Genomic DNA, 288,358 nt, shown 5'->3' with positions numbered 1-288,358 from the left:
GGCTAAGGGCTGGCTTTAGCACATGTTAAGACCCCATGGTGCCCTAGCCTTGGACTTGGGAGATGTGGGTCCCAGTCAATGCTCTGATGTACTAGCTGTGTGAAGCTGCTGAGAGTCAGTTTTCTCTTCAGTAAAATCAGGACAATATAATCTTTTTTTCCAGGGATTTTTGAGGAGTAGAAATAATGCCAGAGAAGCAACTGCCTCTGTATCTCACTCAAGAAAGCTGTTGGTTCTATTCTAACATACCAGTCAGTTACTGAAGAGACATATACTTCATTAAGATAATACCATCTTCATTAGACTGTAAAGATCCAAAGTTAAAACACAATTGAGGGGCTGGGGTTGTGGCCCAGTGGTAGAGCGCTTGCCTAGTATGTGTGAGGCACTGGGTTTGATTCTCAGCACCACATATAAATAAATAACAGTCCATCAACAACTAATAGAATATTTTTAAGAAAAGCATAGTTGATATTGTAAGCTGACAGATCCTCTCAGGGTACCTGGAGATGATTCATGGTAAGAACACTGCAAGAATAGCAAGGGCCATCTGCTTCCTCAGTTGCCAAGGTGGCACACAGAATCTTCTTTCTGCTGAAAAGTAGGAGTGAATCTGGTGTCTGAATCAAAGGTCTGATGCAAGGCCAGAAGGACCCAGGGCCTATGGAAGCCTTGACTAATTAGAATCAGGTTGGAAAACCAAACCCTGAGCTAGAATAGCTGAACTAAGCATCAGGAGGGATGAGGAGTAGGAAGCCACAAGTAGGCCACAAGCCAGGAGAGTCCTGAACAAGTGGAACATGTAGATATGACTGTTGCAGGGTATCTGGAGCTAGGGTGTGGCAGGGGTTCCACTGCAGAACTAGTTGACAGTGCAAGACTAGTGTCCCTTATCACTCATCCACCACCCACCCACTCCCGCTCACACCTCCCTATATGGATCCTTGCCCGGCCTATGCACATTCCAGTGACATCCACAGCGTTGCTCTTTTCTTCATCTGCAAAGTACAAGAGAAAAAAAAGGACACAGTAGAGGTTAATCCATGTGGGAGGCTACTTACCCTGGCCAGCAGTTCTCCGTAAGCCAGGAAAACCCAGACCCATAGCCACCTAGAAGTTCCCCCTGGAACAGATGGAAGGGGCAAGTCCATCTGACAAGAGCCCACCCTCTTATCCACTCACCTATTAAGTTCTCTCAGTAACTCCTGAGCCTCTTCAGTTTGAGGCTTGGAGATGATGGGACCAACCTGAGTTCCAGTTCATCCTCTTCAGGGTCCAATTTGTACTTGATCTCCCCTGCTTCCCCAATCTTCCCTTCCTGACTGCCAATAATAGCCACAGAACGCATTACCACTCAATAGATCAATGTGGTTAAAAATGTATAAAACAACATAGTTGAATATTAATAAATAATATATGAAATAGCAAGGGGTGTGAAAGATAGTGAATGTTTTTCAGGCCTTTGTGCAATCTTTCAATGCAGATGTACTTTGTGGATTTCTAAGAAGAAAATATCAAAAAATCTCAAACTTCCTTGTCCTGTAGAAAATGTTAGGGGATGAGTTGTGTCTTTCTCCAATCCCCTACAAATTCATGTTGAATCTCCAATCCCAGTACCTCAGAATGTGACTGGATTTGGAGATAAGGCCTTTAAAAGGTTATTAAGGTCAGATGGGGTCATTAGGGTGGACCCTAATCCAATAAGGCTGATGTCCTTTTATATATGTAATTATATATCTATAAAATTTTATATATCTATAAAAATTTATATATATATATATAGTTGTTTATGGACATAATACCTTTATTATTGGAGATAATAAAGGTATTATGTGCTGGAGATCAAACCTAGTGTCTCATGCATGCTAGGCAATCGCTCCACCACTGAGCCAGAACCCCAGCCCTGGCTGATGTCCCTTTTAGAACACAGAGACGGACACCAGACATATGCACACACAGATAAATGACAATGTGAATACAAAGTGAGAGGGTAGCCATTTGCATTCCTGGAGAGAAGACTGAGAAGAAACCAAACCTGCCAACCCCTTGATTCCAAACTCCTAGCTTCCAGAACTATCAGATGACCCATCTCTGTTCCTTAAGCCACCAGCCTGGGGTATTGTGTTATAGTAGCCCTAGCAAACTAACACAGGAAACCTATTAATATTTTAATGATCAGTTTTGGATAGATTGGAATAGTATCAAAAATCATTTCTATACTACTTTATTAAAAAGTATTCTGGACATGTACTTATTTTTATTTACTTGCTATCTAGTAGCACTGATCTATGAACACTAAATTTCTTCATCTTTATGTGAGTTCTTCACATTTTGCTATGGTTTAGATATGGCTATGTTTCTGAAGCTTGGAGAACAAGTCTGTGTTAGAAGCTTGGTTCTCAGTGTTGTGATGTTAAGAAGTGGTAGCACCTTTAAGAGGTGGGCCCTGGATGGGGTGATCAGATAATTGGGAATGCTGCCCTTGGCAAGGATTAATGCTCGTCTCTGGAAGCGAGTGAGTTCCTGTGAGGTGGGTTGTTATAAAAAAAAGTAAGACTGGATCCTCCACGGTCTTTGGCTTCCCATCTCACCATATCATTGCTCTTGCAAACATCCCCACCATGGTGATGCCATCCACCATGAGACCTTCACCAAAGGCCAAACTGATGGAGCTGCCTGATCTTGGACTTTCAGCCTTCAAAACCATGAGCTAAATAAACCTCTTTTCTTTATACATTACCCAACTTCAGGTGTTTTGTTATAATAATGGGAAATGGACTAATATACATGATTCATATAAATTCTCAAATAGCAAGTCTCTATCATTACAGATGGACAAATACTGTGCATTTGTCTGCACTTCTAATTTCTAGACAGGAGTTTTGAGACTATGGTGGCTTTGTATTGTGTTAATATAGCTAGGGTAGAATTGTGTCTCCCAAAAACTCTGAGCAAAATTTTAGAGGCAGAAGTGAAATAGCGACAATGTTTGCTGTTAAAAAAAAAAAAAAAAGACAGTGTAGCTGGGCTCAGTGGCATACTCCTGTAATCCCAGTGGCTTGGAAGGCTAAGGCAGGAGGATCACAAGTTCAAAGCCAGCCTCAGCAAAAGCTAGGTGCTAAGCAAGTCAGTGAGACCCTGTGTCTAAATGAAATACAAAACAGGGCTGAAGATGTGGTTCAGGGGTCAAGTGCCCCTGCGTTTAATTCCCCAGTATCCTACCTCCCTGCCACCCCCAGTGTAGGGCCAGGTGCTGTTACAGTCACATACAATACTGTGCATCTACTAGCTCATGTTATTGGCACAGGACAGTGGCTAGGCTTATATTTCCTCCAGCTCCCACTAGAACTGCCTCTTCAGTTTTCCTGAATCCTGGGCAAGGTTAGTGAGCAGTTCCAAGTTGAAATGCACCAGCTCCTCCAAAGGTGGAGGGTTGGAGGCATGAGAAACCAATATTGGCAGGCCTTGGCTCCAGGTTACCCACATGGGTCTCATCTCATTTGTGCAGATGCCAGTGTGTGCTTATTATCTCCTACTTCACATCCATCTTTCCCTCTTTTCCCATAGATCTAGCCCTGCTGACCCCAGGCACAAGTCTGGACAGTAACGACAGGTTCCACAGATTGCTTTACCAGATTCTCTAACCACATAAATTATAATCCCTACAATAAATTCCTTGTTTTGTTGAAGGCGGCTTTGCCTCTCTGATCAAATTTTAACTGATACAGGAGTTGCTATAATAAAAACCTAAAGTGTGTGAAGTTTAACTGAAACCTGGGATAACTGGGAAAAATAGAAAATATAATGATGGACTGCATGGTTTAATTAAGGAGATCTCCAGGCACAGTGTTGAAAGTCCCACTTGACTTCTAGCTCTCTGCAATAAAATAAGGGAAAACAGAGATGAGCTAAAGAGCAAACCGTTAAATATAAAGGTGACAAAACTCGCTGGGTTAGAAAATATATGGTTTGTCATTTCTAGCCTCTCCAGATGGCAAACAAATCTAAAATTAAGAAATGGCTTCTAGATCTGGTTCCAGTTAAGATGAAGTGAGCAGATGCCATGGTATCTCTCTCTCTCTGATTACATCTAAGAACTCCAGGAAGGATACATAAAGCAACTAAATAAGGACTCTGAAAGGAAATAATAGCAGGTGGGTTGGGGAGGGAAATCAAAACTCCAAGAAAGACCAATGAGGTTGCAAATGTCCTGAGCTATTCCCCTTTCATATCATTTGGTATAGGCTCAGGATGGCTGGAGATCCAGAGCTGTTTAAGTGGCATGGATAGAAAAGGGTCCAAGAGAAATGCTCCTTTTCTAATCAAAAGAAGGGGACAGGAATTCCTGCATGACAGAAAGAGTGGGGGAAATCCCCACTCTTTACCTGAGTCGATGCCATAAAGCAAAGAGACTTGGGGGTCTTCCGGAGGAGATGGATTCATTTTGCACAAAGTCATTGAAACCAGAGGACAGACTGTGGCAGATTACATCACCCAGTGATGCCATAACAGTATCTGTCATCCCACATGATCTTTTGACAATGTGATCTTGTGATCTCCCATGAACCAGTGAAGTGTCTTTCCCTTGCCCTTGAACCTGAATGGACCTTTGTGACTGCTTCAACCAATGGAGTATCGGAATGAGACCATGTAACTCCAAAACTTGTTCATAAAAGGCAATACAGTTTACTCCTGGCTTTTTCTTAGAATGCTTGTTCTTGGAACCCAGCTGTTATGCTATAAGGAAGCCCAGACCACATGGAGAAGTCCCATGTAGGTGTTCCAACCGACTGTCCCCACTGAAGGCCTAGCCAACACATCCCATTAACCCTAGATTTCAGCCCATCCACCACCTCAGTGCAGCCCTATGGGAGACGTTCTATCTAAGCCAAATCAGGCCCCATGCTACAATACTTTTGTTGTTTTATGCCACTAACGTTTGTTATATAGCAATAAGTAACTAGAACAGAAACCATAAAAATAGCTGTTCTGGTTCCTTTTTCATCAATTCTCAGATTTTCTTCAAATCTATTATCCTACTTCCCACCTGGAAACATCAGCCCTATCTGTTGATTGGTTAAATTTCTTTACCATGTTGTTCTCACTCTGTGGCTTTTCACTTCCCATCCTGGTCTTGGTGAATCGAACCTTATTCATTGACTAGTAAACCCAATACAATAGATACTGACACTAGGAATGGCCTTCGATTCCAGTGTAAATAACACTCTACAACTAAAACATATATACATATTAAAAAATAATAATAGAAAGATCAGAAGCTTAGCAGTTTCTCATGAAAGTAGGAAAGAACAATGGATATAGTTATAATTGAAACACACAGTATGGAACTTAAAGAAATGGAGTGAAGGGCTGAGGTTGTGGCTCAGTGGTAGAGTGCTCGCCTAGCAAGTGTAAGGCCCTGGGTTCAATCCTCAGTACCACATATAAATAAATAAAATAAAGGTATTGTGTCCAACTACAACTAAAAATTAAATATTTTTTTAAAAAAGAAATGGAGTGAGGAAAGAAAAACAATAAATGGGAGAGACAAATAAAGAGAGAAGAGAAGAAAGTAAAGGGAAATGGGTAAGAATATGAAAAAATAGACATAGGAAGAAAGAAAGGAAAATCATGAAGTAAGAACCAGGAAATAAGGAAAAAGAAGAGCGAACATAGTGGCTTATATTGAAGCCATGCTAAAAATACCCTCAGAAGGCATGCACACAGGACTTGCCAGGACTGCCAAGAGTTGTGCAAAAGATGTACTCACACTTCACTGAATATTATCTACACTTCAGGGCTCTTATTGGCTGATCCAGAAACCCCAGAATTGGTTACCCCATGGAGACAGACTCACTCAACTATACCCAAAGTCCTGCACTACAAACCAGAAAGCCAGTTAATTGCTCTACAAGGGAAAGGAAGTCTTTCCAAATACCACTTACCCATCCTCAGTCGTATTTCCCAGTCCTCCACTTCTCCTAGTGGCTGCTGAATGAGCATGAAGTCAGAGTACAGGGATCTCCAGGCCCCAAGACATCTGAGGAGGCATGTTGCCCCACAACTGAGGACTTTAGTGACTCTCCATGCTGAATTCCTGCCCACTCCTTGCTTGAGAAGGTTGGTGTTTTCCCATCTCCCACCTATGAACAGTTTTTCTTTGCAAGATTAAGCAAACACAATGCATTCATAGTCCTCCAGATCAATATATTTAATTATGTTTAGGCTTAGATAAGTTAATATAGATGTCCTGGTGCAACATATTGATTAGTTTGCGTCACAGCTACCTCCCTAGTCAACAGTTTACTCAATATTCTCTAGTCTGACTTCACCCATTACCTTGTTATTTGTTGGGTTTTTTTGGCACAAGGGAATGAACCCAGGGGCACTCGACCACTGAGGCTATTTTTGTATTTTATTTAGAGATAGGATCTCACTGAGTTGCTTAGCGCCTCGCCATTTCTGAGGCTGCTTTGAACTTGCAATCCTCCTGCCTCAGCCACTGGGATAACAGGCATCTATCACTGTGCCAGGCCTCCACCCATTACCTTTTGATATATCTTCACTTTGGTCTGAGAGGTTCACTCTAATTTAGAAACGCGTCTTCGGTCATCCCAGATACTGATGGACATGATTAGTCCCAAGTATCTGATAAAAGCAATGGCTAGTGACTTGTTTGGGTACCAACTGAAAAATTCTCATGAACCATATTTTGAGAAATCAGTGTTTAGTATATAGTTGTTCACCTAAAATTTTCATCCTGAGGCACATAGAGCACACGGCCTCTCTAGTGATTCTTACTCCCTTTCAATCCTTTTTCATTGATTTTTCTTCTTTATAAATCTTTCTGTTACCTTTTCCTGCCATGCTCAAGAATTAGCTGCACTGACCAACTACCAATTCTATTTGGAAAGCAGCAAAAGTTAAAGCCTTTTTGGTGCAGACATCTGCTGCCAGTTCTCAGTCATGAGACCTCTTGGAGCCTCAGTTTCCTCATCTGAAAAATAACAGCAGTCACTTTTATCACCTATATTCTTAGGGTAAGAACAAGCCTATAAAAGGCTTGTCTAGCTATACCAGTGTATGGGAAACATGCAGATAATTTGCAACAAAAATGATTAGGCATTCACTTTCATTCATTTAAATGTGGCTTTTGTTCCTTTCTTGCATCTAATTAAGTCAAGAGAAATGTCAGCTATAGCATTCTTAGGGATCAGAGTGTTGTTTTTTGCTGGGTAAGAGAAATGTACCTTCTTGTGCCTTGGGGATATAATTAATTTGGTTGTTCTATGCTCTAGGACTAATGCTCTATATAGAATTATGCCTTTTATCCTTTCAGCCATTTCTATGCTAATGTACAAAAGTTCAGCAGGGATGAATATTCTAAATATATATTACTTTATTTAATAAGCATCTTCATTCATAGTTGCAGTTCATCAGGTGACGGGCATTTTCAAAAGCGAGAGCAGGCAGAGAGAGAACAAACCCCGTTGTGCTTGCTTGAAGAAGAAAATCTGGAAACCCAAATAAATAAATTTAATTAGAGATTTTACATGGAGTGATTGTGGAATGCAGGCAAATTTCACCCTTCCTTCCAGCAGGAGGCCTTGTCCTGGTGTGTGACATTTCAGAGGCCCTCTTCCTGAGAGCCATTTCCCCTCACTTAGTGGATGCTTTTGCAGCTGTTGTAAGGTGTAAGGATTTCATTTTAAATATAACATGTTCTGCAGCTTCTGTAATAACCTGCAGCTGTTTGACCACTTTGTTCAAAAAGTTGAATGTTGTGCATTGTCCCTGGAGCTGCTTCAGACCAAAAGGAAAATATTTTCCACTTCCAAGAATCAGTGAAGGGCCACCTATCAATGGAATTTAAAATATTTCTCCAATTAAGCTTCAGACCCACAGAGTCAGGTTTAAATGTGAGAAGAAAGGGACAGAAAGTTAGCCGAGTTGCTCTTTAAAAAGCTGTTCTTGAGGGCTAGGGTTATGGCTCAGCGCTAGAGCGCTCGCCTGCTACATTCAAGGCCCTGGGTTCGATCCTCAGCACCACATATAAATAAATAAAAAATAAAGTTATTGTGTCCAACTACAAAAAATAAATATTAAAAAAAAAACTGTTCTTGAGTTGACAGAGCAGCTCTCTGCTCAAGCAGCCTTCAGCCCTCCTTCTGAATAAGGAAACACCTGCATTCCAGAGGAGTGCAAAGTTCTCCTTCCTCCGGGCAAAAGGACAGGAGAGACTGTGGCTTTTTCAGTGTTGTTATCTAACACTCCACGTCTAGAAGTGAATGCCTAACTCATAAGTAGTATCCATACTTGTTGGCAGCAAATATCCATTGAGATAATAGACTCATGAATCTCATAATATTCATAAAATTGTAGCATTAAAGAGGATTTTCTTTACAAAACCCCATCAGTCTGAGTTTAGCTGTCCCTTCTAATTCTAAAAACATTTGGCTGTGAGGTTGTAGCACGACTCATACCCAGAGACAGTAGGAGAAGAAAGTGTATATTCCCCTGAGAGCCAGATGGTCCACTTCATGAGATGAGAAAGGTCCCAGAGGGCTTCTGTTGGATTCTGTGTCCTTTTTCTTTTACCCAGGCTTCTAGAACTGCCTTTAGTTAGACCTGGTATACTGCTAGGTCATCAGTTTTTCTTCTTTTCAATTTATTTGGAATTGACCACAGCAGAGTTAGCCACATTCCAGATACTTGCACCAAATACCTTATAACACTAACTGACAAAGAATAGTTATTTAGTTGTTTTAGGGGTACATGTGGGTAAAGATTCTACAGAAGTAGGAAAAGAAATATTGCACGTGGCTGTCATTGTCTTCCACTCTGTACTCGAGTCCTCCTATTTTGCAGTTGTTTCTGTCACAGATAGGACAGAAACAACATGGCAAGGTCTCGTGCATGCTGTTTGGTGGTCACATACATCCATTTAATTTTTCTCCCCTCATATGGGACTCAAATGGCAACTTTCAGAAAAATATTTATTTTTCACAGAACCAAGATGTCCTTGACTGAGGTCACCTTTGAGATAAATGATATAAGTTTACACAAAAGGATCTGGTGCACAGAGATGCTGCAGCTGACACCCCCCACCCCCCACACCATCCCCTCACCACACAGCACCACTACCCTCTTCCCAAACCTGAGACCCTTGCTCAGAGAACCTGGGACTGGTTTTACTGTAATTTCCACAGGTAACAAGTTGTGTCTGTAATAAGCCAACTTTGCTAGGGTTTCCTATTAAGTGGTAGATGGTAGCCATCTATCTTTCTTTTGTCTGAGCAACTTAACAGACACCATGTTGCTGAAGCCAGCAGTTTCTCAGAGCTGAACACCAGAACCACAAGAGCAACTGTCTTCACTCATGTAACTCTAAGTCATCTGAAGAGAATTCTCATCTTACCATGCTTGTCCAAATGCTAAGAGCATTTTACAATCAAATCTTTCGACCACAAGGAGAGTGACAATCTGAGATCTTTGTGAAGTACACTGAGAGCATAAAGGAAAGGGGCGGGGGGGATAGAAAGGAGAAAGGCAGCATTTTTTTTCAACTACTCCTAACCTGATAGCCTCACCAAGACTATAGGTCACAGAGTCCTTCAGGGGGCTCTGAGATCCAGGAGACCCTCTGGACAACTCTTGCCTAAAGGTGTCCCTGACATACTGAATGGTTGATCCAGCCTGCAACTACTCACCTGTAACTACTCACCTCTTCTTCTCCTACATTTCCAGTGAGTTCATGAACCTAACCCATTATATATGCCGCTTTTCTTTTTTAGCTTTTTTTTTTTAACATAAACTCTTCCCTCTTAACACATTTAAGGGTGTGGTGAATAAGTTTATTACATGTGAACTTTTGTCTGAATTGAGAAAAATGAAAAAGCATTAAGAATATCCTAATTTTGAAAATGCAACATTATCAGATCCTTCCAGATCCTCTCCAAAGATGGTGAGATTTGGTATATTTCAGCCTCTGTCGTGTTGGCAGTCCCTTCTTTGGGTCACTTCCATGGGTTCATCCTGATGATCAGTCCAAAACAAACTGTCCATGGGCAAAAACAAGATACTAAGGTGCAGCTTATAAATGTGGAATCTCCTATTGAGGGCCTCCCGACTCATTCCTGCCCCAGCTCTTTGAGAAGAATACGGATAGATTCACTTGTTAAAAAGGCAAAGCCAGGCCCCACAGCCGGCCAGGCTGAGCTGTTTCTGAAGCTCAAAGCAACTATGACTCATCCCTCCTACAGTCCGTTAACTTCCCACTCCTCTCACTACACAAGCTACTCCTCTCACTCTGACTCCTACAAACCCACTTATTTTCAAATTTGCTCAATAATCATGACATGCAAGCCCAACCTGCATCGTGCACAGGATGCTGAGGACACACACGGTGAGAATCAGGGGTCCTCCGAAGAAATAATGACCACAGAGGGAGGATTGTTTTCTTGGACTTTGGGTGGTGAGAAATAACTGCTAATAAGAGACAACAGCAAGTTTTAGGACATGTGCCATCCTGCCCAATTGAGTTAAGGGAATGTAATCATCCTAACTGGTGGTTTTCAGGAAGTCACACCACATTTTAATTGAATGCACAGGTTCCTGCATGATTAGGAGCATAATACTTCAGTGCCCAGGCTGAATTCAGCTGGGAACAGTGAGCTAAAATGGCTACCTGCCATAAAAGCAAGGACGTTCAAGCTTATTCTCCCTGTGACACTGCCAGGCCCTGTTGCCAGAATCACAACAGGAAACTCAAAAATTCAATTTTCAGAAAAGTCGCAGGTCTTTCCTAGATGGTTCCAATTGCCAGTGCAATAAAAATTTGCAATGTCTGCATCAGAGAGGATTGTAGCTAGGTTTAAGAGAACTTTTTTGGAAGAGAAGAGGCCAGCAGTTTGATGCAAAGTCACTGAACAAAGTAACAAGTAACATCAGTTCTTCCCATCCTTCCACCAAACACTGTGAGTTCCAAGGGATCTCCAGTCATGTAGCCATTTCTCAGAGTTTGCATCCTAAACCTGTCCATATCCTGCTGAGTTCAGGGACTCCAGAAGTCTCCAATACCTTGGTAAGAAGAAGTATTCAACATATTTGTTCAGCAACTATTTGTTGAGTGCCTACCATGTTGTAGGCATTAAGACATAGTTGTTCCTAGACATCCTCAGGGGATTGTTTCCAGGACCCTTCTCCCCAGACGCCAAAATCCCAGAATGCTCAAGTTCCTTATATAAAATAACATAGTGCTTCATGTTATTTTATATAACCTATGTAATCTTCCCCTGTACTTTAAATCATCTCTAGATTACTTAAAATATATAATGCAACACAAGTGCTAGGAAATCATTGTTACACAGTATTATTCAGGGAATATGACAAGGAAAAAAAAAAGTCTACACCGTTCAGTACAGACACCACCATCACAGGCCTAATAACTACATCAACAACAAGTGTAACATATTTTCCTACAGAATATTTTTCCATCCACAGTTGGTAAAATTTGCAGATGTGGAATCTGTGGATACAGAGGGCTGACTAGAGTTGACTTGGATATGAACCCAATAAAATTAACCCAGAGATATATATTCAACATGATGCTGAATTGAAAATACAAATTATGTTCTATGTTTTGAATATTTTTAGAAAGTTTCTTTGTTTTAAAAGTTAGATCAGTATAGGTGATAGCCTTTCACTTTGAGCTCTAGATTTCTATCTGCCACTCTCAGTAGAAAGTTCTATATTCTACATACCAGTCCTTTTATCAGATGTGCTTTGCAAATATTTTCTCCAAATCTACTGTTTGGCTTTCCATTTTATTAGCAGTATCTCTTAAAGAGCAAAAGTTATAACTTATGATTAGTGTAATTAATTGATTTTTTTTACTTTTCTGTTTCCTGCTTTTTCTTTGCCTAAGCCATGGTCTTAAAATTTTCCTGCTGCATTTTTTTTTCTGGGTCTTTTGTGGACCTCCCTCTTATATTAAATTTTATGATATTTCAAAATAACTTGCATATGGGGCAAAGTAAAGGCCAAGGCTCTTTCCTTTACCTAGAGATGTTCAGTTTCTTGAACACCACTAAGACTATTTTTAGTAGGGCACAGTGGTGCCTGCCTATAATCCCAGCAACTCAGGAGTCTGAGGCAGGAGGATCACAGGTTCAAACCCAGTCTAAGCAACTTAGCAAGGCCCTAAGCAATTCAGAGAGACCCTGTCTCTAATAAAACAGGGCTCGGATGTGGCTAAGTGGTTAAGCACCCTGTGGTTCAATCCCTGTACCAAAAAATTAAAAATTAAAGAAAAGACAAGAGTATTCTTTACCAAAATCAAATGACCATATACTTGGGTGGATTTCAGGTTTCTTTATTCTGTTCCATGGCTATATCTATTTTGTTTTTATGCCAATTTAAAATGTCTTGAACCAAGTATCATAAATTCTCTAATTTTATTCTTCATATTCAAAAACATTTTTGGCTATATTACATTCTTTGTTTTTGATATTAATGATAAAGTCAACTTGCTACTTTTAACAGAAAACTTGCTGGAATTTTAAGTGAAATTGTATTGAATATAGTGATCATTTTGGAGAGATGGCATCTCAACAATAATGTTGAGGTTTCCAATCTATGAACATGATTTAAGTTTTCTATAATTTCAGCTGTTAAATAGTTTTATATATATAGATCTTGGGGTTGTTATTGTTGTTGTTCTTAAATTTATTCCTAGCCAGGCACAGTGACACACACCTGTAATCCCAACGGCTTGGAGGCTAAGAAAGGAGAATCACAAGTTCAAAGCCAGCCTCAGCAAAAGTAAGGCACTAAGCAACTCAGACCCTGTCTCTAAATAAAAATAGGACTGGGGATGTGGGCTCAGTGGTTGAGTACCCCTGAGTTCAATCCCTAGCACCAATTTATTTATTTATTTATCCCTAAGTATTTCATTTTTGATGACATCGCAAATGATTTTTAATTTCAACATCCAATTGTTTATATTGATCTTGAAACCTATAATCTTGATAAACTCACTGACTAGTTATAGTAGCTTTAGTTGTAGATTATTTGGAATTTTTTTAGATGTATGGACCTTTATTTTATTCAGTTATTTATATGTGGTGCTGAGAATTGAACCCAGTGCCTCACACATGCTAGGCAAGCGCTCTACCACTGAATCACAACCTCAGCCCCGATTATTTGGAATTTTCTATGCAAAAGGCCATGTAATCTATGAGTAGAGACAGTACTACTTCTTTTCAAATCTATATGCATTTGTATAATTGTCTGTCCTTTCTGTACTGGGTAGAACCTTGAATGCAATCTGGAATAGAAGTGGTAATGATATATATACATTTCTCCTCCTCGGTCATAATGGTAAACTTTGAGTCTTTTCATATTATGTGTGTGGTTATCTCTAGGTTGCTCATTGACAGCTTTTATCATATCATATTCCTCATCTCCTTAGAACTTTTTGGTTTTATCAAGAATTGATGTTAAGAGTCAAGTGCAGTGGCACAAGCCTGTAATCCCAGTGATGGGGGAAGCTGAGGCAGGAGAATCACAAGTTCAAAGCCAGCCTCAGCAACTGCAAGGCACTAAGCAACTCAGTGAGATCCTGTCTCTAAATAAAATACAAAATAGGGCTGGGGATGTGGCTTACTAAGGTCAAGTACCCTTGAATTCAATCCCCAATACCAAAAAAAAAGAATTGATGTTAAATTTTATAAGATGCTTTTTCTGCATCTATTGAGATAATCATATAATTTATCTTTTATCATCTGTTAGGAGGATGAAGTACACTAATTGATTTTCAAACATCTAGAGAGTTTTACCCTTTCTCAGATAAACTTCATTTAGTCGTGATATATGAATCCTTTTAAGTACTGCTGAATTAAATTTCCTAATACTTTGTTAACATCTTTGCATCTGTACTAGTGACAATATTAATCTGTAGGGTTGTTTCTTTTTTATAATGTTTTTGTTTTGTTTCATATCAGGGTAATGCTGACCCATTTGAGGGGAGAGTTTTTGAATAATTAATATTATTTTTCCTTTATGTTTGGTAAAATTCACCATTGAATTCATCTGGGTCAGCTTCTTTGTAGAAAGGTTTTTATTTTGTTTTTTACTACAAATTCAATCCATTAACCCAATCTCCTTAATAGAAAGTTGTTTAAGCTAGCTGTTTCTTTTTCCATAAGCCTTAGTAGTTCATGTCTTTCAAGAAATGTGTTTCTTTTATCTTAATTATCAAACTTATCGGTATAAAACTGGCCATAATAATCCTATACCTGTAGGATCTTTAATGGTATCTCCCTTTTATTCCTAATATTGGTCATTTGTGTCTTTGTTGTTGTTTTTCTTCAAAACTGTGGATAGAGGTTTATCAATTTTATTAATCTTTTTAAAGACCCAGTCTTCTGTCTTATTCATTTTCCCTCTTTTCCCCTGTTTTCTAGTTCTTTTATTATCTCCTACCTTCTGCTAACTTTAGTTTTAATTTGTTCATGTTTTTTTTTCAGGTATCTTAATGTGAAATTTAGGTTAATAATTTGAGAACTTTCTGTTCTTCCAGAAAGTGTTTAGTGTTTAATGTGTTCAGTGTTTCACATTATAAATGTTCCTGAAAACTCTACTTTAGCTGTGTCTCACAGATTTGATATATTGTGTGGTCAATTTCATTCAAATCACATTTTCTAATTTTCTTTGTGATTTCGTCTTATCCATGGATTATTTAGATGTGTGTTGATTAATATTCAAAATTTTGAAGTTCTTTCTAGATACAAGTTCTCTTATTGAATTCTAATTTAATTCCATGTAGTCAAAAAAAAGACATTACAACAATTTCTGCATTCCATCTCTTTCTCCTCAGAACCATTCTCTTGATGATAAATATTTCCATACATTGTAATGGAGCAATCGATCTCCAGAAAATAGTGTGCTTTTTTTTTTTTTTTTTTTTTTTTTTTTTTGGTGTGGTGTTGGGGATTGAACCCAGGGCCTTGAGGCAAGCACTGTACCAACTGAGCTGTATTCCCAGCCCAATAATGTGCATTAAGTAAGAAATACAACTCATGTATGTTTTTAAATAGAAGGAAAAACTACAAAATAAGTAAACAAAATAATCACCTAAGGGAAGGACTAAAGAACCAGGTAGGAGTGAGTGGTAGAAACTAGACTTCTCTGTAATATGAGCCCTAAATCATCAAGAGGACATTTTATAATGAGAAACGTATATTTATATATTTAAATTTAAAAATTTAAGAGATACTTCAAAATGTCTATTTTTTGTAAAGAAAATAAAATGTCAGAATAATTCTGTGCATTGTAAAATACAGAAGACAACATGAACTCCTTGTTTCCATGTGTTACAACTGTATTGCAAAATGAAGTAGGTAGAAACACAAAGTCAGGAGTAGGGCCACCTGGGTTAGAAGCCTGGCTCCCCCCCCACCCCACACACATACACACTATCCATATGACCTTAGGCAGGTTACTCAGCCTATGATCACTCTTTTGTTTTCTGCCTGGTTTTCATTTCACCTGCCAAACCTGCTATTTTCTTTTTTCAAGTAACTTTCTGTCCTTTCATTGTAAATCACAATAGTCTAGACCCCTGCTTAACTTGCCTTTGATCTGTTGAGGAAGGCCTGGTTGTCAAGATGACAGAGACAGACTTATCCTCAGTGGGCAGGGGAAGAGACCCTATGAGTGTGTTACCTTTTCTTCCCACATGCATTAAGTTAATCTCCCCAAATCACACACATAGCAGTGGAGGAGGAAGCGTTTCCTTCCAACTCCAAAGCCCATAATCTTTACAAATTCTGTGAAGATAAAACAGAAGACTATTAAAAGCAGAGCTGTCTCAAACTGTGATAATGGAATATAGAGCAGTGGTTGTGAGAGGTGTTTTTTTGTGGTGGTAGAATTGTTCTGTATTCTGGTTTTGAACACACGTGTAAGAGAGGGAACTTACACATGTGTTAAAAATGCATATTGTTTATCCTCTCCCAAAAGTCCATTTCAGTGTATGATAATTTTTATGAAAAATAAAACTGTTTCAAAACTTAGAAATTTTCTCCCATAGAATTTTGATAAAAACTGAAATTGAACCAAAAATTTAAAAGTAAAATATCTAGGCTGGCTTCCCTTCTGGAGAACCATACTTAGAGTCATCCCTAGGCAAAGCTATGACTAAGCAAAGGCTGCTTGTTATCTTTCACCCTCCCTTTTGGAGCATTTGCCTCCTTCTCTTGATCCTCCCACACAGCTCTGAAGCAAGGCATCCACGAGCTCAGGCTGCCTTCCCCACAAGTGTGCAGGCTCTGCTGTTGACAGCATGCAGGCCCACTGCCCCCAAATTCCTGCCCTGGGGAGCTCCCACCCACCATTCTAAAACTATAACCCAAATCTATTTATCAAAACTAACTTCCTCAACATGAGATTCTGTTCTCAGTTAATTGTCATAGCAGGAAGGATCCAATAAACCCATGTTCACTGTGTGGAGGTGTTAATAACCACAAATGATTGAATGAGATAGAAATATCAGTCATAAATAGACAGATAATGGGGAAACTGGGGGCAGGGAAGATTTCACATTATTCAAATGATTCCTTTTAGGTTCTGCCTATTCTGGCCTCAAAGTATACATAAGCCACCTCCAATAGATGCCATTCCTCCTTGTCTTAAATGTACCCAGATTAGAAGGGGAAGATGTGCATGTCCATGGGGAGGAAGAATAAGGTAATCCTCTGTATTTTTGGCTTTCTGGGGGTTTTGTTTGTTTGTTTGTTTGTTTTTGTACCAGGGATTGAACCCAGGGGCACTTAACCACTGAGCCACATCCTCAGCCATTTTTATATTTTTATTTTCAGACAGGATCTCACTAAATTGCTTAGGGCCTTGCTAAATTGCTGAGGCTGGCTTTGAACTTGCAATCCTCCTGCCTCAGCTGCTGGGATTATAGGTGTGTGCAACTATGCCAGGCATTTTGGCTCATTTTTGCTGTGAACCTAAAACTGCTCTAAAAACTGAAGCCTAAGTTGTTGTTTTTTTGTTTTTGTTGTTGTTACCAGGATTGAACTCAGGGGTATTCAACCACTGAGCACATCCTCAGCCCTATTTTGTATTTTATTTAGAGACAGGGTCTCACTAAGTAGTTTAGCGCCCCACCATTGCTGAGGCTGGCTTTGAATTTGAGATCCTCCTATCTCAGCCTTCTTAGTCACTGGAATTACTTCTTAGTCACCATTGTACATAACTTGAAGTCTCTTTTTAAAAAAGTTTTCAAATCTTTCTCAGTATACATGTTGCATTGTAATTCTTTAGCACAGTCTGGGAAAAGCTGACTATATTATTTAGTAGAGTAATAAGAAAATAATAATAACATCTCTTAAACATTTATAAACATTTATCATATGACAAGCAACGTTCTAAATATTTTACATGTATAATCATAATCACATTTAATTTCTGCAATAATCCAAAGAAGTACAACTATTATCTTAGTTTCACAGGTGAGAGAATTAAGGAAAAATAGGTCAAAGCAACTTGCTATGATAGACACAGATATGCCACCCAAACCATTGGCCAAGGCAGGCCTTGGTGCCCAGCTTGGGGAATGGACCAGTGCAGTCAGCCCCAGCAGCAGAGAGCCCCTCACTTAAAGTAATGCCATCCCTTCCCAAGCCAGCACACAGCAGTTTTTTATACAGCACTAAGTTGGGCCCATGTAAAAGCCTGACCATTTCAGTTCAATGTAGGAGATTTGACAGTCCAGAGCTCCAGGTTGGTCTACAGCCATACCAACCTGAACACACCCAATCTCATCAGAGCTCTGGGTTGGTCCAGGGTTTGTCAGGCTCACACCTCACTTCTATCCCTTCCTCTGCCCTGTCCTGCTTTTGCCCACTGGTCCTCAACAAGCATTCTGCACCTCAAACTCTGTCTCAGTGTCAGCTTCTAGAGAATGCAACCTTTAGCACTTGCAAAGGGCCCCACAGCAGATAAACAGCAACACTGCGGCTCAAACCCTAGCAATCTAATGTAATTAGTCACTAGGATACACTGAATCCAAATATAAAAACGAATCTAGAACTCCCCTACAGCAATTGTTAATAGGAATATTAGAAATTTTGTCTAATTTTTTATAATGGCTTTACTGAGATATAATCCACATCCCCCAAAATCCATCTTCCAATATATACATATAATTGTTTTTAGTACATTCATTAAGTTGTACAGCCAATCACTATATAATTCCAGAATATTTCAACACCCTAAAAATCAGCCTTGTAGCCATTAGCAGTCATACCCAATTTTTCTTCAATTGTGGTCTTCCTAAACAATAATTCATATAGTTAATCTGTTCTTGGTAGTTATAAAATTTATCTACCTTGATCTAAGATACAAGCTATTGGGATGGGGCTGTGGCCCAGTGATAGAGCGCTTGCCTAGCATGCGTGAGGCACTGGGTTCAACCCCCTGCACCACATAAAAATAAACAAGTAAAATAAAGGTATTGTGTCTATCTACAACTAAATATATATATATATATATATATATATATATATGAATGATATAAACTCTCCTAATTTTATCCTTTTTAAAGTATTAAATCTATAAATATGTTCAAATTATTATTTGGTCTACTCCTGGGAATATATTCTAAGAAAAAACTGACAAAAGATAGGGGAAAATCAAACATGAAACTAAGACTGGAAACAAATTTTGTCCATTGTAGGTTATTGATTAACTAATCATCACACATTAACAAAATGCAATATTTTAATCTTTTAATATTCCATTTAATATTTTAACATTCCATTCTATATGGAATAATACATCCATTAAAGATGAAATAGCAACAAGGAAAATGGTATAACATTAAGCATAAAAACAGAATATAAAATCGCATCTACAGCTATGCAAAATATGTACATATGGATAAGGATCAAAAGGAAATGGAGAAAAATGAAAACAGTTGTTGCAACAGGATGTCAGAACTATGAATTATTTTCATTCTTCTGAGTTCTTTTATCATTGTCAAAATGTGATCTTTACAATAAATTAGAATTGGAGAGAAATATGAATATATCTACTCTTGCCAGTAAAACTTCTCATTTATAAGGGGCAATGGTAGAGCCCAATAATTCTTCAGAGCAAGAACTTTAGAGTCACGCAGACTTGGATTTTTATTCTAGCTCTCATACTTCTGAGGTGTGACATTGGCATAATAGCCTAACTCTGATGCCTAATTTTCCACAACTGTCAACAGGGGCTAATCTTACCATCTACCTTACAGGTCTGTTATGAAGATGGAGATAGTGACGCCTAGCAACACTTAAAGAATGGTAACTGTTGTTACCTTTGTTGTGTAGATAGTGGTGGTGAAAGTGATGATGGTGGTATTAACAAGGTGTCAGGAAACAGGAAACAAAAGTAGTTACTTGTGAAATATCACAACACTGAAAAAACATTGAATAGCAATTTAATTTTTACACTGAATATATAGACAGGAATTTCCAATATCTAGCATAATTGATTACTCCAATTCAGACTAAATGAGAGTTGGGATTAGGGCCATTGTCTTTTCTTAGCTGAAAATACAGAGAAATCTGTACCTATACATACTTATTGATGACTTTGTTGAAAACTTCATCCAAGAAACTCAAGCACTGCTAAATTTGTGTGACTCATCTTATTAATGAATACAAAGGCCTATTAACTATTCTCATTTCAATTACTGATATTATCATCATCAGTAACAAAGAGTCAGTGTGACCTATTAAATGAACCTATTCATGTCTTTGTCTTCCCTTCTGTTATAAATGAGCTATTCTCTTCTCCTCCGTACATCCCTCCCTTGCACACATAACACCAGCCAAGCTCTCCTGCCACTCAAGGACTCTTAGTCATTTCCTCTTACTCTTGTGTCAGTTTGTCCTCTCCCCTCATCTACATATAAGCACACTGTAGCAGGTCCCACCTTAGTAAAAATTTAAAATTCTTGTGTGATGTCAGATTTTTCTAAGCACAGCCCATTTCCCTGCTCCCCTTGATAGCAAAATCCATGAAAGAGAAGAGCAGAATGCTGAAAATAATTGAAGCTGGGTGATGGGACTATTACATATTTATCTTGCTACATTTTAAATTTTAAAAAGATTATTGAACTATAATTGACATATAATAAGCTGTATATATTTGATACGTGGAATTTAATAAGTATGAACACAACATACCAGTGAAACCATCACATATTCAAGATAATGAATATATCTATGACTCTCAAAAGATGCCTAGTACCCCATTGAAACTCTTCCCTCCTGTTCTCCGGCCCCTGTCAACCTCTAATTTGATGTGTCACCATCTATGCATTTACATTTTCTTTTCTTTTCTTTCTTTTTTTTTTTTTTTTTTTTGGTATGTGGGGATTGAACTCAGGGACACTTGACCACTGAGTCACATCCCCTTCCTTTTTTTGTATTTTATTTAGAGACAGGATCTCACCGAGTTGCTTAGCACCTTGCTGTTGCAGAAGCTGGCTTTGAGTTCGCAATCCTCCTGCCTCAACCTCCCAATCACTGGGATTATAAACTTGTGCCACCATGCCCAGCTTGTGCATTTACATTTCTTTTTTTTATTAAATTATTTATTTATTCTAATTTGTTATACCTGATGGCAGAATGCAGTTCATTTCATATTACACATATAGAGCACAATTTTTCAAGTCACTGATTGTACACAAAGTATTTTCACACCATTCATATCTTCATACATGTGCTTAGGGTAATGATGTCCAACTCATTCCACCATTATTCCTACCACCTCACCTCCTCCTTCCCCCTCCCTCCCCTTTGCATTTCCATTTTCTAATATTTGTTGAGATGGGGTTTTACTATGGTGCCCAAGATGGCCTCAAACTCCTGGGTTCAAGTGATCCTCCTGCCTCAGCCTCCCAAGTAGCTGAAACTATAGATGCAAGTAATGGTGCCTGGCTCAGTTTATAGAAATCTTATGAATGAAATAATTCAATATGTACTCTCTCTTTTGTTTCTTTCACATAGAATAAAAATTGTGAGAGTCATCTATGTTGCCGCAGCATGCAGAAATGGTTCATTTTTCTTTATTGCTGAGTATTACTTATACAACAGTTTGTTTATCCATTCCTCTATTGATGGGCATGTGGGTTATTTCCAGTTTAGGACTCTTAAAAATAAAGCTTTTGTAGGTCTTTAAGTAGACATATGCTTTCATTTATTGTGGATAAATACCTGGAATGATATGACTAATGATATGGCAAGTATTCATTTAAATTTTTAAAAAACTAAAAACAGTGTATTTCAGGGTATTTTTATAATTTTATAGTGCTGTTCTTGTGTATAAGTTCCAGATCCTCCACATCCTAATCAACACTTGATATACAGTTAGATTTTTTTATTTTTACCATTCCAATAGGTATGTTTCTCATTATGGTTTTAATTTACATTTAATTACTAATGAACTTGAGCATCTTTTCATGTGCTTACTTTTCTTTTGCAAACTTTCTTTAATAAAGCTTCTGTTTAAATCTTTTACTGAACTATTTTCTTTTTTTAATTTATATATGACAGCAGAATGCATTACAATTCTTATTACACATATAGAGCACAATTTTTCATATATCTGCTTGTATACATAGAATATTCACACCAATTTGTGTCTTCATACCTGTATTTTGATAATAGTGATCATCACATTCCACCATCATTAATAACCCCCTGCTCCCTCCCTTCCCCTCCAACCCCTCTGCCCTATCTAGAATTCGTCTATTCCTCCCATGCTCCCACGACCTATCCCACTATGAATCAGCCTCCTTATATCAAAGAAACCATTCGGAATTTGATTTTTGGGGATTGGCTAACTTCATTTAGCATTATCTTCTCTAATTTCATCCATTTACCTGAAAATGCCATCCATGATTGTTGAGTTTTAAGAGGTTTTTAAAAATATTCTGGATGTAAATCTTTTATCAGAAATGATTTTCAAATATTTTCTTCTAGTCTTTTTATTCTCTTAACAGTGTCTTTAAGGAGAAGAAACAGTTCCTTTCTTAAAAAGCAAAGGTTTTTTATTTTTATTTATTTTATTTATTTTTTTTTAGTTTTTGGTGGACACAACATCTTTGTTTGTATGTGGTGCTGAGGATTAAATCTGGGCCACACGCATGCCAGGCGAGCACGCTACCGCTTGAGCCACATCCCCAGCCCAAAGCTTTTAATTTTGGTAAGTCCAATTTATCAAATGTTTTAATGCATACTACTTTTGATGTTGTATGTAAGAAATTTTCACAGACCCCATGTTGTATTTTCTCTTGTGTTGTATACTAGAAATTTTTGGTTTTATATTTAAGCCTGCGATCCATTTGAATTAATTTTTACATATTGTCCATAGGTTGAAGCTCTTTTTTATTGCATATCAATATCTAATTATTCCAGTATCACTGGTTGAAAACACTATCCTTTTACAAAATTTTCTGCATCTATATCAAAAATCAGTTGTCGGAGCTGGGTTTGTAGCCCAATGGTAGAAAACTTTCTTAGAATGTGTGAAGCACTAGGTTCAATCCTCAGCACCACATACAAATAAATGAATAAAATAAAGATTTTGTGTCTATTTACAACTAAAAAAATTAAATAAATCTAAAGTTAAAAAAATCAATTGTCAATATGTGTGGACATACTTCTGGTCTCTCTATTGCATTCCATTGATTTATTTGTCTATCTCTAGGACAGTTTCACTCTGTTCTGATAACTTTACTTTTCTAATAAACCTTGAAAGTGGGCAGTGTTAACTATCTAATTTTGTTCTTTATTTAAAAAATTGTTTGGGCTATTCTAGGTACTTTTGTTTCCATCTGAATTTTAGATTTGGCTTTTCAACTTTTTTAACGTATTTATTTTGAGATGGGTCTCACTATGTTGCCAGTCTGGTCTCAAATTCTGTGCTCAAGCAACCATCCTTCCTCAGCCTCCCCAACTAGGGACTGTAGGAGAGCCACCATCCCCAGCAATAATATTAGTTTATTTAGTCAGTTATCTAGGTGTGGTAGGGATCAAATTCGAGGTCTATGCATGCTAAGCAAGCACTCTACCACTGAGCTCAGCCCTTGGTTTATATATTTTTTTTAAACCTGCTGAGATTGTAATTGGGGTTACATTAAATCTGTGAATCAATAGTTAACTGATATCTTAACAATACTGATTCATGAATATGCATGGTCATGAATTTTAAATTCACTAGTTCTACATAGAATAGTAGTTAGCAACTACTTAACCTGCTTTTAATATTTTATCTTTATCACTTTATCATTGGCTTTGAACTATTTGACCATATTGTGCTTTGTGTGGTTTTCACATTCCTTGTGCTTGAAACTGTTGAACTTTTTGAATCTATGAGTTTATAATTTTTAGTAAGCTTGGAAAACATTTTGGTTATTATTGTTTCTTTAAATGTTTTTTCCTGCCCAAACCCTTCTTTCAGTTTCACCTGTATTTGGCCACTGGAAGTTGTTTCACAGTTCACTGGTGCTGTGTTCATTTTTCAATTGTTATTCTCTTTTCTTTATATGTCTTCTTTTAGTTTCTGTTATATCTTCAAGTTCACTAGTCTTTTCTTGGACTGTGATCTGTGATGTTTGATCTGCTATTAATCCCACTCATTACATTTTAATCTTTGATATTATAGTTTTCATCTCTATGATTTGTTTTTATATCTTCTGTATCTCCATTTATCTTTTTGAAGATAGCTAATACTGTTATAATAATTTTTTTTCTAGTCTTTATCTTCTAATTCTAATGTATGTGTTAATTATAGGCTAGTTTTGATTGATGGATTGATCTCTTATAGTTGTATTTTCTTGTTTCTTTTCCTGCTTGGTAAGTTTGTTACATGCCAGACATTACTAATTTTACCTTGAAGGGTACTGGGTATGTTTGTATTCCTATAGTCTTGAACTTTATCCTGGGATGTTTTTAAGTTGCTATTTTGGTTTGGATGAGATGTCCTCCGCAAAGCTCCTTGTGTTAATGCTGGAATATTCAGAGGTGAAATAATAGAACTTAATCAGTCCATCCTACTCTGATGGACTTACTGGTTAGTAATTATAGGCCGGTGGGGCACGGCCAGAGGAGGGGTCACTGGTGGCATGCCTTAGAAGGGTTGCTCTTCCCTGCAGCCCCTTCTACTCTCCCCTTCTGCTTCCAGGTCACCATGTGGTAAGCTGTATTTCTCCACCCTGCTCTTCAGCCATGATGTGTCACCTAGCTTCAGGCCCTGAGGAATGGAATTGGCAGTCTATGGATGAGACTTCTCAAACTGTGAGTCCCAAATAAATTCTCCCTCCTCCAAGTTTTTGCCAAGTATTTTGGTCAGTGACACAAAGCTGACTAAAGTAAGTTACTTAGCAATGATCTTTCAAATCTTGTGTTTAAAATAGGCAGGCATGGCTGTGTTCTGTCTATGCCCATTTAGTCTCATTATTGACAGAAAACCCTGTGAATTTTATACTAAATGCCGTTGAATTTATCTGGAAGGAAAAGGTGCCATTCCCAGTGCTGTGTGATCACCCCAGGCATAATTCCTTCTAATCCTTTTAGTGGGGTTTATAGTAATAGGTACTCAGCTAAATAATCAAGGGAAGGGCTGAGGCTATGGCTCATGGCAGGGCACTTACCTAGCGTGCGTGAGGCACTGGGTTCGATCCTCAGCACCACATAAAAATAAACAAATAAAATTAAGTAATTCTGTCCATCTATAACTACAAAAAAATTTAAAAGTATAATAAGGGAAAATTTGTGCAAAAATTCTCCGTTTAGCTCTCTCCCCTCCAGTAACCTGTCCCATGACCTCTAGCTACCTTGGTCTCCCTAGATGCTCAGTGTCTGTTCCATACCCTTAACTCAAGAGTCCACCAAGCTCTATCCCTGTCTTTTTGCTGAGGCCTAAAAATTGTCTCAAATCAATAAGCTGCCAGCAGTCACATGGCTCACAGCTCACTCATTTATTTCTTGCCTCTCAGAGATCACTTTTTTTGCCTGTTTCTGGTATTTCAAATCACTCTTCCATATATTTTGTCTTTTTCCAGTTATTTCATGTAGGAAAGTAAATATGGCCCCTGTTACTTCATTTTAGTTGGAAATAGAAGTCTCTATCTTGCTATTTTTGTGCATGAAATTTTCCATTAATAAAACATACTCAGATAGCCAGGTGGGGCGGTACATGCCTGTAATCCCAGTGGCTCAGGTGGCTGAGGCAGAAGGATCACAAGACAAAGCCAGTCTCAGCAACAGCAAAGTGCTAAGCAACTCAGTGAGACCCCATCTCAAAATAAAATACAAAATAGGGGGGATATAGCTCAGTTGGTAGAGTGCTTGCCTGGCATGCACAAGGCCCTGGGTTCAATCAGCACCACACACACAAAAAAAGAACAAATTAGGGGTGGGGGTATAGCTCAGTGGTCAAGTACCCCTGAGTTCAATCCCCAATATCCCCCCAAAAAAATACTAAGATAAAAAGAAGATAAAGAAAAAACTCCTTGAAAGAGTCTTTGTTTCTACTTCCTCCTTTCCTACTCTTTCTCAAATCTACTCTACCCTCTTGTCCTCAACACTGCTGAAACTGTTCTTCAGTGACCTCCAACGCAGTTCTTAGTCCTCATTTTACTCACTCTCTCAGTTTGTGACACAATCACTCTTTCGTGAAACCTTGTCTTCCTTTCTCATCCAAGGTGCTGCACAAAGTCTCCTGGCTTTCTGCTGTCTGTACCTCTTTTGTTCTATCCTCATCTGCTTTCCAACCTCTAAAAGGTATAATATCCCATGATCAATCTTTGGATCTTTCCTCTAATCACACTCCCTCTTTTATTCATTTCATCTAATCTCAGGATACTGCATGTCATCTATTCATTCACTTAGATCTTCATCTATGATTGTTTCCATATATGTGGAGGTATGCATATGTGTGGGTGTAGAGTAGAAAACTATATATCCTTATTTCCATATGGATTTTTCATAGGCATCTCAAATGTAGCATGCCCCTGCCCCCCATTTTTTGACTTTTCCTTCTAACTTGGTTTCTTCGCTCAGGGTTCACTATCTTTTTTTTTTTTTTTTTTTTTGGTACTGGGGATTGAACTCAGGGGCACTCAACCACTGAGCCACATCCCCAGCCCTATTTTGTATTTTATTTAGAGACAGGGTCTCACTGAGTTGCTTAGCACCCTGCTGTTGCTGAGGCTGGCTTTGAACTCGCAGTCCTCCTAACTCTGCCTCTCAAGATTGTGGGAGTACAGGCATGCATCACTGCGCACAGCTGGGGTTTTCCATCTTAGTAAGTGATAATAACATTTACTCAGTTGCTTGGGTCAACCTTATAATCAACCTTAGTTTTTCCCTTTTGTTCACAGCCCATATACAGGCTATCTGCAAACTTAGGGAGCTGAAGCTTTAAAAGGCAAACACTTCTTGACAACCTTAAGGTGGATATGCCATTCGAAGCCATCTTCATCTTTCTCCTGGACAGTAAAGTAGCCTCTTACCTGGTTTCTCTGTAACATATTCTCCACACAATAGCCACTGTTACTTCTAGATGTGTCATACCAGTTGGTTGTTTTGCAGAAATTCATGATGTGACTCTAAAATTCATATGGAATTTCAAGGGTCTCTGAGTAGCCAAAACAACCTTGAAAAAGAAGAGAAAAGTTGGAGGACTCATACTTCTCCGTTTCTCACACATTCTACAAAACCAAATCATCAGGACTGTGTGGTCCTAGCATAAGGATAAAACTTTGTGCAGTATCTTACATGAGAAAGGAAGAGAAGGTTTCAAGAAGGAGCGACTGTGTCACAAAATGAGAGAGTGAGTAAAATGAGGACTAAGAACTGCATTGGAGGTCACTGAAGAACAGTTTCAGCAGTGTTGACAGGAGGGTAGAGTAGATTTAAGAAAGAGTAGGAAAGGAGGAAGTAGAAACAAAGACTCTTTCAAGGAGTAGTTTCTTTATCTTCTTTTTATCTTAGTATTTTTTGGGGGTGATACTGGGGATTGAACTCAGGGGTACTCAACCACTGAGCCACATCCCCAGTTCTATTTTTTTAAAAAATCTATACATCAAATAAATAGAATAAGGAGTCCAGGGGCTGTGGTTGCGGCTCAGAGATGGAGTGCTCGTCTAGCATGTGCGAGGCCCTGGGTTCGATCCTTAGCACCACATATAAATAAAAGTATTATATGCAACTACAACTAAAAAGTAAATAAATATTTTTAAAAAAGAATAAGGAGGGCTGGGGATGTGGCTCAAGCGGCAGCGCGCTCGCCTGGCATGCGTGCGGCCCGGGTTCGATCCTCAGCACCACATACAAACAAAGATGCTGTGTCCGCCGAGAACTAAAAAATAAATATTAAAAATTCTCTCTGTCTGTCTCTCTCTCCTCTCTCACTCTCTCTTTAAAAAAAAAAAAAAAGAAGAAGAAGGAGTCCAGAAGTAAACGTACACATTAATAGTCAATTGATTTTTTTCCTATATTTTTATTGGCATATTATAGTTGTACATAAGGGTAGGATTTATTGTTACATATTAGTATGTGTACACAGCCATCCTGAACTGGATGATACTCAAAAAGAATGTTATCCAGGCTGAGGATATAGCTCAGTTGATACAGTGTGTGCCTCATATGCACAAGGACCAGGGTCTAATCCCCAGCACTACAGAAAAAAAAATAATAACAGAATATTACTCCAAATTCCATAATCCTTTATATGTACAGAAATAGCCCAGAGTCAAGAAAGAACAGTTGAAAGAATTTATCATTCTTAGACTATGACTCTCCTTTCCATTTATTTCTCAAAACAACAGAGCAAAGCAGAAATCAAGAAGCAAAAACATAACTCAGATGCTGCAGCCAACTGTCTATTATTTCACAATCTGCCCACACCTTAAATAAACAGGAAAGGTTATAACTAGCTACAGGCAGACACTACAGAAAACAGATCATAAGAAACCCTCAAACATCCAGCCTCCATCTTTCTTCTACAGGATATTACTTCTTTTCACGACCACAAATGCCTCTCACAATAAGTTAAAGTCAGGCATGATGTCATGGGATGACCAAATACCTTTTTCAGGATTAGTACTTTTCTGATGAACATGTGGGAAAAATATCTGTTATTAGGGGGAACAAATATTAAAATTTCCATTTGAATATTAGAAATTATATTGACATTTAAGCAACAAGACATATTTGGAGTTGAATGAGAGTATATATTTCTTTGGATCTTTTAAAAAAATCTGTATGTGATAATAATTATGGTAAAGTTGGATCACAGTAACATCTCTCTCATCCAAAGCAACAACATCAGAATAACAAGAGAATCCTGATAAGCAGAACATCAGCAGCACAGATTATACTTTTTCTCTTGTGTATTCATAAGCAAATAAATGGAGGCTTTGACTTAGCATCAACTAACCCAGTGCTTAAAATGGGAGCTTGGGCAAACTCAAGAATTTGATGTCAATTAATCTGTTTTGGGGGGGGGAGCTATAAATGTTAAAAAGATTTTCATTCTGTTTTGAAACAAAATAAAAAGACCTTGAACTACAGAGAGTATGCCCTGACACTGTACAGGGCAAACCTGTGAATTACGATGGGAGAGGATAGGGAATGTACGGGTATACGTGTAGGATTGCAGTTTTAAATGTTATAACGACAACACTGGAACAAAGTTTTTGTAGGAATGTGATAGTTTTATGTGTCAACTTGACTAGACTATATTTCCGGATTATTGAATCAAATACCAATCTAGGTATTACTGTGAGGTGTTTTGGAGATGTGGTTAACATGTGACTATAGGAGCCATGTCCACATACCTTGACTCTAAGTAAAAGACTACCCTCAATAATGTGGACAGGCCTACTACTCAGTTAAAAGGATTAAAAACAAAATTAGGGCTTCTTAAAAAAACATCAACTTCTACCTTAAAGTTTCCAGTCTATCTGCCTAACCTAGAGATTTTGGATTTGCCAGTCCCCACAACTGTATGTCAAATTCTTCAAATAAACTCCTAATCTCTCATCTGTGTGTGTGTGTGTGTGTGTGTGTGTGTGTCTTTTATGTGTATATACAGGTATACTAATATATGCATGTACGTGCAAGCCTAGACTCTACACATAACCAGCTAGTATATGCATATACTTATACATATATGGTGTATATATATGCATATCCACGCATACACACATGTATATACATTAATGTATGCACATATGTACTTGAAAACACACACACACACACACACACACCCCTCCTGGTTTTATTTCTCTGGGGAACCCTGACATAGAGTAAGAGTGTTCTGGGCAGAAAATATAAAAGCAAAAGCACCATGTGCAAAATGCTGTTCTAGACACTGCCTAACAACTGTGCCCAAGACAGATGTGGTTCCTACCATCCTAAAGTTTGGAAACCCATGAGAGGTACTGCTGCCAAACCCATCTGTCTGCTCCCAGACCCTCTGGCCCTTCCCAGATTCACTTACTTTACTCACAATTCTTACCCCCCAGTTACCATTTCAACTCTTCTTCTTCTTCTTTTTTTTTTTTTTTTTTTGGTGGTGGAGGTGGGGGTGGTGTATCAGGGATTGAACTCATGGACACTCAGCCACTAAGCCACATCCCCAGCCCTATTTTGTATTTTATTTAGAGACAGGGTCTCTCTGAGTTGCTTAGCACCTCCCTTTTGCTGAGTCAACTTTTCTTTTTACTGGCATTTCTAATAACATTGGCCTTCATTACACTTGCCTCATTATTATTACTACCAACTCACTTTTGGTGATTGTGGAGTTGAGGAACTATGCCCACATATCTTTGAATTACCTTCACAAAAACTGTCAAGTGGAAAAGACAGGTAATATTTTTATTTCACAGATGAGGTAAATTAAAGTGGATGAGATCACAAAGTTAAAGGTCACAATGGCTGAATGGGGTCTCAAGCCCACATCCCACCTTTTCATTCAACAATAATACATTCTTTAGTAATTTGTGGTCTCCTCTAACTGCTCACCTCCCAGCCACCATTCACTCTGTGGCTCATTTCAATCTGATAACCCCCTCATTCCTGAATGCAAACGTTTTGTTTTTGGGGAAGCTAGGTGGGGATTGTGAATTACATGTGGAATTACATGTGGTTAGTCAAGCAGTATTAAGGAGACTCTTTATTTCTCCTTAAGTATCTCCCCACGGCTCTGTTTTCAGAACACATTAACAATAATCTTTTTAAAATGTCAGAAAAATGAGGGTACTGGCCCAATTGTAACAAAATACAAAACTACCTGGGAACAATTTGTTAGGAAGTGTGCATGACCCAGCAGGGTGGCGCATGCCTATAATCCCAAAGACTAGGGAGGCTGAAACAAGAGGCTCACAAATTTCAGGACAGCCTCAGTAACTTACAGAGACCCTGTTAAAAAAAAAAAAAAAAGAAAAAGAAAAAGAAAAGAATAGAAAAGAAAAAGAAAAAAAGGAAAGAGAGAAAAAGAAAAACCACACATTAAAAGAACATTAAAAGGGATGTAGCTCAGTGTTACAGTGTCCCTACTTTCAATCCCCAGTACAAACACACACACACACACACAATGCATGGGTTTCCAAGGTAAAAAATTTTGGCAGCCTACTCATGTTGTCTTCTAACTTCCCATTAAAATCTTTGTGAGGCTATAATAATAAAGTGACAACATAAAAAAAAAAAAAAAAAAAACCAGGATTGTCAGCCTGTCCCACTCTGGGGGAGATCTGACAAACCCAAGGACGACATTTCCTGATAACAAGTGCAAGCAGCGACCCGGGCTTGCCGGAAAGTGCAATGCAAGGACCTTCCTCCCAGTTCAGAAGAGCAAGGTCTGTGCACACGAGACAACCAGACAGATGTCTCCCTGCTGTGGCATGATGCTTTTTTCCTTTAGAACAATAAAAATTATTCCCAATACCTTCCCAAGCTGCCCTCAAACTCTTCCCTCCTTAAAGTTTTCCGACTCCCCCAGCCACTAACACTAAGGAAACACCCCGGCAGGAAGCAGGGCAGCGCGGGCCGCTGCACGATGCTTCCTGGGAATTGTAGTCCACGCGCAGATCGCGCAGGCGCAGGGACGAGGAGGGCAGGTTGGGACCGGAGCAGAGCCCGACGGGATTGTAGTTTTTTATTAGGGGTGTCAGAAAGCCGGAAGGTACGGTTGGAGACCTCATTTCACACCGCAGGAAAATGATCTGGGTGAATAACAGATTACAGGGAGACTTGGTTTGGGAATGCAGTGCAACGGCCTCCATTTAGTTGTAGATGTGAGATGGATTGAGGTAGCCATTGAGGATTGAGGTGGACAGAACAAGGCGAAGGACAGTCCATGCAATCTGCTGACAAATAGACTGTGGAGCAGCGACAAAATACTGGAAGTGACAAAATACAAGGAAGACAAGCCGTCCCAAAAAGAGAAAATGCAGATCTGAATATGATCCCCCTCATGAATGTAAGCACAGTTTTGAAAATTGCTGGCCTCTAAAAAAAAAAAAGAAAGAAAGAAAGAAAAGAAACAAAAAAAAAAAAAAAAAAAAAAAAAACCACCTACACCTACATATATTATATGTATGATACACAGTCATTGAAAGTATGGCACAGCCTGGGAGCATATACAGCTAAATGTTAAGACTAATTTTTTTACACTTTAATGCATTTTCTTGTTCACAAGAACAAAGTACCATTTTGAGGTATAAAACACTTCAAGTATAAAGAAAAGCACATGGAGCAAATTTTAAACACTCTGGTATCAACCACAGCGATTAGCCACATTTCCTTTAGATCCTTCCTGCCTCCCTCCCTTCCTACCTTCTCCCTCCCCATTTCTTTCCAGAAAGAGGAGGAGAAACAAGAAGATAATTTAAAACTTCAATTGTTTGTTCTTAGTATATACAAATACTACTGGTTTTAAAAATATTAACCTAACCTTGTATCCTTTGACTTTGCTTAATTTATTTATTATTTCTAGTAGAATTTTCACAGATTCTTCAGGATATTTTTGTATAGATAACCATATCATTAGCAAATAGACAGCTTTATTTCTTCTTTTCCAGTATGTATTTTAATTACCTTGCTGTATTAGCTAGAACTATGAGTATATTGTTGAATAGAAATGATGGGAGTGGACTTCCTTGGATTCTTCCTGTAACATTAGGAGAAAGTCGTCCAGTCTTTGACCATTAATTATGACATTAGCGCCATGCATTGTGGGGCAAGCATATAATCCCAGCGGCTCAGGAGGCTAAGTCAGGAGGATTGAGAGTTCAAAGCCAGCCTCTGCAAAAACAGGGTACTAAACAACTCAGTAAGACCTTGTTCCTAAATTAAAAATACAAAATAGGGCTGGGGATGTGACTCAGTGGTCGAGTGCCCCTGGGTTCAATCCCCTGTTACACCACCCCTGCCCCCCCAAAATGATATTAGCTATAGGTTATTTTTAATAAGTGTCTTTCTCAGGTTTAGGATTGTCTCTCCTATTTTTAGGTATTTGGAAGTTTTCATGATGTTTGAGTGTTGAATTTTATCAATTTCTTCTCTGGCATCTGTTGAAATGACTGAGTTTTTTCTTCTTAATTTATTAATAAAGTGAATTATATTGCCTTATTTTTCAGATGTCAGGCTGGCCTTGCATTCCTAGAATAAACACCATTTGGTCATCATGTATAATTCTTTACATTCATTGCAAATTTTCTTTACTAGTACTCTATAGCAAATTATCATGTTTGAGTGCATGAAGAAAATTGGAAAATAGTTTTCTTTTTTGTAAGGATTTGTTCAAGTTTTGGTACCATTGTAATATTATTCCCATAAAATTAATTAAAATATATTTCCTCCTTTTCTATTTTCTTGAATAGTTGTATAGAAATGGAATTATTTTCTACCAGTGATACCATTTGTGATGGTTGATTGGCTAGGCCACAATACCTAGATATTTGGTCAAATATTATTATAAACATTTCTGTGAAGGTAGTTCTTAGAGAAGATTAACATTTAAATCAGTAGAATTTGAGTGAAGCAGATTATACTCCATAATGTGGGTAGGCTTCATCAGATAAATTGAAGGCATTAATAAAAAACAGGAAAGGAAAAAAAGACTGATCTTCCCAGAGAGAGAGATAAGAGAATTCTGCTAGCCGGTCAGCCAAGGACTTGAACTGGAACCCTTTCCTGAGTCTCTATCCTGCAGGACTACCCTATAGATTTTGAACTTGCCATTTTCTAAAATCATATGAGCCAAGTCTCTTAAGAATAAAACTCCCCCTGCACACACATACACACCCCATTGGTTATTTTTCTCTGGAGAACCCTAAGAGACTATCTGAGCTTGCTAACTATTTTTTTAATATATTTTGTAGTTGTAGGTGAACACAATACCTTTATTTTAGTTTTATGTGGTGCTGAGGATTGAACCCAGTGCCTCATGCATGCTAGGCAAGTGCTCTATCACTGAGCCACAACCCCAACCCTGCTTGTTAACTATTAAGATGAAAGATTATCAGCTACAAATCAGTTTCTTTACTATTTATAGGACCTATTAGAAGATCCATTTCTTTTTAAGGTAGTTTTAATAGTTTCGGTCCTTTAAGAAACGTGTCCATTCATTTATGTTATCAAAGTTACAGATATAAAGGTGTTTGAGGGGCTGGGGTTATGGCTCAGTCGTAGCACACTTGCCTGGCATGTGTAAGGCACTGGGTTCCATTCTCAGCACTACATGTAAATAAATAAAATAAAGATCTATCAACAACTAAAAAATATTTTTTTTAAAAAAAAAGGTGTTTGAAATGATCACTATTATCCTGTTAATGTATGTAAGTTCTGTAGTAATGTACCATCTTGCATTTCTGATATTAGTCATTTGTCTTCTTCAAATACACATACCTGTCAGGAGAGAAGTTTATCAGATTTATTTCTTCGAAAAAGCATGTTTCATTGAATTATTTTCGTATTTTACCAACTTCTCTATTTTTCCCACTTCTGTTTGCTTTGGCTTAATTTAATCTACTTTTTTAGTTGTTTTTTTAAAGTGAAAACTGATAGACCCAACCTGATCTTTTCTTAAAATTGGGCATCTCGCCACAAAGCCATGAAAAGATAATTTAGGCTTTACTATAAATTACTGCAAATTCTGAACCTGCTTGGGATGCCTGCCCATGCCTTGAACTCACCCAAGCCTGGCTCTCTGACCAGATAGCAGCCCTCTCTGAAACTTTAGTGAAGCCTCACAAATCTTGGCCTTCCCTGGCCAGACAACGACCCTCTCTGAGGCTCTAATGGTACTCATAAATTCTGATGTTGGGGCCAGCAAAAAAATGTAAACTGCCATTAATGTGATGCTTGTCAGAGTTCTGTTATCTGTAACCCTCCTTTGTGTAACTTTCTGGGCTATAAAGCTGGGCTGCAGGAAAGCTGGGGTGCTGTCTTGTTCCCGCAGTTTTGGGAGGGAGAGGCAGCCCGGCCGGTTGAAATAATAAGCTTGCTTTAATTTGATTTTAATTGGAGTCAGTGGTCTTTTCTTGCGTCCTGGTCTAACAAAACCTGAATCACTGGTTAAAGACATTTCTTCCTTTCTAATATAAACATTTTTAAAAAAATTTTTTATAAGTTGTAGATGGACACAATACCTTTATTTATTTTTATGTGGTGCTGAGGATTGAACCCAGTGCCTCATGTATAGCTAGTGAAGCCAGATTAAAAGATAGGCAGTCAGTGTATATAGGTAAATCAAGTCAGGTCGGATCTAGGAGGCCAATTTTGAGTGAGTCTGGGAAGTTGGAGACTGTCCCCTGAGGGACCTTATCAAGAACCTGCCCCTGCTCCAACCTGTTGCCAAGGTAACCTGTCCCAGGACAGGTTATTTCTCCTCCCTACAGGGAGCTATAAGGTTGTTAATGTGTCCTTGGCTACTCCATCCTGCCCTTCCCCCTCCAGCCCACCTGTTTTCCACCTTTTGGCCATAGTCAAATCCACAGGAAGAAGAAAGATAAGGGGGGAAAGGCAGGAGAACAAAGGAATCCTAGGACATATAAAAAGGACAGAACACCTGGCATCCTGGGATACCATGTTACCAGCCCTGGCCCCCTTCTCCCTCGCGGGAGAAGTCTATGTTACCCCTTTTTAAATAAACCCTGCTTCATATGCTTGCCTTGGCATGCTTCTCTAATATCCAAACTTCAACATGTGGGGAAGCAGGACTCGTCACCAATAACAGTATCACTAGGCAAGCGCTCTACCGCTGAGCCACAACCCTAGCTCCTAATATAAACATTTAATAGCATAAATTTCCCTTTAATCATTGCTATGGAGCACTCTGTTATCTTAATATATAGTATTGTAAGGGTCCGGCGGAGCGTCGGAGAAAGAGACCACAAGAGACCAGCCTCATGCAATAAGCAGGGGGAAATTTTATTGAACCAGCATGCTGGGCCTCTGTGCCCACTCAAGAAAGGAGAGCAGCCCAGAGCCCAGAGCAGAGGTCAAGCAGAGCTTAAGTACACTTTTTGGAGAGGGTGGGGGGCTTTGCATACATCAGAACAAATCATCTTGAGGCGCGGGAAAATTGAACAACAACTCTGAGACATGATTAGTTCATTCATTGGCGGGAACAGTCTGGGCAGGGGTGATTGGTCACTCCTAAGCGGGGTACACATTTAAACTGATTGGTTTTGTGGCCTGGATGCTTACATGCCAAGCTACTTGGAGCCCTTAGCTAATAAACAACCAGGGAATCAATGGAAATATTTACTGGGCAGTTCAGGTATTGTCCTAACAGCTACAGAGATTAACAATACCTGGTCTATTATTTTTTAGCCCAAGACTTTCAATTTAGAAACTTTACAATGCCCAGTCTTTTACACTTTAACTCAGGCTTTTGCAGCTTAGAATCAGCTTAGAAATTTTACCTTTACATTATCTTCATGTTCCTTCACTTAAAATTATTTTGCAATATTCATTATAACTTCTTCTTTGACTAATTGCTTACTTAACATATTTTACTGAATTTATAAACACCTTTCTTTAAGAAATTATACATTTTTATGTTTATTTGCTATAGAAGTTGAGCTTCCTCTAACTAATAAACTCACTGTCTCTTTTCATCAAGTTATCACCTAGGCTATTAGGTTAAATCCTCAAGCACTTAAAAAGATTATGTATGATATGATCTGAGATTATAAATTTGAGAAAACATAACTTACTCTTCACATACAATATCTGAATACAAAATTTTGAGTTTTGCTTCATTATTTTAGAGCTGTCTCATTTTTATTATTTTGTTGGTAAACCATTCCTCCCTCCTTCTAAGTCAGTGCTATCAGGACATTTTTCTTTATCCTTAAAATTCAGACATTTTACAAGCATATGGAAAGATAGAGTTTGTCATTTTTTATGCAAAACTGGCCTTTTGATCAGCAGGAATATGTCTTTTTTTCAGTCTGAGTTCAAAATTTAGTAATGCAGAGAACACTGAGCTTTAAAGGAAAAATATCCCTGTTAAACTATAGAACAGACAACTTGTAAACAATTCATGATCCAGATAAAGGAACATAAGGGACAGAAAAGGATTAAAATGTAAGGATGCACTAAACAGGCCATAAATTACTTTCTAATGTTCCAGTTCCCTATAAGTTTTCTGGAATGCAGCAAACCAGGAACATGACTTCAATAGAAAGAGACCATTAACTTCAGAAGCTAACATTTGATAGGACAGTATCCTCTGGGCCAGTCACCTGATTGACCCCCAGCTGCCAGAGATGTTTATGTAAGCTGAAACCTATCAGATCAGACCCCCTAATGGGAAAATACAATCTTGCTCAGAATTTCCCAGTCCCAAGGGAAGTCCATCCCTTTGGATCGCATATATACCGCCATTTTTGTACCCAAATAAAAAGCCTGTCTTGACAGCATGTTGAGTTTGCCTATGTTCTGCTCAGAGAGTGCATACCTTTGCCTTAGACTTCCCAGTAAAGATTGTCCTGTCTTTGCTAAGACCTAACTTATCTTTTTCAATGAAGTCAAAAACTTGGAAGGCTTGAGTTGAAATGTCTTCTGACTTTAGAGAGACCTTCTTGGAACCTCCATATGGTGACAAAGTCATCTATCAGATCCTTAATTTTTCCTATTTTTTCCCACTAATTTGAGAATCTTTTTTTTTAACTTTATTTTGTGTATTTACTGAGGATTGAACCCAGTGCCTCACACGTACTAGGCAAGCACTTTACCACTGAGCCAAAACCCCAATCCTAATTGGGGAATCTTTAGGACTGAGTTTTCTCTGTTGTCATAATTTAATCTCTGACAGATTCTCCCTCAATATTCTTGGAGAACTTCTCAAGCTCATACTCTACACAACTGAACAATTTCTTCAGTGTGGAGTCTATGCTTAACATAATTTAATTCCTACTCCTTGATTAAATTTTTAATTGAGATTAAAACTTATGCACAGTAAAAAAAATGCATACAGATAACTGATGCACATACCAAGATATGAACATTTCTAAAGCACAAAAACTGCCCTCAAACTTTCCCAATCAGTATCCCAAAAGGTGACATTCTTTTGACCTCTATCACCTTAGTGTTGCCTGTCCTTCAACTTCATGGAATCAAATAACACATGCTATTTATTTATTTATATATTTTTGCATTACAATTCTTACTACACCATTATACCATAATTTATATCTCTGATTATATATAAGGTATGTTGACACTAAATTCACATCTTCATACATAACACATACTTTTTATGTGTTACTTCTGCACATGATATATGAAATTTTTTTTTCAAGTAGTTATTCGTGGCTGTAATACATTGCTATGTAACATTCTGTGTTCAATAAACATATCACAATACATTTATCCATTTTGCTCTCAGTGGACGTTTGGGCACTATATGGTTTTTGTTTACTTTGTGTAAAGCCACCATTCTTCTATTCCTGATAAATATAAGTAGCCATCCAATAATGAAATTGCTGGATTATGGTGTATAACAAATCCAACTTTCAATTCAATTGCTGCTGGGCTGGGGATGTGGCTCAAGCGGTAGCACACTCGCCTGGCAGCATGCGGCGCTGGGTTCGATCCTCAGCACCACAGACAAACAAAGATGTTGTGTCCGCCGAAAACTAAAAAAATATTAAAAAATTCTCTCTCTTTCTCTTAAAAAAAGAATTCAATTGCTGCTGCTGTTGTTGTTCTCTGCTTTACTTACATTCTTGTTGAATTTAAACCAGTTCTAATCTAGTCCTACAGTTTTGTTTTGGAGATTAATACATATGTAAATGACTGAATTTCATGCAAATTATTTCCAACTGCTCTGTATTCAGTGGAAAATTCCTCACAGATTCAAACATTGGTGTTTTTTTTTTTTTATGTATTGTCTCTAAAGTTACAGTGAGGGGCTGGGGTTGTAGCATGTATGAGGCACTGAGTTCAGATCCTTAGCACCACATAAAAATAATCAACAAAATAAAGGTATTGAGCCCATGGGCAACTAAAAATATTTTAAAAAAATAAAGTTACAGTGAGGTCTCATCTTGTGAATTTTCATTAATATTTTAATAGAACCGTGGGATTTGGCTAACTGAACTGTCTTCAGTCAGGACCCAATATTTGTCTTCCTTTGTGTGTCCTATAAATGCTGATGCTTTCTAGTATTTCTTCTGTGGCTTTCTTCTCTGGCTACTCTTAATTCTTCAGACACTCTCAACCACTCCCTTGGATTTTGCTAGATGCTCACAAACATTTACTCAAAAGCACCAACACTGATTTTCTTGCATGCATATCTTCCTGCCTTCAGAAGGGAACACCTGTCTTCATATTTCTGCAGATATGCCAACTTTCTGACTTACCAGACTAATGCTACTATCTTGTCTGTTACTGACCTTGTCTTTAAAAACCAGTTATCCAGCCCAGCACAGTGGTTCACACCTGTAATCCCAGCAGTTTGTGAGGCTGAGGCAGGAGAATCGCAAGTTCAAAGCCAGCTTCAGCAATTTAGTGAGACCCTAAGCAACTCAGTGAGATCCTGTCTTTAAATAAGATACAATAAGGGTCTGGGTGATATGCTAGAGTTCGGGACCCCCAAAAGACCACCAGAGACCAAGATCAATTTAAGCAGCAAAGAGGTGTTTATTGCGAGCTAGTTCAGTCCTCCACGCACACACAGCAACTGGTAATGCTGAGAGGCTCCGAGCCCAGGGTTTGCAGCAGTTTTATACACTCTTTGGGGAAGGCAGGGACTTCACATACATCATAGCATCTCTTAGCAATCATCAGACAACGCTGGAAAATCATAAAACAACTCTAAAACGTGATTAGCACATTCACTGGAGGGAACAAGTTGGGTAAGAATGATTGGTTAGTACAAGAGGGGGATTCCTTTGAACTGATTGGTTTAGGCACGAGGGGTGTACGTACTAAACTACCTGGTTTCCCAACATGTTAACAACCACCATAAACTACAGGGGTGGGGGTGGTCATCTGGCATCCCAAGATTTTCCCTGTCTCATGCTGATTGGAGGTTGCTAGGGGGTTGCTATGGGTCCTCACCTAGCCTAACTGAGTCAGGGACACCTGGCGCCACAGGTGTTATTTACAGACAAACCACTCAGCAGGGTGGGTATGTGCCTAGGAGTGCTCTGTGGGTTTTTCCAAGGACAAGGGCCATGCCCCCTTCCTTGGACAGGCTTTGCTCTGAGGTAGAGGCTGGTTTCTCAAAAATGGAGTCACATCAGTTTCTCATGGGGATGTGGTTCAGTGGATAAGTGCCCTTGGGTTCAATTCCTGGCACACAAACAAAAAACAAACAAACAAAAAATAGTTCTCCAAGCCATCATTCCCAGAAATGTTCTAAGTTTCTCTCTTTCACAATTCTCATGCACTATGTTTGTTGGGAAAAAGTATAACGCAGCTGCACCCCAGAAAAAACCCCAACATGGTGCCTAAGGAGCTTCCCTTCCTACTTTCCCCTTTTTTTACTAGCGCAAAAAGTTCCCACGGGTGCGAACTCTCTCCTGCCTGCGCCAATATTTCAAATCTCGCTGGCAGGGAACCTTAACCCCAATAAGAACTAATTCCGTGGGCTCCGGAACTGATATCTGGAAGAACTTGCCAATAAATGGGTGGCCCGCCATTTATCTAAGCCCTGCCATCTCTCCTTAGATCTATATAAGCACACCACCTTTTGCAATAAAGTGGAACTCTCCCCAGGGAATTGTCTTGCGTGGAGGCTTCTTTCAATGTTTGATAAATCCCAATGCTTAAATGGCTCTGGATACTTTCCTTCCCTTTCCATTTTTCTAGGATCGTCAGTTTAGCTCAGAACCTTACCTATTCTACTGTACTATCTCATTTACTGACCTCTCTGTTTCACACTACTTCAAATTTTCAACCACAGCTCTGCCCAGGTGTGTCTTTAACCTGGCTACCTCTCGAGCAACCTCTTCTATTTTTCCCTACCTCATTTCCTAGGCTGCAGATTCACTAGACTGCTAGCAGTTCTCTGGACTAATTATGTTGCTCAATAATTTCATGACATTCTATTCTGCACATTGCTTACCCTGCCCTGAATATCCTGCTCCTACTCCTTTCCCCAGATAACTTTATATTACTCATGGCTTCCCAGGGACTTGAATTACCTTACTCTATACTCACACCAAATTAAATTTGAATTCAATGTTTTTGTGTGTTTTATCTTTGATAGTCTGCAGGAACCTATTGTTTCAATCAGTTCCTGAATTTAACACCTAGAATTTTAGTTATAAACAATGCTTCACATTAGGTGTAGGTTCATAAAACTACTAAATATACATTTATTACTGTATAAATTGCTTCATTAATTCATTAATATGATAACAGAGTATCCACCTCAAAAAACAAAAGCTATTCTTAGCTTTATCACTTTTTAGAAAACAAAAAGAGGAGAAAAAAGAAAATATATTTGGCATCATCATTTATACCTCAATATAACAATTTTAGTTTTATATTTTATAACCTTATACAATTCTGTATAAAAAAAAACATGTATCTTGATTCCAAATATTTCTTAAATGGAGGAAATTCAAACAGAGTCTACTCTGTTATAAATAAAATAAAGCTCTTAGTTTGAAAGTTGATGATTAAATTCCATATATAAAGTTAGGAGGTTGAAGGTTATATCCTTAAATTTAGAAGCTGGAGTTTAGAAGTTGCAGGTTATATTGCATACATAAATGTCTTAATAATTTTTGACAAGAGAAACTTTATTTTACATTGAAATAGAAAGATTCACGAGAGAGAAAACCTTCTACTTAAATAGAACATGGTTATATTGGTTTTGTTGGAACTGTGCTTTAACCTAATTAATGAGTCCCTGCCAGGGAGGAAGAACAGATTCCGGTGGAGCAACCACTTGGGAATTTGAATCTACAATCAAGGGTTATATAGTTGGAGTTAAGGATAAGGCTAGAACTCAGATTTATATAAAAACCTAGAAAATTCAGAGAAGAAAAAAACAGAAATTTTCTAAAACTTAGATACAAACAAGGAAATATGCTCTTCAGGATAGAGCATCTGGCTTGTGATTTTTATTTCTTCATTTATTTGAAATTTCACTATTTGGGGATGAGGATGTAGTTTAGTCGTAGAGCACTTGCCTAGTATTTGTAAAGCTCTGGGTTCAATCCCCAATATAGAATAAAAAAAAAAATCCATATGCTTAAAATTTGACTGTTAGCAGTATTTATATCATTGATATTATCTTTTTAGTATTGGTTTATTTGAATTTATTAAGTTATTACATTGATTAAGAAAAATACTGTATAGTAAATAACTAATAAGTATATAAAATAGTAATGGTCAACTCTCAACTATTCATACCAAAGGAAGGATAGGCTGGGTTCAAGTCATTGAGAACTATTAATCCCTCTGGCTAGGCAGAAACTTGGTTATGCTTCTAGTGGCAATAGCATTGTGGTCCTGATTCAGGTGTCAACAGGCTTTTTTGGAGTCAGACACGCTACCTTGCACCATGAGGTCCTTCAACAGGCTTTTTTGAATGGCAGAGAATAGTTGCTGCCACATTCAACTTATCTAGTGAAAAAGAAATTTTGCATAAAATAATCACACTTTGACTAAACAATAGCAAAATTTTGGTTTATAAATACTATTTATAAGGTGACTTTTGCTTTTGAAAGTTCAACGAACACAGAGCACAAACCATGGGCTGGAGTTATATGGTGAACGCTGTGGAAATGTGACTCCCAACCCCGTGCATGTCAGACTCACTGGGTGAAGTAGTAAGGCAAGAGACCCAAGAACTCTTCTTGTACATGCATTGATTTTCTCAGCCAGTGCATACTCAGAAGATAAGTGTTATCCTGTTCACATGACTTTGGTTTTGTTTTGTTTTGGTACTAGAGATTGAAGCCAGGGGCACTTTACCACTGAGCTCCCTTCTTATGTTTTATTTCGAGACAGAGTCTGGCTGAGTTGCTTAGGGCCTCACTAAATTGCTGAAGCTGACTTTGAATTTCTGATCTTCCTGCCTCAGACTTGCAAACTACTGGGATTACAGGCATGCACCACTGCACCTGGCTTTTTTTCTGTTTTTTAAAGGGACTAAAGGGCCATTTCCTCAAAAATGCTATAGCTCACAACAATGGATAGGGTATGCTCTCTGCTCTTGGGAACACATCTATTGACATGTATATTCTGAATATCATTATGATGCTATTTAGTAAATAAATCAGGAATGACTGTTCCAGTTTGACAGAAGAAGAAATCAAGTAGCAGGGGAATTAAATAACTTTATTATTGCCTCTGTACCATAACAAATTATCTTTGAATAAAAGGTTAAGACTCATCTCTTTTAACTTGAAGTCTGATTTTTCCTTTTCTTCTCCTAAGCTATTCAGTGTCTTAAGTTCATAGCATTTTTTTCCCCTAAGATACCAAAGCACTTTGACTATAACTACTGAAGTCTTTTAATCTGTGGCTAGATGTATTTTAGTTTTTTTCTTGTTTACTTGTTACAAAACTAATCTTGCACTGTTTTTATTTTCATATATTTCATAACTTGAGTAGACTCCAAGTAACTAACTCTCCAAGTAGACCTACATCACCTGTGACCTCAACAAGTACCTGACCAGTGTCGTTGGCATTTGCAAGAAAGTAACATGGCTACAACATGGTTTTGAACTAGACTGTGCTGAGAATACTTTTTAAAAATATTAGGGGGCTGGAGATATAGCTCAGTTGGTAGAGTGCTTACCTCACATGCATAAGGCCCTGAGTTCAATCCCCAACATCACAAAAATAAATAAATAAAGTTTTCAACAAAATTTTAAAGAAACAGATGATGAAATTGAAAACTATATATATGGTGGTGATTTATGCATGAAAGGGTTCATGGAAATTCAACTAGCAGATCCAAACAGAGAGAAAAGACCAAGACTGTGGCCTTACTTTTAAAAGATTGGTAAATGAATATTCATTTAAATGTTTCCAGTTAAGATGTTGAATATATGTTTTAATTTTTTCAACTCTCAATCTTAGTAACTTTTATGATTAGACAACTAACTACCAATGTTGATCTTACTGGCTCAGTGAGTTTTTACTATATCCTTGGGCATACTTGAAAACAATCTTTAGGAATTCAGAAATTAGGACTGAAAATTTCCCTGGATTAATGAAGTTGATCACTACATGGATGGTTCGTCCGATTTTTGTTTCCATGCTTGACTTTGCTTTTCTTTCTATGTAAATTCTAAAACAAAATTTTTAAAAATTAATCTTACTTTTTCAAAACTTGAGATACTCTCAGGCATCCCTGGAAGATCATCAGGGATAGAAAGGCTACATTTATAAACTGAGAGTCAATCTGAATTCAAATGAAGCAATAGCTTCATTTCCATAAGGCACCAGTTATTGAATCTACAGACTCTTATGTCAATAGCATGAAGACCAGATGAAATTTCCAAATAGAGGCAAAAGTATCCAGTGTGCTCAACTTCACTAGCAATCTTAAAAATACAAACCAAACAATGAAGTGCCAATGATGTGCAATGAAGTTACATCTATTAGATGATAAACTCCCTCCACCCAGCCAGTTCTGGGGAAGAATTTTTATCCCAAGTTGCTGCAGTCTGGCTGGGCACAAATAAACAGGAGGTCAAGCCACTTGTAGGTTCAAGCAGGAATGAACTTTATTTCCGAAAATACGCGAACGCCACCCACGGGAACTCTCCAGGAACTCCCCCAGAGATCAACCGAAACTCAACGGGAACTCCTTGAGAACTCAACCATCACCATCCTAATGGCTCGCTGGCGCCACCTCTCAACCACTCCCCCTGGCAAAAACGCCAGGCACCATCCCCACTCGGCTGCGGCTCTCAACATCTCCCCCCTTCTGTTTAATTAAACAACAAGTATGTGGCTTAGGGACAGTGCCTGTCTTAGGTTGTCCAAAACTACATATGGTCCTTACCTGTCATCAGATGAACTGACCTCAAGGCATCAGCCTCCTGTCTTAGGTTGGTACCATTGCAATTGGATCTTACCTGTCATTGACTACCAGCCCCGCATTTAGCCATACTTGTGGATAATGGTTTTTACACAAACACCATAAACAACCTGCTACAAGCAGAAAGGGGAGGATACAAAATGCCACGATATCAAGCCACTGACGGCTCCTTTTGGAAAAATTGTACCATCAATGACCCCATCAGCAAAGATACCCCGGCACTACCACAATTCACTGCACCAACAGATAATTCACAATGCATACAAGTGATACATAGTCCAGGCAAGTTCTGCAAGCAGTTCAAAGAAGAGAAATCCATTAATATATCCATTTCCTCCCAAAGTAAATCGACTCCTTGATTGAGTATCACTTGTTGAGTTACAGTATTCATTGATGCATCAGTTTATATAGTTTGTTGTGATAGGTATCGCAAAAGCTGTAGTTTGGTTTTATCTTTGTCTTCACTGGCACTGGGATGAAGATAGGAATTCTGGCAATGATGGCTAAGAAAAAATTATGTAACATTCCAGCAGGCACTAAAAAAAAGCAATTTTCTAAACAATTTAGTATCCTGAATAGAATTAGATATAATGAAAAGGAAAGGTGAAAGTAAACAAACAGATCTGTTAACCTCCTTTTTTGTTCACATTTTTAAAAAATCGTCAACAGTTGTTTACCCAATTTAAATTAAATCATTTAAATCACGTGAATTAAAAAAATATTTGGATCCATTTTTTCATGAGCGCTCCTCATATATGATATATGGATATATGCACATACAGACATACAACACAAAACACAAGTGTGCACACATAACACAATACATATAACACATAACATAATAGTAAAGGCCTTGTAGCTTTTCACAGGTGAAATCCCTATTGCAATGGTCAAAAACACCACAGACAAAAAATAGAACTGATCAGAAAAACATTAACCTAGGTCTATATGACCTCAAAAAATAAAATAGAACTTCATGGTGTGGGAGAGGGCAATAATAAAATAGATATTGAAAAAAGCATCCTAGTTACCACCTGGGTTTGACTCTTCTTTTGATATCCCATCCTTCTTCCTGTAACTTGCATATGGGTCTGAAGGTATTCCCACAAGCAAGCCCCAAGGTTTCTTACATTTGAAATAGGCCTTAATGGTGTTCATTATTCATTAGCCTCCAGGTGTGGGAGAACCACTGTCGCAGATGTAAGGATAGCCAAACTGGAGTTTTGGATATCAGCTGTTATGGATTTGAGCCAAATCATCTTCTTTTTGGTCTGTAGAAATCGCTTTTGTTAGTCTCTCTGGAATCCAAATCGGCTGTTGTTTTCCCTGTGGAAACACACAAACACAACCCCGACTCCAGACAATCACTAGGTCAGGACCTTTCCATTGTCCTGTTAGAATATCCTTCCAAAGTACCTTGGGCTTATGTACATTTTTTGGACACATGTGCCTTTCTGCAACACTAAGCCCTGATGAATCCAAATTTTAAAAGTTTAGAGTAAAAAGGGTTATTTTAAGTTTATCTTTGGGGGATATATACCCCTCCCCTTCCCAATTCCCTCTTTTTGCTTTAATAAGTACATTTTAATAGTTTGATGAGCTCTTTTAACTATGCCTTGTCCCTGTGGATTGTATGGTTTTCCTGTTATATGAGTAATGCCAAATGATGAGCAAAATTGTTTAAAAGAGGTAGAAGTATAGACAGGGCCATTATCTGTTTTTAACTGTTTTGGAACGCCCACAGTGGCAAAATTTTGTAAGCAATGAGCTATAATATCTTTAGTTTTTTCTCTGGCATGAAGGGAGCCCATCAAAAATCCGGAAGAAGTATCAACTGTAACATGCAAATATTTTAATTTTCCAAATTCTGGCAAGTGTGTGACGTCCATCTGTCAAATATGGTTAGGTATCAGTCCTCTAGGATTGACTCCAAGAATAACCTGTGGTAAAAAGGTCACACAATTTTGACATTGTTTTATTATTTGTCTAGCTTGTTCCTTAGTTATTTTAAAATGCTTTTTTAAAGTATTTGCATCGACATGGAAGGATTTAATGAAAATTTGTAGCTTCTTCTAGCATAGAAAAAATATGTATGTCATGTGTAGTTTTATCTGCTAAATCATTGCCCAAACTAAGGGCTCCAGGCAATCCTGTATGTGCCCTGATATGTCCTATAAAGAATAATAAAGGCACAATAACACAATAGTAAAGGCATTGTAGCTTTTTCAGGTGAAATCTCATTGCAATGTTTAAGAACTCCACAGTTGACCAAAAATAGAACTGATCAGAAAACATTAACTTGTCTGTAGGATCAAAATCATGAGCTAAAAAAAAGGAATACAGAATCTAAGAAAAAGTGAGAGTCCTAAAAAAGATGACTGGCCAGTAGTTAGTAAATATCATACTATTTACTTCTTGGTTTGGTCTAGTTTGAGCTCAGGTAAAAAGACACTTTTACTCTTTTTTTTCCCTCGGGCCTGAGCTCCAAGCTTCTTCTGTTTGTATATCAGCTTAGGCCCTGGCTGAGGTTTGGAAGGAACTGGGAAAACCGGAATTCTGAGCAGAAACCTCATGTCTGAGGCATTTTAACCATAAGTCATAATTTTTTTCCAGGTTCGGATGTTGAGAATTATGATACAAGTTTAAGATGTAATTCCCAAAATTGTATATATATATTTTTTACACTAGAAAAACTTGCTCACATAAAACTGGAAATAGGATCTCTACCATCAGGAGAAATTTCTTTAGGATCAATAAGCTACTTTCTTTGTTCTGAAGTTCCTAAAGTAGTATTAAGTTATATTAAATCACCTGAAAAATTTTAAAAAGAACCATACACTACCATGTGTATCCAAAATTAAGCTTTGAAAACTTCCAAGACTGTTGCTATTTAAGGTCATTTTAATAAACCAGGCCTACGTCCCAATTTAACATTTTTTTTTTCTGAATTTTACACGCGGAGGGGAACAGATACCATATCATAATTTACTATCCTTGCCCAAATTAATGCGCTGGTACACCTAGTGAAATCTTCTCAGGCTACCCAGTTCAAAATTGAAACTCTTTAATTTTTTTTTTTTTTTTTGTAAACAGAGGTGGAGTAATCCTTAAAGTGCACATAAGGAATGAGGGAGCTCCCCAGAGCAAAATGGCTCTGGCAGCTGCTGGGAGTCCCTTAGTTCTATCCTCCACTTATAAGATTAGTCCTTCTGAAAGCAGAGTGGGGATTCCTTAAAAGTCCCTTCGGGAGTGTCAAAATTTGTGACTGGAAATTTGGTTCCCATCCCCCAAAGTCAATTAACACCAATTTAATAATGAGGACAGGGTTTCGAGCAGGCATTTTTATTGGCGCTCAAGCCGACTACAGGAAGAAAAGAAGACACTGCTTCCCTAGTCTCAGTATTTAGTCTTAGATGGAATTTACCACCCACTTTGGGCTGCATTCCCAAGCAACCCGACCCTGGGAAGACCCGTTCGCTTCTTCGGCCCGGGATTTGGTGATCGCTGCAGCCGGGGAGGGCTATAACACTTGGGGGATTTGGGACCCGGTCCCTTCTACCCCCATGAGGGAGGGAGAGGGCCGGGTGCCCCTGAGCCGCCTTCCCCGCTCACTGGGCGGAGGGGGGAGGCAGTCCCCTGCCGACTCCACCTCCAACCCCACCCGCCCCACTGTGGTGGAAATGCGCCCGGTGGCAGCTGGTTGCCGGCAGAGGAGGGGGAGGGACGGTCCCCCGCAGACTTTACCCCCTGACCCCGCCTGCCCGTCCCCCGTGCCAGCCGGAGCATCCCCCCCCTCCCGGGAGGGGAGACGGTAAGGGGGCAGAGAGGACAGGTGGGTGGAAGGGCCGGGAGGAACAAGGACAGGACAGATCCTCCATACAGCCGGGTGGAATCCTCCAGGCGGACTACGCGGACCCCACCCATGCAGGAGGGGATTCGCAGAGGTCCTACCAGGTCCAACGTTTTACTGAAAAAGAAAGTTTCTGGGCCCTTGAGTGGGATCAAGGGTCAGGGACAGAGGCATGGAATGGCTTTGTCCCATACTGGGAGTTACTCAAAGACAGTACAAACGTGATACAACATGGACACACAGTAAACGTTTAGCACAAGTCCAGAAGCAAAGATTAAAGACAGGCAGTAAACTCAACCTGAAGAAAAAAAAGAATTGCCGGCAAAGCCAGACGGGTTGGCAGCAGAATACACCCGACGAGGGCTCTTTTGTCCCTCTACCTGATGGGGGGCACTTCCCCCCAAGTCCCCTAAGGCATCCCTTAGGGGGTGGCCTGTGGCTTCAGGGCATGTCTGTCCACCACCGCCAGGGGGAGCTTATGCTCTCTGCTGGCAGCCACACGCTGCCAACCCAAACCAAAGCTCTGAGAGCTCACGCTCTCTGGGAGCTCACGCTCTCCACTGAGCCAGAAACCGAACCCGAGCGATCACAAAGGAAGAACAAGAAGGAGAAGGAGGAGGAGAGAGGTGCCTTACTTACCCCCTAAATCAGTCCATTGGGGTCTCCCTGTCCGGCGATGCGCAGTTCCAACGCACCAAATGTAAGGGTCCGGCGAAGCGTCGGAGGAAGAGATCACAAGAGACTGGCTTCATGCAATAAGCAGGAGGGAGTTTATTGATTCAGCATGCTGAGGCTCCAGGCTCACTCAGGAAGATAGAGAAGCCCAGAGCCCCGAGCAGAGGTCAAGCAGTGCTTAAGTACACTTTTTGGGGAGGGCGGGGGCTTTGCATACATCAAAACAAATCATCATGAGGCCCGGGAAAATTGAACAACAACTCTTAGACCTGATTAGTACATTCATTGGCGGGAACAGTCTGGGCTGGGCCACTGAGAGCCCCTAGCTATTAAACAGCCAGAGGATCAGGAGGAATATTTACTGGGCAGTTTGGGTATTGTCCTAACAGAGGAATTTAACAATACCTGGTCCTTCACTTTTTAACTCAGGCCCTGCAGCTTGGAAACTTTACAATGCCCGGTCTTTTACACTTTAACTCAGGCTTTGCGGCTTAGAATCAGCTTAGAAATTTTACAGTTACTCTGTTGAGATGAATTCCTAGGTATATTTGAACTGTTTCAGTTAGGAATTTTAAGACCACTCTGCATTTATATATCTAGGATCAAGAAAAAAAACAGATAATGACATAAGACACAAATAGTGTCAGGACACTGGGATCTTTCTACGGATCCTCTCTATTGTCTCCAAGAGACCAGTAAGGAATTGGGCTTTACAGTCAGTCAGACCTGGCTTCAAATTTCAGCTCTGTTACTGTCTGTGTGATTTGAACAAACTATTTAACGTTTCTAAGCCTCAGTTTCCTCATCTGTATAAAGGTTGATCAAAACTAATAAAAATTAACTCAGAGGGTAATAATGAGGAATATGGTTTTTAACACAATCCCTGGCATGTGATAAGTTTCAATAAATAGTAATTAAGTTATGGTGGCAGTTCCCCAGGGAAGGAGTTTGGAATCCAGGAGGCAGAGCAGCCCAACACAGAATCCTGTTCTTCAGGTCTGACTGCAGACAAGAAATAAGTGAGGTGTGCCATAAGGAACAAGTGAGGTGCCATGTACCCAGGGCAAGTACTGCAGGGAGACTTGAACTGGGAAAACTCCTGCTAGCGCTCTGGTTTGAACTCATAAAAATAAATTAACTAATTAAAGATATTGTATCTAACTACAATTAATATATATGAGAGAGAGAGAGCATCAATCCCTAGAAAAGTCAATGGAGCCCTGTGTTCAACAGGCTTTGCAAGCCAAATTTTGCCTAGCTTGGGGCAAGTATGGTAGGACAGGAAGAAGTCCCTGGGCGTGAGTGGTTGGCAGCAGGTAATGGTCATCTGACTACCTGGGAAATACAGAGTTTATTTTATCTGATTACCTGGGAATTGCCTAAGAGACTTTTTCTTTCCTGATTCCAGAGAATTGCTGAGACGATGTTTCCATTACAGATCAAATGAAAAGATGAGATGATGCTGGTCCCCGGGAATAGGCAAGGGAGCAAAAGTGTACATTACTTTTTTTTTTTTTTAGTTTTTGGCAGACACAACATCTTTGTGCTGAGGATCGAACCCAGGCCGCATGCATACCAAGCGAGCACACTACCGCTTGAGCCACATCCCCAGCCCCAAGTGTACATTACTTGATTTTGTCTTTTATGTACCTTTGAAATTCTTCATAATAAGAACCCCAAACTAGAATGTTACAGAGGAAAGAGAGAGAGAGAGAGACAGAGACAGACAGACAGACAGACAGAAGGCTGCGTCTGGCTTCTGATCTCACAGCCATTGCAGTATACTGAGCTCCATAGAGACAGTGCTGGGGCATTGGCCAACCCTGTGCCTCACTGAGGACAAACAACTAAACATGGGCAAAGGACATCCTAAAAAGCCCAGAAGCAAAATGTCATCCTATGCATTCTTTGTGCAAACTTGCCAGGAGGAGCACAAGAAAAATTGTCAAGGCTGAAAGAAGCAAGAAAAGGAAGGAAGAGGAGGAAGATGTGGAAGACGAAGAGGATGAAGAGAAAGGGAAGATGAAGAAGATGATGAATAAGTTGGTTCTAGTGCAGTTTTTTTTTAACTCTCCTGTACACAGCTGTGTAAGATTTGTTTTTAAACTGTACAGTATCTTTTTTTGTATAGCTAACACACTACCGAATGTGTCTTTAGATAACCCTGTCCTGATGGTATTTTTTTTCTTTTTTTTAATGTTTATTTTTGGACACAATCCCTTTATTTTATTTATTTTTATGTGGTGCTGAGGATGGAACCCAGGGCCTGCCAAGTGCTAGGTTAGTGCTCTACCGCTGAGCCACAACTCCAGCCCCCTGATGGTATTTTTCAATAGCCACTGATCTTGCCTGGTACAGCTGTAAATTGGCATGGAAATTTAAGAAGGTTCTTGTTGGTGCACAGCACAAATTAGTTATATATGGGGATGGTAGTTGTTCATCTTCAGTTGTCTCCAATGTTGTTCTGTTAACTGAATACCACTCTGTAATTGCAAAAAAAGAAAAAAAAGTTGCAGCTGTTTTGTTGACATTCTGAATGCTTCTAAGTAAAAACAGGGTTTTTTTTTTAATTAAAAATAAAGAACCAAAAACTGAGATAAGAAAAATGAACAAAAATTTTAAAACAATGAATGATCAGGACTATTTCCCCCCTCCATCTCTTTTATGAACCCCACCACACCTTGAACCATACACATGATTATTAAAATCTGTACTAAGGACTGTGTTTCTCATTGCAATCCCTTGCCATGCAAGAGAAATGATACAGATTTAGTTCCATGATACTTGAAACTCCAAAGTTTCTTTATCATTCAAGGAGAAGGAATGCTCCTCAAATTAACACAACAGGTTGCTTCCCTTCTCTGCTTGAAATCCTTCGCTAGTTTTCCATTACTGTCCATTTGAAAGGAACGCTGGTTTCTTTAGGACCAGGATCCAGGATGCATTCATTCTCCTGTTTCATCTCCTATTTCCTGTTGTTCTCCCTCCAACAATACAGTACCCACTTTCCTGGAGGTACTTTGCCCTTCACCTTTCTTGGTCAGGCTCTTTCTACTTCCTGGAATGTTCTCCTTACACACACACACACACACACACACACACACACACACACACACACCTGTCCATCCTTTCCTCTCCGTCTACATTAGACCAGAGCTTTGCAAGGCCTTCTCAAACCCCTCCTCAAACCTTTTATGTGCACATTATAATGGTCATGACCTCTATTATGTTTACAAATTTTTATTATAATTGTCATATTTCTCCCCTGCAGGAAAGGTAAGTCTTTTAAGTACAGGAGTGATTTTTTTTTTTAGGAATACTTAATAAATCCAATGAATTCTAAAGCAATTGGCAGTTTTGGAGGCATTTTCAAGTATATTGTTTTCACAGATTCTTAAAACAACTCAGTTTTGAGGGGTGTGGTAGCATACACTTGTCATCCCAGCAAAATAATTGATGTTCTGTTAACCAAATACCACTCTGTAATGTTTTCCTTCTCCTTTCCCCAAACACACACACACACACACACACACACACACACACACACACACACCTCTGTCCATCATTTCTTCTTCCTCTATATCAGACCAGAGCCTTGCCTTTTCTACAAGAACTTCCGAACCCTCTCCACAAATTATAATTATAATGGGAGGCTAGAATAGGAGGATCACAAGTTGGAGGCCAAACTGGGTAACTCAGTGAGACCCTGTCTCAAAATAAAAAGGGCTCAGTATGCACTTCGGTGGTAGAGAGCTCCTGGGTTCCATCTCCAGGACTAAAAACAGAAAGAAAACACAACTCAGCTTTTAACCTATCAATCGTGTGCTTTTATTGTCCTCCTGACGATTTTGCAAATAAGGAAGTCCAGGTTCCTGTAGGTGGGTACCTGGGCTTCAGCTATTCTGCTGGCTCCTGTTCCATGGGGGTCTTCAATGTTCTCTTGACTACAAAACCCAGGGAATTTGGAAATTTCTCACACTGTTAAGTACATCCCGTCTTTTTACTTACAGTCTGGACAAGGGAGTCAGGGGGCCTGGGTATTGAGGCCTCACTAGTTTTAAGATTTTTAACTTTGCTGGACCTCAGCTGTCTCATCTATAAAATGTCAGGGTGACACCAAATAAGGAATTCTCAAATAGTTTACATTTCACACCCATTAATCTTTCTAATCCAGAGAGTCCCAACTTTCATGCTTCCTACTGTCCAATAGATACCTGTCTCCCTCAAAAGTTTATCCTACTGTAGGTTTGCTGTGCCACCTTGGGTGCTTTGGTGCATGATTTTCTACGTCCACTGCGAAGGTGGCTTTCTTCTGATGTCTTATGAGTACATGCCTTTGCTTTACAACCAAGGACACTCTGCTTTGTTTCACCACCTGACCACCAGAGACAAACCAAGGGCCCCTTTCCTTCTCCTTACCTTCCTTATCACATTCTTTGAAGTCCTTCTTTTCCAACCAGCAGGAGCAATAAGCTTTCCTAGACAGAGTGGTGTTTACCCTAATAAGTGCTCATAAAAGGAACTGGGTTCTGCTCTGATAGAAATAAAGAGAGAGAAAGGGAAAGAGAAAGAGAAAGAAAGATGTTTCTATCCAACTTATTTACGTAAGCTTTCAAGACATGAAAGGGTTCTGATGTGTGTTAATGCTATGGTTTTAAAACACGTAATTCTGTTAATAGTCTGAAACCTTGCTGAGAATATTGTTTAATCATTGTGGAGAACACAAAATAAATTCTGATGGTATGATTAAAAAAATCATCATAGCTCTAACATATACATATAAAACTCATTCTATTAGGAATTAAGTTATAGCTCAGTATCTGCAGGAGATTGATTGGCTCAGATACCAAAATATTTGAATTCCCCAACTCCCTTAATATAGCATTTGCACATAAAGTGTACCTGTCCTCCTGTATATACTTTAAATCTTCTCTGGATTACTTACAATACATAATCCAAATGCCATTTAAATAGTTACTAGTGTAACGGTGGTCCACGTCACCTTTTGAATATAGCTCTGAGACTTATTTTTAAAAGGGACCTGTTTTTCTTTCCTCTTCTCCCTCTCCTCCTCCCTAACCTGGGGATGGGGAACAAGATTACCTTCAGTTTTCTCTGTGCTCCACAGGAAGGGGATGTCTGCCAGGGAATCTAGGAAGTTACTACCTCCCAAATTCACAAGTGAATCCTAACATACCATCAGGGTGCCCAGGGGCCCCTCGTCGGGGCACACCTGGAATGTAGACTTTGAATAGCCCCTTGGAAAGCCCCTTGTTCCTTCTGATGGGCAGAATCACAGTTTTGGGGACTGAAGTCCCCTGAGTTTCTTCTTTGCTAGCAAAGCTATAAAACTTCTTTTTTTTTCTTTTTCTCAAAACCATGTCCTCATTATTGAATTAGCATCGGGGACAAGGACGAAACTTTTGGTTACACTAGATTGTATTATTTAGGGGATAATAACAAGCAAAAAGTCTGTACATGTTCAGCACAGATGTAATTTTTTTTCCCCAAATATTTCCCATTCAAGTTTGGTAGAATCTGTGGATGTGAAACCAAAAGACAGAGAGGATCAACTGTGTAATGATACCACTGTCTATCATTTTTACAGCTATCATAAATTCAATGATAAAAAGTAAATCCATCACCAGGAAACATGTAATTATATAACCTTATGGTAAGAAGCCTGTTGTTGGGTTTTACTGAATAGCCTTGCAGTTCTTAGAATGAAATTTGACATAGCAACTGGAAAAACAACAGCTTTAACTTAAAAAGAGTTTTATTTTTAGAGCTGTCATGGTATAAATGTTATTCTAAGATGGCTAAGCTGTTGGAAATTGTCCAAGTTTTGTGAAAGTTTTTCATTAAGTGTTTCATGTTATTACCACTATAAACCCAAACATTGCAAACTCTCCATAAGCTGTTATAAAGCTGGTTCAGTTGATAAATTACTAAAATCCCCCTCCTTTAAAGTTCCAAGCCACGAAACATTTGTTACATTGCTAAGAGGAATAAATGCACATGGATTGACCACCCAAAGATTCTGTTAGTCATCTACAGAGAGAATTCCACCACTTGCACCATTTCTTGCTTATCTCCGTTGTTAAAAATACCAAGATGTCAAACTGCATAGAGATTGGGTCTCTAGCAGCAGAGGGTGGTATAAGCACACAGCTACTGTAGAAATTTGGGAGAGGGAACCAAAAATATCTGTCAGGTGTATGGGAAGTAACTGGTGGGTAGAAGAAGAGAATTAGAAGAAACGATAATCAAGTCAAGTTTCTTTTCATGAACTAGCCCAATTTAGCTTTCATTTAAAAATACATTCCATTTAGGCTGGGATTGTGGCTCAGTGGTAGAGCGTTTGCCTAGCATGTGTGAAGCACTGGGTTTGATTCTCAGCACCACATGTAAAAATAAATAAATAAAGGTGCATCAATAACTAATAAAATATTTTTTTTAAATAATAGTTGTTTAGCACCTCACTGTTGCTGAGATTGGCCTTAAACTGGAGGTCCTCTTGCCTTAGCCTCCTGAGCTGCTGGAATTTCAGGCAGGCACCACCGCACCTGGATCATTATATCCAGTTTTAAGCATGCTTTTCCCAGGAATTAAATGCAATCATGTTGTTGCATAACCATTACCACCATCCAGCTCTGGAATCTTTCAACCTCCCAAACTGATACTCTGTACCTTTGAAACTCTAATCCTTCATTGCCCTTACCCTCAATCCCCTGGCAAACACCTTCTGTCACTATGTTATTCAACTATTCCCAATACCTCATGTAAGTGGAATTGTACAGTATTTCTCCCTGTGGCTGACTTCTTTCACTCAGCATGATGTCGGGGTTCATTCATGTTGTGGCCTTCGTCAGAATTCCCTTCCTTCTTAAAAAAATTATTTTATTTTATTTTTAACTAATATATAAAAATTACACAGACTGGGGCTGGGGTTGTGGCTCAGAGGAAAAGCACTCGCCTAGCATGCCTGAAGCACTGGGTTTGATCCTCAGCACCACATAAAAATTAAATAAAAGTATTGTGTCTGCCTACAACTAAAGAATAAATATTGAAAAAAAAATTACACATACCTATAGAATACTCTGTGCTGTTTCCATACATGTATACATTGTGTGATGGTTTAATCTGGGTAAACATATTGACTTCTTGATACATTTATCCTTTCTTTATGGTAAAAAACATTCAAAATCCTATCTTCTTGCATATATGTATGCAATATATATAACATTATCCCTATTCATACTCACCCTGCTGTGCAATAGCACACAGAGCTTCTTTTTCCTGTTTAACTATAACCTATTACCCACTGATCAACCTTTCCCTCTCCTTCCCTCCCTCCTAGTCTCCTCAGCTTCTGGAAACCATCATTCTAATTCTACTCTCAACTTCTATGAGATCAAGTTTTTTTTTGTTTTGTTTTAATGGAGAACAAATCATTCTAAAAATAGATCTCAGTAATAATGAAAAACCAAAAGCTGGTCATTATAAAAGAAAAAAAAAGATAATAGGAGTCTTACATTTTTTTCTGAGCATACAGATTTTATCACTGTAATATACTGCCAATTTTCTATTTGAATTATTCCTTTTATGGATTATCCGAGGAAGTTTTAAAATCAAAGCATGGCTTCTAACTGATATTTAAACATTTAAGTAAGTACCTTTTAAAGGAATGCAAAGAAAATCAAGCATTTGTGTAAGCAAACAGAAGATAAATTTATGCTCATTGAAATGTGTTCCAAAGTATTATATTGTTTCATATTACTGATTTCTTCAATTTTTGTGGATAAAAAAAGCTTTACTGAAAGTACTGGTATAATAAAAATTATCTGAAATATGATATCATGACACATGGATATCATGAAATATGGATCTATATGACACATGCAATATGGAGGAAATTTTATGAAACCTGTATGGTTAGATTAGTTCGAAATGTGAGCTGATGTGTAAGTTGTATATTACTTCTAGGTCTCAATTGGTTGTGCAAATACTGCATTTGTTTCTTTGCAACATATAGTTAAGACACACTTGATAGTGGTGAGGGCCTTCTCAGTTGAACTTGTTTTATCTCCTGCATTCTTGATATTTCAGTACCAGCCTGGAGTTTTTCTTGAATACTTACTTCTTAGCACTTTGAAAACAGAAAACCACTTTTAAAGTACTAAGTGTTTAAACTTTGCCTTGAAAGTTTACTCTGCTTTTTAGGGGTTGGAAATATGGTAGTTATGTCCTTTCTCTGACTGTAAGCAGTATACAATTTGTTACTTTCAAATAGCAGTACTTTGCGTAGAAAGATCAAGTTTTTTATATTCCACAAATGAGTGAGATCATGTGATACTTGTCTTTCTGTGACTGACTTATTTCACTTAACATCATAATTTTCGGTTCTTTCCATGTTGTCACAGGTGACAAGATTTCATCCTTTTGTGAGGCTGAATAATACTCCATAGTGTACTGGTACCCTATTTTCTTTATCCATTCATCAGCTGATGGACACTTAGGTTGCTTTCATTTCTTGCGTAACATGAATGGGACTGCAATAAACATGCATGTGCAGATATTTCTTTGACATACTGATTTTAATCCTTTGGGTATATATATTCAGTATTGGGATTGCTGCATTATATGATTGTTCTATTTTAAATTTTGGGGGAAATCTACAAACTGTTTCTCCACAATGTCTGTACTATTTTACATTGCCACCAACAGTGAGTGAGTGAGATGGTATCTCATTGTAGTTTTGATTTGCATTTCCCTGATGATTAGTGATACTGAGCACTTTTTTCAGATACTTATTGGAGATATGTGTGTGTGTGTGTGTGTGTGTGTGTGTATTTCTTTAAGAAACATTTGCTTAGATCTATTGCTCATTTCTGTGTTTTTTTTTGTGGGGGGGGCGGGGGGGGGAGAGGGTACCGGAGATTGAACTCAGGAGCTCTCAACCACTGGGCCACATCCCCAGCCCTTTTTGTATTTTATTTAGAGACAGGGTCTCACTGAGTTGCTTAGCATCTTGCTTTTGCTGAGGCTGGCTTTGAACTAGCCATCCTCCTGCCTCACCTCCTGAGCCACTGGGATTACAGGCATGCACCACTGTTTCTTTTTTATTATTTCTTTCCATTTCTTTTTTATTATTTTTTTATCTTTTAATATTTATTTTTTAGTCATAGTTTGACATAATACCTTTGTTTTATTTATTTTTTATGTGGTACTGAGGATCGAACCCAGGGCCTTGCACATGCTAGGCAAGCACTCTACCAATGAGCCATCATCTCAGCCCTTGCCCATTTCTTCATTAGATTATTTGGAAGTTTTTGTTTTGTTTTGTTGTATTGCTACTGAGTTGTTTGAGCTCCTATGTATTCTGGACATTAAGTCCTTGTCAGATGTTGAGATTGAAAATATTTTCTTCCATTCTGTAGTTTGTCTCTTCACTCTCTTAATTTTCTTTGTTCTACAGAAGATTTTCAGCTTGATGTTATATCATTTATCTATTTTTTGCTTCTGTTTATTGTGCTTTTGGGGTCTCATCCAAAAAACCTTCCTCATTCCAATGTCCTAAAGCACTTCCCCTATGTTTTCTTCTAGTAGTTTCATAATTTCAGGTCATATATTTAGGTCCTTAAGCCACATTGAGTAGATTCGGTATCTGTAAGAGATAGGGATCTAGTTTCATTTTTCTCAATGTGGCTATCCAGTTTTCCCAGCACCATTTATTGAAGAAACCATTCATTCTCCAATGCATGGTCTTAACACCTTTTTTCAAAAGTTAGTTGGTTGTAGATTCATGTTTCATTAGCCTCTGTGTCTGTTTTTTGATGTGGATACCATGATGTTTTAATCACTATAGCTTTGTAGTATGTTGTGAAGTCAGGTAGTGTAGTGTCTACTGCTTTGCTGTTTTTTGCTCAAGTTTGCTTTAGTAAACAGTGTATTTCTGTGGTTTCATACAGATTTTAGAATACTTTCTACTTCTGTGAAAAATGTTACTATTATTTTGATAGGGATTGCATTGAATCTGTAGATTGGTTTGGTTACTATAGATATTTTAACGATATTATTTCTTCTAACCTATAAACATGGGATACCCTTCCATTTCTCTGTGATCTCTTCAATTTATTTTATCAGTGTTTTATAGCTTTCATTGTAGAGATTTTTACATTCTTTGGATAAATTTATTTCTACATATTTTTCTTGTAGCTATTGTAAATGGGATTGCCTTCTTGATTTATTTTCATTTGTTATTGATAAAGAGCAACAATACCAATTTTTGTATGTTGATTTTTTTATCCTATAACCTTCTTGAATTCATTTATTAGTTCTAATAGGTTTCTTGTTTTGGGGGAGCTTTTTTTGGTGGAATATTCAGGGTTTCTATATATAAGATCATTTCATCTATAAACAATGACAATATGATTTCCTCTTATACAACATGGTTGCCCTTTATTTATTTGTTTTGCTTAATTGCTCTGGCTGGGACTTTAAATACTATAATGAATAAAGGTGGTGTTAGTAGGCATCCTTGTCTTATTATAGGTTTGAGAAAGAGAGTCACTAGGCATGGTGGTGCATGCCTATGATCCTAGCTGTGTGGGAGGCTGAGGCACAAGTTTGAGGACAGCTAGGCAAGTTAGTGAGAATCTGCCTCAAAAAATAAAAAGGCAGAGTATGTAGCTCAGATGTAGAGTATCCCTGGGTTCAATTCTCAGTACTAGACACACACACACACACACACACACACACATACACACACAAACAAAAGGAAAAATTGAGAGGGGGTTGTTGTAAGGGGCCTCTTCCGTCCTATTTAATTTTTTGGAATAATTTAAGAAAGATTAGCATCTGTTCTTAATGTTTAGAAGAATTCAACATTGAAATAATCTGGTGCTGGGCTTTTCTTTGATGGGACACTTTCTATTATTGTCTCGATCTCATTACTAACTAACTGTATGTTCTGGTTTTCTTCTTGGTAAGTTATATGTGTCCAGGAATTCTTTCATTTTTTCCAGGTTATCACATTTGTGTGGATAGTTGTTCATAATTATATCTAATGATCCTTTACACTTCTGTAGTGTCTGTTGTAATGTTTCCATTTTCATCTCTGATTTTTTTATTGGAGTCTTCTTTCCTTTCTTCTTGATTTAGCTAAGGGTTTAACCACTTTATATTTTTGAAGAACCAGGTCTTCTTTTCACTGATCTTTCACATTTTTTGTTAGCTTCTGTTTCATTTATTTTTTTTTCATCCTTATTATTTCTTCCCTTCTACTAATTTTGCATTTGATTTGTTCTAGTTTCCATTCCTTGAGATGCAACAGTCTTTCTACTTTTTTGATATACCTGTCAGTTGCTATGAATTTCCCTTTCATACTGCTTTTACAGTATGTTTCCATAGGTTTGGGTATATTGTGTTTCATTTTTATTCGTTTCAAGAAATTCTCAAATTTTCATCTTAATTTCTTCCTTGATCTTTGGGTTGTTTGAGAATATATTTAGCCGGGCACAGTGGTACACGTCTGCAATCGCAGCAGCTCAGGAGGCTGAGGCAGGAGGATCTTGAGTTCAAAGCCAGCCTCAGCAATAGCAAGGCACTAAGCAACTCAGTGAGACCCTGTCTCTAAGTAAAATACAAAAGAGGGCTGGGGATGTAGTTCAGTGGCTGAGTGCCCCCAGTATATCCCCAAAAAAGAATAAAATATTTAATTTCCATGTATTTGTAGTTTCCAAGGTTTTTCTTATTATTAATTTCTAGTTTCTTTTCATTGTGGTCAGATAAAATAACTTGACATGATTTCAGTTTTTAAAATATTGTTGAGATTTTTTTTGTGGCCTCTGTCATATGATCTATCAAGAGAATGTTCATGTACTATTGAGAAGAATGTATATTCTTCAACTTTTAGATGGAACATTCTATAGATGTCCATTTAGTCTAGGGTGCAATTTAACTTTTTCTCCTTTTTGATTTTTTTGGGGGAGTCTGAATGACCTGTCCCTTGCTGAAAATGAGATGTTAAAGTCCCCTACTATTATTCATCTCTTTCTACTATTAGGTATATTAATATTTGGTTTATTTATTTAGATGCTTCATTGTTGGATATATATATATATATATATATATATATATATATATATATATATATATGTAATCAGAGCTGGGAGTAGCGGTGGATATCTATAAATCTCTAATTGTAGTGGCTTGGGAGGCTGAGGCAGGAAGATTGCAAGTTTTATGTCAGCCTCAGCAACTTAGTGAGGCCCTAAACAACTTAGTGAGACCCTGTATCAAAATAAAAAAATAAAAAGGGCTGGGGATGTGGCTCAGTGGTTAAGTGCCTCTGGGTTCAATCTCTAGTACAAAAATAAATGAACAAAACCTGCAAATATTTATGATTGTTATTTCCTCTACTGAATTGACCACTTTATCACTGAAAAATTAACTTCCTTGTCTCCTTTTATGGCATTTGACTTAAAGTTTATTTTTATGCAAGGGTTCCAATTTGCTCACATTCTCGCCCATCCTTATTATTTTCTGGTTTCTTGATAACAGCCCCACAATGGGGTGAAGTGGTACATCACTGGGATTTTTGTTTCCATTCTCTAGTGATTGGTGCTGCTGTAAATCTTTCCCTGTATTGGCTGGCCATGTGTGTATCTTCTCTGGAAAAATGTCTATCAACTCCATTTCCCACTGTTAATCAGGTTGTTTCTTGTTGTTAAGTTGTAGGCTCTATTCTGAGTAGTAATCCTTTACTAGATATATCTTTAAAAATATTTTCTCCCATTCTACAGGTTGCCTTTTCACTCTGTTGGTTGGGTCATTTGATGCACACAAGTTTTTAATTTTGATGAAGTCCAATTTACTTATTTTTTCTTTGTCGTGCTTTTGGTGTTAGAAAGCTTTTAATTGTTTATTTGAAATATACCCTGCCTCTGGGCTGGGGTTGTGGCTCAGCAGTTGAGCGCTTGCCTAGCACATGTGAGGTCCTGGGTTCGATCCTCAGCACCACATAAATATAAATAAATTTTAAAAAGGTACTGTTAACTCAAAATGGGTCAAGGATCTAGGAATCAAACCAGAGACTCTGCATCTAACAGAAGAAAAAGTAGGCCCTAATCTCCATCATGTGGGGTTAGGCCCCATGTTCCTTAATAAGACACCTATAGCACAAGAATTAAAGCCAAGAATCAACAAATGGGATGAATTCAAACTAAAAAGTTTTTTCTCAGCAAGAGAAATAATATGTGAAGTGAATAGGGAGCCTACATCCTGGGAACAAATTTTTACCCCTCACACATCAGATAGAGTTCTAATCTCTAGGATATACCAAGAACTCAAAAAGTTAAACAACAAAAAAATAAATAACCCAATCAATAGATGGGCCAAGGACCTGAACAGACACTTCTCAGAAGAGGATATACAATCAATCAACAAGTACATGAAAAAATGCTCACCATCGCTAGCAGTCAGAGAAATGCAAATTAAAACTACTCTAAGATACCATCTCACTCCAGTAAGAATGGCAGCCATTATGAAGTCAAACAACAAGTGCTGGCGAGGATGTGGGGAAAAGGGTACACTCATACATTGCTGGTGGGACTGCAAATTGGTGCAGCCAATTTGGAAAGCAGTGTGGAGATTCCTTGGAAAACTGGGAATAGAACCACCATTTGACCCAGCTATTCCTCTTCTTAGACTATACTCAAAAGACCTAAAAACGGCATACTACAGGGACACAGCCACATCAATGTTTATAGCAGCACAATTCACAATAGCTAGACTGTGGAGCCAACCTAGATACCCTTCAATGGATGAATGGATAAAAAAAAAAAAGTGGCATTTATACACAATGGAATATTACTCAGCACTGAAAAATAACAAGATTGTGGCATTTGGAAGGAAATGGATGGCATTAGAGCAGATTATGCTCAGTGAAGTTAGCCGATCCCTAAAAAACAAATGCCAAATGTCTTCTCTGATATAAGGGAGGTGACTCAAAATGGGGTAGGGAGGAAGAGCATGAGAAGAAAATTACCTTTAGGTAGGGAAGAGAGGTGGGAGGGAAAGGGAGGGAGAATAGGAATTGCATGGAAGAGGGAAGGAGACCCCCCTTTGTTATACAGAATTCAGGTATGAAGATGTGAGGGGAAAAAAAAGAAGAAGAACTGGGTCACATTAGATTGGGTAGAGAGAAGGGAGGGGAGGGGAGGGGAAGGGGGGAATGGAAGGACAGCAGAATAAAATAGACATTATTATTGCTGTGGGTATATATGTGACTGCATGACCAATGTAATTTGCAAACTGTACACTCAGAAAAATGAGAAATTATATCCCATCTGATTCAAATGTTTGATATGTCAAGATCATTTTACTGTCATGTGTAACTAATTAAAATAAAAAATTAAAAAAGGTACTGTGGTCAACTACAACTAAAAAAATAAATATTTAAAAATAAAATAGAATATACCCTGCCTCCTGTGGCGATTCCTCAAAAAACTAAGAATGGAACCATCATATGACCAATCAATCCCACTTCTCAGTCTACATCCAAAAGATCTAAAAACCAGCGTACGATAGTGATGCAGGCACATCAATGTTTACAACAGCATAATTTCATAATAGCCAAGCTGGGTGCCCTTCAACAAAAGAACGAATAAAGAAAATGTGGCATATATACACCACGGAGTACTACTCAGCTGTAAGGAAGAATGAAATTTGCTGATAAATGGATGAAAGTGGAGAATATCATGCAAGATGCAATAAGTCAGATCCACAAAGTCAAAGGTTGAATGTTCTCTCTGACATGCAGAAGGTAATGCAAAATAAGGGCGGCAAAAGGAAGAAAAGAAAAGGGGGATTTCATCAAAATAGAAAGAAGTTCAGAGGGAAGAGGAAGAAGATTGAGGGGGAGGGAGAGAATCGACAGGTTAAGGGAATGACAGTGGGGGAGTGTGTCCTAACTTTCCTGTGTACAGGTATGAAAGCTCCAGAGTGAACCGCACCATTATGTATGTCCTCAAGGCACTAATCAAAAACAAAAGCAAACAATAACAACAACAACAAAAAAAAAAAAAAAAACAAGGAAGTAAATTAGAGGGAAGGGAACAGGAGAGGCAAGAGGCAGGGAAAGGGAATATACTCAGGGCCACATGAAAGCAAATTATATTCCATGCTTTTATAATTATTCAAAATGAAACCTCATGCTATGTATTAAGTAAAAAGAACCAATACAAAAAAAAATGCCCTGACTCATAGGTATCACTGAACCAGGTCCCTCTATGTGCTAAGCTTCTGTCAGAGATAAATGTCTTTTGAAATAGAGAACAGGGATAATTACAAAATTGAAATGGAAAACTCACGTAATTAGGAAAGTTCCAAATACAGAGGAAGTTCCATATGCTAATAGTCTTACTAATATGTCCCGGGAGATTTCTTTAAGACTTTCCTTAAGAATGCAGGGGCTGGCCAGGCCTGGTGTGCACATCTGTCATCCCAGCGGCTCAGGTGGCTGCGGTAAAAGGATTGCAAGTTCAAAGCCATCCTCAGCAATTTATTGAGGCCCTAAGCAACTCATTGAGACCCTCCCTGTCTCTAAAAAAAAAAATATATGTAAAAGGGGTTGGGGATGTGGCTCAGTGGTTAAGCACCCTGGGTTCAATCCCTGGTATCAAAAAAAAAATTAAAAAATAAATAAATAATGCAGGAGTGGGTACAAGACACAAAGGGAGACAAGGTGTTGGGGATAAGAATGAGATCGGGATATTTGGAAGGCCCTTCCTTAGAAAATTACCTACAGAGGCAAAGGGGCAGCCTCATTTTTTAAAAAATTTTTATTTTTTTTAGTTGAACATGGACACAATACCTTTGTTTTACTAATTTATTTAATTTATGTGGTGCTGAGGATAGAACCCATTGCCTCACATGTGTGGGGCAAGCGCTCTGCCACAGAGCCCCAGCCCCAGATCCATGGGGGCAGCCTCATTTTGCTGAGGGAAACAAGGTAGTAAAAACACTTTGGGTGAAAGACCCCTCCTAATCTCGACACGTGGAGAAAGTATTAAACTAACTCTACAGGAGGGCATTAGGCTGAAATGGCTCCTATCCCTGGGTTCCCACTTAAACAAAACAAAATGTACCCTCAGCCAATCACCAGTGACCAGCTGGGCTGGTCAGAGACTTTTCCACCGAATAGTCCAAATAAGGCAACTGCTCAAAACTTTAACCAAGTAAACTTCTTTGCTTCTTTATTTACCCTATAAAAACCTTCCCTTCAAATTCCTCTGGTGGATTCCCAAACTACTTTTGGTTTGAAGCAATTCATGAATCGCTGTTTGCTCAAGCAAGTTCTTTAAAATTTCAATGTGTCTTGGTTTATCTTTTTGCAAAGGGTTTTTGATCCCTTCCTGAAATTTACTTGTATTAAGAAGTGAGGCCCCGCCCCCCACCCCTGTGATATTGCAGGCTTATTTTAGACTGTTGAGCACTTGGGCCTCTAACCAATATTTGCCTTTTGCAGTTTGCTCTCCTGAAGTTCAGGTTTAAAATCTCAATGTAGAAAGCTCAAGACCGAAGGCATGTCTTCCTACCAACTCCTCAGGAAACCCAATAGGAGAAGTCTTGCCCTTTAATGGTCCCAGGCCATAGCAAAGTCTCCTCATTGGGCCAAATCAGCTGGATTTCCCCAGGCCTATTTTCTCTGTATCAAGGTAGTCACACTGTCTTAGAAGTGACAGCTACTCTAAAGGTACCTGGACTTTTTTTTTTTTTGCTGCTTCATAAATAGTTTCACCTGGAATAAGAACTGGCAGGAAAGTCAACAGAGATGATTGTTTGCATCAGAGGGTGTCTGGATGATTGATCATGCTTCTCAAGGCTTGATTAACTCTATACCCTTGCCTGTCTCCTGGAAGATGAGAAATATTTCTGCTGAGGACAGAAGGCCCAGCTGAAGTGAATACATTGCTAGTTAAATCATCAACCTGATCAAGAAAAGCTGTCTGCCTTTGGCTCAGACTCCTGTGCATTGGTCGAAGGCTCACAACACATGCAACAAGTCGTCCTGTTTTTTTTTTTTTTCTGGAGAAAACCTGGAATCAGGAGAGAGACAACATTACCACAGAAGGCCACAAGACGGTGTGATCAGCGGGGAGCTGTGATACTGACCCCTGAGCAGAAGAGGTGGCCATGGGGAAATGCTGTATGGGGGGAGGTGGGACCCTTGGTATGAAAAGTATTCATCATGGTATTTAAGTGATGATACTTTGAACCCACAGGAATTCACTAAAGTCTCCCTGTTGTAGAACACCTGTGATTTGTAAGGGTTTTTGTTGTTGTTGTTGTTTTCCCTCTTTGCCAAACTTCCTCGTAACCAGCAAGATTGCAATTAGGGAGGTCAGTACCAGCCTTGGGACCTATTCAGGTTTTTTGTTTCAAAGCATCATCCAAATTTCCACAGGTTGACCATGTGGTCTTTTATAAAGTGTTAAAGATGATAAATTCAGAGGCCTGGGGATATAGCTCAATTCGTAGAGTGCTTGTGTCACATGCAAAGGCCCTGGGTTCAATCCCTAGCACTCCGCACCCCCCCCCAAAAAAAAAAAAAAAAACGTGACAACTCTAGTCTCCTGTCTTTTCCTAACCTCTCTCTTTTTTTTCTTTGTTCTTTTTTCTCACATGACAGTACAATCATACATATACATATAGATATACACATAAATACTGATTGATCTAAAAGTATTTGTATCATCCAAGTGAAGATCTTGGAGATTTTTCTGAACATCTACTTTGTCCCAACTAGATTAGGTTCAGAAGTAGCAACTCCATAGTAATTCAACTTATTTCTGCGATATTATATGATACTAGGTTTACCTTAAAGTGTTTTAGCATTCAATCTCAGAATTACCAGTCAGTCTCTAGGCCGTGTAGTATAAGACTCACTATTTAAACAATAGCAAGTTATTGTCATTTTATGACATCTCCAGATGTTAAAATCAAACCTATAGGATATTAAGTTGAAGTTTAAATATCAATATCTCTACTGGGCAGACATAGTCCAGTCAAGTTGATTGAAGACAAACAAAAACAAAAACAAAGAATCACAGTGGATTTTAATTCCAACTGTTACACATAGAAGCTGCATGACTTTGGAAGTTTGCTCTTTCGATTTCATCATCTGTTAGTAACATGTTATGGCTGATGATAAAAGAGAATCAACACAAAATGTCATGGCAGGACCTGGTCCTTAGAGCAGGCGATATCAACACATGTCAGGCCCTTTTCCACCATGTTCTTTGCTTGCACTACAAAACTGGAAATTAATGGGTGCAAAAAGTGGTCTTGGAAGAGACTGAATTGGAAACTTTGGTCATGCAAAAAGGGGGTTGGAAAGTCATCAAATTTTGTGGCATGAGGAACTGTTGGCATGTACTTGGAGCTTTTTTGCCTCCAAGATATTTGTGGAACTTCAATAATGTTGAGAGCACAGTTTAGATGCTATCTGATTCCTCTACCATAGAACTTCCTCCCCTTTTCTGAGATTTCTAGATAGTGCCTGTTATGTCTCTACTAATGCAGTTCTCGCTATTGTCTGGACTATTCTGGCAGTTCCCAAACAGACCCTTCTGCAATTTATATGAAGACTATAAACTGAACATTCCTTTAAGATTATGTAATGGGTTTTTTTTTGGTTTTGTTTTGTTTTTTGGGGTGCTGGGGATTGAACTCAGGGGCACTCAACCACTGAGTCCCATCTCTAGCCCTATTTTGTATTTTATTTAGAGACAGGGTCTCACTGAGTTGCTTAGCACCTCACTGTTGCTGAGGCTGGTTTTGAACTCGTGATCCTCCTGCCTCAGCCTCCTGAGCCACTAGGATTACAAGCATGTACACCATGTCTGGCTGTAATAGGTTTTTTGGGAAGGGGGGGAGAAAAATAAAAAAATAAATCATAAAATAGGTTTTCAGAAAATGAGAATTATTTGTTGCATATGTCTATCACACTATATCATATTCATATATAAACAGTTGAGCCTCCATATCCATGAGTACTGAATCCAGGGGTTCAACCAACTGTGGATCAGATATATTTGGGAAAAAATATTATGTCTGTACTGTGATCTTTCTTTTCTTGTCATTATTTCCCCAAACTATCAATATAAAAACTGTTTTCATTGTATTTGACATTATAAGCAATGCAGAGGTGATTTAAAGTATATGGAAAAGGTGCATAGGTTATGCATAAGTACTGTGCCATTTTGCATAAGGAATCTGAGCATCCTTGGACTTTGTTGTCTGTGGGGAAGAGGGGGTGTTGGAGCCAATCTGAAGGATGACTGTTTGTTTCCTGTATTAGAGTGCAAGTTACTTGAGAGCAGAGACTGTCATACCTCGCCTGCACCTGTGGTGCCTAGCTCAGTACTTAGGACACAGTAGATGTTCAATAAATAATAAAAAAATTACTAAGAATACCTTGGGAGACATAAAAAAAAATAAAGTACAATCTATGAACAGGGTCTGAACTGCAAAAGTCAATCTCTACGTGTCAAATCCTGTTGCATTTTTTAGGACCCAGCCTGAGAGCAATACAACTTCTTCTGAGACTCCCCTGATCCTTTCAGAACCCCCAAATGCAATCTTCCCCTTTGTTGAAGGCGCTTCCCATAGCACCTTTTGCCTCCTCTTTTGAAACACTTGTCCCTTTCTATTTATGTCACTTTGGGATAAGCACCTGCCTGTTCATTGTCATGCTGTCCTCAATTATTCTAAAGGGCCAACTGACTGTGGACCCTCACCAAATGTTCTTGAAATTCTCTGATCCCTTATTCAACAGCTAAACTATTAATTTTTTTTAAATTTAAAAAAAAAAGTTTATAGTAGCTTCAAACCCCTTTTGGAAATAGGTCTATTCATAATAAGATGAAACTAGGAAAATATTGGACTTCATGTAATAGAAGGAGTCTTCCAGAATTTGCTTCAGGGACCCATAGTTTATTTGTTATTGATGAAATTAACCCACCTCTCCATACCCCAGATCCTTCATCTACAGAATGGAGATAATAAGAACATCTAAAAGTTAAAGTTGGAGACAGTATATAAAAGGTGTTTAGGAGAGCTCTTCATAAGGGTCAGTAGCCAGTTGTCAGCTATTATTTAATACTTAAAATAACAAATGACTCCGATAAAGATTCCTAGGTCATATTCATCTTTTCACGAGAATATCAGACACTGGAGATATGAAAGGAAATGACATTGACATGTATTTTCATGTTGCTAAAATGGTTCTCTCTCTCAGTCATCCAACTTCTGTCGTCTCCATTTTAACTCCATGTCCCACCTTCCCCCGCACCCGCCCCTGAAATTTCTTCTCTTCTGGTAAGATCCATCTTTGGCTTAAGAAGGTCCTGCTTTCTCCATTCCCCTGAGGGTCCAGGTGTGCATTGCTTCTGATGCTCTCCTCCTCCACCTGCTGGCCACGCCCAAGGAAGCAGCTCACGTGCAATCTTCTGAGTTTCAACCCCCGGGTAATCAATTCTCCTGCTTTTAGTTATTCACATCCTTTGTTCACAGAAACTTTGAGTCTAGTGCCTTCTCATTACGGACCTAAATAATATCTCTTGATTTCAAACTGAAGTTCATTTTAGTAACAATCACGAGTCATCACAGAAGATAAGGAACTTGGGAATTCTACGAAATCATTTAAGTTTCCAAGGTCCCTTTTTATTAGTTCAAGGCCACAAAAATCAGGATATCATGGAACTGGACTTCTAGCTCACATTGGCGTTATCCAAAGAATTATGAGTCAGATCAAATTAACAAATAGTTACAAAAATATGTTCTCCTATTTTTACAAACATCTCTCTAACCAACCCACAAGTTCAACATTAAATTTAGAATTCTGTCTCCTGGGCATGCAGTGACGGAAGAGGAGCCTCGAGCCCCAGGTCAATTACCTTTGCTTCTCTCCCAGCCTTGTCCCTCACTTGAGGAGCCTTGCAAACCCCATGTGGGCTCTCTTCATCCCATTCAAGCCATATCCACGTGGGCTTACCCCGTCAGACAGCAAGCAGCACCTCAGATACCCCTCGAGCAAGTGCAGACTGCCCTTTGAAGAGAGTCCCAGAGAAGAGACCATGCAGCAAGGCCACTTGGTTAGAGTACATGAGCACCTAGACCATGAATTAGAAGACAGGGTGCAAGCTCCAGGTGGGAAGGGGTACAGTCACTGGAGGGTGAGAGGGGGGCTTTCTAAATGACAAGATCCAGGACAATGTCTCTCATGCCTGGGTGCAATTGCTCAACTCAATGGCTTATGGTGTCTCTCCAGCCCACCTTTCATTTCCCTCTCAGCCACACTGGACAGCTCCACAGAAGCTCAGACTTTCCCTGTGCTACCAGCAGCCCATCTCAAACTCAAGCATAACTCTGCCCCAGGGCCTCCTCCAACACTGGAGGGCTTTGCCTGCACACAAATACAGCCCAGAAATATTGGGGAGCTAACAGCCTCAGAGGAAACCCCTCAATCCCTGTGGGGCAGTAGTTAGTGGGCAAATGTGCAGGTCTCCCATTGTTTGGGTGGAAAATTCTGGATGCCTTTCTGAGGTTCTGGCTGAAAGAAGCCCATGGCAGCAGCCTGGATAGCGTCCAGCATGGTGGCCTTTCCCTCTCTCCTGTTCCACTCTTCCTGCCTTCTCTCTTGCGTCCTGGGATCACTTCCCAGAAAAACCACCCACACTCAAGTCCTTAGCCTGAAGCTCTGCTTTTTAGGGGTGATCAAAAGAATAAAGAGACAAACCCAGGGAGTGGAAGGAGCAGTCCGTTCCAAGTACAACAGTATCTCAGCACCATCTCACTTCTGCCAACAGGCTTTTAAGAAATGTGTCTAATAAGTGTTCCCCACACGTTTATATTATAACCTGACCTTCCATTAAAGAGGTTTTGGGGATTTTAAAAAGGGGGTAGTTCCTTTGTTCTTTTCTCTACATTAATGTGTAATTCCTTTTATAGAGCCCTGCTTTCATGGTTAAAATTTCCTGAGGTGACAATGGCCTGTTGGGAGGCAAGATGGAGGAGGCTGCTTATGGGGAGTGCACAAGGAAGAGAAGCAGAAGTGAGAAGCTATTGGTAATTTTGATATCAAAGATTCCAATGAAGATGGGAAAGGGCAAGAGGGCCCTTTTTCTAGCTGACCACGGAACTAAGGATCACTTATACCAGATTCTCCCGGAGAATTTCAATTTCAAATCTTTGGCCTGACATTATTGGATACTTTCCTACTGGTCAGACCTTTGTCCAGATTGAAGCTTCGTAAAATTAGGTTTCCTTGCAACGGGAGGCCTGGATACGATGCTGGGGGCCCTTCTTCCTCAGGATTCTGCTTTGGGGCATCTGTTACTCCTGATCTGGGGGTAAAGTTGAGCATTTACTATTTACCTCCACATCTTAAAAAAATCCTGGATCAACCTGGAAAAACAGTCTTAGAGCTGGCAGGAAACTTAGAGTTATCAACAGATGAGACTCTGCCATAGGATTATAGCATAATGTCATCTGTGATAATCAATCCTAAAACTTTCAAGTACACTGCAACCATTTGGCATTTAATAATATTTTCTACAAGCAAGGAGGTACTTTGTACCAACTTCCAAGTCTTCTGCTGGGAACCTATAATCTTATTATCTGTGCTGCCCCCCAGTGGTGAAAAGAAGCTAGGGCACCCAGACAAGGACATTGGTGCCAGTGTCAGGAGAGACGTTTGCAGATGTGAGTACAGACGATTACCATCCATTATCATCAATTCTACAATAATTTTATAGGTTGGTCTCCCTATTCAGAAATTACAATATCTTACCTACAGTTATGAGTGAACATCTTTATGCACAAATACTGAGAATTCTTAGTCTCCAGATATAAGCCATGGAAACATGTTTTAAATATGCCAAGTATTTTTTAACAAACACTTATTGAAACTAACCATGGGACAACCACAGTTCTAGTCCCTTGGAACAGAGAAACCAATAATACAGAGTGTTTGGTTGTAAGAACTCACAGTTCTTGCCTGGGAATAAACAACCAAAGAATCATTACAATTCAGTGTAATTACACCAGTGCTATAATGTTTTCTCTCTCTCTCTCTCTCTCTCTCTCTCTCTCTCTCTCTCTCTATATATATATATATATATATATATATATATATATATATATATATATTTCCTTCCAGATGACAGTAATCTAATAAAATGTAAATGGCAGTTATGAGGGATACTCTGTTCTTTCCTGCAACCTTACTGTAAGCATCTCTCCACCCATCTCTTTTAAGTTGCAAATGTAGTCCTCCTTTGGTATCTGAGGGACAGTGGTTCTAGGCCTCCATCTTGCAATGCTCAAAATCCTTTATATAAAATGAGCTAGCATTTGTACAGAACCTAATAGCAACACAGCCCCCGCCAGATATCTTAAATAATCTCCAGACAATTTATACTACCTAATACCATGCAGTATGTGAAGAGTTGTTATATTGTAGCGTTTGGGAACGATGACAAGAAAAAAAAAAGTCTGTGAGCACAGTTGGTACATGAGGTAATCTCAGTTATGTTAACTCTACATTTGCCTGTGGTTTAATTTAAGTAATTTGCCTTTTGAAGGGAACACAAATCCAACCAGAACTTAAGTATATATAAATGCTTATTTATTGATTTGATTAAGATGAGATGCCATTGACTCATCATTTGAGTAAAGTAGAACATCTGGTCTGTGTTCTAGGGCTCTATGTGTAACAGGTGTGTGGAAATACTGCTGCCCTCAGCCATTGGAGAGGCTCAGAGGGTCCTGGGGCACTGGAGCCCTTAGGGAATTCATCTCGACTGACAAACATCTTTGTTTATTTTCACCTGATATATAAATATTATCTTCTGAGCCAGGAACAGTGGTATATGCTTGTATTCTGAGGCAAGAGGATTGTGAGTTCAAAACCAGCCTCAGCAATTTGGCGAGGCCCTAAGCAACTTAGTGAGACCCTGTCTTGAAATAAAAAAAAATTTAAAAAGGACTGGGGATGTGGCTTAGTGGTTATGTGCCCCTGGGTTCAATCCCTGGTATCATTTAAAAAAAAATTTTGGACATACTAAGATGCAAATGAAAAAGAACAAAGTGTTCCAAGGAACTATACCACACCTTTATGACCAAGTCATATTAGTAAGTGAAAGTGAAGCTTCTCTAGCTTAAGTAGGAAACCTAACTAATATTTATATGTTTGTAAGATACCTCTTTAAGTGTTATTAAATAGGCAACTGATACAAATAATACAATCAATTAAAATTGCAGAATTGTAAGGGTTGTATGTTACATTTCATAGAATGATATTTCATAGCAATAATCTTAAGTCTACGTTAAGAGATTTAATCAGAATTGAGTAATCCGAAATGAGAACAAAATTAATACAAAATTAATGCAATTATAACTGTCATTTAGAAACAAAGTGGCATTACATTATACAAGTGTTTGGGTTGATTTCTAATGCAGCCTGGGTTGTGGTTAAATGCTGGTTCCTCACCACACCGATTCATCCATATCTTGGCACTAAGAAGATATCAGTTGTTAGTTATCTCTGCATTTTGCCACTGAGAAAGTACAAACTGTGAAGTTAGACCAGTTATCATACCCATCACATTTGGGGAGCTTTAAAAAAAAAAACAAAAACTTTAGCTGTTTAACTGTCACATGTAGCATCTCAAGTGAAAGGCATTTGTCTTGTGGGGATTTCATTTTGTGCTTTGTGGCACATGAGAGGGGACCTTCCTATTTAGAAGCATTTAAGTATTTTGTATATCAACATGACAGTGAAAGGAACCTGTTATTATATTTTTAGAAGACAAGATCACAGTAACTAGTTCAAGGCTTCTTACTCAGGAAAAGTCAGTTTTGCTCCTTGAGAGTGAATTCCCTTTAGCCCACTGCCATGACTTGCTGACCAGATCAGACCAAATTTTAGGTGGAACCATGCAGCAAAATGTGATGGTTGGTGCTCACTGTCCTGCACTGTCAGCATCTGTGATGGTCAGTGTATCTGTCCTCTTGTTGACAAATGCTGCTTTGGAGTTTTGACTCTTTCCAGTTACAACAGGATAAACTTACTTCAGGGAGATGAGGAAGACATTGGTTAGAGAGCAGGTCTATCGTTTGACCTTGTAGTCATTGGTGGGACCCATCGGGATGCCACTACTGACATGGAATTTGGTAGACTGGTGTTAAATCCTATGTCTAGGGACAAGAAACATTAATGGCTGTAAAATGAGTGGGATGAGCATTTGTTTATCCTGGGAGATAAAGAGTTGAGATCTGATGACTTGGTACTTTAACAGATTTCTTAGTAATTGATAGGATTTGATAAAAATCCTTTTTAGGGAGGGTTAAGCAATGTTTTCCATGGACAGATTCCAATGTTTGACCATGTTATTTCATAATTACACAGATCAACTGGTGGAACATCTCTTGTGATTGAAAAGTCACATCCATTCTATATTTTTTATAATCCAACACAATAGCATTTAGTGCATGCATATTTTGTCCAAAGTGCCCAGAAAACTACAAATTAGTATTCCATATGCAGAGACTATCAGTCATTTATAGCCTGAAGAGTTCATAGTCATAAGAGCTATGTGCAGGGTTGGGTTGAGTGTCATGACAAGTTCATTTTCCAAAATGCCATTTTGATACTTTGCCATTCTTGCTGGGTCTGGATGATGCAAGTAGCAGTAGCATTGTTGAGGCTCTAGATATTTGCAAACTCTGTTTACACCATCCTATGAAGAGTCCACTTACTTTGTGTGTGTGGGGGGGAGGGGGATTGAGCCCAGGGCCTTGTGCATGTAAAGCAAGCACTCTACTAACTGAGCTATATCCTCAGCCCCCCACTTACTCTTAATGAACAAAGCATTTCAAACATGGAGTAAATCTTTTACATTCTCTGTGTATAAGTTGCTTTTATCAATCCTGAAAAGATACAATTACTAAAGCAGATATTAATAAGGATAACATTTCTATTACTAAATCAAGTCTGAATAATAATATTTATTATTATTTATTATTCCTTCAAGGAGAAGAATGAGATTTTCCTTTGTCTTTAAATTTTTTCTTACTCTATGGACTTGAAAAATGGGGGCAATTCTTAAGTCCGGTTGAGATACCATGAAAAGATTGCAGAGCATATTAATCACATCTTATTATTATTAGAATCCCAACTAAAAATTGCTGTCAGCTAGTCCGTGAATTTAATTAGTGGATAATCAAAGTAAATCCTTTGGCAGCAGCCAGAGGCCACCTAAGTAGTGCCAAAAATCATTTGGATACTCAGTCACCCTTGTAGTCTGCCGCAGTCTGGCTGGGCACAATTCAGGGGCCACTTGTCAAAAGAAATGAGCTTTATTTTTAGAACACACACACCAAACAACACAGCTCCTCAGGAAAAACCTTCAGAGCCCACCTGCCACCACCGGCTTCCCAAAAGCCTCTCCACCTCCCCCGACTCCTCCTGCTCTTGAGGCTGATTGGCTGGGTCAAGTGGGCAGAGCCAAAAAAAGTCCCCCAATGAGCAGCTCTGTGGTCTGAAAGGGCGGGGAAACAGCCCAATGAGCATCACCGCAGAGGAGCCAATCAGTTGGCAGCTAGAAGTTTGCTGGGGCCTCTGTGAGCCAATCATCAGCTGGCAGCTGGAAGTTTGCTGGCAGCTGGAAGTTTGCTGGGGCCCCTTCGGCTGTGGCTCTTAACAGTAGTCTGCTAAGTATTTCTCCTCCCAAATATGGGGTTATGATAGAAGACTTGATGTATTTTAAAATCAAGGGTCCAATATGAGAATAAGAAAAAGAGGACCATTTGAATACATCAAATATCAACTCTTTAGAAGGGACACCCTATTGTCTTGTAGTTGTCACTAGTCACATATTATCCCAAAGCAGAACCAGTGAAGTTCTTCTTGGAGGAAACAGCACCTACTTGAGGAACAAAGTCCAGCTGCTTAGGACTCCTTTTTCCTCCAGGGTTGGGGTCGGGCTAAGGTCTGGTGGTATTTGGTTGGAGCAGGGTGCTTAATATTAAAAAAAGTTTGGTTTGCTTGGCTGCCCTTTTATGGGCCATTGATAGAGGTAGCAGGCTTTCCTTGGAGGATTGTTTTTTTGTGTGTGTGGCAGACAAGGGGGTGGATGGAGAGAAGGGGTATCTATGCCCACTAATGTTGTGGGGTGTGGTTTCTCTAGCATCCAGTCCAGGGTATATAAGACAAAAAAAAGAAAAAGAAAACCCAAGGGACCTACTGCCGTGCATCCCTGAGTTCCTAGTTCCTTACCCACTTTCTCTTCTATCCACTTTCAGAGTTTTCTTATGTTTATTTTGTATAAGATGTTCAAACTTTTTAGCTATACTTAGCAGGAAGAAGGAGAAGCACATTTACTTCATTTTGTTTTCTAGTATTATATATCAAGTAGGAATCCCATTGGAATTCAGAAACATACCATCAACTTCAGATGTCTCGGAAGAAACAGAGTGATCTAGGTCAGAGTTTTCTCCATGGTAAACCTTGCACCTGGGTCGTTTTTTAAAACCAACTTTATTGGGGTCTGATATCCATATAATGACAATTTAAATATAATAAAATGCACTCATTTTAAAATTGCGATTTTTGGGTTGGGTAGGTACCAGGGATTGAACTCAGGGGCAGTTGAGCACTGAGACACATCCCCAGCTCTATTTTGTATTTATTTAGAGACAGGGTCTCACGAGTTGCTTAGCGCCTCACTGTTTCTGAGGTTGTCTTTGAACATCAATCCTTCTGCCTCAGCCTCCTAAACTGCTGGAATTGCAGACATGTGTCACCTGGCTAAAATTGTGTTTTGATGATTTTAAACAGATGAACATATCTATATAATTTTTCCCACCATCCTATCCAGATCCCTAATGTCTCCCTAATCCCCCCCATCCCCAAATCTTCCTTGAGCCCCTTTCCAGTTGATATGCCCCAATCCCTGCCCTGGGCAAGTACCAATCTGATTTCTTTCACTGCAGTTAGTTTTTTTTTTTTTTTGCTTGTTCTAAATCTTTGTTTAATGAAATCAGATAGTGTATACTTGTGTATCTGACTTCTTCCACTTAGTAAGATGCTTCTGAGATCCATCCATATTGTGTGAATTAGTAGTTGCTCTTTTTTTTTTTTTAGTGAATAAATTTCACTGTAAGACTATACCTCAGTTTGTTTGTCCATTCACCCCAGAAAGACATTTGTATTGTGTTATGAATAAAGGTGCTATGAATGCTTACGTACAAGTTTTTTTTTTTTCCCCAGATGTGTTTTTTCATTTCTCTAACATCTAGGAGTAGAATAGCTGGTTCATACAGTGAATATATCCTTAACTTTTTAAAAAAAATTTTATTAGGTGTAAATGGACACGACACAATGCCTTTGTTTTTATGTGGTGCTGAGGATCGAACCCGGGTCCCGCCCGTGCTAGGTGAGTGCTCTACCACTGAGCCACAATCCCAGCCCCATATCCTTAACTTTATAAAAAACAACTAAACTGACTTAGCTGTCTGATTTTGCATTCCTAATGAAAGCCAATGAGAATCCTGGGATGGGCTCTGGTTAGAGCACTGGTGAGAATCCCTCTAAAGCCAGGATGATTTGAGTGCTGGCCTTCACCAAAGGCACTTCTTTCTCCATGCTCATATACACTGGAGGTCTTTAATTCCCCTTTAAAAGAGTTGAAAGGCCAGTCTGGACAGGCTCTGGGGTCTACTTTGCAACACCCAGAAATACTCTGGACATTTGACTTTGAAATTCTAGATTTTGAATCCCACACATTTTTCTCAAGCCTAATCCCACTTTTGGTCACCCATTGGGGATCCTTCCTTAAAGGAAAACTAACACTGTTGGGTCTCCTTCAGAAGCTCAGCCTAAAAGAGATGTGAAGGTCATGTGGAGGGACGAAGGTAGCAGAGAACTATAGGCCAGCCAGATGTCAGTAGCCTGGGAAGGGGAAAATGACCAAGATAATTGTGTGGCTGTTTTACTCCTATAAACTTTGAGGAACTTTGTAAGTCACCCCCTTTCTTATGCTCATGGAGTCTATTAATATGAATACAACTTTTTCCTACTGTAAATGAGAAAAATGTTTTAATTCTTTTATATGAAAGAATGAATCCTCAATTCAATCAAGTCAACATCAAAGAATTTGAAGACAATTTTTTTTTTTTTTTTACCAAAGCTGGGTTATAGTGGTCATTTCAGAAATTTAAAATTTTAAATGAAAAATGTCCTGACCCATTCACTTTGGTTAGTGTGTTTTCCATTTCCTAGCTGTTGCCCATTCATCAGACCACTTGTTAGAAATCCAAATCCATTAATATATCTCTCCTTTGATAACCAGGCCCAATCAACCCTTGGAAATCTCAGGCAAGACAGCACTACAGGAAGCCCAGAGGAGGGGGCTGGATGAGTTTGGTCCTGTTTGGGCTTTAATTTTCTCCTATTTAGAAATACACCCTATGCCACCTGACATGTTCTTCTGGCTGCACAACAACATATTTACCATGTTCCCTGGGACACACAGACAAAGGACTTTGGAATGACAAAACATACTTCCTCCCGGGTGTGACATTTCCAGGAAGGATAACATTTTTTCCAGGATGTCGCATCTACAAAATTTTCCAAGATTGTGTAAAATATGTAAATGTGACACAAAGAAAATTCTGGTGAATTTTCTTAGCAAATCAACAGCTGAATCACAAGGCATCTATTAAGTGTTACTCACCACTTATTAAGGACCAGCCCTCCCTTAGAGCTGTGACTAAGGGAGGGACACATGTGACTGATGGGATTCCACTCTGGTGAGTAGCCAGGTCTTATGCCAAGGGCAAAGGAATTTTGCTGATGTAACTAAAGGATCTAATCAGTTAACTTGAATTAATCAAGAAGGAAGTTATTTCAAATGAACACCACCTGATCAAATGAGGGCTTTAGAAAAGCCCAGGCAGTCACAGACAGGAGGAGATAATTTTAAGTGAGAGCGCTCCTCCTGCTGACTTTGAGTAATGTTCTATGGAGGGGGCCATATGGCAAGGGTGAAGGTGGCCTGCAGATGCTGAGAATGGTCCTTGTCTGACAGCTAGAAAACAGGAACTTCAGTCCTACACCCACAAGGAACTGAAAACTACCAACAAATTCTTGAGCTTGCAAACAAATTTTTTCCTAGTGAGATAAGAATATACCCATCTGGTACCTTGATATCAGCTTGGTGAGACTATGAATCTTAACACCCCCACCACCACCCTCAATACACACACACATGAAGAAGGCACACCACCTCTTTTCTGAAGCATTAGATCTAGGCTTTTTGGTATTAACAATGGGTATAGGTATGTAACGGAGAGAATCTGAGGAGTCTCAGAAGAGAGGGGAACTCAGGACCAGTGGAGTTCTTGGCATATGTTGTAAGAGGGGTCCGGCGGAGCGTCGGAGGGAGAGACCATACACAAGAGACTTACTCCATGCAATTGGCAAAAGGGGATTTATTGGGGATCCATTCCAGCGCGCTGGGACTCTGTGCCCACTCAAGAAGGGAGCGCAGCTCAGAGCCCGGAGCAGAGGTTCAAACAGAGCTTAAGTACACTTTTTGGGGAGGGCGGGAGTCTTTGCATACATCAGAACAAATCATCATGAGGCACGGGGAAATTGAACAACAACTCTGAGACGTGATTGGCACATTCATTGGCGGGCGAGGGTGATTGGTCATTCGTAAGCGGGTTACACATTCAAACTGATTGGTTCGGGCCCTGTGAGGAACTGCACAGGGCCCTAGGCTAAATGGCCAGTAGGGCGTTGTTTTAACTATCTCAGGAATCTGGGTGTAACAGAGGAACTTAATAATACCTAATCTTTTACATTCAAGCTTTCCAGCTTAGAAACTTTACCCTTTCAATGTGATGGAAGAGAATTTCAGCATGAGCCAGACAAAGGCATAGACAGAGGTTTCTTTAGGAAGCTAGATGATTACACATTCAAGGGAAAATGTAGCAATCTACATTCTTGAGAGTGAGAAGCAGCCCTGAGTTCGGCTGGGCGTCCAATATTTATAGAAGGACTGTACTTTCACACCAGTTTTCCTGGGCTTGTGTATTTCCCTCATTTTACAAGGGCTCCGGGCCAAGTTTGCAACATTGTTTTCTGTATCTCAATGGCTTGATTCTGCATTTCAAAGGCTTGAGGGTGTTTCCTATAGATTCCTGTATTTCTCTCTCCTTATCCTGAATCCAAATCTCAGGTAGAACAAAAGGGAAAGATGAAGCCAAGGGATACATCCCAAGCAGGTTCCTTTCCCTCAGATCTTATTTCTTTCCTTTACTTATTCCAACACCCACTCACTTTGTACCACTGTATTAATAATCCTTTAAATTTTGTTATAATGAAATATCTGAGGCTCGGCACTTTATAAAGAAAAGAGGTTTATTTAACTCACTATTCTGAAAGTTGAAGGGCATGGTGCTGGTATCAGCTTGGCTCTGATGAGGACCTCATGGCATATAATATCACTATGGTTGGAGCACACTAGAGAAAGGGGGAGAGAGGGAGAGAAAGAGGGAGAGAGAGAGGAGAGATCACAGCCAGACTGGAAACCAAAGAGCTGGGGATATGGCCAGGTTTATTGTTTTTTTAATTCTGCTCTCAGGATGCAGGAGAACTACCTTAATCCTTCCCAAGGTCATGCTCTCAATGAACAAACAACTTCCCACCAGGCCCCAGGTTACCACCACCTCCCACACTGCCACACCGGGGGCCAAGCCTCCAACAGGTGAACCCTTGGGGACAAACTACATACAAACACTTAATGAGGAATGTAACATTCCCTCACAGGGCAAGGTTTCTAATCTAGGGCCCCACGTGGGTGCTAAGAGAAATCCCTAAAAAGCTAAAATATTCTGGCTTAACGTGGCCTACTACCTGTGTAGTCTGGGGGAAAGTAGGATGTGCCATCTCCTTAAAGACCTAAATCTCCTCCCCACCCACCTCAGTGTGATTCCAGTTTGATTGAGTTGATTATAGTCCATCTGTTGTCCTGTAGTGGCACCCCCTTCTCCACAGAAAATCTGAACTAAGCTTCTCCAGAATTCTTCACCATAATTGATTTTAGGACAATCAGCAAAAGAATCTCTACAAAAGAGTTCAATGTAGGTAGAATTCCTGTTTTCCTGTTGCTCTATTTTACTTGGCCAGTGGCCTAGAAGAAATCAGGACTCCAGGTGCGGAGCGCCCCTTTATTAGTTTTTCACAAACCTTTATCCAGTATAGTAGTTTGTAGAAGTTTGTTTGCAAATGCAAAATGTGATTAAAAAAGATAAATCCTTTAACAAGGCCTCTGGTCTTGAGCTGGAGCTTCACAGAGATGTCTACATTTCTAAGCTAAGAGAAGTTACCAATTGGGCTCCATGGTAATAGCTGGCAGCGGGAGGAAAAAAAAGAGGAGAAGAAGCTCTCCCCTTCTCAGGGGTTGTCCTTGAAGTGTTAACATGTCCAGAACACTGAAAGAAAAAGCTGCTTTTGTGTGAACTTCTGCAGACTGTGAACTTCTGAGCCCCTCCCCTTACATGCTGGGTATAAAGTTCTGAAATTACCTGAACTCGGGGTTCAGGGGATTAATTAATTACAGTGAAAGCTGTACCCTCTGAGCCTGGCTGCAGCCAAATAAAACTGTTTCCTGCTATATTTGGTGCCCTGCCTAGTCTGTCCCCTACAACAGTCTGGTTTTAGGATTGACTAGAATCTCTCACTGTCAGCTGGGAATTGGTGCTAGGTTTCTCTGTGGATTTAAAAAAGAAAAACAAAAACATAAACCAATATCCTTAGATTCTCAAGTCCAGTACATCAAGTGGTATAATATTTGCATAAAACCTATGCACATCCTCCTATATTTTAAATCATCTCTAAATTATTTATAATACCTAATACTATGTATGCAAATAGTTGTTATACTCTATTAATCAGGAAATTATGACCAAAAACATCTGAACATGTTCTGTACAGACACAATCTTTATTCTAATTACTTTCTATCTGTGGTTGGTTGAATCTGCAGATGCAAAATCTGAGGATATAGGTGTAAGCGCAAAATAATGGGTGCAGACCTCAACAGATTTAGGGAAGCCATTTGTTGTTCTTTGCAGAATCAGGCAGAATGGGGACTCATTTTCTGGATGCGAAAATAACCACCAGTTACAGAGGGGATTTTGGTTTTATAGGGTACCAGTAGGGTGGTTTCGTCACTGGAACTTGTGGGTGCGCTGTTTGGATAGTTAGGGGCTAGTCATGTAGGTTCAAACTTTAAACTCAGGAGGGCAGCAGTAAAAGGTTGAGACTCATTTTTACTTGAAGAGATAGGAGTCCAGTTTGCCAAGGATGGGTATTTCTTTTTCTGGAATTTATTGTCTCCTAGAGTTTCTGTATTCGCCTCCTTCCTTCAGGGCCCACTGTTCAGTATTCACTGTGTGTCCTTTTAGGATTAATTTGCAATGGGGGAAGGTCAAATTCCAGAGCCTGATATTCAGTATTCACTTCCTTCCTTCAGGGCCCTCTGTTATCAGGAAAGGATCTACCAGAAGGTTAATGCTGGGCTAGTTTCCCCATCCTCCTCCTGAGCTGCTTAGTCTCTCCGCTGTTCTTTGGGGGTTGTTTTGTAGGATTATTATTTTCCATAACTGTTCATTTTAGACTCTGAAAAGATAACGGAATAGGGGCACTGGATTTGGATCTGGCTACTTTGAGCTGAGAAGGGGAGATGTGTGGGGACCCCACCTTTCAGAGTTCTGGAATAGAGCATGGAGACCCTGGTGGGGAGAGGTAAGGTGGGAGGGGATCTTGAGGTCTTCAAGCAGAGTTCCCCTTTGTGTTCTTGGGGAGTCAGAGGTGAGCAGGAGAATGGCATCCATCCATGTGTTGTAGAAGGCATCTGGATCCTGGCAGGTAAACTTATTAAGAAACCATTCCCATATAAAATTGTTATGCTCGAATTCGGGACCCCCCAAAGACCATCAGAGACCAAGATTGATGTAAGCAGCAAAGAGGTGTTTATTGTGAGCTAGCTCAGTCCTCCACACGCACACAGTAACTTGTGACACTGAGAGGCCCCGAGCCCAGGGTTTGCAGCAGTTTTATACATTCTCTGGGGAAGGCAGGGACTTCACATACATCATAGCATCTCTTAGCAAATCATCACACACCGAGGGAAAATCAAATAACAACTCTAAAACATGATTAGCACATTCACTGGCGGGAACTAGTTGGGTAAGAGTGACTGGTTAGTACAAGAGGGGGATTCATTTGAACTAATTGGTTTAGGCCATGAGGGGAGTATGTGCTGAACTAACTACATGGTTTCCCAACATGCTATCAACCACCATAACTACTACGGGTCATCTGGCATCCCGGGTATTTTCCCTGTCTCATGCTGATTGGTGGTTGCTAGGGGGTTGCTATGGGTCCTCGCCTAGCCTGAGTCAGGGACACCTGGGGCCGCAGATCTCTCCTGTTATTTGTAGATAAACAACTCAGCAGAGTGGGTATGTGCCTAGGAGTGCTCTGTGGGTTTTTCCAAGGACAAGGGTCATGCCCCCTTCCTTGGACAGACTTTGCTCTGAGGTAGAGGCTGGTTTCTCAAAAATGGAGTCACATCAGTTTTTCCTAATAATAGGCAGAGGAAAGGTTATTGAAAGAATAGTGAAATTAGGTGATAAGAAAGGTGAAAATTGGGGCTGGGGTTGTGGCCTAACATGTGCGAGGCCCAGGGTTCCATCCTCAGCACCACAAAAAAATAAATAAATAAAATAAAGGTATTGTGTCCACCTAAAACTAAAAAAATAAATATTAAAAAAAAAGAGAATGATTTCAGCAGGCAATACAGTTCGGACCCTCTTGTCCTTAGTCAGGGCCATGTGTTCTATTCAGATATAGGCCATACTCTCCATGATTCCAGGAGTGCAGGGTCTTCAGAGCATAGCAAGCATGATTAACCATGGAATCATCATTTCCTGGTGTGTTTTTTTTTTTTTTTAAGAGAGAGAGAGAATTTTTTTTTTTTTTTTAGTTTTTCGGTGGATACAACATCTTTATTTTATTTTTATGTGGTGCTGAGGATCGAACCCAGCGCCCGCAAATGCTAGGCGAGCACACTACCGCTTGAGCCTCATCCCCAGCCCAAGTTTCCTGGTGTTTTAATCTTCTTCTTGCTCAACAAATTTTGCAAAATAAGAACAGAAATAAAATTAACGGTATAGTTATAGCTAGTAATCCAGTCACATGTGTGGAAAAGCATTTAAAAGGGTTCATGGGAGAAAGTCCTTCAGCTAAACTGGCCCAAACTTCTTCACTATTAAAAGTAGGTGTTTTTGCATTGGCCATGGTCAGAACCTGAGATGGTAAGTTTCAAACCATGTTACTACGTGAGCAACGGCAGGCTGTGGGATGTGGGACCAATAAATTTCTGTGCCATGGGTCATGCTCACAGTTGTGCATATTATTAAGATTACTATGAGGAATCTATTAGTATGAATAATGAATTGACTAATTTTTCTCAAAATTTTTCTGGTTATTTCTGTTGCTTCTTCAACCTGTCCCCATGGCATGGGGTATGTCTTCCAGGTTTGAGGCATTAACATTTTCATCAGCAGGGGCAGGATTCTCCTTGAACTCATCAGCCATTTTTGTCTTTGCTGTTTGTGAAGTTAAAGATGATATGCAGAAAACACAGAGAGAAGAAAGAGATTTGAGTGGGGGTTAAGTCAATGAATGTCCCTTGAAGCCAAAGATCCCAAATGAGGTCTAATGCTGGAAAAAGAGAGATAGGAAGGGGAGTGAATACCTCTGAGGGCTGTTATGAAAAGTTGAGAGAAGGCCTGAGAAAGGGACGTTAGGAATTTCATGTGTGAGGCTCACCAACTTCCTCAGGAATGGCAGGAAGGTGGGTCATGGGAAGTCCTTTGGAGCAAGAGGCATTAGTAGAAATGAGTTTTGAATTGCTTAGATGGGCCCAGGGGGAGTGGCTTTCTAATTTGGCTGCAGTAGGAGTGATTAAAATGACCTTGAAGGGGCTGGTCCACTTGAAGGGTTTGGGAAGAGTAGAAGTAAACTAAATCTCCTACAGTAATGAAGTTTGGGCCTGGCGAACATGGGTGTGGGCATATTTCCAGAGGGTAGCCCTGAGGTGAGCCAGGAGGGGTTTCATGAAGTCAGGAGGAATGCTAGGTTATTGAGGTTAAATGAGAAGTTCAAAGGAGCTTCTCATAAAGGACTTTTTGGGCAATGCTAGGATCCAGAGTAGAGCTAAAGGGAGTGTTTATAGTTTGGTTAGGGTTGCCTTCAGGGTCGTATTTGTCCTTTCAACTTTTCCTGAGGACTGTGGATGATAAGGGAATGTGGAAGTTCCATTTCACATTTAAATTTTAGCCAGTTCTTGGGTAATAGAGGAAGTACACTTGGGACCCTTATCTGACTGGAGGGAGGCAGGTAAACCAACTGTGGAAGCTGTTGCTAGTTGGAAAGGTTTCAACCCATCCAGTAGAGGTGTCTTGCTAAGGGTGGCATTGTTGTGGGGGACAGACTAGGCAGGGCACCCAAGATAGCAGGAAACAGTTTTATTTGGCTGCAGCCAGGCTCAGAGGGTACAGCTTTCACTGTAATTAATTAATCCCCTGAACCCCGAGTTCAGGTTGTTTCAGAGTTTTATACCCAGCATGTAAGGGGAGGGGCTCAGAAGTTCACAGTCTGCAGAAGCTCACATAAAAGCAACTTTTTCTTTCACTGTTCTGGGCAAGTGAACCCTTCAAGGACAACACCTGAGAAGGGGAGAGCTTCTTCTCCCCTTTCTTTTCTCCCCCTGCCAGCTATACCATGGAGCCCAATTGGTAACTTCTCTTAGAAATGTAGACAGCTCTGTGAAGCCCAGCTCAAGGCCAGAGGCCTTGTTAAAGGATTTGTCTTTTTTTTTTTTTTCAAAATCACATTTTGCATTTGCAAACACACTTCTATAAACTACTATACTGGATAAATGCTTGTGAAAAACTAATAAAGGGGCATTCAGCACCTGGAGCACTGATTTCTTCCACGCCAGTGGCCAAGTAAAGTACAGCAACAGGAAAATAGGAATTTTACCTACATTGAACTCTTTTGTAGAGATTCTTTTTCTGATTGTCCTAAAATCAATTATGGTGAAGATTTCTGGAGAAACTTAGTTAAGATTTTCTGTGGAGAAGAGTGTGTCACTATCGCATGTGTGTAAAGTCAAGCTGCCTGTCTGTGGCTGGAAGGACTCCTCTAGCTTGGTGTGTGGGAAATGGAGGTGGTCTCACATTAGAGTTAGGGTTAGCCTTGAGACAGGTTGTACATGATTGGAAAATTCACTGGAGACATTGTAAGTCTGAAGGGGACAGGTTTAGTGAATTCTTTAGGAATATCTGGAGAGAATGAGTGTTCAGATGGAATAAATTGTGAAGACAGAAGGACCTTGGTTTCATCAGAAGGAAGCTGAAGTTTTGTAGGCATGGAATATAAAACTGTTTGGGGGTGGTGACTAGACTGAGCAGTTTTCTTAGCAAGCCTGTCTGTGTCCTGGATAATTTTTCTTTAATATATTTTGTTTGTTTGTTTGTTTTAGGTGGACACAGTATCTTTATTTTTATGTGGTGCTGAGGATCGAACCCAGTGCCTTATGCATGCTAGGCGAGCACTCTACCACTGATGCACAACCCCAGCCCCCTAGTTAATTTTTATTAGTGTAATTTTTATTAGTCTGATGCCCTTTACAGTGTAAGATTGCTACTTTACCGGGTGAAAGTTCAGCTTCAAGCAAACCCTTTATGTAGCTAGCATTAAGAATCAGCATTCCTGTCTTGAATTAGGAAGCCCCTTTCCCTCCAGATTAAGATGTTAGAATGAATATTTTTGTATGTGTATTTGGAATCAGTAAAAATATTGGCTGGTTATCCCTGGCTAATGATAAAGCTCAGGGGAAGGCCACTAACTCAGCTTGCTGGGATGTGGTGCCTAGAGGTAAGGGAGATAATCTAATATCTAGGTGAAAATGAAAGGAGAATCTGCTGTAGCTTTTCCTTGAATTATAGCATAACCTGCAAGGTAAGGGGACTGTTTCTGGAAGCTTCCATCTATGAACCAGTCTGGGAGTCAGGTAAATGCTGATCCATTATGTGAGAAAATGAACTCATCTAGAAGTCCAGAATGTCAGGACAAGAGTGAATAATTACATGGCCAGAGGGTCTTTTGTTGGAAGAAGAGTGGCCAGATTTAGTGAGGAGTCTTGCTGGAAGGTGGTTAGGGGATCCAGGAATTGTGATGCAGTCATTGGACTCTGGTTGGGGGAAGGGATAAAAATGAATGATGACTAAGAAGACCTGGGAGAGAGTGTGTAGTAAGAACAGTAAGAGTTGATAAAATGCAAATTTTCTTGCTTCAGGGATTTGGAGAGCTGCTGTTGCTAAAACTTTGAGGCATTGGGACCAGCCTTGATAAACTAATTGTTTCCATAGGAATGCAATGGGATGGGCGGGGGTTTCCCCAGCCTTTTGGTAAAGAACTCCCAAGGCTTGTCTATGTTCTCAATGGAGTGACAGGAAAAAAGGCTTGTTGGGGTTTGGTGAAAATAGAGTTGAGGATTTGAGAAGAGAATTCTGTAGATATGGTGGAGGAAAAAGAACAGGGACATGGAAGAGGATCCAACAGGTTCCCTTTGGAAGCTTCATAGAGGGATTTGGCTATGAGGGAGAATTTTGGTATCTATATGCAGAAATAGTTAAAAAGGCCTAAAGAGGGACAGCATGTTTCTTTTGGTGGTTGGAAGAGGAATGTTTTTTAAAGCCTGGAGTCAATATTTAGGCTTCCTAAATATTGTACCTAAGGGAAGCAGAGCTGGGCCTTAGATTGAGAAACCTGGTCCCCCCAGGAGGTCAGAGAGTTAAGCAGGATGCTAGTGTGACCTGTGGGAATATTCTAGTGAAGGACTACAGGGCAGGAGGTCATCTACATACTAGGGGACAAACTCTCTTGTTGGAGAGCCAGGCCATCTATGAACCAGTAGTGGGGGCTCCCTGAGAATCCCTGGGGGAGAACTGTCCAGGTGAGTTGCTGCGTAGTTAGTGTCTGGGTCTGTCCAGGTAAAAGTGAAAAGTGGGTGTGAGGCAGGATGGAGGGGAATGATAAAGAAGGCATATTTCAAGGCTAAGTTTATACTGAGAAATGTGTGATGGAGGCTGGGATATGAGATAAAAAGGATTAGGGGTTCAGCACTACTGGGTATGTGGGAACAATGGCCTCATTGATTTTTCTGACATCCTGTACTAGCCAGAATTGACCATTGGATTTTTTTTTAGTCCAAGAATGGGCGAGTTATAAGGTGAGTGGATTGGTATGAGGCCTAACAGACCAGATTAAACCAGAATGCACGCACTCATGCTAGGTGCCAAGTAAAAACTAAATTTTGAAAAGAGCTATTTTTCAAAAAAGCAAGAGAGTCACAGTAGCCATCAGAAGGGGCCCAGTTTACCTGATCCAGAATGACAAGGAAGTCCCCTCTGTTTTAATCCCCTAAGAAAAGTAACTTTGAAATAGCGAATTTCCTTTTTGTTCCCTGTTTGGCCCTTTTCTGCTTGTAAAGCCAACTTCCTCTGCTCAGCTTAATGGAGCACCTGTCTATTTTTATAGACAAAAAGCAGCATGATTCATGAATTGCTAATAAAGTCAGATCTTTTAAATTAAAATTGTCTTTTGACAATATTATTGTTCCCATTTTAGAGATGAGGAAATGAGTTCAGACTGGGAAGTGGCAACCAACTATGGATTCCAGAGCTATGTGCAACCCAAGAGAGAAAGGGTAGATGTGGGAGGTGGAGCAGAGAGAGGAACTGAAGTTGTTTCATTTGAGTTGAAAGGAACTGCATGTGATTGTTTTGTGAAAATATTTCTTAGTTGTATTTTATCTATGTTTCACATGCAGAAAAACTCTTAATCTGGTGGGTTTACTTTTCCCTTCCCAAGGACACTCCATAGTTGATATTGATCCAATGATTTGAAGGGACATTTAGATCAGGGCTTGAACACAAAACAGAGAGAGGGATTGATGGTTCATGGATAAATGTTTACAATAAGCCTCCATCAATGACTTTGTGAGATGAAAGAAGAGAACCTATAGTAAATCACCTTAAATTTTAGTAGGTAACTGTAAGAATATGAGTGTATTAGAGTGGCTCTGAGTTTGTAACAGTGGCTGGTGCTTTGTGAATTGTCCTTTGCAAGGTTACACCGAATCCCTTTGCCCAACATTCTAAAGAAAAGCAGTCACTCTTTTTATTCCCTAAAATTATATACCCCTGTAGTTTCATTTCCATCTATTTAGCTTAGATGCCATGGTTCATCAATTCAGAAAAGCATTTCCTAGAATCCTGAAATCTGTTGATTCCTGTTTTAAATAAATGCAGGCAAAAGCCCAATGTTGGAAAAAACCAACACAGGCAACACTCGTGCCAAGCCCTAAACGTTTCGAGATAAAACCACAGTGAAGGTTGCTGCCACTGTACACTCACAATGTAGGTTTCAACTGCCCCGCCCCCACCATTTTACTGATCTTTTCTGGTCAACTTCTCCCACCCTTAACTTTGAACTCAATTCCACTCTCATTTCTTACTTTCGGTGAGTCCTTGACTTGTTTCAGATGATATAGAAGCTACCATTACAGACTTCCTGCCACAAAAAGTACACATCTAGCTTAATTCACACCTAGTTTCTCATACTTTTACTGTTTTTTTTAAAAGAAAATATTCTCTTCTCCCTGCTGCACTCGAATTATGCTGGTTTATCCTTCTTGGGGTTCTCAGGGATCCTATACTGCCAGTTACTTTTCCCTCTAACATTTTCAATTTTTTTCTTAATTGGATCCCTGCCACCAGCATTTATACTTGCTCAAATCTCTTCCACTTAATAAAGCAAAAATCAAAACTTTCAACTCACTTTTCCCTCTAGGCACTTCCTTCTCTCCTGTGTGAATGCACCAATGTATTTGACCTATTTTCTTTGCAGTTAGGTTCCTGCCATTTTTAAAAATCATTAAAACAATGTTGCAATGAAAATATTGCCTGTAATTTTGTATATTGGCAGGTGGAGAGATAGGCCAGTCTTAAGATAACATAATTCCTTAATTTTTTTCTCATTATGATAGAGAACAAGCTCTTTATTCAAGTTTAAAGGAATCTGGTCTTTCTTTTTCTGTGGTCTTTTTTAATGCCACTGGCCCATTTTTCTAATGAGCTGTTGGTCTTCTTTTTAATATCTGAGACCTCTTTATATAGCAGGGAGATTAGAATAGGCTAGATTTTTCTCAACACAGTACAAAGCCACAGTTTAAAAAAAAAGAGGTTTAATAAAATCATCCAAGCCACTTTCTTCCTTGGAAATAAGAGCTCCTGTTCCAATTTTATTGTTTCTGACTGAACCCCAGCCTCTGTGGTTCAGATTGTCCTTTGCCCTGCTAAAAATTTATGTGGTAGAAAAATTTAAAATTCAGAAATATGATCCTATTTATTGACTGAGATCTATGCAAACCTGGCATCCTGGTCATTTTAGAAACAGGACAGGACCTTCTCATAGGACCCATGACCTGAGTGAGGTCTGGTCATTTGCTAGCACCTTAAAATATCACATTATAGCCTTGTTGCATCCTCTTTGATTCTTCTGGATTAAGCTCTTGGTTAAAAATATTTTAACTTCCATTTAGCAGCACAACATCAAATACATCATCATCAATAAAGAACTCAAACACATTGGTGATTTTAAGCTTGAATTTATGTTTTGAAATAAAAATGCAATAACAAATTTTTACAAAATTGTCACACAGGAACACATCATACGATACCATTACATACTACATTGTCTTAGAAAAAGTCAATAGATCGAATCAATTAGCTGTAAATTAAAACATGAGTTCCTTTCTTTGGGCAAAAAGAAAGCTCATGTGAAATGCTGGACAAAAGCCAGTGAGACCTGCCAGTATAGTCAGTAATGGCTCAATGTTTCCAGGTGTGAGGAAGCCAAGATTCTGGCCTCGTTGCTGGGGCTAAGCTCTGGCCTCCAGGTTCCCTCTGTGCACAGGACAGGCTTCCACCTGATGCTTCTGAAGTCCTGTGTGCATGGTCCTTTTATTTCAGATAACTACATACAATTCTGCCACTATTTTACTTTGTAAACTTCAGAAAATAACATTTACAAGTTTTACCACAAGGAATACCATGATTTTTATTATGACTCTCACCACCTTGGAAAAATATCCATTTTGTAAGTTTCTGGTTTGGTCCATCTTCTTATGACATGCCTAAGAAGCATCTGCCACACGCACACCTGTACATGTAATAAACCAGCGGGTGGTGCTTTTCTGAAGCCCAGTCTATGGCTCTGCCTACACTGAATAGGCTGTCCCACATCTTAGGCTCAAACTATTTTCTCTCAAATTACAGAGTGCCCAGCTGATCATTTATTGTTCTTTCCTTATTTTTCACTATTTATTGTACACATCATATTTCAGTATGTTCCTGTAGCAGTTCTTTGTTTAGCCTAACAATCAAAAATTGAATTTTTTTATATTAGTTCTTTACACATTTTGTTGGTCTGTAAAGTTGATTTGCATAAAAACAAATGAGAAGAAACATATGCTGGTAGATTTTAGCACCTTAGAGTTATGATTCTGTCTGTCCATTAATATTGCAAGTTAGCCTTAAAAGAATCAACTCAGCTTGCTCATACTTTCTCTAAAATATTTAGTTCTCTTCAAGTAAACATAATTTTTTTATAATAGACATGCTCAGAACAAATAGCACAAAACCATAAGCTATGACAACTGATGTAAAAATGCAGTTGGCTGACTTCCATTTATCAATTCTAAAATAAAGGCTTAAGCCTTTGAACACGCCAATGTCCCCCAAGTTCTAAGGTCCATAATTCCACATCATCATTTATATAGTTTGACAAAAACTAGAATGCACAGTCTTAAGTGTGTGGAGGAAAATATTAAAATTCATCATTACTGAAACATTTAATCTTCATAAATTATTGAAAATTCATAGCATGGCATCACTAAATCTTGTGAATTATGAAAGATGTAAGTTTACAATAATTTCCTCTCATAATCATTGCACCATTATTCATATTTATTTATTCCTAATTAAATTCAAGTCCAACTACCTAATTTTGAGGTAGCTTCATTGTGGTTCTACTGCAGAAGTGGTATGTTTCAAAGTACCATCTTTAGATAAAATTTAAGTGGCAGAGGAAACAAAGTATTATTTATATTGTTGTCTCACTTGGCATACAAACTAACAAAATCAACTATTTCTTTAGGGATAAAAATACAGTTCTTTTGTGAGCATGGACACAATACATGGAATCTGTTTCTTTGCATGAAAAGTGGAGTCAAGAGAAAAGGACTCAAATTCTGTTGCTACCTTCCGGTTTACCCGAGTGAGAATATGCATAAACTCAAGCTTATGAGCGTATTGTTTCAGCAGAGCACACAGTGACTGGATGAACCAGGATCCATCCTTGGAATTTCGCCAGGAATAGTAACCTACAAGACAACATATAACCAAAATATCATGAATACCTGACTTTAATTGACTCTATACATTATTACATAACCTCAATGATAAAAATAAGCATGAACTTCCATAGGTCTTTTTAGACTTAAAAAGGAAAAATGGCTTCTTTGGTTTTAGGAGAAATGATGCTGGGCTGGGGGGTGGGGGATGTGCATTGTGTATTCACCTCTGCTTTCAGCAGGGAAAGAGAATTGTGGATTAACTTTACCACTGAGTTACCGTGAGTTTTACTTTCTGGGCTCCCTTCCCATAGATAAGAACAAACAAACATGCAGAAGATAAGATGATGCAAAAGCAAAGACATATAAAAAGGACCCTTATAAATTATGTGGTCTTTCAATCATATTTCATTTTTTAGTTATAGGTAGACACAATATCTTTTGATTTTATTTTTATGTGGTGTTGAGGATCAAATCCAGTGCCTTGCGCATGCAAGGCAAGTGCTCTACCTCTGAGCCCCAGCCCCTCACCTTATTTTAATATTGGCTTAGTCAAGAAATAAATTGCTTATGTATGAACACACTTTTTAAAAAAAAATATTTTTGTAGTTGTAGATGGACAGCATACCTTTATTTTATTTGGTTATTTTTATGTGGTGCTGAGGCTCGAACCCAGGGCCTCACAGGTGCTAGGCAAGCGTTCTACGACATAGCCCCAGCCCCTGCACACATATTTGAGATGTCATTAGCTATAGGCATCTAAATAAAGTACAATAAACACAGAGTATTCAAAAAGTCTGAAAAGGGAAAATAGTGTTTTCCTTGTACTTTTTCAGATCAACCATTGGACTCACTGCATTTAACTTAGAAGTACTGCTCCTGGAGAAATAACTAGAAGATAAAGGAAACCATATTGAACATATTTAAAAATGTAACACTGTTTAAAAAACTCAAAGTGTCAAAGAGCTTGGAAACATATGATAAAACATAGATTTATGTTTCCAAAGTCTTTGACACCTTGAGTTAGCTGTATAATAGTTGTAGAATCAATAAAATATTTATTGATTTTGAAACACAACCATAAAAATGTGGTTAATAGCATATTTATAAATTATTTTTACCTTCTTTATTTTTTCCCATTCATTTCTACCCTCTTCTATGCTAGTCATGTTTATCTTATTACCTGTCTTCCAAAGAATTCCTAGAAAACAGTCATCCCTTATTCACAGGGGATGTGCTCCAACATCCCCAATGGATGTCTGAACCCTATATATGCTGTTTTTGTTTTTTTTTTATGTGTGGATTAACTAAGGGATTTATGTATTTTTCTAAGACTACAGAACTATTGTTACATTTTTATTCATTTCAATCAATCATCACTTAGAAAATATGGATGTAAAAGAGTTCTGTAGTCTTAGGGGAAAAAAAATCCTTTGTATAATACACACAAACACATTCATGTCTTCTACCCACAATTTAATGCCTTTTCCATCTTAACTAAGAATTCATCATGTACTGCGGCCACAATTTCTGTAGTTTATTGTGTAACAGCAAAATTAACATGAATTTCTTTTTCTTCTTCACAACTTCATGAGAGATTCATTCTTACTGTATATCTTAGAAACCTCAGTACAAAGTTTTTTTTTTTTTTTTTCCTATAGGAAGTCAAAAACTTTCACCTAAATTTTTTTTCCCCCCCACATAAAGGAACCACTTTATGGCTTCTCTTTGGCATATCTGAATTTCCAACATCACTACTTTTAAACTTTGGGGCTTTCTTTTTTTTTTTTTTTTTTTTAAGAGAGAGAGAGAGAGAGAGAATTTTTTTTTTCTTTTGAGAGAGAGAATTTTTAATATTTATTTTTTAGTTCTCAGAGGACACAACATCTTTGTTGGTATGTGGTGCTGAGGATCGAACCCGGGCCGCACGCATGCCAGGCGAGCGCACTACCGCTTGAGCCACATCCCCAGCCCTGGGGCTTTCTTAAGTAAAATAAGGGTAACTTGATTATAAGAACTGATAACTAGATGTGACACTGCAATGGCTACTGTGTGACTAATGAGTGGATAGCAGATACAGCCTGGGTAAGGTAGACAAAAGGATGGTTCATTTCTCAGGAGAAATGAAAAGAGATTTCATCATGCTACTTTGGGTATATTGTGATTTATTTATTTATTTATTTTATTTTATTTATTTATTTTTTTTAAAGAGAGAGTGAGAGAGGAGAGAGAGAGAGAGAATTTTTAATATTTATTTTTTAGTTCTCGGCAGACACAACATCTTTGTTTGTATGTGGTGCTGAGGATTGAACCCGGGCCGCACGCATGCTAGACGAGAGTGCTACCGCTTAAGCCACATCCCCAGCCCCTATATTGTGATTTAAAACTTAATGAATTATTTATTTCTGGAACTTTTCATTTAATTTATTTTCTGGCTACAGTTGACCATAGTTAACTAAAAATACAAAAACTGAAACTATGGACAGGGGGGATAAACTGTACCTCTCTTCTATTTTAGTAAGTGGGTGAAGTTCTTACTTAGCCTCTTTTGCCATATAGTATACTCTTTTTGATATTTTAAGTTTGTGAATGGCACTGTGTAAGTCTACAAATTTTTTAAAAAATATTTTTTAGCTGTAGATGGACACAATATCTTTATTTTTTAATGTGGGGCCAGGTATCGAACCCAGTGCCTCACACATGCTAGGCAAGTCCTCTACCACTGAGCCACAACCCGGCCCCCATGTCTACATTTTTTTGAGATTTCTCTGTGGTATCCTAAAAATATAGACAAGATGGTTATTTTTTAAGGATATTGAGATCTTAACAAGTTTCTAGAACATACTCTTCATTGCTTAAGTCTCCAAATGGCCAAAGTGAAATTCATTTAAAATCTACACATAACATTCACTATATGTAACTTTCTTACCTGGTGCTGTAGAATATGCATATAAGAAGTCGGCCTCTACTGGTATTTTGTGGCATGCCATGTCATCATCAATGCCACTGTCTGTCTCAATGCCACAGTCTAGTTCTGTACCCCGGCAGGCCTACATGTTAGAAAATAAACATGTATTTAAAAAATATGTGTGTATGTACATAACTCATATCTAAGGTAAAGGCTATGTAAAATCCAATGCTATTTACTGAGTCTGTCTGATATAAGTCTACAATTGAAATGTACTCCATTTTCCTAAGTGTTGGTTTAAATGAATAAAAATGTAACAATTGTTCTGTAGTCTTAAGGAAAAAAAAAATCCTTTGGATAATCCACAGTGGAGTAAATTTTTTTTTTTTTTTTTAAGAAACACATTTCTTTCTTTTTTTAAAAATTGTAGTTGAACACAATATCTTTATTTTATGTATTTTTTTTTATGTGTTGCTGAGGATAGAACCCAGGGCCTCACACATGTGAGGGGCCTCACTCAGCACTCTACCACTGAGCCACAACCCCAGCCCCCTCACAGTGGAGTAAATTTAATCTCTGATTAATTCTCCACAACCAAGGTGTTCAATTTCATACTACCTGAATAATGAAAAGTTTGGGTTTTCCAGTTAGACTTCTACAATAATCTCCTCTGAAGAAACTTGTTAATTTTTTCAGGTCAACAGGTCCATTTGTTCCAAATATTATTCCTTCATCACCATGGCTTAGAATTACACAAACAAAGCTGCTCCTTTTGCTATGATCTTCTTTAGAAACTAGAAAGACATTTATGAGGAAAAAAAAAAAAGAACAACTCTTGCAACTTTATATTCAGTAATCTCAGACATACTATAGGTGAATCAGATGAAAAAACTGAGAACAGAGATATTCAACTACAAGAATGGAATTCTAGTAACTTATACTCCATGTATGTGTAATATGTTAAAATACACTCTACTGTCATATATATATGTAAATATATATAATTATATGTAAATATATATAATTTATATATAAATATAAAAGAAAACTGAGAATAGAACTATGAGATCATCTAAATCTAACTGAGAATAGAACTATGAAATCATCTAAATCTAACTTGGGGCACAGCCACAAACTGGAAACCACTGCAGGGGGCTAGCATGAATAAAATTTATACTACTTATTAAAATATATAAGATCAGAATTATGTGCATGCAGTATAATTCCACAGTTGAAGGTCATTCTTTCTAGTTATTTCTTACCATTGTGCATTAACTCCACAATTTCTTCACGTGTAAGGTCATTTTTATTCCTGACTTCATATTTCAAGTTTATGAATATTTCTCTGAGGTTTGCTGCATCTACATCTGTACCAGACCGAGAGGCCATTCCTTGCAACAGAAAGAATTACTTTTAATTGCATTTTAAAAGAAGAATATCTGCTTTGAAATAATGAACTGTGTAGCAATTCATGAAATCAGTGAATTCTTCCTTTTAAATGGTTAAGAAAATTTGAATTATTTTAAACATGTAACACAAAACCTATTCAATTTTTTGCATATAAGACACTTTATAATATAAGCTGTCTCAGTGTTACAGATACAAAGATACCTTTCACAGATGTTTAGACAGTGAAAAACAGAAATGACTTCAAAAGCCTAACAATAAGGGCTTGGTCAAATAAATTAGGATTCATTTGTATAATGGAGTATGTTGCTTTTTTTAATATAAAATTTTGGCATGGAAAAATGGTCATTTTATTTTTTTAAAGACTAAAAACCACTATGATCCTGCTTTTGTTTAAGAAAAAATATATATACTCACAGGGACTGAATTTCTTTAATTCTAAGTTTACAATAATTTTAAGATACATTACTGCTCTCATATTTCATTAATACTATTCATCAGGTATTCTGCTATGAGTAATCTCTTTTAATCCTTCCAACTACCATGAGTTGTTACTATTAGCTTCATCTGTAATGGATGTGGGATATGGCACAGATGAGTTAAAAAACTTGTCCAGGGGCTGGAGTTGTGGCTCAGTGTTAAAGCACTTGCCTAGCATGTGTGAGGCACTGGGTTTGATCCTAGGCACTGGGTTTGATCCTTGGCACTGTATAAAAATAAACAAATAAAATAAAAGTATGCTATCCATCTACAACTACAAAAATAAAATAAAATAATAATAATAATAAAAAAGAGGTAAAAGAAAAGAAACTTGTCCAGGGCTGGAGGTATAGCTCAGTGGTAGAATATGTGCTTAGCCTGGGGGAGCCCATGGGTTTAATACCCAGCACAACAAAACAGAACAAAACAAACAAAAAAGATAGGAAAGAAAAGAAACATGTGCAAAGTTTACGGGCCACTTTACAGAATGGAAAACACTGCTAGTCATTCAAATTTCAAACCAGAAAAAGCCAGACTACTGTTATAAAATTTTTTTTTTGGGGGGGCAATGGAATGAAATGCTTTTTAAAAGAGAAAAGGAAGGAAAGAAACAAAAAAGAAAGAATAAGTTCAATAGCATAAAACTCTATAGGCCAATACAAATGGATATTTGTAGAAAATGAGGCAGAATACTATTATGGTTTAGATATGTGGCGCCCCCCAAAAGTTCATGTATGAGCAGTGCAAGAAGGTTTAGAGGTGAAATGATTGGGTTGTGAAAGCCTTAACCTAATCAGTGAATTAATCCCCTGATAGGGATTAACTGAGTGGTAACTAAAGGCAGGACAGGTGTGGGTGGAGGAGGTGAGTTATTGGAGGAATGCTTTGGGGGCATAAAATTTGTCCTAGAGCTCCCTTTTCTTCCTGGATGTCTTGAGCCGGCTCCCTCAACCACACATTTCTGCCACGATGTTCTGTCTTGTCTCTGCTCTGAGGAACGGAGTTGGCCATCTATGGACTGAGACCTTGGAAACTGCAAGCCTCAAAGTAAACTTTTCCTTCTTAAAATTATTCTTGTCAGGGCTGGGGTTGTGGCTCAGTGGTAGAGCACTCGCCTAGCATGTGCAAGCCTGGGCTCGATCCTCAGCACCATATAAAAATAAATAAATAAGGGTATTGTGTCCAATTACAACTAAAAAAAATTAGTATTAAAAAATTATTCTTGTCAGGTCTTTTGGTCAAAGCAACAAAAAAGCTGGCTAAAATATCTACAAGTAAAATTTTAATATGTAAAGCAAATGACAAAGTGCTTTGTCATTTATTTAACAGCTAAGTTGGTCTCTCAATTTGTAGCCAAAAGTAATAAAAACAGTACCATTCAGATTAAGAGACCAATTTCTCAACTCTATTCTCCTCAGTCCTTTTAACTAACCTAACACCAACTCCTGCTTATCTTTCCAGTATAATCTGACTTCCTTCCATTCTCACTACCATTCTGGTTGGGAGTCTCCTAAATTAGATCTGTGCACCTAGTTTCTCTAATTAAAAAATAATTCCAATATGATTAACATGCTGATTTAAATAATTATTATAGCATTATATTAAAGATGAAAAAATAGGAAAGAGACAAAATACTAATTTATATGGTAAAATATGCAAGTTAAATATTGGCATATTTAGGTGATGCAGTAATATATAATCATTGAAATAACAGGGAAATTATGCAGGCCATGAAAAAAATGCTTATAGAATATTGAGTAGGACAAGGAGGATACAATATTTGCTTGCATAAGTTTTCAAAAACACTGTCATAAAAAAAAAAAAGATCAAGGAATGTACCAAAATGTTAATTAAGTTTTGGGGATTGTGAAGTATCTCGTTTTCTATGTTGTCTAAAAAGATATTCTAAAATGTGTTATTAGATTCAAATCATACATGATGCACTGAAAATGGGACTTGGTGCTCAGTCCTTGGTGAATTTAAACACAGCAGTTTCAGTGGTGAAGGTAGAAAATGGAAAGGAAAAATAGGTTTAAGAGAAAGTGGCACGAAGGGAAGATGTCAAGCTTAAACTACATGTTTTCAAAGTTTAGGGAAGAAGGGAAGAAGGTGAGCATCAGATCAAACCTTAAGAGGAAGCACACTAAAACAAAGGTGTCTTTAATATTCGATCTCTGTCATCTTTGTAGGGTAAAGAGGAAAAAGGCAAGAGTCAATGAAGACACAAGAAGTAAAGCAGGACCAACCAAGTGGGGGAATAAGAGCTGGGACTCTGGAGTCAGACACACCAGGGTCCAGACTCTAGCTCTGCTACTGTATACCTACGTGACTGTGCAAGGTTTTTAACCTTCTGTAATCTAACAGTAGTTAGTTACTTTTCAGGATTGTTGTAAAAATAAAAGAGACAATATCTGTCATATGCTTTGCAGGTTTTAGAAAGAAAAAAAATACTACTACTTACTTAGGAATTATTGAGAACCTTTTATTGTCATAAAAGAGAGAGCAGAAGAATAAAGAAGCAAGGGTTACAGGTTAGTAGGGGTAGAAGCCAAGCACATAAATAGGAGGCCGGCTGTGGGAAGAGGAAGAGCTTCTGAACATGGTAGAAAAGTCCACATTGTCTTAAAGGACCTGCAAGGTTCTGCCTTTTCTCTACTTTCTGGCTATTCTGTATCACAGTTTACCAATCATTTACACATGGATTCTTTTTTTTTTTTTAATATCAAATACAAATGGCACAAATGCTTGAAAAGTTTAAAATATCAGATAAGATACATACCAGTGCTTTTATGAAAGTTCTTATTATTAATGATTAAACATAAACCCATTTCAGGATAATCCATTTTGTAACGATTGTCCAAGGATATTCCAGAGTCCATTGATTTGCTTCCATGTATGGTCTTTCTATTTGGAAATCAACAACAGTTCATCAAGGTAGAAATGACTGGACTGATCCATTAATATAACTTTTATGACTCATAAGAACAGTTTACATTTATTTAATGCTAGACACAAATTTTTGTGCTAAAGGTTTTTCCTCATATAAATTTTACAACCCATTTTACAGATGAGGAAATGATTGGCCTGAGGCTAAGCAATGTACTGAAGGTTATGCAGATATTGTGTCAGAGCCAAGGCTGGAGGAAAACTTTGCTGGACTTGGGGTTTAGGCTTTTAACTTCTGTTTCATGTTTTCCTCTAAATTTTAATAAAATTTCATCAAATGCATTTTATAATTTAAAACATTTTTTTGCAATTCTGAAATAGTTTATCCTTTAAGGAAAGAATGACATCTTTTTTTTTTGTAGTTGTAGATGGACAGAATACATTTATTTTATTTGTTTATTTTTATGTGGTGCTGATGATCGAACCCAGTGCCTCATGTATGCAAGCCAAACACTCTAACACTGAGCCATAGCCCCAGCCCCAAGAATGACATCTTAGAGATCACCCTGAAATGATAGGAAATCACTAAACTTCCTCAAACTCTATGACCTCAACAAATGAATAATTTATTAATACACAGAAGCACTGTTATAAATAATTGAAAATACTTGTCTGGAAGTCACTTATTTAAAAACCTTGGCTATGGAAGCCGGGCATGGTGGCACACACCTGTAATCCCATGATTCAAGTCTAAGGCAGGAGGATCCCAAGCCTCAGCAACTTAGCAATACCCCAACTAAAAATAAAATAAAAAGGACTGGGGGCTGGGGTTGTGGCTTAGCAGCAGAGTGCTTAGCACATGCAAGCCCTGGGTTCAATCCTCAGCACTATATACAAATAAATAAACAAAATAAAGGTATTGTGTACGACTAAAAATAAATAAATAAATATTAAAAAATAAATAAAAAAGGACTGGGGAAGTGGTTCAGTGTTAATCCCTAGTATCAAACAAACAAACAAACAAACAAATAAATAAATAAATAAATAAATTCAAACCTTGGCTATCCAGATCAGGGGTCAGTAAACTGATTTTTTTTTTTTTTTAAGGTACTGGGGATTTAACTCAAAGGCACTCAATTACGGAGTCACATCCTCAGCCCTGTTTTACATTTTACTTAGAGACAGGGTCTCACTGAGTTGCTTAGCTCCTTGCTTTTGCTGAAGCTGGCTTTGAACTCAGGATCCTCCTGTCTCAGGCTCCTGAGCTGCTGGGATTACAGGTGTGCGCCACTGTACCCAGCTTAGTAAACTGGTTTTTAAGAGACAAATAGTAAGTATTTTGGGCTCTTAGATCATCTAGTTTCTGTTGTAGCTATTCAATTTTGCTAGTGAAATTAGCCCAGAACTTTATATGAATGAATGGGTATGGATATGTTCCAAAAACCGACCATGATTCTGATCGTGATCTACTAAGAATCTGGAAATAACAAGTCCAGGAACAACCAAACACCAAAACCTTAAGTCCATATACTCAAGTACTTTATAGTATTTCAGATTTTTAACAGTTTATTTTGTTGGAACAAAAATTACAAGTAGTAAATTAAAGGAGTCAAGGTAAGAAAACAATTTTAACATTTAGCTAGAGGTTAAGAGCCCATATTTTACAGCGAAAATGAAAACCCTAAAAGCTTCAGGTTATATAGTATGGGTAAGCCTCACTAATCCAAAAATTCAAAATCAGAAATGGTCAAAAATATGAAACTTTTTGAACAGCAACGTGATGTCATAACTGGAAAATTCCACACCTGGCCTCATATGACAGGTTGTGGTCAAAATGCAGGTGTACTGAAGGTGTCATATAAAATTACCTCAGGTTTTCTGTGTAAGGTTTTTATAAAACATAATTTTGTGTCTAGACTTGGGTCCTATCCTCAGGACATCTCATTATATACATGAAAATACAGCCAAATTTGAAAGAATATGAAATTCAAAACACTTTGGTTCTCACCATTTCAGATAAGGGATACCAACCTATAATAGACCACAGAACTTTTAACTCCTCTCTCCTGATGCCCATTCCCCAATGCCTCCTGCTGCCTCCTTAGGAGGTAGATCCTCTACCAGCAATATGATCACTAGACCAAGAGGAGCCACGTCTTAACAAAGACCAGAGACTCAAAATATGGGAATATGAGGGTGCCTTATATCTGTGAGACTATATGCAGTTTCCTGTTTATATGATATTCTGTATGACAAGAATATAGGGAAATGTATAAATCACTTTAGAAGTATTTAAACACAACAAACTACAACAACAAACTCTGGAAAATGGGATTGCATTTCAAAAGTTTGATTTTTAGGAAAATTACTTTGTTCAACAAACATGCTAAATCTTTACTACTACTAACTTGTCAATAGCATTGCTACAATAAGTTGTTTCACAGTAAGTGGTCTACAACAATACTGGGCCTCAGAAATAAACTTAATAGAATCAAAAATTTCCTTTCATTGATAGATAACAATTATACATCTTTATGGGGTGTACTGTGATGTTTTGGTACATTTAGACATTGGGTTGATCAACTCAGAATACTTAAAAGTATCACAAAAGATTTCACATGGAAAATAAGAGACATCAATTAAATGAAGAGTTTTATATTTTTCATTTCTCTAGCTACTAGTTATTGGAAGTATTAATAAGCAAACCGAAAGGAAGGTCAAAACAAAACAAAGTTACAGTAAAAGATAATCTAGAAATAGGCAATTCTTTCCCAGACTGAATATTGACATTGCAATTTAAAATCTAGAAACCAGAGGTCAAAAACACCCTAAACACAAAACCTCTAATCCTTACAGTGATTTAGGAAGAGCCAGCACACTCTGAGGAGTGAGTTCTGCCTCTGCTGTCTGGTACTTCTAGTCATGGGTCAGAAGCTGTACAGGCCTTTCCCTTTATCCTCCCTATGTTTTTTTTTTTTTTTTTTTTTTTTTTTTTTAGTTTTATCCTCCATTTAGCCCATATTCTGCTTCCCCATTTCTCAAAATCTGCTGTATTCCACATACCCATTTTTCTCTGATTGTGTAAGATTCCACTTAAATACTCACTGTTCAAAATTTTTAATGGATTTTGAATCCACTGAGTTTTCACTGTTCTCCATGGTTACTTTTCTTAACTAGAATATAAGCAAAATAGAATAAAGTCACTATAAAGTGAGTCACTATAAAACCAATGTACTATATTAGTCTTCCCAGTGATTATTTCTCCAGATACCCTTGTTTTTCCTCTGTTATTAAAAGTCTCTGTGAGTCAGACCTGGGGAGAATGAGCCTTTGTAAAGTATGCACAATATAAGCTCTCTCTCTTTTTTGTTCTTAACTGAGCTATGAATTACATATAATAAATCATATCAGTACACAGAGAACTGTGCAGCTGGATAAATTTTTCCATTTGTGTATCTCTGCCAGATCAAGATAGGGAACACAACTTGTTTCCTTTGTCACACAACAAAGCAGGTCATCTGTAGGAATTTGGCTTCCAACTAAACACAGTTAAAATAAAAACCAAAAATTTACCATAATGGTATACCTCAGATAATACTATTCTACAATGCTTAGATTCCCAACAGACACAGCACCAAGAAGTTCTAAACCTCCATATGATCTTTATTCTGAAACTGAGTTTTAAGATCCCAATTTCTCATTTAGGATGTCGAAGGGTCTAGGAAACCTAGAAGTAAAGACCATAGAGTTTCTGCTTTCATTCTTCCATCAATTGCATCTCACACAGTGAACAAGTCCTTACAATCGAAGCCACCACCACTTACTACTATGTGAAACATCTCGTCTTTACTCTTCATGGAAATTCTACAAAGTCAAGAAACCAAACTTTTAGTGATGAAGTGAGTTTGACAACAGATGCCCACTGAGTGACAGATGCCCTTCTATTCCCACTCTGCTGTGCTGCCTGAGGAAGCCATCTCCTTATTACTTGTCTCTTGAAGTTCTATTAGTAGTCTCTAGCTTTCCAGGAACAAAGGGACTTGCCCTGGTAGTGTACTTCCCCAAATAAAAAGAAAACAGGACAGAAATAAAACAAGAAACAAGAACAAAGAGGCTCAAAAGAATTTCTCAACTCTAGAAGCCCTGGAATGTCAAAAATTTTAAGCAAAATACAACTGTAACCTCTGTACTATGCTAAAATAAAAAATACTGGAGAAATACACAATCCTACCATCAGGACTCGTCACCCATAAAAGGCTTTCTAGAAAGTCCCCTGCTTTTTAAGTTTTAAAAATCTTAGTGCCACATACATAAAACTTACCATTTTAACCATTTTAACCATTTTAAAGTATACGGTTGAGTGGCATTAAGTACAGTCACACCATTGCACAGCCATCACCGACATCCTCTCTGGAACTTTATGTTCCCAAACTGATACTGCATGAAGGCCCCCAATCATGATCTCCTGGAAATAATTCCTTCCCTTTACAAAGCTAGATTCCTCCCTCCCCTCTCTCCAGTTTTGTGTGCATTTCTAGTGGGAAAGATGGACAAAGAACACAGAGAAAAGGAAGTCCATTTCAATGTAATCACAGAAGAGGGGAGTGTTTCACCTTCTCCCAAAGCCAGTCTATGGTTTGCATTTTTATGAAAGCTCTTTGCTTTTCTACCCTTTTACTTCCTGTAGGATTTTTAGAAAAATCAGTGGAGGATGCAAGCACAACTGGGATGAACCATCTTTTAGTTAGCTAGCAAGTATTTAGTGAGCACATACTTTGTGCCAGGAATTAGCCTAGACCCTTCAACAGAGTGGAAGATGAAACAAGTTCCTTCCTTTAAGAAGCTTTCATTCTAGACAGAAATAATTATAAACTAATAATAATAAGATTTCAGACACTGGAAGGAGCTCTGAAGAAAATAAAATAAGGTTAGCTAATAAACGGGGAGTATGAGCTACTTTAGCTAAGGTGGGGGGAAGTCACCGTTGAGGTGATATTTACAGAAATCTAAATGATATAGGTGTTGCCACTAGAGGATGTCACTGCTGGAGGATGGATCAGTAAGTACAAAGGATTTGGAAAAGTTGTGGCACGCATGGTACAGAAAGACGAATTTGACTAGTGCATGGTAAAGGAAGCGAAGGAGTAAAGAAGGATGACAAGGGAAAGGTAAATTACATAAGGTCATAGGAGACAGAAGGAACTTTGATTCTGTCCTAATTATAAGGAGAAATCATTGGAACATTTTAGGTGGAAGAGGAACAGCATTCTGAATAAAGGGAGAATCAGCTGCAGATGGTCAGAATGGTAGCATATGGTCCAGTGAGAAGACTTTCTGAATAGTCCCAGCAGAAGATGATAGTAGCCTGAACTAGAGTTGAACAGTAGATATAGATAAGAGTCTAGAAGTTGGGGGAAAGATCAGGGCAAGAGATATACTGGGGCACCCTGCTATTTAGAGATTTAGTAGAGAAACTGTTTGCATGTGGTATACAAAGCATGCAAAAATCTTTCAAAGAGAGCTTATTCATCCATTCCAAGTCTTGATAAGAGGTCAATTTAGATGAGAGCACTGGTTTTGTTGAATGTTATGCATATAGTAAGAAAATACTATCCGAGACCTGAAAGTGGGCAAAAGAAATTTTTAGGTCTAATTTCAATGGGGTGCGGGCATTGTCTAGAACTCTCCGGGATTATGGATTCTATAGGATACACTCTTTTAACTAGACTCTTGACAGTATCTTTACAACTCTCTAGGAAGTTAAGCCATAGAAAATAGCTAAGCTAATGATTCTTGTCTATAGCAGTCAAATTGAATTTTTCTTGTAATGATGTAATTGATATCCACCTGACCAAAAAAAAAAAAAAAAAAAAAAACTGCTCCTTTCAATTTACATTTATTACCCTACAGGAAAGTAAGGGGTGGGGAGTGTATTCTAAGGAAATAATACCAGTGGGTGGTAGGAGTAAGGAAAGGGAAAACCATGCATTAGTCATTTCAAAAATTGGAGACTAAGAAAGAGACATGTTTCAGTTACAGCATATCCAAATAATGGTTTATAAAGCTAATCATTTTAAATTTTCCCCCCACTTTCTTTTATTTTGTACTAGGTACTGAATCCAGGGGCACTTAATCACTGAGCCACATCCCAGTCCTTTTTATTTCTTGAGACAAGGTCTAGCTAAGTTGCTGAGTCCGGCTTTGAACTTGCAATCTTCCTCTGCCTTGAGTCATTGGGATTATAGGAGTGTGCCACCATGTCCGGCTCCCACTTTTTCTTAAAGAACTTATCAGTGACATAGGGAATGCTCACAATTTAAGGTTAAGTGAATTTAGGTTATAAAAATCACTGTGAGGGCTGGCGTTGTAGCTCATGTGGTAGAATGCTTGCCCAACACATGTGAAACACTGGGTTTGAGCTTCAGCACCACATAAAAATAAATAAATAAAATGAAGGTATTGTGTCCATCTACAACTAAAATTTTTTTTAAAAAAAAATTCACTGTGATCTCAAAACACACACAAGCACAAGAATAAAAGTATGCAAACCTTCATGTAGTAATATATTTATTAATAGTGGCTATATCTGGATAATGGGAATACTGACAACTTATTTACTCCTTAATATTTTCTAAATTTTTCTATAGCATTTGGATTGTTTTTAAGGTTAGAAAATACTAACAATTACTTTATGAAATAGTATCCACAGTGGCTAGAAAATTTTAACCCTTGACACTGATTCAAGCATGATAAAAATAAGGTTACTGAGGTGCCACCCTTTCTTGCCTGTGTCATTCTCAGTACTGTGTCCAGTCTATCTACCTTTCTCTTTTTCTTTTAATATGGACAATAAAAATGTATTAGGTACAAGGGGCTGGGATTGTGGCTCAGCAGTAGAGCGCCTGCCTAGCACATGTGAGGCCCTGGGTTCGATCCGCAGCACCATATAAAAATAAATAAATAAAATAAAGATATTGTGTCCAACTACAACTAAAAAAAAAAAGTATTAAGTACAAGAAAAATCTCAAACTTCCATGCCAAGTAGGCATCATAGAGACCTACTTGTCTCCATGCTTGTCAATTCAAAGTGGGCAGACCATAGCCAAAGTAATTATCCACCTGTGGTTGAGAAATGAGATGTGGTTAATTTGTTTAATGGAGGTACAGGGGGGATAACAAGTCCAGAAACTGGTGAATTCATTATAAATGGTTTATTAATATATTACAATGCATGAGAAAATATTATTATCTTTGTTTCAAGACTTTATTATGAGTAATCAGTAGAAAATCTGGAGAGATGTCAAGAAAGTGTATTAAAAGATGTTTTACATCACATGTCATCAGATAAAAGCAAATTTAAGACCAGAAACCACAATACACCTATTTAAAAGGCCAGAATCCAAAATACTGTCAATGACAACTGCTGGTGAAGATATGGAGCAAGCAAAATGATACAGGCACTTTGGAAAACCATTTGGCAGATTCTTGCAAAATTAAGCATACTCTTACCATTTGATTCTTAGTATTTACCCAAAGGAGCTGAAAACTTAGGTCGACACAAAAACCTAGACAGGTGCTTACAGCAGTTTTATAAATAATGATTCTTTAAGACAGTGGCGTATTATTCAGTGTTAAAAAGAAGCTAGCTGTCAAGCTATGAAATGACAGGGAGGGAACTTTAAATACATTACTCCTACATGACAGAAGTTAATCTAAATTATTCCCATTATATGACATTCTGGGAAAGGCAAAACTATGGTTGCCAGGGATTAGGAGAGAAGGAAAAGCACAGAGGGCCTTCTTAAGGCAGTAAAACCATTGGTTGGTACATAATTGCAAATTTGCCCAAACTCAAAATATACTCCTCCAACAATGATAGCTAGTGTGAACTCTGGACTTTGGGTGATAATGATGTGTCAATGTAGGTCCATCAACTGTAACAAATGTACTGCCCTGATGGGGGATGTCAATAATGGAGGAGGCTAATCAAGTGTGGGGTTGGGAGGATATGGGATAGCTCTGTACATTCTTTTTAATTTTGCATTAAATCTACAAATGTTCTGAAAAATAAAGTCCAATTAAAAAACAAAACAAAACTGGGGCTGAGGAGGTGGCTCAAGCGGTAGCGTGCTCGCCTGGCATGCGTGCTGCCCGGGTTGGATCCTCAGCACCACATACCAACAAAGATGTTGTGTCCCCCGAGAACTAAAAAATAAGATATTAAAAAATTCTCTCTCTCTAAAACAAAACAAAACAAAACACCAAAAAAAAAAAACTATTCTATCTTTATGACTGATAATAGAATATTTAAATAGGGATCAGCTTTCTAGAATTTTATAATATTTGTTTCTTGGCTCAGACCAATGTAAGATTTTATCTAAATAGTAAGTCACTTTAAGTAGTTGTTTCCTTAAGCCAAACTCACAAAAGTCAAGGGTCATACCTTGACTTTCAATTTTGCTTTAAATACCGTTTTTCTCATATATGGAACCTTGAGAGAAAAAAGGGGAAAAAAAAGTATGTGTGTGCAAATCTTATGAAAATTGAGGGGAGACTAGTAGAGGAAAGGACCTAGCAGGAAGAGGGAAATACTGGGGAATGATATTGGCCAAATTATATTGTATGTAAGTACAAATATGTAACAATGAATCCCAATATTACATAAAATCAGTAAAAAATATGAGAAATCATTTTCTTTTCCTACATCAAACCAACTTTCTTCAACCAATTATTGAAAGTTTAAAAAAAGTTCAGACAGATCAGTCTTATTGCCAATAAACTCATTTCTGATATTAGAAATGAGACAGATGAATTTGAAAAAAAAAAACATTAATTCTTCCAGGACTGGAGTTAAAATATTAACTTATATTTGATAAGGATTTCTTAGGAACAGATACTACAATGAATTTATTTTTTTCCTCATTATTATTATGTATCATCTCAGTTATCAGTTGATCTTCACAGACAACTAATTTTTATGTGATGGTGAATAAAATCCTTCTAGCACCAGACATGTGCACATTTGCTATTTGTCATCATCTGCTTTTTCCACGTGAAGTACTAAATCCAATCTCTTGGGAGTGGAGCTGTGCCTTCTGCAGAATTGCTAATGTTATACTCAACATTACCTCACCTCCATTAGCTAGTGACTGGCTGAATACAAATTATTCTGGGGATGGTGATCTCATCTTAGAAGGATAAAAAATCATCTCCTAAGGGAAACCTTTATTGCCCTAAATGATAATAGGAGTTAGGTTCTTACATTTTTCTATTGACAAAAATACACATAAGTGAAGATAAATAATGGGGTTTAAAATACATACCCTGGCACAACAAGAGACTTAACTCTAACGGTTCCTTACTGTGATGATGTGTTATTCTTTGCATCAGTTTAGGATTCTGATAAGAAATCAAATTTTCAACATATATTGGGGTCATGGAGAAGTTGTAAGTAGAGCAGCTGACATTAGATACCAATGTGGAACTTAGGTCTTAAAATTACTCATTCCTGAATTCCTTTAACACTTGCCACAGAAGTTACAGCAGTCAGATGTTCAAAAGTTAAAAAATGTTGCCAGTATAAATTTACTGTCACTCTAAATAGACATTTAAACATTTCAAGCTGTGTTTTTCTAAGGAAGTGAAAAGTTGGAATGCTTTCCCTATTTACATGCTGGTTAGCCAGTTATTTGTTTCAATACTGGCATAAAACAGAATAAATTTTCTATAGAACTAAAGTAGAGGAATAGAAATTAATTTCTAAAATTGAAATTTCTATATTAAGTTGCAACAGATTAACTATTTGAAATTAAAAAAAAAAGCACCCTGTTACTGAAGAATAAACAGTGTGAAAGTTTGCATAGGGTAGGGCTTTCAAAATAAGATGTTAAGTTAGTATAAGCAGTTTTAGAGATTCTTTTTTTTTTAAATTTTTATTTTGGTTATAGATGGACACATACCTTTATTTTATTTATTTATTTTTATATGGTGCTGAGGATCGAACCCAGTGCCTCACACATGCAGGGCAAGCACTCTACCACTATGCCACAACCCCAGCCCCTAGAGATTCTTAATTAGGAAATCTGCCCCCCATTATTAGGCTGTTTTTGGTGCCTGTCCTATAGGGACACTCTAAAACCTGGTCTCTGCCCTAAGAGTTTTCTAAATCTTATGAGACCTAAGAATCAACACTGATCATTTTTGAATCATTTCCATGAATATGAATACTTTGAAAAAAACATTTCTAATTAAAAAATTCACCTAAGCAAAAATTAAAATGCCTTTTATTTCTGGTTAATATAGACTACTCTGGGATGAAAGGCCCATATGTATTTTTAGTCAGTCCTCTCAAAAAGATCCTGAGACAAAATGGTCCCATTTTATGCTTCTGTTAACTGAGACTTAGAGAAGTTTAAAAAGTGTCAGAGCCAGAATTCATACAAGGATATGACCCAAGAGAGCCAACTCCCACTCCATATTCTATAGGTGGCTAAAATCATATGGGAGTAGGGCTGAAGTTGTGGCTCAGCGGTAGAGCACTTGCCTAGCATATATGAGGCACTGGGTTCTATCCTCAGCAACACAAATAAATAAATAAATAAATAAATAAATACAATTAAAGATTCATCCACGACTTAAAAAAAAATCATGGGAGTGATAATACCAGTTAATTAAAAAAAAGGCAATAAAAATCCATAATCTGAAAGCTATAATTAAGTTGAGACAAAGAACATTAGTAACAAGTTAGAAATCAACTACTGAGAACTGAAATAGGATATACAGTTGTCCCTCGGTATCTGTGGGTGATCTGTTCTAGGACCTCTCTTGGATACTAAAATGCAAGGATGCTCAAGTCCCTCATATAAAATGGAATACTACTTGCATATAACCTATCATACCTTCTATATATTTTAGCTCATCTCCAGATTATTTATAATAGTTAATACAATGTAAATGCTATGATGTTCAGAGAATAATGACAAGAAAAAAAGTCTGTACATGTTCAGTACAGAAGCAATTGTGTGTGTGTGTGTGTGTTGCTGGGGATTGAACCTAGGACCTTGTGCATACAAGGCAAACACTATACCAACTGAGCTTTGTCCTCAACCTATCTCCTAATATTTCTGATTCGTGGTTGGTTGAATCCACAGATATTAAGTGGCAACTGTAGAGTACTTATTCTAAGTAATGAAGAAAATAGGAATGAAGATTATGTTTCTGATGCCATGAGGTCATTTACTTCTAAAATAAAATAACTGGCTTCATGTTAGGCATTCATTAAATCTTTGAGAGATTTCCTACATTTCCACCTGCCTCCAAAGGAAGGGTGAATCCATTCCAATGTGACTTCTGGGAAGACTGTATTTCTATCAAACAATTTGAAAAATATCAGGGTTACATTTATTACCTATCAGTGATAACAAAGTCTCAAAAGCAGTTACATTTCCAGATTAAGTAAGTGAAACAGAAACAACATCTGTGTCACAATAGGTTGGATAAGAAAAGATTTCAGTTGTAATAATGTACCAGAGGTTTTAAATCTGGTCTCTTTCCTATCTCTATTTGGTCTCTAAAGTTCTTCAGGGACATATAAGAATTACTTATATGGAATTATAAGAATTACTAAACTGGCTACTATCACTGGGCCTGATAAATTCCTCTCTCTCTTTTTTTAAATATTTATTTTTTAGTTTTAGGTGGACACAATATCTTTACTTTTTTTTTTATTTTTATGTGGTGCTGAGGATTGAACCCAGTGCCTCATGCATGCCAGGCTAGTACCCTATCACTTGAGCCACATCCCCAGCCCTAAATTCAATCTCTTAATAGTTAAAAGGTAATTAAATTAAAAAAACACACACACACACAAATGGAAAGTAAGATTAAAATACAGAATAAACTAAATTAAGTTGTAGCACATGCACATATGTACCATACTTTCCTTTTCTTTGGTGTGGGCCACACAATAAGAAAGACTAGTATGTTACCACTATTCAGAGCCTCCAATTTTGTGCCACAAGTCAGAAAGGACATGGTACAACATGTGCAAGGGGATCTGTTTTTCCTTCTCTCCCAAGTTTAGTCCTGAGATAATATTTTTTGGAGACACAAAAGGAGAAAATAGAAAATCCCCTGTAGACCTAAATATTTTGTATGAAATAAATGTAGAATGAAGGATCGTAAGTACCATTTATAAAAATTATATAGATAACCATAATAATTTACTGAACATCAACTGTGGGCAGATATGTAGAAACTCCTACTTAGGTTTCTATTTTCATTTAACAGATTGAAGATCAAGTCTTCCTAATACATGATCCTTTTGCAACAGGCATTGCCTAAGAAGCATCTGTCATATCCTTTACAGTTGTTTGTATTCTTTCCTACTAGATTATAGAGAAGAATCCATGAGGGATTGACTATACTTATCATGGTGTTCTACATTTTATTTTCCCCAAACCAGTACCTAACACAAGTGAATGCCTGTACGTGTGTGTGTATGTGTGTGTGTGGTGTGTGTGTTTTATTACAGTATTTTGCTTTTTAATGATTATGCCTGATCTAGAAAAAAAATAAACTCTTTTTAGGATTATTTAGCAAATTATAACTAAAACACGTGGATTAGAAAAGAATGGTAGAGGTGAAACATGAACTCATTGTACCAATAGAATATGAAAGATAACATAAGTGCTAAGTAAAGTGGTGAAAGACTTTATCAAGATGTGCTCAGCCACTTGAATGTGCTATGGTCACATGATCTCTAAAAATGAAATGTAAAGCTTAAATCAACCCTGTTGTAATCTGAATGTTTGAGCTTTCTGAGAAAAGGGCTTGCCCTCTGCCATTTTAAGAAACTGGCATCTTATCTGATATTTGAAATTATCTGAAATTATCTGCTGTTTATTATTTTCAAACATAATTTAAGAGAATCTCCTACTGCTTCATTGCTCTTCTAATGTTACAAAGCTATATTTTTATTTTCATGAATGGCATTGTATTCATTCTGGTCTTAGTATTAGGTAATTCTTTAAATTCTTCCCCAAAGATAGGGAGTATTGGACTTTAAAGAAAAAAATGTGGGGGGATGGGAATAGGAAAGATGGTAGAATGAATGAGACATAACTTTCCTATGTTCATATATGAATACATAAACAGTGTAAATCCACATCATGTAGAAAAACAAAAATGGATCCTAATTAGAATAAGCTGTACACCATGTATGTATAATGTTAAAATACACACTGATGTCATGTGTACCTAAAAATAATTAAAAAATCAAAAAGAAAAGAAAAAAAGTGGGAATTTTTAGATTCTTAAGTATTGTTTTGTACCTATTTAATGAATGCAAATGTATTGGAGGGTAAAGGTATTCTAATGTCAGATGACCTAAGCCTAAGTCCCCAAGTTGAGACTTGCTAGCTCATCCTATAAATTAGTTATAACATATGCACCTCACAGGGTTGTTGTGAGGATGAGTTGAACAAATGTCTTTGACAATACATTCTGTATTATGGTAGGGTATGATAAAGTTATCTGCTAGGGAATGAACATAGCCCTGCATTTGCCTTGTTGAGCCATTTTACCTGTGAATATCTGTATAAGATCTGCATAAGGGTAGGATCTTTGTCCTTTCTACTACTTCAGTTTAGTCTAAATCAAGTCAATCCCTCATGGAATTTGCTTATAATCCAGTAGAGAAGAATACAAACTGTAAAGGATATGACAGAGGCTTCTTAGGAAATGCCTGGTGCAAAAGAAACACATAATAGGAAGATCTGATCTTCAACTGTTAAAACAGAAACCTAAGTAGGAGTTTCCACTTGCAAGCAAATGTGATGGGAGGAGAAAGGGAACGTAAATGTGTTCCAGGAAGAGAACAGGTATGAAGGTGAACACAGGACCATATAGAAAGTGAAAGGATACATGGTAAAAGACAACGCAGAGGAGGGTACTCAGGACCTCAATATTTGGCTTTCTGTTAACCACATTAGGGTATTAGATTTACTCTGAGGATAAAGAAACAGTTTTCTATATTTTCACGTTGTAACGAATGGACTGGAATGAAGCCGGAGACAGTGGGGAGACCAGAGAGGAGGTTGGCAAAGTCAGAGTGGTTGAAATTAGAGATGGAGGGGCATGCAAGGATCTTTAGGAGGCAGACGTTTAGGAGGTTGACAAGTCTTGGTGACTAACTGCGGAAGGAGTGGGTGGGGTAGGTGAGATGTATGCTTTCTGGGTCCCCAGGCAGCTGCTCAAGTCAGGCTTAAGATCAGACACACTTGAGAAAAAGAGTGTCAAGTGTGACACTATTTCAGCACGAATTGAAGGGATTAAGCTGTTGATACAGTAACTTTGACTATGGATCTAGAAACACAGAAAGGAACTGGGGGATTGACGAAAGCCACCAGGTCTGAAAAGGAATTGGGGTTAATGCTTAAAAATTAGCTCTCCGGAAAAACTAAAACCACACAGTCAACCTGAGAAAAATCTAGGATCGGGTCCTAGACAACAGCAAACTCCAAACACTCGTGCAATAATGGCAGGATCAGCTCCCAGAACCAGCGCCTCAGTCAGCATCTGGCAGGCTTTCAGCCCCCAGGGCAGAGTTTCCCGGGGACGCTCCTCCCTTCTTGATCCCGGCCAGGGCCGGCGAGTCCAGCCGCCGCCACTTCTCCAGCATCCCACCTCCTCCCGTCTCGGTCCTGCCTCCACCTGCAGGGCCTCAGCGCCCACGGCCTACCCACCCGGCCGCAGCCCCCTCCCCGCCCGGCCTCCGCAGACAAAGCTCGTGTTTAGGACCCAGCCTCCGCTCTCCGGCCTCTCATCTCCTGGGTCTCCACACCCAGCCCAGACTCCAGCTCCGCGGCAGGGTCTCTCCCTCCGCCGCCTCACTGCTCGCCCCCGCAGTCCTAGTCGTCACAAAACAAAGGATCCGCTGCCCAGACCGCCCATTTCCTCGGTCCCCTCGCAGCAGCTGCAGACACCAGCAGGTCCTGGCGGTGGGCGCCGGGCTTGGGGGGATGAAGCCAGCGAGCCGAGGGCAAATGGCGCAGGGCAGACAAGGGGCGAGCGCGCCACTTACCGCGTAGCTCTAGCGAGCGCCACACGGCACACACCGCTCCCCTCCGCGACTGCCAGGCTTCCGCCACCCGCCGCCAGGAGAGGTGAGTGGAGAGCTAGGCCCGCGCCGCCGGAGGCCCCGCCCCCACAGGCCCCGCCCCGGCCCCAAGGCTCCGCCCCGGCCTCGGCCCCGCCCCCGGCCCGACTCGGCCCCGCGGAGCTCGCACTTAGGTTGGCGACAAAGCTTACTTCAGCTCCGGCCCGCCTGGCCCCAGCCCGCCGCAGGACCATGTCCCCGCTGGGCCCGGAGCGGAGCCCGCCTTTCTCCGGCGGCAGCCCCGCCCCGCGCGCTGGGCCCGCCCCCGCGCGCAGATTGAAGTCTGCATCCCGCCCTCCGCTGAGGACCCGCGGGCTTCCGCCCCCGACCCCCTGGTTTCCGGAGGTAAGTTGAGGTACAACCCCGGCCACGCCTGGTCCAAGGTCACTCACAGCGGAGGTAAAGTGTCGCCTGCTGCCCAGTTTGAGCTCCGGGAGGGAGGGAGCAAGCCCAGACTCGCACTGGTAAACTCTCCTTCCCCTCAAAAGACATCAGGCCTTTCCTCGGTTTCCCCCAGCTCCCTGCCCCTAAATCAAAAATCTTAACTATCCTCCGGGTTTCCGGCCTGTTTTGGGTTCTGCGCTCGTTCCAGACCCTCATGCAAACTGTGAAGTGTTTTCATAGAAGAATATACCAATGCACATGAGCACGAACTGCTGCTCAGATTTTGTGTTTAGTTATAATTTTGAAGTTCTGTCAAGAAATCGGGGACACCCCCCCCCCCCCATGATAGAACCTACTTTCCCCCAACAATTTTGTCCAGTTGGATGTAAATCGGGCTATATTGCTATATTCTGATATAAATATACACAGTTAAACACATGGCACCCATTTGTTGAGAGCTTACCCTAGGCTCTTAAATTTCTTAACACATTTAGTTTTTCTTTTTTTTTTATACCAGGGATTTAACCTAGTGGCGCTTAACCACTGAGCCACTTTTTGAGACTGGGTCTCGCAAAGTTGCTGAGACTAGCTTTGAACTTGCAATCCTCCTGCCTTAGCCTCTGGAGTTGCTGGGTTTACAGGCGTGTGTCACAATACCCTTTAGACAACTGCTGGATGTAGGAATTCCAGTCTCCATCTGAACTTAAAGAGGTTAAGTGGTTTGGTCTTTGCAGAGAACCACAGTAGTTGAATTCAGATCCCAGAAATAAAAAGTAGGCCTTTTTTGAAACACCTCCCAAATGGAGTGAGGACCAGTGGCAGTCCTTTTTCTGCTGTGATAAAACTGAGGACTAGGACCCACTCAGCCCTAATAGTGGTTCAGCAGGGCAGTAATTAGCAAAGAGAGAACTAATATGATTTAACAAGTCCTCCTTACCGCATTGTGATGCCCCCCCCCCATTTTTTGGGGTGCATTGTAGTTGTACATATTAATGTTACATATTCATTCATTAGTTGTTACATATTCACACAATATAATTAATAACTCCCCTTATGCTAAATTTTCTTGCAAAAATCATGCTTTCAATAAAGCATTAGCAGCAGTTTCTTCTTTTCACCTAAATTATACTAATTTACTTAATCTAGAGAAGTATTAATTATAGCAAACAGCTAGAGGCAATGTTTCCTGACTTAGCCCTATCATTTCTCTTTACAGAGGTGTCCTGGAGGTAGCAGAATTTGATCTGGACCTTGAAGGAGAAGAATTCAGGAAAAGCAACTGTGAGAGAAACAAGAGCAAGAGAATTTCTGGAGTGATCCAGGAGCAGAAAGTGATCATTATCATTCATTTGGTGAGAAAGCTGAACGAGAATAATAATAGGTAAGTGATTTAAGGCCAGATTCTGGAGGGGAGTTTAGACTTCATGAAGTAAGCTATAATGTGAATTGAGTGATGCTGTGAAATAGTTAATTAGTATTCCTATGGAGAGTTTTGAACGTAGTTTAAGGATGTGTCTGGCAGAGTTATGTTGTTTGGATGGGAGGTGGAGCATGCCTATAATCCCAGCAGCTCTGGAGGCTGAGGCATGAGGCAGGGGAATTGCTAGTTCAAAGCCAGCCTCAGGAAAATTGAGGAGGTAAGCAACTCACTGACACCCTGTCTCTAAATAAAATACAAAATAGTGCTGGGGATGTGGCTCAGTGATCGAGTGCACCTGAGTTTAATCTCTGGTTACCCCGCCCCCCAAAAAGAAAATACTAGAAAAGAACAATGTATCACTATAAGATTTTTTTTTTTTTTTTTTTTTGGTACGGAGGATTGAATCCAGGGGTGTGCTTTACCACTAAGCTACATCCCCAGTTCTTTGTATGTTTTTTTAAATTTTGAGACAGTGTCTTGCTAAGTTGGTTAGGGCCTTGCTAAGTTACTGAGGTTTGCCTTGAACTTGTGATCCTCCTGCTTCAGTCTTGAAGTCGTATGTATTACAGGCACGCACCGCTGCACCCCATTGCTATAAGCTTTCTTTGCCCATATGATAGGTTTTTGGGAATTTAAATATGAGTTACTTTTGTTTAAGCATACACAGGCAAAGTACTGAACTGGGGGGAAAGGAGGAAGTTCAGTTAATTATGTTTAATTTCTTAAGGTGTTATTCATCCAGGAAGTAAACATATAATACTTCTTTTTTTTTTGGTACTAGGGATTGAACTCAGGGGCAGTTGACACTGAGCCACATCCCCTGCCTTATTTTGTATTTTATTCAGAGATAGCGTGTCATTGGGTTGCTTAGCACCTTAGTTTTACTGAGGCTGACTTTGAACTCGTGATCCTCCTGCTTCAGCCTCTGAGCTGCTGGGATTACAGGCATGCACCACCATGCCTGGCCCATAATAATATTTCTACAAGTGAATTTTGACCACATACTCTAGAATGAATATTTAAGCACTGAGAAAAATAGTATATAAATGTATTACAAGCAACTGGAAAAGGATAATATTAAGAAAACCTTGTCATATACCAGAATATTACTAAATATTAGAACTAGAATATTACTAGAAAACACAAAATCCTGATGAATCTAATCTCAGTATAGAGGGAGAAGTTGGAGTTAGGGGATTGGGGTTGATCTATGATTACACAAAAGGAGAACCTAGGAGAGCTGGGCTAGAAAGAAGCATGGCAAGATTGGCTTCAGGTCTCCCTAAAAGCTAGTGAATATGAATCATGTATTCCCCTAGTCCAGCTGCTGGGGGGAAGCCACAAAGAGTCATAGCTGAGCAAGTCTGAACATAAACCCAGGGAAGCCAAGGCTGCTTAGATATGATTGACTTTCCATTTATATCCTCATTGCCCCTTCTCCCATAGTTACCCTGAAAAGACTAACCCAACCTTTTTTTCTAGCTCAGCCACCTGATAAGGATATCAAACATGGTTAAATAGACATTCTGGTGCAGTGTTGAGAAATAAATTATAAAGCTCTTTAAACCTACTCTCTTAAAATACATCAAGTATTTTCCTTTGGAACCTGGAAACTATTGCCAAAAATAGTTTTGGTCTCTGGGTAAAAAGAATCTTTATGTATAATTATATAAAAGAGTACTGTATTCATTCTCCACCAGGAATTAAAAGCATTTCTAATATGATGACATATTCTCCCATAAGGTAGGGATGAGGAATATGATAGTCCCAAACCAGAATGCCAGATGCCTTCCAATTCTCCATTTCCTTTGCTTTTGTCATTCAACCCTCCAGTTGTCTTCTGATCTCATACCAGCTGTTAAAATGTTCGTGCTGTGCAAAGAATTTGGGACATGATATATACTGATCCCACCCACTCCCCGGTGCCCCCTGTTGATGCTCCTGGTTTCCCAAAGGCAGCAAATCTTCAACTGGTTTTCCATTGAAGACTCCGTGACTTTAATGTTTGACATACTCCCATGTTCATACCAGGATTTTTATAAAAACAAGCAAACTTTTTCTTCTGTCTTTTTTTTTTTTTTTTTTTTTGTGGTGCTGGGGATTGAACCTCAGGGCCTTGTGCATGTGAGGAAAGCATTCTACCAACTGAGCTATATCCCCAGCCCCAAGAAAACTTTTTCTGAGAAGATTTCAGACTAGCTGTTATGGTGTATGTCTCTGATCCCAACTACTCTGGAAGCTGAGGCAGGAGAAGCATAAATTTCAGACTTGGCTGGCAACTTAGTGAGACCCTGTCTCAAAAGAAAAAATAGAAAGGGCTTGGAATGTAGCTTAGTAATAAGGTGCTTGCCTAGCATGCATGAGGCCCTGGGCTCAATCCCCAGTACTGCAAAAAAGAAAAATTAAGATTTCAATGTCACTAAGTGTGAATGTTTATATGGTTATTCCTAGTCAGTTGTTGGTTAGATACTATGATTCAGATATGACTGTGTTCTGTGTTTGTTTTCTTCATTAAGCAAACAGTGGACTTTGTTGAAAGTTAATACATTTCATATAATAGACAGTTTCTCAATTAGGTTTATCTAAATATAGTGGATTTTTATGTAGTTATGAAGCAGATTAAAGTAAAATGAATATCCAGAATCTATCTAGCAATAAAGAACCATAGCACTATGTATATACACACACAAACACACACACAAGCTGGGGATTAAACCCAGAGCCTTGCACATAGTAGGCAGGCTCACCACTGAGCTACACCCTCAGTCCATTCTCCCACCCCTTTAAAATTTTTTTTGTCTCCCAAGTTCTCCAGGCTCTCCCATACTTGCAATCCTCCTACCTCAGCTTCCCAAATAACTGGGTATAAGGGGCTGGGTTTGTAGCTCAGTAGTAAAACACATGACTTGCATGCATGAGGCACTGGATTCAATCCTCAGTATCACATAAAAATAAATAAATAAAATAGAGATATTATGTCCAAATAATTGGGTAGCTAGGATTACAGACGTTGCATCACCACATCTGGCTAAGAACCATAGCACTTTGTATTGACAAGTTAAAGTAGCTTTTAAAAATACTTGTAATGCAAAAATAAATAAATAAATGAATTTTAAAAAATACTGTCCCATTTCCTCAATCCACCAAATTTATGTTTCTTTCCGAGGAGTATCTGTTGTGAAATTTATATTGATATCTCTAGAACTATGTTTGTTTCTTGGTTTACAGTTTTCTTGTGGATTAGATGTTACTCTGGATTCACATATCTAACTGCTGGTGCTGGCTGTTAGCTGGGATGTTTTGTTTCTTCTCCATATGACCTTTCATTCTTTATGAGGCCACAGTTATAACATGACAGTCTCAGGAGAGAACTGCAGGATAGCCAAATCCAATGCAAAATCACCTCTTTTATTTTAAATTTGTCAGTGTGACATTAGCCCCAGCAAGTCACAGGGCTAAACCCAGAGTTCATATGGAACTGAGCTTAAATGGCATCTCTTGCTGGAAAAAAAAAAATTGTAATGACATTTAAGTGATGTTATGCTTAGATACTAAAACTTGTGTTGGGAGACAACAAATAGACATCAGAAACAGAATAAAAGAGAACTAAGAGGTACACACTGGTGTCTAGACGTGAACTCTATACTAAGAAATAGTAGCAGAAGAATGGTGACCAAGTTAGTAGTACCAGCTGGGCATGTAGGTAGCAGATGGTGCAATAAAATGGTTAAAAGAAAAGCTATAATGATTGGAAAAAAAAAGCACTTACATTTATGTGAAACTTTGTACAGTATAAAATATTTTTATATTCTTATCACATCTGTACTCAGGATACAAAAGGTTATTAATCCCATTTTTAAAAAAAAGCAAGATTCTGGGAGCTTTATTAACCTTTCTGAAGTCATAACACTACTAGGTGAAAGAGCCGTTAGATGGAAGAGAATCTAAGATTTCTGATAACCAGTCCTGTTCTTGTTCAATGGTAAAACTTCATGTAAAGAATAAAATATACGGGCTGGGGATGTGGCTCAAGCGGTAGCGTGCTCGCCTGGCACGCGTGCGGCCCGGGTTCGATCCTCAGCACCACATACAAACAAAGATGTTGTGTCCACGGAGAACTAAAAAATAAATATTAAAAATTCTCTCTCTCTCTCTCTCCTCTCTCACTCTCTCTCTCTAAAAAAAATGAAAGGTATAAACTCTTCAATTTAAAAAGAGAATATAAAGCAAATAAAGACATAAATGTTAGGAAATGAGTTTGAAATTTTATCCACCAAAACATGTTCTAAACAAAGAAATTGATGGCCTTTTTGTTTGTTTGTTTTAATACTAATTGATAGAAAACGTAAGTGGAACAGGATTTATTCTCCCCACACTTATAAACCAATGAAGAGAAAATGGGAAGAAAAACTGAAGCGAATTGAAGAACTAGCATCTCAGTATGAGAGGAAACCATTGTCCTCTGTTTATAGACCAAGATTGTCCAAGTCAGAAGAACCACCCTCCATTTGGAAACTGTTTTATCGACAAAATCAAGCTTTTAATTTTGTTAAAAGCTGTAAAGAGGTAATTGCTTCATCTTCTTTTTGTTTTTTTAGAACAACTATGACTCAAGATTTCTAAAAATATCTATTTGACTCCATTTCAGATTATGTTCTATATCAAGAGAATTTAATGGCAATCTTAAAATCACATGTTGTAGGATATTATTCCTTCAAATCATTAACCATTTAATTTGTATTAGTAATAAAAAATGATATAGATAGTCCAATTAGTTTAAAAAAATGTGTAATCACATTTAAATGAAGCTGTGCTTAGAGAAAGGGCAGCCATACATATTGTCAACACATTAAGCAAGTGGGAGGAAGAAGTACTTGAAACATTCAAAAAAATTAATACATGAAGCAATAGAGTACATTGCACATTCTTTGTTTGTTGGATACCATCAGAAATAAAGAAGTATAAAGGAAAAGATAAGGTGCATATTTTAATCCAAATTAAATGTATTGTAACTCTTGGCCATTGATGTTGTGTAGAAACCTAATACACTTAAGTTTTGGGAGTGAGACCCTTCTTTACCTAGCAAGAAGAGGCTCACTTATATCTTATCAAAATAGTTTAGGAAATATAAGAAAAACTTTTCTTAATTATTTTGTACAAACCTAACTCAGGTATCAGAAATTAAAACATAGATTCATGTCAATTTGGATTTTTAAAAAAGATACAGGTGTCTGCCTGCTGGTTTTGTTAATTACCGACTTATAAAATTTATTTCAAAAAGATTTTTAATAGGATCGAGCAGCTGAGTCCTATGATTTCTTCATTCATGAAAATGAAAGTAGGCTGAACAGCTTCCTTAGCTTAAATGGAAACAAAAGAACATGTGTATATATGCCTTTATTAGAAGCAGCTCTATAGCCCAGCCATGAAGGTCTATTTAATTCAGTATTCTAGTAGTCTTTAAAAAATTCCTTCCCACACATTTTTATAAATATTAGAGAATTGATTAATTGATTTTTAGCTCAAATTATTTGTAGTAATATTTAGGTAGTTTTGAAATAAATATAGCTTTAATTTCATATACTAAGAAATACAACTGTCCTAGGAGGTTTTAACTTAATGTAATGGAATCAAGAATTTTTTCCCCTTTAATCCATTCTGTTTGTTTCCATTTTGTACATGATGTGAATGATTAGAAATGAATATAAATAAATTTTGAATTGCATGGATATAGTGACTTTTTTTTAATAATATGATTGTCCATATTCCAGTTTCTGAAAACTTGAAGCATGAAAATGTTTATGAATATTTAATAGCATGCAGTTGAATTTAGATTTTCGTTTTTTGAATTTTGTTGAATATTATTTTTGATTTTTTAAGGATGTTCATGTATTTGCTTTGGAATGTAAAGTGGGAGATGGTCAACGCATTTACCTTGTAACAACCTATGCTCAACTTTGGTTTTACTATAAATCTCGGTAAGTAGTTTCTAACAGATTAGTCACTCCTTTACTATTAGAATTGGGTTTGGAGTTCCTTTGTCATTGGAAAGAAAAATCAATCTCTCTCTCTCACTCCCTCTCTCTCTCTCTCTCTCTCTCTCTCTCTCTCTCTCTCTCTCTCTCACACACACACACACACACACACACACACACACACACACGTTTGTGTATCCAAAGGGAATTCTGTGAAGTTTTTCTTTTGCAAACAAGTATTATGTTGTACCATTATTACAAATGAGTATTTACCTGATTAATTATCTAATAAAGAAATATCTGCTTTCTGAGCGATGAATTCATGGATTTTCCAGACCTGAATAATGTATGGAATTAATGTAAATTAATATGGGATGCTTGTTTCAATTTAAAATACTTTCATTATAATGTTACTTAAGTAGTTGCAAATATAAAACTAGACATAGTTATGTTTATTTACATGGAATTCTAATTAGAGGTGAATTAAAATTCTTAAGGTAATGTGACAGATGATGTTTTGCTGAAACTAAACCTTGCAACATAAATATGATACTGATTATTATAAAACGTATACCTGCATGCATGTGCCTGATGTGTGTGTTGAATTCCTGTACTACCTATTACATGTTAGTACTATACCCCCATCACTTTTCCTTCTTCAAGTTACTTACTACAAACCCTTTATTTGTATAGTATGTCATCTGGACTTCACTTAATCTGAATTATCATTTACATTTGAGTCATCATCCATTCTTTAAAAATTTTTTTTAATTAAAAAAAATTGGGCTGGGGATGTGGCTCAAGTGGTAGCGCGTAGGCCTGGCATTCGTGAGGCACTGGGTTCGATCCTCAGCATCACATAAAAGTGAAATAAAGATATTGTGTCCACCTAAAAATAAAAAATAAATATTTAAAAAATTTCTTTGTGATTGTAAATGTATAGAATGCCTTTATTTGTTTATTTTATGTAGTGCTGAGGATTGAACCCAGTGCCTCACACATACTAGGCAAGCACTCTGCCACTGAACTATAGCCCCAATCCTCATCATCCATTCTTATTACCTGTATCAAAGTCTTTCCTCCCTTTTTAGCAAGACTGTAACTGTAAATGTGTCCATTAGAAACATTAGTAAAGTCAAGTCATTCAGAATATTTCTTTACCAATTTCTAAAATATCTTACTACTAAAAATACAAAATTGAAAAATTCTCATGAAAAATTTATAGAACCTCAAGAATATGTGATTCCGGGATCGCAGTTTGAGGGAAAAAACTATTTTCTCAAATTTGTTTTATGATGATACCAAAAACCAAATTCAGAGATATTATATAATATCAAACATTTGTGAATAAATAACACTGTAAGACTGACCTTATTTTCCAGTTAAATAATGTTTTAGAATATAATTGTTATCTTTTGATGGAAACTCTTGGTACTGTGAGCAATAAACCTATTGTGAGCACATTTTCTTTATTACGTTATTTCATAGGCATATGTAGTTAAAGCACAGTTTACACTGTCCTTGAGGTATAAGATCAGCTTCCATGATTTAACAGGTAAAAGCCAGATGCAGGGGCACACACCTGTGTCCCAGCAAATTGGGAGGATGAGGCAGGAGAATCATGAATTACAGAGGCCAGTCTCAGCACCTGTCTCAAAATAAAAAAATAATGGACTGGAGATGTAGCTCAGTGGTAGAGTGCCCTGGGTTCAATCTAACTAACTGACTAAATGGTATAAGATATAAATCTAACAATCTTGAATTATTCAATTTAGAAAAAATCTCATGCACTGCTATGAAGTTATTCCTGAAAATGCTGTATGCAAACTTTATTTTGATTTGGAATTTAACAAACCTGCCAATCCTGAAGCCGATGGGAAAAAGATGGTTGCATTACTCATAGAGGTAAAGGATAGATTATAGTTTTTCTTCCACTTTCTATTCATCTCTTCATTCATGTATTCATTCATTCAGCAAATCCAGTCTGTGTCACTTTAGATTTTGTATTTCTCCTTATTTCTTGCTACTCTTTCTTTGACTTTTATTTTTTTGACTTTCATTTTCTGTGAGTAGTATTAAAAAAAAAATTGAACCATGAAAAGTTCAATTTTTGTCCAGATATTTTAATAATATCACTTTTTTTTAAGAAAGCTTTGAGAAAGATGGCAGTTTGGGAGTTTTCTGTGTTTTTAAATTATGCATTAATTCTCTGACTTCATTACTAATAGCTGATTTTGGTAAAGGCCAGATAAAATATTTTTTACTGTAAAATTTGAGTACTGAGATGAACCTCAAGGAAACTTCAAAAGGTAGTATCAGAATATTTGAACTGGCAGGAGTTTGGGAAATCATTGTATCTTGTTCCTTCATGAATAAGAAAATCAAGACCTAGAAGAGACCATTACCTGCTCAGGCCTTACAGCTAGTTATTGGCAAAACATAGTCTAAAACTATAGTTGTCCCAGTTTTCATAGAAGAGAAAGGTATAGTTCACACTCCTTTTCCCCCAAACCAAAACAAGTTTTATTTTTCTTAACATAGCCATTGAACAATTAGAAATAAATCTTATTTCATTAGAGTTGGTAAATTATGCTTAATTTTCAACTTAATTATTTAAAAAAAATTTTTTTAGTTGCAGTTAGACACAACACCTTTATTTTATTTATATATGTTTATGTGGTGCTGAGGATCAAACCTAGCGCTTCGTATGTGCTAGGCAAGCACTCTACTGCTGAGCCACAACCACAGCCCCTTAATTCGATTTTAATAATTCATAAATATTGATTTTTTTCTGATGTGTGATACATTTCTGTTGTCTAAAGTAGAATTTCCTATGTAGCTTCTCTGAGGCTTTACAATTAATTAAGATTCAAAGATTGGGCTGGGGTTGTGGCTTAGCGGAGGAGTGCTTGCCTAGCACATGTGAGACACTGGGTTTGATCCTCAGCATCACATAAAAAACTAAGTAAAATAAAGGCATTGTGTCTATCTACTACTAAAAATTTACTTAAAAAAAAGATTCAAAGATTTTCATCAGCATGAAATGTGGTGATTCCCTTAATAAAGATGTACAATATTATATTAGAAACTAGAAATATCCCTAATGAAATCAACATTAGTATAAATCCTGTTTGCAATGTAGATTAATGAATATGGATGAAAAAGAGCATTTACATGTTCAAAATAATTCTTTTCCTCCTAATTCATTACATCATTTTATCTAAATAAGCCTTGAACAACTAATCTACATCAACAAAACTTGGAATAATTATAGAGCTCTAGGTTTAAAATTATATATTTTCATTTAACATATTTACCATGTTGATAGAATAGTTCATATTAGGATTGTTTTACTTAGTGAAATGCTTTTATAAATAACTATTGAAGTTATTTTCATTTGTCATTTGTTGGTTACTTTGTATGCAATAAGTCTATAGTCCAATGAATAATTTTTTATTTTGAATCTTTGAAGAAATACAGATTAGACTAGGTCTCTTCTTTTGTTATGGTTTTATTAGTGCAATTATAGTTTTTACATAATATTAGGTTTTATTTTGATATAATCATACAAGCATGGAATATAATTTGCTCCCCTTCAGTCCCCATTTCTTTCCCTTTCCCTTACTTCCTTCTCCACCTTCTCCTTCCTCTACACTACTGGTCTTCCTTCAATTTATTTATTTTTTATACTAGTTTTTAAAATATTTTATAGATATACATAAAGGTGAAATTCACTGTGGTATATTCCTGTGTGCATAGCATAATTTTATCAATTTTTAATGTGTCAGTTAATAAGTAACTGATTAATAATAACTACTTATGATATTAGTGCCCTTTGCTTCATTGACTTATATGACAAATTTGATAAGCCTCTTCTGCCAATTAGGATGAATTCTAGTGCTAGTGGATTTTATCAGGTAGTGTTGTTCAAACAATCATTATTCTTAACCTCTAGATTTTACAACTTAACTAGTTAAATAACTATAATTTTTATTTGAAGTTTAACTTAAGTTGCAATAACTACATTTATTCTCTGTAGCTCTAAAGTACAGAACTCTGTTTCATTCATCTACCAAAAATAATTTTGGCTTCTACCAAGTCGAAAGCACTGTGCCTGGCCTCTAGGAATACAATGGTGCACCCAAAGGACAAGAGTTTCTGACTTCACAGAATTTTTAATCCTATGGAGAACAGATTTAGCTGCCATTTAAAAAAAAATCCATAATGAAGCAACTTAAACAGGATAGAAATTTATTTCTCTCTTATATAATATCCCGTGTAGCTCCATTGAATTAGGTTTCAGGCTGTTGCTTTACCAATCCTGAGATGTTGCCTAATTCACATTATGAGTGTAACCTAGAAATGGCATACATTGCTTCTTTTCACATCCCACTGGCCAGACTTAGTCACATGTTCGTGCTTTTCTGTAAAGGAGTCTAGGGAAAATGGTCTTTACTCTTTGTGACCTCTTACCTAGCTAAAAAATGGGGATTCTGTTTCTGCAAAACAAGAAAACAAATGTTAGGAGATGCCTTCTGTAATAGAGAAGAAACAAATGTCAAAATAACCACATAAATTAGCATAAAATTAGATCATATATTATTAAGAGATAAAGGCAGTCTTTATAGTGATCAGTGATTGTGACCAGAATCTAAGAAGAGGCAGGAAGAGTCCTTCCCTAGAGCCTTTGGGGAAATCTGGCCCTCCCAACACAGATGGATGGACTTCTAGCCTCCAGGACCCTCAGAAAATAAATTTCTGTTATCTAAATCCACCCAGTCTGTGCCACTTTGTTAAGACAGGCCCAGCACACTAATGTTTGCAGGTCTTAAAGGGGCCCTTTCCCTCTTGTTGGGCAAAGAGGGACTTCGGTTGAGTTTCATCTTCATTGGGATGAAACTAATCATGCTAATTTTCTCTGAAAACTTGGACTGCAGTTATGCCTTTTTTCTTGAACCAATTTAAAGTGTTCAAGTAGTATTTGCCTAAGTCCTCCCACTTATAATTAAATTGACTTTCCTCAAGATGCGCATCAGAGTTTCTTATCCCAAACTTATTTGCCTTTTATTACGGTCTATTACTTGTGTTCCCTAAATATAACATGGTTACTTCCTTATGCTTGTTCCTCATTATTCAAATCTGTACCTTAAACCTTCTCAAACTCTTCTTGGCAGGCTGTAAAATCCCCAGGCATTAGGAAAACCTCAACTAATCATACAATAATTAAATATTTTGATAAATGGTGGGAGAAAAGGTTGGGGAAGTGTTCTTGTTTTGGCAGCAGTAAAATAATTTTCTCTCCATATAGCAGTCCTGCAGACTTCTTTCCTGGTTTCTAATAAAAATGGGCCACATCTTCTCCCTGAAAAAAAATTAGCATAAAATTATAGTTGTGTCAGTACTGTAAAGAGATAGAATACGTAAGGAGAATTTGGTGTCAAAATGGAGATTGATGTACCTTCTCTGAGAAAGTGGTAATTTACTGATGAGTAAACTAAGATAATGAAGGGGAATATGGTACTCTAATAATACCAAAATAATGTTAATGAATACAATTTGTTGCATAACTATTAGGTGTTAAAGTAATTGGCAAGAACATTTTTACTATTTTCAGGATAACTTCACATGGTGGTGCTTAGTAGCTTCATTTTGCAAAGGAGAGAAGGAAGGCTTATAGACATGTGATTTGTCTTCAGGTTGCATAGCCAGTACTTTCAAGCAGTTACATGTGCCAGACACTGTGCTGACTCCTAGATCTCATTTTTTTCACTATTTTTAACAACTCCCAACATTAGGTGCTATTATCATTCCCATTTAGCAGTTGAGGAACATAAGGTTTAGATTTGTCCAGAGTCAGAGCTGATAAATGACAGAGCTACAACTCAGACTTACCTTACCTCATCTTGAGCCTTTACCCAGGTTGCTGCCTCTGTAACTCATGGCGGTCAATGCCAGTGTCATCTAACCCCAGAGGCTACATTCCTGGAGGTGAATTGGGGTGCTATACAAATGAGAAATTTTTTAATAGCTCAAATTTTAAAAATGGAATTAATGACTTTTTAACTCATGTTTAAAGAGATGTTTAAATTTGTAATTTTAAAGGAGGTTAATGTACACATTGTTTGACTTCTAAGAGGCCTCTTTAATCTTTAGAGCCAATGAATTCTTGAACATAAATATAATTTTTAAATGATATATTCAGTTTATAAATTGATAAGATTGTTATATTGTAAATGTTCTAAAAGTAAGTAAAAAATTTATTTTTAACATTAGACTTATTTGTGCCAAGATATTTGCATTTGCTCATAGAAAAAAATTTAAACATACAAATTATTTACATTTTACTTGTGTTTTTAGTATGTTTGTAAAGCACTTCAAGAATTATACAATGTTAGTTGTTCATCTGAAGATGTTTTCAACTTGGATTCTAGCACTGATGAAAAATTTAGCCGTCATTTAATATTTCAACTCCATGATGTGGCATTTAAAGATAATGTTCACGTTGGTAAGTACACTACCTTTTAACATACTGTGAGTTCTATTAACAGCTCATATTTTCTTATTCTGCTTAAAATTTTATAAGTTTTTATGGTTGCCAATCTGTCCTAAAATATTGAAATGTGATTTTTTTGCTTTTCCAGAATTTGTCCTGATCTCTAAACTATCTGTTCCATGAAGGTTAACCTACTCAGGTTATCTTTGGCATTAGTGCTTTTCTCTCATCACACATGTTGGGGTTGGCCATACATGTCCTGGTACTGGTTTCTGTTTAACAGGATTCATTTCTGTTTTCTGGATAACTCGTAAGCAGTCTTTAATTTCAAGCCTTATCTGTAATGCCTCATATCTGCATTTCTGACCTTTGCTTCAGAATTGTGGTAACCTTCACTTTGAGCTTTGGGTCCCACATCAAGAAAGATTCATAATATTGTTCCACATGTAATTTCAGGGTTGGAATCTAGATGTATAAACCCAAAATTGTAACCAGAGTATTTGTTCCAGGATTGGGCATTTAGAGATACATATGGCCTCAGTCTAAAATGAATAGAGTCTACTGGAGAGACAAATAGGCAAAAGGGGAATACCAACTAATAAGGTCTAAATAGGAGCAAAAATTCAGAGTGTTTTTGAAAGCAAGGATAGGACAAGCATTCCTAGATCTAATCAGCAGATTGTTGACTGAAGTTCAGGAAATGGGCAAGCCATTTCAGCACTGCAGGTGCCTTAAAATTTCATCAGTAGCCAGGATGAAAGTCATGAACATAGTCACTAAAGGACGGCCTTGAAAATTGGGAACTTAATTGCTGGATCAGGGCAGTGGTAGGTCACAGTGGCCTCGTGTGCTATGTGCACAGGGCTCCTTATTATCTCCCCATTTTCTGTTAACTTACTGCATATTCTTTCTGTCTCTGTCTCTCATCCCTTAGATATTACAGTCCATCCTTGATCCTCTTCTCACTGTACTTGCACCCTTGATGAATCCACTGTCATAACTTCCATTATCATCTGTGTTGATGACTCTCAAATCTTTATCCTTAGCCCAGATTATTCTCCTAGATACCACACTCATACTGCCAGCTGCCTTGCAAACATCCCCATAGAGACACTTCAAACTTAACATGTCCTATGCCAAGCTCCTCAGCTTCTCAATCTTCTCTCACAACATATAATCAGTGAGTGGCGTCACTCTCCACCCAGTTACCTCAGGAAAAATTTTGTTGTCAGAGTATCTCTCTCCACCTGCTCATTCAGTCCGAGTGAACTGTGCCACTCGGGTTCCTCAAACCCTTCTGTGATTATTCCTTGCCTTTAGGGAAGTATATAGACATCCTTGCTTGCAAAACGGGACCCACTGTGCTCCAGCCTCATCTCTTAACTCTGTCCTCACTTAGCTCCTCCTGTGGGCACATTTTCTCTAGTCCTTGAGACTTTGCATTTTTATTGCTTCTGTTTGAACCGATATACCTCCAATTCACCTGGTCTATTAAGACTCAGTGTAAATCTCAAATCATTTGAGCTGTTTCTGTCACATCCCAAACCCTAATGTTTATTTTAGTGTTCTGGGCTACAGAAAGTGTCCCATACTTATTGTATCAAAGCATTTACCACTTCCTGAGATAGTTTCCTGTTTTCCTTGTCTTCTTCTCTATTCCACTTAATGTTTCTGTACAGCAAGGGGCTATTTCTTATTCACTATTGTTTTTTCAGAGCTTAGCTTACATATATTAATAGTATTTTTTATCAATAAAAAATTTACTAATATAACAAAGTAGCAGCAATAATAAATACAAATGGAAATTTAATAGATATTTGCTGAGTGAATGTATAGAGATTGAGTGTGAAAGCAGAATCTGAGCATGATTATTTCTTTGTTTCCTGTTTACTCCTCATAGTCTTCTCTGTGACTACTGGCCACAGACTAGAAATGGAAAATCCATTGCTAGGAAAGAAAGGGAGAATAGAACTACATATTTCTTCTGAAAGCAGACAACATTTATTATATAGACAAAGGTAAAAAAGCATTTATGTCAGGAAAGCATTAAAAACAAATGTATAGAATGCAAGTTTGGCTATTTGGGGAGCAATGAAAATCTAGTGTGGTTAAGGCAAGAGACATAATCAGACCTGATATATGAGATGTTATCTAAGGCTCTTGGCTCTAAAATTATGAAGTGCCAGAATGAGATGCAGAGAATATAAAGTAGTTCAAACTTTCCCTTCAGTTCCCCTCTCTCAGTGGATCTCTTGATGAAATTTCAAGTTCCTTTTAGAAAGGGGAATTAGAGTTTAATCTATACAAATACGCTTCTGCGCTAGTATCTGAAGTGTCTGTGATTGATTAGTTCTTTTCAATTATTGCCACCCAATATGAGTTGCTGTCTATGAGGAGTGTGGGTAACATGATTCAAGAAGGGAAATAGAAAGCAGAATAGTTTGCTGGGAGTCAGAGTGTGGCACTTAGCTGCTGTCATCATATCCTGGCTAGGTTATCCAAGGTCAAGGGCCTACCTGGCCTCCTCAGCACTACTGTCACAACTTTTATTGTTTTATTGCCTAGTTTAGCCCTCCACCGTGCTAGCTTCATGAAAGAAGGTTCGAATAGTGAGAAACCGCTAGGGAGTTTTAAATTAAAGAGACAAGACTCTAATTACCTTTAAACCAGCTCCAGGACAGCTCCTCCTAGCTCCAGCCTCAAGCCACCTATTGTGGTAGAGGAGAGAGAGAGAGAGAGAGAAACAAAAAATTCTGGGGAAAATCCCATCCAATGAAGATTAAGGGGGGGGGGCAGTGTCCCAAGGTCAGGGGCGATGATTGGGTCTTTGGGGTAGTGGCCAGACACGCCTCTCTATGGACAAGCCCTCGAACCTGGAGAAGGGTGGGGAAACCTCTGACACAGCTATGCCTAAGCGCCTCTCACCCAGCCAGGGAGGTAACTCAAATCAGGTGTGAGGATGGCCTCCCATCGCCTAGGGTGGAGGAGATATAATTTTAAGTTTCTAGGAAAATTAACTGATTCAGTTTATGCTTATTTTACTTGTTGTACTTTTGAGTCATGATTTCTTATCACTCAGTGTTTACCTTCTCTCCCTCATGTCTGTGTATCACTGTAAGGATCAATGCTTTTGCTTTCATTTTGATGATTAGTGTTTTGTAAGAAATTGGATTTATTTCTTTGAATAGGATGTAATTAGAATGTGTATGTTATAATTTAAGGATTCAAGCCTTTTTGGTAAATAAAGTAATAAAAACCCCAGAGTATTACAGTTTTAAAATTAAAACTAAATTTTACTTACATTATTACATTTCTTCAGTATTGTTACACTTAATAGCCAAATTACTACTTGAAGTTGTGCTATAAATAGTAAATGTGAGTTTAAACAAATGTTAGTTTGTCTAAACAACTTTATGTACAGATAAGATGACTCTACTATGAAGAGCTCTTAGGGTAAATGTCAGAGACGAAACCTTTCTAATTGCTTTCATCTAATTGCTTTCACTCTATGAGGCCATAGATCATCCTGGGACTGGTTGGAGGGAGAGGTGGGATCAGCAATCACCTTGGAACTGACAAGTCAGGGTTCTTAGGGCATGTAATGGCAGGTAAAGGGAAAGAATGAGCTTGTGAGAAATTTATTGACTCCAGGGAGGGGAAGAGAGGGGACATGGAATTAGGAATGACGATGGAATGTGATGGACATTATTATCCAAAGTATATGTATGAAGACATGAATTTGTAATAATATACTTTGTATACAACCAGAGATATGAAAAATTGTGCTTTATTTGTGTAATAAGAATTGTAATGCATTCCGCTATCTTACATAAATAAAAAAAATTATTAAAAAAATTTGTTAACTCCATGAGGGTATGGTAGAGATTCTCTCAGTGTTTCTGTCCATTATCTTAGCAGCACAGTTTCCTGATATAAACCCTTCATTCTTTAATCATTGATTGTAAAGATAAGTCTTTTTGATTTGTATTAATAAAATGGTGCTTTTTTGGTGACAGCATGTTAGATTCAGCACCATACTAGCAACATGTAAATGATTTGTTTACAACTGACACCAAGCTCCTATGCTAGGGGAAATTGAAAAAGTAAGAGTACACAGAAAGAAGGAAGTAGCAGGAGACACATGTTACAGCAACAACTCAGTTTCAAAACCGGAAATTAAAAAAACAATAATAAAAAACCCTTACTGTGTAAAATTTTCAGACGTAGATTTATGTTTGGATCTTAAATTGTAGGTTGCATAAAATTAATCACAGTACCTTTTTTCCTTAGGTAATTTTGTCAGAAAGATTCTGCAGCCTGCTTTTCACTTTATTGCCAGTGAAGATGATGATAGAATTCTAGAGATAACAGACCATGAATCTTCCCATTTTTCTGAAGCACCATTAAAACAAGGGAGTTCCTTGAACAAAATGTTGACAGTTAAGGATATGGGACAGAGCTGGGCGTTAAATTTGGAGGAACTGGAGAGACTGGGGTCAGCTGACAAAAGTGGTCCTGATCTTTCATTTTTAATTGTAAAGAACAACATGGGAAAAAAGCATCTTTTTGTGGATCTAGGTAAGTAGATTGACAGCTGTTTATTAGACTGTCCTGGGTACTTTGTAAAAGACAAGTCAGTGCCTGTGCATAGGTATGGTTAGGTTCTTGCTATCACCATTGTTCCACAATGATATTGCGAGTCACCCGCAAAATGTGATCAGTGAGTTCGGGTGCTAGGAATCTACTAGGTTTCTGTTTAGAGATCTTGGGTCCCTGTGGAGTTGAAGCACTAGGTTGGCTTGAGCTCCAAAAGAGAATGCTGTGGCTGGCTGTGCTCTAGTTCTGACATTTGGACCAGCACACCCTAACACTGCTAGAGATTAAATCACTTTCCAAAACAGACACAATGTGAACACGCTGCTCATGTGGTAAAGTACAGGTAGGCATTTTCTAGACTGGGAGATTTGTGGTAGTGGCAGGAGCCATTACATCAGCTTTCTTGCCATGGTCAAATGATGACTTCTTCAACCTGGCCAACCTCCACTGGGTTCTGATCTTTGAACTGAGGATGTAGGAAGCCTTGGGATGAGCAGACTGCAGCCTGATTCAACACATAGGCCAATCAAGAGCCCTAATACAACAGCTCCAATTTTATGTACTAAACCTGATTTTTTTTTTTTTTTTTTTAGTTCTGGGGATTGAACCCAGGGCCTTGTGCATGCAAAGCAAGCACTCTACCAACTGAGCTATATCCCCAGCCCCTAAACCTGATTTTTATGCTGAGTTCATAGCATGAGATGTGATAAATTGTAAGAGCAACATTTTTGTCATGGACTGTTTGAGCACTGCAGAGAACTTTCAGAGTCTAAACAAGATTCTAGGCAAGATTCTGAGGCCAACAGAGATACCAGAAATAGGGAAGTGTTCCTGCTGAATCATATATCTTTCAGATATCCCCAATAAGTACCAGAATTTGGAGAGAGATAAATGCAGTGTACTGGTTTGGAGGTGAACAAGCAAGTAAGTTATGAGTAGAGGAGCCTGCTTCCAAATGACAAGTTTGTTTTATTAGCAGAACATCAATTTTAGTTGAATAAGCCTGCAGTAAACTAGGAAAAATGCATAAGAAGAAGTTGATGGAGAGATAACAGCATTAGCCAGTAAATATACTTTACCCCAGAATTGAAATGTCCATATGAATACCCTAGTTCATGTCAGTTCTGTCTTTGAAAGTTAGGTCACTGGACAGTGGTGAAACTTTCATGATAGTCTTAAAATTTCAACAGAATACCCAGATTTATTTGAATACCAAATGAGTGGAAAATCAAGTCCTAAACTGTCCTTTGAAAAGTTTGGAGATTTAATAGTACATGTCAAAAAGTTTCTTCAAAACTTTTTAATGGGAGCATAACAATAATATATAAAACTACATAATTCATGAGTGCTTAGGCCAATGAATTACTACAAAGTGAACACACTTTGCCAAAACCATTCCACCCCAGGCAAAGAGATGGTCGGGAACCCATGACCTGCTCCATACCCCTCCCCAGGCAGTGTGCCTCTCCTCTCCAGAGGTAACTACAACTCTTCTGTCCTCTAACATGGGTTAGTTTTGTCTATTTTTGAACTTTTTATAATTGGAATCATGTGTATTTAGCTTTCCTTTTCACTCTCTTAATGATGTCTTTGATGAATAAAGTAACCTTTAAATAGTAGTAATACTCTGATTTATCAGTGTTTTCCTCTGTGATTAGAGTTTCTTCTATGTTGTTAGATCTTTCTCTATCCCAGAGTCATGAAGATATTCTCCAGCTTATTTTCTAGAAGTCTTTTGTGTTGCCTTTTTTTTTTATATTTAGATCTGCAGCCTACTTGGAATGCAGTTTTGCTTACTGGGGGATGAGGAGCCAAGATTCATTTTTTCTAATGTGGATTTGCAGTTGTCTCAGCACCATTTGTTGGAGTGACTGCTTTTCCTGCTGCTCACTTTTCCTGCTGCTCAGCAGTACCACCTCTGCCATAAATCAAGTGTTCATATATGTTCTGGCCCATTTCTAGATTTTATTCTGTTTCATTGTTCTATTGATCTGTCCTTGTGCTAGTACCTCACTGTCTTAATTAATGTAGTTTTTTAGTAAGTCTTCATATCTAGCAAAATAATTCCTCTGACTTTGTTCCTTGAAATTTCTTGGCTATACATGACCTTTTGTACATCAATTTAAAATTGAAAATCAACTTTCAATTTAAATTTAACTTTCAATTTTCCATATAAAATAGAAAATAAACACATAAGCCCTATCACAATTTTGATGTGGATTATATTGAACTGGGAGATCAACTTGAGGAGAATTAACATTTTCTTTTTTTTTTAAAGAAAGAGTGAGAGAGAGGGAGAGAGAGAGAGAGAGAATTTTAATATTTATTTTTTAGTATTTGGCGGACACAACATCTTAGTTTGTATGTGGTGCTGAGGATCGAACCCGGGCCGCACGCATGCTAGACGAGAGTGCTACCGCTTGAGCCACATCCCCAGCCCCGAGAATTAACATTTTCATAATATTGTGTCTTCTGATCTATGCATATGATATGTCTTTGCATTTACTTGTATGTTCTTTCATTTCTCTCAGTAATGTTTTATAATTTTCTGAATAGAAGTCTTGTATGTCTTTTCTTAGATTAATTCTAAGTATCTGATATTTTTTGATGCTTTCCTTTTCTCTGGGATTTTACACCATAGATCCTTGCTGTTTTTGTAGCTTCCCAATAGTCTTAATTTTTTTCTGTTATCTTTGTCTAGCTTTTCTATTTGTTTTCAACTGGACAGTTGCTCCTTACTATTTCTGAACATGGCATTCTTCCATGTCAGCTCAAATTTATCTTATATATTGCTTTAATTTTGTTTGTGGCTGTTTGTAGAAAATAATTGTTTCTTCTGGTATTTATATACTAAAATAATATTTGCTGACTGAAAAATAATCACAGAAAACATGCATTAATTTTTTAAATTAATTTTTGATGTAGGAGTTTATACAAGAAACAGAAACTTCCGACTGTATAAATCATCAAAAATAGGAAAGCGTGTCGCTTTGGAGGTTGCTGAAGATAACAAATTTTTTCCTAAACAGTCAAAAAATATTTCTGAAGAAAATCAATATTTCCTTTCTTCCTTGGTCAGCAATGTCAGGTACGCAGTATCAGAACTAAACCACTGTATATTCATGAATAATTATTAATCAGTGGCACTGTATGTTACTAAGATGTGACTTGTATAAGTTCATTCTACTTTAGGACCAAGAAGGTTCCTAACATTCTCTTTCCTCCATTAACTGAAAAATACTAGTAAAAGTTACCTTTTAACCACTTAGTTTTCTCCTTATATCTTTTTTTTTTTGGTTACCAGAGATTGAACCCAGAGGCATTCAACCACTGAGCCACATCCCCAGCCCTTTTTTATATTTTATTTAGAGACAAGGTCTCTCCTAAGTTGCTTAGGGCCTTGCTATGTTGCTGAGGCTGACTTTGAACTCTGGATCCTACTGCCTTAGTGTCCCAAACCACTGGGATTACAGGCATGCACCACTGCATGCAGCTCTTTGTATCTTTTTATGATTATATTTAATTTATTTTCTAGAATTTCTGAAATGATTATCACATCTGTGAAGAAAACACTACTCCTTGTATTGAATTTGAAAATAGTTACAGTTATTTTCTCATTTTCCCACGTACAGACACACATAATCTACATAGCTCTTTTATTCATAAAGTATTTGTTGGGCTAGGAGGGTAGGTAGCTCAGTTAGAATCCTTTGCCCAACATGCTCAAAGCCTTGGGTTTGAGCTCCAGCACTGTCCCTCACCAAAATTTTTCTTGAAATAATTACTTATATGGTTATATCACCTATTTTTTTTCCAACATTATATCATGAATATTTGCCAAGTCAATAATTGGCCAACAGTTAGTTATAAATAAAACTTATTGCCTATATAAATTTTCTATTATGGTAACGTACTTTAACGTACTTTGTTGTCAGATATATTGTTGAACATTTAGGTTCTTAGATTTTGGTCATTTTTTAAAAGTGTGAAAGTCAACCTCATTCATTCTCCTCTTTTCTGAATTGGCAGTTTTGTTAGCCCAAAACATTAGGCTGTGATAGACCAAATCATAATTGACTTCCTATAATTCTTTTCCCTTTGCCTTCCCTAAATAGTTTTTAAAATTTAAATTTTTTTTTTTTTTTAGTTTTTTAGGTGGACACAATGTCTTTATTTTATTTTTATGTGGTGCTGAGAATCGAACCCAGTGCCTCACACATGCTAGGCGAGCACACTACCACTTGAGCCACATCCCCAGCCCCCTAAATAGTTTTTTAAGGAAAAAATTCCATAGAAATTAATTTTAAGAATAAACATTTAAAGTACATTGCTGTAGGGAAAGTTGTGTCAAGATATACAGTTAACAGCTATTATATAGTAGGGTGAAAAGATGGATTTTTAAAAAATTTTTTATTGTATCTTTGTATGTTTGTGTTCCTTTAATAACATCATAGACGTAAGGTCAAAATCTCAGTTTCTTTTCTTTACAGTGAAAACAATAACAACATTTATCTTATAGAATTGTTGGGAGAGTTAAGTTTAATTTGTACACATAAAATATTTACAACAGTTCCCAGCACATGATGTCTGCTCAGAAATGTTCGTTGGTGGTAGTGGCAGTGGCAGCAGCTGCAGTTCTGGAAGTGGTATTAGTGGTATGAAAATTCTTGGACTCTTGCTGCAGTGTCAGTACTAATCTTATATGGAAGTGAAGGATTCTTCTACTGAATAAGACTACCTTAATTGTGTTTTATGAGCCCAAGTAAATACCAAGTATTACATTTCTAGAACTAAAGGCTAACTACTACTACTACTACTATTACTACTACCACTACTACTACTACTACTACTACTTCTTTTTTTTTTTAGTTGTAGATGGATACAATACCTTTATTTTATTTTATTTTTATGTGGTGCTGGGGATCAAACCCAGTGCCTCATGCATGCTAGGCAAGCGCTCTACCACTGAGCCACAACCCCGGCCCCTAAAGATTTTATGATTATCGCCCTTTTTAAATATTACAATAATTTCAAAAAATATCATACTTTAGATTATTGCTTTAGCTGTTATAGAATCCTCAGATTTAAAATCTCTGTATTTGGGGCTGGAGTTGTGGCTCAGTGGTAGATCACTCATCTAGTATGTGTGAGGCCCTGGGTTCGATCCGAAGCACCACTTAAAGATAAATAAATAAAGGTATTGTGTCCATCTACAACTAAAAAATATTAAAAAATAATCTCTAATTGAGGGATTTTAAACTTTAAACAAAAATTTTTAATTGGCAAATCATAGTCTTATAAGGTAGGATTAGTGTCTTTCTGTGCAAATGTGAAATAAAAATAGAATTATTTGGAATTCAGTTTTCTCTGTGAAGTCATGCCACTTTAATTCTAATATAATATTACTTTATTTCTTTTACCTATATTCTTCAGATTTTCAGATACTTTACGAATTCTTACGTGTGATGCACCTCAGATTAAACGAAAGCAAGCTGAGTATTTGAATAGTACCATCACTTCAGGTAACTTTAAGAAAATAATTTCCTATCAGAATTTAAGGATATAAAGTCTTTTTTGCCTTTAAAATTTTAAGTTTAAAGTTCATATCCACTGATCATTTAAAACTACTAATTTCTATGCCAAATAAAAAAAAAAGTTTATGAAAATACTAATCACTAATTTGCATTTTATCATATTTAAAAAAATACAAAAGAATTATACATTGTGTATATAAAATAAACACATTTAAAAATAAAAGCTATAGTTTCTTCCACTCTCCTTTCTACAAAGACAGTAGTCTTCTATTTACCCTCCCAACCTTTTCCTGAATTTCCAATATAGAGAACACTCACTTTTTTAATGGTTACAGAGTGTTTCATGATCTGTTATCATAATTTACCCCTTCCTGTACTAAAGAACATACCGGTTTTTTTCTAAGACTTCTTACATGAACTCTTCAGTAAAATTTTTTCAAAAAATATTTATTTTTTAGTTGTAGTTGCACACAATACCTTTATTTTTATGTGGTGCTGAGGATCGAACCCAGGGCCTTGCACGTGCTGGGTGAGCGCTCTACTGCTGAGCCGTACCCCCAGCCCTCCAGTAAACTTTTTTATTCACTATTTTGGTTTATCATAATTTAAGATAATGAAAACTGAAAACAATGTAAATAATACAATGAAATTGGATTAATTATATACTGTGAAATACTATAAAACCATTAAATTTAGGTTTTTATGATGTGGAAAACAACCATTTGTGATAGAGAAAAAGTAGGCTCTAATATCTGTATATTATGCTCACAAGCTTGTTAAAATATGGATAACTTTTTATATATTTATTTTCTTCTGATTGTTTAACATGTAATATAGACATTGACTTGGAGTCTGTTTCCCTCATTTCTGTACTATTGTTTCCCCAAATTTCTCTAATTACTTATCTGAGAAGTGAAAGATAGATCTTTCTGACTTTGCAAATTAAATGAAATTATAAATAATACATTAAAATGATCACATTAGATTTTTAGGTAGATTTGAGTCATCAGTTCCTTCCAGTTAGACACACAGAGAACACACCTGTACTGAGCAAGTTGAGTTTATTTTTCCTTGAAGCAATGGAGAACTACAGGTATCTTAATAAGAGGGTATAAGAAAAGACTTAAGAGAATCTGAGCATGGATTAGGTGTTTTTAGAGACTATATAAGGAAACATGGATTTATTCTGAATTGGAAAATCAGTAATTGGTTATCTTTTTGTTTTTAGTACTGGGGATTAAACTCAGGAGCACTAACCACTGAGCAACACCCCCAGCCCTATTTTGTATTTTATTTAGAGACAGGGTCTCACTGAGTTGCTTAGTGCCTTGCTTCTGCTGAGGCTGGCTTTGAACTCATGATCCTCCTGTCTCAGCCTCCCGTGCTGCTGGGATTACAGGTGTGCACCACTACAGTACCCAGCTTGGTTCTTTTAAATTTTTTTTTTTTTTTTTTTTAGTTGTAGATGGGTACAATGCCTTTATTTATCTATTTATTTTTATGTGGTACTTAGGATTGAACCCAGTGCTACACATGTGCTAGGCAAGTGTTCTACCACTGAGTTACAACTCCAGCCCAGCAACTGGTACCTTAATAGGTCTTATTTAGACAGAAGACAAATAGATGAGAGGAAGACTGAAGTATTTGTTAGCCAGGATGTGGTGGTGTTTGGCTATTTTTGTGGTTTGGAAAAATGTTCACACTTTGTCTGTTCACAAGTGATTACAGAGAGGGCTTAATTTTGTCTTGAGTCCTCATGACCACAGAGTGACCTTATCTGATGAAATTCTGTGAAGCCATTTATTTTCAAAAGAACCCCAAGGCAAAGAAAGGTACAAGAGCCAGGCCGGCTCATGGCAGCTTGGCCAGTAGAACTAGGAAGTGCCTGGAAGCAAAGGGCTGCTTTTCTCTTTTTCAGACTGAAGAAACCCTTTGACATTAGTAGTTTGAAAATTAGTTAACATTGGGCCTAAGTGAGTTGAATTTTACCTGCTTTCTTGTAAGAAGCAAGAACCTAGTAACTGACTGGAGGGCAAATTGCAAAAAACAAAAACAAAAAACAAAAACTGATGGGTTGCAAAACTCATAATTGTACTAAATAACAATTTAATCAAAGTTTAACATCTAAACTTTTACCTATTTCCATTTATAAATAATAATTCTCTTTGTTGCAGTAGAAACCATTGAAGGTTTTCAGTGTTCACCCTATCCTGAAGTTGATCGTTTTGTTCTTTCTTTGGTGAATAAAAATGACATTAAAGGAGGTAAAGCTTATCTTACTCTTTGTTAATTGTTATATGATAGAGTAACAGTACCTTTAGAAACATTCTCTGCATTTTAGGAATTCGGCGCTGGAGTTACTTTTTCCCAGAAGAATTATTGGTTTATGATATTTCCAAATTCCGGTGGTGTGAAAACATTGGAAGAGCCCACAAAAGTAATAATATCATGTGAGTAATATTGTTTATTAATGAGTTGTATATATTTAATTTATGGTATATTTTAAATGTTTATAAATTTTAAATAAAGTTGAGAATACAAAATTTATGTTGATTTTCTGATAAAATAAGTTGTAATTAAAATAAGTTGTATTTGTTGTAATTAAAAATAAGTTGTATTTGTTGTATTTAGTTAATGTTTTATCATATTTAATTTGAATTTCTTAGTTATTACATTGCTTTTAGTATATACCAGCTTTATTCATACTCTACTTGATAAAATAACCCTTTAGTAAAATCTTGACAAGACTAAAATAGAATTGAGCAGGGAAAGCAAGAAGGCAATGAACAGGTGGACAGATAGTGATGGAAAGATATGCCACTGCTTTTCACTTGCCATTATTTTTTGACACCTTATGGATCTAGATTGAAATTGGGCAGATTTGAGCAAGAGAGAAGCTCCTCAGTTGCTGTTAAGTTGGTGGTAAAAGGGGTGTTCATTTGTTCAAGACAAAGCATGGTATTTATTGAATGCTTTCTTTGTATGCCAGGCTCTGTTTTAGGAATTTTCTTTAAAATGCCCCCAACAAAAGGAAAAAAAAAAAACATAAAAGTAGAAATAGAATTTTAAATAATATGGGATATGGTTAGATAGAGATAAACTAGAAACCCAATAATGAGTTAAGCTATGAGAAATTTTGCTGTTTTATGTCTAATGTCAAAGCTGAGATTCCTGGGTAGTCAAGCTGCAGTACAGCACATGCACTAGACAGGAGGAAATGATCATGAAGATTTCCTGGAGAGCTGGAAAACGTGCTGGTAGCATGATTCAGTGCTGCCCTTGACATACTCGCTTTAATTCAGTTTAAAAAGCCATCATAAACTGTATGTACAATACTAACACAAACTGTGAAGGTGTAGATCACTCATAGTCCCACAACCTAGGGAGAATTTTAGATATAATTTTCATGTATCTTTCTAGTCTTTTTTTAATGTATATAAACTTACCCAAAAAAGTCATTGTCATATACTGATCATACCGATTTGTATTATGTATCCATGTCTATTTTGCTCTTTAATTGTGAAATATATAAATTTTATTTATTTTTGGTTTTTAATTTATTCCATATTTTTAATTTCTACATTATAGTTGTACATAATGGTAGGATTGTTACATATTCATATATGGACACAATATAACAATATAATTTGTCCAGTATTATTCCCCAGTAATTCCCTTTCCCTCTTCTCCCTTGATCCGTTTCTTCTCCTCTTCTGATCTCCCTTCAAGTTTTATGAGGTTCCCCACCACCACCTGTTTTTCTCTCTAGCTTCTGCATATGAGAGAAAATTTGACTCTTAACTTTCTAAGTTTGACTTATTTTGTTTAACATATGTTCTCAAGTTTATTCATTTTCCTGCAAATGACATAATTTTATTCTTTATGGCTGAATAAAGCTCCATTGTGTATATATCCACATTTTCTTTGTCTTCATCTGTTTGACTCCAAGACTAATTCCATAACTTGGCTATTGTGAATTGTACTGCTATAAACATGGGTATGTATATATCATTGTAATATGATGACTTTAATTCCTTAGGATAAATACTGAGGAGTGGTATAGCTGAATCATATGGTGGTTCCATTTGTAGCCTTTTGTCCTAAGTCTCCACACTGATCCTTATAGTGGTACTAATTTAAAATCCCACTAACTGGAAAAATGTTCCTTTTTCTCCACATCCTCTCCAGCATTTATTATTGTTTGTATTCTTTGGGGGGATGGTGGGGGGGAGTGGGTGGGCGGGTACTGGGGATTAAACTCAGGGGCACTCAACCACTGAGCCACATCCCCAGCCCTATTTTGTATTAATTGAGATATAGAGTCTCACTGAGTTGCTTAGTGCCTTGCTTTTTGCTGAGGCTGGCTTAGAGTTTGCGATTCTCCTGCCTCAGCCTCCCAAGTGCTGGGATTACAGGTATGTGCCACTGTGCCTGACTACTGTTTGTATTCTTGATGATGACTGCCATTCTGACTAGTGTGAGATGAAATCTTAGTGTAGTTTTGATTTACATTTACCTAAGTACTAAGGATATTGAACCTTTTTTCCTATGTTGTCCATTTGTATTCTTTTGAGAAGAGTTTATTTATTTTCTCATTTATTAATTGGGTTATTCTCTTGGTATTAATATCCTTTATATATTCTGGATATTAAGTCTCTGTCAGAAGACTAGTTAACTCATTTTCTGATATTCTATAGGTTCTTTCTTCACATTCTTAATTTTTCCTTTGCCAGACAAAATTTTTATAATTTGGACCCATCCCATTTATTAACTCTTGGCATTACTTCCTAAATTTATGGGTTCTCTTGAGAAAGTAGGAATTGCATAATTTCTAGGTCTTGATCTGTTCTGAGTTGACTTTTGTACAAGGTGAGAGAGAAGGATCTGGTCTCCTTCTTCTACATATGGATAACCAGTTTCCCCAGTAGCATTTATTAAAAATACTGTTTTTCCCCCCAAAGTATGGTTTTGGCACCTTTGTCAAGGATCAGATGACTGTAGCTGTGTGGGCTTGTCTCTGGGTCTTCTATTCTGTATCATTGGTCTGTGTGCCTGTTTTTAGGCCAATACCATGCAGATTTTGTTACTGTAGTATAATTTAAAGTCAGGTATTGTGATGCTTTCAGCGAGGCTTTTATGCCTTAGAATTGCTTTGACTATTCTGGGTCTTTTATTCTTGCAAATGAAGTTTAGGACTGTTTTTTCTAGATCTGTAAAGAATGTCATTGATATTTTGATGGGAATTGCACTGAATTTATATAGTGCTTTTGGTCGAATGATCATTTTAAGAATATTAATTCTGTCTCTCCATGAATATGAAAGATCTTTTCAACTTCTTGTGTCGTCTTCAGTTTCTTTTTCAATATCCTATAGTTTTCATTGTAGAAGTCTTTCACCTCCTTGATTATTCTTAGGCTTTTTTTTAGAGGCTATTATGAATGCCTTTTTTTTTTCTGATTTTTTTAATGACCACCTGTTATATCTGTCACCCACTTATGAAACAGAACTATATTAAAATAATACCTGGTGGGCCCAACTCCCATTTCTTGTTTTCTTAGGCTTTCAGAGATAATAGTATTTTCCTGGATTTTATGTTAATTTTTCATTTGCATGGCTATTTGTGGACATTGTTATGCAAATTCCCTAATACACAGTTGCAACAGTTTCTTAAAGCATATATTTAAAAGTGGAATTGCTGTCATAGAGTATGGATGTTTAATTTTACTAGATAATAAATTGTTTTCTATTTTTTTAAAGAGAGAGAGAGAATTTTAATATTTATATTTTAGTTTTCGGTGGACACAACATCTTTGTTTGTATGTGGTGCTGAGGAGTGAACCTGGGCCGAACACATGCCAGGCAAGCACGCTACCACTTGAGCCACATCCCCAGCCCATAAATTGTTTTCTAAAATGGTTATCCTAATTTATACTATTTTCAACAGTGTTTTTTTTTTTTTTAAAGAGAGAGTGAGAGAGGAGAGAGAGAGAGAGAATTTTTAATATTTATTTTTTAGTTCTCGGCGGACACAACATCTTTGTTGGTATGTGGTGCTGAGGATCGAACCCGGGCGGCACGCATGCCAGGTGAGCGCGCTACCGCTTGAGCCACATCCCCAGCCCCTCCAACAGTGTTTTACGACTTTATATTGCTCCATATTCTCACCAACACTTCAGAAAAGTGAGATTTTAAAAATTTGTTTTGCTAATCTGGTAGTTATAATCTTGTTTTCTGTGGTAACTAATGAAGTTGAGGATTATATTATTAAAACATCTCACATAAATTAGAGATCTTATTTAATACCAAGATTTACTAACTTTTGGGATACCAGGGATTACAAGGCATAGGCCAGGCAGAGGAAGGCCTGGGACAGCTGGCACTTGCACTGCTGCTTGAGGTTGAAACCCAAGGCAGAAGTGAGCAGTCACCACACACAGCAGGGAGCACTGAGGTTATGAAACATCTGTATTTTATACTCATATAGTTACATAGCATGGGTGATGTTTCCGGGGGAACAAACCCTTATTAATCCCTAGATTCTAGATTTATTACCATATGTAATCCTAAAGCCAGAAAGATACTGCAAAGAACATGTATAAATGAGAACTGTCCTAGCATTTGGCCCAGAGGTGCCCAGATTTTCTTGTTTTATGGTGCCCTAGTGTTTTAGTAATTCTTTTAATATTTGCTCCAGGGTCAAAAGGAATACCTAAGAGTTTTGTTAATTAGCTACTTTGAAACAATTTGATTAGTAATTATGTCCTAACAGTTTTGTTGCTGTTATATAATATTTATAAATTGGAAGAAGATATTTTATTTCATTCTTAAATATTATTACTTGTTAATGGATAATATGTCCTTTGGGGCATTGCATAGCCTCTTAAACCTTGGAGTGTAGATACCATCACTTCCTCCTCATATCATTCCACATTGATGTTGATACCTTTTTTTATCACAACCACCACCCAAAATCCCAACTCCACAAAGGATATCATTGAAAGGAATGAAGTGCAATGTAATATTGAAGATGGAAACACAAGTGGTTTTGGGATGCTTGACAAATGTCAGGTGTAACTGATTCTTAGAAGGATTTAAATATCCTACAGTGCCCCAGGGTACTTGAATGTATAGTTTGAAAACTACAGCATTAGCCTGTGTCAATTTGTTACTGGAAGGTAAACAACTAGATTAGACCAAGTCATTTCTTTTTTTCTCCTGGTACAAGTCCCTTACCACTTGCCTGCCCGCCCTCTACCCCACCAACCACCATGTGGAATGTTAGCCATTCTATTTCCTTCTCTGTAAAACGGGATGTTTTAAACTACTTAATTAAATTTTTGAGAATTTTAAGATTTAAGATTTCTGTTATATTTATTTTGCTTAATTTATTTTTATTTAGTACTTTTACAAAAATTTTCAAAGTTACTGGTAAACATTCATAGTACTCTTTAATAAGCTTTAGTATATGCTGCATTTGATTTCTATTTGTCTGCCTTATTTTTTGACTCACCTTGCAGTAATTTCATTAGTCTTCCAATTTTGACCTTCATTCCTTTTACTTAACATTTTATTATTTCCTACATTTTATTTTATTAGGGGTGATTCTGATGTCTTTTCCCAAATATTTTGAGTCCTTATTAAACTTTTTTCCTTGGTTATTTGTCTTTGAGCTATAAATTACCAGAATGCTTTTTAAAATATTGATTTATTTGGTAGAAGATTGTTTATGGATAGATTTGCTCATCCTCAGTTTTGTCAATTTTTTTCTTTGCTTACATATTTTGAAGCTGTATTACATGGCTAATTCAGGGTTAAGAATTCTGTCGTGTGGGGGAGCTTTTGCAGATTTCTACATTCTTGCCTGAAGTCCATTTTGTGTGAATTTTAACTACCAGTTTTCTTTTGATTAGTGTGTATTTTCTATTTTACTTTAAAAATTTCTCCATATTTGTTTCATGCATATCTCTTATAAGTAGCATATAGCTGAATTTGTCTTCTATATAATATGGTTATTAATACTTTTTTGTTTTAAACATAAAGGATTCTGGTTGATCTGAAAAATGAAGTTTGGTATCAAAAATGTCATGACCCTGTATGCAAAGCAGAAAACTTCAAATCTGACTGTGAGTAGTTCATTTTTTCATTAACAACAAAGTAAAAACTAGATATCTGTCTATAATAGTTTTTCTATATCTGTATAATAGTTTGACTGTCTTTCTGATTCAGATTTTCCATTACCTGCTGAAGTCAGTCTTCTGTTTCTTCTCAAACAGGTAGGTGCAGTTTTTCATCTTTCTCATTACTAATTGGTTTTTGGCATAGTAGAATAAGTGAGCAGTCTCCAGATATCTTTTAAACAGAATGGTACCTGTTTTCACTTAGGAATATAGTGTAGTGATTTTCCCATCTTAGCACACATCTGATAATTTTTATGTCATTGCTGCATAAGAAATTATATAATCAATTATTTAACTAGTCCCAGATGCTTCGAAAGTTTCTCATTTTCACTTTACAAAAAGTAAGCCAAAGTAGCCATCTTTTTGTTTCTTTGAACAACCACGGCTGTAGGATGAATTTCTAGAAATAGAATTGCACCAAAGAATATATACAGTTTTAGTTTCAATAGCTATTATCAGACTGCCAAAGCAGCATTTTTCTTTGGTCTTTTATTTACTCAAGTGATTCATTTTCAGTGTAGAAGAAAAATAGAAAATACATACAAAGGGGAGAAAAATCTTTCCCACTCATAATTTGACTTGATGTGAAATTTTAGCATACATCTTCCAGAATTTGTATCTATACCTGTTCTTGTATATTTTTATAAGTCATAATACACAAACTATCTGGTAGGGGTTTTTCCCCCCTAAAATGTCACAAATGTATTCAACAAAACCTGTTATCAAATTGCTGTCCATAAATCAGAGTTCTATAAAAAATTGGACACCTAATAACACTACTTTCCTTTCCCAACACTGGATGTTCACCTTCTATTCTTTATTAATGAAGTCAAACTCTTCTCATATTTACTATTTGTATTTCTATTATGAATTGCATGTATCTCTCCTTTGTCCATTTTTCTATGACATTAATGTTTTATAAGAAATTTTATTAGAAGTTGAACCTAGAGTGCTTTACCACTGAGCCACATCTTGAGCCCTTTTTATTTTTTATTTTGAGACAGGGTCTCGTTGAATTTCTCAGGGCCTTGCTAATAAGTTGCTGAGGCTGGCTTTGAACTTGTGATCCTTCTGTTTTAGCCTCCTGAGTTGCTAGGATTACAGGCATGAACCACCATACCCAGTTGTGGTGTTGTACTTTTAAATCTTACCTTTGTCTTCTGGGTCATATCTATGAGCACTTTTATACCATTATGGCTAGAATAAATTACTTGCTATAAGCTGAACAAGTGCTTGAGTTTATAGTCTAGAAAACCCACATTATCTATTCAATTAAAAATTATCTTAAAAAATTATCTACTGAAATAACTCATGTCTCCAAGTTTAGAATAGTGGAAATCCCAAGAGCTGGATATAAAAGAACCAACACCTCCAAATACTCTGCCAAACTGCCTGGTTTGAAAGTGTTTATAAATAACTAAGAACTAATTTTAAAAAATGAAATTGTCTCTCTTAGGAGGAGGAGGGATGTGTCATCCTTGATGGGAGTGTTATTTTGATGACTGGTTTCAGCTGATTTTTTTTTTCTTTTATTGTTGGTCGTTCAAAACATTACATAGTTCCTAATACATCATATTTCACAGTTTGATTCAAATGAGTTATGAACTCCCAATTTTATCCCGTATACAGATTGCTGTATCACATCAGTTACCCTTCCATTGATTGACATATTGCCTTTCTAGTGTCTGATGTATTCTGCTGTCTGTATTATTCTCTACTATCCCCCCTCCCCTCCCCTCCCCTTTTCTCTCTCTACCCCTTCTACTGTAAATCACTTCTTCCATTTGAATTATCTTGTCTTACCCCTCCTTTCCTCTTATATGTCATTTTGTATAACCCTGAGGATCGCCTTCCATTTCCATGCGATTCCCCTTCTCGTTTCCTTTCCCTCCCACCTCTCAACCCTGTTAATGAAAATCTTCGTCTCAAGCTCTTCGTCCCTACCCTGTCCTTGTTTCCTCCCCTTATATCAGAGGAGTCATTTGGTATTTGTTTTTTAAAGATTGACTAGCTTCACTTAGCATAATCTGCTCTAATGCCATCCATTTCCCTCCAAATTCTATGATTTTGTCATTTTTAAATGCAGAGTAATACTCCATTGTGTATAAATGCCACATTTTTTTAATCCATTCATCTATTGAAGGGCATCTAGGCTGATTCCACAATCTTGCTATCGTGAATTGTGCTGCTATGAACATCGATGTAGCAGTGTCCCTGTAGCATGCTCTTTCAGCTGATTTTTAAATTTATTTTTCTGCTTATTTGAAAATACCACAAATATGACAAGTTGAAAGTACTTTTGGCATATATAAATTGTTACCATTACTTGGACACAACTTATTTTGGCTATTGTTTAAGATAATAAAGGAACAATGATGAATACCCATATACGTATCACTTAAGCATTTTATCATTTCCGCTTAAAATCTTTTAAAAATATTCTAAATTATTATATTATTGGTGTTATTTATCACTTTTCTATAACATTATCTTATAGATTTTAAAAAGTAAAGAAAATTTCTAACCTGCAAATACCGCATGAAAATAAGTGATTCTCCTGGCCCAACCTTCACCTGGATTTGCCATTTGTTGACATTTGGCTGCCTTCCTCCCTCTAATGTACACATGTATTACTATTTTTGATGAATCTCAAGAGTAAGTTGTAGATATTAAAACCCTTCATTTCTTAATTAAGCATGTTCATGAAGAATAAGGACATTCTTACATAGCTATGGAAAAAATTTTAAATTCAGGAAATTTAATATTGATGCAATATGCTGTCTAATATACAATCCAGACATATTTTGACAATTTTCCCAAAACTGTTCTTTGCAACAATTTTCTTCCAAACCATGTTTACAATTTTTAATATACTTTGTAAATTGGAGAAATAATTCTGTTGTGAAGATAGCAAAATATATTTTCTAATCTGTCTTTAGCTGGATTAGCCACTTGTTGTAAAATCAAATTGACCTTTGTTGTAGCCCAGTCTGGGAATATTGAAAAATGTCAAGGAACTGCAGGCAACTTAAAATTTGAAATTTCAAGAGTGTCTGAGCTACAAAGGCAACACCTTTGAGTTAATACACTCATCCCATGACTATACTAGAGACAGTTCATTGAGCATATTCACTGTACTAACTGTTGAAGAACTGGTCCTTACTTCATCCCTTAATTTAACATAGATTCAGAGTATGGTGAAATTGTCACACATTGCAACTAAATAACTTTTATCTTCCCATCTTCTTCCCCATTGAAATAAAGGAAGAAGAGTTTACAGAAGATGAAACTGGGCACAATGAAACCAAGAATCCTCATGAGCTCCCGTCAACAGCAGGTGCATCTGCTGATGCTGACTGGGATAATGGCACTGATGATGCTTGCTTTTTAGAAGCTACCGAAGATGCTGAATTAGCTGAAGCTGTAGAGAATAGTCTTCTTACTTCTCACAGTAGTATAGAGGATGAAATTCCTGATGAACTAATTATTGAGGTATTTCAAGAGTAGCTCTCTGTGGATAGTGCTTATTATCCAGGCAAAAATTTGCCCAAAGTCTGAGATTTGATAACAGATTTATTAAATTAGGCCTGGGAGTGCAGCTCAGTGGTAGAGTGCCTGCTTGTCTAGTATGCAAAGGCCCCAAGTTCAATCTCCAGCTGCACAAAAATAATTATATTAACTTATTAAGTCTGTTTATATTAATTGTGTTTTTATCACTTTATCTTCCAATTTGTTATTTACTAAAGTAAACCAGTTTTATTGAAAATTGGCTTTGGTGTTTTTAAACTCATTCAGTAGACATCTCATTAACCAAAATTGGTCTGTGTTCACAATGACATAATTTTAAAAGTTTATTTGTAGATTAATACTCATGTCTGGGTTTTAATATCTGGGGCTGATTAAAATAAGGTATCAGCATTTTATTATCAGGAAAGATGACTATAGCTTCTAAGAAACTTTTCATTTATTTTAGTGATTAAGTCATACTTTTAAAAAAGTTTGAGATGTGTTATGTAGGTAATTTTTCATAGACTGGTCTTTTCATTCCTGGCCAAGGAGCTTTTCTAATTGATGATTGATATTTTGCAGATGGTTTTCAGCTCCCAGAAGTGTTCTTGCTTTAAATAACAGAGCTGGAAGGCTGGATGAATCATACTGTTGAAGACAGAAAATTATATAAGTTCACAAATATTAAATAGTTGACCAATGTCAATAGAACAATTTTTGATAGAACTTTTGATAGCTACTTCTTTCGTTTTTTAACCAAGATCTTTAAGAAAGTTGGCTTTAATTTACTCTGTAATATAAAGTTACAAGGGAACCACTCTACAAAGCTCAAACTGATCTATTTATCCAATATGAATAGTTGGTTCAAGGAGAACTGCAGCATTGGATTAAAACAAAATCATGCCTGTGACAGGTAAAACAACTGCTCTGGGCAAGTGTGCTAATCTGAGGTGGGGTTTGCTTGATCTCATATGTATTTTAAAACACACAAAAAAGTAAGGTAGGTATACTTTTACTGCAAGAACTGATGGAATGAGAACACCAAGCTTATTATAAAAGTTTATAATAAAAATCCAAAATATCTAGAAAAATTGGGAGCATCAGTTAAATGTCTTAATGGGTTAAGAACATTTGAATTGCAACCTTTAAGTTACAGGTTTTCAATTATGTAAATATTTCAGTGAAACTGACATAGGTGCATTAAGATGGGTTGGAAATCGAATCTGTAGAGTTTATATATTGTATATTATAACTACATTACATTGTATAATTATATGTTACTTAATTGATCATATTTAAATTTTTATACATGTTCTACTGCTTTGGGATTTTTCTACTCCTCTAGCTTTCATTGTTTTATATTATGCTGTTTATTTGTCTTAAAGCTTCTAGTACTTCATAGCATGGAAATACCCTTCATTATCTAAAGCACAATAAAAAGTAAAAATCCAACTTACCATTTCTTTTATGTTTGGTTCTTTCTCTTGAACAACTGAATAATCGTGATAAAGCTGTTTTAAATTAGATAAGAAATACACTGCATTCCTAAGGGATGACTTTCTCTCCTCAAGTTCATCATATTTTGTTTGTAGTTGTTTTAGTTGTGGTTCTAACCTAGAACAAAAATTTTTCCACAAAATAAACATATAGTGAAGTGTAACAGGCTACAAAGTATGAGACTGTGTATTTAGGTATACTGTATTAAGTATGAAAAACTAGGGGAGGTATCTTTGGATCTGACAAAGATAATTGAAAAAATGAAAGGAGTACTAGGTTTAAATTTTCTTTGTAGGAAAAACCCTCTGACCTGTGATATACAATGAATAATGAACAATGACATCCAGAAGAATATGCCTTACATATGCTAAAATTCATCAATTCAGACCAGTCTTGGGAGCTATGAATTAACCTTTAAACTTGGTTGGCATTTTATAGTCTCAGGCAGGATGTAGTTTTAACTATGGACAAAAACTTTCCCCTTCTTATCAAAATCCTGTCCACTTTCCAAGGTCTAGTAAAACTAGTGGGAAAACTATCATAGTACTTGGATGAAAAATGTGGACCTTGGACCACTGCTTCACTTCTTAGTGGTTTAGTTTGTTTACCTATAAAATAAGGGATAATTTAGATTTTTTGGGCCAAAATGAGGAGGAAAGGCTGCCAATTTTTATTTTTCCCAAATATAGAGAAAACAACTGTCCTCTACTATGATTTTATAAAAGTCAAGTCCTCTGCTTCCAGCTACCACACTCTTCCACCACAATGTTCTGTCTCCCCTGGGGCCCAGAGCAATGGAGTTGGCCAACCATGGGCTGAACCAAAATAATCTTTTCCTCCTCTTAAAAATAATAGAGAAAAACCCTTTTTAACAGTCCTTCACATTGAACAAATGCAGCACCCATCAGCAAACTGACTTCTGAACTGGCAGGATTATGATCAGGAGTCAGAATTACAATCAGCTAACAGCAGAGTCTTGCTCCCCCAGTTCCTAGGGATTTGACTGTATTATTATTCCCCTGTGCTTTGGGGTTTTCACATGCAAAGTTAAAAACATGATATACTACACTTATTCTTACTATATATTTTCGAAATATACTTCTCCAACTTCTAAAATTATACCTAGAAAAGGTATAAAAACTCTTTAAACCTGTCTGAGTGGTCTCACATGACAACAAAGCAGAGCCTCATTACAGAGCTCTCATCACCTACTTCATAGGATGATAACTAATAGATTTGTAGAAAGTGCCCTGCCTCCAAGGAAGCTATTAAGTGTTACTATGTTACCTTAAGTTTCTAATTTGGGGCTGTGCCAATGGAAAATTTATTATGCGACAGCCCCTATCCCTAGACAAAATTTGGAAATCAATGGACTAGTTAATAAATTTCTTCCCTTATTAAATCCTTAGGGCAATCTCTTCTTTAAAACTCAGTACTTTACTGGGGACTGAAATTGGGCCAGTTATGTTATATGCATTTATTAATATGTCAAAGTGAACTTACAATTATGTAAGGCAATAATGCACTAATAAAATAAAAAACCAACTTAATACTTAATCTTTCCCGATTATCACATTCTTTCTCAGGGTGTGTGTGTGTGTGTGTGTGTGTGTGTGTGTGTGTGTGTGTGTGTTTTGCAGCACTGAGGATCAAACCCAGGGCCTTGCTTCTACTAGGCAAGCAGTGTACTTGAGAGAACTGGGCTACATCCCCAGCCCTCTCTAGTTTTAAAATAAACTCCTTAAAAGCAGAGAGCATAGCTGATTCTGCTTTACTCAAGCCTCCAGCTCAGTCCTGGCCTCAGAAGAGCAGCAGAAAATGTGTGATCCTATATTCTGAACCAGTCTGGGGGACTGCCTTGGCCTGCAAAGCCTGTGAGGTTCTTCTGGCCCAACAGTATGGATTTACACAAGTGCCGCTCCAGGGTATACACTTCTGTGGTAACAAAGAACACTTAATGTGTGTTAGCCATTATGAAGCACTTTTCTAGAGATTCACTCAATTCCTACAACACGCTAAGGTACAGGTGGTATTATTATGCCCACACAAAAAAGATGAAACTAAGACACTGGGAAGGTAAGTAACTTGTCCAGCACTACACAGCCAGTAAATGGCACAAACTGGATTCAAACCCAGAAGTCTAATTCTAAAGACTATGCATTAAACCTCTTAAGCAGGCTGTCTTGGGCCAGAGCTGAGAGAGATTGGGATACAGAGAAGTGCTGAATTCTCTTGTGCTAATGGGTTCTGCAACTAGGCAACATAACCTGCCTTTTTTGACCATCTGAGCTCAAAGATAACCTGGTGCTTTTAATATGACACTCTACCCAATGACACACTGTACTACTGTCCTTTAAAGTTCTCAACCAGGATTTTGGTATTATCTTACCGAAGAAGTTCATCTTGGACTTCAATGAGACGCTGCCTTTTCCTTTCAATATCAGAAGTCATCTAAGTAATACAATAATTTGTTAAATTAATGTAAACATTTAAACACTGCCACATACATCATGCCAGGTACTGGAAGAGCAGCAGGAAACAGAGAGACTAGGTGTGGCTTAGTGGGCAGTTTTTAGGTTACTGGAATGTGCCCTTAGGAAGCTGTAGGAACCCAGTCCCCTGCTTGCTCTCTTGTGTTCGCTGGCATGATGTTATGTGGTTTTGCTTTGTCACACACTCTTACCATCATGTGCTGCCTCGCCACAGGCCCCAAACCAACAGGTCAACTAGTTATGGATTGGAACCTCCAAAACTACGAGCCCAAATTAATCTGTTCTAAGTTGATTATCTTAGGTATTTCACTATAGTGATAGAAGGATGACTAACATAGATCCCCATTCTTTACCTTGCATAACATTTCTCTAACTTAACCACAAGATCAACCAAATAAAAGACTAAAAAAGATAAAAAATAGTATACGAACTCCAAAATTTGTACAAATTTAAAAAAAAGTCTTATCTTTACTTAACTCTATATTTGTCAGTATTATTTGACTATATATTTTTTTTTTTTGGATACCGGGGATTGAACCGAGGGACACTTGGCCACTGAGCCACATCCCCAACCCTACTTTGTATTTCATTTAGAGACAGGGTCTCATTGAGTTGCTTAGGGCCACACTTGCTGAGGCTGGCTTTGGACTCGCAATCTTCCTGCCTCAGTGTCCTGAGCTGCTGGGATTACAGGTGTGTGCCACTGTACCCGGCTTGTTTGTATAATTCTAATCACATAGTGATTTACCTTAGCATTCTTCCTTTTCAGATTTTTCAACATCTGGGCTTCTTTAAGCTATACAAAACAAAAAATAAGCAGATGAATTTTTCCAAAGTTAAATGTTACAGAGTGTTATGGTTTCGATATGAGGTGTCCCTCTAAACCTCTGGTTAATACAGAATAGTCAGAGGTTAGATTGAAATGATTGGATTTTGAGAATGGTCCATCCTGGTTTGAATGACTAGGTGGCACCTCTAGACAGATGGGGCATAGCTGGAAGGGTTCATCTTCCCTGCAGCCCCCTACTCTCCCCACTTCCTCTGCTACCCTGCGGCCATGAAGGGAGCAGGCCCTGCACTTCCCTCATGCTGTTCTGCCTCACCTGGGCTCAGAGCAGGAGTCAGCCATGGATGATGAACTAAGACCTCTGAGACCATAAGCCCCAAATAAACTTTCCCTCCTCTCAGTTGTTCTTGTCAGGTATTTTGGTTACAGCAAAACAAAGCTGAATGAAACACTTAGTTTCTTATGTCGTTTATAATAGTTTTTAGTTTAAAAACAGCATGTAAAATGTGGGTAGCTCTAATGCACTGTTATCCTATTGACAATAAGTGCAAGCTTTTCTAAGACAACAATGTGCTGCCCCAGCATTAAAAAAAAATTTAGAGCAACAAATTCATGTCAGTAAGCTTACCATTCTGATGAGTTCTTCTTTAATATTAAAAGAAAATTTGTTGATGGCTTCCTTACAAATTTTAGATTCTACTCTTTGTCTGTAAAGGAGTCAAAAGGGAAAAAAATCAAACTAGGTATTAAAGATTTTGAAAGGTGTGCTTCATTTGCTTATTGCATAAACACACAATGTGACACATACTACTGTACATATCTAAGATAACAATATTCAACCTGTAGCCCTTTCTCAGACTCAAAAAACAAAACTGGAAACGTTTCAGCGGGAAATTTTTTTTCCCCCTAAACCTTCTGGTGCAGGTCATTTAATTCCCTGGAATAAGCCAAGTCCACAGTGATACCAAGTAATGTAGAAATCCTTAAAGCAAATCCTGGCTTTTTCCTACTACCTGATCTATTGACTAGCAGACTTTATTCTGGGCAGCCACAAGTTATCTGCCAGTGCCTCAGAAACTAGAGAGCTGACCCAAAGAAAGTGGTTCGGGCCCCTGCCACCAGGGAGAAGAGAGGTGGTGGCCATGCTCTTGTTCCCCAGGTGGGAACACTCTTGGCTGGAAAGGAGACACATGTAACTGTGTTCCAGCAGCAGTAGACACTCTGCTAGGTCTCTGGCCCATTAATTTGTTGTCATCTTACTGTTGGGTCCTAAGAGTTCTTAGTATACTTTGAATAACAGTCCTTATCAGACATCTTTTGGAAATATCTTCACCTATTCTGTGGCTTATCTTTTCATTCTTGAAAGTGTCTTACATGGAGGAAAAAAAGTTTGGCTTATCAATTCTTTCTTTCGTGGATAGTGCTTTTGGTATTATTAATTTATTTTCAAATCCAAGGTCATCATTTTTTTCTTCTCCTGTTCTAAGAGTTTTATAGTTTTGCATTTTATATTTGGGTTTATAATTTATTTTGAGTTAATATTGTTAAGCATATAAGGTCTTTGTCTAGATTCTTTTTTTTCTTCTTTTTTTATATGTGGTTTCAGCACAATTTGTTGAAAAGACTTTTGTATCCTTTTTATTGTCTTTCCTCCTTTTTCAAAGTCAGTTGACTACATTTCCGTGGGTGTGTTTCTGGGCTCTGTATTCAGTTCCACTGATTTATCCATTATTTTACCAATGCCACATTGTCTTGTCTATAGATTTATGGTAAATTTGTTGTCAGGTAGTATTAGTCCTCCAACTTTTGTTTTCCATCTTGATTTGGCTGTTCTGTTTTTTGCCTCTCTATTATAAACTTCAGAATCAGATTATTGAAAACTTTCTGGGTTTTTTAATGAACTTGACATCTTAACAATATCAAACTTCTCTATCCATAAACATGAAATCTCTCTCCATTTATGCAGTTCTTCCTTAATTTCTTTAATCAGAGTTTTGTAGTTTTCTTCCTACATATTTCTACATAGTTTGTGAGATTTATGCCTAAGTATTTTGGGGGGCGGGGATTGCTAATGTAAATGGTCTTGTGTTTTTAATTTAAAATTCCATTTGCTTTGGATAGTACATAGAAAAATAGCCAAATGTTGAATACTAACCATGTATCCTGCAACCCTGCAGTAATCAATTTCTAGTCCCAAAAGGGTTTTTTGGTCTGTTCTCTCACATTTTCTACATAGATGATCGTATGATCGTGTCATCTGAGAACAAAGACAGTTTCACTTCTTTCCCAATCTGTATACTTTTTCTTATTATCTAGGACTTCCAGTGTGATGCTGAAAAAGAATGGTGAGACGGGCTAGCCTTTCCTAGTTCCTGGTCTTGGTGGGAAAATTTCTAGTTCCTTATCGTTCAGTACGATGTTAGCCAAGGGTTGGTTTTTTTTTTGTTTTGTAGATATTCTTTATCTAAAGTTAAAGAGTAGAGTGATCTTTATCTAAAGTTAAAGAATAGAGTGATGTATTCCTAATTTTACCAATAGTTTTTATCATGACATGGTTACTGGATTTTTATCAAATGCTTTTCCTGAATCTATTAATATGATCACGTTAATTTTTCTAAACATGATTTTCTACAGTTGAATTAAGTTTGCATACCTACTTGGTGATGGTGTTTAATTCTTTTTCATACATTGTTGAATTCAATTTACTAACATTTTGTTAGTGAATATTTCCATCTATTTTCATGAGAGATAATGGTCTACTTTTTTTTTTTTTTTTTTTTTTAATAATGTCTTTGATTTGGGTAGTAGGTGATGCTGGCCATACAGAATGAGTTAGGAAGTATTCCTTTTACTTTTATCTTCTGAAATATTGAAGAGAAATATCTAATTTCTTCCTTAAAAATGTGGTGAAATTCACCAGTGAGTCCATTTGGGTTTAGTGATATCTGTTTGGGGGAGTTGCTACTGATTCAGTTTTTTAAAATACTGACCTAGTCACATCACCTATTTTTTCTTTTGTGTGTACTGTCAGATTGTGTCTTTCAAAGAATTTGAGGACTTCATCTAGGTTATCAAATTTGTAGCCATACAGTTGTTCATAGTTTTCCTTTATTATCCATCTACTATTCATGCAGTTTACTATAGTGATGACCCCTCTTTCATTTCTGACAATAGTAATTTGTGTTCTCTTTTTTCTATTAGCCTGGTTAGAGGCTTATTGATCTATTCTGATTTTCTCAAAGAATGGGTTTTTGATGTTGATTTTCTCTATTCTCTATTTTAAACTTCATCGCTTTCTACTCTGATTTTTATTCTTTTCTTCTAAAGATTAACTTTGGCTTTAATTTGCTTCTTTTTACTAATTTCCTAAGGTGAAATGTTAGATGATTGAGGCACTGATTTGTTGCATCCCTCAAACTTTGATTAGTTGTAATTTCATTTTCACTTAGTTCATAATATTTTAAAATTTCTCTTATGATTTCTTCTTTGACCAGTATGTCTGTTCTTTAGAAGTGTGTTGTATAGGGGCTGGGGATGTGGCTCAAGCGGTAGCACGCTCATCTGGCATGCGTGCGGCCCGGGTTCTATCCTCAGCACCACATACAAAGATGTTATGTCTGCCGAAAACTAAAAAGTAAATATTTAAAAAAATTCTTTCTCTCCTCTCTCTTAAAAAAAAAAGAAGTGTGTTGTATAATCTCCCAACATCTTGAGATTTTCCAGCCATCTTTCTGGTATTGATTTCTAATTTGTGGTCTGTAAGCAAAATATGATTTCTATTTAACTCTGGTAAAGTGTGTTTTATAGAATGTGGTCTATCTTGGTGAATGTTTCATGTGTGCTTAATAAATATATGAATTCTTCTGTTGTTGGATGAAGTAGTTTACAGATTCCCATTGCAGGTTAAGCATCCTTATCCAAAATCTGAAATGCTCTAGTAACTGACATTGAGTAGACATGACACTAGATGTAAGTTATAGATTTCAGATGTCCAATTTTCAGGTTAGGGATGTTCAACCATAAAGCATATGCAAATATTCCAAATTTAAAAATGCTGAAATATGAAACACTTAATGTTCCAAGCATTTCAGATAAGGGATATCCAACCTGTACATTGTTTTTAATCTAACATTTCTTTTTTATTCTTCCTTAGAATTTACGTCTCTGCTTATGTTGCCTATCTTCTCCAACAAAGATGTACAAATGGTCATCAAGTATATGAAAAGAAGTTACACACTACTAACCACAAAGGAAATACAAATCAATGCCACTTACATCCATTGGGTTAACTATTATAAAAACACATCAATAAAAACCTAAAAAACAGATGTTGGTGAGAATGTGGAGAATCTACGGAAGACATAAATTAATGGACTGACATCCCATGCTTATAGATTGGAAGATAAAATATTGCTAATATGTCCATACTACCTAAAACAATCCATAGATTCAACATAATCCTTAGCATAATACCAACAACATTTTTTTGCATAAATAGAATATCCTAAAATTAAAAGGATCCCCAAAGTAGTCAAAACAATCTTAAGAAAAACAGCTGGGACCTCATACCTTCTGATTTCAAAACATACTACAAATTTACAGTAATCAAAACAGGATGGTAGTGGCAGAATGACAGACACAGACCAACAGAACAGGACATAGAACCCAGAAATAAACCCTCATGTATCTTGAGGGTTTATGATCTTTGACAGGGTGCCAAGGTTACAAAATGGGCAATAATAATTTCTTCCAACGATGGTGCTGGAAAAAGTGGATCCACATGCAAAAGAATGAAGATGGACCCTTATATTATACCATATACAAAAATCAACTCTTAAGTATATTTTAAGTACTAAATGGAAGAACCTGAAATTTATAATACTCCTAGGAGAAAAGCTTCATGACACTCAATTTAGCAATAATTTCTAGCATATGACATCAAAAAACATGGGAAAGAATAGACAAATGAGTCTACAAACTTAATAACTTCTGCACATCAAAGGAAACAATCAAGGCAATGAAAAAAGGCAACCCACAGAATGAAAGGAAATAATGGACAAAGTACTTGAATAGACATTTCTCTAAAGAAGGTCTGTGAATGGCCACCTTACAGAAGGGAAAATGTTCACCTACACCAACCATGAGGGAAATGCAAATAGAAACCACAATTTTACACCCACTAGGATGGCAATTATATGTGTATGAAACAGGTAAGTGTTAGCAAGAATGTGGAGAATTGGAATTCTCATGCATTGATGATGGAAATGTAAAATGGTGTAGTTCTGTGGAAAACAGTTTGGTAGTTCCTCAAAACACAGAATTACCATACAGTCTTCTGGATATAGACACAACAGAACTGAAAGAAGGGACACAGATATTTGTACATCAAAGTTCATGGCATTATTCACAATAGTCAAAAGGTGAGAATGCATGTGTACTGGTGAATTAATGGATAAAGAAAATGTGAAATATATATGCTGAAATATTATTCAGTCTTAAAAAGGAAGTATATCCTGACACATGCTACATCATGGAAGAACCTCAAAAACATTAAAATAAGCCAACTGCAACAAAACAAACAAAAACACTATATGACTCCACTTACATGAGTAGTCACATTTATAAAGAAAGTAGAATGTCATTGCTGAGGACGAGAGAGAAATGATGAGTTGTTTAAAGGGTGCAGAATTTCAGTTTTGCAAACTAAGTTCTAGAGATGTGTTATAACAAGGTGCATCTGGTTAACACTACTGTATACTTAAAAATGGTTGATACATTGTTATGTGTTTTTACCTCAATATGAAAATACTTCTATAATCCACAGCTATCAGAATAGTTATAATACAAAACAGTATTCCAAATATGATTTTACTGGTGAATTGTTAATAAGCTCTGCTAAATCTAAGATTATGACATTGGCATTGGGGTCCCACGCTATGGCTCATGGGGAAGTCCCTCTTTGGGTAGAAGTCTAGCTTTCCTAGATATTTTCATGACATCTCTTGGGCTGAATGGCAACCTTCTTTCTGAAGGTACATGTTAGGCGTCATGGTTTAGATATCACAAAAGCTGATGTGTGAGATAGTGCAAGAAAGCTTAGAGATGAAATGATTGGGCTACGAGATCCTTAACTGTGGGAGGCCATCCTCGCACGTGATTTGAGTTACCTCCCTGGCTGGGTGAGAGGAGCTTAAACACAGCTGTGTCTGAGCCATTCCCTACCCTTTCCCAGGTCCAAGGGCTTATCCCTGCAGAGGCGTGTCTGGCCACTGACCAGAAGACCCAATCACCGCCCCTGACCTTGGGATGCTGCCCCCTTAACCTTTATTGGATGGGATTTTCCCTTGAATTTTTTGTTCCCCAATAAAAGCTCACTCCCTGGCGTGAGCTCCCTCTCTCTCCAGTCTCTTCTGTAAACCTCGCCACTGCATTAGGTGGCTGGAGGCAGGAGCTAGGAGAAGCCGTCTGGGAGCTGGGGTTAAAGGTAATGAGAGTCTGTCTCTTTAATTTAAAACTCACCAACAATTTCTTATGAAAGGAACCTTCTTTCATGAAGTTCCTGCTGGTCCAGTGGCATACTTAACCTAATCAGCATGTTACTTCACTTGAATGAATTAACTGGGTGGTAATGGATTAAGGTGTGGGTGGAGGTAGGTCTCTGGAGGAATGCCTTTGGGGCATATATTTTGTCCTCGGTGAGCAGAGTCCTCCCTCTGCTTCCTTGTGGTCCTGTCCTGTGCTGCTTTCCTCCACCACACTCTTGCGCCCCGATTTTCTTTCTGCCTTACCTCAGGCCCACAGCAGTAGAAGCAGCCATCTATGGATTGAGACCTCTTAAACTGTAAGCCCCTCTATGTTGTTCTGGTTGGGTCTTTTGGTCACAGTGATGAAAAAGCTGACTAAGACAGTGGCCAAAAATCCCCCAGGGCAGTGTGGGACTAAGTAAGTCCTGGGGCAGAACTGAGGGATATCCCTGGTTTAAACACAGAGGGGCTCAGAGAAGTTCCTCTGTTCTTGTTATTTCTTCTTTCCTTCCATGCCTGTGTCCTCCCCAGCACTCTGTGTTGTAGTCTGTGCCTTCTGCTTCAAGCCTCCTTGTCTCCTGAGCTGCCAGTTCTCTATTCTTCCTCTGAATCCACACCCCATCCCCTGACCTCACTGCTGCCTCCCAGACACTACTCTCAGAGAGGCCAGTGATGTTTTCAGGGGCAGCTGGCTGAACCACATCTCGGGCTCACTCTGCCAGTTTGCATTTTTTTGGTGGTGCTGGGGATTGAACCCAGGGCCTTGTGGAGTCAGACACTCTACCAACTAAGCTATATCCCCAGCTCCTGAAGTTTTGATAATACCTTTTTTTTTTTTAACCTCAAGGACTTCAGGAAAGAAAAGGAAGAAAACAACAACTACAACAACGAAAAACAAGAATAAAACTGGGGCCTGTGCTTGTAAAGTCCGGAGAAAACACAGGTGGAGAATGACTTTGTGTAGCTGTGTCTTCACTGTCTCCCACCAGCCCCCCAGGCTGGAGATGGACAAAGGGCTGTTGACTCTTGAGGACACAGGGTGAAGTCCTGACCTGATGGGCTATTCTGCACGATGACTGAGGGCTCAAGCCCAGGGGCTCATGTACCTCCAAACCTTTCAATCATGGGAGCTGACAGGCCTTTTACAGTCTGACCAGAAGCCAACAGCCACAGACGGCAACAAACTCAAAGGCTAAAATAACAACATAGGGGGAATGCACTATTTCAAAATGGAACACATGTTAGATAAGAGAGTCCATAGGAAATATATTTTAGACAAGATGCTTCAATAGTTTGAAATTAGCCTAATAAATATATGTGTAATAGATATAAAAATATCTATAGTGCAATGATAGCGAAAACACTACATATCAAAAAATGGTTCGATGAGCAGAAGAATGCTTCAGGGGAAATTCATCAGGCAAACATCAGAACATCAGAAGACTTACTTATATTCTACAATGGTTTTCTCAAATGCAGACAAAACAATATCCAATTCCATGATGTCTCTGGTCTTCCTCCCTTCTAGACACCAAATATGCACACTTTCGGAAGTTTCTAGAATATTAAGATAAGTCAATTTAATACACTGATTTTTCATAATTTGGCTTTAGGTCAAAGGTTCTGAAAATAAAAATAGCGCCTAGCAAATTGCTAGAGACCTATCACCAAAGAATCTGGGAGAAGCCATACTTCTTCCCATCCAGGCATAGTCCCACAAACCCATCTAAGCTCTCACTCTTACTACTGTCCACCTGGTTCTCCCATTTTGGGGGGTAGGGGAGTAGGGGGATTGAACTCAGGGGCACTTGACCACTGAGCCACATCCCCAGCCCTATTTTGTATTTTATTTGGAGTCAGGGTCTCACTGAGTTGCTTAGGGCCTCCCCATTGCTTAGGCTGGCTTTGAACTCACGATCCTCCTGCCTTAGCCTCCCGAGCTGCTGGGATTATAGGCATGTGCCACCACACCTAGTTCAGTTCTTCTATTTTTGCACAAGTAATCAAAAGCATCCCTGCCTTTAATTACCTTGCTGGGCCTTTATTGAATAGTCTGCTATTATTTAACAACACAACTGGTGATAAACATCTCTCAGTTGTATTTTCTAAATTTTAATTATCTGATAAGCCATGTAGAATACATCAAGACTACTGAACACATTAATTTAAAAATTTGTAACATAATAATATGCTGGACTAGCAATCTGAAAACCTAGGTTCTCATTTGAGCTTCTTTCTTACTAGTCTTGACACCTTAGCAAATATTTAACCACCCAGGGCCCAGTTTCCTCAATAGTGAAACTGAAGAAATGAAATATGTTCTACCAACCAGGTGTGGTGGCACATGCCTATAATCCCAGTAACTCCAGAGGTTGAGGCAAAAGGGTATCAAGTTCAAGGATATCCTTGACAATTTAGTGAGAATCTCTTAAAAGGAAACCTATAAAAGGGGTGAGGATGGAGTTGAGTGGTGGAGTTCAACTTCAATTCCACAAAAATAAGTTCTGGCTTTTGTTGTAATATTGACTCAAGTAAGAAAATACCTATGAGTACATTTACAAAAGCTATAAATTACTATGCATTTGTAAGGTATTATTATCAGTTAATTTTGAATGAATATCCAAATTTTTTGTATACTGTTAACAAACCAATGGAAACCAGTGACAGGATCATCCTTTTTCCATAATTACTTCCTTATTTAATACTGCAAAGCTGATGGCATATGGATTCACACTGACCTGAGTCCAATGCTTGACTGACATGAATTAATAACAGCCACAAATTCTTTGCCACTTTTTCCCATTTCCCTTCCTTGATGACTGGCTTGATCAATAGGACATGATGGAGTGATACGGTACCACTTCCAAGGCCAGGTCTTAAAAAGATCTGCAGCTTCTACTTTTTCCCTCCTTATATGCTCCCTTTTGGAAGTCAACCATCATGTGAAATTCTGACTGCCAAACAACAGGAAAGCCCAAGCTAGCCACACGGAGGAAAAAAAAAAAAAAAATCACATGCGGTAACTAACTCCATGCACCAGACACATGAATGGAGCCTACTCAGACTTCTACGCAGCCCAGTCACCAAATGAAGGTAGCAAATTAGAACTGCCCCAAGTAAAACTGTGAGGTGATCAAATGGTGGTGGTTATGAGTCTATTGGCAACTTTCTGTAAAGTGCCAAATAGTAACTACTATTGGCTTTATGAGCCAACTACTCAGCCCTACCATTGTAGCACGAATGTGTTCAAATGAATGAATCTGGCTATGTCCCGATAAAAGTTTATTTTCTACAAAAGGCAAGGGTCATATTTGGACTGTAGACTGTAGTTTTTTGACTGTTATTTTAAATAACAAAGTGTGGGGTACTTTGTTATGCATTAATAGATGCCTGAAACACTGGCTGATCCCAGTTAAGGTATGCAAGCTCAGACAAGTATTTTGACCTACGTCTCAATTTGTTTATCTGTAAAAATGGGGAAAACAATAGCATCTATCCCCCATAGGTTTATTATGAGGACTGGAGTAAGGATGATATTAAACACTCAGTGTAATGACTAGCACACAGTAAATATTTTGTTGTTTCATTGCTATTAATTTACAAACTAGAAACAGGAATTAGTAAAAGGTACTCTGTTAAGGCTTCTAGACTAGAGCCACAATGCAACTCAGCCCAATTCAGCCACTATCCCAATTCCCAAATCCTCGCTCAATTAAGCTCAACTTACTAGGATCTTTGGATAAACCAATAATCTATCAAAAGTAGTCTGGCTAGGTGTGGTGACACACATGCCTGTAATCCCAGCAGTTTGGGAGGCTGAGACAGGAGGATCATGAGGTCAAAGCCAGCTTCAGCAAAAGGTGAGGTGCTAAGGAACTCAGTGAGACCCTGTCTTTAAATAAAATACAAAATAGGGCTGAGGGTGTTGCTCAGTGGCCAAGTGCCCAAGTTCAATCTCTTGTACCAAAAAACAAAAACAAAAACAAACAAAAACAAAAACAAAAGAAGTCTGGTTTTTCTAAATTAAGTAATACTAAATATTTTATTAATAGTCCAAATAAAAATCTTCCTTAAGCTCTTAATAGCTTAATAGATTTTTAAAGTTTAATTAAGAACCATTATATGCAGCCTGTCCACCTTATTTTTTTGGGGGGAGGGGTATCAGGGATTGAACCCAGGGGTGTTTAACCACTGAACCATATCCCCAGCGTCCCACCCCCCTTTTTTTTATGTTTGAGACCGGGTCCCCCTAAGTTGCTTAGGGCTTTGCTAAGTTGCTGAGGCTGGCTTTGAACTTGTAATCCTCCTGCCTCAGCCTTCTGAGCTGCTGGGATTATAGGCATGCGCCACTATGCCCATTCTTTTTTGATTCAACATTTCTTATTTTGTTATTAGAATTTATTTTTTATTATGAGATATTTTATATACACAAAAACATTTATGTATGTGTGATGTAAAGATGAATAATAAAAGGAATACCCATAGGCCCACAGTACAACTTAATAAAGAGAACATTAATAAGATATTAGGCATCCTATGTACCCTCAACTTGTATCCCCTGCCACATACTATTCTGCATTTTGCATTTATCTTATTAGTTGATTCTATAGCAAATGAATATAATCCTAAACAATATAGTTCAGTTTTGCATGTTTTTGATGTTTTCATATTTATGTTGATGGACCAAAAAATATTTTACTTTGTATTTCATTCTGGTAGAAAATATACCATTATCCATAATTTCTACTATGATAGGTTTTGCTAGCATAAAAAATCATGTCAGAACACTAAAATACACGTTTCTTGGACAGGTGTAAGGACTGCTAATAAATGTAGCCACAAGCAACTATAGGTTTTGTTTGGTCTCATTTTCAACATTACCAGAGTTGTCCAGGTGATTGTCAAAAAATTCTATCTTTTTATACCTGCAATTAAGGATTTCCACTGATGGTAATCTCCATTATATATGAAATTGAGACTAAAATATTTGCCAGTCTAGTAGGTGTGACAAGGTGGCTCACTGTAGTAGTAACTTAGATTTCTATGATTAGTGATCGCTGTAGTTTGGATGTGAGTGTCCCCAAAGGCCCATGTGTTAAGGACACTATTGGGAGGTGGTGGGACCTTTGAGAGGTGGGCTCTAATGGGGGGGCATTAGGTCACTGGGGTGTGCCCTAGAAGGAGGTTATGGGACCCGGCCTTTTCCTCCTACTCTCTTGCTTCCCCATCACAGGGTGGGAAGTTTTGCAGTGCCACATGCTCCTGCTGTGATGGAGGGTCTCACCACAGGCCCACAGCAAGGGGGCCAACTAATCACAACGGACCTCCAAAACTGAGAGCCAAAACAAATCTTTTCTCTTTGAGGCAGTATTGTAGGAGCAGAAAGGTGACTAATAGAGATGGATTCTTCAAGTTTATTCTACTCTGTTCTCTATTCAGTTAAAATTTATTGATGTCATCTGCCCAATTTTCTAATTGTCTTTTTATTCATTTTTTAGGAGTTTGCTAATCACATATAGTATCTTTTTTCAGATTTTTTTTTAAAAAATTTTGTGCCTTTCTTTATGGTTTCTTATCATCAGCTACTTTTGCCAGCTGCAGCAACTTAGCAAGACCCTATCTCAAAATAAAAAAAAAATAAAAAGGAATGGAGATGTACCTCAGTGATAGAGCATCCCTAGGACGAAATAAATAAATAAATAAATAAAAATAAAAGTGTTCATAGTGGCTTTACTTATAATAGCCAAAACCTGGAAATGAGTCAGTTGTCCATCATAGAGACTGGATAAGTTGTGGTATAGTCATGCAGGGAAATACTACACAGTAATAAGAAAGACTCGAAACAGTGTGAATGAATCTCAAGAGTACATACTATGTGATTTCATGTATATGAAATTCTCGAGCATGCACAACTAATCTATGGTAGAAAAAACAATCCCAAGAAATTGCCTCTGAGGCTGTGGAGGAGTGGACTGACAGATACATAGAAAAACTTTCTAGAACAATGACATTTATATTTTGATAGTGGTTTGAGTTATATGTTTGCATTTCCCCAAACTCAGCAACGACACACCTCAGCGTTTTGTATGTGCACTTTGCATTGCAAGAAAAAATGGTTGACAAATACTGAACTCTTAATTATTGACATGGAAGCTAAAGTATTTCAGAAGAACTGATGTCTATAATTTATTTTAAAATACACTAAAAGTCAAAATGAATTAATAGGTGATAAAGCAACTATAATAAAATGTCAACTCTGAAACAGGTGGTAGGTAGCCCATGAATATAAATTCTAAAATTCTTTCAGATTTGCTATATGTTGAAAATTTTCATGGCAATACACTAGAAAAAAATGTCACTCCAAAGTCACACATCCTTAATTTTTCACAGTGGCAATTTACTACTTCTACTAATGCTACTTTAAAAAATTAAAACAAATTTTCTTTTATGAATTCCTTGAATGAGTGACAAAATTTGTACCTGAGTCGATGGCTTCTCTTCTTGATTTCTTCCTTTTTCCAGGAGATATTTTCCCTTTTTTCTGCGTTTTCTACCGGGGGTGCGGGTAGGATTAAGAAAAATTTTTAACATAAGGATTAAGACCATTAAGACCATGTTATCAAATTGTCAATCAATATTTAGCTATAATTATCACCTAATTCTAAATTATTTTTATGCTACATAAATTAATATATGAAACACTGGGAAAATTAAAGCTTTTGGTTGATTTTTAAGAATGGCTGCAATGGGACTGGGGTTGTGGCTCAGCAGTAGAGCCCTCGCCTAGCAAGTGTGAGGCTCTGGGTTTGATCCTCAGCACCACATAAAAATAAATAAATAAAATAAAGGTATATTAAAAAAAAAAAAAGGAATGATTGCAATGAAGGACGTTTTCTGCTGTATCCATGATGAAATACCAGCCGTTATCGCTCATGTATGAAAGAGAAAATGGCTCCCGCATTTCTTTTTTTAATATATTTTTTAAAGTTCTTAAGGTGGACACGATATCTTTATTTTATTTTTATGTGGTGCTGAGGATCCAACCCAGTGCCTCACGCATGCCAGGTGAGTGCGCTACCACTTGAGCCACATTCCCAGCCCCTCCCACATTTCTTTCTAGGTTTTTTTGGCTGGGATGCAATGAAACTGACATAAGAGAAAACTCATGTTTAATTACCTAACATGCATAGGAGTTCTTGCACAGAAGTCCCACAGAGCATGAGACTTGAAAGGGTCAGATGATGGAAACATATGCATCATCCCAAGTTGTAGAAAGGAACAGAAATTTGGGATTCCAAGGGATGGTGGTCACAAAAGTTATGGAAGGAAATGTATGGTGAGTAAAGGTTATCCTGCATTTAGGTAGTCTCTCTCAGGGGAAGCATAGTCTGGGGCAGCTGATGCGGTTGGAATAAGCTATTCAGAGCATCAGGAGTTTGTGTGGGGGTCCTCAGAAAGTCCTCAAATAAGTACTATACACACACATGAAGGGCGAGACTATAGAAAGTTTACAAGAAAGGGTTATCGTGGGATTAACAACCTAACAGATAATAGAAGACAAGGAAATTAGATGTAGAAAATGCAGAGCTCTCAACTGGCTAACTGGTTTACTGTACTGACAAGTGGCTAATTGCAGAGCTCTCACTGACAAGTGGTCAGGCAGAAGGATCCATACTTAGGGATAAGAACTATAAACTATTAGAGCATGAGCTCTCAGACAAGACCATATTGCTCTCCATGGGGTAAAAACTGGTTCACTGTGTTTTGGGGGGAGGATGATAAGGAGGAAAAATGCCTATTTAAAAAAGCTTCTTAGGACCCAGGCACAGTAGTGCACGCCTGTAAGTAATCCCAGCAGTTTGGAAGGCTGAAAAAGGAGGATTGAGAGTTCAAAGCCAGCCTTAGCAACAGTGAGGCGCTAAGCAACTCAGTGAGACACTGTCTCTAAATACAAAATAGGGCTGGGGATGTGGCTCAGTGGCTGAGAGCTCCTGAGATCAATCCCCAGTAACCCCCCTCCCCCCCAAAAAAAAGCTTCTTAGGGAGGACAATAATGAAAACAGGTTGAGAAACACTGCCCTAGAGTAAGGCCTCTTCTAGAGCCACCCTATCAAAGCCTAAAACCAATCTCTGACCAGGTCTACCAGTGAGCCAGAGTGGAGACTATGGTGAGCAGAATTCTAAGATAACTTGGGTAACTTTTATAATCAAACTGCCCTTGAGTGTGGGTGGCACTTGTGCCTGATGGGCATTGCTCCCTTGATTGCAAGTATCACATAAGACCCTGCTGTGGTATTCTGCAGAGGTGTCTGGCTGGCTTTGAAGAGCAACAGGCCTTGCTGAAAAAGGGTCACATGACTAGTGCCTGAGGGCAGCCTATGGAGCTGAAAGTTACACAGCTTCCAACTAGAGAGAAAATAAGGACCTCAGTCAAAATCTTAGATGAAGACCCCGAGTCTCAGATGAGATTTCAGTCCTGCCATAGACCTTGATTTCAGCTGTATGAGACCCTGAGCAGAGAATCAAGCTGAGTAGAGGGTGGACTTCTAACCTACAGAAAATGTGAGGTAATAGGGCTGGGGTTGTGGCTCAGCTATACAGCTCTTACCTAGCACGTGCGAGGCCCTCTCAGAACCACATAAAAAATAAAACAAAGGCATTGTGTAAAACTAAAAAATAAATATTTTAAAAAAAGAAAAAGAAAATGTGAGGTAATAAACAAGTTATTTCAACCACTTTGTGTGTGTGTGTGTGTGTGTGTGTGTGTATGTGGTGCTGGGGATTGAACCCAGGGTCTTGTGCATATGAGGTCAACCCACTACTTCCTCAGTAATTTGTTACACAGTAACTGAGAACATATACAGAGGTGAGTCCAAAATTAGAAATATTTAGAAAACACCTCAGGATTTTTCACAAACCGTCCCCAACAAAGCCTATAGAACTTCACGATGATTAGCCAAACCTGCTAAAGTAAAAGGTAACAATACTCACAAGATGACATAGAATTCAGTGCCTCAACAACCTATCAACAACAATGTCTATTATATATCTATTAGATTAAAAATGATCACACAGGAAAATGTGACCCATAGTCAAGACAGAAAAAACGCACCCAACGGAAACTGATCTGAAGAAGCCCAGATAATGCAGTTAGAAAACAAAGATTTTAAAGCAGCTATCATAATTATGTCTAAGGATGTAAAGGAAATGATGGTCATAGCTCAACTGAGAATCTCCTCAGAGAAACAGAAATTATAAGAAAAGAGCTAAATGTAAATTTTGGAAGCAAAAGCACATAGCTAGACAGAGAAAAATCCTTAGGTGGTACATGAGTTGCCTGTGTCTGCTATAACAAACTATCACACACTTGGTACCTCAGAACAGCAGAAATTTATCCTCTGAGAGTTATGAAGACTAGAATTTTGGAAATTAGCTCCAATGGGTCAAAAAAACAGAGGCATCAGCAGGATAGCGCTCTCTCCAGGGGGCTGAGGGAAAATCTCTTTCAGCTTCTAGTGGCTGTGGCATTCCTAGGCTTAAGCCATATCACTCAATTCTTCCTCTGTCTTCACATTGTCTTCTCTGTCTAATCTTCCTCTGCCTCTCTTACAAGGATTCTTGTGAAGACATTTGGGCACACCCACGAAATACAGAGTAATCTGGAATTGGACATAGGCAAATCTTTTGGCGAGGAGCACCATTCAGCCCAATCCATATGGACTTAATTGCAAGCTATAATGGCAAAAAAACAGTGAATTTGAAGACAGAACAATACAATTCTATCCAATTTGCAGATTACAGAGAAAATAGATTTTAAAAGGACCAGAGTCTCAGGGACCTGACTAAAAATATCTTGTGATTTAAAATAAATACAAGTTCAAAATACAAGTTCAAAATGAAGAGAGTGAGAACCACAAGAAAACTGTATTTGAAGAAATATTGACTGAAATTTCCCTGATTTACAGATCTGAAAAACTCATCAAGCCCCATGTAAGATAAATACAATATAATACATAGCCATATCAAAGTTAAAATGATGAAAACTAAGGATAAAGATATAATCTCAACAATAGCCAAAGAAAAGGAACATATTAAAGATATGCTTTAAAGTAAGGGATGAGGCTGAGAATGTAGCTCAGTAGTTGCCATCTTGGAGATTTTTTGTCTCTTGCAGCTTCTAGTGGTTGTGGCATTATTTTTTGCCAATATAACTTGCATGCACATGGTCAATTGGGGGGTGGTAGAGTGAAACAGTTTTAGAAAAACAAAATCTGAGAGAATCTGTCACCAGCAGAGAAATGCCAGATGATGTTCTATAGTCTGAAGGGAAAAGGTATTAGACAGAAATACGTATTTACAAGACGGGAAAAGAACAGGAAAACGAGTAAAGACTATATTTTTCCCTTTATAATTTCCTTAAAAGATAATTGTTACAAGCAAAAATGACAACATTGTAAAGTTAGATTTATAATCTAAGGAGAATTAAAACCTATGAGCAAAATAGCAGAGGATGGGGTGAATAAATGGAAATATAATGTTGTTACGTAATACATTTATATAGTGAATAGTAATTAATTATGAGAAATACATAAAGTAGTAATAAACTTTGTTAATTTAAGGATCTATATTTTTAACACACTAAAAATAAAAACTTAAAAGTGGCATAGCTAAGAAGCCAATAGAGAACAACAACAACAACAAAATATGTAAAGAAACCAAAATTAGTAACAGAAGGACAAAAATATAGAGGAGTAAATGTAAAACAAGGAGTAAGTGGGACAACTTGAACCTAACCATGTTTAAAATTACATTGAAATAAATGTATTTTTAGAGGAGCAACAAAGCTAAAGAAACAGAAGGGACAGATGGAAAATAAATTTCAAGACAGTGGGTTCAAAACCTAACCTATCAGTAACTACAAGTACTGGCGAAAAAAATCCACCAAATTATGCTGTGTCCGTGTACAAATAAATATACCACAATGAATCCCAGCTATAATTATAGTGTACTAATTAAAATACCAGTATTAGAAGGGAGATCAGTAGAATACATTAAAGTTATAATACATAACAGTGGAATGAGATTGGTGCAGGTAGAAATATGGCATAATGAATCCTCTGTTATATAACTTTAATGTACTAGTAAAAAATAATAATTTAAAAACTAAATACACGAAGCAATCCAATTAAAAGGGAGAGATTGTTAAATTGTCTATTAAAAAAGATATTCTAAAGGCAAAAACAAACAACCCCCCCCCCAAAAAAAAAAAAAAAAAAACCAGATTGAATGTAAATGGATAAAAAAAGATTCACCATGCAAAGGAAACATAAGAAAGCACCTCTGGCCATGCTAACATCAGACCATATAGATTTTCAAGATAAAAAAAATTATAAGACATTAAAGGGGAACATTCCATTAAGATAATAGAAGCCATTCATTAAAAAGAAGAAACAACTTTAAATAAGCATGTAATTAAAAACTGCTATATAGAGAACAGAATGGTGGCTACCAGAGGCCAGGGCAGGGGCACCAAGATGTTGGCTAAAGAAACACGTTTCAGTTAGACAGGAAGAATACGTTTAGACTAGTGCACAGCCTAGTGACTACAGTTAAAAAATAAAGTGTATTTTGAGAAATAGCTGAGTAAATTTCAGACATTTCACCACAAAAAGGTTACAGATATATTAACTTGATTTAATCATTCTTCATCATGTACATATATCAAAACATCATATCATACCCCATATATGTACCCAATTATGAGCTCTTGATTAAAAATATTAATAAAAAGTTTTGGGTAATAAAAAAAAAAAAACAGCCCAAGCTTCAAAGAACTAAAGAAAATCCATGAAGCTGTGAAGTTAATAGACATCCTCTCTATGTAACTGATAGATATAGACTACCATCCCCTTCCCCAAAGCAACAATAAAAAGAAGTAACCACAGGAAGGAGACACGATATCTGAACTGCACTATCAACTGCCTTGAGCTCAACTCATATTTACAGAAAAATATATTCAACAACTACAAAGTTAAAGTACTCATGGATGTCACCAAGACAGACCCTCCTGTGTAATGTGCTTTTATTTGTATAAGAATAAAAAAATACATTCATATTTGTATATGAAGATGAAAACTCTGAGAAAGAACATATGGAAATTAATTATGATGTTATTTGTGTTTAGTAAGTGGGAAGCTGGAAGGCAGAAGACAGAGGAGAAGGGACATTTTTCAAACATGAGAATGAATTATTTACTCAAAACATTAAGCCAACTGAATGAAATGGCATATGAAAAACACAATCAAATAATATGTAAAAACTTTAGAACAAATATGACCCAGAAATCTTGTGAGAGTGATCCCCCACTCCTATTGGCAATTGCATTTTACTTTACCTTTAAATATATATATATATATATATATATATATATATATATATATATATATATATATGTGAGAGTGATTTTTTTCCTAAGGAAACGATCAAGGGTATGCAGAGATTGAGCTGTAAGAAATTTGTCAAAACACCAAATTTTTTTAAAAATATTTTTTTAGTTGTAGATAGACCTCATACCTTTATCTATCTATTTATTTATTTATTTTTATATGGTACTGAGGATTGAACCTGGTGCCTCACACACACTAGACAAGTGCTCTACCACTGAGCCACAACCCCAGCCCTATCAAAGCACCAAAATTTTTTTAAATTGTGATTGTTCATCAATAAGAGATCAACTAGAGCTGGGGTTGGTACATTAACTATAGCCCAGTTGGTAGAGTGCTTGCCTGGCATTCACAAGACCTTGGGTTCAATCCCCAGCAACACACACACACACACAAAAAGATATTAACTATACTATGGCACTTCCATGAATGGAATGTTATGTTTTCATGAAAATGACACTGTAGAAAATGTAATGTCAAGTAGTGATCTCTTTTAGAGAAAAGTACAATGAAAGAGCTAGATGTATGAAGGAAAATACATGATTATTTTGGGGTTATGAAAGTGTAGGTGGATTTGTCTTCCTTTCCATATCTTCTGGTTTTCTAAAATAAGCAATACTTTTAATAAAAATTATGAAATGCATTATTTTTCATAAAATTATGAAATTCATTATTTTTAATAATTTTTTTAAAAGACATGAAGAAAGAAAATGCTTTACTTTCCTCCTGTTTTTCATTAAACTTTTTTCTCTGCACGTACCAGTTGACTTTGTGTTGCATGACTCTCTTTTTCAACAGAGGACTGGTCCCTGAGGGGTCCCAGGCTTTGAGGAGGGACTGATTCAGCTGGCTTCTCTGCACATCCTGAAGAGGCCTCCGCACATCCTGAAGAGGCCACATCTGGAGCAGCTGCGTGTTGCTGTGTACTTACTTTCTCTGCCAACTTAACTTTTCTTCTTATGTTATCTTCTTCACTGCTTTCCGACTCACTAATGGGCTTGAGTTTTCTTGGCTATGAGGAAAACAGCATTACTGCCTTAGAAAACACAAATGCTTTGGGTTCTTATTTTAATAGAAAACTACAGAGTTCACATTTCTCAAACTTTACAACTGAACCTAATAGGTAAATGGCGACATGATCAATGGCTAGGAGAGACTAGACTAAAGACCACCGATGCCCCAGAATTCTGTCTTTATAAATCACAAACTAATGACTGAAATGTGTTTAATATAAATGCCATGAAAACTGACTAGGAACATAGAGATTTGAGACTTCTTTAGTAAAAAATACTTCAGACATAAAAATACTATAACATACACCATCAGTGGAAAGTGTGGCTACAGAACATTTTCCCTACTTCCATCAAATCTAAATAGGAAATGAGATAGTTTACAGAACAGTTTTCTCTATTTGCATCCAATATAAATAAAGTACGAAATAACCTTACAAATTAAGAAGAGATAATACTCCCACATACCTTTTTTGCACTATTTTTTATAGATTCATTTTCACTTGCTTCATTTTCAGAAGTGTTTGAGCTGTGCCAAAGAACAAGGCATCAGTATCTTGCACACATTTGACTTTTTTTTTTTCCTTTTGTAGTGCTGGGGATTGAACCCATGACCTTGTGCATGTGAGGCAAGCATTCTACCGACTGAGCTATATCTCTAGCCCCACATTAGACTTTCATTCACATGTCTTCTATAAGTTGTTCATCCAACATGAAAACAGGCTCGTTTAATGAGAACATATCTACTCATCATGGCAAGGCCGTCTGGGATCTAGGGGAAACAGAGAGGGCAATTCAGGAGACAGGGAGACCTGGCAGGAAACAACTGCAGGGAGCATGTGAGAGTGGCCTATGATGATCGACAACAGCTGCAGGGAGATGGCAGAGGCATGAAGGCCAGAAGCAGTAAGATTCATGGCACAGAACACGCCACAATGATTCCCAGATGGCTGGATTTTACGTGACTGGATGGACAGCAGGATCATTACTCTAGAAAACACACAAGGAGTCTGTTGACTCCTTGAAAAGGCTGGAGCTCAGTTTTGCCTTTTGAGTCTGAATGCCTGTGGGCATCTAGGGAGATAGGAGCAGGACATCTTGGGACTCAGGAAGAAAGCTGGACAAGAGAGAGGGACTCAGGATACAATGGCATACAGGTAGTTAAAACCAAGTGAGTAAGTTGGGGGTGGGTGGCAAGGAGAGGGCTAAAAGCAGGGCCACCTAAACCTAAGACAGGGAAGGAGAAGTTAAGGAAGAAGACAACTAAAGTCCCTCGGGAGGATCTGAAGGACTGGTGGCTGCCACCTCTGTGAGTCCTAGGCAATGCTGCTGATCTCTCCCCCAAGTGCCCCCTCCTGCCCTGACTTCCTTTTGTATTATATACAAATCCTGTCTTATATTCCCAAATGAGGTCTTTTTGTTTAGATTTAGCAGGCGACCAAAACCAAGAATACCAAGAACATCCTCCTCATTAAATGCAAGGAATGGGCATGTCAGCCCTCACCCTACTCGCTTCCCAGCTGCATTTATCAACTGCTTATTCTTTTTTTTTTAAATTATTAGTTGTTCAAAACATTACAAAGCTCTTGACATATTATTCATACATTTGATTCAAGTGGGTTATGAACTCCCATTTTTACCCCATATATACAGATTGCAGAATCACATCGATTACACATCAACTGCTTATTCTCATTCTCTCATTCTCTCTCTCTCTCTCTCACACACACACACACACACACACACACACACACACACCTGTACTTTTGTGAATAAACTCTCCTTGTTTTTGTCTTTCTCCTCTTGCTACCTTATCTCTCTCCCCCTTTCCTTTACTTGGACAGAAGATACTGGATTTTTTTTTTTTTTTTTTTGCAGGGTGGGGGGGCGGTACCAGGGATTGAACCCAGGGTCACTTAACCTCCGCCGAGCCACATCCCTAGCCCTTTTTAATTTTTTATTTAGCGATCAGAGACAGGATCTCACTAAGTTGCTTAGGGTATGGCTAAGTTGCTGAGGCTGCCTTTTAACTCAAGATCCTCTTATTTCACCCTCCCGAACCTGAATTGAGATTACAGCATGCACCACAGTGCCTGACTGTTGCTGGATTTTCTTGCCATCTCAAAAGTGGGCTGTGTACCATCTATATACAGTAACTTCAGTTTTCCTCCAGCTTAACCTTCTTCTCTGAGCTCCAGACTCAACAGACAATGGTCTCTTTGACCTCTGCCTATCAAATCCATGATCTCCCTATAAAACTCAATCTCCTAGCAACCTCCATCTTGGTCAATGGCACCCCCAGCAATCCATTTATACAAGCTGGAAACCTGGGAGCTGCCTATGCCAGGAACTCTTCTCCACCCTCCTGGAGCAACACAGCACCAAGCCCTGCTGATGTGCTTTACAACTCTGCTTGAGCTCCTCTCCATCTCTGCTGCAGTTACCCTAGTCCCTGCACCGACCATTAAAACAGACTCCAAACTAGTCTGTCCATTCCACTCTTGCCCCTTTTATATCCATTCCTCACATGGCAGTAGGAGAGATCATTTTAAAGTGCAGGTTTGATCATGTCACTCTCTCCTTAAAATTCTTCAACTGCTTTTAGGATAATGGCAAAACTCTTTACCAAGTTTATTAGATAGGAGTAGTATTGATGTAAAAATAGAATATGGATGAAACAAGACACTTTCTTTACCGCTTAGCAAAACTTCAGAAGCAACTTAGAGCTGGTATAGCAGCCCCGTCATCAAGATACAGGTTCCCTCTATCTTACTATCCCATTTCTTAGTACAGTGCCTTATGGTCCAAGAGAGAGAGACATTATTGTAAACCCAGAGTCTAATACAGAGGTACCTAGTCTATGCTCAGTAAATGCTTGTGGAAAAAAACAATAATAAAAATCTAACATTTGAAAGTTTACTACATACCTATCTGTTTGAAGAACTTAAGGGGAATAATTCATCTGAACTGCAGAAGGTAGGTTGCATTACCATCCCACTTTCCATGAAGGAACCTGGAGGTTAAATGTCTTTCCCAAGGTCAAATACTTGGTAGTGGCAGAAGATCTGAACCCAGCACAGTGGGTCCAAGGTCAGTCACCTTAGCCATGTCACTACACTGTACAAAGGAAGATGAATTCAAATATTCACAGAATGCGTATCAGGTGCCAGGTTGAGTTCTAAGAACCTGATGTACAGCAATAAACTGTAGAACTAAGTCCTACTCTGTCTTAAGTTTCCATTGTGGACAGAGACAATGAACCAATTAAAACATAAGAATTAAATATTGGTTGGATAGAGGTAAAAGCTATGAGGAAAAAAGAGAGTAAAGAAAATCTACTGATGAAAGAAGGTGGTATTTTCTGGGAGGTACTGGAAGACTGCTTGATCTGGTGGTGCCTGAAATCCCAAAGGAAGCATGCAAAGATAGTGGGCCACCCAGTCACAAAGAACAGAACCTGCAAAAGCCCTGAGGTAGTGTATATTTAGGAATTTGAAGATCAGCAAAGAGGCCAAACCAAAGTAGGTTGTTTTTTATCCCAGGAATGCAATGCTTTAATACAGAAAATCTACGATGAAGGTTAAATAGTAAGACACCTAATTTTTATAATAGATGAATTGCAATATAATTCACAACTCATTCTTAAATACCATCAAGAAGATATTCTTAGAAACATCTTTAGTGTTCAATATCTAACACAGTATTTGGCATAGAAAAAGGCTTATTTTCTAAAACTGAATTAACTTAAAAACATTAATGTAAGAAATTCATAGCTTTCACATAAACGATCAACCACAACTGAGAACATAAAATGGAAGACCCCCATTTATATAAATTGCCAAATACAAAAAAGACAAATTACTTGGGAATAAACTTAGGAAATATGCAAAATCTGTAATAAATAAAACTTAGAATAGCACTAAAGAACACAGGGCCATTGAGCAAAGCCAAGACATTTGCTTATCATGACACCAATATCCCTGCCCTCTAGTTTCTAAATTTAACTCGTATCAATAAAGACAACATGTTTCCTAGACAATCAGGTGTCAATTATGTCAATTATTATAATTATTATTAGTAATATCAATTATTGAAAAATTAAGTGGTTATATCTTCATTCTCTTGAGGAAAAACATAACAAGTTGTCTCAAAAGATCTTGAAACAACTTTAGTTTTATTAGTTTCTATCTTAAAGAGTTGCTCAGAAATCCCATTAAGCACAAATAATCAAAAACTGCTTGAAATTTTACCATACCTTTTCTTTCCTTCTTTTTCTTGAGGAGTGGAAGGCATGGATGATCCACAGTGTTTGGAAAATTCTGCTTCATCAGCATATATAGCCGTGCTGTGTAACGGAGGATCTGTGAAACACAGACACAACCTTAAGAGTCTGGCTGTCTGGGAAGTACTTGAGTTTATTCCTTTACAGTGGAATACAAAATTATGTTTGTTGAAATGGCTGACAAGAGCTGAACACAGAGGTGCACGAATGTAATCCCAGTGGCTTGGGAGGCTGAGGCAGGAGAATCTCAAGTTCAAAGCCAGCCTCTGCCACAGTCTGGCTGGGCACAAAATAACCAAGACGCCAGGAGGCACTCGTTCAAACAGGAACTCTTTTATTGCCGGAACTCTCACCGGCACTCCCAGGAACTCTCTCCGCCCGCCCTCACTGGGGCTCCAGGAGAACTCAACGGGAACTCAAAAGTAGCAGGTGGGCACCAGAGGCAGCAGGAGCCGCCCCATTGCCGGACAGCAGGGGTCTATATACAACTGAATACACAGCCTGTTTCAGTCCAGCATCATCCAGTCACAGCAATTATACACAGCTTAACTTAATTATCATCATCCTAATGGCTCGCTGGTGTCACCTCTCAACCACTCCTTCTGGCAAAATGCCAGGCGCCATCTGACTCGGCTGTGGCTCTCAACAAGCCTCAGCAATGGGGAGGCATTAAGCAACTCAGAAAGGTCCTGTCTCTAAATAAAATACAAAAGAGGGTTGGGGATGTTGCTTGGTGGCCAAGTGCCCCCAGAGTTCAATCCCTGGTACAAAAGAAAAAGAAAAAAAAATGGCTGACAAGTTACAAATCAGTTACACAGGCCACTTTCCAAACTTTTTAAAAAAATGTTTCTTTTAGATGTTGATGGACCTTTTTGTTCATTTATTTATATGAAGTGCTGAGAATTGAACCCAGTGCCTCACACACACTAGGCAAGCACTCTACACTGAGCTACAACCCCAGCTCCTCCAAATGTTTTTGATATCACACCTCAATAAAAAATTTTAACCATAACACCAGTAACTACCTGGATATTTAAATTATAAATCTGCATTCCTGTATTTATATATTAATGGGAATATTTTAATTTTATATATATATGAAGAGGAAATCTAACATTTTATTTGCTCACCCCTCTGGAATATTATATGCTCTATTCAGGAGACCACTGCATTTATTATAAATTCTACATGTTTAGGGTGGTTGGTCTACTCCTGGGACTATTACTCACTAAATTCCTAGCACTTGGTGGGCACTCAACATTTGTGAATGAATGCCCTTTGGGGAAAGATGTCAGACCTCCTCATTTCTCTTTCTCTTTTCTTTACTTTGGATTTAGGTAGTATAAAAAAGTAAACTTAAATGAGGAAGGAAAGGACTGGGAGATATAGCTCAGTGGTAGAGCGCTTGCCTAGCATGGGCAAGGCCCTGGGTTCAATTCCCAGTCCAGGAGAAAAAAAGAGACAAAGAAGATTAAAGAGGAAGAGATCAAATGGCCTTGGTGGAAAGGCAAAATAAGGAAATGCTATAAGAGGAGGATGTTCCCACTTGTTCAGGAAAGAGGAGTAATGGAGTCAGTACACTGGGTGGGACTTATGGAAAGGACAACAAACTTGAGAGGGCAAGGGAGGTGGCCGGTAGTGCCAAACTTGGGATTGCTGCAGGAGCGGGTGGGAGTGAAAGAGGGAGTTGTGGGGGGTGGTATCTGGTAAGAGCCAGGAAACCATGATTTCATGCTGAAATTTTAGCATGATAGTGCAAACAAACTTTTCTAGGGGGCCGAGGATGTGGCTCAGGCGGTAGCGCGCTCGCCTGGCATGCCTGCGACCCGGGTTCGATCCTCAGCACCACATACCAACAAAGATGTTGTGTCCACCGAGAACTAAAAAATGAATATTAAAAATTCTCTCTCTCTCTCTCTCTCTCTCTCTCTCTCTCTCTCTCTCCTCTCTCACTCTCTCTTTAAAAAAAAAAAAAAAAAAACTTTTCTAAACAGCTAACTGCTTAAATAAGGAACATAGCAACTTCACAGAAGTTAGTAATATATTCTGTACTGGTCCTGTGGATTAAAGGGATGAGGGAAGGGAGAAAAATAGATCAATCCCTAATTTCCATATGTAACCAATCATATAAGATGAATTCCTACAACTTAATTTAAACAACAAAACAATCCAGTTTTAAAATGGGCAAAGAGTTTGAATAGACACTTCTTCAGTGAAGATACACAGTTGGCCAATAAGCATGTTGAAAAGATGCTTGACATCATTACTCATTAGGGAATGCAAACCAAAACCATGAGACACCATTCTCAACCCTGGGTATATCTATTATCAGAAAAAAGAATAAACCCAGAAAATAACAACCGTAGTGAAGATGCAGGGAAATTGGATCTCTGTGTGTCCACACGGTGCAGCCACTGTGGAAAATAGCAAGGCAATTCCTCAAAAATTTAAACATGGAACTATCATAAATCCAGTGACTCCACTTCATCAAAGAAAAACAAATAGGGAGTGACTAGTAACAGGTATGAGGTTTCTTTTAGGATGATAAAAATATTCTGAAACTACATATGATAATAGCTGCATGAATTTTTGAGAATATTAAGTAGATTTTAAAAACCTACAGAAGCTTCTATTTTTAGATATTTTTAGACAAGTAGCTAAAACAATTTTCTTAACCCATAATAAAAGATGTATTCTGTGCTAATTACTTGCTGCCCCGACCCAAACTGGCAGCTGAACTTAAGGTGGCTTGGTGTGAATTTCCAGGGACACCAACTAAAACACAGACCCACACTTTACCTTTAAACAAGCTTCAGGACGGCTTCCCCACTCTCTGCCTCAGGCTCCCCAAATGGGAGAGCAAGAGAAAGTCATGAAAGGCTGGTGAGAGAAAGTGAGCTCGTTTGGAAGTGGGCTTTTATTGGGGGGGGGGGGGACATTTGTTCTTAGAAAGTTCTATCCAAAAAGGCCAGAAAGGGCAGGGTTACAAGAAACAGGTGAGAGTAATTCAACCCAAGGGACGACACCTACATCTGAAGACACCCAAGTCCCTATGAAATGGAGTGATCTGTCAGAGCCTTTTGCTTCAGGATGGAAGGCACGGGTCATTCAGAGTGACTCCCCACAATTACTTCTCATTTTATTTCATCTTATGAAATATATATTTTCTTTTCTTTTTCTTCTTTTCCTTACCAGGAATTGAACCCAGGGAAGCTTACTCACTGAGCCACATATGAGCCCTTTTTATTTTGAGACTGGGTCTACCTAAGTTCCTGAGGCTGGCTTTGAACTCGTAATCCTCGTTGCCTCAGTCTCCTGAACCCCTGGGAATACAGGTGTGTGCCACCTGGCAGGAATATATATTTTGTTTCATGAAAAATGTAGACTGAAAATTTTTAGAAGGCAAAGAGAAAATATGTGAGATGGTAAATAAATTTTCAAAGCTCTCTCTTAACTTACTGCAGCAAAAATATCTGATTACCACTGTTCTACATACAGGGGCCCTTGGCACTTCATCATTTTTGGTCTCTGGACTGGTCATTGACACATTGAGACACAAATAGCCCATTGGGACAGCTCACAGATTACTGGCCAGCCATGTATCAGCCCTATTTACCTCACACTAAGGAACACAGGTGAAGTTCTTCTTGGTTCCTTTGAAACATTCCTGCCTCATGAGTTTACGATAAAGGAAAAGTCCCTCTACTTTTCCTCTTGAAAGTCCTTATATAGTGGTATGATGTGAGAAATATATTTTATATTAATATTGTTACAAAGTAACATAGTATCTTGATATGAATAAAATATTAATGAATGTTAATAGTTCTAATTTGATGATGATGTTTTTTTTTTGGTACCCCAGGGATTGAACTCAGGGGCACTTGACCACTGAGCCACATCCCCAGCCCTCTTTTGTATTTTATTTAGAGACAGGGTCTCACTGAGTTACTTAGCGCCTCACTTTTGCTGATACTAACTTTGAACTCATGATTCTTCTGTCTCAGCCTCCAGAGCTTCCAGGATTACAGGGGTGTGCCACCGCACCTGGCTTGATGATGTTCTTAATTTCAATGTATGATAAAAATTATCAAGCATTCTCCAAAACGTTGCATTTAAATGCAGGTTACATATTTGAAAATACTTCTGTATTTTTGTTGTACCTAACGTAAATGTTTTAAAGTTATTTTAGGATAAAGATTTAAAATACTCACCAAAGGTTTCATAAGGTTCATCATCTTTCTCATTTTCACCAAGGCTGCCAATACTTGAGATGTCAGAATTATCAGCAAAGTCAAATGTATCATTAGGCCTGTGCTTTTGACCAGCTTTCTAAAAGTGAATAAAATAAAAGTCTTTGAATTGGTGCTCACAACCAAAGAAAATTACAAAGCCAATTTATTTAGCAAGGATACTCCTGCTATCAGTGCTACCTAAAGAAGCAATCCTTGGGCTGAGGCTATAGCTCAGGGTACAGCGCTTGCCTCATACATGTGAGGCACTGGGTTTGACCCTCAGCATCACAGAAAAATAAATAATGACATTGTGTTCATCAAAACAAACAAACAAAAAAACAAAGCAATCCTGGGGATATAGACGCCTTTGATAATAATAAGGCAGAGGTTGGCAAACTTTTTCTAAAAGGAACTAGAAAGTAAATAATGTAGGCTTTTACAGGTTACTAGATTTCTGCTGTACCTACTCAGCTCAGTCACTGAAGTGTGAAAGCAGATAATGGAAATGCAGAAAAAAAGGAGTTTAGCTGCGTTCCAATACAACTGTACTTATGGTCACTGTAATTTGAATTTCAGATCATTTTCACAGGTCACGATGTTTGTCACCGTGTGCAAAGTCCTAGGCTCAATTCCCATCACTGCAAATAAATAAATAAATACCTTTCTTATAAAAACGCTTCTTAGCTTGCAAGGCTGTACAAATACAAGTAGCAGGTCAGTTTTGGCACACGTGCTATACAGTTTGCCTAAATCTCTGATCTAGGGAAGGCTATGGGCTCTCTCCCCGAAATATGTCATATACCCAAAAGTTCATTAACATTTTCAAAGGCACAAAGGGTAAAATCTCCTGGCCCTAGGACAGACCAGGGTTCATAGTTTGACCTATTTGTAAATCCATGAAGTTTGCTTTCCCAAATCCTAATGAAAGACCCAAACATACATAAGATGAGGAAAACTTCCATGGAAGCATGGAAGATGTAGAGGGATACTATTAACAGATAAGAAAATTCTGGAAGACACACAGGAGACACAAAAAACCAGCAAATGAAACAAAAACGTCACCACTCATAGACCTCAGTGAAAGAACCATTCATGGAATACTTGGTGGTGGAATGCCACAAAAGAGGTGCCACTCTAAGGCAAAGGACTCCTCCTTCACTTGTTAGGCAGGCTGCCTTACAGAGGGAAGAAGACAGGAGAAGAAATCCATTCCAGGCATTAGGAACTTTCAATAAGGCAGCCTGGGAGCCGAGCTAAAAAGCTTAGAGAAATCCCTCCAAGGCATACTGGACTTCAGCTACCAGGAGTAGCACGTAGGACAGGAGAGCTGAGAGAAATCCATCCACTGAGCAGGTGAGCCAAGGCTGGGTGGGAGCAGAAAGCTAAGCACAAGTCCACAGAGGATCCCAGAGTTTCATGAGGAATCTAAGTGTCATCCTCTGATGCCTGGGGTCAGGACAGAAAGACAAGACCACTTAAGACAGAAAGACAGGGAGGGGCAGAATAGAGACCAAAAAGAACCCTCAACTTCATGCAACCTGAAAAGCAGATGCTTTTCAGGGTGAATGTGAAATGCCACAGGCAACCAGAAAAGCCACTAGAGAATAATTTGTAATCAGCTACCATGAGGGTTAAAGAAATGTACCTACCTTTAACCAATTCTAAAACTATATGGGGACTAAGTGGAATATCATAAACAAGTGTTGAAAACTGTAACATGGAAAAATTACTATGCATGAAAAATGGCAAAATATACATGACACAATTTTAACATGATGTCAATTATCTGGATGAAAATAAAATCAATTTAGCCATAGGAAAAAAAGCACTTTCTAAAATGTTAACAAGGGTTATTTTCTCTATCGTATTGGAAAAAGTAGAAGCAAAGAAATATATTTTTTCCCAATAATAAAACAGAGTTTACCAAGAGAGGTCTACAAAACAGGTTCCCACAAAATGTTATTTTGTTTTGTCAACAGTGAGAAAATTACACTCAAATGTAAAAAAGATAACTTACGTCTTTCATGGGATGTGTTCTTCCTAATTCATTCTTTGAATATCCTGCACTATTAAACAGAAAACACACACATGAAAGGGAAAGTTAGTAAATGTGTTAAGTAATTGGGGAAAACACTGTAACTTGTGACACTTTCCAAGCATTTTCTTTCCAAATTACATTCCTCATTAGTTGAACTAATAGCACGCATCCAGTGGAATTTAGGTTATGGCAAAATCCTTTGTAGCAAGCAGAACCTGTATTCCACAAATTTAACTGTATTTTTATAGGTCAAATCATATCGCCAATTTATAAAATAATACTTCTCTCTCTAAAGGAGGTAGAGAACTCCTAATCCTGCTGTTATTCTGTCCCTGAAGTCCTCATCAATCAACAATGATTGATTATTTCTGCACAACTGAGCCAAGAGGAGGCATGCTAACATTTACTAGGCATGTAACACCTGTTCCAACCTATGCCTAGCTATTGTACCTATATTTCTTCATTTAACTCTAACAGTCCTTTAAGGTAGAAGCAAATCCCATGTTACAGATGTACACTTGCCCAAAGCAATACACAGCCAGGATGGAAAGAAGCCTGCATTAAAATCTACATTACTTCCAATCTAAAGCCTGCCTTCTTTCCAACCCTTAATATTCCTTCATGGGGCACTGAGGTTAAAAAGGATAAAGCTGAATAATTTCAACAAGCTTAAAGTAAACAAATGTAACACTAGTGACTTTAATAAACTAGAAATAACAGTGACAGGAAAAACATTATATAATAGTATATTATTAATAGTAACATTGTCAGTTGACACTGAATACTTACTGAGTATCCTCCACATACCAGGCACTGCAGAGTGGTACCAGCGGATACTCTGGCATAATACAGTACGTAGGCTCTGACTTTAAAATACGTCATGCAGATTACACCTGTATTTTTCAAATACTCATTTGTCAGTAGACAAATCAGTATTTGAGTATTTTTTTGTGTGATAGAATTTCAAACTTAAAAGTAATACAAACACACCCAGTATATTGTTTACCCAGATCCAACAATTGTTTACATTTTGTCTTATTTGCTTCCTCTGTTTGTGGTGTCTATGGTAAACTGAAGACACTGAATCCTTAATCCTGAGTATTTCAACATGGCTTTCCTAAAGAGGGAATTATCTTGCATAATCATAATACAATTTCTAAAATCAAGTAATTCAACACTGACATAATTATCTATAGTTCATTTTATTACCCTATAATATTTTTAAAGATTTTTCATCTTAGCATTTTTTTTAAAAAGTACAGAATAGAGATATGAGATTGGACTGGGTATAGTACTTTTTTTATAAATAATTTTTTGTTTTAGGGTATAGTACTTTAATAAACTTTTTGTTATGTGTGCACTATATGTGATGTAAAATATCATTTCTGTGAATCACTGTAAAAGAAAAAATTGGAAAACTGTTTAGAGTAGTAATTTTCAAACTTTAGCAGGCATGAGCATGATGTAACAGATTTGTAAAACAAAATTGCTTGGAGTCAACCCATTCCTAGCCCAGTGTCTGATTTAGTAAACCTGGGGCGAGGTCTGGGATTTTGCATTTCTAACAAATTTCCAGGCTTTGATTCTCAAAACCTGGTAGAAAGTTTTACGGCAATTTTACAGACTATCATTCTGGGGTTCAGTCAAGTAACATAAAGAAGTCTAAAAACTAGAATCTCCTAAGTTTCTTAATCTAAACTATTTCACCTGCCTGGGCTCAAACATCCCATCAAAGATCCTCCCTGCTTTAGGCTGGATTCCAGGTGGGGCTTCCAAAAGATGGAAACATCTGTGATAACCATATGTAAGATTCTGAAGTATGTGCATCTGTGTATGAACACATTTCATGAATCTCAACCCCCATCCCCCCAAAGGAGGGGAAAAAACTACTGGCCTATTAAGAGAAAGTTTAACCCTTTTCAGCTGAGGCTACTCTATTCTATTTTTCTCACCAGGTTACAAGCAACTACTCACAGCTGTGCCCTGCTCCATCGCCACACAAACGATGCCTTCTCCAGGGGGTCGACCCGGGATTTGGAGGAACTCCTGGGAGTGCGGTCTTGGGAGCGTTCCCTAGCAACCTGCTAGTCTGGTCCAGACAAGGCCTTGGATGCGCTTTAGACATCGCCAGCAGGGCACTCGCCAACGCATCCAATAAAAATTAATCTTTTAGATCAAGTTTTTGCAATCTATTTTTAAGTGCATGGCCCCTTTTGATAAAAATAAGTGGCTTGACCCACCGTGGAATGGCATTTAATAATAACAAGCGGCAGCTTAGTCCTCCAGCCAGAAATCTGGTTTATTTTTACGGTCTGTAGTTTCTTCTACAAAAACAGCTGCGTTTGGAAAATAAGAGTAGGGACGCCCAGCCAGAGTGTAAACTTCCCTCCATGAGGTAACGTCTGGCAAATGAAAGGTACTTCCAAGTATTTGCTGCATCTTTTGTTTGAACTACTTTGAGACTCACACACACAAAGCAATACTACCACTAGCTAACGTTCTGCCTCCTGCCCACTGTTAACTCCTGTAATCTCACGATAACCATAAACACCGGGGCTGTTGCTACCCGGGTTTTACAAAAGTGGAAACAGACCCTGAACAACTGATCACTCGAATAAGTTTCAGTGGCAGCAAGAATAACTACGCGAGGCACAGACCACGTCAGCAGAAAACAAAGTCGGTCCAGGCCTAGGGTTCCGAGAGTCGGCCCCACTTACCCTGTCGGCGCCGGGGACCTAACCCGCCACTGCAGAGCCATGGGGCTGGTTCCTGAACCCGCCAGATCCACGAAACTCCCACTGAGCTCCGCGCTGCTTAGAACCAGCCAATCAGGACCGAGCATGCGCACAAGCCCCTCCCAGGCCTCTTCCCGGGGCGGGCCCAGGGCTCATTTCCCCGGCCCCGCCCCCGACCCCGCCTCCGGCCCCGCCCCGCCTGGAGCAAGAGAGAAAACCCGGAGCGAGACATCGTTATGAAGAGTAATCTACTTTATTTACTCAGAGTCTAATAATTTAAATGATAGTTATATCTAAAAGTACCTTTCAGCAACATCTAGAATGATGTCTAACCAACTAGCTGGGCACTGTAGCATAACCACATTGGTGCATAACATTAATAATCACACTACTCTGAACCAATCCTGTGGCCAGGGAAAAAGCAATGTGTTCTATAGCTTCCTGGAACCATATGAATTCTCACTACAATTCAGGAGGTGGGTGGGAGGGATGGATATTGGGAAAGGGAAAATGGAAGCTTCAATGACAGATAATTGCCCAAGACTGTATGTAGAGCTAGGGTTGTAGTCAGCGAAGCCAGAATTTCAGTCTAGGTATTATTCTTCACCCAAACTCATCTTTGTTCCTCATCATGCCGCTTTCTCAGTTAAATTATCAGTTTAGGACAGTGACTCTCAAGTTGGGTGAGGAGAAAGCAGAGGGAAAGGGAAATTCTGGGATCTCTCTGGTGGATGTAGCATGATAAACCAAGACAGAGCTGTCATAGGAAGAAGATGCCTCATTTGCTCTGGCCTGAGGTTATGTGAGAACCATGCCAAAGAATTTGGCCATCTGTATCGTTGAGGATGAAAAAGCCTAGCACCTTCATGAGCTTCTGAATAGGTAAAGGCAGGGGTGGAACCTAGTTGGGGAGAGAGATGGATCACAAAAAGGCTCATTATAAGGCAATCTTGGAAATGTAGGGGCTGGAGGCTGGCCAGTTGGCAGAAAGTCCAGTGAAGGGAAGAGGAGGGATCCAGCAGATAGAAGCTACAGCCAAGGAAGTTTCCAGCCAACGAGAAATGCCTCACAAGAATAGTGATTACTTTGAAGCGGAAGCTGTGACAGTATTTTCTGTTTTTTTTTTTTTTTTTAAGATGGCGCTCATGTTGTGCTGTGCTCTTTCCACCAAAGTTACTTTTTTAAATGTTTGCCAAGCTCATCCACCTTGTATGGATATCTAGGAGGGTGGTGAAAAATGAAGGATATTGTTCAGGATGGGGTGAAGCATATATGTGGGAAGAGGGCTGAGGATATTGGAGTGGAGAATGTGGGGTTACTCCTACTCTAGGACACCTAGAACAACATGACCAACTTCTGAGAGACCTTGAAGATTTCTTAGAATAGGTCACTTCAGGATGCTGGAGGACATCTGAGTGATGGTCCTTAAATTATATAAAATACTTTCATTTTGGGAAATGGGAAAGTACCCCTATTGCCTATTATAATGCAAACTACAGAAAATAAAAGAACTATAAAACTTCTTGGATGCTTGGGATAAAGTGAGTGATTCGGTATGAACCTTTCCCTATGGAAATATAAGCTTCCCTGAGAAATAGATTGATGTATATTTTAGTTCTATGTTTTGAAATTATTAGTTTGATGTTCAAATAAGAGTATTATTTATCTTAAAGAATTATCATGAAGATAAGAGTGAGGAGCAGGTCCCTTATCTTTCTTGAACCTGCCTCTGCTTTTTTCTAGGGAGTTTTGTTGAATTTTCTGTTCAACACTGTGTCCACCAGAGGGCAGATAAAGAAAGGGACTGGAGACTTGAAAATGTAATGGGAGAACTGATCTACTCATTTTCAAACCTGTAATATCAGTTTAAAAAAAAAAAAAATTGGTTCAAAGTCAGTTCAAGAAGATTAATAAGCCTAGAAGCTTTAACTGCCAATAATTAGCTCATTTTTCTTTTCACCTGATTTCTATTCTTCCATAATTCATCAAATCTGTTCTAGTTTCCCTTAAAGCAAAGACTCTGACTTTCTGTTGTAGAGAGGAAAATACTTTATTTCTCAAAATTTCCTACTTTGTTATTTACCTTCCTGTAGCACTTACTAAATATTGGGTAAACAGGAATATCTCACTCAACTTGCATTTCATTAAACTCAGGTAGTTTTATCTGTTTTAAACAGACCAACTGCTCAACATCTGTGACTATGACAATGCAAAACAAATCTAGATGTCCCAGGAGGGAAGGGGGTGGGGAAGAGGGAAGGAGGAGACTTTCTCTTGCTTGTTCCCTTTAAGAGGAAATGAGTCCCAGAAAGGAAGTACTAGTCAGTGTCTTTTAAAGTTGGAGGGCAAGAAGATTTTCCATTGCAGCAAACTGAGTGACATTAGATTCCTTCACATGTCACATGCTTTTCAACAGTGCCCTGGCTCTCTTACCCAATGACTAAACTTATTTTCTCTGTAACTAATGTTGCCCTACTTTTTCCAGCCCTGACTGGCAGGGTTCCTGCCCAAGCTGAGATCACGTGGTTAAATAGGTCTGACCAGTATATCATAACCGTTCAATGTCACGTGTTTCAGATTCCATTTCCAGTTCCCTGAAGGGCTGGGAGGAGCTGCTGCTGGAATCTTGGCAGGAGTATTCCAGCAAAATCCAGGACTTCTCTAGCCAAGGAATAGCAGACTTCCAACCTGCTTAGGAAATAATTTTATTATAACTCAAGCTGAGGTTAATGGGCCAAGTGAGCACTTAAGCTGAGAAAAAGAAAATAAAAATCAAAGGACACCCCAAGGAAAAAGCTTTTCTTTGGGAAATAATGAAGAGAAAATATGGAAAAAATAAAATTTCTACTTACAGTTGTCTGTACAGCTCTCCCTCAAACTATCATCAGAAAAGAATTTTTTGAAAAAGTTTTCACCTTTTTTAATGACCTTGGTCACTGTGATATTAGTTTTGGTGGCCTGAGAATACACACAGGCTGGCCCTATTCAAAGGGTTCCCAGCAACCAGTGTCTTTACCTCAATAACTCCTGCTCAGCTGAGAAGGGACTAGTGAGACAGCCCAAGTCACCATCAACAGACAGCACCCATCAAATAGGCTTCCCAGGTGACAGAACCATTTTGCCTAGAATATTCCCTAGGAGGACATAGCCCCTGTCCCCATGCTTGGCTTCTGCTCTGTACCTTAGAGCTCACTCCCTCACCCCTTTGACCTTGTGCTTTAGCATAAAACGTTGTCACCATATCCCATACCACTGCCAGGCTGCAGACATGTGTGACTCTGTTTCTGGTCTTTGGAGAGTAAAAGACAGTCTCCTGGAGGAAGTGACATCTACAATCCAACTGAACAAACGGCATAGGTGTCAGCTGGGCCAGGGCAAGAGCATGCTCTAAGGAGAAAGGACAGCAGGCTTGCAGAGAGCAAGAGCATGGTGCATTCTGGGAGCTGGAATAAGTTCAACATGGCTGGGACAGGGTCGGGGAGGTGGCAAAAGATGAGGCAAGGGAATCAAGTGAGGCTCCTTCAGCTCCTTGCTCCTCAAAGTGGGGGTACCCAGATCAGCAGCACTGGCACCATCTGGAGCTTATTGGAAATGCAGAATGGCAATTCCAGACTCATTGAATCTGAATCTGCATTTTAAGCTCCTTAGAGGATGTGATGCACTGTGAAGTTCAAGAAGCCCTCCTCTGGCTCTATCAAGAGTTCAGGCTGGAGAGCAATAAGAAACCTCTCAAAGAGTAAGCTGAGGGAGTCCTATGATCAGACTTGTCAGTTAGAGAAATCATTCTTACTACAAAGTGGGTGAGTTAGCAGAGATCTAGAGAGGTGACAAGGTGGCCAGCCAGTTAAGAGGCTGCTGCCATTGTCCTCACAAGAGATGACTTCTACTAACTGGGCAGTAGGCATGAGGAATGGAGGGAAGTGGCCAGACTTTTCTTTTCTTTCTTACCCCCCATCCCCCCGTAGTGGGGATTGAACCCAGGGACTCATGCATGCTACCACTGAGCTATCTCCTAGCTCTTTTAATTTTATTTTGGGACAGGGTCTCACTAAGTTGCTGAGGCTGGTGTTGAACTCATGATCCTCCTGCTTCAGCCTCCTGAGTAGCTGGGATCACCAGCATGTGCCACCATGCCCAATGGAAAATGTCCAGATTTGATAGACAACAGAAAGTATCAATAAGACTTGATATCTGGAGCTGCCTGGGCCAGCCCCAAATTTCTCTCAAATACATGGCCCTCTGACAACTGAGACTGGGTAGGGCTGAGGAGCTGGCACAGGACCAGCAGGGTGGGGGAAGGCAGTATCAGTGGGTGTGGGAATGCTAGAGACCCAAAAATGGGAGTCCCTCAGCCTTGGCACATGTTGCTTAATATACAATGTGAGCAAACTGGTTTTCACACATGCTTCCCACATGCCCCGTCAGTGTGTGGTGCTTACCCACCCCTGCAGCAGGGCACTGGTGTTGGGATTACTCCCATTTCTCAGCCCCCTAGTTTTCCCAAGCCACAAGCAAAACAGGAAGGCTGCCAGAGTTCCTGGGGGGGAAATCCAGCCACCTTAGTATGATTGAGCATGGTCATTTTTGGTCTGAGAAATTTGACAGTCAAAACTATTCCCCTTCCCCTGTGAAAAATGTCAACAAAAAAGAGTAACTAAGAACTTCTATGCAAAATACATTTGTGGTGACAAAAAATGCTGCTTTGGGCCAAAACCAGAATCCCTCTGCACCTGAAGAACATTGCTTAGGAGCAAAATTCTTCTAGCAAGACTTCTGCTGTTTGAGCAAGTCAGTGATGCAAAGAAGTTTAAAATTGCTTTTTAAGCCAAATATATGGGTAAGAAAGTGGGAGTGGAGAAGGGAGTTTAATATGAAGCAACACGTATTTTGGAATCTAATCAGGGATACAGTCGTGAAAGGACAGCCGTACTGATGGGAGAGGGGTGGGCGGGAGGTGGCCCCCCAGGATCTTCTATTCTGCAGTTCGAGGCTAACCTGGAGCCCAGGCTTGTCAGCACTGTGTACCATGCTTGCTTTGAGGACAGAAGGTTCCTCTGTGCTGAGAATCTCAGGCACATTCCCTGTAGTAGACTCACAACTGCAGCTACTTTTCACAATAAATGAGGAGGGGACTGGAGGTAGAATAGGAGGGATGCTCTGGGCCTGACCAGGGGCCCTCACTGGTCACAGTGCTACCAGAACCTCGGCCCTCTGTCTGCCTGCTTCACGTCAGCAGCCAGGGACGGGCTGCCATGAGAGGAAACAGCAGCTGGAAATGTGGCTGAAAACACAAAGGAAATTCCACAGTCCAGGGCATTTCTCTTCCTTTACCTGATGGCATAACTGACTTACAGTTGCAATCGGTATGTTTACAATGGAAAGGTAAGCTGCACCTCAGGATTGGCTAATTAAGAATTAAGCTCAGAATGCTCAACGCATTGGGCTTCACACCCTGGAGGAGAAGGACCAGCAAAACAAGTGGCCCAGGTAGGGTGAGGCCCTGGAGTCAGCTCAGCCTCTTATTAGGCATCTGGCCTTGGACAAGTTAGTTGATCTTTCCCAGTGTCATTTTTTTTTTTTTACTTATAAAAAGTAAATAACAGTTCATAATGAAGTATTCAGAGAGAAGCTCTCTAACCTTTCTGCTCCATTCACCATGGCGCTTCCCCTTACCTGGCCCAGGTCTCCCATCTCCTGCCACAACAGAAGTCTCATCACTGGTCAGTGCCTCCACTAACCTCAGTTCTAGCCCTGACACCCTCCCTGAGTTGCAGTCTTCACTTTTCCTAAACCAGCACCTTCTCTCTCCTCTGAATCATTTTATCAGCCTGTCTTTAGGCTCTAGTGTCTTTCATCATAAGAGCCACCACAACCTGCAAAATCTCACCTCTTAACCATCCATCTTTGTCCAGTTACCATCCATTTATCTGATGTCCTTCATAGAAAAAGGAGTTTTTTTTGTTTGTTTGTTTGTTTTTAATACTGGGAATTGAACCCAGGGGCGCTTAACCACTGAGCCACACCCCCAGCCCTTTTTTGCTTTTCTTGCTACTCCTGGGAGTTCATGCCTCAGCCACTGCCCCACAGCACCATCCTCCCTGCTCCACAGAAGCAAGTTATTTTCACAGCTGCCACCCTTTACTGTGTCCCCACCTTATTTCACCTTCCAACAGCATGTGGCAGAATTAGTGCCCCTTACCATCTTCCCAAGCACTTTGCTCTCTTAGCTTCAGGCCTACCACCCTTACACTCTTCCACCTTGATGCACAGAGGTAATTCTCACCCCCTCCCCACTGTGGCTCCTTAAACTTCCAAATATCAGAGACCCTCGGTGCTAGGTTTGAGGCCCTCTTTATTGCCCATCCACACATCTTCTGGATTACCTGACAGAGGTCTCGCAGCTCTAATACCTTCTCTAGCTATGACTTCCCGAATTGCTTTCTCCAGCTCCATGTGTCTTCTGAGCTACAGGTTCATCTGGATCTTTATTTGGTGGTCTAGCAGGAACTTAAAATGAAAACTATCCAAATGCCAGCTCTGGAGTCCTTCCCCTTAAGCTCTTCGAGTCTTCCCCATCTCCGTGTGCACAACTCTACCAGCTACACTTACACCCAAACCTTCGATTCTTCTGAGTCCCCGTACTTCTGCCTCCAAATCACTTTCCCATTTTCTTTTGTTCTCTTCACTCCCACCAGCCTAGTTTAAGAAGCGATCCTCTCTCTATGGTCCTTACCTGGTCTTCTTCAAGCTTCTGTTCTTATCATTCTCTAGATCTTTTCAAAGCAGCCAGAGTTTGTCTTCCAAATGGGTAATCCAGGGAATATACCTCTTTGCCTCAAAAGCCTTCAATGATTTCCTCCTGAGCTCAGAGTAAAATAGAGATTTCTTTCAGGGCTACCAGCCCAGATTATCAGGAATCTCTAACTTTTTTTTTTGTTTTGTTTGGTTCTGGGGATTGAACTCAGGGGCACTCAATCACTGAGCCACATCCCTAGTCATATTTTGTATTTTTTATTTAGAGACAGGGTCTTGTTGAGTTGCTTAGCATCTTGCTGTTGCTGAGGCTGGCTTTGAACTTGTGATCTTCCTACCTCAGCCTCCCAAGCTACTGGGTGGTTCCTTTCTTTCCCTTGCTTATGATGCTTTAGCCGTATCAGCTTCCTTTCAGATCTTTGAATACATTGAGCTTTCTCACCCCAGGGCCTTTGGGCTCACTCTTTTAAGATTTTTAAATTATAGATGGATACAATACCTTTATTTATTTTTATGTAGTGCTGAGGATTGAACCCAGGGCCTCACATGTGCTAGGCAAGTGCTCTACCACTGAGCTACAACTCCAAACCCTCACCATTTATTTTATTTGAAAATTTTCCCCAAAGTTTTGCAAGCTGAATCTTGTTCAGTCTTCAGGTTATCACCTTCCATGTTATCTCCTTATGGAAACTTTTCCTGACCACCTCACTTAAAAATGAACAATGTTAATACAAGTGTTTTCTTCAAAGCATCTATCACAATCTTAAATTGTTCATTTGCTCCTTACTACTGTCTATCTCCATTTTTGAGCTTCTCCAGGGCAAGAATGGGCTCTGCTGTGCTCACTGCTGCGTCCCTATAGAACAGGGCCTGGCACTTAGCAGATGGCAAACACATAATTATGTACTGATTACCTAACAGGGTTTTGGGAAGAATTAAACCTGTAGGTAAATAGCATAGTATGCGTTTCTGCATACTAAATCCACAATATCTGTAGCTGTTATCACCTCCAAAGTTGGAAATTTCTACAAGTTCTAAGGAATGGCATGAACCTGCAAAATGTCTGTGACCCAGCTTGATGCAAATTTTCTTCCTAACAGGCAGTGGTTGGTTCTATCCAGCTTTTTGGTCCTTGGTGAATTTGGGGTTGTACATAATTGTTGACTTTTAATTTAAGTCATAAATCCAGAATAAAAGTGGTAATAGCCTCTGCTATGACAAGGGAAAACCATCAGATAGCAATCAAAACCATGGGCACTGGGCTGGGGTTGTGGCTCAGTGGTAGAGCGCTTGCCTAGCATGTGTGAGGCCCTGGGTTCAATTCTCAGCACCACATATAAATAAATAAAAGTCCATTAACAATTCATAAAATACTAAACAAAAAACCAAACCACGTGCACTGATGCTCAGTTTGTCTGGAAGTAGACCTTGCCATAAACAGAGAAGAAAGAAGATCGATCTGTAGCTTGAGGTGAAGAGTCCTCTGCAGCCAGACTGCCAGCTCTATTCTGTCTAGGTGCATGATGTGGATCAAAACATGTGTGTGCTTTGATTTGCTCATCTGCAAACTGGGGATACAAGCAGAAATTGGCTCAACAGGTTGGAAATATACAAAGGGTTAATCTATGTAAAATGTGCTTGGTGTGCAGCAACACTGTACATTTTAGTTTATTATTCTCCTAAGTAAAGCCAGGGAGAAAGGCAACAATATTTACTGAACATCAAATATACTTAAAAACAAACTGCTTTTCCAATTTAGAAATAAAGCGAGGGTGTGTCCTTGCTGGGGCCAGGAAAGAGGGGCCAGCTGGGCTGCCACCACTTCCTCACGTGGGCCTCCTGGCTCAGTTCCACCAGAACCAGCTTGTGTGGCAGCTGCTGAAAGAAGCTTAACATGCAGATGCAGGAGGCCTGGTTGGAAGAAACGATTGCCTCTCTGCCTGGCAAAACCCAGCTGTGGTCAATCATATTTCCTGTTTTCTGTACTGACTAAAGAGGAGGGTTTGAGAGAGGGAAAGAGACCAGTGGGCTTTTGAGGTGCAGTTTTGATTTGTAGGAAGAAGCTCCATTGTATATTCGGTGCTGCTGAGCAGGCACTGACCCCAATCAATGCACCATGAAAGTTAAGAATTAAAAAAAACAGTGTTTCCAGATGAATAGCCTGCATATATAAAGAACTCCTGTAACTCAATAACACAAAACCCCAAAGAACCCAATTTTAAAAATGGGTGGCTGGGCATGGTGGTGCACACTTGTAATTCCAGTGATGCAAGAGGATCACAAGCTCAAGGACAGCTCAGGCAACTTAGCGGGGCCCTGTCTCAAATCAAAAATAAAAAAGGCGAGGGATGTAGCTCAGTGTTAGAGCAGGCAAAGGATTTGAATAAAAATTTGTCCAAAGAGGAGACACAAATGGCCAAACGATGATGTTCAACATCAATGATCATAAGGGAAATGCAAATCAAAACAAGATACCATTTCATACTCATTAGGATAATAAGAAAACAAACAAAATAACCACATAAACATAACACAGGCGCTAGGGAGGATTTAGGAAAACAGAACTTTTGTGCATTGCTGTGAGATTCCACTTGAAGGAGGTGTTTACTCACGGTCACAGAAACAGAGATGCGGGAGTTATCATTCAGTGGATGCAAAGCTGCTTCTTTGCAAGATGAAAAGTTTTGTGAATGGATGAGAAGACAGCAAGAATGTGTGTGTACTTGCTGCTGAAATGCATGCTGAAAAATGGTTAAGATGGAAACTGTATGTGTATTTCACCATAATCAAACAAGCCCCAGCGTTTATTTTTGACCCAGTGGCAAGAGGAACTTTCAAAATTTCAAGCATCTGTTTAAAAGGCTTACTTAATGAACATCTATTGGTTTATAAGCCATTTGTTCAGGTGCTAAGGGAGAGAAAAGGAAGGTAATGCCTATTCCCAAGAACCTCAGGCTGTAGTTAGGGAAGAGAATTAGGAAAACCATCAGATAGCAATCAAAACCATGTGCACTGGGCTGGGGTTGTAGCTCAGTGATAGAGGGCTTGCCTAGCATGTGTGAGGCCCTGGGTTCAATTCTCAGCACCACATATAAATACTTAAGACAAGATTAAACAAGGCTTTTAATAACTAAAGAAGGCAGAATGATCCAGGAACCTTGCTAGAGTTTGAATATTTGTTCTCCGGAATTCATGTGTTGGAAACTTAATTCCCAAGGACTAGGTGTTAGCTTAGTTGTAGAGTGCCTGCCTAGCATGCATGAGGCCCTGAGTTCAATCCTCAGGACTCCCCCTCCCCCTAAACAAAGGAAATTTAATTCCCAAAGTCCTATGTTATTGATAATTAGAGGAAACCTTTGGGAGGGGATTGGGTCATAAGGCCCCTGCCCTGAGGAATGGGTTCACCCATTCATACACAATGGGCAATAGGAAGTGGGTTAGTTACCACAAGAGTCTGACATAAGTCAGCTTGATTAGCTTTTGTGGGCTCTTTTGCCACCATATCCAGTATATAATAGAGTCCCACAGGAAGATGACCCTCACCAGATGCCAGTATCATGCTTTTAGACTTACCAGCCTCCAGAATGATGAGCTAAATAACGTTTAATCTTTACAAATCACCCAGTCTCTGGTATTTTTTTAAAGCAACAGAAAAATGGGCTAAGACAAGCCTTATCAGTAACATGTGCATAGGGCTTAGGCTTCAGAGGAAGGAAAACAAACAAAACACACTAAACATAAAAACTTAAGTGACAAAGGAAGATTGATTTAAAACAACAAGCTTGGGGAAAAAAATTAGGAGTTAATTAATATCCATGGAAAAGGAAATCTTTAAAATGGTAACAGGGAGTAAGACAGGGATAGAGGAAAAAAGGAAAAGTTAGCTGCTGTATCAGATATCTTCTGAAATAGTTCTATAGTAAGAGAATTATTAAAAGATAACAGAAGTAACCACCCCCCACCCTCATGACTAATCACTGCCAATGTCTCTTGAAATGTAGCATTTCAACCAAGAAGTTCCCTTCAGGAATGTCCATGTTATCCACAGCACGATTTTCTTCTCCACAACACATTAGGACTGTTGCCAGAGACAACCTGGTGGCAGGCTCAGGTCAGAGTCTGGAAGTATCCGAGAATGACTGAGTTAGAGGAAGACACCTGGGCGGGCAGGAGACTCATGGGAGGGATGTGAAGCTCAGGGCCAGTCTTCCTCTTTGCTTGTACACATCACAGGCCGTCTCATGTGTTAAACCTGACATCAAAAGAGATCCTTCACTCACTTGAAATGCAGAAATATTTATTTTGGTTTCCTTCATTGTTTTTTGGAAATTCTGTTTTTGGTTTATAAAACATAGAAATAGCCAACACGTAAAGCAAACATTCAAAACTCCAGTGTGACAAATTATTGATTTTTTTTTGTGTGTGCAACTAAGAATACACATATGAAGTTAGGCTACCAAATAGTGTTATTACAATGACAATTCTTCAGTGCAAACCCTGTTGTGCTTGTATAATACATGTACTCTCACATATCCAACAACAGTGGCTTTAAATGTATAAACGACGGCTCGATTCGGTCAAATGTGGCAAAGACTGTCAATAAAGCGAAATGCTGTTAATTTCCCAAATTAACTTTGAAAAAAAAAAATCCTTGAGAAGTTAAAACCAGGAAGTGATCTTTTTTTTCCCCCCATATTTCTACATCCCAGAATTTTGGCTTGTCAAATACATTTCCCTAGAAGTCAGGTAGTATTACCATATAAGAACATTTGCTTATTACGGTCTGTTTCAATAAGTACCCAAGTGTATATACTCCCTTAATATTTTTGCAGACACATTTTGCCTGAGAGTTCATTTTGGGGGAGGGGGAAGCGACTGAATCACTACATCAACATTTGATAGGAAAACCACATTAAAAACCCTTGGCCATTACAAACAGTGAGTAGTTCAGTAAGGATCAAGTGGAGAGTTATTCAGGCATCACAGTTGAGCGTGGTAGATCCAGGTGATTCTTCCTTGAAATGCTGTCTTCACTGTAGAGTCTAAGGCAGATTTTTTTTTTTTTTCTTTAATAACCCCTGGGAAGGATGGAGGGAGGGAACCAGATCTGGAGTAGTCCAAAAGAATCCTGCTGTGTGAGTGAGAAGCCATTTTGCTTTGACAAGCCACCCTTCTTCCAAGACTCGGCACCCACAATGTTCTGAGGTGGATCTGTCCTTTGGTTTACTGAGAAATTTATGTCCCAGCAGGATCAACAGGGGACTGTTGTGAACCCTTAGAAATCGGAAGGGTTGTGTGAGATGGGGAAGGGAAGGTGGCAGGGATTAAAAAAAAAAAAAAAAAAAAAGACAAAATCTCTGGTCCACTTGTGACCTTCTCCAGCCAGGACAGTTGCTCTTGTTCTTAAGGGGACAACTTCCCCCCAGTGCACTGCACTAGTCAGAGCAGCAGACAGCCGCAGGATTTTGCAGCAAGTAGCAGACATCTCAGAAAACAGCACAGTCCTAACCCCTTGGTTAGAAAAACAGGGAGACAAGAAGTTTTAACACCCACCTTATTATTAACTGAGGAAGTCTTAAATAACTTAGCACTTTTATAAATTTCCCCTTTACAATTTTTAAGGCTCATTTTGGAAATTGTGTTTCACCATGAACATGGTCTGCGACGCCAGGCGACTGTAAGGCAGTGTTCCATTTCCTCTAATATTCCTATGACAAGACCCCGCGCGGACAAGTCAAACATGGACATTTCCTTCCCTAAGCTCGCTGCAGTCAAATACCAACGTGAAGGCCATCAGAGAAGAAGGGACTGTGGCGGTGCGCCCGTTTCTTCCGAGCTCTCTGCCTCCCGTTAAACCTTGATGGTGGCGTACAGTTCATCTATCTGTGACCTGAAATAGTTCCGGAGCTCTGGCCTTTTCGCCTTCATCGTTGGGGTCAGAAGGCCATTGTTGACAGAAAATAATTCAGGGTGCAGAGTAATGCCCTTGACCTGCAAATAAGCAAGGTTGTTAAAGGAGGGAGGAGCACAAGATGCACACACACCTACACAGTCTCCGCAGCAGGCAAGCCCTCGGAGGGGATGAGGACCCCTGCAGGCTCCCTGTCCATGGTGTTGCCTTAGGACAGAACTCAGGATTGTGTCAGGACCCCCAGAAAACAGGAGTCACACCCTGGGGTAAAAAACCCTCCTGTCAAGCTACTCCTAGTGTATTTCTTTGGGTCACCCTGTCCTCTTCTCTAATCTACTGGCAAACAATCTTCACATCAATGAAAGTCATACCTGTTCAAATGGTTTTAGACCGGAATCTTTCCCAAGTCTCACCATGTCGTCTAGGATAGCTTTTTTGACGTCCTAATAACATAAGAAAAATGCAGTCATTCCTCTGTTGGAGGTCTGTGCAGAGCCGCAGGCACAAATTTATGCAGAGTGGAGACACCGAAGGTAGCCTGGACGCTTCAGAGCCTTACCTTATTTCTGCACAATTCCTCAAAGGTGCCATCGAAGCCTTTCTTTCGGGCCCAGGAACACAATATCTCAACATCTGGTACCACAATTGCTATGAGAAAGGCCTTGAACACAGACAAGTGAGTTATTACAGGGCTTGGTCCAAGGGCTCCAAAGTAGTGGTTCTTTATTTTGCCACATCATGGAACCCTGGGAGAGTCTGACAAAAACTATGGGCCCTCTCTTGAAGAGAGTGTACCCCATCACCCAGCCCCTGGCTCTGAAATACAGATAGTATTGGGAATTCTGCAACTAATGTTTCACAAGAAGCACTAGAAATCAAAGTCTAACTAAATCCCATTTTTTTTTTTAATTTACTTTCATGGATTCTGTTCAAAGAAAAAGTATTTTATACAAATAAAACAGGGTCAAATGAGCAAACAAGGTGACAGATATATTGGATGACTGCCTTTAAAAGAGTGAAAAAAAAATTTATAGTCACTTTTTAAAATAAAACTTTCTAATACCACAGTCTTTACAACTTAGCAAAAATAAAATTGAACAAAAATCAAAAGCATGGTAAGATTCTAAAGCAAATTAAGAAAAAGTAGATGCAATCTTAAAAAAAGGTCATTCTCTTAAAAGAAAGAACATTCTTCTAAAATGATTTTTCTTCTTTTTCTTTCTTTCTTTTTTTTTTGTTGTTTTATTTTGTTTTTTTGGTACCAGGGATGGAACCCAGGAGTGCTCAACCACTAAGCCACACCCCCAGCCCTTTTTTATATTTTATTTTAAGACAAGGTATCACTGAGTTGCTTAGGGTAAAAAAAAAAAATTTAATTTCAAAATTTGTTCAAAGATTAACTTTTGGGAAACAAGATATCCTTTTTTCTTGCCACCACCTGTCCAACATTTTGTCAAATTTACATCCCACTAAAATGTTGATTTTGCCTGGCTCATAGCTACCATTTGCTCAAAAAATATTTAGAAGGCACATAATAAATAAGATATATTTAATAGATTTGAAAATTTAAACTTTATTGTATTATCATTATTTTCTTTCATAATTAAATGAGGAATATATATTATCCACCCCAAGCATCCTGAATACTACCATTGGTATTCAGACCACTGAAGTTAAAAAACAAAATAGAGAAATTAAAGAGAAAAGCCAGGCCTGTAATCCCAGCTACGAGGAGGCCAGGGGAGGAGGATCATGAGTTCTAGGCCAGCCTGGATCTGTCTCAAAACAAACTATAAAAAAGAGGGTGCTTAGGATGTAATTCACTGGATATAGCATGTGTGAAGCCCTGGATTCAATCCCCAGTACCTTTAAACAAAAATAAAAACAAAACAATAACAACAAAAACAAATAAACCCCCAAGAAATTAAAGAGAAAGGTGGAAAAAAAAACCCAAAAAACCTTTTCTGGGCAGGAAATGCTAAGCAACAAAAAAAGTCAATATATTGAGTTAGTGATATTCTAGCACGTCAGATACAAGTCAATGCACGCTTATCTCTGTTAATCACATTTAAAGCACCTGCAGTCCAAAGCACTAGCAATGCCTAGCAACAGAGTTCTCAACCTAGAAAGTACATACCTGTAAGCTTTCTCCATGGACAAACACCTGAGCAACAGGTTCACTTCGCAGGTAAACATTTTCAATCTTCTCAGGTGCTATGTATTCTCCTTGTGCCAGTTTAAATATGTGTTTTTTCCTGTCAATAATCTTCAGTGTGCCATTCTGTTTACCAGAGAGGAAGGGGCTATGAGTGGGTCCCTGACCTGGTTTGCACCCATCAATCACAACACAATGCAAGGCATTTCATGTGCACTATCCTTTCACCCTAAAATCATCTCAGAGAGGCCAGACATCATCCCATTTTACAGACAGGGGAGACTAAGGTTTAGAGAGTTTTATCAACTTGCCATTTGGCCAGGTACAGATATAGAAAAGGGACTCCAGAGACCATGCTCACACTGTTTCTCCACCCGGCACAGTGACCTGTCAGCCCACTAGGAGTGTTTTAATTGCTCCCTTTATTTCAGCACGTTCATCTGGCCTCCTACCTGAATTAGGCACTTATATTTCTTTTTTTAAAAAAATTTGTTCTTTTTCCTTATGCAATGACAGTAGAATGTATTTTGACATATAATACATACACAGAGTATAACATCTATTCTTGTGGGTTGACATGATATGAGTTACACTCGTGGTATTCATATACGAACACAGGAAAATTATGTCCAATTCATTCTACTGTCTGTTCCCTTCCCATCCCCCAATCCTCCCTGTCCAATCCAGTGAATCCCCACCACCTACTGTTGAGTCAGTAACTACACATCAGAGAGAACATTAGGCCTTAGGTTTTTAGGGATTGGCTTATTTCACTTAGTATGATAGTTCCCAGTTTCATTCATTTACAGGCAAATGCCATAATTTCATTTTTCTTTATGGGTGAGTAATATTCCATTGTGTATACGTATCACAAGCACATACATTTTTGACTGGCCATGAGTCAAGTTCTTTTTTTGGTGCCTGGGGATTTGAACCCAGGGCCTCATGCATGCCAGGCGCTTTATCACTGAGCCACATCCCTAGCCCACAAGTCAAGTTCTGTGAGAGCAAGGCACAGACTTATCTTTCCACCATGCTCTGCACAAAGTAAGGGCTCAAGAAATGTTTACTACACTAAGGCAGAATTCCAGATCCTTCATCATCCCTGGGGGAGACCGGGTTACTCCTGGCTCTTTGGGAAGTGTCAGTTGACTGCCTGCCACAAAGTAACTGTGGGAATTTCCACTATCAAGGCGCAGCACTTATAGTTTAAAATGCCATTCTTGTTGGATTTCAAGTGGGAAGCAGCCACCAGAATTTAATGTTAAGCCTCCAAACAAAACACATTTGCTAGCGTTAAAGTCAAATTCCTAAACAATTATGGTCAGAGTATGAGCCTGTCTACAACGTACCATTCACCGAGTGAAAAGGGAAACAGAGTATGGAGGGTGTCACTGCTTCATGGCAGCTGTGCAGCTGGTGGATATTCTTTCCCCCGTAGGGAACAAAACTGTGTGTGAGAAGAAGAGCTGACAACTTACTGGCAGCCACTTTCCAATGTCTCCTGTGTGCAGCCAGCCATCCTTATCCAAAGCTTCGGCCGTTTTTGCTGGGTCCTTCAAGTAGCCCTTAAATACATTTGGCCCTTTCACACACACCTTAAAAAAAAAAAAAGAATCTGTTAATAGCATGTATTGGGGCTTCTCCCAACTACAGGGGTATGGGTGTGTCCCCACTTTTAACTAGGAAGCCCTGAATTTCAGGATCCAGAGGGAGTTACCAGAAACCATCAAGATCCTGGAGGCACCTCCAAGGTCCCTGCGTCCCTTTGTTACCTCCGCTGCCATCAAATTACAGGGCGAATGCTTGCTGCTCTAGGTTCCAACACAAAGCTGCTGGAAGCCCCCTAGAGGATGTAATCACCCAGTACAGTGGCTCCCTAACAGGTATCCAGGGCAATCAGCAAACAGAAGATGTGCCCTGAGGACTTGGGCCACTGGAGCTTCTGCATCGCTCTGGAGCCCAAATCCCTGCGTGTCTGGCAGGAGGCAGGCATTAGCGTCTGTCTTCTGACCCCTTGGGAGTGAAACACAAATGTACCTTCAATAAGAACCCTGTTGGACTCTAAAGATCACCAAAACAGTTGAGCTCAACAGCTTTATTGAGCCGTGCTGGGAACAGGCGCTGCCCTCAGAGTGGCCAGCTATTATGGGAGACGGCCATGCGGGTCAGTGACCAACGGGATCTCACTCACCTCACCCTCACCCTTGGCAGCCAAGTAGTTCATTTCTTCCACATCAACAAGTTTTATCAAATTGCAAGGCATGGGGGCACCGACATGGCCTGTGCATGAATTAAATAAGAGAACGATCATTCCCGAGGCTACAGCTAATATCCTCAGGACAAAGCATTTTTATAACCAACAAGCCTCAGTCATCATAAAGCTGCTACGAACTGCTGGCTTCTGCAATTAGAGCCATTCTCTCCCTGGTAAGATAATTTTAAGAAGGCTTCTTCCTAGAAGACAGATGAAAATATTCAAAAATTTCCTCTGGACCTTACCCAAATTTGAGGCTCTGAATTATTTTTCAAAATATAAATAATAATAGCAACTGATTTAGTTAGCACAAATATCTGGAAGCATGCTAGCTAAAACTTTTTTTTTTTTTTTACCTGGTTTCTATGATCTGACTGACCACACTCATTATTCGCCCAGCCCTCAAACTTCATATCCCTGTTCTGAGAGCATATACACAGCTCTGGCGAACCTTGATTATTCTGTCATGCACCATCTGATTCTGACCAATACTGTCTTTATCTCCTTAAGTACGGACAAACATTTTCTACACTTTTAAGTTTATTCAGACAGGACAGAGCTTATTTCCACTGTCAATTTACCTCTCTTGTCAAAGGGTGTCGGATTGGGTTGTCTTTTCCAAAAACAAAAATGACAGATATCAGATGCATTTAAAGAGCGTTGCAAACAATGCCCATGTCTTAACAATTTTAACATCTAGAGATCACTATGCCAAATTCTTTGGCTGTTAAGGAACCTGAGGTTAAAAATGAGACAAACATCATATAGAAGATTCATAGACTATCAGCATTCATTCCAGTAGAAGTATGTTATTATTTAGTGCTAGAATCTGTGTTACCAGGTAGTGCTGATAGGTAGAAAACACCAAATAAATCTGGGAAGTTTATTAATTGCAGTGTAGAATAAACTACCAACATGGCATAGAGGAAAGCACAGAATATGTGCAGTCAGACTCAGGCTGGAATCCTGGTTCCAAGAGATAATGCTGTGTAAATTGTTCTCCATTATTTACGTGCTATTTAAGCAACAATCGACAATTTCCTCTCACAGGAGATGGTACCAACCTCACAGGGATGTTATTGGGATTACCCTCACATAATGTCGATCTTAAGCATCCATCAAGAAAGCTTATCCATGTCAGGTGCTCAGTCAATTATTTGTGTATTTGTCCTCCCCTTTTTCCCTTTTGAGAAAAAGAACTTGGGTTTATTCCTATCTAGGGTCCCAATACATAGCATAGAACATGGTGTAAATACGTGTGGATTAAAATTACCAGCAAATGATGAGACCCTAATTGCTACCTGCAAGCCCTACGGGGCCAGACATCCTCTCTCAGATGTAGCCTGTAGGATCCAGACAGAGACTTACTGCCACCTGGCATTACAGTCAGATTCCCAAAATGCTACCACACTTGGCCACAGGAGCAGAAGGGCATTTCCACGTGGCCGCCTGAATTATAAGACTGTCTGCCTCAAGGCTGAATGACCTGAGGCTTAACACTTGTTTAAGTTGGTTAATGAACTGATCAATGATTAACCCAATTCCAACATTTCAATAACCCCATTTGAATAAGATTCTGAAAATGGCCCTCCGTCAATCCTACCTGCTGTCCAGTCTCCAGGCACACTGAGAGAGCAGCCGGCCGTGCACTCGGTCTGTCCATAGCCTTCGTAGAACTGGGTCACCAAGAGAGCAGACGTTATTAGCGGGGGGACAGTCAGCCTTTGCAGGAAGTGCACAAGTAATCCAGTTCCACTAGTTCCTGAGTAATGGCTGATTGTGAAGTGAACTTCACCCAGGAGCACAACGTGCCCCCAAACATCTCCCCCTCCCCTGCATGCCAAACACCAGCCGTCATCCGGCGACCATGAGGATAAGCAAAGGAGACCTCCTTGTGACTGGTCACTCCTCACCTAGGAGCACTCTCACTTCGTCACTTCATACGTGTGACCTGCACATGTCCTATCATTAACTACATTCCCCTGCCTTCCCCCTTTAAAACAGGTTCTCTGCATGGTTTGCAGGCAGGTTTCTCTCTTAAGGTGTGTTCCTATATCTGCTTGCCTGACTCTGAAGGTATGGCTGAGTCCTATCCTAGAAAAAATTACACAGCCCATCCATATTCCCTGCCTAGGGTAAAAAAAAAAAAAAAAAAAAAAAAATATATATATATATATATATATATATATATATATGCATATGTATATATGTATGTTTGTGTATATATGTATGTTTGGTATGTATATGTATACACACACAACTACAACATACACTTATTTTTCCAAACAATCTAGTAATAATATATCTTCCAAACAAAAATAATATACAGACGCAAAGTGGAGGGTGGGGAGGACTGGGAAGACACTGGTCAAAGGACAGAAACTTTCAGATAAGAGGAGAAAGTTCACGCGACCTACTGCCAGCAAGGTGACACTAGTTAATAACAATATGTTGTGTACTCCAGAATCGCCAAGAAAGTGGATTCTAAGTGTTCTCTCCACATGTAAAAGGGTATAGTAGGTGACATGTATGTTAATTTGCTTGATGTAGCCATTACACAATGTAGTCATATATCAAAACATCATGTCTTACAGCATAAAAATATAATTTTTTGTCCATTTTTAAAAATTGACAACACACAAAGAGAAACAAATTGACTTTTGGTAAGGAAGAGGACTTGGTGCTATACAAAGACTGGGATGATCCAGCGACATGGAGGGCCTCACCTGGCAGCCGAGGGCTGCTCTCAGAAATGTCAGCACGGTGGCGGACACGGGTGCGGCTCCTGTGACCATCAACCGGACTTTCCCGCCCAGGCTCGACTTGCAAAGTGGAGAGAGAAGAAGGAGGTGAGGGTTACATATTTGGAAGTCAGTGGGCTCCTCCATCAGAGATACCAGCCTGGGACCCTGTGCCCTAACCTACCAGTTCCTCTGCAGGTGGCACTGGATGGGACTCCCCCTGGGAACACAGAACCCACAGGTGTTCACACAGGAATCCTGTTGGTTTCTGCCCAGAATTAACCCATTCATTCCCAACAAGTATGAAACTAAGCCACTCCTTGCAGGTACTTTAAGGAATTAAAACAAGATGGTGGCAGATTTATGGAAACTACCAGTTTGGACACTACTGAGGGACATAATGTCACTGCACATTCTTCATCACTCAAGCTTAAAAATAATTACCTCAAGAATGGCATACTTGGTCAAATCAAAATGGAGACTCAAAAAGAATCTTTTTTCACTAGTTAACTACAATATTGTCTAGATGCACCCCGGACACTGAGATGGTTTACTTCATGACTTTGCCCTTAACCTTTAGACATGTATCAGAATTAATAAAACCAACTGGGCATGGTGGAGCACACCTGTAATCCCAGGAGCTGGGGAGGCTGAGATAGGAGACTCGCAAGTTCAAAGCCAGCCTCAGCAAAAGCGAGGTATTTAGCAACTCAGTGAGACCCCGTCTCTAAATAAAATACAAAATAGGGCTGGGGATGTGGCTCAGTGGTTGAGTGCCCCTGAGTTCAATCCCTGGTATCAAAAAAAAAAAAAAAAAAGAATTAATAAAACCATACCATTCTCTCCCTTGCCTTCATATCTTTTAAGAAAATAGCCCTCATAGAAATTTTGAAACCCAAATGAGTTTACATGAGAAACCACAGCTAAGTCTGTTTGTTACCTGTATTTTGTGGAAGATGAGTTTATCCCACAGGCTATTGTTTCTAATGATGCCGCTGCGAAGTTCTGCTTCTTTTCTCTTGGAGGCAAAGTCCAACAGCCATCGCTTCAGTGTGGTGTTTGCTTGTGCAAAAATCTAATGAAGCAAGAAATAAGAAGGTTTTCATAACTATGGGATGACGTGAATAAAAAAAGTCATAATAACAAGTGCTGGCGAGGATGTGGGGAAATTGGAACCCTCGCACTGCTGGTTGGGATAGAAACAATGCAGCTGCTTTGGAAAACCATCTGGCAGGGCTGGGGATGTAGCTCAGTGGTACAGCACTTGCCTAGTATGCATGAGGCCCTGGGTTCAATCCCCACTAATGTAACAAAGAACGGAGGAAAGAGGGAAGAAAACCATCCAGCAGTTCCTCCGACAGTTGAACAGAGTTATCCTATGACCCAGCAACTATGCTTCTAGGTGTACAGACCCAGGAGAAATGAAAACACACCGACACAGAAATGCGCACACCAATGTTCACAGCAGCATTATTCATAACAGCCCCAAACTGGAAATGACTCAAGTGACCACTGATGAAGGAACAGCTAAATAAAATGTTTATATCCATACAATAGAATATTACTTGGCCACTAAAAGGAATGATGTATGAATATGTGCCACTTCAATGAACCTCAAAAACCCACCAATGAACGAAGCCATTCACAAAAGAATACATACTGCATGACTCTAAATTCATTTGAAAGTCCAGAACTGAGAAAGCTATAGATTTAGAAGGCAGATTAGTGGTTGCTTAGGGGTTGATGGGGGTAAGAGGTGGCAGATGACAACTAAAGAGTCAAGAGTTTCTTTTCAAGGTGATGTAAGTGTTCTAAATTGGCTGGTTGTAGAACTTTCGTGGAAGTCTTTGAGTTGCAGACTTTAAATGGATGCACTGTAAGGGAGTGGAATTATGTCTCAATAAAGCTGTTTAAAATTTTTTTTTACAAGAATGATTTAGAAAAAGAGAAGATCCTTAGAGATAGGAAAAGCCCTGCCTCATAAATACTATTAAAGCTGCCCAGTTACAACTTACTCTGGCAGCCACTGCTGTTGCCCAGCGGTGCGGCTGCCACAGAGGGCTGGCATCCCCTCTGCCCCTGCCTCAGTTCTATCACTTCTCCCAATGGAACTACATAAGTCATGCTTTATTCGTGCATGGGGGGTTAAGCTTTCATAGTTGTTATTTTTGTGTGATCCAGTTAGCAATTTTGTAAGGCAGACAAAAGGGAAAAGAGGGAACGGTCTATTTCATGCATGAGATGCTCAGCGGCATGACTGTAAAAAAATCAAAGGGCCTCCCGCCACCCGCCTGCATCCTTCTCGAATCCGCTTGTGTGTTCTCTCCTACTCCTACTATCAGCTCCACGAGGTGAACGGACTCTAATATTACAGAGGAGTAAACAGGAGTAAAAGGACTGTTCACTGTCACAGAGACAGTAGGGAGCTGAGCCCGAGTTCGGCCCCAGCCTCTGACTCCGAGCCCAGCCTCCCAGCCTTCATACTTGCTGCTGGGAACTTACTCGGTCAAACATCCGGTTCAGCAGTCTCGGAACCACAGGGAAGATAGTGGGCTGAAGCACCTTGAGGTCGTCCATAAGTAGCCTGATGTCTCCTTGGAAAAATCCTATTTTAGCTCCATGGCACAGCATTACACACTGTGGAGTGAACAGAAACAACGCGGGCTTTACGGCTGCAGCAGGAGCCACACAGCGCACAGAAGGCAACGCACGAGACACCGGCGTTAGTGTTTCAAGTCAGTTTCCAGAAATCTTAAAAGCTTCTAAATATAGGCAGCTTCTTAAAAAGTGCTTTCACATTTACTGTTAATTGTACAAACACCACCAAAGTACGGTATATTTCTCTTGATTGTCCCAAAGATACAGGAGTGAGTAGGAAACTAGGATCTGTTGTTTTAAATGACGAGCACAGAGATTCTATCTTGGCTTAAGGATCAATAGCTGTTGAGTGAACTACATGGTATTATATACTCCAAATATTTTTAGTCTTCCAGAAACTTCAGGGCTTTTTATTCTCAAAAACTTCACCCATCTCCAGTTCAGGCTGATTAAAATCTCATTTTCTTTTATTTGAATATAACCCAAAATTTCTGCAAACACACGGCATATGAAGTTGACACGCCAGGATATCTAATCTCATGCCAGAGTGGCTCGTCATTCTGCTACAGTGTACGGCATGATTTTTTTCCCTCTGCCTCATTCAAACTGCACTGGAAGCCAGATGCACTGGAAGCCAGAGAGTCTGCCTATTTTAAGTTTAAAAAAGAAAAAGAGATTCAAAAGATGGTGCAATGGAAGTGCCATCACTCTCTGGCTTAAACCACTGGACAGGTACATCACAGTTCACTGACAAAAAATTAAAAGCTCAGGCCTGCCTCCTAAGCACAGCCTCTGAAGCTAAATTTAGGGTCACACAATGCACTGGCAACTGATCTGAGATCACTTTATAACTCATGAGATCCCGAGGTGTGCAAGACGTGGAGTAACAAATGCATGACAGGATCTGGTGATCCTTCGTTCTTTAGGGGGTCAGTAACTCCTAGGAGCTGCAGTCAACCAAAGTGCCAACTCTCTATGAGTCAACTGTCCCCAACACCTAGCACAGTGCCTGACAAACAGCTGGTGTTCAATGAATATTCAGTTAATGAAAAATGGTACCCACTGTTTTTCTTATAAAATCCAAAATTGTCCAAGAAGGGGAAAAAAAGATAGCTCTTGGTTAGTTTTAAAATTAATTGCACTGCTATATACAGGGAGTTCAGGCAAAGGTTGGTTAAACATCATCCTGCTTTTCTAGTATTGCCGAGAAGTTGGTCTTAAGTCAACTTGTACATCAGAAACAGGCGCCATCAAAAATGGACTTTCAAAAACAGAAGCCTTCAGAGAGACTGTCAGATTGAATGAATAAAAATCCTCCTTTTATATTACTCTTCCTGGAATCGCGTCCATATTTAGTTTCTTTTAAAAGCTTGATTTTCTAATTTTAAAATGAAGGATTAGGATTCAGGTATTTAGGTCAGACGCAGAAAAAGAACTTAACACCCGTTTCCAATAATTTGCGCCACTTCTAAGATGGGGCTGAGCAAAAGGCTTATCTGGAGGACGGCAACCTGCCCGTCATACTTACCTCCATGAGGCGCTCATACATGTGTGCAAGTGGTAAAAACGAAATGTGTGTGTCACTGGCATTCAAGGCAAGTACTTTCTGTAAAACACAACAACTTAGCAGAACACAAAACAAACATGCATGCAGGCTAAACAAAAACAAATGCCTACCTCTACAACTCTCTCAAACATATGGGCGAGAGGCAAAAAAGAGATCAGAGTATCATCTGTGGAAGGAGTGACTGTGTTCTGAAAGCAGAGATACCAGCAAAGCAGAGAAGCGTTAAGACTTCCATTAACCGCCCACTTCCTTTCAGAGCACACAGTACCTCAACACAGGAGGAATCATTTTTTTGCGTATGGCTTACAACTTTTTCTCACCAAAGAATGAAATGAAAAGCAAATCCTTCATGCAAATAGAGTATAGGTCATCTCAGTGGCTAGGTACATTTGCTTCAGGACTTTTCTTCTTGTAAGGAAAATTTTGCCCAAATTGGGTTGTTTAAGGGATTGTGTGCTCTGTTTCAGAATAACAGTATCCGCTACCCAGCAAGTTCAAATGCCCCTTAAATATAAAATCCACTCCAACATAGAATAGCGCATTATGGTGCAAAGGGAAAGTGTTGGGGGCAGGGAGATAAGATTTTCAACATCCTTTTATTTATAGTACAAATGTATCTATAGTATTTTTTTTGTTTTGTTTTGTTTTGTGGTGCTGGGGATTGAACCCAGGGCCTTGTGCATGCAAGGCAGGCACTCTACCAACTGAGTTATATCCCCAGCTCATATCTATAGTATTTTGAGTATGATAAACATTTTTATCCCATGAAAATGTCACAATTTGTTTAAGGCACCCTCAAATCTGGTATCCGGCAATTTGATCTCCCATAACATTCTGATCATGATGGGTCTACAGACAGATTTTAAGTTTAGGCATCTGGTATCCCTCAGAGAGGGCCTGATTTAGGGGCAGGCACGGTAAGGGTGTACTTGGAATGTTCTCATTATGAACACAATAAATTCTTACTAACTGCAGCTGTACCATGTCAACTGAAAAATGAGGGTGTCATATACCTAGAAAGTAATGTACCCTTCCAAACCATGCCCTTTTCCTCTTCAAAGCTGAGTTATCCTCAATAAGGTGACAACTGGTGAAAACACCGGTTCTGGGCAAACACAGCAGCCCCAGAAATGTTGGATGTGGTGAGCTTAATGGTATTCAAGTGTGACCTGCATCCCAACTAGGATCTCTTACTATGAAAATGTTTCATAATGAGAATTAGACTCAGTAATATCCATACTTTTTGGGTTTTTTTTTCTGATTTAATTAAAAAATAATGTTCATTGTCAGGATTAGAGGTTTTACAAAATTAAGAACATCCCTTGATAGTATAACTGATTTTGAATAAAGTTCTGTAATCAATTCCCTCAACAAACTCATGCATTTTAGAATTATGTTTGAAGGTCTATTAGGAAACTAAAATTTCACTTTTGTTAAGGTACTAAATGTTGAACCCTGCTTAGAAACTACACTAAAAAAGGCATTTGGGACTAAGAGAGTGATTGTGGAGTAAAATTAAGTGGCAAGCGACCTTAAAGATCAGACCTCTGTAGCCACTCCCCAAAACCAGTAAGCACAGGCTCCTGCCACAAAACTTAGGGCTACAGAATACCCTCAAAGGGACTGCAAGAACAAATTGTGCAAAATGTAAAATGAGTATGGGGGAAAGGCATTATATTGTTCAATATAAGTACCTTTATAAAGACAAAATTGAAATATATCTTTGGTTGTAGGGACTGAATTATATCCTCCTCCCAAATTCACACATTGAAGACCTCACCTCCATGTAGTTGGAGGTTGGGCCCTGATAGGACCATATTTGAGGGTGGACCCTGATCTGGTAGGGATGTTGTATTATAAGAAGACACACCAGAGCTCTCTTTCTCCAAGCATGCACAGGGGAGAGGACGGGAGAGCACCCACCAAGAAGGCAGCCATCTGCAAGCCCAAAGAGGCCCCTCATCAGAAACCAAATTCATTAGCTCCAGAACTGTTAGGGAATAAAAGTCTGCTGTTTAAGCCACCCAGTCTGTCATACTATGTTAGGACAACCCGGGTAGAACTAAGACCTGTGGATCACAAACTTGAAGATTATAGACAATTAATTGAAGTTTGAGGCTTTGGTCTTTCTCCTACAACGGGAATCAAGTTGACTTACAATAAATAATAAGATTTCAAAACCCTTCAGCAGTCTTTAAGATTTCATTCCTAATCTAAAGAAATTATTTTCTCAACAGTGAAACAGTGGATCAAAGCAGAAAGAGACCCTTTCTCCTTTGTCATTTCCAAGAAATATTTACGGGACAATATCCAATAGTTTTACCTAGGTAAACGCTGCAGTAATTCCATTTGTCAATTCACCTTCATGCTCCCAAGTGAGAGCTGGGTAGGTCCACAAGGAAGACCATCTGAGAGAAGGTGGCCTTGTTCCTATTAAAGTTCAGACCTTGCCCATGTTTCAGAGAGTGTTCTACATACATGGTGGACCCAGCCTGGGGAGGGAGTGGCCACCTTCACATTTCCACTCCCAAGGCCTAATGCCAATGAATAAACGTGAAGGGAGATGACACCCTCCAAAATTTTACCTCTGTCACTTTCACAAAAGCCGAACAGTCGCACATGACATTCTGGTGAGTGATCATTGCTCCTTTGGGGTTGCCTGCGGAGCACACAGAAAACAGAACAAAGTCAAAGGACAGGCACTTCATCAAAGAATGGTAGAAGCCCTGTATAATTTAGGTTTCAAATTCCTCTCCTGTTAGATCCACCCATGAGAGCCAAATGTTGAGTAACATTCAATTCTTGAGTAACCCGTAATCCTTTCAATGAAACGTACTATCTTAAAGTCATCTTTAAACAATCCTCATTCATATAGACAAATTTTAGCAGATGTGTATCGGTAAGAGAAGAAAAATCAAGAATTTTATTTCCAGGAGACACCAACCAATAGTTTGCCCTAGCAAGATGGGTGACCCAAGATGAAGGTCTAACATCACCTTCAATACATGTCTGTGTGAACACACGGCCCCAAGAGCATCAAAGAGAGCAACAAGAAGACAGCACTTGAACCACCTGTCTCTCTTGCTTTCTTTCAGTCCACCTGTAATTAGCTAATAAGTCATTCAAAAAGGGGGGTTGAGAGTACAGACTTTTAGATACCACACAGGAGCAACTCCATCTTGAAATTTACCTGTAGTTCCACTTGTGAAACAAATTACTGCAAGATCTTCAGGTGCTGGAGGCTGAAGATTTAAAAAAAAATGGTATAAATCAAAATGGAAAACAATCAGACATAAATTATCACCCAAACTTTCTAATAATCTCCATATGACTAGATATTATAAACTTCAGAGAGGGTTGTGACTTGGTCTAAAACAGCGTACATACCTTGGGTTTCCTTTTGTTGGCTCTTCCGAGGTCCTTGATTACAAGAGAAAAGAAAAAAAAAGTCTTAAGTGGAATCGTTGTTGTCCAACTATAAAGAGTAAGGTCACATGAAGTCATTTGAAGCTGCCTTTCCTGAGAAGTGCAGTGCACTCCCAGCTAGTTCAAAGACATCATAATTTTTGCGTTAAATAAACTATAGTACTTTTAATTAATTAGAACCAAAATATTTACGATTCTAAGAATCCATTTTCTAGTTATCTCCTTTCTTCTATAAAACTACCTAAGAGGGGACCAGGGTTGTGGCTCAGTGGTAGAGCGCTTGACTAGCATGTGTCAGGCACTGGGTTCAATCCCTGGCACCACATAAAAATGAACAACAACAACAACAAACTACCTAAGAGGTAATAGGACAGGCCTTTGAAAGATTTTAGAATTTATTCAAGAGACAGCAATCAGAGTCTTTTTTAAATGGTATTTCGGTGCTCACTCATATTTCTTATTACAGCCTTTAAGAAGGCCTGCTCCCGGCAATAACCAAAGAACGGCAGATCTTCTGCACCCTCCGTGATTCAGAGTGCAGCGCCACCTGACCACCTGGCTCTGTGGAACTGACATCTTCAGCCGGGGAGAGAAACCAACCTCTGTCAGATTTAGCTGCTAGCCTTTTTAGTAAGGTCCAAATACCTGCACTTCACTCACAGAGAGGGGAGAGGACTTAGGAGCCTCCCATTATAAATCAGACCACAACAGAAACCACTTCCTCAAATGACACAAAGGTCCCTACAGAAAGGTTCCTCAGAAAGGAATGCAGCAGTTGCCAATGCAGGCTTCCAGTGACTATCACTGATGTGGCTCAGTCTGCTACATTAAGGCACTTTCATATCCATTAATTTCCAAAATGAACTATTTATAATCTTTTCCTATTAAAACTGAACAGCTTGAGTGAGCACATGGAGCAAGCAGTCTATCATAAAATGGAAATTAGACGGGTGTGCTCAGGCTCAGCGGGCTTCACCAGGCACAGGATTTTAAATCTTAATCACATTTTAAATTATATACATGAAAGACGATTAAAAACAGATATGTTGATATCCAATTAGAAGTAAGGTAGGAGTTCAAGCAATGATAATTCTGTAAATCTTTCTTCAAAATAAATCTTTATGAGCTCTAAATTTCTACTCATCTATCCAAAATTCTTACATAACTTCTGAAGATCTTCAATTCTTTAAAAATTGACATCAAGTGAAATAAAGCAATAGTTAAAAAGCAACTTGGCTTTTTATTTTTGAGGGATAAATATTGGATAAATTAGAGCATCATTTCCCATGGACATTTCATAGCCTTAATTCTGCCTTGTCATCATTTAAAAGAAATATAGCAAGGGCTGGGGTTGTGGCTCAGTGGCAGAGCACTTGCCTAGCATGTTTGAGGCACTGGGTTCGATCCTCAGCAACACATAAAAAAAATAAATGAATAAAATTAAGGCATTATGTCCAAAAACAAAAAGAAATAAAAATGTTGCCATTTTGAAGTTAAAAACAAGCCATAAATAAACCTGAGTTCTAATTAATAATAAACGCTCTTTAAGTATTTAGGGGAAATGAAATCGGTAACCTACTGAAAATGCATAAAAAAATGTATCGATGAATGTGTACAGCAAAGGGTTGATAGAATTATATGTGATATAGCAAATTTGTTGAAATTTTAATAAATAAACTCTTGTCGATGGGACTATGGCTGGCTCTCTCCTGTACACTTCTTTCAACTATATTTTTGTCATTAAAATACTAAAAAAAATGCAAACCTTCCACCTTCCAAATGCCAATGTTTCCATGTTTGGCCTGATAAAAATAGACTTTTACTTGATCCCATGATCAACCACAATCCTAATTTTAAATTCATGTTTTCAAACCGTCATCTTTTGCTTACAATTGTGTTTTAAATGCACAAATCGTATCAGGCAGGTAAATGTCAAACAATGTTTTTTATAAGCTAAGATTTAGTATGAACTTTATATTATGATGTAATATCTTTTAAAATTAATTTTTATCATGCAGCAATCACAAAGACAAAACTACTTCTCTGTGTGTGTGTGTGTCTTGGGGGAGAAGATAGAAGGGAAGATGGGGGGGTTATAAGTAAAAAAAAAAAAAAAAAAGAAAACTGGGGAGAAGCTAGGTAAAAAGTTAGCTAAAACACCAATTAAACCACAAAGCACAGCCATGAATGCATATGGAGTCATGTTGCAAGTTGCTCAGCGTTTTAGTTTGTGTGTTTGTGTGTGTGTGTACACATGAGGTGGAAGGTTCTGTTAGGACAATGACTTTCCCTACGACTGCAAGATTCCTCAGGAAAGGCTCTCTAGGTCCTTCTTTGTAGCCCCAAAGTCTTTGTAGAAGGGAGAGAACTATAAATAAAAATTTAAAACCCTATTTATAATAGTTTCATAAAAATACTTACAATGTCTTCAGAGAAAGAGCAGGACTTCCTCTCTTTAGCCTACTATTTCCTATGATGTGTGAAAAGAGACATTCTCTTGCCAGCTCCCTTGAACTCTAATCCAAGTCCAATTGGAGGGATCGGTTCACATGGACCACACTCACTCTCCTAGAATGGTTACTTATAAAGTTGGGCTTACTGTGGATCCTGAGTATGAAAACAAGCCCAATCAAACATCTATGCTGGAAATTCACCAGGACTCTATAATACAGTCAACCTGGGGAAAAGAACCATGAGGCAGATTTCTGTATCTGGCTCACTTTCAGAGACAAATCAGTAAGGAAAAGACCCTGTAAAGAAGACAAACTTAAAACTTCCACAACTGTCTTGAGCTGAAATTCATAGCTCTGGCATTGACTGGCATGGCCTGCCAGTGCTCTGGAATAAATACGGGCATTGCAACTCACTCTCGAGTGAGAACTCCTGTGAGATGTGATGTACTACTAACATGGGCATGCCACAGAACCCTTCTTTTCAGTGATAAGATGGGAGTTTCTAGCTGGGCACAGTGGTGTATGCCTGAACTTCCAGCAGCTTGGGAGGCTGAGGCAGGAGGATTCAAGTTCAAAGCCAATGTCAGCAACTTACTGAGGCCCTAAGCAACCTGGAGAGGCATTGTCTCTAAATTAAAAAAAAAAAAAAAAAAAAAGAAAAATTAAAAAGGGCTAGGGATGTGGCTTAGGGGTTAAGCACCCCCAGATTCAATCCCAGGTACCAAAAAGAAGGAATTTCTGCCTTATGTCTTTACCAGGCTGCAAAGACAACTGGCCAGCATGGGGACTGCATGGTGGCACTGCATGTCATGCCTAACCCTTCAGAAAAGTGGGGTGGGCGAGGGACTCACCTCCATTGCCTTCATGCTGATGACTTCCACGCCACACTTCTTGCCCCGTTCCACCAAATCACTGCCAAAGGTGTCCATGAGAACTATGATTTTAAGGCCTGGTGTCAACTTATTTTCTACACCATCCAGTAAGAGATTGGCCTTGTCTGGCTTGTCAGCAAAAATCAGAGAGAGCTCAGCTGTAAACAAAGAGAGATGGTCAAGAATAAGCTCTAGGATACCAAAAGCTCGACTGCATGGTATCGGACACAAGGATACTGTAAGTGCTGCATCCTTTGAATGGAAAAGTACATATACATATGTACAAAAGTACATATGTCAGATCAGATGTGCAATTGCAGAGACACTGAATTTAACCAGTAACTAGGCCAGTATCCAGCCAAAGGTCACAGACTTACCTTTGTTGACTATGTACGTGATGGCTTCAGCTCCAAGGGTATCGTAAAGGGGAACGACCACCATTGAGTAAGTGAAGCATCCCTGTTCAATAATCACCCACTAAACAGAAAAGGATGGGGAGAGAAACCGAGATGTCATATGGCAATCACTCTAAGGAGGACAATACTCTGTGTATCTGCTACTCTGTGCCAGGTGCCATAAGGGATTCAAATGGAAATAAAACACTTGCTCCCTTCTTAAAAAGAAATGACAGGGCTGGAAACTGTAGCTCAGTGGTATAGCGCCTGCTTTGCACGTGTGAGGCACTGAGTTCGATCCTTAGCACCACATAAAAATAAAGATATCGTGTCCATCAAAAAAAAAAAAAAAGAAATTACAATCTGTCTGAAGAATGGAGGCAAATGCAGAAAGGTCATTGACAGTACAAGACAGTGAGTGACTCACTGGAGAATGCTTATCACAGGCTCTAGGAAGTTGCCAAGACCTTTACCAGGAGGAACCCGAGTCTGCCCTTTGCAAAAGATGCAGTTTGGAGACGGGTTGGGAGAAGGACAAAGGATGACAAAGGCTTTCAACAGATGATCAAAAGCACTGGCTGGTCAGTCTGCGCTCTGGCGGAGTCTGGCTCTAGTCCATAGGCCCTGCAGAGCCACGAAGGGTTCTTGGCCAAACAGTGGCTGTGGAGGTTAAGGAGGTTCTGCCTGGCAGCAGTGCTTGGGAACAGGGGAAGGAGGACACACATACACATATGTGTGTTTATTTTGACAAGATTTCTCCAGAAAAGTGATGAAGGAAAGAAATGATACAGTAACTGGTCATCTTGCCACTAAACTTATCTGCCCCAGGGCAGCTGACCTACTTTCAAGACAAGTGCAACATGGTTACTCTTTCACTTATGACCCCTGGCGGGGCACCCCAATGCCTCTGGCTGTACTTTTCAAATGAAACTATTTGCAGGACTTGGACACAGGACACAGATGAAGGCACAGCCGCGTGGGAAGGGAACACAAGCGCTCACCCTCACTTGACCCGGAAGTAGGATTTTGTGGGGGTTTTGTTTTTTCCTGGAATCGATGTTAAGTTTCTAGCCTGGAGGTCAGGTCCAAGCGCCTCAAGCACATGTGCCTTACAGGGTCCTCACTTCCCTGCCTCTTATCCTGTCACTCCAAACTCCACCACCGTGAAGGGCTTCACTCCCTGACACAGACATGCTACTGGATGTGAACACGTGTTGCTCCTGCAATGCCTCTGGCCCCCTCACCACTATGTCCTTAAAGTATCTACTTGGACATCCTCCCCAGGAAGCCCTTCTTGACTGACCTCCCATAATCCTGTCCTGTGGCCACAGTTACTACATTACAGCTAAAGCCTCTTCTTCTGGGTCTGTGTTCCCTTATATGGTATTGCAGGAAAAAGATCCAAGTTGCTTTGTTGCCTTGGTGCCTCACACAGTATCTGGCATATAGTAGGTAGTTGAAGTAACTCATAAATATAGAAAGGAGCCTTCTTCTTTGTAATATTTTCCTAGTTATAGATGGTCACAATACATTTATTTATTTATTTATTTGTTTGTTTGTTTATTTATTTATTTATTTATTTATTAATGTGGTCCTGAGGATCGGACCCGGTGCCTCACATGTGCGAGGCAGGTACTCTACTGCTGAGCCACAACCCCAGCCCAAGAGTCTACTTCTTGAAGTAAGGAATACGTTTTGCAGTTACATATTCATGATAAAATTCCACTAACACAAAAATTTTGGATGTGTTCATTTGTAATGAAAGAAACCAAATTCCATGAGCTTCACCACAGTTCAGCTGTGGAGAATGCTGTTTTTCTTCTTGGCAGAAGTTAAAACCCCCAAGAAGCCATTAATTTATAAAATAGGAAGTAGAACAGGGATTGAGCCAATATGCTTTTGGACCCAAGAAGGTATAAGAATACATTTGATTTAAGCCAGAGGCTTGAATTTTTCCAAGCCAGCTGTGCCATTACTCTGTTGACTAACAATGTAAGCAACACCTATAAAAGGGCCTCTCATTTAAATTCACTTTCATACAATGGTTTCCTGAAGCACCATGCACAGGACTTGATAGCCAAATAACAGGCTGCGTGTCTACAGGAAGGCTAGTTCATAGGGAGGTACTTTCCCCGGGGCCTGTAATATTTTCAATTTTGAAATCTGACCAGAGGGAAAGTTTCAGACCTTTCAGAAAAGAAAAAAAAAAAAAAAAGTGAGACGTTTCTATTAACAAAATGTATTCAAGTTTTCTCCATAATTTGTTAGTGCTATTTTTCTAATCATAGATGTAAACTTTAAAGTGAGAAGACTTTGTTAGATATTTGTTCTAAGAATTTTGTTTGGGGATCCAGTTTTGAAAAATAAAGATAAAAACGAATAATAATGGGGTAAATGGATATATATATATATATTTTTTTTTTTCTTTTAAAGGTTTAGAAAGCCCTGGTTTAGGTTTCTGTACATTTAACTTTCTAAGGCATTACACAATGTCATATTCTCAGCAGAAATCAGACCACAAAATCTGGTCTCGAGTAGAAGTAGGTGTGAATTCTGGCTCCTACCCTTGGTTTAGGACTCTCAAACCCCTGTCCAGTAAGTGACTAACGGTTAATACCTCAGGTCTATTTTGAGCAAAGATGCCAATGAACTGGTCTGGAGAGGGCTTGAATCCCTTGTGGAGCAGCGCCGAGCCTATGCACTCTGCCATTTCTGCCACCTGAAATGAATGAGGAGGAAAAATAAATAAATCAGAAAAGAGAATCAGGTCCCCTCTCAAGGAACAAAGCTTACTAGGTGACAGACTCGTATCTCAGTCAGAAAGCAGAGCTGAGCAGAAAAGGGGAGGTAGCTCTTTGTTTTAAATTTTTGCAAAATGCAAAAACTGATCATAAGGTTCCTTCTGCAAAGCAAATTATTATCCTTTAAACTGTGGCAGGTTCACAGAGGATGAGATGTTAGCTTCTTGTCTATTTCTTTTTTCTATTTTAGTTTTTACAAAGTTGCAGAAGCAATACAGGGACATAGTTTTGTTTTTGCTTTTTTGTGCTTATAAAGAACAACAAAGTAGCCAAAACTTGTCCTTTGTTCTAAACAGAAGCAGCAAGTTTTTTGAGACTTAAAAAAAATATAACAGCAAGCTCTTATCCCTGGACTCAGTTGTTCCATTCTTGAGAATTTATTCTTGGTAAATAATTCAATTTTAGAAGGAAGTTTTAAAAAGCTTTACATACAAAGATATATATTTCAAAATATATATTATTAAAAAACTCTAGGGGGTGGGGAAACCAGTGACTGGATGGCTAAGTAAATGGTGGTAAATCTCTAAGGAAATGCAACATAGCTAGGTAAATACATGAGAAACCGATCAAACAGGGTAGTTTTAGTAACAGTGATAAACAACATGAGTAAGTACAAACTTGCATATTATTATGACAAAGAAGTAAAACTAGGTAGAGTCACAAAAATTAGCCAGTGCTATATACCCAAGCTTGTCTTTACCCTTTCCTACCTCCAATTAACTAAATATTTTTTTTAAATCTTAATATTTGGCATTCTTTTCTTTATTCTCAATTGATGAATTCTCAAGAGTACTTTCAAAGCACACCCATGCCCATAGGAAATGTAGCCACACCTGTCCCTGCCAGGAATCCTGTTGGATCTGGCACATGGTGCCATCCCAGCCCTGCCAATGGGAATCAGACTGACACAGCTGGGGTGACAGCAGGGTAGCAATGAACAGGCTTAGTACCTTCTACTCTGTGGCCTCGTTCACAGCTCTTGGTTGCATTCAAGGGCTTGGAACCTGAGAAATGCCTGCAATTGCTGGCAGAGTTTATCCAGACAATATGCATCTATTTTTATTTCTAGAAAGATGGGTCCTTATCTTAGGTCAGATTAACTGAGCTAGTAAAAGGGAAAAAAAACAACCAACAAAACGATTTAAATCTACAAATTGGCTTCAGTTAAGTCCAGTTTTACATCTTCACCAGTCTCTGACTGAAATGTTCAAATCAGAGATTAACACCTTGAGAAACCCTGGTGATTTTCAATCTGCCTTGAAAACCCAATCTGCAATGGACATTGCATCTCTCTTCCAGCCAGTCCAGTAAGTGCTCACCAATTCTGTGTTATGGGTCCAACACAAACCATGTTTTTCAACCACTTGTGGAAATGAGGGATCTTGGAAACTACAATTTGGATAGGAAACCACCTTCTGGCTTTGGTCAGGCAAAAATAAAAACAGGGAAATCCCTTGGGTCACCTGAGTTACAGCTCCTTGGGCGAGGTGTGGTGAGTCCTTTCATCTTTTTTCTCTTGAGAGAGACAAATACTCCTCCCGAGGAGCCTTGCGCAGTCCTGCACTTTCCAAGGAGGGAAGTAACCCTGTGTTTGTGGCTGTGCTTTGCGGTTCCAAATGACAACTCCCTTTACAGACACACCCTCAGACAGACCAACTACTAAAAACACCTTTTGCACAAAACATAGAGGGAGGAAATTAATTTGTATTCATGAATTGTCACAGTTGACCTAGCCCTGGAGCAGGGACCCGGGAGTCCAGGGACTGACTGACAGCCGTTTCCTGGACAGCTGGAGGGAAACAAATGCTCGCAGCTGTGCCTGCCTGTCCTTGGGGTTGGACCAGGGAAAAGCAATGACATCTAGATTTGGTGCAATCATAACAAAAATAAAAAGTAATGGCTTCCTGCTCTGTGACCTGTCGCTCATACTCACAAACTGCTGAACAGTTAAAGCCACCCGTCAGCGGCACCTAGATAGTGACCAGAGTAAAAATACCCAGACCCCAGTTCCTTTGTGTTCATATGGTATGGCAGGTGTCTTCTCTGAACATCTGTGCTCTTCCCTACAGCAGTGCTGGGGCTAAATGCCACACTCATAGAGAGATGACCAAGGACAACTTGGAGGGTCAGTATGATGCCTAGAAGAACCCTACAGAAGTTGGCTGCAGACCTCACTTTTGATCCTGGTTCTGCTACTGATCAGCTGTGACCTTGGGCGAGTCACATCTCTTCCTAGGGCATGATTTCCATGTCTATCAAATGAGAGGGATATTCCCTATTGGGGTATCTAAATTTACTTGTACCCCTCAAACAGAGAGAAGTAATCCTACTTCCCCAGAGGTCTGGGGAGGAGTCACATGCTTCAGGTAGTTTCTAGAGTTTTTTGTTTTTTTTTTAAATGATAGTGCATTTCACAATGCATCTGCACTGGTTTTAAAATGAAGTGCTTTAGACCACCAGTTAAATTACTTAACACGTTTTCCCACTGAATCTTTGTGTCAAGTTTCTCCATGAATGCTCCATGTTTATCCAAAAGCTTGGAGCTAGTCCAGCACATACACAAACATCCCAGCCCTGGAAAGCTCCTTCTACAGCATGCATGAATAGCTCTTAGTGTGGAACTCACCTGTTTATAGGAAAGCCACTCATAGGGTTGGTCTGGCTTCCGAGAGCCTAAACAAGGGCCATCATCTAAAACAGGAAAAAACAACAATAAAGCAAGATGGCTTATATGTATAAATATTCCTGTGTTTTAATCTGCATCTTATCTTATTCTATAAAATATAAGGTAGAATCTACTTTAGCCTTCAAATTAGAAACACGGATTTCTGGTTAGAAATGTTTTCTTCCTGCATTTTGATTTTTTTGTGTGTGTGTGTGTGTGTGTGCTTGTTTATTTGCTTTGTTTCTTAAATAAGGAAGGAGAGGGAGAGAAATAGAAAAGAAAAGGCAAATATAACTTTTAAAGACAAACTTATGAAATTCTCTTTAAGCACCCTATTGGTTTAGACTAGGAGTCAGTAAACCAGTGGCAAGTAGATCTTGCTATAGGTTTTTCTTTCTTTTTTTAATATTCATTTTTTAGTTGTAGTTGGACTCAATATTTTTATTTATTTTTATGTGGTGCCGAGGATTGAAGCCAGGGCCTCGCACGTGCTAGGCGAGCGCTCTACCGCTGAGCCACAACCTCAGCTCTTGCTATAGGTTTTCAGGAAGAGATCTTCCTGATATTTTCTAAAAGTTCAACTTTAAACTCCTAACTCGGAATATGAAAAGGAAAACACCATTTTTGATGTGCCCAAATTCTGATGACCAAATGTATCAGCTAGGCTCACATGGAACCCTCATCCCATGGGTGAAGTCTTGATTGCTGATGAACATGAATGAAGAAGACGCAACGTGAGGGGTAATAGAGGTGCACTTGTGAAAACAAAAGTTAAGAAGTATCAGGATGCGTTCTGCTTCCAATGTAGGTACCAAAGAAGCAGAAAGAGATCACTACACACCTAGCTTCACTGCTTCAGGTTTGAATGTGTGAAGGTGTTTTCATTTGCTTTGGGGACTAGCAAGCACAGGGAAGGAAGGAGCCTGGTCCCAATGACCTGGATGTATACCCTGGAGTTTGAAGCACCAGCCATGAAGATGGGCAGACACAAGCTGGACACTGATTTCTTTGCCACCCCTAAAAGCCATCCTGGTGAAAACAGAAAGAGCTTATTCTCAGACCCTCTTCAATTTACACAGACTATAAAATAAAGTCAGGGCAGTATAAGACTAACAAGTTCTATCAGATGCTGCTTTCAGATGGGGGAAAAATACACTGACCATATAAAATGACATTATTTTATTCCTCAAGAACCAAGATTGGCAAACTACAGCCAAGAGCCAGGTCAAACTACAGCCACTGCCTGTTTTTGCAAATGCAGTGTCCCTGGCACGCAGCCATACTCATTCATTTACATGTTGTCTGAGGCTCCAGTTGCCCGTCTGCAGCGAGAGAGCCCAAGAAGCCGACAATATTTACTGTCTGGCCCTTTACAGGAAAAGCATGCCGACTCCAGCCCTAGCACAGTGGTGGTTAAGCCGGAGGCTCACCTGCAGAACTTAAAAAATGTTCTATATACTGGGCCTGCTTAACAAAATCTTTGATATAAATGAATGAGGATGAGGCCTGGGCCTTACCATTTTCTAGTGTCCCCAAGTGCTACTAAACTGCACCTAGGCATAAGTGTTTTTTTTTTTTTTGGTTGTTTGTTTTGTTTTGTTTTTTTTAATGGTACCGGAGATGCTTAACCACTGAGCCACATCCCCAGCCCGTTTTTTATATTTTTATTTTAGAAACAAGGTCTTGCAGAGTTGCTAAAAATCAATGGTAAGTGCCTCGCTAATCTGCTGAGGCTGGCACATGTTGAACTCTCGATCCTCCTGCCTCAGCCTCCTGAGTTTCTGGGATTACAGGCATGCACCACCTTGCCCAGCTAGATAAGAGCTTTTATAAACAGGGAACTTCACCTTTACAAATAGGTTCCTAAGTGCAGTTTTAAAATGCAATTTTTAAAAATGTTAGGCTGGCTTCTCCCATCATCCCATAAACTTCTGATCCCCTTATGCAAATGCTAGATTTTCCTCTTCCTTTATACTTTAATCCTAGAGCAGCCCAAGAAAATTAAAGTGTAGAATATAAAGCTCCTCAGAGGGGCTGGGATTGTGGCTCAGCAGTAGAGCACTCCCCTAGGACGGGCGGGACCTGGGTTCAATTCTCAGCACCACATAAAAATAAAGGCATTGTGTTGTGTCCATCAACACCTAAAAAAATAAATATATAAAAAAGAGAGTTCCTTTTTTTTTTAAAAAAAAAAAAAAAAAAGCTCCTGGCGGGGGGGGGGGGGGTGACTTGCAAAGTAGCTTCCTTTAATCAGTATAGATGAAGATAACTTATTTTCCTTTTTCTCCAAAACACATATAGAAGAACTTTCATTTTCCAAGAACAGCATAGTAACAACAACAACAAAAAGTTACTCAATTTGTCAGAAGTACACTGTGCATCTCCATTCTCCTAAGTGAGTACCATTCATTGCAAACAATGGGAAAAATATATAGATATTTTTACACATACTTATGCTTGGCTGCTCTTTTTGTTGTGGATATTTACTATCACAGACAAACTCTGACACTAACTTTCAAAAAGCTCATAAATTAAATAATAAGCAGGTAAGTCTGCTTTCCCTTTGTGGTGGAGCTTGGTGAACCTGCTATAGGACTAGGTTCAATGCAATGAGCTGAGCAATCCAACTGTACCCGTACCAAGAAGAAGAAAAAAAACAAACAAAAAAACAAGGCACTTCTTGAGTGTATATTGCTTGCAAGGGATTATGGAGGATAGAGAAAGCAATATCCCCCAGTCCCTGACTTTAAGAAGATTACAATCTAGCTAACAAACAAAAGATTTAAATAACAAAGCATGGATTCCAGAAACCATTTCTATACAGGAACCTGGTAAAAGCAGAAAAAATGAAATGACTAAAACAAAATAGGGCATTCCTTCCTTCATGGAGGAAACACTAATGGAGAGTCCACTGTGTGCAGACATTGTAACACATGGGCCACAGAAGAGCTCACTGAGGGCTGCCCCGTTCTCCAGGAGCACAGGATGATGGGGCAGGATGCCAGGTAAACATCTCTGTACCATGAGGTTTTTACTACAGAAGCAGGCATGAGGTACTGGGAGGGAAAAGGGGAGATGTGCCTTACTTGGGCACAAGGAGTGAAAACAAACCAGGAAGATTTTACAGAACAGGTGAAGTGAAAGTTTTTAAAGACGTATAAGAATACTTCATGAGTTAGGTGTGGTGGTGCACACCTATGATCCCAGGAGCTCAGAAGGCTGAGGCAAGAGGATCACAAGTTTGGGGCCAGCCTAGGCAACTTAGTGAGACCCTGTCTCAACATAAATAATGATGATGATTTGATGATTATAGAGCTACGGACATGCCTCAGTGATAAAGCTCCCCTGGATTCAATTCCTAGTATTGCGGGGAGAAAATACATCATCAACCTTGGATGGGGGTGGAAAGAATAGGCTTTGTGATCAGGAAGAAAAAAAATGCACAGAGTCTTGCGGGTGGTAGACAACAGAGGTGGTCTTGCTTGAGGGATATATTCAAGGGAGAGAGGTTGGAAGGGAAGCAGGCTTCTTAACATCACAGTTAATAATTAAGGGTAATCTTATGAGCCAATGTGGTAATCCCATTCCCAGTGTATCTTTTTACAGAACTCTGCTTCCTTGAGATGTCAGTATTTCTTTCTCAAAATATAGTCTTGCCCGCAAGCTTGAAAAGTGCTGGATTTGACCTCATCAAACTCTTTACTGCAGGAGACCTCAGAGTCTTTCAGGAGCTCATGCACATGTGATTCTCCATAAAATGGGGGACATATTTGGCTGTGGAGCCTCCTGGACCACAGGGAACACCTGGAGGGTCCAGCAAGCTTTGGGGCAGGTTCTGGACAAGCTACAGGAAGAGACAGAGGGGCTTGAGCAATGCTAAGTAGGTGAGAGATGAGAGCAAATGTTCCTTTTGGAAAAAGAAGGTAACTCTTTCTTTGTGAACAACATTTAAGCATTAGTCACACAAATGCAGTGGAGGCTTACTTGACACCTGAATGCCCCTCTGGAAACCTTCGTATAGCGTCCTGACGTCCTCATAGAAGTACACCAACGGCTCATCACTGTCAAGAAGTGCGGACCTTCGAGCACCATCACTACCCTATTGAAGAAGACAGGCAGAGGAGCATGTTAGAGGTGAAAAATAAAAAGCCTACAACATGAGGTTTTAATGGCTCAATGAAGCTAATCAACATGTACATTCCCTCCCATATTTATCATCTGGGGTGAGGACACTTCAAGTCCGTTCTTCTGGCAATTTCCAATAGTTAATTATGATACATCATAATTAACTATAGTCACCATATTGTAAAACAGACTCCTGAACTTATTCCTTCTAGGGTCCACCATGAGTATATACAATTTCTATCTGTCAATTAAACATAAATAAATGAAAAGCTCACATGCCCCCCGTGGCATCCCCATCATCTATGCTTATGAGTATCTGCTGAATGAATGACAGGCAGGACTTGTGGATGTGCTCATATGAATCAGCCTTTCACTGGGAGGTAAGTTCAGGCTCCAGGGAAGGAAAGCTAAGGCAGGAAACCGAGGAAAAAGCCAAGAGGCTCACAGATCTACAAACATCTGTCCTGCCAGACACAGCTAAAGAGAGCAAGAGGACAAAAGGAAACTGCCACCATCACAGACAGACACTGTGAAAATCCTCAAAGCACTGCCATCAACAGGACGGAGGAGAGAAGCCTACTCTTCTGGTGAAAACGACACACCACTCAGTGTTACCTCTGTAATATTATCATCTGCGTTCTTTTCAAGATCATTCCTACTGTTCTATCTGCTCACTGCAACACAATCCATTAGGAACTCTGGTTTCTTGTAGAGCCTCTGATAGGTAAGATTTTCATCTACAAAATATATAGAGGTGCAGACACAAGTCCGGACTGGTTTTATTGACGACATAAATAGGCGTGGAGATTTGATATTGCTGAGCACCCTTCTCTAATCTGTCTTCATCTGCTGGCTCATGAGTGTATTCACCATGTACACCAGCTCCTAATCCAGGATAAGACAACCATTCCTAGCCTCATGCGGTAGCAGGAGCAGCTGTTGAGCCTCTGGGTCATTACTGCTAGGGGTATCCACAAGAATCCCAAAAGCATTCTTTATAGACTGATAAACAAAAGCTCAACTACAACTGATAATGGAGACTTTTTTTTTTTTTTTTTCCAGAAAAGGGCCTTCACGTGTGCAATGGCCAGGAAACTCGTGAGGGAAATTATACAGTGATATGATAACTTCTGGTACCACAAGAAAGCACTGTCCACAAGTGGAAAGGATCATTTCCTGTTTAAGGTCTGATGAAAGAAAATAGGAAAAACTTATGAAGCAGAGGTCAAAGAGCAAGATCTCAAAGAACAGACAGTCTGGACAGGCAGCTGGAACCAGACAATCCAGGGAGGCACCAATGTGGTGACGAGGTCTGTATTCATGGATTTTTTTTTTTTTTTTTTTATGTTAGGGCTTGAGCTCAGAGACCCAGGGCCTTGTACATGCTAGTCAAGTGCTCTACCACTGAGCTATATCCCCTTCCCTCATGTTTAACTCTTGATTTATAATATTTTTATGGAATAAATATGACTCAATAATGTATGCTAATCATAATACTGCCTTCTCTATCTTGGAAGAAACTTTCTAATAATTACAGTCATGACTGTAAACATACTTATCAATTACAACAGGTTACTTTATAAAGCAAAGAAGTTATTCTTCATGCATCCAAAGTAAGAAAAAGATCTTCACTTTATAGTATCATGCATTACTATTAATCTCTGAGATTCTATGTCTACTTCCAGGATTATTTTTAGTTGAATAATAATGATCCTATAAAATATGAATGTATAGGGGAAAAGGTTCACTCATACATTGCTGATGGGACTGCAAACTGGTACAACCACTCTGGAGAGCAGTATGGAGTACAATGGAGCCACTATTTGACCCAATCATCCCACTCCTCAGCTTATACCCAAAGGACTTAAAATCAGCATACTGTAGTGACACAGACACATCAATGTTTATAGGAGCTCAATTCACAATAGCCAAGCTATGGAACCAACCTTCCAAAGATGGCATTTCTCAATGGTATCTTTGGAAAAGCACAACTGTTTCCTATATTCTGCAGAGTGGTTCTCATGGCTGTAAATGGGGCCGATGCGATTCAGGGGAACAAGACATAAGCTTGTTCTGAAGGAGCCTAAGTCTTGCCCGTGAGTGACCAAAGAGACTCCAAGGATCCTTGGCTGAGAAGAGTCTGGAAGAAGTCAAAATGGACAGGCAGGAGGAAGCCTGGAACCTGAGGAGCACAGGCTCATCCTACAGTCAAAGTCCTCAGTCTGGGGAGCACCTGGCACTTGTTAGGAAAGGGAATTACCAGGGCTAAATCAGAAACCCTGGGGGTGCAGTCCAGTAACTGGTGTCTCAACAGGTTTGTCAAGATTCTGGTCCAGGTTAAAAGTTTGAGAAGCATCATCCTGGAGCCATTCTCCAACAGAGAAGTGGTGAAGGTCAAGGCAATGCTTTAGAAAGAGCAGGGAGTTCAAGCAGTATGTAGAGCAGGATGCAGGGAGAGACGAGATAGAAACCCATGTACTAGACCAGCTTGGTAGGCAAAAAAGAGAGAAGCCCCTCAGCAACGATGCACAGTGTCTGACAGGCACCAGTATGTGGTAGAAAAGGAGGAAGGGGATCCAAGGGCTGAGAAGAGAGCAGTTCCATGCATGCAAATGGAAGGCGAGGGGCCAGAGGGTAGGTTTGAAGAAAGAGACTGGGTTTAGCTTGGATATGGAGATGGTATCCCTTCAAGACAGGCCACCTGTCTTGGTCACCACCCCAATTCTCATTTTGAAAATCACTGCTCTAGAGGATCATTTTATAACAAACTTTTATTTAAATAATCCTTTAGTTAGGTTTAAATTTTGAGTGGTATATAATCTTTAGGATTTTGAGAAACATGGAGATAAAACTGCCAAATCAAAGCTAAAGAAGTTAATTATATCCCCTTATAACCTGAGGACAAGATATTTATTACTCTAATTAGCAATTAAACTAATTAGCAAAAGCTTGAAAGGGAAGCAGTGAATGAGATGTATGCCCAAAAGAGGCACTAGCTTTAAGACACAGGTAAAATGGGTAAAAAAGTTACAATGCCACTAAATTGTAAGGCATGTACTGGAATTTTCAGAGAAGGGTAAGTGAGATGGGTGCAAGCACAAACAAAATTTTGTGCTTTGAAATTTGTTACTTTATGAAATAATCACATATTATGTTAAAGAATCATCATATTTTATATTAAAGAAGTTTTGAGCTTTGAAGCTATCCATTAACTACCTGAAAAGACACCTCTAAAAATGTATACAAATAAAGGCCCCTCTAGGGGCAGCAGACACTTCTGAAGGCTGCTTCTAACTTGCAAAAAAAAAAAAAAAGAATCATCATATTTGATGCATAAGTATTCCCATTCTTGAATAAAAATGTTGTACAATACTGAGTATTTGCAACCTCAGTTACACCTACAAGCAGCAAGGACAGCACTTTGCCCGCCGGGAAGCATGGCTAGAACCATTGGAGCCCCCAGTGTCTTCACATGTTATGAAACAGTCACTTCAAAAGCAGGCATTTAATTACTAGGTTATCCAAGTCCACCTGGCTATTTCTAGGAACATCTATGGAAATGGAAAATAATTTAAGTGTGGCCTTCTGTCATAACCTGCTGATTGGAGGTTGGGGGCGGAGGCAATCAGTTGTGCTCAAGAAGCTAAAGAGAGCTAAGGAGACAGCTCTGACCAGTCATTAAGACTGTGAGTCAAGGAGATTATGGGGTTTTTATGCTTTCTGTTATAGGCCCCTTTCATGTGGTTACATAGTTCTTCCAGTTTTAAAACAAAACAGTGTTCATTGAACACGCTACAGCCAAGTCAGTGGTCACCATTATATTCTCCAACATATATATGAGCTAAGGTGCCTTGGAGGTCAGTCTCCCTGCAGGCTGAATTAGGAAATAAAGGCTCAGGCTAAATTAGAATAATAAAAGTTCAAGTTCTCCTTCAAGGCAGGAAGGGAGAAAGCTAGGAGTAGGAAAACGATGAACATCTAAGGATCCGCTGCTCCCAAGACTAAGGCTCTTGCCAATACTTGATAAATAGGAACACTTGCTGACGAGTTATTCTGTGCACTTTCATATTTAAATGCAAAAGCAAATTACATCCCTGAGATTTCTCAGAGGCACAAAGGCCCAGGCTTTATAAATAGTGGTCTCACTCATACCAATCTACCTAATGCGTGTCTACAGGCCTTATTAGTGTCAGGTAAATGCCTTATTGGGCTACTGTTGTTCATTCTCAAGGGAGGGTTGGAAGGGGGAGCAGGAAAAAAAAAAGACAGACAAGGCAGCGAGGGAGGAAGGGGAAATGAGAGGAGGAAAAGAAAGAAAAGGAGCAGTTAAGAAGTGACTTCTAAAGAGATCGCTGACCACTGAATTTTAACACTACATCCCATCTTTAGGGGAAAAAGCAGCATGTGGAACCCCAGTCTGAGAGGTAAAAAGTGACTCCGGGCTTTTTCTGCATAAAGTATATCCCTCCTAGCATTTACGTTTTATAGATCTCTTCCTCTGGCCAGGCTACCAACATTCGTTTCTTTTTATAAAAAAGAACAAAACTGCTTTTCTCTCCAGTGGCCCTTCACAGGGGGTCTCTGGCCATCAATTTCCACAGAGGCTCAAGCAACTCTAGATTCTGATGTAGTAGACCAGTTGTTTTGTTTTGTTTTGCTCTGCAGTATTGGGGATCAAACCCAGGGCCTTGCATGTGCTACTGAGCTACACCCCCCCTGTGGACGAGGTGTTTTAAAGGTTAGCCTATGGGAAAACCCCTCCACATCCCCCACAACAATTTCTGATAATGAGCAGGACATTTGGATGATACCTGGACTGTATGCTTCACTACAGAAAGTCACAGGGTAACAGTGAACCCCTGGACTTGCTATCCACTACATTACTGGCTAACTTCCCAAGATCCTTTACTCAAGCGCAAACAAAGCTTCCCTGTAACAGTCAATGCTGGGTTTCCACCCACACCTGCAGGAAGGTGAGTATTTACTGAGTACTCGTTAAACGCCAGTCACTTTCCAGATAAAGAAACAGTCTCGGGGGGACACTTTCCCTTTCTAGTCCCAGGTCTATGAAATAATAGAGCAGAGCTTCAAAGCTAGCTCAAGGGGACACCTGGTCAGTGGTTGCAAGCAGATTCCAGACTCGCCCATGGGTCACTCACCGGCATCTTTGAGGAGACAGAGTCCAGAGCACCATTGCTTAGCTGGGCATTTTGATTCTTCAACACTTTCCTCTAATTCTCAGAACTTTCTGTTCTTTCCACTCCTAGTTCATTCTCCAATTTCTAACTTCCTGAGCTCCCAAGATCCCAATCAGAGGATTTGATTGAGGGAGAAGGCGGGGTGGGTGGGGGGTAATGACCGAGCTTAGCAAAATAGCTAGCTCCTCACCAGAAAAAGTCTGCCACTCACAGGAGGAACAATATCATCCTCCCACCTCAATGAAACAGGAGAAAGTTTCAAGTCACAAAATCCAAGTGGCCACAAACACACAATGTTGGGAGGACTACCTACAGAATTCTTACCTGCCAGCCATTTAGAACACACACAGCACTTTGCTTCACCTCTGCCTCGTCTACAGGGACCATATCTCCTACCCTTTGTCGCCAGCCTTTTGGATTGTTGGTGTGCAACAGGGATTTTGTCAAGTGGCACAGAGGAGGCAATGTTTGTCATTTTTTATTTGGCCCCGACTGGCCCCATTTGGGGGAGACTGTTTAAAACTCAAATAAATATTAACAGCATGCATTTCTGGGATTTATGTGTACATGTGTTCCTTGTTTAAGGAGTCCTGTGAGAAGTGGCATCATTTCAAAATCACACGGTATTTTCAGACCTGTTTTATCATATTTCTGTACAGTGAACATTAGCTTTTTCTTCCTACTAAAGGGAACCCAGAAACAAACACTTCTTTAAAAATAACAATCAACCTCTTTCTTTCCTTAAATTCCTAAGACAGCTACTTAATTCCCCAGTAGCCTGGTCTTGGCATGAAGACAAGAAACTCTGCCTCTGGCTCTCACTAATTCCCGTCCCTCACCTGCAAGGCACTCACCCAGCTGCCACGGCTCCTGCTGATACTTCCTCCACCTAATCAAACCCCTAGTCACTTGCTAGAGTGTTTCTAAGTCTGCACAAACATCTTATAAACACCTTACCTCAGTTTCCTATGAGTGTAGTTAAAAAAAAAAGTATTTTAGAAAGGAATATATATATATAGTTTGTTATTAAGAAGCCTGCTGAGTTTTAGAAAAGGTGCTAAAGTTATCTAAAGGTATGAAACGCTGAAGTTTGCACACTACCAGAATAATATTTCTGAGCAGAAACAGCACTCGAAGAACACTCTCCATCCACCCTCACCATCCCAACTGCTAGGATTGCTTGCTGAAAATGCCCTCATATGTTTGAACACTTTTCAGGAAAACATGGCCAAGAACTCTTGGAATTGCCCAGGGTAGAATTAGGTAGTTAAATCTCTGCTCACATCTTTATTTGATCACTTGAACATTACACCATGATCAAGACAAGGAAGAAATAAGCCATGGGGAATCTGTGGTTACAAATGCTAAGTAAATGCCAAGATATAGACAAGATTGACACTAGGAAGACTCCAAGTAAGAAGCCAAAGCACTAGACAAGAAAACCCTCTGCAGTCTCATTTGCACCTCTGATCAAAAATATATCTGAAAACTACTCGGACCCACCCAAGGCCACCCAAAGGTGAGAATGAGGTTTCTATTTACAAATGACTACAGAAATATTATAGATGGTGTCACATTTACAAACAGCAACAGAAATAACCAATGCAACAACTGTTCCTAACCTCCCTTGGTACTCACATGCTACCTTCCACCTGGATCAAACTCATTAGTCTAATGCCCCATCCTATGGCTGGCTTTGACACTCCTGCAGACTTCCAGGATGGCATCAGAGAGTGTCAGTGATACCACCATCCAAATCCATCTGCCCTTCTCTGACAGCTCCCTCTCAGGCTTGACCCTAAATGTCTGCCTCACAGCAGTATTTGATCCTGCCCAATTCAACAAGAGCTCTCCAGCTCAGAGCTGGTCCCCGATGCTCCAGTCCAGGAAGGCATCACCTTTTTAGTTTATATCATCATTACCTCTACAAGCCTCTGGTGTGCGTTTTCATGAACACTTATGAATCAATGACCTGTTTTCTTCTCTTGAAGAAATGACTTATGCCAGTTTACAAGTGGCTCTTTACATCTACACCTGGGTATAAATTGATTATATGGAAAAAAGTGATTCTACCAGCCACAGGGGGAAAAATCCTACTCCATAATATGCTCCATACATATCTTCTCAATGTGGACTAAGAATTCTAACTCATGTTGCGGTGTGCATCTGAGTCGAGGGGTTTGTGGTTCGCCGGTGCAGGCCTTGGCATTGAGAAAACCTCCAGTGAGCTGTAACCTTTGGATTTTGAAACCAATACACACAGGGTAATACTATATGTAGTTTACTTCTTTCAAGTTCTTACCCGAGAATGACCAGTTTTAAGAAATGAAAACAGGTTATTCTCATTACTTAGTTCAAGGATGGCTCTCACTCTCTGCATGGATAGGAGTCCCAAGCAGTTCTTCGCACCGACCTATACATTTTCACAAGTGAGAGGCCTGTTCCATGGCTCCAGCCAATTGCGTCTTCAGATTCACCTGGACTGAACTAAACTTTTCTTATTCTCGGATCTTCCCTTGCCTGAGCCCTAGTTATTTATATTACACAACTTTCAAACTGCTACAGTGAAGGCAATCCAACAGAGTCCCATATCTTCCACTGACTCTATGGCATAACTTCATCTCTCTGGGTTCAGTTTTCTCATGTAGAAAATGTGAGTGTGAAATGAGAAGACTTTTAGGGAAGAAGAAAGCTAATATTTCCTGAATACTTATTGTGGGCCAGGCAGACACTGTGTAGCTGAAGGAGGGCAGAAGCCATCACTTCTGTTTTCCAGATGAGGGATGTGAAGGCCACGAGAGTCAGGGGAACAGGCCCAGGGCTGTCTGGTCTAGCAGAGGAGACAGCCCACCCCGCCATGGCTCTCTAGCTCCCCAGTCCTTTCTGGCTCTGACATGCTCTTGTCCTTCCCTTAAGTGAAGCCACTAGGTCTGAGCCCTAACCATGCCAAAAGGTTTCCAGGCGCGCCAGGGAAGAGCATCTTCTCTAGGGGGTCATGGCTCTTAATCTGACCAAGCAAACTAGACCCAAATAAACAGAAAACCTTGCACATCGAGTATAAAAGTGTTTTAAAAGCAAATAAACTCCACAAAGACTGCTTCCATCCTCTGCTCAAAGCCACAGAGCAGCAGTAAGCACAAAATTTCAGAGGATGGTGCTCCTCACTGGCCAGCAGGGACAGTCTGGCTTCAGGTCACTGCTGCGGGTTGGTGAGCTGCCACAGAATACACAGGCATGGGACTCTTGGGACAGGGTATGCTCAAAAAAATCAGATGATGCTCAAAAATTTAAGAAAGGCTTCTGGACTCTTGGCCCTAAGCCGAGCTGCCTTGTGTAGGCTACAGTGTGGGTCTTCACTGCCTTTCCCGTATGGATCCACAGCATGAGCGCTGGTGTCCTCTTTACGGCCCTGAGCGTTCATTCAGAGGAAATTTAAAAGGTGTAGTTTACACAGATTCTCTGTGCTGCTGCTTTAAAAAAGTGGAGCTGGGAAACAGCCAGTGTGGGCTGTGAGGAGAAGCGGCCAAACCAAAAGTGCAGACTCCTCTTGTTTTCATATGCATGCAAAGCTGACGGGAAAAGGAGAGTGATAAAAACCCGGTGAGATGGGAATGGGCTGGTAAATGGCGCTCCTGGTTCTCAAAGCAGGAACAAAGCAACAGCATTTCATTCTGATAGTCAGTCCCTGAAATAGTTCCAGATTAGCAGGATTTTCACCACTACCTTATGAATGAATGAAGCTCTTCCTTCCCTGCCATAGAAATCCATATGACATATATCAAAGCATCTATAACTGGTAAACACCACACACCACACACACACACACACACACACACATTTTTGAAAAGCAAAGCAAGTTCAGTATCTATTCCTAAGACCTATGAATTCTGAAAATCAGAGCTCTATTTCTATAGCCACAGAGAAAAAAATAGGAAGTCTGTATACCAGATAGTAAAATAATAGATTTTAATTTTCTTTTTGCTTATCTGGAGTTTTGAATTGTTCTACAGAGAACTTGTATAATTATTTTAATAAGGCACAACGACTTTATGCTAAGCTAGAACTTAAAAACCACACTGTAAATGCCCTTACAACTTCTCACATAATAAGAATTAGGCATTTCTTACACTTCTTGCTAAATTAGAAATGTCTACCCTGTGTCGTTGCCAATACCCTTGCCACAGTGATGGCAGTGCCACCGAGGAATGCTTAAAACCACTTGCCAACCTCTTAGGGAAAGTTAAATTCTACTCCGATTTATCCATATGTAATTAGCAGAGGTAAAATATTAAGCTACCTTCACCTTCTCAATAGGAATAAAATATAAAGCCAACTTTTCTCTACAGTAGTTCATTCATTCTATGTTTCTATAGATCTGGCATAAGTTGGGTTGGTAGATGAAAATTTCATATGGATGAATCTAAGAACTTGTCTAAAACTAAAAACTAATACTCACTAATAACAAAATGTTAGTAAGCCAGCCAGGGCTCTCTGCAGAAGGATACATATGCTCCTCCTTGGCATTCAGCTGAGAAAAAATGGGGAAGGCCTCTTATTCTACCTCCACACCTAAAAGCAGTAAGTGAGGGGATCCCGAGTTTCACAACATCCTTCTGCCTATGTGTTGAAAGTTATAAACACTGAAAATTGACCTAGGGAGAGGAAAGCGAGCAGCCACAAAGCAAAGAGTAGGTAAGGGGTCAGAGTGCCACTGAGAACTTGGCTGCTTCTTCCTTTCAACCTTTCACGTTTTTTTTTTAAATGAACCCTACAAAGAGATGAAGAAGGCAAGGAAGGCAGAGCAGGAGCACTAAGAAAGAATCTTCCTGAAAGGGTCTTGAGGTTTCCCTATACCTTCCCACCCATTAGCCCCTAAATGCATATGTTCTGATTTAATTTTCACAACTGAGAGGGCATGACCTTCAGTTTGACCTGCTCATATACAACTGTGACACTCAATAATTCAAGCTTGGGTGTCTCTCGAATGCTCTCGTTTCTTCTTGCAGCAGCTGTTACTCTGACAAGTTCCCATGCTAGCCCTATGCTATGTGACATCCCAGTGCCCCTTTCTACAGTGTGAGGATGAGTTCCCAATAGCAGATGTTACACAAGTGAAATTCTCCTTCCTGGAACATTGGTTTGACGCTCCCCTGCTAGAATGTAATACCCCTGGGGACAGAGGCTGTCTTTTTACTCTTATAGAATTCTCCGTGCCTACACAGAGCCCAAGCCAGGCTGGAAGCACAGTGTGACCTCTGGAATGCTCTTCTGCGACTGTGGAGAGATGACCGACTAACAACAAACACCTCTTCTGTCCCTGGGCCCTGAATTTTGGCTTCTCTTTTTACTATTACCAAGAACCCCTGTTTGTTGAACACATTTCTGTTTTACACAGTGTCCTCACAAACACATATTGGAATGTGACTGTGATTCTGATATATCACCTTCAAAGGGCTTAACCAGTGGGGGCAACGCAGAGAAAACCCAGGAGGCAGGCTGGGTCCGTGACTTACCGGCACTTCCACTGACTGCATGGAGAGGTCACATGGTGGCTTCAGGGCTCTGGGCCTCGTGGCGTACCAGAAAGTTGTGATGGCTGCAAACGCTCCAAAGCCCATAAGTGTGTTGGTCGGAAGGGTGCGCACGTACTGCCGGATGTCAACCAGCTCTGGCATTCGAAAATACCGGAACAATTCGTGGGCCTGCATGGTCCTGTGCTGGTGGTGCCCTAGGTCGAATTCTGTCAGAACGGAAAATGTCACATTCATTACACAGAGAAAGGACGCCTCACCAGAATCCCCAGAGGCTGTGGCATTCAGCCCACAGTCTAATAGCCCATGATCCGGGTCATTCCCTGGCTGTCAAATTTCATTTTTATAAAAAGAATTTAGGAATTCATTTCTGTTCCCTTTCTCCATTATCTTGTGTTTAAAAAAAAAGGAAAGAAAGAAAACAAATACATTATCTTGCTTTTATTAACCACACTAAAAAGATTTTACTCATAAAGAATTCTTACCACAAGATGCTCAAGTAAGTGGCACCACAAGTTTCTACTTTCTTCCGGGATATTACATCTCTGTTTTCTTCCACCTAATCAAATACACTCCACTCCCTTTAGCAAGGCTAATGGGGACACAAATGCAAAGATCAGACAAGCCCAAACCACCTACAGTCTCAGAACAAGTTCCTCAACTGGTAAAACAGACCAATCCAAATTTCAAAAATGTCCCTGACCTTGCTGGTACTCTTCCCACCACAAAAGTGGAATATAAATGCTGGAAACCCACAGATGGCTATTCCGACGAGATCATTTTCTTTTATATTCCCCAGGACATCATATCTAAAATAAATGAATAAATTGGTGTCCATAAACTTTAAACCAAACACTGGAAATCTAGAAAGAGGTTATCATATAGTATTTGAGAGAAAGTATAGATTAATATTTAGGATCCAAGATTCTGGAATTAAATCTGGCCTCTCCAGCTTGTTAGCTATATGATTTGGGACAAAATACATTAGCTCTCTGTACCTTAGTTTTTTTTTTTTTTTAATCTATAAATGGAGGTGAAAATAATACCTATCTCATTGGACTTTCATAACTACTAAATGTTTCAAATAAACAGTTTAGGATAATGCCATACCCCAGAAAACGCACAATAAATGGTAGATATTCCTATTATTTCCTCTACCAACAGTCTGTGATTAGTCCGGAAGACACAACAGTAAGTTACTCAGATGATAAAAAACGATGCTTGCCTACAGTTTGCAAACTTAAGAAGTCAAAACACACAGAAGAAAATCAGATGAATAGCTTGATAGATGTCAAAGCCTCAAACTTAATGTTACAGACAATTTATATATAGTCTAAAAACTAAATGTGCAGTACCGATAAATAAATGAGAATAATTCTAGTAAGAAAACTGTTGATGAAGAACTATTCTGAAGATTGGCAGCAAGGGGAAGGAAATAATAGTAAATGAGCTGGAAGCCTTTTCTTTGGTAATTCCGATAAGTGTACACATTGGCACTCTAAGTTCAGATGGTACTTGTGAGCTACTTACTATGTATTTCCTTAAATAGCTAGGTTACAAGACAGAAAAAATTTTTCTTCTCTTAAATATAGACATTTTCTATGTAAACTCAAATCTATACTATTATATATATTTTTTTCAAAGAGTAGCAAAATATCAAGCTGCTTTTACTAACCAATAACATCACAGGAACCAATATAACGCTTGGGCTACTATGGCTCTGGATAATTTGTGCATGCATGTAAGCGCATGCACACACACACACAAACACAACATACACACAAACACACAACATCCACACAGAGGGAATGTCAAGGTTTAACATGACGAGAGAAAGAACAGATAAGCCAATGTCTTCAGGTCAAAACTCTGGAGAGAAAGCTCCAGCACTCACAAAACCACTCACCATCTGTGTCACCAACAGCTGACTGCTAGGTGACATACCACTGCAGAAACAGAAAAGGGCAGCAGGCTGGGGGTGGAGCGGGGGGCTGGAGGCACTCGGCTGGCGCTTGCCCGGCCTGCCAAGGTCTTTCAGGGCACTCGTCACATGCCGAGTCATACACTGCTGCCCAGTGGGCTAAAGGTAACTAGCAGACAAAATCCATACTTGACTTCTCAGGAGAACAGGGGGTGGAGGATGGGCCAATGAGGAGCTGGGAGCAGAGTCACCCCATTGCTCCACCCATGGGCAGGGACCGGCATCAGTGAGTGCTGCTGCCAGTACCAGTTCTGCAAACAGACACTGTTTTCTTTCTGCTCAGCTTCCCATCAAGAAGAGACAATGGGCATATATGTTTTTTTAAAAACCACTGGAATGAAATAGGAAGTTGGGTGCTTGGTCTAACCAACATGAGACATACCCAGAAAGAAACAGATTGCTAAGAGCTCACTCAGCACAGACTTATTCTAGATGAATTCATAGGAATTGTGCTAGTCCCATCACTGTGCACATCTGAGCACCTAGGTTGTAGGGGCACTGGGCTAGGAGTACTGGAGGTGACTGTGCCAGTGGCTGGGTGTGGCCTTCAATGGGCTCTCTAGTAGGGGAGACACAAAATTAAACAAGCAAGGTCCACCTGGCATCAGGGAGGGTCTTTCCAGGCGAACTGTCCAAACAGTATTGCAACTCTACAAAGACAACAACTTTACGAGTCTAATGTGCAAACTTGCCCTGCCCTCAAATCATTCTACCTCCCAGTTGTCTTCATCACCCTGCAGCCCTTCAATCTAAAAGGAATTATTCACCCCTTATACCCCCCAACCCCAGGTCCTTCTCTCTTCTTCCCCCAAAGTTTCTTCAGTAATTCCCCACAAATTCTAGATTATGTGAATTCACAGGTGCTATTCAATAGAATCCCATCCATGAGTGAGAAGAGCAAACAATTCCCTTCCACACAAAGACAGTCATACACAGGAGATTAATTTGTCCATTTTAAGCATCAGCAGCCAAGCTACAGTCTGCACTACACCAACAGGAAAGTTTAATAAGTCTGGGAAGAAAAAGTTTTTAAAAAATCTTCAGAAAACTGCAGACTGAATGGCTCACATGGAAGAGTATTTTATTAGATGCTAATCTGTAATGCTAAGCATTTAAATTCAGCCAAATTCCTACATTTAGTGGGTGATCATGATAAGCTATTGGAGGTTTTAAGCCATTCCACTCAGCTGGCAGCCAGGTAACAAGCTGCAAACCAACTTCAATGAACAAATTGGTTAATACTGTACATGGGAAAACTATGTATAAAGAACTAAGACAATACCCCATTTTGATCCATGTGAAAAACAACTCTCATGGATGAAACGGACAACATAATCTTTCCCCTTCAATTCATCTGCTATTAAGAAAAAGAAAATGAGGGGCAATAAATAGCCCTGATGTGCTATATGTGAACATAAACACCATGCCTTATGACTGAGGTTTAACAAGTCTCTAAGAAATATTCACGTACTTTCTAATAAATGGTTAAAACTAACGGAAGGATTGTGTTCTCATTTCAATGGTGTTCTAGTTGGAGATTTTTTTTTTCTTTCAAAAGCAAATTTCCATATCGTCATCTAAAGAAGTTTATAGCCCAGGCATATAAATCATGTTGCTGCTATTTGCTAAGAATATGATTCAACTGGCTTAAAGGCTTAGGAAGCTGGTATTTCTCAGTTGAGAACACACAAGGCTACGGACAGCTAGCTTCTCCTGCTACAGCTACTCTTGGGCATCCTTCTCCCCTCACTTACAAAAAGTGGATTTGCTCAGCTGGGTCTTTTGAATTGCCTATGAAGAAATTCAAAACGAAAGTGTAAAACTACAGAAATGACATGGGACGTAACAATCATCAGGGAAATCTGTCACAAGCCCAGTGTAAAGAAGCAGAGCAGAGGACGCCTTTAAACAGACATGAGTAGAAAGAGAGGGAGCATCTTACTGGAACGTCACAACAGCACAAGATGATGAGGAAACCAAGGCCAGAGACCAATCTACACAAGTGATACCTAACTTCTGCTGGGCCACTGACCCTGTCCACCATGAACACCCACATGATCACCTCACAAGCAGGGCTTGCAAGCCCCCTTCAGCCAGCCCCAGTTAAGAAACCGTGAGAACAGGTTCTCAGGGTCCTTCCAGTAGGAACACTCCACAGTCTAGAGATCCACATCTGAAATCCACCTAAACTCCCAATGTCTTACATGAGTGCCAGCATTTTATCCTGTCTCCCTGGCCTCTGCACATGCGTATTCAGCCCACTGTACACAAAGGTTCACCTCCAGCCACAGAGTTTGTATTATGAAAAAAGAGACTCAGAGCCAGAGGTAACTCACAAGGGCATCACTCTCTAAGGACACACATGGACACACTTGGACACACTTGTACGTACGTACACACACGTACACACACACACACCCCTCCTGTAATTCTGGTAGACTTTTACTTACATTAGCATTTTATTTTCTTCCTGTCATTTATAAACCAAAAACAAACAATCAAAAAACAAAACAAAACAAAATCACCCCAAAACAAAAAACTCAAAAAAACAAAAACAGGCGCTCTGGATGTTTCTCTCCTTCTGAAGTTCCTCAAACTTTCATCAAGCTGAATAACAGCAGTTTGAATGAATATTTCACTAAGAAAGCAGACCTCAAATAAACCCACATAAATAGCAATCTTGCCCCAGCAGCAGCAAATTAAGAAATCCTGACATCTTTCCTTAATGCAGCAAGCCAGGCTGGCAAGATACTGCCACTCCTTGCCCCACCTCCTCCCCTGCACAATAGGCTATTTACAGAAGGCTGAAAGCTCCCCCTTTGTTTGACCCTAGCTGGGCAGAGCTTGGGCCTCTGAGAGGAACAAGAGAGCAACAGCCAGGCCATTTGCTGTTCTTTCAATTTGCCACTCCAGAACTGTTGGATTCTTGCTCCTTCACCCTGGCTGGCAAATCACCTAAAGCTAGATTTGTTAAGCCACCACCTCCTGAACCAAAAGAGCAGTCAGGCTGTCCCTAGAGAGTGGGAGGCCCAGACGCTCCATCGGCTCCCAGTTAGAGAGGAAGGCAGAGGTTGCTGTCCAAACCCTCCCCATGCCGTGGCACTGCTGCCCTTGGCAGAAGAAGGACAAAGACCATTTGGGTAACTTTGGGATCTGATGCACAAATAAGCTTGTAGAAATAAGCTTGTAGTTCCACAGAGAATTAATTATTCCCATCCACGGCCTTGAGGCTTTTCTTCTCAACTAAGTACAATAAACTTTAAACCAGCGGGTTTTTAATTTTCATTAAAGGGATTCAATGGATTATCAATTTAATTTCCATGAAGATTAAAAATGGAGGAACAAAGCAAACAAAGGTGGCCCTGTTTTTACAAACTTGATTTCATGAACTCTTCAAGTCAAGCTGAATCTGAATACTCCAACACTTATACCACTTTCCGCCCATCCCTCCTAAAACCATCAGAGAAAGAATGGGACATAACACTTTCAAAGGCAAGCATAATGCAATACTATTTTTTTCTTTTTAACATTTCATTAGTTATACATGGACACAACATTTTGTTTATTTATTTTTATCTGGTGCTGAGGATCGAACCCAGTGCCTCACATGTGCTAGGCGAGCGCTCTACCACTGAACCACAACCCCAGCCCCTGTAATATTATTTTTTAATCAATAAGGTCAGGGCCATACCTTGCCCATTCAGGTTGGCCTTAGTTAACAACTATTATGTGTGCCACTGCCAAAATAAAAAATCCCAAATGTGACATGTCCAACTTGAAAAGAAAAACATTGAGATGTAGATGAAATAGACAAATATTTCCTTATTTCCATATTCATTCAACTCCATATATATTTAAGTCATCTGACAAATTACTTTGAAAATACCGTTTTTTTTTAAAAGATTCACATTCCATTAATATTTTACTCAAATTCTTTAAACATGCACATTCAAACAAGGTCTTAGTTATCTTTAAAGCCATTTTCTGAGGTATCTAATCGTTTTCTGTGTGATGCCATCACATATTTCCCTTTCATTAAATTAAGCTGAAGCATTTTCCAAAATCATGCATGTACCTACTACTGAAAAAAATTCTCTCAGATCACAAGAACCTATTTAAATAGAACAGTAAAGAATTTTGTCCTATAGATCCACATTTATATAACTAAATCTCATGTTTCATTGTTTCAACTGATTTTTTTTAAAAAAGGGTTTTATAATAATATCTAACTCTTGCCTTTGTAAGTTCAAATACCAAGAACTAGTTGCCCAACTAGTTTTAAATTTCTTTGTCGTAAGAAGGGTCAAATTCAGTGATTTTTTTTTTTTTTTAACCTTTACAAGGACCCAAGACTAATGGCCAATATGGTTTCAGGACAAGCAGCTTTCTCTATCTGAGGCCATTTGGAAAGTGGCTGACAGCATGCCCTTATAATGTGAGGGCTTTGTTAAGACTTTAATATTAAGACTGATAAAGTATTTGGGGGAACCCTTCTCTTATATTGGATTATTAAATAAGAATTATTTCATATCTAGATATGAATACAAACTGAGGGAAATTGGCAGACCCATTCCTGAAGCTTGAAACTAAAACATTTAACACAGAGACATACACAAAGGGGTTTTTGAGTAAAAATACAAAAACAAAAACCAACAAGGTAGCAGTAAATGCAAAAGAAACCCAAGGCACATTCACTTTCCACCACAGCTGCATGGAGGGGTACATGACTAGCTGGCTCTCAAAGGATGGGTATAGTCTTAGAAAATGGAAAGAGGTAGACCGGAAGTTGGTTTGTGAGCTACCAGTCCGAATTTTAGGGCCCTTCCTTCACGTGCAAGAAGTAAGGGTCTGTAATATCGCACTTCTCCAGGCAGGCGGGCTCCCAGACAACATACCTACAGGGGCCAGTACCAACGTCCATGCGCCTCTGCTCTACCTCTGCTCCCCTGTCCCAGGTGCCCCCACGATCCTTCCTCAAGAAGGTCTACCCCCAAACCTGGCTGTTCTGCATTTCCCTCTCCCCCAATGCCCCCTTCACCTACAATCCTCCTTCCCCGATTCTTTTTGTAATGTCTGAATCCAAGCCAAATAGGGCCGAGAACATGTTTTTAACAAATTCTTATACGCTTCCCTGAGGGAGAAGTAATTAGTCCTTCTTCTGAATTCTGGCAACACTTTATTTGCATCCCTTGTATGGTACTTAGCACCTCCTGTTTTGTGCTTATGGTGGGTGATGCTTAGTAAGTCAAGCTGCTTCTCTTTCTCCTCGGCCATTGGCTTTAACATAGTGCCTAGCCCCAAACAGATACTTGAGGAATATTTACTGAGTCGTGAATGGCCCTCTGTGACTCTGATCACTTCTCTACCCTAAGCCCCTGGAGGATGTTATTTATTGAAGAGTGATTCTCCAAAGAGGAAGGGGCCTTCAAAACATTCCCAAACCGCAGTATGCTCCTTCCTCTACCCCCTCCCACCCCCCAGAGTTGCTGGGAGTCCCCGTACTAGAAGGGAGTGAACATTTCCTGGGTAATGGGTGGGGGCAGGGGCAGCTAGCAAGACAATGATTAAAAGTCTGCATAAAAATATTCTCTTGTCCCTGTACCATGATGTTTTATGATTCACTTACATGTAATGCCATTCCAAGAGCTCTGTCAATACTAAGGGGCCAGGTCCTCTCTTCCCCTTGGAAGACATTCAGACACACATTTAGACACATGACCGCTGATCAGCTTAAAAGGAATCAAGGCTTTCCACAGGGAGGGGAAGAGCTCCCACCAGCACCTTTCTTAGGTAGAAAACCAAATGCCAGAAGAACTCAAGCCCAGACAGCCACACCAGGGGTGGCCAAGTCTGAGTGAGTTTTGCTCCAAGCCAGTGAGCAAGGCCAGGTTTCTTCTAGCACAGGAGCTGGAGGGCCTTGTGAGGGCTCTGGAGAGGAGGCTGCTTCCAAAACTGAGAATGCTGGGTGGGTGGCTCTCCCAGATGTAAGGAATGCTGACAAGACTTGCCCAACATGCTCCAGAGCAATAAATAACTACACAAACCATATAGCTCTCCTCCCTCCTCTCAACACATAGATACAAAGAAGACTATCATGTATGTCCACCTAGGAAAATGATAATTATTGTTTGGACATGCCTGATGAAGATATTCAAGTCATGTGAAAGACTGTGCAGGACCACAAGGTTAAATTTCAATGAGATGCACTTATAAGGGAAAGCTTCCATTCAAAAAATTCCTAAGAGAAGGAAGTTTCTTCCATTTGTCTTCAAATACTGTTTTAACACTGATTTCTGCCTAAATATCATGGCAAGACAGGGAAGTTCGCTGACCAGCTGGAAAAGGAGGGGTCCTGTATTTCCCACCTGCTCCACAAAGGGTTTAGGGTGGTAACCTGTCCTTGTTAAAGAATGACAGATGGGATATAAACCCCTCCCAGAAAACACATATCTAAGCTCTCACCTTCTGTTTTGTGTTGGGCCCTGGCTCAGCCACTGACCAGGTAAAAGATCTCACTCCAAATACACAAACAATCCTCTGAAAATTGTAGGGGATTAGAGAACTCTCAGTAGTCCCTTGCACACAGAAGGCCATCGCCATGAAGATAAAGCATTGCCAGTGTTTTCTCTACCTTCGGCAAGTTTAGGATACCAATGAAGACAAACACACCCACAAGAGCAAACCCACCCGAATAAGATGGGGGTGATAACCTCAGAAGTAAATGCTGGGGGCTGGGGTGCTCCCTGGAGAAGAGAGAAGGCACTGTGTATGGGCTGGAGGTCAGGGGGAGGGCTCAGAGCTAAGGGTGGAACCAGGCCAAATCTAAATAGGCAGAGATAGGTGGGGGTGGGGAGACACCCTCAAAGGCTAGACCATGCTGGGAGCCTGGAGGTGGGCAGGGGAAGCCAGCTTCCTTAGGCAGAGGCCAACACGTTTGTCAATAGAGGGGTGTACAGCTTATATATCCCTCCAGGTCCTTGCTGGAGCCCAGGCCAGTGTGGGAGATGGAAACATACCCAGTCCTTGTCCTCAAGGAACCCACATGGCCTAGCAGCTCCCAGAGGTCACAGCTATCAAATACCATGACCTGGATAAGGAGGCTGAACAGGACACAAGGTTGGGTAGAGTTACTGACGCCTCTTAAAATAGATCAAGGTTTCAGAGTGACCGATGAACTAGAGAAATGGCTTAGCAGAACAGGTGTGAGAAGCAGACAGACACAAAGACCGATTTCTACTCAGAAAAAAAAAAAAAAAAACCGCTACTCTCAAAGTTGGAGAAGTCACTTTTCAGTGTTTACAGATTTCAGCAGGTAACTGCGGTTCCTTTAACCCATTTTGTCCCATTGTCCCAGATATGGAACACCTATAAAAACTTAAATATAGCATATACCATGTAATATAATTGTATGCTCTATAATATAATTCAATTATTATAATAAGAATATAATTATATTATGACATGATAATTATCACAATATCAATATAATATATATATAAGCCTTAGATTATAATTTCCAACTTACTTTAATGCACCTGTGTCAGTTTTGTGAAATATTCACAGAATTGAAAACTCAGGACTTTACAGGTAAAAAGCAGAAGCAAATGAAATCTACAAAATGTTGGTATGTGGTGAAGTTCTTCAGGACTCAAGAGGGCATTTAAAGAACATGGGACAACAGGTGCAACAGAAAAGGTTGAGCAAGATTTTGCTCATTGTATGTGGAGGGACAAGAGAGGTATTGTCTGATACCACAGGACATGAGTTAAAATTACACTGAGCTTTCAGGTAACCATCAGAAGCAGTGACTGGCCCTGGGAAAGCTAAAAACAAAACAAATCTAAAAAGTTGTCTAAGATTATAGAATAATGACACTCAGAGAGCAGACAGAGGAGAGAAGAGGAAAGGAGATTGTCCTGTTTGGTCATGACCTGCTTTGAGTAGGTGACATTAGCTTCAGGTCTCTATATTCCTTTTATGCTTTGTTTCAATTTTTATTCTGAAAAGTTCCAAGTCTTATTCAATAGTAGACAAAGTGTAATAAAACTACCATATCTCCATTACCCGAGCTTCTCATTCAAACATAATCAACATTTTGCTAATACTGTTTCATTTTATCCATGTTTAAAAAAATTTTTTTTTAAGTAGTCTCAAACATCCTGTCATCCAGATGACACTTCTGAGGTTTCAACAGTTCTATGATTTTACAGTTCAGGAAATCATTTGTGCAACAGTAAGACTGGCACATATACTGTATCCTCTCAACTGCCCAAAAGTTTAAACAAAGGAGACCAACTTAAACACTGACTTGAAACAGTCAATTCAAATTGATACTTAATCGTCAAGCAAGAAAAAGGTCCATATATTCCATTTGGACATATTCACTGAGTACCCACTATATGTCAAGCACAGCTCCAGCCTTGGGAGATATATGTGTGTGTGTGTGTGTGTGAGTGAGTGAATGAGAGAGAGAGAGAGAGAGAGAGAGAGAGAGAGAGAGAGAGAGAGAGAGAAAACCAATCTTATTGAGGCTTCTGCATTGTTAAGTTCTTCTTCTGAAGTCAGAGACCCATTCTAACATGGATCACAACCTAGTTTTAGAGAGGAGTTTCAGTTTCCCTTCAACTGGCTCATCGAGTCATCTTCTTTTTAGAACTGGCATTCAGAAGTCTCTTGCCATGCCAGTGGTAGAGTTAACTCTCTGTTTCTCTAAGCTTGTAATAACTGCTGTTAATAGTTATAATCCAATGACTACTGTTAATGTCCCTAATTTAAATGATTTTCATAATCTATACACATGTATAGTCCATAAATATTTTCTGAACATTGTAAAACAAATAAGAATTTAAATAAAGGCAAAAAAATAAATATCTATGAAAGTTCTAATATTTCCATCCTGTACCCTAATAGATGGTCTAGCTGTCCCCATAGGGTGAAAATTTCCCCATTCTTAGAACTATCTGACAGTGTGCCGTGCACTCCTTGTGGCCTCTGTTGATCACCTGCCCGGCTGGAGTCACTGTCCATTTCCTCCTATGAGTGACAATATACAAAACAGCTAACTACAGAGCTTGCCACATTTGAGAGGCAGAACCACAGAGTCTGTCAAAAGAAACTCATATGCAGGGAGAAGACAAAGATTCAACATCATCCAGTGACTAAGAGAGACATGCTGGAGAGGGCAAGCACTGCTGGTGACTGTCACAGGTCATATTTAAGAAGCCAAATGGACTGGGCTGGCTGTTGTGGTGGAAGGAGAATCTAAGCCATGGGGGCCACACTGGACTCAGAGTCTAGCCTCATCTGAGGAGGTCTGTCCTGGATACCCCACAGCTTCAGACCCTACCCCAAAGGCCAAGGATCCTCACTTTTCCTGAGTTCTAGAGAAGTCTTGCCATCACCAGCAAGAGAAAAAGGAGAGGAAAACAGACCTGTGCAACGTCGTCACAGGCAACCTATAAGGCGGGGCTGCTCAGCCACACCCTCTGGACTCCTGTTCCATGCTTCATGAGGTGCAGGGCTGGACTGCTGAGCAGACTAGGTCCCCACCCACTGCACATGCTGGAACACCTAGGCACAATGTGCACGACTGTCCTACAGAAACAACAAAGATCTATTTGACCATTTCACTAGTGGCACAGAAACGTGGTACAGTTTTAAAATAGAAATACCAGGTAAATGAAGACTATAGTACAGTTATGTAAGATTATCTAGAATTTGACACTAATCTCACCTCCCACATCCTGCAAAGCCCACAGCCACCTGCTTCTAACATAAGTAAAACAAAACAGAAAGAAATCCCTCAGAGGTACTCCTAAGCTCAAAGTTTACACCCATGAAGACACAGGTTTTGGTCTTGAGATTTTTCAATTCCTTGAGCTTAACTGTAAGATCTAAGCTATGCATAAAATAGAACAGACAAACCTGCAACATTAGATGACAAGAACATATATTCTTGTCAGGAGCCATTTCTACGGGGCTCTCTGAATGTTTCCTAGTCAGAATCAAACATCAGATAATATGACATACTTCAGAGAACTAAGGTGCTATGTTAAAAGTTCCTGAAAACAAAGAAATGACAATGACTAGGTCTCCTGCATGCTCAAGTCTTAAGAGTGTGGCTGGGGTGCCTATGTGAAGAAGCAAGAAACACACACAGGAAAAGGCACATGAAGGATAGAGACAGGGATGCTATTCAAAATATTTAATAACCAATATGGCCAGACATTAACCAATCAGAAAAGACTCAGGCCACTGCTCAGACCAGAAGCTCTGTTAGGCGGTAGATGAGTCCTTTGGTTTCTGAATTAGGGGTGGAGCTCCCTGGGGCAGCAGCAGTCTTCTAACTAGCATGGGAATAATGCAACATCTTCTCCACCTGCAAGGCTGCTGATGCCTTCCGGCTGAATGAATGTCACTGAGCCTCAGGTTACAGTGAGTGATGGAGTATGAGAAAGGGCAGAGTTACTCCAGGAGTGACTCTAAAGAGCAGGGTTCTGAGGAATAGGGTTAGGACGAGGAATGGCATTCCAGATGGGCCAAGGTAGACACACAGGGGGGCTGTTCTGGATACTCCACAGCTTCAGTCCCTACCAGGACACAGGACGGCCACTGGGGCATTGAGACAGTTCACATACAGTCTTAGGGCACAGCCCTGTGCCACCAGCTTATTTTCTATAAATCACAGTCCACAATGATTTGGTAAAGGTAGGGCAAATAGCAGGTTGAAGCCAAGCTGTAGAAAGTCCCAGGAAATAAAGACGTGGGGCCTTACAGAGAAGGGCCCTAACCGTTTCTGCTCAAGAGAGATACAACCAGACCCCTGCTCCAGAAAAAAGTAGTCACTGTTCCTCCTGCCGTGTTTACCTAAAGGCTTTCACTGTCTAACCCAGAGGTGACAGGCTCCAGACTAGATGAGCACTGTCTTCAGAGTGACCTGGCAATAGTGTGTAGGTATTGGGCAATATTGTACAGAGAATGGGCTAGAATAAGCAGAACCTGCTGACTTGATGGGATTTCAGAACATAAGTCAAGGACAGCAGTGAGGGCCAGCCATTCCCCAAACAGGCAAAGGGCCCAGGAACAAAACTCCTGTGTGTGTCATGGCCAGAGGCAAAGACAGGTTGTGTAACTTTGGCTGAGTCACCTCTTCTCCCTGCACCACAGTTACTGCATCAAAAAGATGAGTGAGTTGGGCTGCTTCAGAGCTTGGGGTTGCTCTGCAGAGCCTCCAAGGCAGCAAGGGAGAACAGAAGATACAACCATATCTGTGTGATCTGCGATCCCGCCCATACTCAGCCTCCCCATTTCAACCACAGCAGATCTGTTCTTATTTATTTCACAACTTGAAGTCCCACCTAAAATTTCACTGGGAAAAACAGATTCATAATCACTAGTGATGCTACTGTGTCCTTTGAGCCCTCAAAATTCACAATTCTCTTGTCTACGACAAGTTTTCGATATGATCTAGAACATGTGGAGAAGTCTGTTTCTGGTAAAAGGGCCCAAAGAAATGCAGCAGAAAGCAAACCTATGTTTTCACAGAGAGGCCAACCTCCTACACAGCGAGCATTATTCCACCATCTGTGGTAAGCCTGGGTTCCTGTGCACACCTGGAATGTGCTCTTTTCCTCCAGTACACCTGATGCATTAATCATGTGTCCTGAGTGTTCTCCAGGCTTCCAAGACCAAGTTCAAGGGCAGACAAAGCCATTTACACTTTAATTCTCTAAAAAGTCATTACCATATAGCAAATGATATCATCAAGCACCGAACCAAGCTGAATCAAAATTTGTTGTCTCTTTCAGCACTGTGGTGGCACAAAGGGAAAATTCATGGCAGATTGTAAACAAGATGGAGAAAAAAATAAGGAGCAATGATATAGAAAAAGGAGATTCAGCACAGTCCTGCTTTGCCACCAGCTGAATAACTTGGAACTTTCCAGCCTCTGCCGCACTGAGAATCCTTCTAACTCTCGAGGGTCAGCAAAGCCAAGCAAACAGGGTACAGGCCCTGAAGTCAGACTGTCTAGGTTCAAATCCTGGAAAAGTCAACTTAACCTCTGCACCTGTTTCTTTAACTTTTGTAAAGTATGGATAAGAAAGAGTAGAACCTACCTCACAAGGTCATTGGGGGACTAATGAGTTTACATACCTGACGCACCAAGAACAGTGCCTTGATCTGTGTGTGAGCTGCTGTCTGTCACCCCTGTGATCCCTGAGCCTTGGCCCTGTTCTGGCTGAGGCCACCACTCTTGTGGCTGCCAGAGCCCTGTTTCACAGTTGACAGTTGTGCCTTGAGAGTGAAACCAGTCCCTGCTGCAACTTTCTCTTGATGACATACAGGGTTTTCTGACTTAGTGGATATGGGTATTTCTTCCACAACAAACCTCAAGGGAAAGTGCCAATTTCTACAGTAGACAAAAATGTGCAAACAGACAGATAAGACATTCAGTATACGTCCCACTCAGAATGAGGAAATGGTCTAAAAGGTAACCCACATCTCCTACTCTGTTGCCCCAACTACTTTCAATTTATCTTCCCAAACCATGAAAACCTTATTTCAACAGTTTTTCATTAGAACCCAAAAGTCCATTGAAACCCATACATTAATAAAAACAATTTTCAAATCATTGTCAATTTCAAGAGATTTAAAGCAGAACCTGATTTAATTTTTTTTAAAAAAACTAACAAATCTTGGTAAACTGCCTTGAAATGAATAGCTGTTCTTCAATATCCAGCAAGAAATAAATAAATTAAAGCATATTCCATAAAGTATACAATGCTGTCATCTTTGAAACTCATTTTTTAAAAATAGTACATAACAACAGGAGGGAAGAGTTCACAATGTAACTTTGGTAATTAAAATTAAATTGCCAAGATTTTTATCTTTGATTAACAATGTATGCTTTATGTTTTTAAAAAATTTTGTTAAGAAAAAAAAAACAAGAGAAAATACACCAAAATGTTATAATAGTACTTCATCTCTAGAAGACCTTTTTATTTTTTTTTTTACTTCCCCAAATTTCTATCATAAGCATCCATTACTTTTATAATAATAAAAAATAAATAAGTACAACTGGGGAGGGCAAAATGGCTTTAGATAAATTTCAAAGTGTTTATTCAAAACTTGAAGACCAGCAAATAATTCTTGAAGAAATTACCCAGGCCACCAGTTTTGAAATCATAGATTTAGGAATCAGCAAATACATTTGGAGGCAGATGTCCCAGGGGCACAGAGCCTTTTCCTACCTCCAGGTGAGTTTCTGTCCAAGGGTGACATCCTTTTAGCCAGCCACACATCAAGGAAGAAGCCATCCGATTTCATCCCCCACTTCTCGATTCCTCTAAGGTTACAACTGACTGAATACTGTTAAGAACTTGCACATGACAGGATATCAAGAGCTGGGGAAAATTAACATAACTCACTCTGCCATGACTATCTCTTCTGCCATTACATATCACCCTAGGATTAAACAAACTAAAATTTCCTAGGAGTTGACATTCAGCATCTTATAGACACAACAGTCTCAGAGCTGCTGTTACAAACACTGGTAAAACTGCCTCTGCCTTCTAGTTCACCCCACATTCAGTTGCTACTTCAGGGCTTTAAAGTTCTCAGAAGCCCCTGGAAGAACCAACATGTACTCAACCATGGGCAGCTTCAGATCAGCTTTGTTCACTGAAAACTACTCTTCACGCAAAAGTGTCAAGCATATTTTAATGACCCTCATGTGTCTGTTTAAGCTGGATTGACAACCTTCAATAAAAATTGTGAAACCTTAATTCATCTCCTGACTGACCTCTGCCTGTTGGAAAGCAAGCTTTCAACTGCCTTAAAGGAAATTCTTTTCTATTTTATCACACAGGAGAGGAGCATACTGCACAGGAGACTAGCACACTCCATCATCCAAACAAGACTGTCCATAAAACATTACTAATGGATTCTAACATAACAGAGTTTGGTTATAAGAGACAGTGAATGCAAAGGAATAATGGATATCTGTTTTAAAATGCAAAGTTGCTCAATAACTTCAACTGATCTTGGAAACGAATGCTCCTTTGAAGTTACAAATATAAACTTAGAAATTATTAGTATTCCTACAGACTTGCCCTTTCCAGAGAGGAAATTTAGGAGAGAGGAGAAATCTCCAGCTATAAATGAACCCGATCTTTTCCCAGGCTCCTCCCCTAGACACACAGCCATATTCCACAACACTGTCACATCAAAACTAAAGATGTTGGAAGACTTAGAGCAAAGTAAAACACTGTGGCATGCTGATACATTTTGAGTTACCCCGAACTTGACTCTGAAGCAAAGAGGTAGCTATGAAAACTGTATCATTATGGTATAAATAGATGGCCTTTCCCTACCTGCTTTTGTCACATATCACTTCTTAAATGTCAAAAATTAAAAATCTCAGAGATTTCTTTTGAGTCAGGATGCCTACAATAATAATAAAAATCCTGCCAAAATATGAATAACAGAGACAGGAAGGAAACATGTCAAAATGCTTATAATTATGAGGGAAGGGTGATTTTTTTAAATCTTCTATATTTACAGTAAATTTAGAAAACAGAAGTTTTTAATATGCATACCTTATTTTGAGAGGAGAGGTATAAGATATACTACTTTGAAAGATTTTCCCTTTTCCAGTCATAGAATTTTAGCTCTTTCATGAAATTTTAGTCTAATGCAGTCTTTTCATAAATGAGGAGTTGGTTTCAGGGTAGGAAAGGATTTTCCCAATTGAGCCAAAACAAGAAGGAATGTCTCCCAAGACCTGGTCCTGTGTTTTCCACTGTATCATCCTGCCCTTTCTTGCTCCAAAATGATGGGTTTCTTTTAGTTCGACCTTCTCAAGCCCATGGCATTGCAGATCATTAACTCAAAGTTAAGTTCTCGGCAACGTCCACCTGAAAGAAGTTTTTGGTAGATTTTTTGCTGGTTTGTGTTAAGTCAACACTTGGTTTCTTTGGAATAATCACAGGTTAAGTTGTGAAAGATGTGTCAGAAACTGCAATTTAACCAGTTTCTCTCACATTAATCAAAGGTCAATAACTAAATGGTACTGATTGATAGTTGGAGTATTTTGGATATTAATGCATCAAGATGCAGCTTAAAAGTCTTAACCAGGGCACTTGAAGGGCACTTTTAAAATGGCTATTCTTAATTAGGCTCCATAACCTTGAGCTTGGGTGGAGTGGGGATAGGGTTTGCAAGCCCTGACATTCAACGCTGATTAGTTGGAGTCTGTCTCTAGATTCTAATCCACGCCTTCATTCGAGTCATCTACCAAAGCTGGCCCTCTACTCGATAAAGTGATAGAGATCATCTTTTGTTGCCTAGTTAAAAAAAAAAAAAGGGGGGGGGGGGCCAGAGTGCCTTAAATCACTGATTCTATCACGGCTATGTACGCTCCTCTGGAGACACCGCGAGAATTTCTACATATGGCAACCTGCTTTTGGTGCTGCCTCTGACCCTTCAGCGAGCGTTCCGCGCAGGGGCCATCATCACACCCAGGCGCCGGTCCAGTCTAGCTCCGAGCGTGGTCCTAGCGCGCCCTACAGACCCTGCCCCTGGGGCACGAGGGATGCCTGCGGCCGAGAGAACACGGTCCCGGATCGGCCAGGGCCACCTCCACGCACCTGGGCTGGGCCTCCTACTGTGGGCCGGGCCGGTCCCCGCCGCCACGCCAGCCAGGGGCCGGTCTCGCGGCTCACGTCCCTCGGATACGCGGTGCACCAGCCCCGCGCCCGCGCCACCAGCGGGAAGCGGCGAGCAGGCAACGCGGGCTCCAGCACAGGAAGCGGCGGCGAGAGGGGCGGCCTGGGAGCTCGGGCTGCCCTGGGAAGCGAGGCCGCAGCACAGAGACCGGAAAGAGGAACGTCTCCGGGAGCGGCGAGCTGTTCTCGCGTCCCCGCCGCGCACCGCCTCTGAGGATCGGCCCCGCGGTGCCACCTCAGCCCCGCGCCTCCGCCGAGACCCCGCACCGCAGCGGGAGCAGCTGAGGCTCCGCGCAGCGGGCGCACTCACCTCCTCCGCTACCCGGGCCGCTCCGCCGGTGGCTGTCACTGCAGTCCACTCCCAGCCCAGCGCCGGGTCCTGGTGCTATTTAAAGAGTCACCGCCGCCACTGCCCACTGGCTGCGCCCCCTCGGCTGCCGCGGCCGAACTCGGCGGCTGTAAGTGCGCGTGCCGCGCCCGCCCCGCCCCGCCCCGCCCCGCAAGCCCGGCCCCATCCTCCAGGCCCCGCCCCCCGCCGGGCGCGTGCCTTGCTAGCGGGTGGCGGGCAAAAGCGGCTGAAGTCACCAGAACTGCCCTCCGGTTTCACAACGAAATCTGAGGAAGGGCAAAGGGTAAATCGTAGTGCCCCAGCCCCAAAGGCCCGGAGACTGCGAGTCTGCGATGGCCTTGAGGTGGGAGACGTCTTTTTGCACCTTGCACGCTGCTCAGCCACCTGCCCCACTGACCTCTTGTAGTCCCCGGGGTTCTGCTCTGCGGATGTCTGGTGGTCCAAGAGTTTCCCTTTCCGTTTTTCTTTGGCACAGATTTATGCGACCCCTTTTAGCAGGATTTCACCACCGTCCCCATCCTGAGTTTCGCCACAGTCCCTGGCAGGGAAGACCTGTGTGGACTTCCGCCATGTCCTAGACGTGAAGCAACCCTGGACAATTCAGGCCCCAGGATAGTTAGAGCAAAAGAGATTAGGCATGGCTGAAGCATCACATTCACCTGCTGAGTTCTTGCCATGCAGTTTTGAGGGATTCTATGGGATGAACTTTGAGGGATTTTCAGACACCAACGCAATTGTTTTCAGGCTCACATCTCAAATGTTACTTTTCCTCTTAGTTCCTGAAGCCTGCCAGTATCTTTAAGCTCTAATAGTTGTCCAGTTACAGTGGTGTTTGCACCAAGCATTGGGCAGAGGTCTAGTACTGCTTTGAATTTAAGGGATCAGAAGAATTATTGTTAAAATAAAGGCCTCTGGTGATAATGTTGTAGGGACAAACGAGGCCAGGCACTGAAGATAGCAAGAAATAGTTTTATTTGGCTGCAGCCAGGTTCAGAGGGTACAGCCTTTGCTGTAATCAATCAATCCCCTGAACCCTGAGTTCAGGGAGTTTCAGAATTTTATACCCAGCATGTAAGGGGAGGGGCTCAGAAGTTCACAGTCTGCAGAAGTTCACATAAAAGCAGCTTTTTCTTTCACTGTTCTGGGCAAGTTAACTCTTCAAGGACAACACCTGAGAAGGGGAGAGCTTCATCTCCCCTTTCTTTCCTCCCCCTGCCAGTTGTTACCATGGGCTCATTTGTAACTTATCTTAAAAATGTAGACATCTTTGTGAAGCCCAGCTCAAGGCCAGAGGCCTTGTTTGCACATTTCTTCAAAGTACTATACTGGATACGTTTGTGAAAACTAGTAAGGGGGTGTCCAGCACCTGGAGTGCTGGTATCTTCTTGGCCAGTGGCCAAGTAAAGGGTGACATGAAAATAGGAAGTTTATCAACATTGGACTCTTTTGCTGACAGTCCTAAAATCAGCCATGGTGAAGAGGGCTTTTCTGTGGAGAAAGGGGGTGCCACTTCAGTAACATACCCCTTATTGGATGCTTAATATCAGACACTGCACATGCATGACCCTATCTTCATCATAACCCTATGAGATGGTGCTATCATCATTCCCCTTTTACAGAAGAGGAAATGGAGGCACAGAGATTATATGTCAGTTGAGGGCAAGACTACACCTGGAACTCAAAATGGTCTGCCTCTAGAACATGCACATAACAATGGTGGGATTATACTGAGGTTTACACTGTGTTCCTTCTAGGCTCAAGCATATTCAAGTTGATTCCAGCAAATAATGGAAGGAGGAGAGGCACTGGGGATTGAACCCTGGGGTAGTTTATTAATGAGCCATATCCCTGGCTTTTTAAAATTTTTATACAGGGTCTCACTAAGTTTCGGAGGTTGGCCTTGAACTTGTGATCCTCCTGCTTCAGCCTCCCTAATCACTGAGATTATAGGCATGCACCACTGCACTAGGCAGCAAATAAGATCTTAAAACACTTTTCCTGGGTGTCTCTAGAGCTTTTCCAGAACACCCGAAAGTAGCAATTGTATTTGTTTCCTCTCACACTGTGCTGGGCTCTATGGCATAGTAGTGGTGAGAGCAACCCACACACCAACAACTTCTGTAACAGCTGGCAGCCTCTAGCTCCCCTTCAAGATCTGTATCTTCCAGATGGACATGCACCCATTTAAATGAGAGGAAAAAAAATAGACTCCACATTTATTTTTATTAGAAAAAAATATTTTTTTATTAGAAAAAATAGATTGCACATTCCTTTATTGGCTAATCTTTGGTTTCTTCGCCCAGGTCTCTTTCTCCACACCCATGATTTCATTATTTTATCCTCTCCTTTACCTTCTTACTTTTTTGACCAGTCTGTGAGGCCCAGGGCATCCTTAGCCACTTTCCCAGTTCTGTAGTATATTCCTTTCCCAGGGCTGTGTAACAAAGTATCATAAATTAGGTGGCTTCAGCAATAGAAATTCATTGACTCCCAGCTCTGGAGACTAGATGTATGAAATCCAGGAGTTGACAAGGTTGATTCTTTCACAGAACTGAAAGGAAGAATCTGTTGTAGGTCTTTCTGGATTGCAAATGGTTGTCTTCTCCCTGTGGCTCTTCACATCACCTTGGCTCTACAAAGTATGTCTCAATTTCCCTTTTTATAAGGATATTGCATTAGGGTTCAACCTGATGACCTTGTATTAACTTGATTGTCTCTGTTAAAGATCCTATTTCCAAAATAAAATCACATTGAACATATGAATGGGGTGGTGGGGGTACATTTCTTTCTATAACATTCAGGCAGTTGTCTCTGTATCTCTTCCCATTCCAAGACACTGAACTCAAACTGGATGCCTCTTCCCGGGCTCTAACTCTTAATACAGGTGATTTATAACTTTAGAGTGGAGAATGCACACAATCTGGAATCAGATCTGAGTTCCTACTCTCTCTGGCAGAAGCTGTTATATGACATTGCACAGCGACTTCATTCCCCAGCGCCTCAGACTTTCCCTCTAGAAATAAAGGAAACAAACTAAATAATCTCAATCTCTCAGGTCTATTCCAGCACTAACACTGAAGAAAAACAAAACAAAACTAAAAACTTTCTTCCTGACATTTCAAAATGTTTCACAGTTTGGAGGATTGTCCTGTGGCCATCCAATAGACTTTGATGGGAGGTTGTATTGCACAGTGGTTAAGAATACAAGCTTTAGGGTTGGGCAAATCTGCATTAATCCCTATTTTATCCTCTGTAAACAGGAATAATACCTACTATAGAACAGTGTCCTAGGGACTGACAGCCCAGGCCCTGAGCTTTCTCATTCAATGAAGGTTCCAGGCTCTATAATTAAACGTTCCATTTTGTGACTTACAGAGAGGGGTACTAAGGATCAAACCCAGTGCCTCACACGTGCTAGGCAAGTGCTCTATCCAACCCCAGCCCAGCTGTGATTATTTTTGATCTTCTACATCTATTGCTTTCAATCCTCATCATCTGAAGTCAAGTTACATCATTCAATGCTAGTCAATGTGCTTTGAATGCCAGGTCTTGGCCATTGATGAAAGAGTTGTCATCAGTAAATGATGTTCAACCTGCCTTGAGACACCATGTACAATAGGCATATAATTAATGACCCTCATGAAACGCTTAGTGCCTGGAGGGCAGGCACTGTGTCCCATGAATCCTCATGAACCATCCTACCCCTTCTCACTCCACTGCTAGTCCTAGGATGGTATTTACGTAATAGTACTCAGTGTTTAACTGGACATCTTTCTAACTATACACATGTAATCAGGACTAACCAAGGGTGGATTCAAGGTGTGTGGAACCTAAAGTTTATACAATTTGGGGGAGCTCTTGAAGAAAATTACAAATACGAAACTGAATACAACAATCAATGTTTCTCTTGAAGGAGAACAGAAATCCCAGTAAAATATAAATTTTAAAATTTCAGTCTCTCTTGGGCCTCCAGCAGTGGGAAAGAAAAGAATATTGCCCATGATAATTGCACCAAAAATTTCATGAAGTTCAACAAAATAACCTAAAAATTTTTAAAAAATTATTCTCTCCTACCAAAATAAGTTTTCCCACTGTTTTGGGCTGTGTACTCATTAGTGGTGTTTGGTATGAGATTTTTAATAAACTTTATTTTTTAGAACAGTTTTCAACTTATGGAAAAATTGCAGCCTCTCACCAACTTCTCAGCCACCTTCCAACATGATTCACGTCTTACATTAGCAGGGTACCTAGGATACAATCAGCAAGCCAGTGCTGATACATTAACTATGACTAAAATCCATTCATTATTCAGATTTCCTTCATTTTTACCTCTTTCTGTTTCAAGACCCCAACCAAGATACCACACCACATTTACTTGGTATGTCTCTTATGTCTCCTGAGGCTCTTCTTGGCTGGGGGAGTTTCTTAGATTAACCTTGTTTTTCAGGACCTTGACAGTTTTGAGGAACATTGGTCAGGTATTTTGCAAAACATCCTTCTTTTGGCAGCTGTCAAATGTTTTTCTCTTGATTAGAATGAGATTATGTATTGGGAGGAGGAAAGCCACATAAGATTTTTTTTTTTTTTAATTTGGTGGTACTTGGGATTGAACCCAGGACCTGTTGATGCTAAGCAAGGCCCTATCATTGAGCTACAACATTGCTGGCCTCATATAACATTTTTTGGGAGAGGGGTACTGGGATTGAACTCAGGGACACTCAACTACTGAGCCATATCCCCAGCCTTATTTTGTATTTTATTTAGAGACAGAGTTTCACTGAGTTGCTTAGTGCCTCACTTTTACTGAGGCTGGCTTTGAACTCACGATCCTCCTGCCTTAGCCTCCTGAGCTGCTGGGATTATAGGTGTGCACCACTACGCCTGGCCCCATATGACATTTTTAATAACACAATTTGTTATATAAAGAATAGAAATAAAATCTAGTCTTTCGATCTTTCCCCTAACAAGACTGATGGAATTCCTCGAGATTTTTTTTTTTTTAAATGGTACCAGGGATTGAACCCAGAGGAACTTCACAACTGAGCAACATCCCCACCCCTTTTTTATGGTTTATTTTGAAACAGGGTCTCACTAAGTTGCTGAGGGCCTCTATTTATGCAAACTCACTAAGTTGCTGAGACTGGCGTTTGAATTTGTGATCCTTCTATTTCAGCTTCCCTAGTTGCTGGGACTACAGGTATATGCCACCAGGCCTAGACTTCTTAGAATTTTGAGTAGATATTGAAGAGAATGAGATCCATTGCTTTTTCTTTTTTTTTTTTTTTTGAGAGAGAGAGAATTTTAATATTTATTTTTTTAGTTTTCGGCAGACACAACATCTTTGTTTGTATGAGGTGCTGAGGATCGAACAGGGCCGCACACATGCCAGGCGAACGCTTGAGCCACATCCCCAGCCCATTTCTTTTTATTTTAAATGCATGCCAATTAGAAGAATTTTCTGTGGTATACCTTCTGACTATTCACATTTCAATCTGCATTCTTCTTCCCGGATCACATAAATTTCCAGGTGCCTGAGGACAGGTTGATTTGGAGATATGAATCTCTGACTTTGAACCTCCTACCAGTTGGCTAGGTAAGTTGGCCCAGCAGGTGAGGTCCCCCTGACAGCATCCCTGCTGATGCAAATTCCATGAACGTAGTTCCCAAACCCAAAGGAACATATACAACCAACACCAGTTCCCCTTAGCTGGGTTCCAAAAATGACCTTGGCACTACTGAGCAAGAGGGTAGTGACGGAAGAGATGGAATAGAGTGATGGCTGAACCAACTGGTAGTAGCTAAATCATCTTTTGCAAAGACTAGAGGAACATTTAACTATGAGAGCATGTTGCTAGGGTCCCTCCCTAAATTTCATGGGGTGGCTGTAAGTGATTGGCTCTGAAAATTAAACCATTAGCCTAAAAGTCAACCTAGTCCAGTTGGAAATCTTTTGGTACTGTCACCATGCCCCTGTTTGGATTTGCAAGTTCAACTGTCTTGGGCATCCAGCAGTGGGGAAGAAGGGTGTTTCTGCCAAACCAACACTGTTCTGTAACTACTGATAATTATCACATGGTCTTCAATGGCCCTAATTAAGCCATAGTCCTCTCCTTACCCACACTCCTTGTAATTTTTAAATATAATTGAGCCACTGGCTTCATTCACTTTATGAGGAAGAGCTAGTCTGCAGAGACCCAGGCAGTAACTGTCCTGGGTATTTCTCTCCTCCTTCTGGGTCACAGTCCACCAGCTGCTCAGCCCCGCTGATCAGGCCCTTTCCTGCCATTGAAGTTCTGCCCAACCTAGAGCCATCAAAGAGGCCAGTGCTTCCAGACCCCACCCTCCACCCCACACTATTTCCTTTCTGTTTCTTGATATGAGCATTTTAATTGGTCAACATCAAGAGTTTATTTATTCCTCCATCTTCCTAACTCAATTGGCTTCTGATTCTCAAATGGTAGAAGTCAAACTCTTTTCAACGTCTCCTAAGTTGACCTACAGAACTTGTACCTGCTTTCCTCATCAACCAGTTTGTCTGTTACCTTCTCCAGCTAAATGGAACTATCTGAAGGTTAAGGGCCAAAAGTATGGCGTCAGATTGCTTGGATTCAAGTTCCATTACTTACTAATTAAAGACTTAAGGCAAGTAACTCTCAGATCTCTAGCTTTTTTAACTGCCAAATATGAAAGTACATTGCATCAGATCTGAAACCTAAATCAATTATAAGATTCACTATTATTTTATGAATCCCTAAGGAAAAAAAATGCTGCTCATTTCAATTATAAGATTCACTATTATTTTATGAATCCCTAAGGAAAAAAAATGCTGCTCATTTTAATTGCAAGACACCATCATTTGATGGTGTCTGTATCATCAGTTAGCTTTTACTGTATAAAATAACAAGTCACACCAAAACGGAGCAGCTTAAAACAACATACATTTATGAGCTCCTTATCTTGGTGGTTAGCTCTGGGGCTGGGTGCAGCTCCATGATTCCTCTGCTGGTATCTCCTGGGCTCTCTCCTGCAGATACTATCAAATGGTGGATCATCTAGGATTAGATATTCTGGGATGGTCTCTCTCACAGGTGTGATGGTTGGTTATTAAGGTTCCTCAGTTGTCTGCATGACCACTCACTCCATCAAACTAATCCACGCGTGTTCAAATGTGATCTCAGGTTCCGAACACATCGCAGGGGATAAGCCTCAATAACTGCCTTTCAGACCTCTACTTCTTGTTTGCTCTATTTCCATTGACCAAAACAAGTAACGGGTCATGTCAAAAATCAGTATGAGAAAGCACTATCCAAGCACATGGATACGAGACAGGGGAATTGTGATGGCCACTTTGCAAACAATCCACCACACATCCTGATTCCATAGATATTAAAGTCCGAAAAAAAGTGTGTACCTAAGAACACATAAAATGTAGTAACAGTGCCTACTCAGAGGCTTGCCCTGTGAGATAATGTCTATATGGCTTTTAGAACAATGCTTACTTAGTCCCTGGTGAATGCTCTATAAATACTATTACTATTATTCTTCCTTCTCTTTGGGTAGCCTTTAAGTCTATGCATCTTTCTGCCTGAAACCTGGTAAATTCTTATGCATTCTTCCAAACCTAACTTAGATATTCCTTCCCCCAGAATATGTACGCACAGTTTGTTATTCCCAGAGCTATGTCAGCCTTTGCTCTGGCAGGTTGTAATTTCCATTCTTGTAACATCATGGGCCTGGCAGAAATTCTGAGTCTAGACCTCTTCTGCCCCCAAGCCAATCCAGTGCCTGAAGTTTGCTATATGTTAATTTAATTGAACTGCCAAGTCACCTCCAATAGAACTGCTTCTCATTCCCTTAGGTATAATCTCTCTCCCTTCTGGCAGTACACCTGCAGCTCTTTATCATGTGTCTGGTGTAGTACTTGTCACACTGACTTGCGATTACAGGTTTGTGTAATATGCCTTGTGTAATAGAATATACCTTACTCCACTCTGTCACACAGAGCTCCCTGCCACCCTGCCTACTATAGCAGTGTATACTGTTCAAACACCTGTTACATGAAAAAAAAAAAAAAAAACAGAGTTTCCAATCTCTATGTTACTTCCATGAAGGCTGTAACCAAAAATCTAGAGTAGAATTAGATTTACTACTTAATCCATCTATGGATGTTTTCCTACTCCGTTCCTAGGGTTTGAGCTCCACTGGTTTCTTTCTTGTTCAGATCACAACCCAACATGGGCTTCATGTCCAGGTGTGTGAGGTCCGATTCCGGTCCCTATGGCCACTCTAACATCCCTGCCCAACACACACACACACACACACACACACACACACACACACACACACAGTGTTGTAAGTTTCTCCAAGTAGAACATGGAAAATGGTTGGGACTTGTGTCAGGTCGTTTGTCACTCCTTGCAGGGAGGACAACAGTACCTCCTGGAGTCAGTATATCAGCTTGGAGGGATGTTGAATCTGAGTGATTCGAGCAACCACCACCTTCTTCCACCTTGACTCTTAGCTTCTTCTCCAGTGTAACAGGCAAATGCCAGTCCACATCTGCCTGCGACCAGAAGCTCACATCTTTGCCTTGTGAAGGTCTTGAACAACCTTGGGAATCTGATGAAAGGTATAGATCTTCACCTCATAAACATTTCCCATTGTGCATTATGTGGGTTTCTTAGAGTCCCTAGTTACGATTCCCAGGTAAAATGGAAAGATTACTAGATTTATAATTAAAAAGCTCTAAGTTCAAAGCCTGTTGCTACCTCTTCCTAGTTCTGTGACTGATCTCGTTGAACCTCATTTTTCACATCTGAAAAGTCAGATGTAATAGCTAGCACTTCAGGTTGTAAGGGGTCTGCCACATCATAGCTCCTTTATTCTAACTTCCCCATCCTTGCCTTCCAGATGTGTTGTATAGAGCTGGCAGTATGGTACGTGTAGTCAGTGATGGGGTGGAGTTTCATTCTAAGTTTAGGTCTTCATGTATTTGCTTAAAAATATTTATTGAGCATTTACTTTGTGCTAGCCACAATGGTAGGTGCTGGGGTGTACAGGTCTCTCTCTCTCTCTCTCTTTCTCTCTCTCTCTCTCTCTGTGTGTGTGTGTGTGTGTGTGTGTGTGTGTGTGTGTGCATGTAGTGGGCCCTGATCATGAAAGGTGTGCAAAGTTGAATAAATATGGAACCTCAAAAAGCTCCCAGTCTGATGACCTAGTGCCAGTCTACCCCTACAATGCAATATCTTCTAAAGTTTTTAGCACAAAACATTTTATCTAATTAATCTACTAAAGAGTTATTGTATTATTGATTCCTTCAATACATTGGTCTTTCTGATCAAAGTCTGACCCTTGTGTGGAACCTATATATCTCTGTGCATACACATTCTCTTCCTTGACTGTTAAATTTCAATCCAAGAATCCTCATCAAGAGTATTCTTGGGTAGTGAAAATTGAGTGAGGTGGTTTTGGCCTGAATATATTGAATACATGGTTTTGGAATGAATTCAATGAGGTAAATATCATCAATGTTGTCACTGACTGGGTAAAATTGATGATAATGTTGTACTCTGCAAAGCTAGAGTTTATTAAAATGCATTTTGTGGGCACTGATTTTTGTGTCTGACAGAAAATACCTACTTTTTAATACTCACCAGGCTATTCTTTAATATAGCTCTCCATTCTAAATGCAGGCAGCTTATGGTGTTCTGGACATTTGGACTCACTATTGAAAATGTCTGGATGTCTCTTCTTTCAGGGTATCTTCTTCAAGTCAATCAATCTAGCAGCCTGGCAGTATACTGCAGGTATATGAGGCTTGTACTTTGCCCAAAAACCTGGCTTTCTGGTAATAATCTGGAGAGACTAGATTTAGATAATTGTAATTTTCTGAAATCTCTGTCTCACTGGTGTTGTTCCTACTGAAGTGCCAATGCCAAAGTTCCCATAATTTGCATATTAAGTAGAAATAATGCAGTGACCTAGTCTAAACCTTAGGTTAATTTTTCTGCCTTAAATTTGCCTCCTTTTCAAGTATGTTCATCTGTACTATCAACTCATTAGCCAAGCACCTACTATTTTGCACAGTGCTGTTGAGTGTAAAATAGCTGGCTTCTTGATTATAAGCAACAGAAATCAGCTATGACTGTTTTGAGTAGATCCAGAATTCATTGGAAGGAAACTGGAGAATTTTAGAGTGTGAAATATTTGATCTGGCTCAAGAGCCAAGAAGCAGGAAAAAACCACAGCTATCTTTTAAGAAGAATAGTTTAATCAGGATGTTGCCATTGAAACTGTAATAACTGCCACGGGGCTGGATACAGCTGGACGCTGTTGCCACAAGCGGATTCCAGCCCTCCCCTCATCTCTGTTACGGTCATTCAGGTAAGAGCTTCCAGTTTTCTGTCTTTGGTCCTGTGCCTGTGCCCTCGCTGCTGTGGGTAGAGATAGAGAAAGGGAAACTGTTTTGTCACCTGCAGTTGCAAATGGGGCAATGCAAATTTAACCCCAGGCAGGAAGGGGTTAAATACTTGACAGTAATAACTGACAGTGGTCACCACATTCTGGACAATAAGACAAGTGCTAGAATTGGAATTGCTTGGGGGAGAGGGATTATTTGCTTCTTGGGGACTTGGAGTGGGGGAATAATAGCAAACTCTTCTGGTCCACTAGACTTTTGCTTGAGTTGTTTGCTTGCCTAAGTTCACCCTTGATCTCCTCTCTCATATCTAAGTCTTCCTTGGCCCTTAAGGCATGGCTCAACTACCAGATCCTTCAGAAAATTTCTGATAACCCAGACTGGAAGCAATCCCTACTACTCTACATCACTTATCCATTCACTTATCCATCTATCCAGTTAGTCATCCTTCTATCCTTGCATCACATTCAGCAATTTTCCCCCTCTGATGGGTAGCAGGCCTGTCTGAGGCCCTGTTTGGCAGCAGTGGACAGAACACTACCCTACTTTTGAGTAAGTCAGTAGTGAAGTTAGCCAAGATTAATCAACCAATGAAATATTGAAAAGTATTGCAATCAATCATTTTTTTAAAAATCAGGTGTTTGCTGTTTGCTTAATGCTATATGAAGCACAGTAGATAAGGACAAAAAATGAAATATCAACTCCTGACTTTAGGACTAGGGGCATCATTCAGTGGTAGTGTGTGTGTGTGCTTAGCGTGCACTAGGCCCTGGGTTTGATGCCCAGGGCCACCAAAAACAAACAAACACACACCCTGACTTTCAGCATGGCACCTGCTTTACAAATAGTTTATGAACAATTTTTTAGTGTAAAGAATAGATTTTAAATATCTGCTTACGAAAGATTTAACATAAAACTTGAATATAGAAACTCAGTTGAGCAATTTGACATGACAACAGTAAAGTAATAGTCTAATTTTCCTCTATTCGACTGTCACATAAGAAAATAAATCCCTCAAATAGTAAATTCCTATATAGATCAATTAATCAGAAATATTACAAGGCTATCTAATAATTAGACTCTGTGGGAGAACCCTCCTCAGGCTGTGTTTATATCTATATCTAATTGTGGGGATAAGATTCACACAAATAAAAAGAAAACAGCATTAAAAAATAAGACTGGAGGATAGGAATCGGATAATTGTTGTGGAGAGGGTAAATGATGTGAATTTAAAGAAGCATCAAGGAGGGAGGCTCTGAATTCGCATTTTTGAAATGAACAAAATTCAAATGAAGTCAGGAGGAGGAGTTCCATGCTGTGGAAATCATGGAGTAGAGGTCTGTCTGGGAGCTGGTAAAGTATTCAAAATCATACAGCAGAGTGGAGATCATTCACACTTCAGGAGTTACCAGTCTGTTTTGTTCATCCCAGCACAGAGCATATGGCCTAATGTTAGTATTGGACAAATGCACTTTTTTGTTTTTGGTACCAAGGATTGAATCCAGTGGTGCTTACAAACTGAGCCACATCCTGAGCCCTTTTTATGTTTTATTTTGAGACAAGGGTTTTGCTAAGTTGCTAAGGGCTTTGCTAAGTTGCTGAGCCTGGCTTTGAACTCGCTATTCTCCTACCTCAGCCTCCTGAGCTGCTAGGATTATAGATGTGCACCACTATGCCCAGTGGACCAGCACATTTTTAAAAAAGAATGAGGGCTCGGTCGTAGAGTGATTACCTAGCAAGTGCGAGGCCTTGGGTTTGATCCCCGGTATCACAAAATAAATCAAACAGATAAATAAAATATGAATGAATAAGCTACAGGGAGCTGCTGCCCACGTTTATTTGGGAACATGACTTAAAGAAAATTGTGCTTTGGAAGACTGACCTGGTAGCAGTGAGCATGATGGGTTAGACTCAACAGGAAGACAGTGAAGAAAGGACCTGTCCTGGGAAACCTGTGATCGTGTGGAAGTAGGAGTTAGTTATGGGTCAGCTCCAGATGGTGCTCCCAGGACTAGAAACCTTTGAAGGAATGCACAAGAGCTGGTGGTGGATAAGAGTGACCAGATACGGGAGGGGTCCAAGATGACACCAAGGAGTAGAAGGGCAGGGATGAGTTTGCAGGTGCCCACTGAGTTGCAGGGGAGGAGGTTGTTTAAGGACATTGTGTTAGGAGAAGGGAAAATTTAGGGGCAGGAAGAGGGAAGAGCATGAAGATGTTGGGCCCCAAGTCCGATTGCAGAGATGAGCTTCAGAGGTCCCTGCTCTCCTGTCATGGAAGGGAGAGTGCATAAGTTCCATGGGTAAGATTCAGGTTCTGAGCGTCTCCTTTCTGGTAAGCTAAGTCCATTTTCCCTGCAGTTCTATAGCAACAGGAGTCCCTTAAATAACTGAATCAGCAAAATATACCTGTGACTTAGTTCCATAATACTTGACTTCCTTGTTTCTCTGTGATCATGCAAATGAAGACTGTTTTTCACATTTTGTGTCATCCAATTAAGGGTGAGCGTTATGCTTCACTTTCATCTGAGCTGGGGAACACCTTTAGTGAAGTCCCCAAAAGCTGGCAGAAAGGGTTCTGGGGTGAAGAGTGATGCCCATTCCTGGGGAAGAGTAGGGTCCAAGCTCAGCCTCCCTGTCTCTGGACCCTACATCCATGGAGAACTTTACAAATGGAGCAGATTTGTAAATGAAAACTTGCCTGAGGGCAGGTGTATACTTAGATGAATGCCCCTAGCTGTTTCCATCTTGCAGTTTATATACTCTATATTAAAGTACATTTGTTCAATAAAGATAAAAATCATCTTATCATCTCACAGTGAAATGCATCAGGCTTACATTTATTTATTTATTTATTTATTTATTTATTTATTAGTCTTTATCAGAAGGGTCATAATGGCTCACAGAAATTCTGAAGACGATGTCAATAATACCTGGATAGTTATGATAGCTGCACAAGAGCAAGATGAAGGTGGTTTATACTGAGGATGGCTGTAGTAGTCATAGTGGAGAAAATGCACATATCTAGACAATATTTTTCCATAGAATCAATAAAATTTTCTTGATTGGGTCGGGGTTAGGTGATGGTGCTAATGGCAGGAAAAGAGTAAGGAAACAGAGGAATCAAGATTGATATCTAGGATTTTACTCTTTTCAGGTAGATGAGGTGCCATTTATTAAGAGAAGAAAGATTTGGGCAGAAACTACCTTGGGGGAAAAAAGTAAAGAATTCTTCTCTGGAAATGTTAAATTTGGATGTCTGCTCCTCATCTAAGTGGAATTTGCATGCAGACAGTGAGATATGCCCGCGGGGAGGTCAGGGTTTGAGATTCTAATTTGGGAGATAGATTTTGCAAATCTCCTCTCAGACATTAGGTGAAGATAAGGAAGGTGTAGAACTGATGCTCAAGAGAAATTCATAACTAATGTCCATTTATTTATTCATATTTTCATTCATTCCTGAAAAGGGCTAGTCACTGTGCTGAATTCTATGAACTGAATCAACAAAAACAGACAGTCCCTGCCCTCATTGAGTTTGACATCTAGACATCTGTGCAGTAGAAAGTGAGTCTCATGTGTAAGTTGAAATTTTCTAGTAGCCACATTAAAAAAAAAAGTGTGGTTTAATTTGAATTGTTTACTTATCTAATCCAATATATCCAAAATCAGTATATTTCATCAACATAAAAGCTATTCCTGAGATAGTTTGTGTTCTTTTTTGTCATGTTCTCTCAAAATCCATTGTGTTCCTTACACATCCAGCCTTTCTTGGTTCAGATTAGTCACCTTCTAAGTGCTCAGCGGCCTCATGTGGCTCTTGGACAGCACAGATTTAGAGGATATTGTAACTTTGCTCATTGATGTCTAAAGTCCTTTCTTCTCCAGACATTGGGGGACTGTTTGGTGCCCCCAGATCTGTAAATCAGTTCATACTGCCTGAAGGGCCAGCAAAGGTGTTTGAGGATACAGACGCCATTATTACACATATCTGTATCCGACAGTCCCTAGCCACACTGTACTAACCAGTGACCCATTGAAAGATTAATGCTGTGTGTTTTAAAAGTGGGAGCATTGTTGTTGTACTAAGTATTTGTTTGCAGTGTAAAAAATTATATACATACATACATACATACATATATATACTTAGTAAAAGCTGTGTCAGTCTCCCCTGTTTCCCTGATACTTGGTGGTGACTCTGTAATGCTGCATTTCTTCTCTGCATCCCACCATCTAGGCACAATAGAGCTCGGAAAGTGTTTGGTGGATGAACAAACATAGGAATGGCAGGCCTGCTCCGTGATTCAGGGGTGAAGTGTGTGTGTGTGATTATGTCTTTGATGTTGTTACATCTAATGCTTTCTCTGACATCTCCCTGTCAGGAGGAATCAACATGGATGCTTCTTTCATTAACAAGTATCATGGTGAGTTGTCTCTTCCTGAGTTTGACATCTAGATTTTTTTGAAGGTCAAAAAAATCAGGTCTCAAGGACAAACCTAAGAGGGTGCAGAAAGTCCAACAGGAATACCTTGTCTTCCTCAGTGAGATGGGCTTTAAGAGGGGTACCACTGCTTAGGAACAACCACTTCTTCATGGCCATTTCATGGTGGCTGCTCATGAATCAGTTTCCCTGCCTAAATTGCTCCTTGGCCAAGGATAGATTCAGGCCAGGATTGGCATGCATGCTGAGGTTTGCCCAATTTTTCTATCTTTTTATTTCTTGGTTTATTTGCTCCTTTTCTAGAGTCTGAGTACTCCCTTTTGGCTCCTGAAGCTGCAGATATCCCCTGCAGGAACATCAGCTCTCCAGGATTGGATGGCTGTGGTAGTCTAGGAAGCAGCAGCCCAGATCCTGAGTGAAGGAGAGGAAGGTGGATGGAATGAAAGCTTCTTCAGCAGTCTAAGACAAGTTCAGCAAGGTGGATGGTGAGTCCTGAGACAAAGTCAGTCCCATGTCTCTCAGGGGTAGGTGGGAGCTCTTGAGGGTGCCTTCTCATGTCTGTTGCTCAGGCATGTGTCCAAGTTGTCTCATGGGCAAACTGTGTGGGTCCTGCTTGGTGCAAACATACAGCAAGTACCGCATGTCATGGTAGAATGTGCCCTGGAATTGGCATGGAGATTCTGGGCTCCACCCCTCATCTGTCACTTAGTTCTGTGATCTTAAGTGAGTCACTAGAGTCTTAGTCTATTTTCTGTTGTTATAACTGAATGTCACAGACTAAGTAATTCACGCTTACTGTTGGAGGCTGGGAAGTCAGGGGGCTGCAACTGGCAAAGGCCTTCCAGCTGGTGGGGACTCTGCAGAGTCTAGAGGTGGCACAGGGAATCACATGGTGGGAGGGGTGTGTACACAGACAAAGTCCAACCGGCTATTAGGACAGAGAGAGAGAACTCATTAAATCATTAATCCAATAATCCATGAATGGATTAATCTCTTCATAAGGGAAGAGCCCTCATGACATAATCACCTCTTTTTTTGTTGTTGTTTTATTGCCAAACATTTTTATTGTTGAAAAATTGTGAAACATTTCAATCTACAAAAAAACGCAGAAGTTAATATAAATACCATTGTACCCACTAACAAGCCTTAGTGTTTCAACATTTGCCATATTTGTATCAGTTCTCTATTCTTATGAAAAAATCAAATATTACAGACATAATTGAAGCCACATGTGTATTCCCCTTCACAGTCTCATTTTCTTTCTTCCCTAAATTTGGTGTTTTTCACTCATGCATTTTTTTTTTGTGTTTTTACTGCATAACTATATGAACAACATGTAGTGTTGTCTTTCATGTTTTTAACCTATTCAAGTTCTTTTGCAATTTGCTTTTTGTCATCTTTATTAATACACAGTTCATTGTAACTGCTTTATCATATTTAATAATTTGAATATACCCCAACTTTCTTATCCATTCTCTTGATGAACATTTAATTTATTTTGCTAGTACAAGCAACACTTTACTAAACATCTCTATTTCTGTTTCCTTCATGCATGTGGGAGTTTCTCCTGGCTTTGTGACTATAAGACAGACTTCTAGAAATTGGAATATTCACTTTTTCAACCTTGTTAGAAATTGCCAAATTATTCTTTATCCTGGTTTTATCAATGACATAATTACCTCTTAAAGGTCCTATCTGGATCCAGCTCTAACTACTTCACAGTGGGGATTAAATTTTAACATGAGTTTTGGTGGGGACATTAAACCAAAGCATGAAAACTCTCAGAAACTTGCTTTCTTTTTTCTTCCCTTTTTGATACAGGGGATTGAACCAGGGTTGCCTTACCATTGAGCTACATACTTAGACCTTTTTGTTTTTTTATTTTGAGACAGGATCTTGCTCTGTTGCTGAGGCTGGCCTACAACTCTCCATCCTCCTGCCTCATGAGTCTATGGGATTACAGGCATGTGCCACTGTGTCCAGCTCAGATCCTTGCTTTCTTGGTCCTAAAATAGTATCTATCTTATAGTGTTGTGTAGAATGAAATGAAATTTTGTGATAGAGTGTGTTATACAACGTTAACAGGAGTGCTCATGTAATAAAAACCAACAAAGCACAATTATTAAAGATGAATTACAGGAATTCTGTTTTTGTTTTTTTTTTTTTTTTGCTATAAAGAGGGTCTATAGCAATGATAGAGATTTATCCATCTTGTGGTTATATATTTGTATTATCCTGCAGGCTATTCTAGTTTTACGTGGTCTTAGTTATTTAGGATATCAGTGGTCTGAGCAGATATTTATAAAAATTAAAAATGCATAAGGATCAGAGAGATAATGTTTCAGAATAGCCGCTGCAGCTCATTAATACTACACAGGTGGTGGCCATGTGTGGCAAGTCAGCAAAGGGGCTTTCTCCACTTGCCCCTGCTCCTTTGCTTTTTTGCTTCTAAGATGAGGAAGACACTGATGTTGTTTCAGTTCAAGAACATTTCTCTGACTTAATTCTAGGTAAGTATGGAGATGTGCAAGGCCGCGGAACAGCCTCTTTAGGGGGTATGGGGTGAGGTCTCAGGCATCAGCAGTGCCTTGAGACCTCATCCAGAGGTAGCTCTCAGGGCAGATTCATTCATCTTGTGAAGGATTCCGGAAGATGTGGGGAGCAAAACTGGAAAGATGCCAGGGGTTTAATCTTGAAAAATTCAGAACTGGGTTGATTCTATGCTGAAAAAAAAAAAAGATATATTAAGCAAATGATCTTGAGTTAGAATCTCAGCACAGCCTTGAGGCTGGACGGGTAGGAACCAGGTAGCCAAGGGTGGAGGCTGCATAGACATGAGTGATTCACAATGGTAATAATCTACTCGACTGTGAGGAAACATATCACCCCATCTGAAGACACCTCCAGACAGCAGACTGTCCAACCAGGCTACTGGCCTCCCTGCTGATCCTGGTGAAGTGTTTCATTGGTTTTTGCCACCACCCAAGGATGTAAAGAGGCAGGGATTTCTCCTTCAAACAGCCCCAGAGTTGTGGCTCCCATGGCTTTTCTTTCCTTCTGGCTATGCCACTTGTCCACTTGATGGTAGTGTAGCAACCATGGGCACTTCAAAGGGCACGTGACAACAGCACAAGGAAAAAAAATGAACACCGACAGAGGGGTCTGGCCTCTCCAGGGCTCCTGAAAGTGTGGTCCACAGAGTATTGCATTAGAGTCGCTTCAAGAGCTCATTAAGAAGGACACATCTTGGGCTGGGGATGTCTTTAGCTCAGTGGTAGAGTGCTTGTCTGGCATGCTCAAAGCTCTGGGCATGATCCCCAGCATTATCCCCACCAAAACAAAAAAAAACTGAGGAGGTGTCTTCTTGTGCATTATTGCACAGAAGCACAGTAGGGTGACTGCAAATAATAACATATTTTATATTGCAAAATAGCTAGAAAAAAGGACTTTTAATGTTTTCACCACAAAGGAACCATTAATGTTTAGGGGTAGATGTGGTTATCCTGATTTGAATAATGTACAATGTCTCCATGTATTGAAACATCACATGGTACCCTACAAATACATAAACTGTTACGTCAATTTAAAAATCTTTTATATATTTTTAAAAAGAAGACTTCATCAGCCCCACTCAGACCTGCTTATACAAAACACCCAGGGTGGAATCCAGACATCAGTGTTCCCTCCTGTCCAATTTTCCTTCCAGTGAATCTTTTTCTTAAAATTTTTTGTAGTTATAAATGGACATAATACCTTCATTTATTTTTATGTGGTGCTAAAAATCAAACCTAGTGCCTCACACATGCTAGGCAAGTGCTCTACTACTGACCTACATCCCCAGCCCCTTCGGGTGATTCTTTTGTACATGAAAATGTGAGAACCAATCAGATGATTCCTAACCTCTCTGGTTAGAAGGTCCTGTGACTTCAAGATCCCAGTTTAAGAAAACCTTTATAGTTTTAAAGATTTAAGCTCCTTTTTTATCCCTGAGTGTTCTCTGTGGACCTTGTCTTTTATTAGTCAGACTACTAGTTTTTAAGCCTCAACAAATTATTTGTAAAACAATGTATGGAGCTTATTTCTTGCAAGGTTCTATGTTTTGCATGGGAGGAGAGGTCACTTAGGAAAACATATGAGGTGCGCTGCTCTGAAGGGACTTCTGAGCCAGTAGGGGAGTTGGAAATGTGTGGAACAAACTTTGCTGAAAAGCAGAGGGAACTCACAGAATGGATCATTCGCGAGACTTCCTTTCTGAAGGGTCAGTACTTGGTGTTCCCAGATAAATATATTGTGTATCAATCCTGATAATAAGCACCATAAGTGATAGAAACAAAGCTCTCCAAGATTTCAGAGGAGAAAGACATCAAAACCAGTTGGAGCAAGTAAGGGAACTTCATAGAGGAAGCGGCATTTGAGGAAGTCCTTAAGATTTCAAGGGGAAGAAGGCATTTTGGTGGAAGAAATGGCTTGAGAAAAGGCATAAGGATGGACAATTGCAAAGTGTCCATGCAATGACAGAATGGGGAAAAGATCAGTTTGGAGTGAGAAGAGAGAGGTTTAATGGAAAGATGGATGGTGTATCAGTTAGCCATTGCTGTGTAACAAACTACTCCAAATTCTAAAGCTTAGAACAACAATCATTTATTTTGCTTATGAATCTACAGCTTGTCATTGTTGCCTTCTGTACCAGCTTAAATACCAGCTTAAATGGGACTAGAGAACCACATTCAAGATGGCTTCCTCAGGTGGCTGGAAGTTGGAGGTGGTTCTTTGTTCTTCCTTATGTGAGCTTCTTGATAGCTCAGATTTTCTCACAGCAGTGGGTTTTAAGTTAAAGTGTCCCAAGAGAGCCAGGTAAAAGACTTTTTGCTATTTATAACCTAGCTTTGGAAGTTATATCACTTTTGCTCTGGTCACAAACCTACCAAAATTTAAATAAGAGGGAGCAGAAACACTATGTTAAGCATGTCAAAATAATAATTATAATTGTATATTGTATACAATTGTATAATTGTAATGACAGAAATACTTGTGAAATGCAATAAATAATAATATTAAATGTTTTTTTAAAATATGCAGGATGGGGCTGGGGTTGTGGCCCAGTGGTAGAGCACTTGCCTATCATGTGTGAGGCACTAGGTTCGATTCTCAGCACCACATAAAAATAAATAAATAAAATAAATGTCTATCAACAACTAAAAAAAAAACATTGAAAATATGCAGGATGTCATGATATAGCACAACACCTTTAAAATTGACAAAGCAAATAACCTGATTTTGAAAATAAGGAAACCAAACTCAGAGGCATGGAGAAGAATGGATTTGCAATGAATTTAATAAAATTTTAGTTTCAGAGTCTCTCAATAGCACTGATACCTTCTTCCAGGACACTAGAAGGAATTTAGAATCGTGGTCATAGTCACATGTTTCGTAAATTTTCATAGGTAAGATACATTAACTATAATTGGTATCTTTTTACTTCACCCTCCCTTCTATTGCATTTATCTTTTATCAGATGTCATAGGAGTTGTTATGGACATTTTGGAGATCCAGTTAAGGAAAAATTAAGTTATGGATACACTTAGTTTTGGTGGTATGGAAAAAAACTGATGTGATTTTTCAGTAACTTCAACATGCAGTTATTATTGGGGATTCCAGTAATAATTTCCAGGAATACACCTATGCTTATGGGCTGACTCATTGGCATTATGTTACTAAAGTTGAGGATCTGGAGTCATACTGTTATACTCTGTGTCCTATAGTATACAGAACTACAATGAAGATATATGAATACTGAAGGAAAAATAAGGTTTAAAATGTACATAGTCAGAAATTAGTTTGTGAAGAATTCTTTCAATCAGTAGACATGTAAAATTATAAGAATGATACTATTTTGCATAATTTTGGTTTTAAAAGCTTTTTTAATGTTTCACATATTCAAAGAACAAACTTAAAATGAATGAGGTTCAGCAAAATTATAGAATATAAGACCAATATACAAAAAAATCAATTTCATGTAGTAATGATTAAACAAAAAATGAAACTAAAAATTTTTTTTCACTTATAGCAAACAAGTAAAATACTTTTAAAAGAAGTGCAAAACTTATACCCTAAAAACATTGTTGAAAGAAATGAAAGAACCAAATAAATAGAAAGGTATCTTATGTTCATGGATTGGAGAAAATTAATGCTGTTAAAATGTCAATATTTCCCCAGATGATTCTTCAGATTCAGCTCAATTCTGTAAAAATCCCAGCTGAGATTAACAGCCTGATCCTAAAATTTATATGGAAATTCAAGGAACCTAGGATGACCAAAATTATCTCGATAAAGCAGAACAAAGTTGTGGTACTCCCATTTCCTAGATTCAAAATCTAAGAATGTAGTTACAGTTGTCAAGACAATGTGGTCTAAAGATAGCCAAAAGATCAATGGAAGAGAATCAAAAACCTAGAAATAAACACTCACATAAACAGTAAATTTTATTTTTACAAGAATACCCAAACCATTCAGTAGGTAAAGGAATGGTGCTGTGACAGCTGAATATCTATATGTAGAAATGAATTTTGACCCCTACTTCACTCTTTATTCAAAAATTAACTAAAACGGAACTAAATACTTACATAAGAGCTAAATATATAAAACTCTTAGAAGAAAAGATGGGTTTAAATAATCACGACCTTGGTTTCTTAGATGGGACACCAAAGGTACAGCGACAAATGGAAAAATAGATAAATTGGACATGACCACAGTTAATTTTTTTCTGCTTCAAAGAGCACCTTTAAGAAAATCAAGACAGCAAATGAAACAGTAGAACATTTTTGTAAAGCATATATCTGATAAGGGATTTGTATCTAGAATAAATAAGGAATTGTTACAACCCCACAATAAAAATGGACAAAGGATCTGAATAGATAATTCTTCAAAGAAGATGTATAAATGGCCCACAAAAGGTGCTCTAACCATTAGTCACGAGGGAAATGTAAATCAAAGTCACAATGAGATATTACTAGCTATATATTAAAAGAACAAATAATAATAGTGTCTGTGAGAATGTGGAGAAATTGGAGCTTCCAGACACTGCTGGTAAAAATGTAAAACGGTGAAACATTTTTAGAAAAGGGTAACTGTTCTTTCAAATGGTTAAACATCTCCAAGTGCCATACAGTCCAGCAATTCACACCTGTTCACAGCAGCATATTCATTGTAGCCAAAATATAGAAACAACCCAAATGTCCATTGACAGGTGAATAGATAAGTAAAATGTGGCCTATCTGTACAACCAATGGAATATAATTCAGGAATAAAAATAATAAAGTACTGATTCATACTACAGTGTGAATAAACCTTAAAAATGTTTCACTAAGTAAAGAAAGGAGAATATGGTATGATTACTTTGTATGAAATGCTGGAAGAAGCAAATCCATAGAAATAGAAAGTAGATTAAGATTGTCTAGAATTAGGAGGATAGGAGAATTGAAGAGTGATGCTAAGGAGTATGGGGTTTGTTTTTAGGGTAATTGAAATGTTTGAAAATTGATTGTGGTGATGGATGCAAACTCTGTGAATATACTAATCATTATTGAATTATATATTTTAAATGGGTGAATTCTATATATGTGAATTGTATCTCAATAAGTCTGCTCAAAAAAAAAAGAAAAGAAAACCCCTAAAATTTATTATAGATAGAAACAGAATAACCCCAACTCTATTTAAAATGATGGGGTACAATTTTATCTCTAATTTTTTTAAAAAAGTTTTTTGACTATAAATTCCTAGTGCAAAGAAGAAAAAGGCACTGCAATAAACCTTGAACTCTAACAGGTGTGCTTTTCCAGGGTTATATAGGTATAAAAGTTCTGAAACTATATTATGTATATTTTGGGGCTGAGCAAATGAGTAAATATAATGATATTGCGAGTCAGTATGCTCCCTGTGGAAGAGGGAGGTACAAATCTGGAATGTGAGAAGCTAAGGAGGAACCCGTGAGGTTAGGTGGGTATTGAGTTATCAGAATAAACTCAGATAATCCAGCTCTGCTACTCCAGTAGCAAGGAACACACCTAACACTTATATCTTAAGAACCAGGGCATCTTGGAGATAAGGAGGATTCTAAGACAGGAGCAGGGAAAGTACAAGAAGATCCCTGAACATCTTGTTCATCTCATCGAGCCAGAAAGTAATGAAAGCTCAAAAGAAAAAAGAAATGACGGAGGCATGTCAAAAGGTCAGAGGTACCAGCTTTAAATGGGCTTCCACCAATGAACTCTGAGACAATTGAACCATAGTGACAGTAATAGATTGTAACCCAAGGGATAGAAACCTAGGTTTTTATATGAAAATACACAGTCACAGAAGCATGCAGATATACATATCAAAGAAATGGAGAAGGAAGGAAGGAAGGAAGGAAGGAAGGAAGGAAGGAAGGAAGGAAGGAAGGAGGAAGGAAGGAAGGAAGGAAGGGTTCTATCTCCTATTAGAATGCAACTAAAATGTAGAAACAATGATAGAGTTAAAATATCTTCACTTTACAAGATCACAGCAATAACTGATTTAGGCAACAACCATAAATGGATGCTAAACCTCAAGAATGAGAGCTTGATGAAGATGAAGAACAGGATATTTACAAAGTCACAAAGCATCTCTCCACAAATTATTTATTTTAAAAAAAACACAGTACCTTTACACAGTACCTTTACAATGTCACTTTCTCCAGGAGACGTTAACACAAATAGTGTCACAAGCCAACATTGTGGAGAAATTGGAGCTTCAGACACTGATGGTAAAAATGTAAAATGGTGAAAGCTCTTTAGAAAAAGAGCTTTCATAGGACAAAAGTTCTTACTTTGAGTGTCCCCAAATCCCCAGGGAATGCATAAACAAATTTAAAGAGTTCCTGAGTTTCCTAACATTGCAAGCAAGATTTTGTTACTTTGTGCCTAAGTGTTTTTTATAAAAAGAGGATCCATATAGCTTCCAACACATTCTCAAATAGGTAAGGACTCCCCAAAGGCCTGGAATCATTGTTCCAAGCTCAAGAACACAGCATTGCTTATATAGCATCCATGACCCAAATTCATGACCTGATTAGTCATGAGGAAATGTCAGATAAACCTATACTGAGGAACCTCCTGTAAAACAACTGGCCTGTGCTCTACAAAAATAGCTGCAGCAGGAAATAAAAACCTGAAGAACTTCCAATTAGACACTGGATGGAAAAAATTCTACAAAAGACATAATTGCACAATTGGTTAAATTGGTATATAGACTCTAGGTTAGATAACAATATTGAATAAATATGAATTTCCTGGATTTGATGACTATGCTGTGGATGTCATAGACACATTCTCTCTCTCTTTCTCTCTCTCTCTCTCTCTCTCTCTCTCTCTCTATATATATATATATATATATATATATATATACATATATATATATATACACACATACATACACACACATATATATATATTATGCATATATAATGTATATGGACATGTATATGAACATATAACTTTTTAGAAAATACATATTAATGGGTAAAGTGGCATACTATATGCAATGTTTTTGAATGATACAGGAAAAAAAAAAGAAAAGAAACATGTACACCACACACAAATATCATGACAAAACAAATGTAATAAAATTTGAATAATTGTCAATTTGGGCAAAGGCACATGGGAGTGTGTTTTGACATTCTTGAAATTTTTCTATATGTTTGAAAGAATTTCAAAATGACATTTTTTAAACTTGTGAGCGGAAAATAATGCCTAGCCAAAACGGAATTCTCTTCTACCAGAATATATTTAATCATGCACCATTTGCAATTATAAATAATCATAAAATAAATTATAAAATACAAATATTTTTATCTATTTCCATATAAAATACAAATATTTTCATCTATTTCCATAAGTAATTAAGAAGTGGTGGTAGATATTGCAGAGTGAATGTATATTACAAGAAATGATTATCAAAGGATTTTCAAATCATACAAAAACCAGAAGTTCATTAGGAGAAAAAGATACATTTGGAATAGAAATAATGGATAAGTCTTTGGATTATTTGATGACCTTGCCAACGAAGAGGAGAGTCCTATGAAGATATTAGGAAAAGATTTCACGTTCTTAATGATTTGTCATAAGACACTGATTTCAGCAAGTGTAACAGAAAACTAATATCTCCAATGAAGACATTGATAATAAACATCAGCTCAGAGCATTTAAGATTAACCACTACAAAAGCAAACTTAAAGGACCCTGAAGTCTTATGGGAACTTAATAGAAGTTTTCTTGAATTTCACAAACTCCTAAAATGCATCAGTAACATTTGATGTCAATAATAAAGAACAAATTCTAATCAATCATGCTAGAAGAAAGACTAAGTCACCTTTCTTTAGTTTCACTTAAAATGACACTACAAAATCATTGTTGGGTGAAGAGGCAAAATATATAATTAAGCTATAGATGGTAGTTCATTTAAAAATATTTTGTTGCTTTTTCTGGATTATGTTTGTGATATCAGTCAGCATTTAATCAGTTTTTAAATAATTATTGCTTTTTTTACCTGATTTTTATTTATATTTTATGTTCTGCTTCTTAGAGAAGGTCCCCTTGATTATAAACTTCATCCTCACAAAAATCTGGATCTGGCCTTAATAGATGACTTGTTCACAGCCATTTGGTTTCTATTTCAATCACTTGATTTGCTGCCGCAGCTATTTAGAGAAAGGAGTTTGGACTGGACACACTGAAGGTGTTTGCAAGGAAAATGAAATGCTCTAGGAGCAGCTTCCAGAAGGTGACATTGGCCATGTGGTCCCCTGCACTAGGCTGAAGTGAGCAGGCCTGGCTCAGAGGCTGGGGAAAAACGATGTCAAAGAAAGAAAGGAAAAGAAAGAAAGGAAAAGATATAAAGAATATCTCAATGGAAGAATTAACAGAAAATGGCAGCTGGGTATTTTGGGATCTTGGGGTCTGGCGGAAGTCTTCCCTGGGGACAGAAGAGGTTTCACGTTCTTTTGTTTTGTTTTAGTCACTAGAGAGGGATTTCAGAGTTTTGGTGAAGGAGAGCATTGATGTCAAGTTAGGGAGTTTGCATTTCATTATGTTGGTATCAAGGAGCTATAAAATGCTTCTGAGCAAGAAAATAACATAATCTGATGTTTTAGGAAAACAAGTCTGGCAATACTTGCAGCATGAATTGTTAGAGATAGAAATTTTGAATAGAATAACTAGGTCAGATTATAGGTCAGAACATTTCTGGGAGGATACATAAGAAAATAGTAACTGGTGGTCTATGGGGTGAGAGACTATGGATCTGGTTGTATCGTTGAGAATACAGGGACTAACAAGGAAATAAAATTCAATTTACTAGTTATCTTTTTCTTGCTTGTGTGGCTTTTTTTTTTCCAAATGAATTTTAAGAAGAAAAAGAAACTATTGGCAGAGTTGTCATGTCAGGGGCATTTCCTAGGTTTTACACCTCTCTATCCATGGTTGGAATCATGTGACCTCCATGTGCATGCTCAGCCCTGCTCCTGTAGGACAAAGGTTCTTATCTAGGTGGATACAAATCTCCAAGGAATTCATAGATGAACTTTAAAGAATTTGTGAGCTCCCTGACATTGCAGACAAGATTTTATTGTCTTGGGCCTATTTGCTTTTTCTAGAAAGAAGATCCATATCATTGCTCAAGGTCCAAAATGATCTTAGCCAGCAAGAAGATTAATATTCAAGTCTTAAGCTAATATTTCAAGTCTTAACAGATATTCACCCTTGATCCTACTCTAATCTGCCTTTGAACTTTAACTCAGTTCTTATAACTGAACTTTTGCACTGTTCTAGAATCAGGCTTCCCATCTGGATCTCAGGAAAGTTGGAGCCAATGGAATATATATGGTATGATAATATATTATGAATTATACATAATTCCATTAATATGAAGTTTTATAAAAACAGGTAAAACTTAACTATGCTCTTAGAATTTGTGGAGTGTGAGTGAGAAAGGGTTCTTCTGGGATGCTACATAATCTGCACGGGAAAATTCAGCAAGCTATGCACAAAGACATACACACTTTCCTCTATGCATGTTCTGCTTTAATTGGTAAAAGAAATGTGGTGAACATTTATGGCGACTCATGTGTTGGACATAATACTTCCTTTCTGGGTCACCATGACCAGAACACTATGACATGATATCATGGGAGGGAACAAAGGTTTGGGGTTCAACCTGATTTGAATTGGAACCCTGGCTTTATTATTTACTAACTGCAGGCTTTCCTCGGGTTTTCTTTATGTTGCTGATTCTAATTTTCTTCATTTGCTAAATAAGGAAAATAAATACCTACCGTCCAGGGTTGCTGTAGGAATTAAAGATCATAAAAATAAATTGTCTAGGATTATTGGCTTCCTAAACCAATGTGAAAATTGCAAGAATAAAAAAAATAGAGTTGTGGCTTAGTAGCGGTACACTTGCCTAGCATGTGTGAGGCACTGGGTTGGATCCTCAGCACCACTAAAAATAAAGGCATTGTGTCCATTTACAACTAAAAGTTTTTAAAAAATGAATAAAAAAGGAGTGTCATGCCCTAACAAAAAAATAAATGTAGGGCTGGGGTTGTGGCTCAGTGGTAGAGCACTTGCCTAGCATGTATCAGGCTGCAATCGAGCAGAGATGTGCATACAGACACCCAGCACCACATAAAAATTAATAAATAAAATAAATGCCTATCAACAACTAAAAAAATTTTTTAAAATAAATAAAGGAAGGAAGGAAGTCACGAAGAAAGGGATCTATGCACATTCGCCTGATAACAAGAGCTATCACAAAAAACTCAGACAGATCTACAACCTGGCACAATGGCCGGTGAAACCTTATGCAGAAAATACTTCCACAAGGGTGTCTGTCCAACAACTGCCTGTTCAACCTTGAACTGACACACCCCTTGTTATTTATCTATGTATCTGGGGATAACTAGTTCAAAACAACTTATGTAATAACCCTCATTTTGCATTTAAAAATCCCTCTTGCCTCAGCCTCTGTGAATACATACATAGTTCACTCTGGTGATATGCTCCCATTGCAATGCTGTTCTCCAATAAACTTAAGTTTGGGAGAATCTTTCTTTGTTATTTAGTTTGATAGTTATATAAGGATAATAAATATTTACCTACCCTTCAGAATTGTTATGGGTATTAGAGGTAATACAAGTAAAGTGCCTGACACTATTGGTTTCCCAAATTGAATTCCTTTCCTGCCCATGTCTAATGCAGGTATTGGGAAGCCCAAATACTGACTCTCTGGCCAGCCATGCAACTTAGAATGGCCATTATCCCATTAACTTTTCTCTTCTCTTTTAAAGGCATTTACAGTTCAAGTTAGCATTTTAACCTCAATCAATATCTGGCTTTGTGCACCAATAAAAAATAAATAAATGAAAAAAAACCCAAAACTGTTAACACGGAGAAAGGCAAAAAGCACATGTTTTTAGTTCTAGTCAATGAGAAATCTTTGGGGTTGCTTGGAAAAGGACAAACATGGTTTTGGCCATTCTTTTGCCTTCTCCCTGCCTTCAATTTGAACATTAGCCTAAGTCGCATCAGCCATCTGTGACTGAGAGATGGTCACCATGAGGGAAAGGCTAAGAGAATTACCAGAGATAGTAGCAAACCAATGAAGCAAAACTCTCAGCCACAAGCAGCTACTTCCATGCATCTTGCTCTATGACATTTAGGCTTGAGTAAGTCATTTTTCTGATCAGAATTCATTCTTTAACCAAAACATGCTTTAAATTATTACTACTACTATTGAATATAGGATAAGCTTTTAATAGCTTTTATGAAGCCACACCCCACTACAATCTCCCACTGACCAGGGGTCAACTAAATTTGACAGCAAAGTACTGTTGCCAGCCTCTGACATATACTTATAGAATTTGTTTAAATTGAAATTTCAGAACTCATTCTGTTACATTTTATCCCATTGACTTTTCCCCTCTCTTTTTAAGACATTTACAGTTCAAGTTAGCATTTTAACCTCAATCGATATCTGGTTTTTGTGTACCAATAAAAAAAAATAAATGAAAAAACCCAAAAAGTGTTAACACAGAAAAAGACAAAAAGCACATCTTTTTAGAAAATATCATTTTGACTTCTCAGATCTTCTGTGAGGGTCTCCAGGCATCTATATACCACGCTGATCTACTACATAAATCTACTTTTGCAAAATGATGTCAACTCTTCCCTGATTCTCTAATCTAGGCAATTAGTGCCCTATATCTGATAGGG

At 39.0% G+C, this 288,358-nt stretch overlaps 4 protein-coding genes across 6 annotated transcripts; 1 reads left to right on the top strand and 3 right to left on the bottom strand.

Annotated features, from left to right (window-relative positions):
* Positions 1-91,013: 91,013 nt before the first annotated feature.
* Casp3 (caspase 3) lies at positions 91,014-115,803 on the bottom strand. The gene is made up of 7 exons (XM_077792604.1): positions 115,744-115,803; positions 103,540-103,607; positions 100,328-100,452; positions 96,924-97,052; positions 96,280-96,455; positions 95,683-95,803; positions 91,014-92,783 (listed from the first exon to the last, which is right to left on the bottom strand). Exons 1-7 carry the CDS (start codon positions 115,783-115,785, stop codon positions 92,554-92,556), a joined length of 891 nt encoding a protein of 296 aa, XP_077648730.1. The 5' UTR covers positions 115,786-115,803; the 3' UTR covers positions 91,014-92,553.
* Positions 115,804-117,266: 1,463 nt separating this feature from the next.
* Primpol (primase and DNA directed polymerase) lies at positions 117,267-152,199 on the top strand. Its single transcript, XM_026400611.2, has 13 exons — positions 117,267-117,356; positions 121,736-121,961; positions 123,276-123,373; positions 125,146-125,275; positions 129,728-129,875; positions 134,154-134,441; positions 137,385-137,547; positions 139,893-139,981; positions 142,168-142,257; positions 142,335-142,443; positions 148,034-148,116; positions 148,220-148,266; positions 151,435-152,199. The coding sequence occupies exons 2-13, from the start codon at positions 121,782-121,784 to the stop codon at positions 151,675-151,677; spliced, it is 1,668 nt and encodes a 555-aa protein (XP_026256396.2). The 5' UTR covers positions 117,267-117,356; positions 121,736-121,781; the 3' UTR covers positions 151,678-152,199.
* A 7-nt stretch (positions 152,200-152,206) lies between these two features.
* Positions 152,207-189,764, bottom strand: Cenpu (centromere protein U). Its single transcript, XM_026400612.2, has 13 exons — positions 189,700-189,764; positions 186,962-187,010; positions 184,924-185,041; positions 180,686-180,791; positions 176,899-176,959; positions 176,181-176,432; positions 169,458-169,527; positions 164,426-164,534; positions 157,082-157,160; positions 156,415-156,462; positions 155,564-155,625; positions 153,135-153,291; positions 152,207-152,325 (listed from the first exon to the last, which is right to left on the bottom strand). The coding sequence occupies exons 1-13, from the start codon at positions 189,738-189,740 to the stop codon at positions 152,212-152,214; spliced, it is 1,266 nt and encodes a 421-aa protein (XP_026256397.2). The 5' UTR covers positions 189,741-189,764; the 3' UTR covers positions 152,207-152,211.
* A 10,291-nt stretch (positions 189,765-200,055) lies between these two features.
* Positions 200,056-259,313, bottom strand: Acsl1 (acyl-CoA synthetase long chain family member 1). 3 transcript variants are annotated; one of them, XM_077792574.1, is made up of 23 exons: positions 243,072-243,154; positions 241,869-241,974; positions 241,651-241,757; positions 241,148-241,374; positions 230,296-230,410; positions 226,273-226,337; positions 223,463-223,564; positions 220,828-220,927; positions 220,430-220,608; positions 217,087-217,119; positions 216,890-216,941; positions 216,285-216,358; positions 213,810-213,887; positions 212,037-212,171; positions 210,475-210,609; positions 209,520-209,615; positions 208,397-208,469; positions 206,731-206,819; positions 206,018-206,134; positions 204,519-204,662; positions 202,941-203,042; positions 202,753-202,824; positions 200,056-202,461 (listed from the first exon to the last, which is right to left on the bottom strand). In XM_077792574.1, exons 4-23 carry the CDS (start codon positions 241,340-241,342, stop codon positions 202,321-202,323), a joined length of 2,097 nt encoding a protein of 698 aa, XP_077648700.1. In that variant the 5' UTR covers positions 241,343-241,374; positions 241,651-241,757; positions 241,869-241,974; positions 243,072-243,154; the 3' UTR covers positions 200,056-202,320. The 3 variants fall into 3 exon arrangements, with proteins under 3 accessions (XP_077648700.1, XP_077648699.1, XP_077648701.1); XM_077792573.1 differs by lacking the exons at positions 241,651-241,757; positions 241,869-241,974; positions 243,072-243,154 and adding an exon at positions 259,182-259,313; XM_077792575.1 differs by lacking the exons at positions 241,651-241,757; positions 241,869-241,974 and having other exon boundaries at positions 243,072-243,163.
* Positions 259,314-288,358: the final 29,045 nt, after the last annotated feature.

The sequence above is a fragment of the Urocitellus parryii genome, chromosome 14 (genome assembly GCF_045843805.1).
Source record: "Urocitellus parryii isolate mUroPar1 chromosome 14, mUroPar1.hap1, whole genome shotgun sequence".
Lineage (NCBI taxonomy): Eukaryota > Metazoa > Chordata > Mammalia > Rodentia > Sciuridae > Urocitellus > Urocitellus parryii.
Note: the sequence above shows the minus strand (reverse complement) of the source record. Positions and strands in the feature narration are given on the sequence as shown.

Excerpts from the sequence above, each read along its gene's own strand:
- Casp3 (XM_077792604.1), bottom strand. The coding sequence starts at position 115,785 with ATGGTCCTGCGGCGGGCTGGGGCCAGGCGGGCCGGAGCTGAA. Across the intron at positions 103,608-115,743 it reads CCAGGCGGGCCGGAGCTGAA|TTAAGAAAAGTAACCATGGA; the intron begins GTAAGCTTTGTC and ends CTTATATTCTAG. Across the intron at positions 96,456-96,923 it reads TGTGGAGTTAATGCACAATG|TTTCTAAAGAAGATCATAGC; the intron begins GTAAGAAATAAC and ends ATGTCTTTCTAG.
- Acsl1 (XM_077792573.1), bottom strand. The coding sequence starts at position 241,342 with ATGCAGGCCCACGAATTGTTCCGGTATTTTCGAATGCCAGAGCTGGTT. Across the intron at positions 230,411-241,147 it reads TGCAGTCAGTGGAAGTGCCG|GGTAGTGATGGTGCTCGAAG; the intron begins GTAAGTCACGGA and ends CTTCTTCAATAG. Across the intron at positions 209,616-210,474 it reads TCATCTTCCACAAAATACAG|TCGAGCCTGGGCGGGAAAGT; the intron begins GTAACAAACAGA and ends CCACTTTGCAAG.
- Primpol (XM_026400611.2), top strand. The coding sequence starts at position 121,782 with ATGAAGAGAAAATGGGAAGAAAAACTGAAGCGAATTGAAGAACTAGCA. Across the intron at positions 123,374-125,145 it reads TGGTTTTACTATAAATCTCG|AAAAAATCTCATGCACTGCT; the intron begins GTAAGTAGTTTC and ends TATTCAATTTAG. Across the intron at positions 142,444-148,033 it reads CACAAAAGTAATAATATCAT|GATTCTGGTTGATCTGAAAA; the intron begins GTGAGTAATATT and ends TTAAACATAAAG.
- Cenpu (XM_026400612.2), bottom strand. The coding sequence starts at position 189,740 with ATGGCTCTGCAGTGGCGGGTTAGGTCCCCGGCGCCGACAGG. Across the intron at positions 185,042-186,961 it reads GAACACATCCCATGAAAGAC|AAAGCTGGTCAAAAGCACAG; the intron begins GTAAGTTATCTT and ends ATTCACTTTTAG. Across the intron at positions 156,463-157,081 it reads AAGAAGAACTCATCAGAATG|CTTAAAGAAGCCCAGATGTT; the intron begins GTAAGCTTACTG and ends TGTTTTGTATAG.